The 231,457-nt window shown below is 41.1% G+C and overlaps 2 protein-coding genes across 2 annotated transcripts; both read right to left on the minus strand.

The window, feature by feature from the left end:
• Positions 1 to 33,071: 33,071 nt before the first annotated feature.
• LOC146391370 (phospholipid-transporting ATPase ABCA1) lies at positions 33,072 to 228,498 on the minus strand. Its single transcript, XM_084924249.1, has 50 exons — positions 228,389 to 228,498; positions 216,926 to 217,055; positions 209,129 to 209,222; positions 208,835 to 208,976; positions 208,278 to 208,405; positions 206,126 to 206,244; positions 205,453 to 205,650; positions 201,062 to 201,148; positions 200,773 to 200,968; positions 183,335 to 183,474; positions 182,487 to 182,603; positions 177,723 to 177,920; positions 174,884 to 175,089; positions 170,127 to 170,303; positions 161,288 to 161,510; positions 156,644 to 156,865; positions 153,378 to 153,582; positions 152,996 to 153,112; positions 152,071 to 152,242; positions 149,321 to 149,452; positions 148,558 to 148,697; positions 147,814 to 147,951; positions 140,093 to 140,313; positions 139,061 to 139,136; positions 136,129 to 136,334; positions 133,778 to 133,826; positions 131,695 to 131,802; positions 131,519 to 131,542; positions 130,851 to 130,990; positions 126,227 to 126,354; positions 121,465 to 121,563; positions 120,676 to 120,865; positions 108,799 to 108,893; positions 105,437 to 105,542; positions 100,800 to 100,874; positions 97,145 to 97,314; positions 89,401 to 89,578; positions 88,139 to 88,254; positions 84,884 to 85,028; positions 79,015 to 79,138; positions 75,772 to 75,901; positions 75,253 to 75,373; positions 62,048 to 62,110; positions 60,575 to 60,681; positions 56,861 to 57,002; positions 55,781 to 55,915; positions 54,111 to 54,214; positions 52,072 to 52,164; positions 41,115 to 41,358; positions 33,072 to 35,455 (listed from the first exon to the last, which is right to left on the minus strand). The coding sequence occupies exons 2-50, from the start codon at positions 216,989 to 216,991 to the stop codon at positions 35,327 to 35,329; spliced, it is 6,735 nt and encodes a 2,244-aa protein (XP_084780375.1). The 5' UTR covers positions 216,992 to 217,055; positions 228,389 to 228,498; the 3' UTR covers positions 33,072 to 35,326.
• LOC146391371 (uncharacterized) lies at positions 64,571 to 70,388 on the minus strand. Its single transcript, XM_084909566.1, has 3 exons — positions 70,384 to 70,388; positions 65,698 to 66,826; positions 64,571 to 64,654 (listed from the first exon to the last, which is right to left on the minus strand). The coding sequence occupies exons 1-3, from the start codon at positions 70,386 to 70,388 to the stop codon at positions 64,571 to 64,573; spliced, it is 1,218 nt and encodes a 405-aa protein (XP_084765692.1).
• Positions 228,499 to 231,457: the final 2,959 nt, after the last annotated feature.

A 231,457-nucleotide genomic window follows, 5' to 3' on the forward strand; every position in this document is an offset into this window, starting at 1 on the left:
AGAGAGAGAGATGATAGAGAGAGAGAGAGAGATGGATATATATAGAGAGAGAGAGATGGATAGAGAGAGAGAGAGAGAGAGATGGATATATATATAGAGAGAGAGATGATAGAGAGAGAGAGAGAGAGAGAGATGGATATATATAGAGAGAGAGAGAGATGATAGAGAGAGAGAGAGAGAGAGATGGATAGAGAGAGAGAGAGAGAGAGAGAGAGATGGATAGAGAGAGATGGATAGAGATGGATAGAGAGAGAGAGAGAGAGAGAGATGGATATATATAGAGAGAGAGAGATGGATAGAGAGAGTTAGAGAGAGAGAGATGGATAGAGAGAGAGAGAGAGAGAGAGAGATGGATAGAGAGAGTTAGAGAGAGAGAGATGGATAGAGAGAGAGAGAGAGAGAGAGATGGATAGAGAGAGATGGATAGAGATGGATAGAGAGAGAGAGAGAGATGGATAGAGAGAGAGAGAGATGGATAGAGAGAGTTAGAGAGAGAGAGATGGATAGAGAGAGAGAGAGAGATGGATAGAGAGAGTTAGAGAGAGAGAGAGATGGATAGAGAGAGAGAGAGAGATGGATAGAGAGAGAGATGGATAGAGAGAGAGAGAGAGAGATGGATAGAGAGAGAGAGAGATGGATAGAGAGAGAGAGAGATGGATAGAGAGAGAGAGAGAGAGAGAGAGATGGATAGAGAGAGAGAGAGAGAGAGAGAGAGATGGATAGAGAGAGAGAGAGAGAGAGAGAGAGAGAGAGAGAGATGGATAGAGAGAGAGAGAGAGAGAGATGATAGAGAGAGATGGATAGAGAGAGAGAGATGATAGAGAGAGAGATGGAGAGAGTGAGAGAGTTAGAGAGAGAGAGAGAGATGGATAGAGAGAGAGAGAGAGAGAGAGAGAGAGAGATGGATAGAGAGAGAGAGAGATGATAGAGAGAGATGGATAGAGAGAGAGAGATGATAGAGAGAGAGATGGAGAGAGTGAGAGAGTTAGAGAGAGAGAGACTCACGCATACAGACACATGATGGGAAAATCTGTAATCCATCAAGATTACAGATCTTCCCATCAGGATTGATTAGACGTTTGCACATCCATCTGAGGAAAAAATATCTATTGACAAACAGTCAGACAAACGTTACATGTTGTCGGATCAAAAGGGTAAAAGTAAAGGTTATAAAGACTGTACCTATGTAAAATGTAACCTTTTGTTTCTGTGCCTGTGCAGAGCCAGTCATTTGGAGAGTCATGAGACTGACGCTGAGGTGTAAAATGCAGATGTCTGAAGTGTGAAATGTTCCCTGGCACAGACTGTGGTGTTTGGTTGCAGGTTTTTTTCACTCACAAAATGGTACCGGTTTCCAAAATTGAGAGTATATGTTCATATAGAAGGTAGTGAGTTCGGGGCTAGAGAGAGAGAGGAAAAAAACTTTTTTTTTTTAAAGAAAAGATGCAGCAGCGGAGCTATTTCTAGTAATTCAGGCTCAGGCACAGTAAAAGCCCGTTTTTCCCCTACAAGTGCTATCTACACAAATGTACCCCATAGGAACACTTATTGAAGGAAAACGTGTACCTTTTCATGTACCAAGGAGGTACATATATGTGTATTTTAATGTTTTACTAGATTCAAGCAAGTAGTTTCTGTGTTTAAACCTTTATAAGACTTGTTCTCGCTGTGATTGGTGGGTTTTCTGCAGCTGCTCCAGTTTCTTTTTCTTTTCTTTACTTTTCCCCCCTACAATCCAAAGACATGCATTTTATTTTAGGTAGTGAATTTAAATACACAATAAATGAGCAGGCACTGTTTAAAATGTCTTTTTTATAGCATTACATGAAAGTCATTAATGCTAAAGGAGACTGGTCTCTGCGAACAGAAGGATAAAAATAAGCACTCCCCGTCAATGGTACCACTGCAATACCTATCAGGAGTGATCACCAGAGTGGGGGTCCAAGAATAGGTCAGGCGGTATATGTATGAAAAATAAATAAAGAAAGATCAGGAATGAAGGCCACACAGAAGCACTTGAAAGCTGGTTGAAAAGTCAGCGAGTTATAATGATTTTAATGCACACGGACCTCCTGCCTTCATAAAGGTGCATTAGGAGACGTAGCTGGCCCATAATAATGTAGCGGCTGCACTGAAGCACTAGATTTAATGACAGAGCTAATAAAATATAGTCTGGTTACAACAGTGAATATATTTATGTATACCGAGCAGTATGGAAGAAAATGACGTCCTTTGTTTAGAGTAAACAGCGGACCAAACCAATGTGAGGTACATGGGAAAGCCATTAGCTTTCAGTGCATGAAATGTTATTTAATATAACACAGTTATATGTTCAAAGTGAAAAAAAAGCGTTACTTCTTCTGCCCATGGGTGCACTGACACTTCTTTTTTTTAAAGTAGTCTCATATCGTTTGTTCCAGAGTTTGGTGTTGCTTTACTGATGCAGAACAACACATTCTCACTATGTTCTGTCTCTTTCTGCTCGTTTCTTTTTACACCTCACCCCCAAATGGTCAGATGGCTGCCCCCTCCTTGAGCCTAGTCCTGCTGGAGGTTTCTTCCTGTTAAAAGGGAGTTCTTCCTTCCCACTGTGGCCAAGTGCTTGCACACAGGGGGTCATGCTCTACCTTACAATATAGAGCACGTTATTGTGTTATGTTATGAATTGATGCTATATAAATAAAACTGAATTAAAATCAGGGCAATAGGGGCTGTTTAATTGACGTGCACCTCCAAAGAATACTAGACGCCACTTCTCTGCAGAAACTTTAGGCCATTTATATATTTTTATGTGCTTCTATCATACCTTTGTGGTCAGGCAATTTCTGACAGTGCCTCATAAAGTCATTACCACTAAACAACAGCCCGATTCTTTTTGCAGCATTCTTGGTTCATTTGACTCAGCAAATGAGTCTTACTTCAGCTCACATTGTGGAAGATAACTACTGGTACTTTTCCCAAGCATTAAAATGCTGGATGATGAATTAACAATTACAGAAAATTAGGTTTGCTTTAAGAAGAAAACTCACTCCACTTGATAGAATTTGGCAGCTTCCCAAGTTACTTTTAGCTTGGAATTACAAATCAATGTACATTTCACAGTCTCGTTATGTTTTTCAGTGTCATCCAAATGTGAAGCAAATTGATCAACGCTAATATGTTTCAACAAAATGTACATTTATGGTTTCCTGAGACATTATTTCCATGCCGAACTCTAAGGAAAACAATACATTCTGAATAAAAATGGCTGCTTGATTTAGCAAAATCTTTTTTTTTTTTTTTTTTTTTTTTTTACATTTAAGCTTGCTTTGGCGTGTATTTACAAGGGTTGTGAATTTTTCCATCTCGTACAACAGGAAGAGGCCATATTACACACAGAGCCTGACATTTTTAATACGGGTGGCCAGACTGACTTATCTTGTAGTTTGGTGAGTCTCAATATATCCTTATTATCTAAATTCAACTTTTTTTTTTATTTTTTTTATTTTTTTATTTTTTTTTGGGGGGGGGGGGTTTCACTTATTCTTATTTGGTTATTGATTATTGCTGTGTAGAATAACATCACGAGAACTCATACATAAGCATGACTAAGAAAATCTGTTTAGAATTGTTTCACAAAGCACATACGATTTCTTACAGTTGAAGCGTGCGGTTGTGTCTGCAATAAAAACTGAAGAAAAATGGCTCTGCAAAAACAAGTTATGGTAGAAAAATTATTTAAAGTTACAGTATGTAAAAAAACAAAACAAAAAAAAAACATGGTAGATGTCAGCAGATGACAGTCAACTGAGGTCTGTTTTTCATACCTATCCCAATTCACATGCATAACCCTGTATTTACTCTGAAACAAGCAGTAAAACTTGCAGTCTGAAAAGCACTGGTTAGTCAGTGAAGCCCACTTCTGTCTGCTGGCAGCTATACTGAGGTGAATTGTTGAGGATATCTTGAACTTTTATGTTGCTAAGCGATGCTGTTTTCCTTCTGCTAGCAAGTGTTAGCTGCTGTTAGCCGGCGTTAGCAAAAACTTTTTTACTACTGATGTTTACACTGACGCGAAACAACTCACACGATGTGAGAACGTTTATCAGAGGGAAAGTGTGATTTTTAGGAAAACTGCTTTAGCTGGCATAATGTTAGCTTTTAACCAGCTGCTGTAGTTTAGCCAGCTCGTTGTTTGGTGAAGAAGTACTCTTCTCAGATGATAAAACATAGGTATGAACCTTCACATTTTCAGTCTGAAGGTGCAAACGCAAATTAAAATTTGCTTCCATGAGCTCTCTTCTCCTCCACCTCTCTGAAAGGGTGAATGGTAAATGAACTGGTTCTTATATAGCGCTTTTCTGCTCTAGCTGAGGACTCAAAGCTAACCACATAAAACACTCTCGGCCACTGTATTCAAGATGGCGGGGCAACACAAACTACATATATTTATTCAACTTGATTTTATTTGTTTAGCGCTAAATCACAAGAACAGTCACCTCAAGGCCCCTTTATAAGTAGAATTTTTTTTATATCAAATAAACTAAAAAACAAACAAACTACTGTTTGTGCTTTTAATGTGATGTATGAATGTATGAATAATGTAAGAGCATACCCTCTTGCTTTATTATTGGTGGTGTGGAGTGGCCAGATTGTAGATGCTAGTGTCAGTGGCCAACCCTTGTGAGGTTTGTTTTAAACTCTGTAACTTTCACCCTTTAAAGTTTGTGAGAGCTTTTGAGTCTAATAGCAAAACATGTTATGTAAATGACACAATTTTTTTAGTGTTTTACCAGCTGTGAATTTTTGCAGGTACATACAGTTGATAAAGAATGAATCACCTTGGCAATAAAAATGGCAGCTTGTGTCTGACAGTTTTTAATTCAGGTCACAAGAAAGCCAATATAAGTCGTTAACTACTGTACTCTATATTACCGCCAGCTATGCAGCTGGGCGTGGCATCACCCCGTTGACACGACGGACCGCGGCTTTGATGGAGCAACCTGACCTATAGCCCCGTGTCCTACACCGCTTGGCACGACCCGCTCATTAGCAGGTTCAAGGGTCCAAACCTGCCATCTGTCCCCGAGCTAAGGTTCAGAGAGGCCCCCACTGTGCCCCATTGCACTCTCGTAGCCCTCCCAGCAGAGATGCCAACTAACAGAAGGTGACATTCCAACTTTCTGACTCTCTTTCTCGCTCGACTTCAGGTAAGGTTTATTCTAAGAAAGCTTGGATCCAAGTGAGGCGTCACTCTGCCGACAATAACTACAGAAAGAGGTGGGGAGAGTATTGTGCGTTTGTTTACAATGTGAAAACGCAGCAGGGGGAGAGTGTGTCTGTGTGAGAGTCTCAATTCGGCTGCATCTGGCTTTGAACGCCTCACCGTGCGCTTGTGTGCATGCTCACACTCCCTGCAAACATTTGCTTATACCCACTGGCAGTCTGACGAGAACGGGCAGAAATAAACAGACTTTTTTTCCTCCCCTCTTTTTTTTTGAGAAGACTTTTTTAGGGGGGGGGGGGAGGGGTACTGATACTTGATAGAGATATGCAATGACAATGTTCACTCCTCTCCTCTAAAAGTCACACCGGTACGAAGAAGGGGAGCGGGATGGGAGGAGGAGGATCAAGACTGGTGGGAGGAAAGAGTGAGGGATGGCAGACAGTGCTGCATCTCTCATGTCAGAGCCTGAAGTCTGACTAGTGCCGACACTCACTGTCACCCAGACTGAAATTAGGATGGGCTTTGACAGCCATAAATCAGGGCCGAAGCAACCGATTATAAATGAATTCCACCATTTAATCACTTTTAATCTCTGTTCTCTACAGGTACATTTTTTATCATCCGGTCTTAAACTGAAATGAGATCTAATGAAGGATGTCGGTGTATTTATGAGGACGCTCGTATTAAACAGAGTAGAAAAATTGAGGTCAGGGTATGTAATTCAAAATGCTCTAAAAGATCCATTTTAGACATTTTTTTTATTCTAGGCTTTTTCTTGATGTCACTATGAGCACAGCTGCCCCGCCCACCTTTTGGCTGCGAGGAGCAGCCAATCACCAGAAAGTTGGTGTAAATGAAAGGCTGGGAGAGCTAAAACAGTTTATGATAAATAAATTTTACAGTGTTTATTTATCGGATAAAATACGTTAAATATCACCGTTATTATTGGCTGGCCCGGAAACAGCGGGGGTGTCCAAATTCAGAGGCTGCTTAGTACCCAGCCTTTGCGGTCTAAAGACAGCCGGGTAGTACGTCACAGGATCCCTCGGTGGAGTGAAGCTCTGCTGTCTGGTCCTTGCTATCTAAACTATAACCGGGCGCTGACTTAAACTCTCAACCGTCTCACACTTCTATTTAATCAGTTTTCTGTTTGACGTTTATTCAGCTGTGTGAAAACCCCGGAGGAACCCTCCCGAGGGATTAATAAAGTTAAATTTAATTTAATCTAATCTAATAACTTTAATCTCAGCCAAACCGATTTACTCACGAACAAATAAAACACTGAAAAAGGCAAACAACAGCATTTTTAAGTTATCAAAGTGACTTATATATCATGTTTAACCCGAGTAGCGAAAGACCGCGGTAGTTTGAAAACGATGTGTCGATCGGCTCAGATATTTGAAGTTTACACAGCTACCTTCTCACCTGAAAATATGTTTAAAAGTTTTTTTGCGACCCAGAAAGAGAAATAAGAGTAATATTAAAACTAAGTATCTGGAAACTGGAATTGGCTGGGCCGCGCTATGAATTCTGCGATATGGTTTTTCAATTTTGTTGTCCGGGTGGAAAATCGGGAGAAATTCGGGAGAATGGTGGCTCCGGGAGATTTTCGGGAGGGGCACTGAAATTCGGGATTCTTCCGGAAAAATCGGGAGGGTTGGCATGTATGGTTGTGGCAACATCACTAACCTTGTCAAACGCCTCAGAGTAAATCATATCACAGAATATGACGAGCGTATGTTGAGGCTGAAGAGGAGGACAGGGACAGGTGCTGCTAGGGCGAGACAGACGTCTCTCACTGAGTCCTTTAGTGCTGCAGGCAGGCAAGGTGTTCAAATAGCGCACAACTTCAGTTTTTTTATTTCTATATGATGAACTCTGCATTATTAAGTGATAAGAACAAGTAATCTGATGTCCTGTAATCATTATGATGCTATAATTTGAGATACAATAAATAAAATAAAGTATCGGTATCGGATCAGTATTGTTGATACCACCCTGGATATTACTTGGTATCGGATCGGAAAGGAAATCAGTGGTATCGCACATCACTACTGTGAATCATGGAAAGATAATAGATTCCAAAATTAAATATAAATATATAAAATAGAAATATACAGCTGGTCCCCAGGTAAATAGGTGTAAGGTAAATAGCAGCACAATTTTGATTATACTGAATTCACCACCCTGATATTTGCTTTCCATGACTGCAAAGTCGTAGATGCATATATGTAACAATACATAGCATAAAAATACAGCTTTTTGTTGTTGTTGTTCTCATTTTTTTTCTTTTACTAAATTCAGCTGTAAGAAATTTAACTTTTACAGAGAAAGGATAACACCTGTCTTGATCTGACTTTATTGTACAGGTTTTCAGGGGGAAAAAATTAAAGTGATATTTTTGGTGGCTTTAATGCACCTGCATGTGGAGATATTACTCTACATAAACATAATATGTGTCAATAGCAGATTATTTATTTATCAGCAGTTTGTCCTATATAAGACCTCTGATTCTGATTGGATATAACAATCATTGGTCATGGTCATGTGACCCGTCACAAGTGATTTAAGGTGTCACCCTTCTGTCAGATCAAAATGTATTAATAAGGAAATTCTCCAGTTTACAGAGCTGTAATTCTTTTCTATGTTAATTTTATTCTGCCCTGCACCTGCCCCCACATGTTGGTAAGGATGGATTTTTTTCTTGTTTTTAAAGTCCAGGCAATACAAGAAATTACTGATTTGACACATTCTGCCTCAAAGTCAGGCCGTCTGTTCGACACTTCCTCTCAGTCTCCTCGTTTTGTCTTGAAACCAAACATGTCTGGTTATTCTCTGTCACAGGCTAATGAACAACCAGCACAACCATTTGACTATTTTCAATCGGTTTGGGAAACGAACATGTTTTCCTCTGGTTTTAGTTTTGTCTTGTGCGTCTTTAACTTGTCTCTATACTGTACTGTACTCCACAAACGTGACTCAAGTCATTGTGTTGCTGCAGTCTTACTTCTGACCTGAACCACTAGGGGCCAGTAACAGAACATCTGATCAAGATGTGTGCAGCATTTCGACAATACAATGTCAGTATGTACCTTGACACTTCTCACAGTTGGACAGTTCAACAGAAACATGCTATTTCCAAAGTGATTTACTGAGATACACAAAGGTGCCCTGACAGCAAAGAGTGTTTTGTTCACGGGTAATAGGTATAATTCATTGTCAAATGCAGTTCATAATCTCATAATAAAAAATCATAGTGTCTACCTTAATATTTATGATAGACTGTGCTGCAGGGTGAAAACAGCCCTCCTCTCCGGTTTCTGCAGCTAGGCCTGATGATGTGAAGGGATTATTGCGGCGAGGAAGGAAGAGAAGAAATAAACCACGGCATTAATGTTGTGTTGCAAATGACTTCACCTTTGATGCCTCTCCTGTGAGCATTCAACACAGCCACCTCTCTCTCTCTCTCTCTCCTGCTTTTTCTCTGGTGACAAACTCCAGCCTATATGTGAAGTTTCTATAGCAACCCTGTTGCCAGCATGATTTCATCAGTTAATTTCCCCATAGGCTGTCTGACAAAGTGAGAAAAACAAAAAAGACTTTGGGCATCAGGTTGACTTTGCGGGGGTGAGGTCTGCTCCTCGAGTTCCACTTCTACTCAGTGTTTAATTTGCTAAATGACTGTCACTGCTGAACTGTAACCACCGGGAACCAATCGGAGTGTGAGATAACTGTTTTCGATCAACTTAATGACCTCACATTCAGAGCGCCGAGGCACGCTGTCACCAGGTGGCACTCTTTTTTTTACTTTTCAATATCACAGCAGTGAAAGCAGTCACAGCAAAGCTGGAAAATGTGTTAGGACTCCTGACGGCAGCGATGCCCCGTCCATCACCTCTTCCCAGGAAGCTCACAGACAGAATGTCTTGAACAGTCAACAGGAAAAGCCAGGTGTTTGAGTGAAGAGGACAGAGCACAACCTGCCTTGTTAATGTCTCCCTGACAGTGGGAGATGCCTAATGTGGGTGGAACACACACAGCCTCGGCTTTGATGGGCATTCGTGGGGGCCGCTCACACGGCTGGAAATCCGGCAGCTTTTAGGCTCTCACTGTGGCCCTAGAGGTCTTTGGAAATGTCAATCATGTGCCCTTGGACCCACATGCTGGGACCTGGGCTTTGCTTTTCACCCGTCCCTGCAATTCTCTTGCAATCAAAAGACCTCAGTGGCCCAGTTCATCGCGTTGGTAATACGAGCTGCCTGGAAAGCCTTCTTCAAGTAATCATAATTTAGAGAATCTTGATGGCTGGTCGCCTTGATGAAGTCTCCTTCCCAGTAAAATTATAGTTAAAAAGAAACGTTAACTTTCAGGACTACTACGTGCCAATCCTTGTACTTGTAAAAGTTCTGTCTGTGGGGAAATATGCAAATTGCCTTCATGCAGAGCGTGAAATAAGCAGATTGATAAACCTCATATCTTTCTGTTAATAAGATAATGCAGTCCTATGATAAACAGCTTGCCATAAAGACTGTAAACAGGTGAAAACTTTGAATATGCCTCTTAAAAATGAAATACATCTGGCAGCATTCTATAATGTTATATCATCTTTCTTTTATGCATACAAAGGCCCCACAAGCTATAGTTTTATGGGTGGCGATAGGCTGGACTTGAGTATTAAGTTGAGATTTCTTCACCTTTGTAAAGATCCAGGAAAATTCTGTTCAATTTTATTTATTTATATAGCACCAAACCACAACAACAATCGCCTCAAGGTGCTTTATATTGTAAGGTAGACCCTACAATAATACATACAGAGAAAAGTCCAACAATCACATGACCCCCTATGAGCAAGCACTTTGGCGACAGTGGGAAGGAAAAACTCCCTTTTAACAGGAAGAAACCTCCAGTAAAACCAGGCTCAGGGTTGTGCTACGACACAGTTGGGGTGAGAAAACAAAAGCAAGTGCCCCTATAGAGGTGTCCCTTATTTCTAGTGTTCATGCTAAGCTAAGCTAAATGGATATTTCACACTTAAAATAATTTTTTACACATATAAGCTGATTGATACAGCTGTCTTACCTTTCAATGAGAAGATACAGCAACGTGACCGTTAGCTTACACTGGAAATAGGAGGAAACACTGATTTCTGCCAGCACTCTCTCGCTCTCTCACTCTCATTCATTTTATATTAGTTTTGTTTTGTTCTTAAAAGCTAGAAATTGTTCATTTATGGGGCCTGTATGTTGGACTACTTCTGGACCACGGACAGAAACTTTCTGACTGTTATTATTCATGACTTTATGACTCTAGATAAATAAAACCCAATAGTGAGAGGTAAACTGTAGTGATGTGCGATACCACTGATTTCCTTTCCGATCCGATACCAAGTAAAATTCAGGATGGTATTGACGATACTGATCCGATACCGATACTTTGTACAAAAACTTATTTTATTTATTGTATCTCAAATTTAAGTGTCATAATGATTACAGGACAACAGATTACTTGTTCTTATCACTTAATAATGCAGAGTTCATCATATAGAAATAAAAAAACTGAAGTTGTGCGCTATTTGAACACCTTGCCTGCCTGCAGCACTAAAGGACTCAGTGAGAGGCGTCTGTCTCGCCCTAGCAGCACCTGTCCCTGTCCTCCTCTTCAGTTCGCCTCAACATACGCTCGTCATATTCTGTGATATGATTTACTCTGAGGTGTTTGACAAGGTTAGTGGTGTGGCTACAACACCTCACTTTTTTGCCACATGTATCGCAAACCAGCTCAGCTGTTTGTGGAGGTAAAATACGTCCGCACATGACTCCATTTACGCTCAGCCATTGTTGTGAGTGCGCACGCCAAGGGGCTGCGAGACATTTATGCAGCCGTATTTCGCACATGACTATGAAAGGCGGAAGAGGAAGTAGTTCCTTCGAATGTAGACAATCTGAATGATATAGTTACTTTCCACTGTGTTCATGTTAATGGTAAACTACAAATTTACCCTAAATTACTAAAATATCGATATTTTAATGTGAGAATCGATTCTAGAACATAAATGACTGGTATCGGAGGAATCGATATTTCAGGATCGATCCGCACATCACTAGTAAACTGTGATTTCCAGTTGTCATCTTGCATCATTACACTATTAGGCTACTAGCCTTCATGCTAACATAAGCTAACTCTTTTCTTTATGCTACTATAAGCTAGCTCTTTACTCTTTAGGTGACTAAAGGAAATCACTGATTAAATATTGCATCTACATAGTTTTAGGCCTGTTGAAAGAAATATCTTTGGGATGTTATATTTTTTGAGATCATGATTACTTATCTTTTCAGAGGAGAATTGTCAGACTGGTTTGGACTGATAGCAAGGCAAGGGAAACGCAAATAACTACTTGTTACAACCAAAGTATGCAAAACAGAATCTCAGAATGCACAACGCTTTGAAGCAGATGGTCTCCAGCAGCAGAAGACCACACTGCACGCCACTCCTATCAGCAAATAAGAGAAAACTGATGCTACAATTCAAACAGACACGCTAAAACTGGATAGTAGAAGATTGTAAAAATGTTGGCTGCTGCAACAACTGGAAAACGACATAATTTAGAAATAAAATCATGGATCTATCCTGCCTTGTATCAGCACTTCAGGCTGCTGTTGGCTGGTGGTTTTGCTTGGCACACTCCCGATCTCAATCAAACCCAGCGCCTTTGGGATGTGGTGCAACAGGAGATTCACATCATGGATGCTGACAAATCTGCAGCAACTGTGAGATGCTATCACATCAATATGGACCAAAATGTCTGAGGATTGTTTCCAGCACCTTGTTAAATCTGAGCAACAAAGGATTAAGGCTGCTCTAAAGGAAAAAGGTACTAGCAGCGTGTATGTTATAAAGTGTCTGGCGAGTGCATGCAATAAAATGATCACAGAGATTGTCCACATGCAGCAGAGGAATTAGAAATCCAACAAGCTGATTATAGTGAAGTTCTGACATTGAAACAAATGGTTAATGTTAAGCAACACACAGAAATCCTGCCTTAAATGGCATCGTTCTTAATGTGTCCTTGCATATGTAACCATCCTCAGGTTGAAATGTCCCTCACCGATAATAGCATATTGCATTTGAAACCACCTTGGAAATTATTACAAGAGTATTAAGATACTGGTAAAAAAGAAACATCATACACCCACATGCATTTTAAAAGAAAATGCTTTTAAAGCCTCTGTCATAAACTAAACTTCCAAACATTGTGATACTTGAGAAAAGTGGCTGCCAGATTGAAATGCACCAGTAATCCAAATCCAAATGCAGACCAATATTTGTTGCGTTACTGATTTTGCCCCGCTCTTTATTTTTTTATGAGCTTTCCAATTTTCCTGTAAGTTGACAAGAAGAAACATTTATTTGGTTGTGTATAATCACTGAAGCGGCTATTTGTTTCCCCACATATAACCCAAAGTAATCTGATTTATTACAGCTCAATCATTTTATCTACGGCTGGAAACATCAGTCTGGCTCTTGTCACAGCAGATACGACCTAATAAGTTCAGGTAAGAGCAGCCAGACGCTCAGGTAGATATTGATTTGCAGTTCTAATAAACAGCTAAATGTTTGCCTAAAAGTTACTGCTTGGCACGCTGAAAGCTGGAAATACAAGTATCCAATATTAGAAATGGAATTTTTTAAAAGAACTGAATGTTTAAGCAGGGGCATGTTCTGTAAGTAATAAAAAATGTTTTTCGTTTCAAATGAAACGTGAACATTTAGCTGGCATTAACAAAGTTTGTTTTTCAGAAGTTTGTTTCATTAGAGACTTTCTTTTCCTTTCTCTAAGCACGATCAATTATACTGAGAACCACATTTTTAGAGCAGCTAACTTTTTAACAAAAGAAAAGTGAGGAGGAAACTTTAGCAGTCATGCTGTCCATCTGCTTTTTTTTTTACCTTTATTTGGGCAAAGATAATTTTTGCCTGTGAGCTGCTGCTGCTGTTTTGTCCTTGAGAAACAGCTGCCAAGGTGCCAAATTACTTCCTGATGAAAAGTTAGTGATGTTGATTCCTCGTTATATACACTAACGTCATTTTATCTTTAAAAAAGGATCAAATGTGAAAGAGACTTTGAAGTAAAACTATGCTGCTTTTGAAAGATTCAGCACTGAGGTTGCAGGTTGATATATTTATGCTGTGTACGTCCAGCTGTTTATTAATGTAAGAACGGCCCTTTATAATGCACTAGCTGCTGTCAGAAGCACCAATTAGTAAGAGCTGTACCTCAGAAAGAGGTTAAGCTTGCCATTCATCTTCTGGACTGTTCTCAGTAGGAGCTGTTTCTAGAGTCCAATAAAAGTCTGCTGTATTTCGAGGTATCTGCCTCCACATTTCAAAGTCCCCTGACTCCTTTGCCTGCGAAAGGGCCTAAATATAATCATATCGAGCCGTGACAGCACTCCAAACCGAGCAGAACAGACTAGACTAAAATGGCATCAATAATATTTCAGACAAAAAAAGAGGTGGTGGGGTAGGAAGCAGAAAAGCTCCTTAAACTTTTTAACATAAAAATCCACCACAATTCAATCATCTCATCCAGATGGGTCGGTCACGCCAGGTGAAAGCTCTGACATTGTCAGCGGCTCATCAGAAGAGAACCTGCGCCCACGTGCTTTCACCCGTGCGGCCGTGACACGCTGTCATCTCCGTCTTTTTGAATGCGGATGGACCTGCCACTCAGCGCGCCCCGCCGCACGTCAATCACTCATTTCAGCCACACATTAATGACCCTCATTATGGAGCGCGACCATATGGCACGGCACTCTTTGTGTCTGTGGGAGCGCATTTGCCTAACGCAGCCACGCGTCTGCTCCGCCGTTCCTGAAAGCAGATTGCGCCGGGGGATGAGGCCAAGCTCTTGGTCACCTCCCTTAGAATCTCATTGCTGTGTTTACGCTGACAGAGGAAATGTGGCCGTGGAATGGTGGGGGCAACCGTAATGGAGTCTTTGCATCTGCTCCAGAATGTCATCCAAGATGTCCCCTTCTGTCCAGCAACAGCAGGAGAGCGAGGAGTGTGTGTGTATGTGTGAGAGGCTGAAGAAGACCCACTAGAAGCTTCTGAACGATACCGAAGGTGCAAGTCTATGTGAAGTTGTCACCCGTTGAATATTAAAAGTGTCCGTCTTCATGAATGTCATCAGACCTAGATGACATTCATGAAGACGGTTGGTTCTGTCGGGAGATAACAGATCAAATTTACACTGCACAGATAGTGATTTGGAGACGGGTCAGCACAGAGACCTGTGTATCTTTTGGGTATAGCTGCAGTTACCAAGTCTAGCTGCTTTGCAGCGGCAGCTCGCTGTCAATTTCCACTCTAAGAGATAATGGAACATAAAAATAAAGCTTTTGCTGGGAAATAACACAAATAAGTGGTTGTACAACAAACTGCCAGATATCTCCACGGCAGCCCTAATTAAGGGATTGGACAAATGGCTCCAAAAACATGGCTCTTTGCGTTCTTGCAGGAGAGTGCAACGAGCAGATCGATACCACTCTCATGCCTGTGCGATTAGTATGAAGCAGGTTATAGCAAAAGTTTAAAAGAAAAATGTGTCTGCACGTACCTGTGAGGCTGAGTAATTAACAGGATGTGTGTCCTTTGTGGTTTTCAGGGTGTCACATAGTTTGCAGAGTCTCGACTGGTTGCTTACGAACCAAATGTGACAAAAGTTGAGGAAGTCACTGCAGCCGACAGCCTTTAAGCCAAGCTCTACTAATCGTCTCCAGTGGGCTCCAGTTCAGCACCTACTACAGAAACACCGCGTGGCATCAGTCTGCTCGTCTAATTCAAGAAACCAATTCAACATAAAAATATCAAACCGTTCCCCCAAAGCCTAAAAAGACTTTGGATTTTGACCATCACAGCAAGATTGGCATTGCAATTCAGACAGTAAAGGCGAAATGATGGCAGGCTTATTCTGAATTTAACCGGTCGTGGCAGATCGCTGACTCTCCCTGAGCCTGGTTCTTTTTAAACGGGAGGTTTTCCTTCCCACTGTTGCCAAGTGGGTTCATTTAATTGCTTTAGTTGTGTTGTTGTAGGGTCTTCAGCGCTTAAATAAAACTGAAGTGAAAATAAAAAATGAGCTAAACTTGAATGCCTATTTTTTATCCATTGATATCTTATGTCAGTCTGTTGCGAATAAAGATGGAGTACCCACCATGTTTTTGCTACCACTGAATCTAAAAGCAATGATAACTTCTGAGCACTGTAATTCAAAAGGTCAGAGAGGGAACGAGGCCCTGGCAGCTCCTCGGGGCTTTGGGAAATCTAGCCTATGAAGAGATGCTTTTTAGATCTTTTCAACTGAAAAGCGAAGAAGTCTTTTAAAGTAGTAAGAAGTACTGATCTACTGGGTTAATGGTAGTAGCTTTCAAAAGTGGGGAGAAAGTGAGGTTCAGATCCTTTGCAAAACTAAAATACAGCCTTGGCTTGTCAATAATGAAGCACGCGCAGGAGAAAGAGTGGTCGGGTACCTTGAGTATACCTCAGTCTGTGTGTGTGTGTGTGTGTGTGTGTGTGTACACACAGTTTCAGAAAGAGAAAAATCCACAGCTCACACACTGTGAGGCTCCACTTTTACCTATTTATTGCACCAGGAGAAATGTGATGTTTGGAGCACACCTGCTCTTCCTGAGAGGAAACCGTTTTCCCTGAGGTTGTGAGGGCCTCCCGGAGGCGTGTCTACTTACGGCTCCAGCTGGTTCCCCGGATGGCACACCTGCTTCTCGTCACCAACAGCTCACCTGCAGTATATAAGGAGCGGCTCATCCGCCTACTTTCTCATTTCAAGGTTGGCCTTCCTTCCTTTGCATTTAGTTGCTGGTACTTACCTCCAGCTCTGTTTTTCTTCTGAGCTACCAGTCAGTCATAAGCCAGCTTCACCTCTGGAAACTCACTGGCCGTTCTTTTCACACCACTTTAACGCTGGCCTGCTCTTCTCAGATCGGTCGATGCCTTCGAGTCCATTCTTTAAGTTGATTAAAATTCCTGAACAGAGAATTGGCTGTATGCATTCTGCACTTTCGGGTCTGCCAGTTCTTACTGAAATTATGACCTTTGGTTTCATATTCTGCTTTTTCTTTTCATCCTGTCTAATGCAGCTTTAAGTGACACGGCATTGAAAGCACCATATAGAGTATCTGATCTGTATTTCTGTACAATGAGAGCGATTATGGGGAACACCATTTCTTGGTTTTGATAATAACTGCAGGCAGGGGAGAAAAAAAATGATTTCCTGCTAATGTTTTGCTTTTTTGGTGAATTTCTGCTTCCTTGAACAATCTTGATGTAAAATGGAAAGATGTCTAACGAAGCAGGATTCAGGCCCATTGTGGCCTCACATAATGACTCATTGGTAAGGCCGCTCGCTCTCAAGGAGCTTTTGCTTTGCCATACCTATTTTTCATCTCTGTCTCGTAATGACCCCTATTTGTCTCCTCTTATCCATCTAATGCTGCTTTCTCATGGTGATTTGTGCACACTGTTGCTCGTTTTTCACTCAAATGTTTAAAAAAGCAAAAAAAAAAAGTACTTCGACTGTGCGCTCCGATCGTGGTTATTTTAAATTGTTATTTTTCTGAGAAAGACCAGTTGGACAGTTCCAATTCCCTGTCTATTTATAATGAGGCTCTTATTCACCCATCTTCAAAGACATTTTTAAAATAAAGGAAATATGAGAAATTAACATCCCCCCCACCACCACCCCCGTCACATCAGACAGAGCTTATCTGAACCACCTAATGAGAAGTTGGGTTACGATTACTGTTGACTTGCACCTCGCGATGCCACCGGGGTGTTTATTTACAGACACACAGAGCGAATGTTACACATTTCTCTCCTCTCTGTCTCTCTTCACTTGGCCCTACCCTCAGAGACAACTTCGTGCAGAGGAGCATCGCCTCCTCTTCTCCGCTGTCAATGTATTCCAGTGATGTGGGATGCCAAGTGGGCTGGAGCACAGCAATCAAAGCTGGTAGAAACACAAACAGCCAGCTGCAAAGCCGGGACCAAACAAACGCACCCCGCTTTTGCAAACCTCTCTTTCCCTCTGAGCCGAGAGCCATTGTGCACGGTTTCAGGTGATCCGTTTGACAAGCAAAGTGGTTTGATTAACTGTCTAACTAGAGAGGTTAAGATAAGAACATGCACAGGTTGCAGCAGTCGGCCAATGGCTCTAAAAATGTGGTCTGGGTTGATAACGAATAACAGGACTCCGAAAAGCAATTATTGGGGATAATTTGAGAAAAAGTAGTTAGTTGCTGTTGCTGCTTTGCTTCATTTTTTTCCTGCACCGAGTAGAAAAAAGTCTTATGCTTGCAAATAATCATCACACCAGAATAAGAGATTTGAGATCTTCTTCAGAGGCTTCAGTTGAACTTCTTACTGTCCCATAAGGCGGTGAGGGGATTTTCTCTCTTTCTCTCTCGCTCTCTGCTGCAATCCACCGTACACAAAAACATGAAACATAAACACGATGACGAGACGCAAAGAAAATTGAAGACGATGTTTTGACATTGCTTTATTTCACCCCAAGAAAGCATGAAAGGCGATACCATCAAAATCCATCACAATCAGGTGGCAGAGCGAGCGTTTACTGCTTCACACTGCTGATGCTGTCGGATCGAAAACATTTTCTTTACTCCTGCTCCTCGAAAGCTGACAAAGAAACTGAAAACACACATCAGTTAATTTTCTTTTTTACCTACAGGCATATACAAAACCTCTATAAATAAATCAGTCACTCAAGCGTGAGGCGTCAAGAACAAAAACATTAAGCTTGTCACTCCGGTTGATGCTGGGATTTGGGGGCAACGGAGCTGAAGTCGGTCACTTGAGCGTCTTTTTCTCGGGCCTCTTGTTTCTTTGCATCCTTCAGGTGCTTTGAGACAACTCGGGGCGACGAAGAGAGAAGTCATCCTGAATCCCAAAAAGTACACGCTTGCCCAGAGTTGCTGACTTGTGGGCTCTGCAGAAGGGTTAGAGCAGGCTTTTGCCAAAATTCATCTAGTCTGCAGAGTCTCTCAAGCGAATATTTGGTGTGGTGTCTGTGTGGACTTCCACTGAGTCTCCTAGTCTGTACTAGTGAGATTTCTCACAGTTCAGTGCTCTGCTGATATGATCATAAAAGACACCAGGTGATAAAGACTTGCTCTTGTCTTTGAAATAAGGTCTGGAACAAGGTCTTCAACCCTTGCTGACAATGGCAGGGAGCTCATCTGGTCGTGAACTCTCTAGATGACAATCAAAATGTCTGGAAGTTGCTGCTAATTCATTTTGACAGCTCTGTATTACAATTTCATTCAAATTTGCTTTCTCTTGAAAGCAAAAGCCCAGACAAGAGAGAAATCCTTTGAGTCATGTATAACCTCTTGAAGATTTGATTATGACCAGAGAGATTATGAGAGAGAAACAGCAGTGAATCCTGAATAGGAATTCATGGAGAACTCTGTACCGCCAAACATGATTTGTCCATGCCTTCAACAGCCAGTCAGCAGCTCAAATGGATAACAATTTTGTTTTTGCACTGATGCTGCTGACAATCACTGTTTTAATTATTCGTTGGCAGGAATATCGTATCCTAAACTGAAAGCTAACACACAAAAACATGCATAAACATGCTAATTTATTCCTGATATTATCACAATTAAACAGCAGATTCAACATGGGACCCTCCTGTCACTGGACAGTTGACTAAACAACAACAGCTGGTTACACGCTAGCTAATGTTAGGCTTGAGTGTCCCAATAATCACACTTTCCCTCTGCTCAACAGTTTGATTCCAATCTCACATCCCATGAGAGGTTATTCGCTAAGCATCCGAGTCCAACAAAAGTACATCCACTTTAAAGACAGTTTCACAGCGGCTAACAGATACTAACCGTAGCTAACAGCGGCTAACAGAGACTAACAGCAGCTAACAGATACTAATAAAGGCTAAGAGTAGCACTTACCAACATTTCAGTGTATCGTCAACAACTCAACTCAGCTAAACATCTTAAGCTAAACAATTTGCATCTGGTCCAAACAGTGGTAGAAACATGCTAGCCAGCCACACTTGTTATGGGGTACACTATAAATTTAATCATTTTGATCTCTGTTGCTGGACTAAAACCTGTTTGTGAACTGGAATGGGGAGGGGTAATAAAGACAGCCGACTACACTCTGCAATCTACTGAAATCTAATGGTGAAACACTGTAACTTTAAACTGCTGGTTTAAAACAATGAATAAACTTAGGGGCCTTTATAAACTACATGAGTTTTATTTTGACCTGTGAGTCATGGAAAGTGACTCATCCAAGAACAAAATTATGCAACTGGAAATTAGCATAAGAGGTCTGCTCTTTATAAAATCAAACTAACGGCCCTCTTCGCAGTCATTTAGGGCCTGGGTTGTGTTATCCTGAAATAGCCGCTCAGAGGAGTTACAGAGATAGCGGCCAGATGATAAGGCTTGTTTCTAGAAGGATTTGTAATGGGTTTGTTTACCCACCTCAACTAAGCAGTCCTGCAAATTTTAGACTTTGTAAGATCATAGTCTACTGGGCTCAGCCAGCATGTCTGAAATTTGGACTTTACAATTCAGTGATAGAATAACCACGGCACAGAAATCCCGAAGAGCACATAGCAGCAAGTCGAAACGTGCTCTGAGTCAAGCTGTTAAGCTTGCGCTGATCGATTGGCCTTTCCTTTTACTGGCGCTGTACACTCTCAGACCTGCAGATACAGACCTACATGCAAGCACGCACATGCTAAAATGATGCAGCAAAATATGGAAGTTTACTAAGACCATACTTTAGGATATTTCCACCGTATTTACTTTCTTCCTCTCTGCATTCTGCGTGCATCACATAATTTATTCCCTGTTTACAGGACAAGAAATGAGTTAGCTATAAGGGCACGGAGTTACTGTTTCAAAAAAAAAAAAAAGGAGTGAAAAATGCAGATGAAAGTACAGAGCGATAATTTCAGTTCAGCAAACTACACTTGAATGTTTTGATCTTTTTCTATTAAGATATTAGAGCTGCCTTCTTTCAGATGTTGCCTTTAGTGATCTCAATAAGAAAGCCGGGATTATTTGTACTGCTGCCGCAGCATTTTGAAGGTCAGCCATTTTGCACGTCCTTACTGCTTTTTTCCTGATGCAGCAAAGTATAGTGATGGTAAACATATGTATCTCTTTCCTTTTTAGCCGACTGCGCTTATCAGTGGGAGTGCAGCGTGCTGATACTGTTAGTTTCCAAGCTGTGGCACCCCCATTCGGATCTGCCTTTAAACAGTTGGCCCTCTGTCTTGCATACTTTGTATTCCAATGACTGTAAGGTCAAACCTCATTTGATGTAAGAGGAGTGAGAAAATGTGTTGGAGGAAAAGAAACCTTTTGCCTGTGGAAACATTTCGGTGCTGCCACAAGCCTCGGCAACAGGCCGTCTCTGGAAACAGACTCGAGACCAAAGGGACGGCTGGGTGGCTCTTCAAGTGTGCCCCTGAATTGCCCCATCAAAATAAAGACCTGGGTGAGTCATCCTGTGCTCAGTCAAGCTTTGCTGATCAGTATGCACCCACAGGCAGATGTGTGTGGTGCATTAATAGGTTCTTTCCCTGCTTTCTTCATAACTAACCCTGCTCTGAATAGCAATCCAGTTTAAATTTGTATTTTATTGTAAGGTCTCAAATGCTACCTGTGGTGTCAGCACCAACAAGAACTGCTCTGTGCTAAAATAAGCACAGACCACAACCCCGACTAACTACTTTCTTCCTTGCTGTTTACTTACTATAGATATTCATGCTTCCATAGCCATCTACAGTTCGATAACAGTGCCGTAGCTACAGACTCAAGCATCTGCTCGTGCTCCCAGAACAAGCCCGGGTGTAGCTGCTGGGTCATAAAACCCTGTCAAAGTGAATAATGAGGCGGTCTCCCGGGCTGAGTCTGTGCCAGACCAGGTAGGTGACGTGCTGAGGGCAAAGCATGCTGGGAGCCGCGTGGTTCTGCCGACAGCCCGGGCAGCACTTTGTCATCTGCTGAAGTTGGCTTGTGTGCACACTGAAGGGTTCGGGCTGTCAGCGAATCGGGGGAAGCCGAAACCCTTCGTGATGTCGGATAAACACTGGGAGTGGCGGGGTAGCATGCCCGGCTGCAAAACAGATTGGAAAGCGCTAGGAGGCATTAGGAGGGGGGGGGGGGGGGGGGGGACAGAAGGGCACGAGAGAGTCTGGGCCGTGAACTCTCCTTCGGTTTTGCTTTCCCCTGTTTTTTTTACTCCCCCTTCCTTTCCTCCAGCAACCTTGTTGGAAAAAAAAAAACGAGTATCTTCACCAGCCCATTAGACAGTGAGGTTTTGAAGTGGCGAGAGGCAGTGAGAGCCTGCTCGTTATTTCGCCTCTATTGTCAACGAGAGCACTGCTGCCTTTTCAAGCAAGTGTATCGCTTTTCAGACAAGGTTACAAACAAAGTCACGACCGCTGTTGAGACTTCAAGGCACTCCTTAATGGACAAGACAAGACAATAAAACAAACCGAACACGATGACAGGGGAGGAATCTTGGAGCGAGAACAGAGAGAAATATGTCAAAAAAAATATTCATTCTCAAAATAGTACTCGCATCTACAAGCATGCCTTATTGCCTTATTGAAAGGACACGAGTGATCTGTACTACGGCCTGACAAAAACATGATTAAGTTATTTTATCATGTGTTCTGGCCTGCACCTCAGTAACAATTTGCTGTGGGCGCAGCATACAAAAAGTCCAGCATGCATTACTGATGTCACAGGGTTCTGCAATCAGATTTGTTTTGGCTCATCCAACAGCCAAACCCTCCAACCTTTCTGGACCCCGCAGGCTACAGAAACTCCACACAGCAAGTTAATTAATCATGAGTTTTGTTGTGGAGTCCTGGTTCAGTTCAACAAACACTCCTCATCCCCCATATCTCACATTACCCCCCGATTGTAAAAAGTAAAATAAATGAAGACAATAAAACCTGGACGGATATAAAATATGCTTACATTGTTTACCACAAAGCTATTTTGACAGACATAGTGAACATGTGAAAAAAAATGACACAGGGAAAGTACAGCCTCACTGTTTCCATAGGAATTAAGAGGGAATGCAGCAGGTAGGTGCTTATAATCAAATGTCCTTGATTAACTGATCATCATCAAGCGTGAGCACCTTTATAAAAGCAGAGGGTTTGTCAGTTTCCTGGTCTGGAGCATTCACCCGTGCACTGCAAAAACTCCCAAGAGGTACAGCTCAGACTCAGACCTCAGTTAGCATGTTGAATGTTAACGTTCATGATGTACAATTAGAAAGATGAAAGTATGGCTTGTTTGGAAGAGCAGCCAGGAGAAAGCCTCTTCTTTTTAAAAGAACATGGTTGGGACCAAAGTGGAGTTTTGGTATAATGAGCAGCACCATGTTTGGTGAAAACCAAAACATATCACCAAAAACACCTTGTGCCAGCTATCGAGCGCGGTGGTGGAGAGGTGATGATTTGGTCTTGTTTTCCAGCCACAGGACCTGCGCACCTCGAAGTCAAACTCCTCCTATACCAAAGTATTCTGAAGTCAGATGTGAGGACATCTTTCTGACACCTAAACCTTTGCTGAAATTGAATCATGCAACAGGACAATAATCTCATGCACAGCAACAGAATGACTGAAAAAGGGAAAGAAAAATCAAAGTGTTGCAATGATCCAGTCAAAGTCTAGACTCCACCTGAAACTGAAAACAGTGGCATTACCTTAAGAGAGCTACACATGAACAGATGCCCAAAAACCTCAATAAACTGTAGCAATGTTCGTCGACAACAAAGAGACTGACAAAGTCACATAGAAAACTCAAAGGAGGGTCTACAAGCTACCGAATCATGGGCTGTATAAAGTCTTGTGAAAATGTTCTTTTTCACACTATGAATATATATTGTACAATAATCAGCCACAGGATTAAAATCTGTGGTGAGTATTGATCATGTCCTAACAATGCAATGGTCTCCTGAGAAACCTGGCATTCAGCTGGATGTTAGTTAGACCTGCATCAGCCACAAAAACATTGTTACAGACCAAGCACTCACCCCGGCAACAATAGCCCCCAACAGCAGGACACTGCACCCTGCCACAGTCCTAAAGCTATTCATGATCGGCTCAAGGGCACAACAGCAAAAGTGTCGCAGGATGACCAGGACAAATGGATTCCTCAGAGGCCAGTAAAAATCCACTGCCAACACCCACAGGATACTATTATCATGCCCTGTGTCGGTGCCATAACAGGTTAGAGATGCTTTGGCACAAACGCAGGCTGTACAACGAAACAAAGATGGTTTCGATGTTGTGGCTGATCGTTTCATGTATGCCTGAATTATGTGAACATCCCGCTAATAATCTGACAAATCTCTGTATGTCTGTCCACCTGTTCTTCACCTACCCCAACAACTGTTCATCTGATCCACTTCAGACTTGCCAAGTGTTCTGCTGGAGACCCGAGTTTCAGGTGGTTTGGATATATTTCTTGTCATCGGGCTTACAGTTGTTTTCACGGCTTCCGACTGCAATGGACGCTGCCTGAATTTTTTTTAATTCAAGTGTTTAAGAGTTAGTTTATCTCATGAAGTACAGTATCCAGTCGTTAAGTGATGACGTGACGAATCCTACTTCCGGGCCTAAAGTAGTCTACGTTTAATATGGCTTTTGTGTTGTTAACATGTTTAATGTTTTGTATTTTCTTCTATTTAATCTCAAAAAGCTCCTAAAACAGTCAGAGATCACTGTTGACCTCCCTTGGCTCTTATTACCGCTAATCATTTATTTAAGCTCAGTTTTGAAAACCTTAGGATGTAACTACAGCCCCTCGTATTGTGGATGGATTATCTCAGTTGTTCTCCTGGCTGAAGTTTGGTCCTTTTACAGCATCCTGCCATGCGATTACATTTGTTCCTGACCACCGAGAACACTCACGTTAACTTTTATCAAGTGGAAAAAAGTTAGCTTGTTTATATTATGCTAACATAGCTGTGTCGCTAGCGGTCACGTAGCACATCATTATATACCAGCTAGCCAAACTTCAGTAACCCTACAAACGTCACTGCTGTTTAGTTTTCTGTCTTCATTTATGTTGGAAGTGATAACAGAGCTGTACGTTTTAATTTGTTTCCAAAACCCTGCAGTCAGGACATGCTATATTGTATTTAGATAGAAGCTAGCAAGCTAACTTCCTGCTAACTTCTAACTCCGTTAAATGTCATAAATTCCGTTTTCATGGATGCCTGGATGTTAAACTCAATTGTTACACCTGGTAGAGCAGAACGCTGATCATTTTATTAAAGATGAAAGACTTTAGACAGTTTTTCAACTCTCAGTAATGCCATAGTGATCGTTTGATATATGGACCTGCAGCGGAGTTTAGGCCCAGACACGGCTAGTGACGTCAGACTTAACGACCAGATGGCTCTTGAACAGATGGTTAGATGACGCTTTGAGGTCCGTTATAATTTCATTCAAAAAAATGCCGCCTCAAAGCATATTTGTTGTCACAAATTAGCAGCAAATACGCATCATTTTTGTCAGCAGGCAGGTGTTTTTTTGTTGTTTTTTTTAATTTGGAACTGACTGGAAAATGCAGAAAACTGACTCACGATAAGTCACGTAACATCCTTGGGTTTGATGAGTAACAGAAAAAAGCTTTAACCATCAGCTGAATGGAATGTAGTATGTGAGGGCAATAAGTTTTTCATTGTATAAGTAAAACAGCCTTGGCATTCAGTCACGCTTACACTGTATGAGTGGTGCATTTTCTGTGGGCCTGCAGTGAAACCTGCAGGTAAAAAGCCATAAAATCAACTGTGGAAATATATTTGCTGGGTGTTGCAAAAGAAAAAGAGGGAGATTAAAAAAACGTGCACAAGACAAATGAATTTATGTATCGCATCTGATTGTTTGTCCCTAAAGTGTCTGTGGATGATTAATATTTCATTGATATAATTGTGGAAGTGTACAATCCAATCAACCTCCCCCTACCTTGGAAAACATAATTTGTATAAACTAAGCAAGTCCAAGGGAGACATGATGTAATGAATTGTGAAGGAAAAGACTTCTTCGCTGATTGCAAAGGTGACTTAAAGAAAGCTAAATTATTAAAATGGCCACAATCAGTCAGCGCAGCTGACAGTTCATTTGAACTCCACCCACCACCTTCAGTAAACACGTGCAGCGGTATGGGCGCGGTGGCCGGACGGGGGGGGAAGGAATAGCTGGAGGGCAGTGAGAAATGTCTCTGACTTTGCGGCCGTGTAGCAGCATTCATCTCTGCAGGAGATCCTAAATGAACACCAATCAAAAAAGAATAGAGGCCTGTAGAGCAAGCTCCAACCCTCATCATCCCCCAGCGTGAAGCCCCAGAGAGGTGTGGGGCTGCTAAAAAAAAGAAGAAGAAGAAAAGCATATGGTGCAGCTTGAATAGCCCTTAGACTAAAAGTGCCACAATTTCTGCTGCATTCCTGCCTTGTTAAAGATTCGATTAAACTGAATTCAGCGACAGAGTGCATCATTACAGCATCCCACCCACTGAACCTCAGCACCAGCTGCCACAAGGGTCACACATCGAAGAGACACAACAAAGCTATGCACTTGCTTAGAACAGTCAAAAGCAATGCTCTTTGCAAAAAATCAGTGAGTGCTGCACTTCATGGGGGGCTTGGGGGATTAACGACATAACCCTAACTCAGAAAATCCAGAAATATCCATGACTAACACTCAACTGCAACAACTACTATAAAGACAAATCAGGAAGAAATAATTGAGAAGCTACACCGTATCTTTAAAAAAAGAAACTTTTCCACAGTGGAGCCCAAGAAAAGGGTGATACTCTGGACCAGCTGCAGACAGGAACAACCTGTGATGGGGTTTACTGTACGGAGAACAAACAGCACCTAGTCTGGACAAAGAAACACAACGTCCACTGCAGAGGCTTGAGCCAAAGAAATGCCTGCTTCTACTTTTCTTGCAGTGGGATTCTGAAACTTCCTTCCACAGCCTTCACAAACCCAGAGCCTTGGATGTGGTACATGTGAGACTTTTATTCATCTCTTTTGCTGTCAAGTTCAAGTGGTACTTAAAACGTTAACAATGTCACAGATGTATTCAGCAGCCATGACAGTGTGGCAGTGCTTCAGGAGAAACAGTGCAAAGACCCTGAAGCAGATTAATCAAATTCAGGTATCACTAAGTGTGTTATAAGCACTAAATGCTTTTGCTACACGTCCAAACGTCTTCTCTGCAAAAAATGTAAAAGAAATAGTTACCTTCACCATGCTGTAGCTCAGCTTATCAGTCTTGGTCCTTCTTATCAAGCCTTTTCATTCACGGTGGAGAGAAAATGATGGCAGAACGATTGTTTGACTCGATTGTCGGCTGAATTTGCAACACCGCTGGCAGGCAACAGAAAGATTTTTTTTTTCAGTCTTTCTGCAAATGTCAAGTTTGAAAAACAGACTCCAGTCTACCACGGTGGTACAGAAGATGAGAGGGCCGGTTACACCCTTGCTTAAAAGCTATTTACTTTGACATCGTGGATCCACAAAGTTCTGAATCCGGGGACATTTTTTGAATGTCTAAGTGCAGCTTGGTGGTGTTTGAGCTGATTACTATCAATCTGATTTATGTCTGAAAGGCTGCTTTTTTGTATTATCACCAAAGAGCGTTGTAGTCAGGACTGCTGTGATCAAAAGAAGATTGCTGTTTCCATCTGTGGTATTTCTGTTTGCTGGGATGGTTATGCACAGAACAAAGCAGGCATCACTGATGACAGATATGAGTCCGATTTAGTGAAAAAACACAGAAAGGTGGAAAAGGAGGAGCTGTGGTGGGGGTGGGTTGCAAAGCCACTTGCAGTTGTGCAGCAGCAGGCAGGTAGATGAACTTAAATAGATGCATGCAATGGGCTAATAAAGGACTAATAAAATACTAAAATTTCATTCACAAAAAACTCTTGGATATCCAAGCAATCCAATAAAAATGCTCCAACAGACTTGAAGAGGTCTCAAGGTTCTGGACTATCAATACCATCAGATGGTGGTCAAGACAAGCGGCCATGGCTCTAACTGTATTGAGTGAATGAGGTTTAAAAATACATTTAAAAATCACCCTAATTACATTTATTATGACAACATGGGAGTCTATGGGGAGAGACTCAGTTTTGAACTCAAGTAGCACCTACCGCCCCTTCACTGGTGAGGCCTGCATTTGAGTACTGGGCGCAAAAAATCATTTCTGCTTTTAGGGTGCCATGGCTGTGGGCAATAGCCTCATTCAGTTAATTTTTACCTACAAAATTCAAGCAGAATAATGAAAAACCTTTAAAATCAAATTGCTTATGATTTTTAATTTCACCCTGATACCCACGAAACATCACAAAAAAACCACAAAAAACAGAAAAAGAACATTTTAAAAAGAAAAAATTGAGAATTTTTGGACACTGTTAGAGCGCTGACCATTAAATCCATTATTAGCATACCTCCTCTCTGCATGTGGAAGTCTAGACATACTTTCCAACAAAGTTCTTAAAAAAATGAATACATGACTAAAATAAGAAAACATCAAACAAACACTAGGAATAAGTTCAAAGTGAAAAGAAATATCAACTCAGAATAATTAGCTTTTAAAATAGTCTTCTGATCACAATAAAGGCTTAAAAGGGCAACTAGTGGTAGCAATTCCCAAATGTCAGCTTTTTGCTTTGATGTACACAGCTTCAGGCAATACATTGTTCTTACCACAGGCCGTGTATTTTTAATTTGTTAAAATCCAGTTAAAGAAAAATAATAATTTGCTTATTGAAGCCTTCAAAGGTCGTTCATCTGGATCCTGCTTTAAAAAACCTGGTGAGCTGCCCAGTGTATTTATCAAAAAATCAGCAAGGTTAATATTAAAATCCACATGTCAGTTGTAAAAACCTCAATCGGCTACAGCGTGAGGCCTGTTTAAACATTATCATCCCACTGCTGGCACTCTGGAGACATTTCAATTATTGAATTTAAGAGATGTTATATCATCTTTTAAATGACTGCACATGCAGCCGACTCAAGGTGTGAGAGATGTTTTTTCAGAATTTACACTACCTCAGGAGAAACAGTAGCAAAAATGATCATCGCCTAATACTTTTGAGTGAATCTTAAAATACTTACATTGTTGATTTCCAAAAGCACATTGTGTTACGTATCTGAAAAATAAAAACTTTTTCTTTCCCCTGAAAATCTTCTCGTTCCTGGAAATGACGGCTGTTTCATGCAGGAAATTGCACAAAACACAACATGCATTATTTTTCACAGAACAGTGCAAAGTAACAGGAGAAGAACTGAGCATGAACACAAGTACAGATTCTGTAGTTCGAGGAAGAAGAAAAAAAACACCTCATAGGTCTTAAACTTGCAGCATCATTAAAGTTTAACCACAAAATATCACTTTTCTCCCAAAAACTGCAGTTCCTGGCTCTAAAAGTAGGTCAGGCCACTGTATTGAAGCTTCCACTGGACGTATCACGCTGCCATCAAACTGTCCGTTGCGTGTATGTTTTAGTTTTAGGATCTGTTTTTATTTGGCTAAGTGACATGCTAGTATTTTATTAGTCTGTTAATTAGCACAAATTAGCAGGTATCTGTGTCTGTGCATTGCAGCTGTAGCACTTGGTAAAGTGTAAAGCTAAAATATGTCTAAAACATTGCATAAATCTGTTGGTATTTGGGCTATTCAGCTATGTTTGGGTTTTTGGCTGCTACATGTTTTCCACCAGTAGAGGGCAGTCACGGCAAAAAGAAAAGAAAAAAATGTTCTGTAAAAAAAAGAGAAGAGAGTATTCTTGGGTTCTGTATGTGAAAGCCACGGTTCTGGAGTACCCAAATAAACTCGGTTTGCTGTTTACACCAAGTTGTCCTGGAGTGGTGTAACACAGTGCCGTTTATGGTTGAAGCATGCTAACCTAGCCTGCTAGCATTAGCTGATAATCCAGCTAATCTCATCCATAAAAGGGTCTCTTCCATAAAAACCTGCATGCTAGCAGCATAAAAGCTAGTACATTCAAAAAAAGTGGCGTCAGGATGCCAGTTTATATACAGTCTTTCTATACAACAACTCCTGGATGTTTGTCTTTTAGGAAGGATAGAATAAGAGATGTTTTTGTAAATCTTTTCCTTTTGTTGTCCAGATTCAAATGTAGTCCACAACTTTTAAGGGTATTGTTGCGTTAGTCTGAAGGAGCAGGCAGGAAAAAACATTCTCATCATGACTGGTGAAACATGATATTGTGCAGTAAGAAGAAAAAAAGAACAACTCCTACCCCGTGATTAAGATTTGACTGTATAAAACCTCCTAATGTCTATAATGTTTTACGTTTGGGTTTTAGCTGCTGTGAGAAACCAAGAAAAAAAATGGCACTGAGACAGACTCTTAAAGTGAGAAGCACAAAAATAGCTCATATTTTTTTAAGTATTCTAGATAGAAAAAAAGTTCTCAGAAGTAGTTTCACTGGAAAAAAAAAAGAGAATGAACAAAGATATTGTACCAATTTCTAGCTACTCTATGCCGCCTATAAAAGGTACCCTGAAGCAAGAACAGCAAACTCAGAGCACGGAGAATGATTACAGCCTGAAAGAATGGCAGGGGCTTTTATAAAGCTCGCCTGTCGAGCAGATCATTGAATCTCCTCTAACTCCTGTAATCTTCCCGTTCCGACTGACAATGCTTTTTATTGTAATCTTGTACTTGACACCAAGATTGGCCAAATGCTCAGTGATGGCAGAGAGTATTTTGTGTACATCGTGACTGATAAAGACCAGCTATGAGGATAATATGTGCTTGTTTACAAACTTGTCTTTTAAAGTTAACCGGTTTTACAAAAATTATTTGTTGAGAAAGGAAATACTGGAAAAAGAAACAACGACAAACCCGACGCCTAAAACTTTAAATTGGGAGTGGAGTCTTTGAAATGGAAATTGCTTGTACTGCTTGGGTGTTTTTCCATTCATCATTTCATACCAAATAATAACCTACAAACTACCACAGAGTGGATGTTTTCTTTTAAAATGTGCGGTCACATCAGAGAAGAGATCAAATGTAGCTCTAAATGAAATCTTTGCTTTTTATATTCTTTGCATTAACACAACTGCATTTCTGGTCCTTGGCAAACATGTCAGCTAATTTAGGACTGGTACTTATATGATACTTTTCTACTCTAGTTGAGTAGAAACCACTTCTATTTATTCTTTTTTTTTACTTCAAACTTCATTTACTCATTCTTACAAGCCACTAAACACTTTTCCGCACATTCACACGGATGCATCGGAGGCAACTCGAGGTTCAGTATCTTGTCCAAGGATACTTTGACAAGCTGACTAGAGGAGCTGGGGATCAAACCATCTACCTTCTTATTAGTACGCAATCCACTCTACTTCCTGAGGCACAATAAGTGGCCTTCGTTAATCGGCCTCAATTGTCTCTTTGCATAGCTACCTTTTGTTGGATTTGGTGTCATTGTTATTAAGATTGGTTTCTTCAGACTGTATGTAAGAGACAGACGTAACTTTAGGGAGCCTCAAACATATGTTCTTTGTTACAGCCAGCAGGGAGTTTCGACTCTTGTTGTAAACCTTTGAGGAAAGTTACCCTACTTGGTGCTCAGTTCATCAATTCTGTAGCTCGTCTCTTCGTTTAAGGTCTTAATTTCTAGTCTCAAGTCTTGACTACAATATGATGTTCATGTTTTAAAGTATAGTCCCCATTAGGACAATAAAGTATGACACACTTTCAGAGAAGCCAAGGATTTCTCATGTCCCGTGGTGTCTCCATCAACCTGGTGACAGTCAGCTCGAGACTTCGAGATGCAACTTCACTAACCCTGTTGAAGTCATGACAGTGCTGTCACAGTACTGTGTACAACCCACAGCCCAGGTGTCGTCAGGATGCTTTTCATGCTCCACTCTTAAATAAAAATTTTCTATATACTCACATTTCTTGCACTATCAGAGGTTTTCTTGTTAAAGTTAATACAGTTCAGTTTTATTTATATAGCGCAAGATCACAACGTAACATTAAAACCCTACAATGACAGAGAAGACTAATACAACCAGATGACCCCAGTGAGAAAGCACTTGGCGACAGTGGGAAGGAAAAACTCTCCTTTAACAGGAAGAAGCCTTTGATAATACCTGGTTGAGGTAGGGGCAGCGTGACTGGTTTGATGGGCGGGAGACAAACTGTAGTCCATCTAATGTGTTTGTATCAGACGGTATGTAAAATTAAATATCTTTTACCTAAAGATAATGCTTTTAACACATTTAAGGTATTCTTTCTGTTTAGCCCCAGACAATCAGCTCTCCTGGTCAGTTACTTAATTAACTCCTGCTTAAGAGCATACATATTAAGGTCCCCCCGTTTCCACAGTAAGGCAAAGGTGTTGGACTCTGCCAGTGCTGACCTTTATTCTATTCATAACTTTTATGGAATTATCTACTATCTTTAGGGCTTCTTCATGAGTGATGGAGGGAAGGAGCAGGAGACAGACTGGTGTGAAAGTAAAGCTGTCAATTTACCGGTCAATCTACATTCCCACCCTCTGCCTTGTGGGCTGTGACCGAAAGAAGGGGGCGTCCGGGCTCTCCTTTACAGATAGGGTGATGAACTCAGATGAGGAACAGAGGAAGTTGTTCTGACTACATTGGCTCTTGGACACCTCCTATTTGAAGTGATCTGGGTGTGACTGGAGACCCAAGACCTGCTTAAGGGATATTATCCCTCAGCTGGCTTGGGAACACCTCAGTGATGGATGGATAGACGGACGGATGGTAACAAGGTGAAACGTGAGAAGTAATCTTACTAAGTAACAATGTGCAGAAGTGTGTCTAAGAACATATCCTAAGAAGAAAAGTACTTGAAAATATGAACACAACATACTCAAGTTAAAAAAAGTGTTTGTGTGGCCAAAAATGCAAACTTTTAAAGGAATTACCTAACTAGACTAAATTAAAGTCTAAATAGAATGATATATTCTATTTAAGTTAGAAACATACTGTATTTTTTATGTAGTGAAATCTGGAGCAGACACTTTCTAAGCCTCTCAACAAACAAAAACAAATACATTAGCACCTGAGCTAGAAAACAGAAAAATGCCTCAATTGTCTTTATAAATTGGACAGAAAATTACAGACGATAGTTAAGGAGGCGAGTCGAGGGTTTGTCTTGAGAGGGGTGTGGGAAATGTTTTACTAGACACAAATGAGAAGTCTTAATCTTGGTAGACACTGTGTCTCAAAAGAAAAACTACATATTCTGTGATGTTTTGTGATAGTGAAATGAAACTGGGAGAAGAATTGGTTTAACTTCAGGTATACTAGCTTTAAATTGGTTTGAAAAGAAAAAAAGTACAATAAATAAATTGAAAGCCCACGCGCTAAAAGAGTCTGTGTGATAGTCTGACAGCAAAATAAATTCATTTGCAGGCATCTGGCAGACAAAATGTCTGTTCGCCCTTGAGAAGGAGCCACTCTGCTAAATGTGAAATAAAAAGCCTTACCCAGTGTGGTGCGGTTTGAATTCTGCCATCCCATGGACTCGGTTGATGTTACGAATGTATGAGAGACAAAACAAAATATGAGCCTGCAGCTGGCACCTTCGCTCAGAGTGAAAGACGCGAAATAGTGAAAGGAAGGACACAACAATAAGACAGCATGCAGGAAGTTGAACTAGAGAGACTTTCAAACTGGAACTCGGTGATTCGTTGGACAAATACGGCAGTGAACAAACACCGAGTCAAAGTCGCATTACAGTTTGTGCAAATGTTTAATCACTTGTCTTGGCATAGAGCAATATTCAGTGCAAACAGGATTCATTATTTTTGCAACGGGCATGATAGTAATGTGAGGACTTAGCAAAGCATACAAATTATGTCAGGCTCTGAAAGCAAACAAGAAAGCCTGTGAGGAGTGAAGTGTGGACTTATTTACATCCTGAACACAAAAGCGCAACGTAATGCGAGCGCAAGCTGCGCGAGACAGTGACATAACCTCTTGATGTCGCACAGTACATACATGTTTATACAGAGAGTGAGATTTAGTTCTGTGTCTTTTACTGTAAGTATTGCACATAAAACCTTCCTGAGTTAACTTTTACTTGGGAAATGGAGTATAAGGTGTACAGTTTGCCCAAAGTTTACATATGTCTGTACAATTTAATTGTATGCTGTAATAACTTTTAAAAAATACATTAAAAAATATATTTCTGTAGTTTTTACGCATTCTTGATACCATAGGTGGTTGAAAATTTAAGTAACGCAATCAGCTATTTCCCAGACCAAACAAAGGCTTTACATGCTAAAGGAATGAGCGATAACATAGACTGTATTTAAAAGATGGATGTTGCAAATCTCTTCCAGTGACCAGCAGGGGGTGACTCCTCGAGTTGCAAAAAAGGAACAATAGTACAGAAGTCTAGAAAAGGACAAGTCAAACATGATCCTGTTTCTCACTTGAACTCAGTGAAGTCCTGAGTTTATGCTAGTTTTTATGCAAATTTTGTTCCTATATAAAAATAAGAAAATCTATCTCAGTTTCCTTTGTGCTTATGCTGTGTCCTACAATAGATGTCTTAGATTCACCCATGTGTCATCACATCTGGTATTTAGCTATGGCTAAAATGCTAGCAAGCATGGCAAGTTAGCTTTGAGTAACCAAGCATTGCGTCCGTGGCTAAGAAGGAAGCTAACAAGCTTAGCTAGCTAGGTACCCGTATCTGATCAATGCAACTTAAAGTATAAAAAGAAAACATGTGTGATTACGATTATGACCACATCTTCAGAGGCATAACTACTTATGTAGAAGGTGCACTGTGCCAAAGCCAGCATGTCATGTGACAAATTATTACAAGAAAAATAAAGCAGAAGGATCTTAAAATTTAAGGCCTTATAAGCTAACAAAATATAAATAAAAATGTGTTTTTGTTCATACATTCATCACTAAATCTCATGAAACATTTGACGTGCGCTCGATTACATTCCTGATGCCTACATATAATAGAGATAAAGCCCTGCAAGCTTTGGCCGGTGCAAACATTTAGCACCTTTCTTGCTGGCGCAACATGTTCGACAGCCACTGCTGCAAACTCAGTGCTTGTTATTGAACACCATCTACAGCTAACTGTAAGCTCCTTCAGATACAAAGCCAATACATGTGGCAGAGTAGTTATTTATCACTGGAGTGCCTATCAGCAGCTGGGATGGCACCCTGAAACTAACTGCTGCTTTAGACTTTTTGAGTTGATTTATCTTTGTTCAATCAGCAGCAAACGTAAACAAATGATAGGAGTCTAAAGCATCAGTCAATCTGAAGGTCAAGGCTGAGGTAGTGCTGTGCAATTTGTGATGCTAGGGGAAACACAGAGGGAGATGTGGTGGAATGATCTACAATAAATGTGCAAACAAAACCAAAGTGGTGTTATTTCAGTTGTTTAACCTTTGTGAAATACAGCATTTCCTGCACTCGCACCTACAATCTTATTAAGTCATTTTTGTCAGGCTTTGCTCTTAAAGTTGGTTTTAGTCAAATGGAAATCAGCCTGTGTGGTAAAAAAAGAAAAAGAATTATTTTATTTTAAATGTAAATTGATTGACTCTCCATTTTGAAGAATTTGGATAATCGAGTTGAATACGTCACGATTCTAGTGCAGTAACCCGCCCTTCTTGTGTCAAACCAGGGAGTTCTAGAAAACTCCACAAACTTTGCAGTAGCATTCACTGTAACCAACTATTTACGGTGTCAGAATGAAAGGAAGGCTACAAAATCAGGCATTTGTAAATGAGTTAAAAAAACTGGCTTGGCGAGGGACAGTTATGGAAAACATCATGAATAATTGGAAACTTTGCAAGCCTGCTGATAAACCCTGAAAGCAGGGGCATGCTATATTTAGTAATTAAAGCTAAATTAGGTTAGGAACTCATTCGGTTGCCAGTGCAAATACTGCAGATTCCCTTATTTTAAAGGCATATCGCTGGACGACTGTAGATGCGGTTCCTTTCTTGTGTGCGTTACACCTTTTCTGCTCCTTGGGAGGTCCTCAGATACTCCAACGGCAGCTCGTCTGAAACGTCCACCGGGTTGCTATAGGCCTCAGAGTCCTCTTCATCGTGCTGCTGCCTCGCAAAATTCACAAAGACCTGGAATACAAATGAGGAGAAGAAAGTACTTAACAGCAAAGGCAAGATAATAAACTTCTGCTGAAGGGCCCGTGGACACTTCTCGTTTGCGCTCTCTCCCCACCCTCTGCCTTTAAAACAAACAGAAATAGCAGCACGGACGACGGGGTGCATGAGAATGAGATGCCAGTCGAGGGCTACGGAGCATCAAGCAAGCGTCTCGGCTCACACAGTGAATGTCAGTTTGACATCTTTGACCAGCAGAGAAAGAGAATAAAACAATCATTCTTCTCTCTGTGATGCCCATTTAATGTCAGACGAAATCAATCCTATGGCGTTCATAAAAAGCAGTGTGTATTTCATTGTGCTGTAAACATCACAGGCGAGCGGGCGTTTTAGTCTCTTAGCATCGGCGGTAAAGCTACACAAAGACTCTCTGCAGACGGAGAGGGGAAGGAAAAAAAGGCAACAAAGCGGATCATATAAAATGATAAGAGCATTGCTTTTTCATTTAACCATTTTCATTGGCTGTGTGAATATAACAGGACACGCGAATTACTAGATTGCACTTAAAATCTAAATGGAAAATAAATAAAATTGTCCTCCAAGCCAATCCCATCAGCAGCTACTCAGAGGCCCTATCAATTAAACCTTTCTTCACAGATACACACTTGCTAAATCAAATGGCAAATAAGCACATGCAAAAGGCCATGGATGAAGAGAAATAAACATTAGTAGCCTATTCTTCTGGGCTTAAAAACAATCCTCTTTTGTTTTATTGAAGCTCACACGGGTAATAGAGATCTATCCAGTCAGTCTTTGAGGCTTCTGTTTTTAATTAACCAGTGAATATAATCTGAAACCTTATAATTTAATGGTAATGAAGTCTTTATTAGCATTAACACCTTCCATCTTTTGAACAAAGGACATACATTTGCCAATTACTCTGATATATTTACTTTGTCATTACTGACAACATGTCTTCACTAGTGAAAATACGGATGGGAGACTTTTCTATCGCTAAAGTAATGACCTCGTTTTATGTGCCGTATACATCTAGAGTCTGACGTTTGAGAAATACAGCAGTTTGCTTTCTTCCTGAGAGTTAGATGAGAATATTGATACCATTAGTTATTCCCGTGTTCAGCCTTGAATTGAAGCTAGCAGGTGATCAGTCTATTTTAGCAACAAAGAGGAGCCCAAAAACACCTGCTGGCTTTTTTAAATCGTGCCGAGCACACAGACAAAAAATTAACTACATAACAACTTCTGCTGAAAGCAAAAGCTTCTATCTGTCTATGGTTTCACAGTCTATAAAGATCAAGAATGACTTGATGTGTAATCCACACAAACTCCATGTGTGAGCACAAAGTATATTTCACTTCCAAAACATATATTTAAATTATTTTGCCTGTTTTGTTTCCATGTTTTAGGTTAAACAAGACACGATGTTGTGTGACAGCAGGTGCTTTTCTCTCCTGCTCGCGGGAACATTAATTAGCCTATCTAGACATTTAAGTAGATCTGTCTTTCATGCAGACATTTATTATGAGAGAATTCTTGGCTGTGTTTTTCTGGTTCCTCTGCGATCTAACATCATGCACCTAAACAGAATCACGCTGATATCTATTGGCCACAGAGCATGTGAGCAGCTGAAGAGGTGACGTGCGTCACTCTTTCACCACACAGGGTTAAACTAAAAAGCCATGTTACTCTGATTCAAACAAAGATACTTCCTGTCATAAAGTTTGGAGTTAAAATAATCTGATCTCTTCTTTTTGCTATTTATCCTTTCTCTGTCCTCTGTTTTTCTCCCCTCATCCCCCAAATAGCAGATTTCTACCCCCCCTCACTGATCTTGGTTCTGCTGCAGGTTCCTTCCTGTTAAAAGGGAGTTTTTTTTCTTTCCTGCCATCACAGAGTGCTTTATACCTTAAAGAAATACATGCATTGAGGAGACTGTTGTGATTTGGCCCTATATAAATAAGCCTGAACTCTATTTAGAAAACTTTAATAATAACAATAAAACCACATGAACAGTAATTTTTTTACTGAATAGTGTAACTACGTGGATAAAACTTCCTTATAGAGAAGCTGCTAAGTGTAAGCTCATTGAGCTAGTAATGTCATAACATCAGCAGCGTGTATCAAGGTCACCGTTGTCAAGGGATCTTCTCAGGAGAGAATAAATACGAGGATAAGAATGACAACAAATGCACCCTCCACCCACCTCTGCTAGCCTCTGACTCACTGGCTTGATGTGCTGAGGCATGCACAGCATTTCATATTCATAGTCAAGGCTGCGTAGTTGTGCAGCAGAATTGCAAAGTGCTGTTTGTCTTGAACTTTCTGCAAAACTGAGCGTGGGAGCTTTAATGATGCAGCCATTTTTTGACTGAGACAAGCATGGCTAAATTCCTCCGGTGCGCTGCGGTGTGATTATTTCGTAATGTTCACTTTCTGCATTTAGCCAACCATCCATTCATGACCTGAACGTCATGCACCAGCGCTGCTGAGTGGCATTTTCTTAATAACAGATGGATACAGGCATTAATTACATTATAGGGGTGCGCTGGGGTGTTTATTTGGTACCCACTGAGGCAGAACCCAGGAGACGAAGGACGCGAATCAGCCAATTAACCTCAGCTATACATCAAAGAAGTCCTTGCAGAATTTAAACTGGCTGTTTTTTCCATTCATTACATGTCATTAAAATATTCCTGCTCATCTCAAGATCCCAAACAGAATCTCACAAAATGTCTAAAAGTGGAAGATTTTAATTGTGTGAACAAACCAGTATTTAACGCTTCGGAACAATCATCATAAGTCGCAGCAGTATCAGGATTATCAGGTGAGTGATGGGTCAGTCACACTAGATTATAAATACTACAGCAGAAGGAAAAAAATCACTGCTTATCCACAGGTACACGTTTTCGATGCACTTCTTTGCAACATGGGACTCGGCTCAATTGGTTACCGGTTATTATTATTATTAGGGTGCCTAATGCCTTTGCCATTTTGCAAATATATTGTCATCCTGCAGGAACTACAGCATGATTTGTGGAGGAATATCTGAATTGGTATTTCTTATTCTTACGCTTTGTTTTTAGTACATGCTAATGCTGCGGCTAAACGCTTCCCTGCTTTCAAATTCCAACTTTGTCTCTCAGATTATTTGACTAAAGCTGGGAGGTCAAAAAATGTTTGATGCTTGAAAAAAAAGTGGACGCTAACTCAAACAACAATGTTGCTTAAAAACATCAAAATATGCAGAATATTGTCTGTTTCATTTGTTCACAAGCATGAGGTAGTATCGGTTCATAGGCGCGTCGTGAAATAAAAGCGCATTAAAAAAAATACTGAAAGAGGGGACCTAAGTAAACAAACTTTATAATCAACACATGCATACATATTGGATGATATATGGATCGAAAAGGTCGGCTGCTCCATTAGTGCTTCGGCGACGGTGCCAGAAAAAGCCGCAAACGTTTCTCGTTTCCTCAGAAGCCGCTTCTACGAGACCATTGTGAAAGTCACATTTTCCTTTTAAATCCCTGCCCTGCACTGTCCTGGCCATCAGCATTAACGCCTGAGCTCAAGGCTGTGCGGATCAATATTAATTGTAGTGCAAGTTGGGTGTTATACTGTAGGTCAAGGCTCCTCTCTATAAATCACCAGCTGAAAGGTGACTGTCTGGGTTTCCACAGGTTCTCCAGCCCTCCCCTCGTCTGTGTTTTAATACTGTGACCTGCTGGTCCAAGAATGATTTATTTACTGCCTCTGATCTGGTAAATATTGACCAGAGCAGAATGTGGGGCAAGAAGACATAAATGTTAAAACAGATATTATGCAAGGTTCACCGCTGATCTGTGAAGTCCTGTTAAAAACGCTTCATGGAAAAAGAAAAAAACCTTGCAGGCCAAATTGAAGCATTGAGCTTTTCATTAAATTTGACACTCCTAAAGTGCAGATTTTACTTAAAGATTCTGCAGAAGACTGATTTATATTGAATTATGGGTAATCTACAAGTTAATCATCTGTGCAGTGTCCTTTATAAGACGTAATTCGATTTGAATCCAGTCGTGACATTGCACAACTGAACGAACAGACAATTCAACGCATCTGTGTCAATTTTGTTTTTTCTCTTTTTTAAGGCTTTTTTTTTTTTCACCCGTGGCGGAGTGGAAAGATGACCTTTCTGGACCCCTCAGAGGTTACTCTCACCTCCCACATGGTCATCTGCTGCTGAGCTAATGGTGGGTTTGGAAGACCAGACACACACGTACTTGCCACTCACTGCCTGATTGCATTAGGTCCCTGGGGCTGCTTGGAAAACACAAGGTGAATCCAGTCCGCAACACGCAGCGCTCGGTTTATCTCGCCAATCAGTAAGCTGAGCTAGTGCACTCTGGCTGGAATAAAAATAAAAAAAAGATACTGGCTGCACGAGTTTTATATAATCAGTCCAGATTTGGGATCAATACTGGTAGCTGGCGGCTGAACAATCTTGGCCGTCCAAACTCAGTGCACTCCTCATTGGTCTGTCTGACAGCCTAAATGGCAGAAAACAATGTGTAGACAATGATAGATCTTTAAATCTTATCCGCTACTGGGCAGACCTGCATTAAACAGGAGCACCTAAAATAGTCAATGCATTGATTGATGAGCTAGTGAGCCATTAAAAGGGAGCAGCAACAGAATTACAGTAGGCCTGTAGAATTACACTAAATTTAGTTGGTGCATCGCTTTTGAATGCATGGGCCTGCACCACCTAGTGGAAGGCTCGAGCTGTTGTTTGAGTGTTTCCAGCTCAACACAGCAACAACAGTCAGTTTCATCATAATCACATTTCACAGATTTGAGCTGTGACACTTTTCAAAGCTGCCTCTGGATGTTACTTTTGTTTCGACTTTTATGCTTGATCTTTGCTTTCAATTTTCATGTGCTGCTTGAAGGTATCAAAACACTTAAAAATGCATCATTTAACAGTAAACCAAGTTTACGCTCTTACCTTACTTATTTCCAAGCAGAGATCTCACATCTCTCATATTACTTTTTTTCTTTATTACGGATTAAAGGGGATCATGACTGCCTACTACACAAGAGGAAACCTCCAGAGCTGCAAACACAGAAGAGGTAAAAAGTGCAGTTCATCAAGGTGATACTTAGAAGCTGGCCCCAAAAGGGAGTCAGTATAGGGTATGATTTTTTTTTCTCCACAGTTTAGAAAAACTCCTCCACAGCAGCTAATCAAGTCAAGAACACTCTCATGGACGTAGGCATATCATTGTCAAAGTCTACAATCAAGAGACACCTTCATGAATGGACTTGCAGAGGGTTTCCAACAAGGTGCAAAGCACTGGTTACACTCAAGGACGGATGAGACTTTGGCAGAAAGAATAATAACCCAAAGTATTCTGCAAAAGTAACTCAGGAGTTTCTCACAAGTCAGTCATCTGATCTCAGAGTTCTAGACTTCAAACAGTCAAGTCATTTTCATCCAAGTATGAAAAGCAATCCTATGAGTTTGTCCAACTATTGAAACACTTGAAATCCATGATGCATAATTATAATAATGAATTGTGATCGTTTCACTTGATTGAAAATCAAGCCAAAACAACAAAATTGTGTTAGTGCCTAACTGTATATGTTTTCATTTTTTTCCTTTTCTCCACCTCACCTGATCCAAAGTTGTCTGGGACACCGAGTAGTCCTCCACACGCAGCCTCCGCTGATGCCTGGTGAACTGGCTGAAGATATTGGCCAAAGCTCCCTGTGCGTGTGGGAACTGATACTGCAGTGTGTTGTGATGCTTCTCTTTGAGAACGCTGCCCGGAAAGGTCTTCTGGACGAAGTCCTCGACTGGCTTCAGTGCGGGCGGAGAGCCACCGACCCTCACAATCACAGTGTAGCCATCACCAAATCTAAAAAAAGAGAGGTCATTATGACACATTTAGTGTCAGACAAAAAAGAGAAGAGCCGCAAACAAGCGTGTTAGTGCCAAATAATGATCTCTCCTCTCCTGTGGTCATGCCATAGCGCGACAGAGAACAGGGATGTGTACTAGAACAAACAGACGTGCCAGGAAGGAGAAGGAATATAAATGAAATATTGAAAACGTAATTGCGCTCATGTTTCCCAGCCATTTCTAGCTTCCTGGATTAAGTAAGCAGGAGGAGCAGGTGAGTCAGACACAGCGAACTGCAAAGCCAGCTCAACTTTAACAAGTATGTTGGTAGCGGATAGAAAAAAATGTATTTTCCGAATTATGTGTGTAACTAATATAAAAGAAAGCATTCATTTGGTTGACAAAGTGCTGCCATGCCATGCTGCCCCCCATAGACTCTTTTAGCATCTTTTTGCTAAATGATTTGATTTCACTGCCTGCCACGTCACTATTTTGGTTCAGTTTCACTGCTCTCAGCAACCTTGCACCAAATGAGAAGCCGGAATCTGTTTTCAGCCAGGAAGCTGTGACACATTACCAACCCAGCATCAAGTAGAGAGGGTAAGCCACTATCTGGAGTACAGACTCGAGCATCGAGCGGCTAAAGAGACAGCGATTTCCCTCAGGAAGTTGCTGCAGAACAAAACGGAGGTAAAGGAGATTCATTATGACACTTCTGATGACACCTCTGACGACTCACACGTGTCTTCTGGGTGCTAAAATATCAAGTGAACTGTATCGTTTGGTAACAATTCTGGATATGGTCTTAATGAGCTTGTTTGTTTTGCTAACCGTAAAATGGCAGTGCGTGAAAATAAATAATTAAATGCTTCTTTAATAATCTGAACATACAAACTTTGTCTAAAGCATGCTGAGAAAAACAGCAAAATAAGTCATCATACATGAGAGGGTACATTAAAAAAAAGTATGCTCCACTGAACAGTCAGCATGCTATTTTTGAAAATGTGTCAGAATGCAACACCACTACGAACAATATCCTATATCCTGGACATAAAGTGTTGGCACAAATGAAAATGGGTCATAGCTAAGCTCTAAAGTTAATTAGCATTCTACATCTTTCCGAATGTGTGCCGTGTCTGGTGAGCACCAAATAAAACTCTGTGCCTTGTTATTCTGTCGTTAGCACTCTGATGACCCATTGTTTTCTGCCTAATTAATTCCCTAATGTTGGATTTACTCATGGAAACGTCCATTGCGGCTAGTGCGAAGCTACATGCAATTAAAGTCAGGGGCTCCCTTAGTGACAATTAGAGATATGGTGAATAAACTACAGGCCTACATGCTCCCAGAGAGACAGGAAGCAAAGTTCTGTGCTAGTTCTGAGAAATGCATCGCACACCCAGGATGGGTTGCAGCACACCTTCAGTTAAATCATTCTCAGTTGAGGAGCCACAGTCCAGGCCTGATGCAACTTTGTATAAATTATTGATGGCAACTCTTATTTAATACTCATTTTCATTAAGAATGCATAAGAGTTTCTAATGCTCCTTTCAAAAGTGGGTCTTATCAAAGCAAGGACTCAGTTAAGCCACATACTGCAATGCTATGGCGCATGCTAGCATGTTGTCCGTCCACAATAACAACAACAACAGCCTCCATCCAACCGGCCGACCAACAGGGAGGATCTGAGAACTGTGCCTGTGCTGTGATCTCCTCAGGGGCTGCACACCACGGGTGATCAAAAGCATCCCCATGTATCTCTAAAACATTATGTAGTGCACTGCATGTGGATAGTACAGTGGGTGGCTTACAAGTATCAGCGTGTTACTGCTTGGGCAACCCTTTGACCATTCAAGATGTTACTCCACACTGGATTAATCCCTGCTCTCAGCCCTGCTATGCAATACTTTGCTTTAGCTAAGCATCTATTTGGTTGTTTCCACCATGAAAGGTTCATACAAAACTGGCTGTTTCACAGATTAATAGTTTTTAATAGTCAGTCGTGTGAAAACCCAAGTGTACTTATCTTGGCCAAGTGCTGAGCCCAAAGACTAACTGTGAATCTGCTCGCCAAGAGATCCGGTTAGAAATGTGTATGCTTTCATCCCACATTGGCTTTCTGTAAGCTACAGAGGACTCGCGCGCTATGTTGTGAGTCCTCTGGGTGCTTAAATTATTTGCAGCTTCTAATGTGAAACAAATGTTTCCTCATAATCCCTGCGTAAGAATAACATAATGTCACCATGCTCTGCTCCTCTAGAGTGTGCACGATCAAGCTGGACAGCATTACAATCCTGTTATTATGGGATTAGTTTAATAATAACCCCACCACCCCACTCCTCCCTCTAAAAACCTCAGTGCTGCTGAAGATTGTAAAGACTAGAATTTACAGTTAAATTTAATTATGGGCTATGTTATTATGTAAATACAATAGAATAAAATACCATAGTTCTTATGCATATAACTGTCTGTCCTGTCTCCCTCCCCTCACCCTCAAACAGTTGGGATAGATGGCCGCCCCTCCCTGAGCCTGGTTCTGCCAGAGGTTGCTTCCTGTTAAAAGGGAGTTTTTCCTTCCCACTGTCACCAAGCACTTTTTGGGGGGTTTCTCTGTATTATTGTAGCGTCTTTACCTTATAACATAAAGCACCTTGAATTGAACTGTTCTTCAGCATGGTTACTGGTGTCCCCAAGAGAGAAACTAGTATAGCACAACTTGGCTCATTTTTATAAAAAGTCTGCACATGCATATATAGTATTTCCAAGGATTCTTGGTAACTGAAGTTGCTTTGGTGTCCATTTGTAGTCCAAGTACCATGAGCCTATAACGTTTGACCAGGCTTTCAGGCTCAGCTCATATTGTCAAGTCTGTGACCACAATCTCTGCGTGTTTATTGTATCTACCAGTTCTCATGATCAGCCAAGATGCAAAAACATTTTTTTTGCAAAGATCCAACAGGCCAAGAAAGCATTTAGGTGAATAGTTTACAGTAATGACGTAGATAAAAAGCCTTATGAATTATCTTCCCCCCCATTCTCACTCTCTCTTTGTCTTTCCTTCGTTGCAGGAGCAACACAGAAGCTACGGGCAGTACTTTGTGTAAAAAACTCACAAAAACCAAACCAGCATTTCTCTGTTTCTGTATTCACATCAAAACAAGCTATTTAATCTCTGATACACTGTCTGTCTTGGCTCTCCTCAATTAAACTCTGGCTGCGTTGGGGGAAAGGTAAGCTCAGCTATCAACAAACAGAGCTTGCACTGCTTGGCGTGGTCATAACAATGGCGCTGCATGTGTGAAACAATAATTAACTTTAAACTGGCGACATAAAAACTAAAAGCGAGATCTGTGCTACTTGGGGTTGAATATAGCTCGCGAGAAAATAATGAAGGGATTATATTTACAGTCATGACTGCACCACTTTGTCACAGCTAATCCTTTCATAATATTTTACATTAGAGATACGATACAGCGGCGCAACACAGCATGGCAGAGCCGCTGTAATGTCTGCGGCGCAGTTCTCGCTTCTTCATTTTCATTATTCTGCCTCGATCCTCTCCTTCGCCCTGGTCCGCTGGAAAGTCGTTCTTCCGTGTAATTTAAAACAAACAACAGCCAGACACAGATAAGGGCATGACAGGCAGGAAATAATTCGGCTGCCTTACTTCATCTGAGGGAGTCTGGAAAGGTCACCCTCACCACTGCCAAACCTTGTATTTGTGTCTGGGGGGTGGGGGGACGGAGGGCATGAGGTCACGTTATGGCTTGGGTGGTCTGATGCTTTGATCAGGCAGGAAGTCATCCAAAAAAGTTTCTTAGCTCCTGGAGGAGAAGCTAATAGCGCTCGAGGCAGAGGCTCCATTAACAGTGTAAGGACAGAGGGATGCATGGGCAATCGCTGTCCAGTTAAACTGCAATTTAGGGAGGCATAAAAAAATAGAAGTGACAAAAAATATCGAAACCTACTGTAAATTTGAGTCCCCCTTAGCAATTTTCTTTGCCGAAAACAAAACAAACAGAAGGCAAAAGAATAAATCAGCATAATGTGAATATATTACCTTTCTCACAAAACACATTTCAAAGCCTGTATCAAACATGCATTGTTTATATCCGTGTTTGCTTGCTAATATTCTTTTTCAATTTGCAAAGTGTATTTTCCTGTCTGTAGATGTGTATCGTTGCTTGTGTGCTAACAGAGCACATGATGACACTGCAGTATCCTCATGTTTAAAATTAAGACCTGAACGGGAGCTTCTGTTGGCTGTGTGCATGCATGCAGACAAGGAAACTGGGATTTTTAAGTTACTGTTGTAGATGGAATAGTGCGCTGTGGATCTCTCATACGATACTTAAGAGTATATATGCCGATCAGGCTTTAACATTATGGCCTTTTTTAGTGACGTTAATAACACTGATTATGTCTTCATTGTGGCACCTGGATATAATAGAATATTTTGTCCTGAAAGTTGCTGCTAGAAGCAGGGAAAATGGGCAATCATGAGGATTTAGGCGAGTTGTGATGGCTCAACGAATGAGTCAGAGTATCTCCAAACTGAAGCTCTTGTGAGATTTTCTTCATCTGCTCTGATGAATCATTTTTACTTTTACATCATGTGGATGCATCTCTTACCTGGGGAACACCTGACACCAGGATGCACTATGGGAAGAATGCAAGTAGGTGGAGGCAGTGTGATGCTTTGGGCAATGTGCTACCGGGAAACTTCTGGTCCTGCCATCCATGTGGTTGTTACTTTGACACCACCTACCTAAGCATTGTTGGAGACCATGATCATACACACACTTGAAGAGCCCACTTGTTCAGGAATGGTTTGAGGAGACTACGACGGCTTTGAGGTGTTGACTTGGCCTCCAAATTCCCCAGATCCTAATCGAGCATCTGTGTGATGTACTAGACAAACAAGTCTAGGTCCATGGAGGCTCCACCTCACAACTTACAGGACTTAAAGCAGTGGTGTCCAAACCCAGGCCTCGAGGGCCGGTGTCCTGCACGTTTTAGATGTGTCCTTGATCCAACACAGCTGATTAACATGGCTAAATTACCTCCTCAACATGTCTTGAAGTTCTCCAGAGGCCTGGTAATGAACTAATCCTTTGATTCAGGTGTGTAGACCCAGGGTGAGATCTAAAACCTGCAGGACACCGGCCCTCGAGGCCTGGAGTTGGCCAAGCCTGACTTAAAGGACCTGTTGCTAACACTTAGTGCAGATACCACAGCACACCTTCAGGGGACTAGTGGAGTCCATGCCTCAGTGGGTCACGGCTGTTTTGGCAGCCAAATGCCAACAAAATACTAGACAGATGGTCATAATGTTATGCCTCATCAGTGTATATTGACTTAAATCAGCTTTAAATAAAACTCAAAGTATGAACGAGTTCAAACTATCACATTGAGTCTTATTAAAAACATCCTCTATCAGTGCTAAGGTGTTATGTATAGGTATATAATAAAAAACTGATCTTAAAATTAAGTAAGGCTGCGCTCAGTGTTTCACTCTACTTCTGCATTTTGGCTTTGTTTGGTTAAATAAATAATGACATGACGTAATTGCCCCATGTTGTTGTTTATCTGAGATTGCATTGACCTGCTGAGCACCAGATTATATGTAAAACCTTAGAATTTAAAGAGAGACTATGTTACTGTTAGGCGTGCGCTCATATGAAACTGTTACAAAGTTTCAATTAATGATGTCACGTGTGTCCAAATGCTCTCTATGACCTAAAAGAGCTGGCTTCAGGCTACCAAGAAAAAAAAAGGTACATTTTTGTGACGTCACAGGGAACAGTCCTCGACAGCAAAACTGCAGCTTAAAGGAGTTTGTGAGGGGCAGCCAATCGGAGGAAAGTTGCCTCAAAACGAAGGCCCGAGATGAGATAACTATTGAGCTGTGAATCACTTAAAGTTACTGTAGCAGAGTCTTAGAGTAAATTATGGAACTGTAAATGAACACACAAGGTCACCTTTGGTGTTACTTTAATTTACCTGTGTGATTGCATAGCAAGATATATCTAAGATGTATTTACAAGGCACTGGCATGGGCTCATATGAAGGCCATCCTGTGGCTTGTAAAAGTTATGACTACTGCATTTTCAATAAGCATGAGCTTCATAAACCGAAATTAATAATATTGATAAAAGCGTCACCTGTGCAATTCATCATTTTTGGTTATTTGCTATCAATCCACAATCAAATGTTGCTCATCTTGAACAAATACATATGGATGGGACGTATACTGCACCTCATCTGTGACCGCCAATGTTCTGGCAGGCTAAATGACACCTGTACTGGCGACGCACTGTACACCGTAAAGAGAATTATTTTGTCATTCATCTCCGCGGGTGACATGCACTTAAAAGCCGTAAACTATTTAGTTAATGGCACACCTGCAGAGCTGACGCAGAGTGAGTGGGAGGCGAGTTTATTGGACTTCTCTTAACGTCAACTTCGGGTGGGGGGATGGATCCAAACTTTTCTACACCGCTCTTGTAAAACTCCTCAGCGCTCGAAGCACATTACCTTAATGCATTTAAGGCACTTTGCATCCTACTTTTATTTCATGATGTGCTTTAAGCAAGGAGAAAATCAGACTGGAGGCTGTGGGGTGTGCTTACCGCAGCTACTCGGTGAAGTGGGGATATGAATGATATCAATCAGTGAAAAATCCTGCAAAGGCTAGTGGGTGTCCTTCCAAACTGACAAGATTATAGGGGAGCTTTGAAGCTGCTTTTATTGGTTCCTCCACTTCATTTGGGTTTACTTAACACCTGGGAACCTTCAGACTAGCATGCTGCTAGACTGAAGCCCTATTTACAGCCCCTTGTGCATTTTATACTTATTTATTTCTCCCCATGCCCATCAGCCTTTCATAAATTTCTAGAAGTGTGATTGATTTGAGCGGCTCAATGCCAGGGCAGGTTAAAAAAAAAAAAAAAGACAGGGTGTTTTTAACACCCATAGTGGAAGATAATGGAGAGGCTACTCGAGATGGCTGCCCTATTTCTCTGAAACGCACCACCCTACCGAATCTTCAGCTCCTCTCGCACACTGACTACGTCTCTAGTGGTCTAAAATGGGCCATTTTGGCTCATTTGAGGGTTGACTAATACGCCAAAGGCAGGGGTGGGTGCGGGAAGGGTGGGGGGGTGTTGCTGTTGAAGCAGCAGAAGGGCATCTGTGTGATAAATACACACGTGCTGTCGAACTAAAGGGGGCAGTGCTAACAAGGACTTGGATGACTGGGCTGAAAGCCTCGCCACCTTCGTAGAGAGTCGGGAATAAATAAGAGTAATAGGGTGAGAGGCTTCTGAAGGAGAAGAGTCAGTCGGGGGAGGTGACGGGTGGGAGCAAGAGTTGAGAATGTGGTAGGGGTGAGCATGTATTACATGCGAGCAACAGGGGGTCAAAATGTGAGTGCTGCCCCCGTGGAGAGAGATCTGCACTCCTCTCGAGGGTTTGTGATGAAAAAGAGATGGGAAAATGGGACAGGGAAGAAGGAGCTCCCTCCACCCCCCCAGATTTGCAGGTCATCCGCTCGCGCCGTGTGACAACTGCGTGCACCACCATTACAATATGTCCCCACCCCGTACTTCAACCCCCGCTGGTCTGACTGGCAGCTGCTTGTGCACTTGTGAAAAACAGCCCCTTCATTTCCCCATTAGAGCCAGAATGTGGAGGCATATACAAAATGATGGCTATTCAAGGGTGAGGTGTGTGTGTGTGTGTGTGTGTGTGTGTGCGTGTCTCACAACATGACAGCACAAACATGTGGCAGGATAGTGACGAGAAAAGAAAACAGAGAAGACATTCCTTAATTGCCTTTTCAGTCATTAACGGGGTCCCACACCTCATGAAACATTAATTACAGCAAGCGCAGCGGAGATAGGGATGCTTAATTAGAAATTATTCACTGCGTGGCGAGAACTGAGCGATAGCATTTCAGCGGCATGTAAATTGTCCATGTGAGATCTAAAATAAAAGTGCCCCCCCGCCAATAAAAAAGGCAGATGTCACGCTTATCTGACTTTCCTCTCGTTCGCTTGTCTTGTGAAGTGAGTCCCTTTTACCTGATATCACGTGGAGTTAAGTAGGACACGTGTTAATCCTCTGTCCTCATCCCTCGTCCATCCCCTCTCCAGACTCCACCCATGCTTTGGAGGCTCTTACCCATCCTATACTTCCTGTGCAGTTCATGCATTATTTACCCCACCCTGCCCGTGCCCCTACCGACAGGATGCAATTGACACGCAGGATCAACGAACATCTGGGCGGGCCTGATTGCTCTGCCTCTCCGGTCCTCTGCCTCTTAGCTCCTATCACCCCCAATTCTCACTCTTTTTTTTAATCATCATCTATAATCTACCTATTCCCTCCCCGTAGTGATCTAAAAGCCCAGATGTTTTGTATGACATTAACATACTTGATAGGAAATACCCTTGACACCAGTGACCCCTCCTTGCTCCTGCAGGCGTTTCTGCTAATCCCCCGCACAACTTGAAAAATGGTCTGCTCCACCCCTCATCCCAGGTGTATTGATCTTTCCCTGCACCCAGAGATTGCCACGACATATTCCTGTCATGAATGCAGTGCTTGTGTGTGTGTAATGTTCTTCCAGTTACCAGCTTGCACAAAGGAGTGGTAATAATAATGTCACAACACTGTAGCTAAGGTAATGGATTGGCCTCACTGTTACATGCAGGGCTCGGGGCGTACGTGCTGGACTTGGAAAATGTCAGATGAATATCAGAGAGCAGACCTGAGCGCTAAGAGTTAACAGCAGGGGATATCTATGATGGAGAGATGTAAGAAACCCATTAAAAGCCCTGACGAATATCAATGGCCGCTCACGCTGTGAATAAGGACAGAGACGACGGAAACAGAATGTGTGAGAAGAGAAACAAGCGTGAATTTGAGGTAATGGCGAAAGATCTGGAACGGAAACGACAGCCCTGCATACGTGACTGCGTCTTTTCAGGTAAAATCAATACAGTGCAGCCAATATGGAAAATAAACGACTACTTAGTGTTGTGTCTGAATATATGAGGTTAGAGCTTTCACAGTTACTATGGGTAAATATCATCATAATCATGATCACAGATGTGTATATACTCAGCAGCCACGTTTTCTACACCTATACCTTGTCAGTACCACTTTGGACCCCCTTTGCCTTCATATTAGCCTCAATTCTTAACAGCATGATTTTGGTCCATACTGACATGACAGCATCACACAGGTGCTTGCACATCCACGATGTGAATCTCCTCTTCCACTACATGCCAAAGGTGCGCTATTGGATGACTGTGAGTACAGTGAACCATTTTGAGATGATCAAAGCTTTGTAACATGGTGCACAGTTATCATGCTGGAAGCAGCCATCAGAAGATGGTACAACATACCATTACACCACCAATAACATGATGCTTTCATGTTTTTTATGCCAAATTCACGGCAGCAGAAATTGAGAATCATCACATCAGGAAACATTTCTGTAACCTTCTGTTGTCCAATTTTGGTGACATTTGGAGAGGTTAAAATAAGTGTTTATTTGAGAAATTACTTGCTTGATCTCAGCTTAAAGCAGTCTGTCCATATTCTTCTGCTGTCTGATATCAAGCGGCAGAACTGCTACTCAGTGAATATGTTCTCATTTTCAGACTCTGTAAACCCTAGAGATGGCTGTGTGGAAATATCCCACGAGATCAGCAGTTTATGAAACATTCAGGACCAACAACTCTCTTCAATCACCATTCTCCTCCATTCTCACGCTCAGGATAAACTTCAGCATCCCATCTTAACCATGGCTGCATGCCTAAATGCATTAAGTTGCGAGCATGTGGTTGGCTAATTGGATATTTGTACGAGCAACTGAAAGGGTATACCTAAAGAAGTGGCTGATGAGTGCGTATATGGAGAAAATTTAAAAGAGAAAGACTACATCAAGGTATGAAATGAAGGCGATGAGAAGAGAAGGACGTCACCACATACTGGAACTCTACGGCTATGGGTCGTTTACAGCATTAACATGTGTTTATTTTTACCTGCTAAATCAAACATGATTAACTAAGCAAATAAAACATATTACAAATGAGTCATTTCACATTTATGATGGAATGAAAAACAATCACAGTAACAGTATTTCTGTCATATCTATAATCTGTCAGTCAAATCATCCATGACTTGGTGTATTGTGTTTCGTCTTTTTTGGCAAAATTATGATGCATGAAGACAGTGACAGAGTTTGTAGCCTTAACTATACAAACTGCAGTCACACACTAATTTTTCAGATTATCATACATTATATGCATTACTGCTATCAACACTGACGTTTTAGTATCATCAGTACGGTCAGCCCTGTTAACTAGCAGCACCCTCACGAACATGCTACCTAACATTTGTAGCATCGCAGCACGAGAGCGAATGTTCATTTTTGTGGCTCTCCTCTTGAGCTCCTTCTTAATGAAACAATCAAAGTAGTATAAGCAAGGTTTCTCATTCTTCCGTAAAAACTTAAATCTACTCCTATATTCTTTTTATCATCAATACACACTGTTTTGTGTTATTTATATACACAGTATAAATAACAGAGCGCCTCAGTGGGAGACGGCGATTTCTTTCATCTCAACTCAAGTTACTTCAAAGATTTTTGCGGTTTATTTCTTTCTCCTCTTGTCCGTCTTTGTTTTAGTGGCAAAGAAACACAAAACATCCTTACCTGCTCTTCAGATGCTGGATGCTCCCGAGGCACTTGAAGCGACCATTTACCATGATGGCCATGCGTGTGCACAACGCTTCACACTCCTCCATGCTATTGAAAGAAAGAGAGGAGACTCGTGAAGTAGCAAAAACAAATAAATAATTGTAAAAAATCCAGATGCCTTTGTCTATGTCTTTAACTTCTGAAACCTGCTCCATTTAAGGTTAAATGTTTTTATAATAGAAAGACTTCAAGTTTTCAAGATATCATGTTAAAATTTTGTGTGATGGTCGATGCCAAAAACAGCTCGAGCTGGTTAATTTTGGTGAAACTCAGGTCAAGATCACACCAAATGTGAAAATCGATGAAAACTTTAGATTAGCCACGATTTTTTAAGGATCATCTTTAAATTACACAACAATATACGAGGCATTCAGAGTAACGAGCACCAAGTTTAGCTAAACATTTGATCATGACCATCATTGTTAGCACCCAAGTTTAAAAAAAAAATATTGAGAAACCATATTGAGTAATATATCATATGAAAGGGCATGGAGAGAGCTGTACAACATCACAGTGATGTCAGAGATTTTTTAAAAATTACTCACTTCGTGAATCAGTCTTAAAATCTCAGGTTTTTACAGCTTATAGAAGCAAAAGATTTCAGCCAACTCTGCTCCAACCATATGGGTGAAGATGAGAAAATAATGATTCAAGGGCACAGGTCAAAGGTCAGGGTCACACAAATTAATTAAAAGCTTTAGTTTCTATTTGATCATCTCTAAACTTTAAAGCAATACAATAGTGATTGGAGGACATGAGCACTTTCTTTGTTTGAACTCTTTAAAATGCTATTTTTTAATGCAACATTATACGACTTCACAAAAAGTTTAATATACTACACTAGGTTTCCATTAACACTCCTGACATCAGCACAAATGATTCATGAAAACGATGCAGTTGTCATTATTGGGGATCTCCATATAACCAATGCTGACATCAGCTTAAAACATCAAAGTTTAAGTACAGCCCCTTCCTTTCAGAGGGGGCGGTGCTCTCTGAGTGCTCTTGTTTTGGACCATGTGGACTCACCTTCACTCACCCACTCATGTTGACTCACAGTTCAAATTTGAGCATCTAAAGCGTACAGCAAATTCAGTAATCAGAGGGAGACGAAGGGCCCATCTGTAGTTCTCACCCTATAATTTTTTATCTCGCTCGGCGTCGCGAGTGAGCACGAGTCATTTGTATCTGGGGCAGAACCTGCGATGCCTTTCTGAGGAATGACGCAATTAGGATTATGACTTTGTAAAACCCTGGCGAGCGCGCCACTTAACAAAACAAAACCACCTGGTCATGACATGGACGATTGGATGCAGCTCAGCCGGCGTGCCCGGGACGACAAACGCCAAACGCTCCACGAAAGCAGCACGTGTAATAAGAATCATTCATTCCACAGGCGCTGCCTGGCAGCCTCACATACGACTCGGGTTTGGTAAACGGTCAAACAAACAGGCAGCAAATTGTTAAATGTTCCATATCGACTCGGGCCATCAACGTTGTGGGTTTCCCGGAGAAATGTGGCTTTTAATTTTTCAACTTTGCTTAAAGAAAAGACAGGAAAAAAACCCGCCATATCTTAAATTGGTGGCCAGCGCTACAGAAGAAATACTTAGTAAACTTAACTTTGCTCCGGGAAGCCTTGGATAATGAAAAGACTCCAGCACTGATATTGACAGTTTCTCTTTTCACAGAGGTGGAAAAAGAAGAAAAAAAAAGCGGCAGTCAGTCAATATGCCCTCACGCTTCATGACTGCTTTATAGCAGCCAGTGTGTTTCTGGCAGCCAATATTAACTGCCACACAGGAAACAATACCTTTCAACTAAAGTGTGGCTCCAATCAATTATAATTATAATATTTATAGCTCGCTTTCATTGGTGGACTGTTTGGGTGCTGTGCTTTCCCTGGTGAAGAGTCAAAATATTTTGACTCCATCTTGGTGTGAATGCATCAAATAAATAAAGGAATAAGAATCGATAGATGAGCGATGTTGCACCTGTGTGACGTGAGAACGACTGAGCGTCCCTCTCTGATGACGCTCAGGATGCAGTCCCACAGGAAGCGTCGGGCTTTGGGGTCCATCCCGGTGGTCGGCTCATCCTGCAATGAACGAAAAGCTTTCAGTCAGTTCCACCCAGGTGCTTCTTTTAAGAATGAGCTGTCAGGCAGTGCACGCAAGCAGGTAAGCTGGTGTGATTTCAGAGAAGTGATGAAATGGAAAGGGGGGGGAAAAAAAAAAATCACATGGATTTTTAGGCTCTAGTATCACAAAGCTCTTTCCGATCATCATCATCAAAACATCACGAGAGGGAATATTTTTGGAGCTGTGGTCCAATCTGTGCCGAAGGCCGCTGAATCTGCTCAGCGCAACCGAGAGCTATATAAGCTCTGCACTACAAAGGCGAATTCTGACCAGACACATGTTCACATGATGGGAACATAAACATGAAGCACACACCAGCGCAGCACGGCGCACGCTCACACATCTCAGTCACTCGCTGGTTCTTTTTCCTCGGGGCTTGTCTGTCCATGCCTGATTAGACATCGACAATACTCGGTCCACAGGCTGGCTTCGTTCCGCGCCTGGTTCTATCCTCGCTAGCAGAATCCCACAAATCCCACGGGCATTTCCATCGCCGTGCCCAATGTGTCCCCGTGCAAACTCTATGTGGCGCTGCCTCAAGGCCGCCTGGGCTCATTCATTGGGCTCGCGCGCAGTGGCGAAATTGACACTGGGAGCTGACAACACAGGGTCCCCCGCTGACTTGGAACGAAGGCTAGCCTGGCTCAAGGTTTAGCACAGTGCAGCTTGATAGCTTACAAATTGAGGCAGAAACGTCTGGAAAGATTACTCCTTTACATCTTTAATTTAACATGGATGGACTCATTAGTTAAATAAAATTATTATTAGCACCGTAATCCAATGAACTGCTGCAAATGAAACAAAGTAATGTGTTAATTACAGCTGACGGGCAGCAAATGAAACAGGAATAATGTTGAATAGTTGGAGACATTTTTGGGGGGAAGGAGGGCGAAAACAGGCATTAAAGTGTAGATTTTTAATTTTTATTTTGCCATCAAAGCTCAGGAAATCACATCAGACCATGTGATACGCTGACTGAGTTGCAGAAGCTTTGCAAAAATCATAATGAAAGGTTTTTAATTAAGCAAGCCCGTGTGAAGCTCCAAGTGCTTAACGCCGCTGAAGTTTGTCCCTCATAATGCCACGGCACGACTTCCTAATACACATAAATTGAAAACACGCGGCGCGGCACATTCTGGGTCACTCCTCCATTACTCTTCCACGGGTGAGGAAATGTGTTGGCTCTCGGTTTTAAGATCTGATGGAGAAGGACTTAATATGTGCAAACACAATTCTGTCTGCTCCACATTTTTCCAAAAGGACCGGTGCTTTTTCCCGGAAAATGAAATTGAATTAAAACACGACCACTGAGTGACCTCTGAGATGCACACCCTGCTCATCCGCAATTAATGTACTTAAAAAATCCTTCAGTAAGGGTTTGCAAGTCTGATCAGTATCTTATTCTTTCTTCTTTTACTAGACGTTCTAACCTGTCGTATTCAAGCTGCTGCATGTGTGTATTTAAAGAGAAAACAGCTTATGATGTACACCACATACACAATATCAATAAAGCTGAATCTCACCAGAAAAATCACTGGAGGACAGCCGATCAGGGCTATCGCTGTAGAAAGTTTGCGCTTGTTCCCGCCGCTGTAGGTTCCTGCTGATTTGTTGGAATATTTGGCTAGCCCCAACTTCTGGACCCCCCACTCAGCCACCTATGGAGGAGAGAAAACAGAGCAGCCATTGTGGTGTTGAGAGGAGTGTTCACCTGAGCCCCATCACTGGACTCATGATAGCGTGATGGATGATATTTTGACTATTATATGTGAGCTGTGTGGTTTTTCAAGGACAGGGCTTGACAGCTGGTGTCACCGTGAGACTTTAATGGCAGGTCTGTGGAGGTACTTTACTGTTTTCAACAACATCTCATCAAACACAAGAAAGCAGGAGCGTGGCCAGAGCTGTGGATGTGCATGCTGCACTAAATGAAGGCTGCAGGACCACCAATGAATTCCTTTCATGCACGTGGATGCATTTGTTTATTGATTATGTAAATAAGGCACGGGGACTGTGTTTGGATGGATACTTGCCATTGCAAAAAAAAAAAAGAAAAAAAATAAGAATTTGCAGTCAGGAAATTTTCGCAGCGAAGTTAAGAGCTTTGTTAGTCGCACTGAACTGTGTCCCTTTGCACTGAAGCTAAGGCATCAAAGCCCTGGCACCAGGTCTGAGGCCTGTGGTCACCGGCAGCCTTTTCCTCTTTTGATCTGAGAGCTAGAGAAGCGGGCAGTGCGAGGGGTGCGGGGAGGCCGCCTAGGGCAGGCCACACCACTGGGCATTGTGAATAATGCAGAGCCATAACCCACAAGCTGCTCCTTTTCTTCTACTGGCCATTTTTCATTATGTATGGCTTCTCTCATAGAGGTTATCTATCACTTTGACATGTACTTCACTTTGCCCTACATGCATTTTAGATGCACTCTGTTCGATGCAGCAAACAAACAAACAAACAAACAAACAAAATAATCTAAAACTAAAGAAATATAGTGATGCTGTTTCAATAGCTTTCTATCTAGTCTATACTTGGTACCAGCCAAGGTGCAGATGTGGTGATGCACACCATTAGCCAGGAGTGAAACAAAGGCTTCAATTAAGATTACCATGGCGACCTCTCTTGCCGGTACCCCTCGTAGCCGGGCATAAAATTCCAGATGCTCTCGTCCAGTCAGCAGCTCATCGAGAGCATCAAACTGGGGGCAATAGCCCATGTTCTGGTGCACGGACCTCATCTCAGTTCGGATGCTGCGGAAGAAACACAAACGCTGGGTGACCTTTATGTTGCTGTATTACATGCAGTCTTCATGAAACACAAAGACATGAAACACAAAGAGACAAAAGCTGTACAGCAAACAGCAACATAACTGAAGTAGACGTCAAGCTGGGTTTTAGAGGAGAAGATTCAAACTGGCACAGAAAGTAAAGTTGTCAGATATTCACAATAACTTAAAAGAATTAGAGGAACAGAGGTGGGCCAGTCAACCCCCAGACTACTATAAAGCAGCAGACGGGTTCATTTCACATTCTGTATTTGCAGTCTTAAGTAAATGTCCCCAACACACATTCTCTGTTTTATCATATACAAACACAAATACACAGAAAACATTTTCTTATATTAATACTTTCACCATCATCAGCAGCAACAAATGTTTTTCGCAGCATTTTTTTCTCTTATTTTCTTAGTAACATTCAACAAATGTTCACTTGAAATCTCTTTCACCTGCTGCCTGGAGTCCGCTAGAGCTCAACAAGGTCGTGTTGTGAACCGAAAACTCCGTTAATCTAATTATATGTTGAGTTCTAGCTCTGAATAAAAGTTCACAATAACAGTGAGTAATAGTCCTTTGATAATTAAAGCACCACTACAGTGCTACTATTTAAATCTGTTAATGCTTCAGCGTTTTCTCATGTCAGTCTTAACCTTTCATATGAACATTAAAGCTTGCAGACCTCCAATCAGAAGCATCCATGAAACAGGCTTAAAACGTGCCATCACACCGCATGAGTTAAAGTTTCTTTTTTTTTGCAATAACATTTTTAAGAGTGACTGATTCGCTATGAACTAAACAGCTGCTCCGAGCTAACCGCTGTTAGGCTCTGTCGGTGTCAGATTTATCCAAAGCGTCTGGCTGTATTTCATTTGTAAAAAGGATCTCTTGGCCCCAAGTTTAAAGACTCTTAATGCCCTGGTTTCCACTGTATTTCTTTTTTTCAATAGAGAAAATCATATTCACAAAAGTAATAACTAATTAATGATTTCACTTTTGCTTTTCTGTTTCATCTATCATGGATTTGGGACTAAATTTGAACATTATTTTCCATCACAAATAAGGCTGGGAATTTATGTGCAGCATCTGGCCACAAGAGGGGAAGTGTCATAAGCCAGAAAATGCTTTGGAAATACAAATACAATTCCTGATAAAGTTGGAAAAACTGTAAAATGTAAATAAAAACTGAAAACAATTGTTTACAAATCTCATTAATCCATATCTTGTTTACAATAGAACCAGAGCATGCCCATTCCCACTGTCCGACACGTCTCATAGTAACGGGAAAAGTACCTTTCCATGTCGTTATGAAGCGCTACGGGTTCTCAATTAAAATGAATAGAATGCACTCGCGGTGATAATCGACACTTTGAACTAAGGCTCCAGTCCTCCATTCCGGCCCTCACCATAACCTTAACCCGATCACAGTGTAATCTAAAGCGATTCATGATGAGAACGTAAAGACTCATTCCATCTGGCTCTCATGCCTCCGAACACATAACATAGCGACAATTTGTCACACGTGTCAGTATGATATGTGTTGCCATGAGAACGTGCTGCAGAAAGCATGTCAAATGTTATATTTTAAGAAAGATATTTGCTTATTTTAAAGTTAATGGCACCAACACATTTCTAGAACAGTTGCGGCTGTAAGACACATTGTAACACATTGACTATATCACCATGTACAGTACATAATTTTTTTTAAATATCCTAAGAATTTGGAGAAATCTCTGTACGTAAGTGACAGGGTCACAAATCTCCACTGGCTGCAGATGATCTTTGGACCTGCGGGCACTGCATTAAAAACAGGTATGATTCTGTTACGGAAATCACTGCAAAAGCGCTTCCAGAAATCACTGTGTGCTATCTCAGTTCACCATGCGATCCACAAATGCAGGTTAAGACTCTATAATGACATTACAGCTAAAGCTCACTGAATTGGTTGGAGACAAAGTTGAAAAATGTTCTCTCTGGAAAACATGGATGCTGTGTCTGCCAGACTAAAGAGGAGAGGCCCCATCCAGTCTGGCTTGCACATCTGGAAAAACACAGTCAGCGCTGTGTTTTATAAACAGGTCTTAGAGCAACGTATGCGCCCCTCCAGACAGCATCTTTTTCAAGGCCTTGCATATTATAGCAGAACAACCTTAAACCACATACTACAACAACATGACTTTGGAGTAGAAGAGTCCAAGTGCAGAACTGGCCTGCAGTCAGGAGCTTTCACTTTATTTTCTCAGCTTAAACATTTGATATGTTTTCTATTTTGAATAGAATTTTGGCTTATGGGATTTCCAAATCATTGTATTCTGTTGTTATTTACATATTATGCATCATCTCAACAATTTTGGCACTGGGTTTGCACAGGCTACACTGCTGTTAGCTTAGTATAGAGACTAAAACCTCTAAACTCTGGATGATCTTTGAAGACTGAGGATTCCAACAAGAGGGGTTAATTAGCCTAAATATGCACTTATAAATGTGATGATGTGCATTAGCGTCTCTGTGGTAACTGAGGTAATCCACTTCCTTCTTGGTCTTCATCAAATAATGGCAGCTAATGAGCCACCTGCTGCGGTTAGCATGCTAGCTTTTCGTGAACAGTAAAAGCATGCTAAATGTAGGCATTGCTATTTTCTGCGAGCCCACAGACGCAGACAAGAGGGACAACTGCCATGAGAGCATAAACTTCCATTTAAGAGAAGCTGCCTTTTCTCTTCCACTAATCGTTCTTGCCAATGCACAGAAAGCATAATGAGCTGAAAACAGAAGAGTGGGTGTAATCACATCTGTTTTTCCTTTTCTTTTTAGTTTTCGTTCCCCCTAAAGGTCTCGGATTTTTCTCTGATCTCCTTTGTACCTACATTAATCAACATAAACACTGCTGAGCAAAGCACTGCTCTGTTCGCCGCTTGTTTTTCGTTGAACACAAAGTCAATTGCAAGACGTGCGAATGAACAGCCGCGGCTCAACCGCACTCTGCCGTGCCGCCTTAAGAGATGCGCGCCAAGGCAATGGAACACGGTTGTTTGTTCCTAAAAATAAGGAAGAGCAAACTTTCTTTCTCTCAAGTGCTCGAGTGTCAGGGTATTTTTTATTTTTTTTTGTTTTTGGCATGTACAAAGATTTCTTACGACTGATATTGCAAGGCTGAGACAAAAAAAAACAGAGCAGGGTGCAGGGTGAGGATATGAAAAGGAATGAAATATGTGTAAGCTGTACAAGAGGTAAGGAGGGGAAAAAAGGCGAGAGCCGAGTCTTCAGCATTTCTGAGAATCTCAGAGTAAGGAGAGAAAACCAAAGCTGAAGGAGAGGCAGAGACAGCCAAATGTATAACAGATAGTGGAACTGCATAGCTGGGAAAAACAAAGACAGTGAGAGTGCCGGAGATGGAAAAATAGAAAGTGGTATTACAGAGAATGAATGTAGCTGTGGAACAGGATGTGAGCTATAAAAAAAATACAGCTCGATCCCCATCTGAGCAGCCTTCCTGGGTGGCTAATTATGATGAGGTACTTGGTGCACTAGTGGGAGTTAGGGCCTCACCTGTATCCATTTAGGAAGGCCTCTCCACTGGAGACTGGGATGTCTCCTGTCAGCATCTTGAACGTGGTGGTTTTTCCAGCTCCGTTGATTCCCAGCAAGCCGAAACACTGATGGGGACAATGAGCGGGGGCGTCCGTTAGGGAAAACAGTGTTTTACGGTGTCATTGAAAAACAGGCAGGGGAAACCGGCCTGGGATGACATTTCCAGTTTATAGCATGCAGGTTTTTATAATAAATACCACTCATTAACACGTTTAATGAAGTTTACCTATAGACTGTGCAAATACTCGTCTGCTGCGTGTAACTGGGACTGCAGTTTATATTGCATGCTCGGCTGCTTCGATGTTTAGCAAAATAACAAATTGATATATTCTGTGTGCAAACAAAACAACAAGACTGTAAATCAACACGGCAGGCCCACAGGAACAAATACTAAAAAAACTAAACAAAAAAACATTCCCAAAAGCATTTCTTCCTCACTCTGTAAATTGCTACAACAAACACCACCCTCTCTCTCTCTGTTTTTTTTTTCCTGATGCTGCTGATTTTACTTCCCTCTAGAGGGCATGTGGCAGGAAGTTGTCCCCGCAGAGCCCCGCGGTCATGTGACCCGCCTTAGGTGCTCTGGCTCGGACATAAATATTTGATTTCTGTCATTCATTGATCCCTGCTTGTTTGTGACCTGTGCTTGCAAATGCACAGAGAGCTAAGCTTGATGTAAATAATGCATGGAAATGCAGTGTGTGATCAGCAGAGCCCCGTGAATCACAATATTCCACTGGCATTTACATTGGGCTTTGAGTCAACATTGGAAGGGAGGATAGGATACTAGCGGAAAGCCCGCCGAGCACGAAAGCCTGTCAGCATTTGAGATTATGTTTAAATCAAGCTTCTAGCGCTACGCTGCGTGTGACAGTGAGTGTGTGTGTGTGATATCCCACATGATATAATGAGTTTTACACAGATAAGTTGTCCAGTTCCCTCCGTGGCGTTGGCCTGTTTGGTTTCCTCCTGCCAAGTGCACAGAACTCAACAATCACTGAGTCCACATGCTGCTGCTACACAACGCCCATTTCTTTCCTGCTTGTATCTTTAGTAGAGACATGCTTAGCTGTAGTATGACTACATAAACACGCCTGATAAGGAGATCACTGTTCCTACTAATGTCTTCTTTGAGAAGTGCGTGGAAGATATTTTGATTTGACTCTGAGAAAACACTGAGCCAAACACTCTCAAACTGTCAAGAAATACACTTGCACTGTCAGTGCAATCGCCCAACTCAATGCCCTCGTGCTCTCGTGAGTCAGTACTGTCGGACAATTCATGTCATTCATATTTTATTTTCTGCAGAAACTGATTTTTGCGAAGTAATCAAAAGTACGATTGTTAAAAAAAAGCCCCACAACACGGAGAAGTGCAAACAGACAATCTACTTGAGAAGGTGCTTGTGTGATACAGCAGCATCTGGCTCACCTCTGCGGCAGGAACGCCCACACATAGCCTGTCCACAGCGGGGGTGCTCTTCCGAGGGTATACCTGCAGGGAGCAGACAATAAAATGAATCAACCAACCAGCAAGAGGAAAGGAGAGAAAGAAGGCGAGAAGGCGGGAGGCAATGGGAGTGTGGGAAGCAGACAGTGAGAAAGATAGCAAAGAGGATGGCATGAGAAAATATGGAGCGATAGGCCAGAGCAGCAGGGAGGAAGTGAGATGGAAGAAGCAGGTGGAAAAAAGAGAGAGAGAGCGTGAGAGAACGCGAAGGAAACAAATTTTAACAAGAAGGGATAATTTGCAACATTTAGAGTGAGCCAGATGGGAAAAGCTATTAAAAAAAAGTTAGACACTTGCGCAGAGGAGAGAGGGAGAGGACATAAAAATGAGTATTTGTGACTGCAGTGACAGCATTCATGAGCAAATCTGTCTTGACTTTGAGTACCACTTTAGAAACCTCAAAAACCATCAACACACTGTCACTAGATGACCAGCATTTTATTTTATGCATGGACAGCGCATTCGGCCACATTCACTGGCCTCGAAATACAGTGTGACGACCTTGGTGAAAAAGCACGCCATCTTTTCTGTTAAAGAAGTCTTAAACCCAGTTTAATAAGACCGCTCAACACAAATTGTCAATTAAATGGAAGATTAAACGACCTCATCATTTTTGGAGAACGGCTGCTTGCATCAAGGAGTTCTTGGGTTGAATCTTAATTGTGAAATTACATTTAGCTCATACAACACAACATCCTCGATTGAAAAACAAAACTGATGTCAAGGTGTAAAAATCTGCAGTTCTTCAAATGGCCACTTGAGGCTTATTCCCCAAAAATGAAAACTTGAGAGCAAACTAATGATACAGCTTTGCAGCAGCTATACAAAAGAAATACAGATAATTTGCTGGTTAGTAAAAACTGTAAGGCAGTTGTTCTCAAACTTTCAAAATCTGAAAAAAATTCCCAAACCACAAAATATATTTGAACCAATAATTCACATTAAAAAAATAATACAAATTAAATTTTTGCTAGATAAAGTCAGCAAATTAGCCTTCAGCAAACCCTTTTTGGTTGCTTTCTGTACCTAAAAACAATTTTGCTTAATTTGGTTTCTTTCTCTTTTTTTCAAACAAATTGAGAACATATGGTTATATTATAACCAGAGGTCTATGAGTAAAGGTAAGGAATAATTAAGAGTGTGAAGAGATAGCGAAACGCTGAATAAGTAGTGAATGCTGATATATTTTTACTGTTTAATTATTAAGACCTAAAAGTATATTTTCCTTTGGGGGTGGTTAGCTGAGTTACCAGTTAGAGTTACAGGCGGAGACCTTTTTTTCAGGTTCACTGGTTGTAGACAATAAGGAACCTGTTGTTCAGTTGAGTATCAGTGTTGCCAATTCCTCAGTAAGGAAAATCACTATTGGCTGTCCTAAAAGTCGCTAGAAGTCGCTAAGTGACGTCATCGCCTAATTTGCATAATTTGTCATGCTAATATAATTGTAACCTACGTTGTTGGAGAGAGAAATAACATTGTGGAAGAGACAAAGTGAGTAAAAAACGTCCTAAATCCATTTAGAATTAATTTAGAACTACAAATTAAATTTATTTTAGCAATTATTGTTTTTTTTAATGTCACAATTCCAACCCTGCTCCTTTATCCGAGCTTGGACCGGCAAAAGTGACCCGAAATAGGCACTCTGGTGGAGTTTCTTTGTGTGTGTGTGTGTGTGTGTGTGTGTGTGTGTGTGTGTGTGTGTGTGTGTGTGTGTTTATAAGTACTTTTAAACCTCGTGATCCACAAAACAGCATAACGGTAAAAGAAAAACTGACTGTGGTACAGTCAGTGCGGGAGCAGTGGCTTCACTCATGCGCGATTCATTTGCAGTTCGGACGCATAGGTGTCAGTGTTGCCAACTTAGCGACTTTGTCGCTATATTTAGCGAGTTTTCAGACCCCTTAGCGACTTTTGTTCTAAAAAAAGTCGCTAAAAAAAAAAGACGTGAAAGCGCGTATCGCTTTTACTCTCAAAAAGCAGCGGGTGCTGTAACGCAGTCAGTTCTTCTTTTACTCTTTTACTCTTATGCTGTTTTGTGGATCAGGTTTAAAACTACTTATAAACACACACACAAAGTAACTCCACCAGAGTGCCTATTTCGGGTCACTTTTGCCGGTCCAAGCCCAGGTCAAGGAGCAGGGTTGGAATTGTGACATTAAAAAAAACAATAATTGCTAAAAGAAATTTCATTTGTAGTTCTAAATAAACTCTAAATGCATTTAGGACATTTTTTACTCACTTTATGTCTCTTCCACGATGTTATTATTCTCTCCAACAACGTAGGTTACAATTAGATTAGCATGACCAATTATGCAAATTAGGCGATGATGTCATTTAGCGACTTCTAGCGACTTTTAGGACAGCCAATAGCGATTTTCCTTACTGAGGAGTTGGCAACACTGATAGGTGTGAACATCTCCTGCCCTGATAGCAGCTGGGGGAGGACTATCCTCCGCCCGTGAGCACTTTGGAACGGGCGAGGTACCCACGGCAGCACCCGCTGCTTGTTGAGAGTAAAAGCGATACCCGCTTTCATGTCAAAAAGTCGTCATAAATAAGTCTCCAATAACACCACAAAAAGTCGCCAGATTTGTCGCTAGTCGCTTTTTAGAAAAAAAGTTGCTAAGGGGGTCTGAAAACTCGCTAAATATAGCGACAAAGTCGCTAAGTTGGCAACACTGGTGAGTATGTCTTTTAAGCCTGTTTGTGCTAGCCAAATTAGCTTCCCCTTTAGCAAACACTGAAATGCTAACCAAGCTATCATTAGCTGAAAACTCTCTTCTTGTCTAAATATGGTCCAGTCAAAAAAACAAACAAACAACCAAACAAATAAGAGCAGAAAACATATATTAGAAATTGGCTTCAGAATCAGAATCAGAATACTTCATTAATCCCTGGGGGAAATTATTTTTTGTTACAGTGCTCCATTATAAACCAACATTAAGACAAGACAGACAATACGCTAACTAAGAATAGTACAATATATACATATATATACATACATAAGTCACTCATAAATAAATAGCTGGAAAAGAAACGTGTATTTGTAGCAGTAACCAGTGTGTTAAGTGGATGCGTTGTACAGGGAGATGGCCACAGGCAGGAAAGATTTCCTGTGTCGTTCAGTGGTGCTTTTCGGTAATCTCAGTCTCTCACTGAACGTGCTCCTGTGACTGACCAGCATGTCATGGAGTGGGTGGGAGGTGTTATCCAACATTGTCTTTATCTTGGACAGCATCCGTCTCTCCGACACCACCTTGAGGGAGTCCAGCTCCATCCCCACAACATTACTGGCCTTACGGATTAGTTTATTAAGTCTGTTGGCATCTGCGACCCTCAGCCTGCTCCCCCAGCATGCAACAGCATAGAGGATCGCACTGGCCACAACAGACTCAGAAAATCCTGAGCATTTTCTGGCAGATGTTGAAGGACCTCAGTCGCCTCAAAAAATAGAGACGACTCTGGCCCTTCCTGTAAAGTGCTGTGGTGTTTTTAGCCCAGTCCAGTTTATTGTCAATGTGTACTCCAAGGTATTTATAAGCACTAGAAAAGTCAAAAAACATGACCCTCACAGTGCTCGCCGGCTGGTCCAGGTGGGTGTAGACACGATTGAGCAGGTAGATGATGGCGTCCTCAGTTCCAAGACGAGGCTGATAAGCGAACTGAAGGGGATCCAGGTGTGGTCTTACTATGGGTCGCAGCTGGTCCAGGATGAGCCTTTCCAGGGTCTTCATGATGTGGGAGGTCAGTGCCACGGGCCTGTAATCCTGGGGGCCACTGGGACGTGGCGTCTTTGGTACAGGGACGAGGCATGATGTCTTCCACATCACTGGGACCCTCTGCAGACTCAGACTCAGCATAAACAGTTTATGAAAGACTCCACACAGCTGGGGGGCACAGGTCTTGAGGACGAGGGGACTCACTCCGTCTGGTCCAGCAGACTTGCCTGAGTGAAGTCTCCTCATTTGCATCTCAACCTGGTATTGAGTGAAGGTGATGGGTGGGGGAGGGGTGACAGGACTCTCACACGAGGCAACAGCGCCATGTGAAGAGAGAGGCTGGCACAGTGGTGTGGCTCTGGATTCCAGGCTGACTACAGGTGAGGTTGTGGGGGTGGGAGCAGACACTGTGGTGTCGAATCTATTGAAAAACAGATTCAACTCGTTAGCTCTATTCTCACCTCCCTCAGCTCCCCTGCTGTTGGTTGGCCTGAATCCAGTGATGGTCTTCATGCCCCTCCACACCTCTCTCATGCTGTTCTGCTGGAGTTTCCACTCCAGCTTCCTCCTGTAATTGTCCTTAGCCTCTCTGATCTTGTCCTTTAGTAACACCTGGACCTTCCTCACCTCCTCTTTATTGCCCCCTCTGAAAGCCCTCTTCTTGTTGTTGAGGAGGGCTTTGATGTCCTTAGTCACCCACGGCTTGTTATTTGGGTAACAATGAACAGTCTGAGCTGGAACAATGGAGTCGGTGCAGAAAGTTATGTAGTCTGTGATACACTCAGTAAGCCCATTGATGTCCTCGGCGTGAGGCTCACAGAGTGTTTCCCAGTTGGTCACCTCGAAACAGCCCTGTAGTTCCGCTATTGCCTCCTCTGACCACCTCCTAATGCTCCTCGTGGTCACAGGTTCCCTCCTCACAATTGGCACATAGCGGGGGGTGAGGTGAATCAGGTTATGATCTGACCTACCAAGTGGGGTACTTCAATGAGTAAAGAGATTATCTCTATACTTCTGTAGTTAAGAAATATTTAATAGTGTCGAGAGACAGTGGATAGAGAACTGCTAAGTAACTGATTAATACTGATACATTTTTAATGTTTAAATTATTAAGACCTAAAAGTATGGCTTGTTTTCAGCCACAGGTGGGAAGCATGTTTTTCAGGGTTTACTGGATCTACACAAAAAGGAACTTGTTCTTCAATTTTTCAAGTGAGTACATTTCTAAGCCTGTTTATGCTAGCCAAAATTTGTGTCCCACTTAGTATAACACTGAATGGTTAACCAAGCTAGCCAGCAGAATCATTAGCTTATGATAGCAACAGAAAAATATCAAATGTGAGACATCAAGATAAACCAGTGGGTAAAGTGATAGATATGAACATCTTAGATAGGCTGTGATCTTACTTTAGTATTATTTTTTGGTGGCATACTTGCTGAAACTAACATATGGTTTAGATATGAGCTCTGGCTAGTTAAACCTCCTTTATGCTATGCTGAGGACTCCACCAATACCTAAAGGTAATATATAGTGTTTTAGATATGCATTGTTCTATTATATTTGCCTTAAAATTGCTTTGTTTGTCTGTTAGCTTCACTAAACTAACATATTTTAGCTTTAATTGTAGGTGGAATATTTGATTATAATTGAGTAGGCAGAGGAGACTTTTTTGGCGATATCCTGCTTTAAGATATTGTTGTTGCTGTATGGGGAGGAAAAAAATAACCAGTATATTTATATATATTTAATATTTAACATCTCATCGCAATCAATGCCTGTCCAAACCAAGACAGACCATTTGATTGACCACACAAGTTCCAATCAGAACTAGAATCATATCTTCAACAATGCAGAACAAAAAAATTTCTTGTAATTGGATTGTGAGTCAGCATCATGTCAAGGCTGTGCGGTTACACTTTCAATAAAAAGGTGGCTTCCCACAGATTTACTTTCATCTTTTTTCTGACAAATGCAAAATATAGAAACATCTACTTCAAATGAAAATGTTTTGTTAAATTCGAAACAAAAATCATGAACATCCAACAAAATTAAGCATTTTTTGGTGCCCTTCTACTTTGAAGGCTACATATGGGTTTTGTATGCTTTCAGTGTGACTTGGAATCAGTGTTGCTTTGTTCTCATGTGGAAAGACAAGACAAGGCCTTTGTTCTTACTGGAGAGTGTGACAGTTTAAGATATTTAGCATTCAAAATCAAGGACAGCACTGTGCCCTTTTGAGTTAAAATAAGAGTGTCTGTTTTGGTTTCATAAAAGCTGAAAAAAGACTTCTCTGTGAGTGTTGTGCATGGTTATGTTCTCGTATTTGACAGCTGCACTGGAACAAAAACGTGTTGCTCAATTTTTGTTAGTATGAATGTTACATTTCTTGGTATTTTAAAACTTTGTATCCGAAGTAAATGCAAATTTCAGTCTGCCATTTAAGTCTGACAAACAATGACATTACATTTATTACACAGTTGGCACATCAAAAGCATCTGATAAAAGCAGGAGTAGCACAGATCCATCATTTTTCCAGCACCATCTGGCAGCTGCACTCAGTATTTATCAATCTGGATTACATATACTACCTTTCAGTGATAGTTTTAGGTGCTAAAGCTACATCAAAGCGAGAGATATATGTATGGAGGAAGGCAATTAAAGGATAATTCCCCTCTTGCTCGAGTACTGCTGCAGCTGTCATGATAAGCAGACCGACATCTAATCAGATGAGACGGCTTTGAAAATAGGATGTCGGCACCTAAAAAGCTAAAATACAGATTTAGGTTTTAACATCTCAAGTTTTGAGTTTCAAATGCTGCATTTCTGGCTAAACCATTACACTTACAGTCCTTTTTCTTTTTTAAACAGTACTGCAGATCATGACTCACAGTGCAAAAGTTCACATTTTTTGACACCTTTTACCTTCACAGCCCTGTTAAAAGAACGTGTACCATTCGATCTCACCACTCTTCACGTCTTGAACATGTACAAACCTCTGGAAATGACGTACAGTGAACTCATTATTAAGTTCAAGAAGCCAGTTTGAGATGATTTGAACTTTGGTAAATGTTTTTTATCCTGCTGGAAGCAGCCATCACAAGATGGTACACGCTTGTAAAGGGATGGACATGGTCAGTAGCGGTTTTTGATACGGGCGACATGGGCGGTTGCCCGGGGCGGCATCATGGTGGGGGGCGGCATCACGGGCATTGAAAAAAAAAAAATTGCTCGTACTCATGCTGCCCCGACGTCATGCCAGCGCATATTGGGAATGGCATAGGCACCGATCGGTTTTCTATCGCCCATTTTCTGGGAGTAAGGGCGCCCTCCGTTTGCGAGGTGCGCCTGCTGCTTGCCGCACAGGGAGGAGAGGGTGGGGCGGCGGGGGATTCTCTGACCGGCTGGAGCAAAATAAATAAAATGATCCAACTCGCAAAATAAAACAAAATAAAATCAAACCAACAAACACGAAAACACCAGACATCATGATACAGACTTATAATTTGCACTGATGTTTTTTCGAAATTCTATAAAGTGAGCGCGAGAGCCCTCGGTGCGCCTGCTCGCTGCTGAAGTCAAAGTAAACTTTATTGTCATCTCTGCTACATACAGTCCAGTAGAGAGACGAGACGACGAGGCTCCAGTTACAGCAGTGCGAGTAAACAAACAATAAATATAAGAAGAGTAAGAAAATAAATATACACTTTAGGACTCGGGGTAAAGGGATCAATAACAATTTAAAATTTATAATTTACAGTTTGATGATTTAAAGTCTCACACACAACCCGTCGAAAGGGGAGGGAGACCTGCTGCTTCCAAATAGAGCACATTTCATTCATAATGTTGTAAATCCAAGTCCATTATGTATTCATGATTTGAATCCTGGGTTGTGTGAAATCCCAGAAATGCACCCTAGACAAAGTGAATCTGTGAACTAAGGTGTAGGTCTATTAGGTCATGTTGTGGCGATGGGTGTTCATACTGGAGTGCAAAATTAAAACCAATGGAAGATGGACAAGAAAAGTTCAAAGCCATCAGGTGCTCAGTTTAGAAAAAAGAGAAAAGAAGAGGAGGAGAAACGAGAAACGGGGGGCAGCAGAGGGAGTGTTCGCCCAGGGCTCCAAACAGGCTAGGACCGCCACTGGACATGGTCAGCAAGAACACTCAGGTTGGCTGCGACATTTAAACAATGCTTAATTGGTACTAAGAGACCCAAAGCATGCCAAGAAAATATCCCCCACACCATTACACAACATTTTTCCAATCTCCTATTGTCCAATTTTGGTGAATTGTAGCCTCAGTGCATTTCTTGCCCATTCTCGTGCTCATGTTGAAACTTCAGCTGGTTGTCTTCACCACGCCAACATGCCTAAAGGTACTGAGGGTAATGAGCTTTGTTTGTAAGAGGAGTAAAAAGATCCCTTCCCTGCACCTCAACCCCCTAACATCTTGTGTCAGGTGGTCTCAATAAGTCACATGATAGGGTGAGGTAAGGTCTCACCATGGTTTTACTTGAAATAATGATGTTAATGACCCACGCCATTTTTCACACCTTGTCTTATGTGATGAGGCACATGATCAATAGTGGGTCATTGACTCTCCTAACGGACAACTCCCACTAGGGTTTAAATACCTGGGACTCTGCACCATTTGGTTTTAGAACTGAAGAAGCTTCTCGGATGAGAGGTGAAATTCTTCAAGTAACTTAAAGAAGTCCAGTCGCTTATTTTCCAAGCTCCTTAGACCAGTGTTTCCCAACCACTGTGCTGCGGCACATAGGTGTGCCGTGAGAAATGATCAGGTGTGCTGTGGAAGATCATCTGGTTCCACCTGATTAGTACTCTAAGCGATCAGCGTGAGTAACAGGCTGAATAATGACATTATCTTCCACTAGAGGTGAAGACTAAGAAGAAATTACATAATAGTCCTGCTGTGAGTGAGACAACACAGCGATAAATATTTGATAGATAAATATTTGAAAAGAAACAATAGTCAATCTGACCTGGGTCCTGGAGAAAATTCTGACACCGATGAAAGCCCTAGCATGAGTAGTGGTCAGAAGAAAGCAAAAAAGGTATACTGGGGACAAACCGAACTAATTCTGCTATACCTGGTGCAAGGGGAAAAATGATCAATGTGCTTTTTGTGACAGTTTTGTCTGGTGGTGTGCCGTGTGATTTTTCTAATGTGAAATATGTGCCATGGCTCCTAAAACTGTAACTCTATAAACTGTATTTATTATAACCTTATTTAGTATAGTTCCAACAAGCACCCCCCCACTCAATGTGCAATATCACTGATCACACTGCACCGCTCAATGCACCTGCTAGTTAGATGGCATGTATGTATATGTATATAGATGTAAGCATGTACGTGGAAATATGTATGTGTATGTATGTACGGATGCATATATGTATATATACATATATGTATGTATGTGCGTGTATGTTTGCAGGTATGTATAACTTGTACATATCTTTTTTTATTTACCATACCATACCACCTTTATTTATAAAGCACTTTAACATAAAACCAGAGTTCACAAAGTGCTGTACATGCTAATAGCATAAGTAAAGAAAATTAAAATGAGATAAGATAAAATAAAATAAAAAAATAAATAAATTTGTCTGTTATTGTGTAAATACTTATTGTGGACTTCACACACATGGAGAAATGCCAAACTGCCTTTCATTGTTCCTGTAACAGTGACAATAAAAAGCTATTCTATTCTATTCTATTCTAAAGGTTGGGAAACACTGCCTTAGACTACAAAGACCTGGATGACTGAGAACCTACACAGACCTAAAGGCACTGAGTTACTGCCATGCCTGATTAACTGGTGTGAGTCTAAACAATTTAAATTATTAACACGATGCAAATGGAGTCACAAGCAGGCTCTAGTTTGCCTTTTAAGATGAAATTTAAGAAAGGGAAAACTGCCAGAAAATATAAAAAATGGGTAAATAGGTTTTAGGCTAATGAACAGTTGAATCTATGTATAAATGTTTTTGTAGACAAATGTACTCTAAATGTAAAACCAAGAGCTCTTGCCAAAGGAGTCTCATTTGAACGACTTAAATGCCCTCAGTACACATTAGCACATTAGCACACTTGTAGTATGCCAAGGTGCCACTCATCACTCATTCTCCTTAATCCAAACAGCTGTCACAAGGTTCCTTGAAACTTTCCCTGTCATCTCAGTGAGTGACTGGAAGGTTAAACTGACAGCACTGGGCCTGGAAAATGCTCACAGACGGACACACTTCCATCGATTATGGTGTCGACGCTAATGCAGCAGCTAAGTGGAGGCTACCAGGTGGGGCGCATAGCAAAACGCTCCTGTTTAGAGCAGCAGGATAAGGAAGGGGAGGAGCAGGTATCTGACAGATGATTGATGGCCTGTCGATCGCTTCAGAGGCATGCTCAGATTTATGACAGGGCCCAGCCTGTGGCACATGGCCACCAAAGCCATGTGCTCATTGATCATTTTATTATCTACACCCCCCCCCCCCAATGGATGGGGCACAGCTGTGGAGGGAGTCAATGAGGGCACTGCAGGAAGAATCCTGATGCCTTCTGCCAATGCTCCGCTGTGTTTGTGTGGCGATGGGCCACTGTGTCTCATCTCGTAGACGTGCTGTCAACTGCGAACGTGCACATGAGTAATAACTGAAGTGCTTGTCGACAGCAGACTATTTCAGCCAAACCGAGTGAATACTTTCATACTGTTTGAAAGGCACATTTGCAACAATGATTTTAAGAACTTTAAAGATGTTAGCTCTACAACTCTTAGCTGAACAACTAGCATTCCTACAACCCGGCCCAACTTTTTGCCTTTGAAGATGATTTGTAATACATTACCCATCCAACTGTTTTGTTCAGTAATTACCCTAGGGAGTGTGGCGCACAACTGTGTTTCGTGAGCAACGAGTGAAAGATTAAGTATGGTGAGAATGAGCAGACCGAGGGAGTAAAGGAGCGAAGAGAGGTGGTAAGAAGCAAAAGGCTGTTAGATCGTCCAGCTGTCGGCACTGGAGCTGCAAAGCAGGCTGCTGTGGTGACACTTCCTGCTGCCACGCTGCCCGCAGGGAGGGAACATCTGCCAATGGATGAGACGTTAATCTTGGTGGTGTTGAGGCACCGCCACAGTATGCTCAGTCTCACACACACCGAGGAAAGGAGGGCCAGAGCTACATAGGAGCACAGACCCTTTCCACCTCTAAAAGTGTAATCTTGTTTGGTTCTTGCGCCCACTTATGATGTTTGTGATAGCGCACAGCTACAGGCTACCAACCTGTCTTTCCCATTTGGCCTGGAAAAGAATATTGCTAAGTTTTTACGTACAATGATGCATAATGATTCAGAAATATAGGTATTGAGTATTGCAAAAAGTATTGTAGGTGGACTACACAATTTTCCACATATAAAAAAGTAAACATTAACATAAGCTATAGCAGTAAGTCATAAAATAAGAAGCCGAGGACATGCAGAGGGCAGGGTGAATTTATCAGGTTGCAAGAAAAGGTGAGCGGTCACAGGATAAAGGTCCATCATCAAACCAAATTTCTTCTTTGAGTATTATTAGTTATGCAATTAATGATATATAAGGAAAAAGAGAGATCATTATTATTATTCTGAGAGATTATTCAACATTTCAGTTCATTCACATGTTCTCTATAATGAAAATCTTTGCACTCAATATCCAAGTACAATCTTCATGAGTACCCTGTTATTGTAAAACCAACCAAGCTCATTTTGACCCCAATATAAAATAACTGAAACACAAAACTAGCAACCCCACAGATCTAGTCTCTCCAGCAGGTCCTGGGTCTGCCTCGAGGTCTGCGTTACAAGCCTGTAACACCTCACCTAGGAGGTTCCCAGGAGGCATCCTGGTCAGATGGCCAAACCATCTCAACTGGCTCCTTTTGATGCAGAGGAGTAGCAGCTCTGCTCTGAATGACCGAGCTCCTGTAAGGCCGAGCCCAGACGCCCTCCCGAGGAAACTTGCTTCCGCTGCTGAAATCCACGATCTCATTCATTCGGTCACTACTCAGAGCCCGCGGCCACAGGTGAGGGTAGAAATGAAGCTTCATTGGTAAATTGACAGCTTCACCGTCACGGTTAGCTCACTCTTCACCAAAACAGGCCAGTACAACGTCAGCATCACTGCCAAGACGGCACCAGTCTGTCTGCCAATCTCCCACACCACTCTCCCCACTCATGAACAAAGCACAAGACAAACTCCATCACTTGGGGCAGCAACTCATTCCTGACCCAGAGCAGCCACTCTACTCTTTTCCAGCTAAGAACCACGGCCCTGAACTTAGAGTTGCTAATTCTCATCCCACCTGCTTCACTCTTGGCTGCAAACAGCCTCAGTGCAGGCTGCTGGAGATCACGGTTCGATGAAGCCAAAAGAAGCACATCATCTGTAAAAAGCAGAGACAAGATACCCAAACTCTTCACCCTCCACCTAGAGTTTCTTGGCTGCGCCTAGATATTCTGTCCATAAATATTATGAACAGAACCAGTGGCAGAGGTCAGCTTTCTCAGATAGAGTAGATCCAGCTGCATCTCAAATGTGATATTTACTAAACGTTACCTTTACAAACAAAGGCAAGAGAATTTTAAGCAGGTTTAAAGATAAAAGACATTTTAAGACAGTTTGACCTTATTTGACTTTGAAAAAGAGGTCATTGGTCCAAAGTGGTGTGATATTTCCTCATTCCCTTTATGCCTGCATGTTGTCAATGCAAACAATGGCAGTAAGAAACAGTTTTTAATAGCTCTATCAAGCATTATTGTCACTGTGACCTTCAAATTAATCTTTTGACCTTGAAGGAAGGATCAGAGGTCACAGGTGATGTGACTTTTGAATCTTTATACATAACTTTCTATAGGTTGAAAGAACACAGCACAATTGTAAGACTCATAGTTTCTTATTTTTAAGGCTTTTTGTTCATTTTCGACCAATAAATCGTTAAGTTGACCTTGAAGACATCGGTGGATGTCGGGCATATTTAAATGGGTTGTTGAAACGACCTCACTCTCCACCCCTACAAAGTTTTATCAGAATTCATTCAAAACCTTTCGAGTTATCATGTTTTCAGGCAGAATAATGACATGCAAACACTGAAAACATAACCTCCATGGCGGGGTAATTTTGTGGGGAACAAACTGACTGACAAAAGTGATAAAATATTGGGACAATAAAAAAAAACAAACAAAACAAAACTCAGATATTACAAAAAGAAAAAAAAATACAGGCCCCAGTTGGTAAGATGAGGGTTAAACACAATTACACTTTTTACAAAGAGGCGATGGAACAAAATTAAATCAAGTACGAGCAAGAACAGAATGGAAAAAACCCCACTGAAAATGTATAAAGCACCAAAGCTGGATACCTTAGTGAGGTCACAGATCCTCAGAAGGTCACTGTGGGTTTCGCCTTCATACACCCGCCTTCGTTCCCTGGCAACATCGATATCCTCTTCCTCCGCAGGCAGCCACTTCCCTGAAATAAGTCTAGCGGAGAGAGTCAAACACAGTTGGCATAATACCCTTCATTAAAATTAACATGAACTCGTGTGACAAATTATGTTGGTCAAAGTTTAAGCTCAATGAAACAATCTCTGCAATTTTCATAAATAGATGAAGCCACGGGCATTAGTTCCTATGGCAACCTCGCTTTTAGAGTACAAAACACTACAAAAAAAAGAGTGGAAAAAAAGAAAGGAAGACATAATTGGTTTGAATTTGGTAAAACACATTTGCAGAGCAACAGATGTTTCATATAAAGTCAATATAAAGCGTATTACTAATCCTAACAGCTGCGAACAGGAGAGAATTTGTTTATCTGACAAAACACAAGGAAGAGTTGTTTTTTCTTTTTGTTTTTTTGTTTTAAAGTTTCTTACAGTCACCTTGGTTTGCAGAAGAATTTATACTGGATGAGGATTGTAACGGCAAACATGACAATTCCCTGGATGGACATGGCACAAAGGTTCTTTCCCACCATTTCCCAGCTCAGCGGGTTCTTGAAACGGTCCTCCCCTGATAAGAAAATTAGCAAACGCACACAGGAGAAAAGCAGGTAATTACACAGATTATTTCCATGTGTCACGCCACAGTAACTTCCAACCCTTAACAGCGAGCCCCGAGGATGAGTTAACGGACACGCTGTCAAAACAAAAGGGAAATAAGCAGATGTGTTTTCGTTCACGGACAGCCAAATGTGTCTTTGTCAGACGCTGGTGTTGCTGAGACGCATTTGTTGGTGAAAGGCGGCAGTTTAAAAAGCCACTTAGCCTTTGCATAATAATAAAAAAATAAATGCTGTCACCTATGTCATGGGAAGAAATTGCTGACATCCTGTACTTTTCATGTTGAAGCCATATTTTTATTTTTTGGCTAATGAACATGCAAGTAAAGTAAACCGTTGACAGCCCAGCACTCTAACCATTATCATATCTGCTCTCTTTTCCTCTCCCTCACGGCTTCCACAGCCCTTAAGGCCAAGGGTGGGGCGGGGGTGGGGGGGTGCAAAGGAGACAAGAAAAACGAAAAGAGCTTTCAGTCTCATTCTCGGGTAAATAGCCCCTTTCCACACTAGCCTTTTTAAGTTGTGATTGCTTTTCTCTTCCTTCTCTCCAACCGCCACCGCAAATGATTCCTCAACCCGCTATTTCCTGCTCCATGTCTCCACAGATAAGACCCCTTTTTTCCTCTTGCATGTGCCTCTTTGCTTCTTGATGACCTCCTCAATACCGGCTCCACCTCCGCAAGCACCATTACACTGTTTTTTTCCTTATCCTGTCTAAATTTAACTCATGCAGAGTGTGCAGCTGTAGTGGACACTAGGGAGCTGCGTTTCTGGTCAAATATTGGAGAACTAACGTTTAGAACAAAATAGCATCGTATCAGTGGAGAAACGGGTGGAATACGAGACAAAGCGCCATATAAATGCTCCTTTGTGGGCTATTATTATTATATTTTTGAATGGCGTGTACATTTCTTGCAATATTTTATGGTATTCCAATAACTTAAAGGCTCCAGTCATTTGCCAGTGTAACAGAGAACAGAGCAGTGTGGTGGGCGACTGTGATGCAGAAACGGGTTATGCAAATGTTTCGTTGCAAAGATCCACAGAACATTTATTCTGGCTGTTTTCAGAGCAGCACGCGGTGCAGTTGTGTTTGTAAGGTTTGCAAGTAAAATGGAAGAAATCTGTGGCGCAAGTTGCTCTAAATATTTTAAGAGGCACAAAGTATAGGAGAGCAGGATGGAAATTTATACAAGCGGTCCGCTGTGATAAATTAGGTGCTGCAGCTGACTGCTGAGTGAGAGGAAACCGAGTCTGGTAAAATCGGTGGCACTTTGAGGCACCGAGGTGAGATAACCATGTTTTAAAGGGTTTTATAAATATACCAGCGTTCTCTTTTTTTCCTTCTTCTTTTTTTGCTAATCCGCTTCACACGCTGAGCTAGCTTTCTCTGCCCATGCATTACCTGTACATGTCACTAACTTGTGTTTTTATTCTGTTTTGGTCTTTTTTCCCCTTCCTGTGCTCCCTTCTCCTTCACCTTTCTGCAGATACGGTCTTCGTGTTTCTGATCTGCGGTTATTGGCCCTACCAACCTGCCCAGTGTTTATTGCCTGTTATTTCTCCAACACTCATCTTTTCTCACTCTGCTCTCCTCTCACCCCAACATGTGGAGGCAAGACAGCTGCCCCGACCTGAGTCTGGTTCAGATTTTATCCCGTTAAAAAGGAATGTCTGCCAAGCGTTTCCCAAAGAGGAGACTGATGCTTTTTCTCTCTCTCGCTGAAATGCTGCAAAGTATTGAGCTTACTATGCAAAGTACCCTTAGATGACATCCATTTAGAGCCAAATGAATCTAACTGGATGTCATCTAAGGGTACTTTGCACTAACTTTGACAAAATTTCTGTCATTTTGCCTCCGTACGCCATCACAGTGGATTTTAAATCAAATAAAATGTGATTGAAGCGCCGGCTTTCAGCTTTAATTTGGTGGGTTTTACAAAAAATTGATGTTATCTGTCATTTTTAGACATAATCCCTCATTTTCAGAGGGTCAAAATTAATTGTACAAGCTAGCATCTTTTCAAATATAAAGATTTTTTTAAATATTTCAATGAAAATGCTTTCCATACTGAGTCTCAAACTCATGCTGTGTGTCCTCCCTTGAGAAGCTCTGTTAAGGCCTTTACAGCAGCCGCCTTCAGTTGCTGCTGGTTTGCAGCTCTTTGCTGCATTCACGTTTACCTTCAGTAACTAAAACAGTATGCTCTGTTGGGATCCAGTGAATGACTTTTCTACTTAAGAACATCCCATTTGTTCTGTGTGAAACTCTCGGGTTGGTTTTGGTCCAATTGCACTGAGAAGCAGTTTTGCAGCATTTGGCTGAATCTGAGCAGAGAGTACGGCCCTGTGCACTTCAGCCCATGTGTTCCCTCCACGTTTAACAGATGATACAGTATGCTACGGCTCGTGAGCTGCTCTTTGCTCTCTATATTGTTTTCTCTTCGCATTATCCTCATTCGCATTCATTTTGTTTTCATTTGTCCAAAGGATTTTTTCCCCCAATTAATCAATCAATCAATCAATCGAGTGTAACCAGTGGTTTGCACCTTGTTGTAAACCCTCTGTATTTACAATAATGAAGACATCTCTTGATTGTAGACTTACCTCGTTGAGAGTGGTCTCAACTTAGCTGGATCTTGTGAAGGGAATTTTCTTAACTATGGAAAGATCATCCACTTTCTTCTGTGGTCTTTCAGGCCTTGTGGTGTTTCTGCTTGATTTTGGGGGGTTGTCAGCCTAATGATGCCCTCCCTTATTTACATCTATGTCCCTTTGGACCTCATATTAGAATTCTAGGGAAAAGGCCTCACAAGACAATGAAATTTAAGCCGCTAAAAATCACGGACTGCATAAAAATATGATTCCCGAACTGTTAATGCAGTACGTTTGCCAAACCCCTTGAATTAAACCTGAACGTCTGGGCTTCAATCACATCTTCATTGACCACTGTGGTGTCACTGTCCAAAAACACACGAACCCATTTCACATCTTAAAATCTAGCACTAATGTGTGAATCAGTTTAGTCCTTTTTGTATTCCATACTATGATATCATCCTCTCACCAAAGTTGCTGAAGAGTGTGGCCATTGCCTGGTTCTTGGCCATGTCAATCAGCCCTCTGCCCAGACAGAAGTGTGGGAATATCAGCAGCACCTGCTTCACTATGTTGTTGATGTGGGTGATATTCTGTTGAGAAAAATGCACACAGACACACAGGATACACATTAGTGGCACGAGGACGTTTTGGATATTTAAACCCTGACTGGGAATTGCACAGTTACAAGCTCAATATGTTGACAATTCTAGGCCTGAATCAGCAGAGCCAGAGTGAGAGCTTTGGAAAATAGCTTGAAGCTCCCTGATGCAAGTGCACATAATTAACAAACATCCTGCGCTGTGCTTGCACGCTGAGCGCGGGTGTATTGCGGTGCACCATATAGCATGCCGAGGGAACTCGGTGCATCGAGGTTCATCTACCTTCTCGATGCTGGAATTTAGGAGACGTCAGGGAACGTACCGTGTGATCTGTGGGGAGGAGCACGTACAGTAGAGCTCAGTATGTGCAAACACAAACAGATGAGTTGATGCTCAGGGAAGCAGATGCTCATCCTTAAAATCATAACTAAAGGTAGAGGAAACACCTAGACACCAAAGAGTCACAGGTGGGAGGAAGAAAAGCACAGGTACTCTGTCTTCTTTTGGTTCTTCTGATAAAGCACCACAACAACAAAAAGACAGAAACACAAACCCAAAGCATATTGTTTCAGTGTTTCACAAGGCATAGGCAGAAATAAAGTCTTATCTTGACAGCGTATTTCCACACAACTTTTTTTTCCTTTCTAAAATTGTACAGTTTCTTTCTCTCCACATTTGACCTGCCGGTGGTTAGAACACTGACAGCTTAATAAAGTACAAAAGCAACAATTAATTCAATTAAGACACAGCGGACCAGGCTGAAACGGACTGGCACAAGCGAGGAAGGAAGTACAGGAGAGGGGGTAAAACAGGAGAAGGCAGAGCAAAAGGGCAACATATTACTGTGGCTTCACAACCGAGTTCATGCATTATGCATAGGTTCAAGGTTCTTTATTTGTCACATGCATAGTTATACAAGTATAACACACAGTGAAATGTAGCCTGACACGCTCCTCGACATGTGCAAAAATGGGGGGGGGGGGGGTGTAGAGGAAGAACATTATATATATATATATAAAAATAGTATATACATTGGGTGAATGTGCAGTAGTAGCAGCAAGCAGGTGAATTCTGTACATTAATATGAATAGACATCTGACTATTTTACTATTTTACATAGTGCTCTATTGCTGCATAGTCTTCAAAGCTCTTGCATACATGGATAGAGACTACAAATTCATCATTTCTGTTTTCTGGGCGAGTCTGCGAGATTAGGTGGGGCGGCGACAGAGGTGCGATTTGTTAAAGCTGTGTGCAAGATTTCCAAATGATGGCCATTATTGTCACAGAATTTATTCATGCATGCGTGTAACAGCTCTGTGAAATTAGTTTCAGTGACTAAGCTTTCAATTGGCAGTTACAATGAGAGTGTGAGGCCTTATGAGTCTGCCAGCCTTAATAAAAAGCCAGATTTAAAGATATTTCAGTCTGCACTTTTACTGGATGTCAGCTTATTGTGTAAATGCAAGAAAAACATGACACTTTTTAAATAAGACAACATACTCTGTCACATATTAGCAGGTGGGAAGTGAGACCGTGATCGAGGGGGAAAGGCAGACAAAGAAAAAATAAATAAATAAATAAATAAAACTGTTGACAAGACTTTTTTCTCCCAAGGAGGTGTGCTCGTTTTCTAGCTTAAGGAATGGAAACAGTGAGGGCACATTTAGCCTGTGCACATTAAGAATACATATGGTGCTGCTGCTGTATATCTGCCTTGCTTTAGTAACTTACAGGCGTCCTCAAGCTAGCTCCTTCCTGCCTTCATACTAAGCTAACCACATGCTGCTTCCATATTCAGCAGACAGATGTATTACTGATCCTATCTAGCTTTTGCACTCTTGCTTTCACTGCTTCTCCTTATCCCTGTGATCATTGGAGCCAGGAACAAATCTGATCACAAAGGGGACAAAGATACTAGTGTACAGTAGCTCCAAATATAGCTAAAGATCTGCGGCCATGCTAAAGAGAAAGTACACTCTGTATCGGTTCTAAGGTTTGATTTATGCAAATGCAACCTCGGATGAACTACAAAACATGACATATACACAGCCATTCTTCATTTAACAAAAACTCCACCCTCACTGCTTCTATATGAGTTTAGAGGTTTGGCTCTCCAATTACTGCTTAATGCAGACTGAGGGGGAATAAACTGTAAAGCACGGCGGTGGAGGGGTGATGATTTGGGCTTGTTTTACAGCCACAGGACTGCAAAACAAATGTCTTCCAAATATGAGACCATCACTCTACAAAAGCTTGGCTGAAACTGGATCATTTAGCAGGACAAAGATTCCAATCGAATCTACAACAGAATGACTGAAAAAGAGTGAAAATGTGTCGCAATGGATATCTACAACCTTAGAACTGACATAGGCGTACTTTTCTATTTCCCATGACTATATGGGGATACTTTGTATGAAAGGTCCTTGTCATTGATAAAATAAAATGAAATAGTAATAAAACGCTCTAAGATTTTTACTGTATAATAATTCTCGTAACAGGAAATGTTCCGATATGTGTTTGAGGTCATCTGAATGAGACGAACAACAATCCAACTTACAAACTTACACACTACAATAAGTGTTCGCTGGCCTAGTTCTCTCGGGCAGATCCAAGACCGTGATGAAAAGGTCTCATTGATCACGATGTCGACGCAAACCTTTAGACGTCTTTAGATGTTCAGCAGCAATTCATCATTTCTTTTATCTACACTTATACATTTGCTTGAGGACAGGAGGGTAAGAAGAGCTGCAATAACAATGCATATTCAACAAAAATTGGTGCATCTTGTTACTGGTAACACCAACATTTTTTTGAACACTTGAACCCTGCTTACTAAGGAGAAAAATGGTTAAATGGTATCATTTAAATCACTAATTTATATTTGTGTATTAGTATTTTCTCTTTAGCCAATTACTTGGTTGCCTTTACTGACAGTATATGGAGGAAAGATATACTTTACTGCAACAATTTGCTGTAGCAGAAAACAAGTTTACCCTCAAAGTTGACACTAATGTTCTTTTCTTGGCGTTTGCAAACATATTTTTATCCCCCAGGATGTTCACAATGTATGTAACCACTCAAATGCAAGCATCGGAGGATTTGCTAAAGGCAACTCTATTCTTTACATTCAACACTAAGCCTAAACAGAGATAAGAAAGTCAAATAAATAAACAACAGCTATGACCTTGGCAGAGAGCAGCCCATCCATCTGGCAGAGGAATGCAAAAAGCAGCGAGACCTAATTTGAGATCGATACATGAAATAACATATCTCCTCCTGACTGGGTGTTCATCAAGGAGATCTAAGAGGTTCTTTGTCGAAGATGATAAAACCCCGGACAATTTCCCCCCTTGTGTTTGCGCTATGTGCCCATAAATCATTTTCAAATGGTTTTTAAAGGTGGTATTGTCTGCGCTGTGCTTATCTGACCCATATCCCTACACGTGCTTATTCCCACAGCGTGGCTTCATTCATAATGCTGCGAATCACAATGAAAGGAGACAAACAGAGGATGTATGGCTCAAACAGCTGGGGAAGATATTCTTCAAGAGATGATATTCCTGTGGTTTTGAGATACTGTAGGAGTTCTGTCGTGAGCAATCGACTACATTAAACCTTTCCTGTTTTAAACACAGCGTCGATAAATTCTTCTGGACTTAAAACAATGTACTCCAATTACACTACATGAGGTAAGCGGTACCTGGCCACGCCGCCACACCGATACATTTATCCTGGAAAATCTATGGGTGCCTGCGGTTATCTCTTAGAGGCACGTGGTGGAAGTATTGACTCAGACAGCGCTTCAAGCGTACAAGGCAGGCTGGGATTGATGCAATCCACAGGGAGTTGGACAGTCCTGAGGGAAAGAAAATCTCTCATTGGTCTCAAGACAAAACTAGGGCACCAAGTCTATAACACTGCAGCGCTGCTTTCCCACTCTGCTACTCTTATTTTTTTCCCTTCTTCCCATTTTCTCCCCTGGAAAAATGGTGCTATGCCCAAAAGGGATCTAGATTCACCCAGTGCTTGAAAAGAGAAAACAGACTGAAAGCCGGAAGCTTTACTTTTGAGCGACACTGTTTAAAAATCGCCGCCGCCGAGGAGCCTGAAAGTGATGAGGCGCAGCTTTGAAATCGCAGAAGCTGCGAGAGGAGAAGGCTGGATAGAGCTGTCATGTGCAGGATCTGCCGTTTCTGTTGAACTGGAGCACGTCGGGGCACTGTCATATCTGCGCTAGCTAGTTTGTGAAGAGTCTGTTCCGGGGAGATATCAGCTCTGAACTGGGGGAGACATGGAAACCTGGAGAGCTGTAACATGTGAGTTGATTGATGTTGACCCATCAGACTCTTATCGGCGGCGAAATCGGGTCAGATTAGCAGAATTATCTCGGACCTCCGTCCCCATCGAGTCTCAGAGAAACACGCTGCTCCTAATGCCTCAATCGAGCGAAGTGGGCAGTAAATCCGTCCCTTTACACCGGCCCGTGGGCAAAGCGCTGTCCATTAAATTATCGGGAATGGCGCCCTTTACGAGTAATACGCTCCGCTAACGTCGCATCAATAAATAAAGAGAATGCAGACACAACAGAATGACCAGAGTGACTTTCTTGGAGGAGAGACGCGCTCGTGAAAAATACAAATTGATGATGAATGTCGGCGATAATGAAATCACGATGCAAATGAGGCCGCCTCGTTAGGAGACAGGAAACATCCCATGCCATCACGGAGCGGGCGCCAGAAGATCAAGTCACAGGCAGGCGTGTCGGAGGGGGCAGACCGCGCAGAGGCAAGAGTCTTTGAGACGACATTACGCTGCGTCTGAAGTGGCAGATCGGGGATGTGGGAGACATTCTGATGAAGCGTCAGATGCAAACGCAGCTCGTCACCGCGCCGTGCTCTTGTGTCTGTTGACAAGGGATGACTGATCAGCACGAGGCTAAAAATACGTGGTGAGGTGGGAAAAAACCAAATGAGAGAGTGGGCGATGCGTGGGAATCGTGCAAATAACAATTAAGGCTGCAAATGTGTTTAGACGTATTCAGATCAGAGAACAAATGAGAAAGATGTCAGAAAAGTAGAGAAATTGTTTAAAAAACTTGAGGTTGTTCTGTCTGAGTCCTGGCTGTTTGCACAAATTGCATATTCAGATATTTTCTTTTTTATGTAATTTATTTAAATTCTAATAAAACAGTACAATGACTGACAGTCTGTCTCTCTCCAAACCGACCTCTGCATTTCTTATTTAGCTCGTTTTTGGTGTCTTTGTCTTTTCATTCCACTGAGACTGGAGCAGCTTGCAGTTAAAATGAACACTTGCTGAAAGATGGATGAGCAAAGTTCTCTGAAGACCCAATTCTCAGCAAACGATTTAACATTAAAGAGAATAGGCAAAATAATTCCTTTGAAAAATCCTTGAGAGGATAAAGGAAATATATTAAAAGTTATACCAGGTGGGCACACACCCCACCCAAGCGCGTGGAAGCCTTTGCTTTGGAAAAAAAAAAATGGAAAAACACTGAGCGTTTATCTATGATTCAAATCAATTAGCCATCCGCAGCTATAGCTTCTGCATAAATATCATTTTTATGGAGCCTGAAATTCTGCGCCTGCTGTTTCACAGGAAGTGTGTCGCCTGTCGCGTTAAAAATGTGCATGCATGCATGTGTGTCTCCCACTTTTCCGTCCGCACAGACTCTGTATGCGTGTGTGAGCATGTGGTGAGGATGACACTTACATCATCATCGAAGAGCTCCATGATAAAGGTGGCCACGCTGCTGTTAATACCAATGAAGAGGTTGATGCAGGTCAGCACCACGTAAGCTGTGCTGGGCACGCTGAAGATGAAGGAGAACGGGTACATCATGGGTGTGATAGCCCAGCTTTAAAAAAAAAACACAAACCAAAGTAAAACAGCGTTACAAAATATAAAATATAGAAGTTAAAATAACAAAGGTGATCTCCAGTGCGAGCCATGCTCGTTAAACTCTCCGAGGGCAATTTGTATAATGGCAAATGTCATGCTAGCAGCTACTGAATCCTTGCTATTTGCGATTCACGAATGTGGATTACCAGGTCAGCTGTGCCATTTGATGGCCTCCTCTGATCATTTGCATTTTCTGTAAGTGACCCATGAAAGCACTGCAAACTCAATGCTGCCCACGCTCGGCAGTCAGCGGTTCAAGCTCGGTATCACAAGCAGATCAAGTGAGGCACTGGTGTTGTGGTGCCACAGTGCCAACCCCTGTCATATAACCAGACCTTTGAATGTAATTTGAAAGTAACACGTTTTGATCTCATTACATTTTCTCAAGTGCTGAAGTTTCAGTTTGACCTACTTCAGAGGCGTGTGTGTAACTTTCTGATTCAGTTCTTTTTAGATTAGGAATCTTTGGAAACAGACTGCAGCCTCACTCTGAGAAGCACACAGACCTGTTTGTACGAGGTAAGCTATACAGCATGTCTCCTTCACTATGTGCCATAGCTGTATCTGATATCCCTGCGGTGGTGTTCTTCCTGGATCATCAAAACCAATGTTGGTCCAGTTGCAACATTGCAAGTGACCAATCATCATCAATGTTACGATGTCATAGGTTTGCAGGGTGGAAAAAGCCGACTTAGGTGGTTAGGGTCAGGGTCAGGGTTGGGGATTAGGACGTTGTGATAGTTAGGCTTAGGGTTTGGTGTGTGTCACTTCCAATGACTAGTATTACTAACTTATTTGTGTGCACTGGTGCATCTTTCAATGGACGTAGTATAAGTATTACACAAAGTACAAACTATTGCAAAAAATGTATAAAATACGTTATAATAAACGCACTGGATGACAGAATTGGAGATATGAATTAAAGATTAGTGGCATAAACGTTAGTTCTTCGATTACTCTGGCTTTGTGGGACTTTTTGACACTGTCACAGATAACTATTTACCCCTTGGACACCTAAAAGGAGAAACCCTTGTCCCCTTTTTCTGAACTGAATGGTTTCTGTCATACTTCAAACGGCTTTTAGGACAAAATGACTGGTTATGCAACAAAAGGGTAGTCTTTACCTGTACAGCTTACTACCTGCTAGAACCTGTTCAAATGGTCATCATACCACATATTTACTGACATTTTGTGAGGTGTCAAAACTCTTCATTAAGGGTACGGGGGAGGGGAAGTTGCCAAATGTCATCTTCATTTGGGAAAGTCTTAATAGTTCAAGTGAACAAAGTGCCTGAGGAAGTGTAAGTACCGTGGAAGTGAGCTAATGCTTCTTAGCTGGTGATTCTGTGGTAGTGCCAGCGTGGAAAGGACTGAGCTGGTTCAACAATGAATAATAACACAAACGTTGAAGGTAAACTTTAATCAAGTGTTAAAGTTGCACGTGTGAGTTGAACAGGTCTGTTGCTCCCTGTATTTTTACCTCACAGAAAACAGGAGCTGCTGGTTTACTGAGTGTAATTTTTGCGTGACTGATCTTTTATCCCTTTAACAAAAAAGTCACACGGTAACACAAACTAACTAATTTACCGAAGCAGCAGCAGTGGACAAACAAACTTTGAACTACTGGAAAACTACTGGTTTCGTTCATTGAGTGTGGTGGAGTGAAACAGCTTCACTTCCTCATCAGAAAGTTGACATCAGGTAAACAATGTAAGTGGTCTAAATGGACATTATGCACCTTTTTTAGGTAGTTAAATGGATTTTTGATGACTCCATCCGCAGCTGAACATGGCTTTAATTTCTGTGGTTGATCTCTAAAATGTAATATAATGACACGTTTCAGCTGGAAACAGCTTATTTAACCTTAACTGATTGACCGAAGTGAGTAGCTTCTCATTTCTTAAACAACCACGTAAAAAGACACATCCTGTGGTCGTGAAAAAGATGTTCTCTGTTTCAGAAGGGTCAGATTTAATGGTCTGTATCAAGCAAACAACACAATTCAGGAGTTTACTAAAACTATTAACTGGATTAAACTATTCAACACAGTACAAAAGGCTGGAGGGACTCAAAGAAGAAATGTGAAAATCATGACTGATCATGATCAGAGGTCAAATTAATAGTTGAACTCACAGCTAAGTAAAAGCATTTATACACACACAATGTAAAGAGAACTCCAGGGATCAGGGCTAAACAGGTGTCTGGCCTTAAGAAAACCACTTATCAGTTTGGCTACTTGGGGAAAAAAAACAATTCAGTTCACCAGGGATGTTTAAAGGTTGGACTCTGGGGCGATGGAGAGCAGTCATGTGGTCTGATGAGTCCAGATTTACCCTGTTCCTGAGTGCTGGGCACATCAGATTAAGAAGAGAGGCGGGTGAAGTGATGCATCATCATGCCTCGTGCTTACAGTAAAAGCCTGATCTCAGGTTGCTTCAGTTGGTCAAGGTTCAGCAACATTATCTCCTCAAAAACGCAGTCAGCTAACTACCTGATCGACCAGAGTTTCTCCATTAATGAATTTCTTCTTCTTTCCGACGGCGTGGACATGTTCCAAGATGACAATGCCAGGATTTATCAGGCTCAAATTGTGAAAGATGGGTTCAGTGAAAGTAAAACATCCTTTTCACAGATGGATCGACCACCATAGTGGAGACGTCACCTTAACCCCACTGAGATCTTAATCCCTTTACTTTGTCACGGCAAACCTCTAACATGCCGTCATCAGAGCTAAAGGTAGGACAACAAAATATTACAGTGCGTACCAAGAACTTACACTTCAGCCAATACCTGCACTAGTATGACAGCTTTCTATTGTGGATACCTGAAGTGTTCAGAAGTCAATCAATGAATATTAAAAGACAGCCCGTCCCAGAAATCTGGGCACATAATTCTCTGAGCTACTCTGAAATATGTCATTTACATAACAAATAAATCCATGAGAACTTTGATATGGTGGCACACTAATGCATTTAACATTTTGAATTTTAATATTTGATGTGGAGTAAACTACTTTAAATGATTTCATGAATGAATACTGGAAGGATATATTCTTAATTTACTCACCCATAAAAAATAAGCAAGAGAATCAAAGCCGGCAGGTTAGGAGGGGAAACATAGGCTTTTTGTTGGAAGGCGAGGAAGATCACAATCACGATGAAGCAGGGGACGATGTAGTTACACTGTAAACACAAACACACACGCCAAAATAAAGCACAGGCCAGCGCAGGCTTAAAAAGTCACTCTTTAGGGTGGTTACGACTCCATTAAAGCGTTATGACTTTTTTTTTTTTTTTTTTTACGCCAACTGAAAGACCGTGTAATTATAAAATGTGTAGATGACTTTTTAATTAGCGAATGTATCCGGCTTTAGTTTTCTAATTAATCCAGTGAATAACAGAGCCATCTGATTCTCGTGTGTTTGAAGCAAGCAGTCGCTCAGTGACACGCTGAATTGGATGCATGTACAATGGCTCTATAAAATTTTGATCTAAGACTAATATTTATCCAACGATTGTTTAAATCCATTCAACTTCAAATCAAACCAGACAGCACGCTTTTTACTAGCCGACTTTTTTTTTCCCCTACAGAAGTAAACAAACATAACTGATGATGCTATTATTATATAATCACCCTTCGGATTAATATCCCCCCTGGCGAATAAATGGAATACTGCAGATAATAGACATACAATGTATCAGGTTACAATGATACATGTTTATTACAGAAAAAGTTTAGACTGAAATATTAAAGAGCTTTCAGACTAGATTCACTGTAATATCCTTATTGTTGATAGAGCGTGCATGGTAATGCGGGGAGCTTCGGGCTAGAATCATTAGACAGGCTCCTTAGGTGCATTTGTCTTCCACCCAGACAGTATTTATCCACCATAATGATGAGTGTCCTGATGCAATTTCTTTACCAAAGGTACCTGATGAAATGTTTACTTCCATTATGCCTCGGGGAAACTGCTGGTAAGCCTGTTGAGCATAACCAGCAGGGGCAGCTGCTGTCGATAATTACGCCTCAGCCAATAACTGTCTCAGGTGAAGCTTTTCCCAGTAGCCAGCAGTGTCAAAGCTACATTGTCAATTACAGTGGATGGATATTTTTACATTTAGCCTTAGGTGGGCAAAAAAAGGCCCAAAGTAGTATATTACAAGGGTAGTATAAAATAAAGCAGGCGAAAACTGCTGGGGTGAATCACATTATAGTATATATTACACAGTATTTACCTGGCTTTAATGGGTCAGGTAACAGAGCCGAAGCTTAAGAAAGAGAGAATATTTGAGGCGCAGACACAGCTGTCAGATAAAGCTGGTACTTACCATGTCCCAGGCAAAATTGGCCAACCAGTAGACAGCTGGGTTTACTCCACTGACAAATTGCAGATGCTTGGCTTTGTTCACCCTCTCTTGGATTAGGAAGAGGACAAAGCTGGCAGGGATGAAGGACATGGCAAAGATAACGCAGATGGACACCACAACGTCAGTGGAGGTTGTGGCCCTGTGATTGAAGAGGACACAGCATAGAAAAAGTTGACTGGCGAGCTATTAGGGGTCTATCAGGGCAAAAGAAAGTGGATATTAAACTTTGTCCATGGGGCTAAATATAAAGTTTGATTTTGAGGTGATGTAGACTACGTTGGTTTTGAAAATATATGGAGCACACAAAGAAAATCATTAGAATTTACATTCTGTCTACTATCACAGGCTGTATATAAAAGATGGACACATCTACCGTGACCGTTTAGTTTTAAACTCTTTTAGTTTCATGTTCAAACCCTTGAGCTTAGGATTGTGACTGTCACCATCTTGGTGTTTTCAAAGAGACTTGATGATCTGACTGAGAAACTGAGGGACATAAAATAGGACTGTGTCGGCCTCCGCCTGCACAGGTCCGGACAGCGGCGCAGGTGGAGCAGGTCCGGAGACTGACCTCCTGAGATTATAGATAAGCAATTGGGACCATAAACCTATCAGGAACATATATACCGAGGTCACAGTCCAAAGGGTCGTTTTCCGACAGATTTCTATAGAACCCAAAATTATTTTGCATTGAGAGAAATCGCCCCCTGCTGGCCATTAGAAAGAATGTAGGAGTAATGCTGCAGTCACACTGGGGAAAAACAGATGTTGCCGTGCAGCAGAATGTCGCGATCCCTGCTTTTGAAATGTCTGTGACCACTCGCAGTCAGTTGCCATCTTCAAAACAACTTCCACTTATTTGCTAAACTGAGACAGACTGTGACAGTTTGGAGACAAGTTGCCTCCCACCAGGTGACCTGTGTAATCAGTGTTGCTGGCACAACCTCTGGCCATCCCAACTACTTGCAATCTACCTCCGATGGCAACTAAATTCAGTGCATTCACTGGGCAACCACAAATTTTCCCTAGTCACAAGAAGGTTCCCATCCTATTTTTACTTCAGTGTAACTGAGGTGTTGGGTACTTTCTGATTCACATCACGTTTTTGCTACGTCCATCTTTTATCAGTCTGTGGCACCTACTAGGTTTTCAAAGCTACAAAGTAAGTCCCCGGGGCCTGTAAGGTGCTTTGGATAAAATCATCCACATGAACTGCAGTATGAGAGATATAACACATATAATAACAGACTTTATGAAATACAGAACTGCAGTCCATGAACCTTCGGTTTTCCATCCTTATGAGGTATTTACTGTATTTTAATGTACTTCTTGGGGAATATGGGTGCACTTGGTTTTCTATTTTCATGAGAACACACTATTTACTACCTCTAATATCATTCACAAGGCCATCACTGCTGTGACATCAGTGACAATAAAGAACAGCCGTGGAAGAGTCCGGACTGTCCTGTGGGCGAAATTCAGTCTTTTGTGTGTATAAAACCAGTTTTAAGAGTTTCTGTTAAAAATCAGCAGGTCTGTTATCAGGAAATGAGCCCGATGACACTTGAAACAATGTCAAAACAACTTTTGGCTCATTTCCTGTAATTAAGACATAATCAAATTTAACACTAGGGAACGATGCATTTAAGCTAATTTTGCTACACCTGCAAAAATAAGTCAGATAACTAATGTTTCAATGTTCTTGTTAGTATTGATGTCTACATTAGCCTAGCTTTTACAGCACTGACTGATTTCTGTTTGTACCTGATAGAATTTTTAATAATTTTTAATAAAGAAGCTTTTAAATGTCACCGGCCTTCTGAAACTACGACACGTTTAGGGCTCCTTTTTGTCTCTTTTCAGCTTGTCCAACAGCACATCCTAAAATCTTAGAAGACTTTTTCATCCGCAACAATATCCGTGTCACACACAAATCTATGGGCTCAAAATGTGGTCATAAATATTTTGTACTTGTAAAAAAGATTTGTATGTGTAAAAAAGATTTGTGTGTGGACTTAGCCCAAAAAAAACCCTGCAAGTTACAAGTACGAATTTTGACCCTATTTTTCTTCCTTTCATCTGATTGGTCAATGTCATGTCAATCACAAATGTAACAATCCAATCAGAGAACAGATGGGTTTGGCTGTCGGAGGGGCGCTTTTTTTGAACTGCAGGTCCTTGAAGGGTAATACAGTTTGAAGCTGGAGGATCTCTATATAAATATCCGATAGCAGCTAGGTCCCCTAACTTTCAGCAGCTGTTGAAAGGATAAAGTTGTGCTATATCAGTGGTTAGAAATACCATTATTACTTTAGGATTAGTTTAACACAAAATCAGGGCTGACCCGGGACCATTGCTGTGAGTCACAGTGCGCAGCATAAAGGTCCTTTCACATCGGACGCAGGATGTGCTGCTAATGCTAACTGCTAACTAAAAGCAAAGGATCCAGAATTTGTTGCGCTGGCTGCTGGGCTCTGTGGGTTTTTGCAGCAGCTCTACCTGTACTAGATGCACCTGCTCCTTGTCTTTTCTATCTCTGACTTTATGTCCTCTACAAGAGTTTCTGTTTTTTTTGCTGGTTCTTCAAATGTTCAATAAAAACATGTATGCTAATTCATAACGAAGAAAGCTTTGTAATGAAGACTGTCATTTCCAAAACACTGCCCGCCCCCACCCCGCGGTCCGCAGCGCTGTTGAAAAGGCTGTTGAAGTCCCTGTATTAAACACGTAGTCCTGTGACACAAAAATCACCAAACTCGGACGACCACAGACTGTTTTCCTTCGTGGTGATGAAGGAAAACGCTGGGTTGGCATGTAAAAGGGCATTTATTCCCTTCAAAGACCTGCAGTTCAAAAAAAGCGCCCCTCCGACAGCCAAACCCATCTGTTCTCTGATTGGATTGTTACATTTGTGATTGACATGACATTGACCAATCAGATGAAAGGAAGAAAAATAGGGTCAAAATTCGTACTTGTAACTTGCAGGGGTTTTTTTGGGCTAAGTCCACACACAAATCTTTTTTACGCACACACAAATTCTTTTTACACATACAAATCTTTTTTACGCACACACAAATCTTTTTTACGCACACACAAATCTTTTTTACGCACACACAAATCTTTTTTACGCACACACAAATCTTTTTTACACATACAAAATCTTTTTTACAAGTACAAAATATTTATGACCACATTTTGAGCCCATACAAATCTCTCAAATTTCCCCTGCCGTGCGTCTTTATTTATGCCACGCTACCTTTGGAAGTGTCCTTTACTGCGTCTGCTCATTTAGCATTGGATAAAACTGCGATCTGTGACTCTGATCACCCCAGCTGCCCCCACAACCCTCCCAAATCCTCACCTCTTGCCTCCTGATAATCTTTCACGAGTCTTCCCGCTGCTTAATTAGCATATGAAATAAGTTACCCTGCGTGGCTACATGTCCATATTTATCATCGCCAACCAGGCGCAATTAGAACACGTAAATATGAAATCATTAACAGCAGTGCGTGCCAGCCCACATTTCTAGCAGTTTTCAAGGGCTGCGTGCTGTGTTTGGGTGGGGAGGTAATGTAGGGGACAAAGCTGTGAATGATCGCAGGCTGAATGCTTGAAGGTGGTTAATTGCTGTGAAAAGAGGACAAGCAATCTGCTAATTAACTACTAATGCAAGTGCAGGGAAGATGTGCAGTGGGAGTAAAGCTTTATAGTTTGTGTTGCTTTCCTTAAGTTTTTATTATTATTATTATATTTAGGGTGGCTGCAGGGGATTGTTATGCTGAAAAGATGCTAAAAACACAAGATAACAAATTGGCTGTACAACACTCCGGTCATTATTTCTATTATAAAGCAACATGCAGGTAGAGAGCTCCAGAGACAATCATAGGGTAAGCTGTGTGATGTGCACGTTATCAATAGTATACTTTTGCACAGCAGCAAGAACAGAAAGTGTCATAATTCGTTGATTGCAAATAAACTACACATCAAATTCAAAAGCGCAGCAAGATGAGACATTTTTGTCAGTTGCCAAATTAATGTTCCCCAGCAATTAAGAAGCAATGCATATCTCTCAATAATGAAACGGTGCCAACGCTGACATTTCGGGAGGCTCCATTCCTGTGCCGATGCGAGATAAAGCACGGAGACCTTGTGGGAATGAAGTGGTAATTTCTGTGCGTGTAAGCGTCGACTTTCTTTCCACCTGCGCAGCCCTTCACAATTTTGTGGCTCATGACATCACTTGCATTGAAATAGGCTGTGAAGTACACTAGAGGGGAGTGTCACTTCAAATTAGACGGTGCAGTGAAATACTGGTGTCCAAAAGCTAGCAAGGGAGAAAGTCAATGGGGATGAATTATTATCGAAATTGCAGGTTTAGCCGCGGTCTCACCATAACATTGTGGAAGTGTCAGTGACAGGGATTCATTTAAGGCCGAGGTTGGTGCATTTCAGAATATTTTGAACGGATGGGCGGGATACTTTTTTTGGCCTTTGGTGACTGTGGCTTTTTTGGCTCGCTGCAATTAACTGGTCTTTCTTCGAGTTTTTCTTTGGACATTGCCATTGGCTTCTTTTTCACTCATATTCAGTCCTTGTACTTGACCATTTTCAGGGCAGAGAACATTTGTTGTTCAACATTTGTTCACATTTCTGTAGCTGAGATTATGAAAAATTACAAAGATAACACACTTGACAGGCCCAAAATTGTATTTTTGCACCAACTAGGCTATTCCTAAAAAGCCATTAGCTCAAAACATGGTACATCTCACCGCAGTGTGAAATACGTGTCCTTAAATAATGTGTGGAAATAGGACAAGTGGAGGACAAAAAGAGGAAGTGGAAAGTCTAAAAACTACTTACAGCAGATGTGCAGTATCTAAAAGCAATGTCCTTAAGAAACAGTGAAAAAATATACAGCAAAGACCAGACACAGAACCTAGGAGACGTCAACTGAATCATCTACTGTTCAACAGAAATGGGCTTATTGCAAGGAAAGCTGTGAAGAAGTTGTTTGTAAGGAAGGGAAACAGGGAGAAATGTGCTGTATTACATGTGTAAGAGGGGTGGCTCAAGAGTTTTGCACAGTACTGTAACTGTAAAGTCTAAACCCCCCTTAAAAACCACTCTGAGTTAAAAAAAAAAAAAAAAAGAGGTGTGCTTTTGGCTACCAAATGAACATAAGTACAATATTTACTCGCTTCAGTTCGATTTTAATGTGCACAACTCTCTGTGTCTGCTAGCTTACCGATGCTACATGCTGCCACTTTATAAGATCTGTTTACAGTAGGGCTGCCACGATTAGTCGACTAGTCACGATTACGTCGACTATCAAAATCGTCGACGACTAATTTGATAGTCGATGCGTCGTTTGAAGCTTTGTAAGATCACAAAAGACGCAGGAATGAGTAGTAGGATTTAAGAGTGTAATAACGGACTGAAACAGAAGATGGCAGCACTGCATGTACAAGGATGCCAGCTGCCGTTAAACCCCGAAGAAGAAGAAGTTGTGTCCCAATATTCATAGCGCAGCCCTGTTCAGTTTTCAACAATGGCGGCAGCTAGTTAGTTTTAATATTACTCTTATTATTCTTTAAGGGGTCACAAAATAAACGTTTAAGATATTTTCAGGCGAGAATGTAGCTGTGTAAACCTCAAATATCTGCTCAGTTTATCAAGACATTTTCAAAAGCGCTCCAACATTTTCGGAGACGTCAGTTACCCACTAGCTCGATAGCTAGCCGGGGTTCAAGGCTCACTAGAGCCCGTGAGAACACCGGACTCCCGTCAAATCGTTTTCAAACCCACCGCTGTCTTTCGCTACTCAGGTTAAACATGATATATGAGTCACTTAGATAACTTAAAAATTGTATTGTTTGGCTTTTTTTTTAGTATTTTATTTGTTCCTGAGTAAATCGGTTTGGCTGAGATTAAAGTTATAGTTTTTACACAGCTGAATAAACGTCAAGCAGACAACTGATTATCAGAAGTGTGAGATGCTCGAGAATATACTCCGGTGTCCCGTTATATTTTAGATAGTAAGGAGCAGATGGCTGAGTTTATTAAACTTCACTGAAACAATCTGCAAATTTCATTCAAATTTAATAAATTGAATCTTGTCTTTATTTTTAGTTAGCACATACCTTAAACACTTAAAGCTGTAAGCTGATGATAGTTATATTAAGAGCAGATGCATGCTGGTGCAATAAGCTGTACGTTTTATGTCCAATGGATGCATGATCTGATTAGTCGACTAATCGCAAAAATAATTGGTGACTAGTCGACTATCAAAATAATCGTTTGTGGCAGCCCTAGTTTACAGTTTGTAAATATAAAAAAAACCTTTCGTATCGCACGCTGCCATCTGATCCATAGTCATAAAATATACATTTCGATAAGTGGAGCTTCAAATTGTGCTTAGTCAGGTGCTCTAGAAGCCATGGCCCTTTCCCCTCCTACAATGTCCGCTGTTATTCAGCGGTGAAGGAGTGTCCGAGGCAATCTGAAAATCTCAGTTCATAAATTGCAGTCTTCACACTCTGCACGGACTGCTAGAGAGAGCAGAAGAGGCTCATCCTGAACCTACAGGATATCGTAATTATCCCTAACCCCGGCGCTGTCTTCCCCTCTCTAACTCAGGCCTGTCGTCAGCACCTGATCACCACATAAACACCTGACCGAGGGAGAGAGCTGGAGCAGCGGGGGGAAAGTGGAATGGAAATGCAGTTACTGAGCTGTGGTCGTGGCACTGTATGATGATGTGCTGCAGAGGGACGTAATCTAACTACTTTACAGTAGATGTGCCGCTCACACTGAGGACTGCAAACGGGAAATCGATGACGTTACGGGATACAATCTAGCTCAAAGACACTAGCTGTGAACACAAGACAGAGCCGTACACAGAAAGCAATTATATCCGAATGGTATGAGCCAATATATTATGATTTAGCACGTCATTAATCTCCAGCTCTCATAGAAATCCGCCCTAAGATAAAGCATGCGGGGAGGGAATGGTACACCCTCGTGAGGAACTCCCATGGGCCTCCAAATCTACGCACACTCGAAGCGATCCCTCATTTATCTGTCTGTCTGTTCTCTGCTGTCTACTTTATTGTCTCCCACTCATCTGCTCTCCCTCAGTCTATGCTGTTTTTCTTCCCCCTCACTTCAATCCTCTCGCCCTCTCTCTCTTTGCCTTATCTGTCGCGGTTCCCCGGTCACCATCAGTCTCTTTCCTCTGCATCTCATAATGCAGTGTCAGAAAATTAAAAACCGGCTCTTCCAAACATGAGAAAATGCATCGTCGTAGCTGCGCGCATCAAAAGGCTGGGAGAAAACTGCAGGCTAGGGGCTTTTCTCCCAGTATACTGTTAGTAGCTTGTGCTTGAAGTCAAACCAAGGCTCAGGCTCACATCCACATCTAAAGGTAATCTGGAGTCACAGTTTTACTCCATGTGCGTGGGTTGTTGGTTTTATTTTTTTGGACTTGAACATGCAAACTCTACAAAGTTCAGCAAGTTCAAATGCAGAACACTTTTACTTTTCTTGTGAGGTACTAACACTACACTACCTTTCTGGACAGTTATACTAACCAAATGATGTACTATTCAGTATTTGAGAAGCCCTGTTCCTAATATGGACCCAAACAAAAACTTAACAGAGGTTAAGAAGAAAGCTTTAACCCCTGTTTTTTTGCCCGATGACTCACATGGCCGCACTGGCGAGCTGCTCTTTGCTGAGGTTGAGGGGGTGATTGGTGACGGAGATGCCGTACTGGCGCGGGTCCTGTCCCGCTGGCAGATTTCCTCTCAGGATGCCGTTGTTGGCCACGCTAAAGAAGGACGCCACGGCGTGCCGCAGCTGGTTGTAGAACCACACCTGCAGTAGAAAAGACAATTGGTACAGAGAACAGCATGTAGAGGGGTTTGCATTTGCTTCCCATGTCTCCTAGCAACTACATCAGGTAAGACTCGTGGACAAATAATAGGAAAAATAAAATAAAACAGGCAGGTTATGAAGGGAGAGATAACCGAGAGATGACGTGGAGAAGTGAAGATTCAATTCTAATCTTTACTTTTTTTAAAACTGTGGAACAGGTCAGTGATGAAGGATGTGCCCTCTTAATTCTGAGGTGGCTTTCTTTGGAAAAGGGAGAAATTAACTACCCAGTGAGGTAGTGAATAAAAGATCAGGGCAGAATCTGTCTGCTGGGTGTGTTTTAGCAGCAACGTGACACCAACAAAAGTACCAGAAAGCAAACACAGTGTGAACACTTTAGTGTAACAGAAGGGCAAAATATCACCACTGTAAAGAGTTGTCTGTGTCATTTACGGATTTACTACTATCCGGATCTCATTAGCGGGGCGTCAATTAATTCTGCTTATCCAAGCTGCTGATGCGGCTCGCTTTATGCACGAGGTGCTCTTCAGATGTGGAGCCTGGCGCAGCAGGTTGTGGCATTAGTGCACGGTAACGTGCAGAGTTGCTTGTGTGAAACTCTAGAAGCGTGAGTACAAAGACAAAAAACGGCTTTTTATTCTTTCAGTCAATAAAAAGAGCAAAACAAAAAGGTCCCAAAGGGATGTGAGTCATAATCTCTGGGCTGACTATCATGACCTCTGCTACAGCCTCCTAATGCAGCGAGTATAGTGCTGTGCAAATGCTTTTAGCCACCCATCATTTCTTTATATTTTCATAGAAAATTGGAACATTTAGCAGGAAATTTATTGAAATGTGAAAACACACACTGAAAGACAATATCTGGCATCACTGCCTTTATTCTTTGACACAGTCTGAACTCTCTGAGGCAGCTTTCTTGTCATTTCTTGAAGTAATCTTCAGGAATAGATCTCCGGGCTTCTTGAAGGACATTCAAAGCTCTTCTTTGGATGTTGGCAGGTCTGCTTTTACGGCATTAGCACTGTGTGTGTGGGATCATGCTATTGTCAAGCCATTTCCAATCAACGACAGATGGTCATTTGCGGATCAAATCTGATGGTACTTTCATATTTCTATCGATTTTGACTAGATCCCCAACATCACTGATTAAAATGCATCCCAAATCATGACAGAGCCTCCACCGTGTTTTACAGATGGCTGTAGACCAACGGTCCTCAACCCCCGGGCCTCGGACCGGTACCGGTCCGTGAGTCATTTGGTACCGGGCCGCGAGAGTTGAGGCTCAGGTGTGAAATGTATGGTTTTAATAATAATAATAATAATAATGGATTGGATTTATATAGCGCTTTTCAAGGCACCCAAAGCGCTTTACAATGCCACTATTCATTCACTCTCACATTCACACACTGGTGAAGGCAAACTACAGTTGTAGCCACAGCTGCCCTGGGGCAGACTGACAGAAGCGAGGCTGCCATATCGCGCCATCGGCCCCTCTGGCCAACACCAGTAGGCGGCAGGGTAAAGTGTCTTGCCCAGGGACACAACGACCAGGACAGAGAGTCCAGGGATCGAACCGGTGACCTTCCGGTTACAGATGCACTTCCGAAACTCCTGCGCCACAGTCGCCCAACAGGGTTTTTATCGGTTTTCAGCGTTATTTTGTTATTGTTTTTATCCTTAACTCGGTTTTCCTTGGTCTTTTCACGTGTGTTATGAATAAATCTTCTTTTTTTCGGTACCGGTACTAGTTTTATTTTGTTGTATTTATCCGCGACACCTTAAAGGCCGGTCCGTGAAAATATTGTCGGGCATGAACTGGTCCGTCGCGCAAAAAAGGTTGGGAACCGCTGCTGTAGACACTCACTTTTATCTCTGTATCACTGACTTTCAGCCCAGATCTTGTAAAATTTGTTTGTTTTTTTGCAATTTCTTTCATATATTGGACTAAAGAAATTGAAAGAATAATACTCGGCACTCACCCAACGTGTAGACAGACACAAATAGACACTGCACAGACAGTCGCACTCCCCAAACATACTCTATATCCCAGGAGAACTATTGTTTTAAGAGAACTATAAGAAAGAATTATGGGGTGGCTCAAGACTTTTGCACAGTACTGTAAGTCTCTAGAATAAAGTCGTTACCTCTCACCGGCCTGTCAGTGCATCAAAGGACCAAAGGGCACCTAGTGTACGACTCTGGCATCTGAACTCAGTATTCTAATAAGCACACTGATGAGACAGGGTTGCTCCTTCAGATCTTTGTGCAGCACGCGTGCACAGTGAGATGTACGGTACATTATTGCTACTGATGCACATTCCCATCGCTATTTCCTGTTCTGTATTTCTGAGCGTGCCTTCTGTTTCTACTGTAAGTGATTCCCCGAGTTTGAGGCTGCTTGTAGAAGAAAAAGAATGGATGAAAGAGAGTTGGAGTGAGAGGGAGAGCTCCCTGCTGATAGTGCAGCGCTAATTAAGAGTGGATGGTGTTTGAGTGTCAGCCCAACATAGCACCGCATCACAGAGGAGGACGTGGAGAAATCTGAAAGTGCGCGCACACACACACACGTCTCTTTCTGTCTGCTTGCTGCTGTGTTCTCCTTTCTTCTTGTATCTCACAAGAGGAGATCGACAAAAATAGATATTATTTTCTGTTTTGTTTTTTTAGTTTTTTGTTTTTTTCCTCCCATCCAGCAGTTTCTGAAAGGTCTACAGCTAAAATACCATTTGATGTATGCGAGATAACAGATCGTAAGCTAAGCTTGTCTGCTAAATACATGAGGGTGATAGAGAGAAAAATATGTAAGATATGATGGCAAGCCACATTTCCACTTCTGAAACTACTTTAAGCATCAAAGTGCTTCTGGGGGAGAAGCAAATTTTCTTCCCTCAGAATGAGAAATATAAGTGTGAGACACTTTTATAGGACAGCTTCGGCAGTATTTCAGCATTAAACACAAATGTACTCAACTCGCAGAGCGCGCTTACTTACTTCAAGACTCCTTTTTAATTCATTACCAGATGGAAAATGGAAACACAAATTCATTTATCGCCGCTTGGAAAGCTCAAGTTTGGGTTAGCAGGTTTTTTTGTGGGGTTTTTTATGTTTAGCACAGCAGAACAGAAAGGCTTCAGAATAGCAACAAGTGATCACATTTTTTGTTTAGTTAGAGACTAAATCACCAGGATGTAGCTGCTAAATTATTTATAGCACTGTCTGCTTTTGATTTAAATTCAGTTACACAGGTCTTAACCCATAATGAGGCTCATTATGCAGTTAAAGCATCACAATTCTATATCGAGCAATTGGCTTGAGTGAGATAGATGAGTTGATGGCTTTGTGTTTGGGTATTCGCTGCCTCTGTAGCCTGTTTTTGCACCGCACGAGGCTGATTTCACCTCTACTACTACTCTGTCGTTAAACTGTCATCCCGCGTTCGGTGTAATGTACATTCACAACAATACCTTGACGTTGTCCCTGGTTCCCAGGTTCTTGAGCAGCGTCTCAGCGCTTTGGTACATCTGATCAGTCACGTTATCCTAATGAAGAGGAAAACAAGAAATAAGAAATGAGTTGGGAGACTTAATTGGACACACTCGGAAGACCACCGCTGCTCTTTGAAATGCAAAAACATGAGGGAGAAGGGAGAGAGACACAGGAGAATCAGGATTTCCAGGGAGCCTTTTGGGGGTGCGCTGAACCATTTATTTTCCTCAGACTTGAGGGGTGGCAGTGGAGGGGGTGGGGTTAAGGTTGGGGGTGTCCCCTTGTTATTCTTGTTACTCCCCCCCAGCTCTTTTTGACATTACTGCTTTATTAAATTATGTAAAATAACTGTAAAAGATGGGGTGGGCACAAAGATTCACAGTTAGCACTAGCAGCCTTAATACCAAATGGACCAATCGGCTTTAAGGGGGTGGGAGAGGGTTTAGTCGCAAATAAAACACAAGCACAGGGATGATTTTCAGAGTGTCAGCCGGGCTTTGTGGTGAGGTGATGAAAATGGGAGGGAGGGAGAGAGAGAGAGCGATGGTAGCCCGGACAGGTTGCATTAAAATCTCCTCTGCTGCACTCATGTTTCATGTGAAATGAGCCTTGGGATGAGGGCTCGAGATGACAGGCGTGCCATTCCCAAAGTGTCGTGTTGATACCATGCTGTTCGGCCCCGGCCATAAGACTACTGAGCACATTACATGTGTGATATAAATGCAAATGGACCTCCTGTTGGACTTCTGCCTTCATCAGAGGGGCTGTGGAAGAGGAGGAGGGGCAGCGAACGTGGCACGGAGTGAGGAGGAGAGGTTTACGGAGGCAAAGTGCAGGTGACAACTGGAGAGCGAGGGGCGGGGCGGCGGGGAAAAATAAGAGGAGAAAAATCAAGAAAGACATCCCGAGAATGCAGGAGGGTGCTCAGGTGTGAGTGGCTGTCTGCAGCGAAACAGAGAGAGTGGGAGTGGGAAAGGGGGGAAAAGAGAGAAAAGAGATCTCTCCAGCCACTCGGCTCAGACGGTTACCTGAGGACAACGGGCCGAGGAGATCATACTGTGTCTCCTTCTTTTTTTTTTTCTCTCTGTTCAAAACTCATCCAATTGTTTAGCACCTTGTGGCTGGCTTTAGAAACATCTGGAAACATCTGCGCCTAAACACAGTGTTTACACATCGTTTCAGCAATGCACCCTGAAATAAGAGGAGAGAGGGGGAAAAAACCTCTCATCTATGCTGACAGAAGTATCTGCGTTAAATAACATCCCCCTCTGTTCCAGCTCATTACTTATTCATACTCGAGGCGGAGAACAAGTCTTCTGCTTTCGTCCTAAAGCAGCAGCACGGGCAACCTCGGCCCGTGTTTCCTGTTTTCCCTTCACTCGGGTTTGAGTTGTGCCAAGTGGCTCCAAATAGGAAGCCGTCCTGAGGATTAGCCATTGCTGAGGACGGGATGAGAAGTGTGCCTGCCAGCGGCTGGCCGCGTCTAATCCTTGACGAACTCTCCCCCGCTCAAGGACAATGACAAGGCTGGTTTGGCCAGAGGACCCCATCGGTGCAATGGCTCACGACGCGGCAATAAAGCCACTCGAGTGTGCGGCGACTTTTTCCAAAATCGGCCCGCGTAGTTCAGCGGTCAAACGGCCTGTGTGGCGAGTGTGTTAATATGTGTGTGTTCCAGGAATCTGCCGGGGAGAAGTTTACAGTTTATTAAATTAAGGGGCTTGTTCCTGTGAATAATTTAAATAATAAAAATGGGTTACGCAAGCATTTCGGGGAGCTGCGTATCATTAACGCCATCTACATGAAACAGTGGCTCCTCTGAGGCGGGGGGAGGGTGGGGGTTCTTAATTATACACTTCCCACCGCACAGCCTCTCTTGTTCTTTCCATTCCCACCGCCTCCTGCTTCTCAGAGCTCCATTTTCTACCTGCTAGACATAGAAAATGCAATGAAACAGAAATTTCAAAGCCCACTTCCCAGTTGGCGCAGGTGGCTGCGAGTGCAAAAACACGTTACTTCCAGTTAAGAGTCTCACGTCGCAACGCCTGCAGAGCAGCAGCAGGAGCAGCAGAAGAGAAGCAGACATTTCCCAAGGACAGTGTAGCACTTTAATAACAAGGAATGCAGAGCTGGGACGGCTAATGCCCGGCCATTAGAGTTACATCATCGCTGCTGCACAAATTAAAGTCACATTAGCGTCGAGGTTCTGGGGAGAGAAGAGGAGAGAGCCTCGGTGAGGGATGAGACCGGAGACCCCCGGGGGCAAAGCGATGGTGTAGTTTGAACGTCCAAAATTTAAAATGTTAACGACAGACTCTGAGGGAGCGAGACAGAGGGAGAGGCACGGGGAGGTGACAAGTGAGTGGGCATGAATTTTGAGAAAACACTACACATTCTTAAGAGTTTGAATCCTGATGCAGGCACTGAGCAGACTGAATGGAAGAAGTTAAAGAATACAGAAAAGAAAACCCTGAAACTGAATGAACTTCATTAATAAGAAGGTTAAGTAATGCGGTACGGGGAGCGGATTTGCTGGATTGTGCGATCTTGTGCACAAGATTTTTCGATTTATTCACAGCGGCGCTCAGACAATAGCAGCTTGTTGCCATGGACACTCAACAAAATGGATCTGAAGGAATTAAACCTCCTCCTTCCTTTTGAATTCGGTCCTCTCTCTCAATTGTTCGAGAAATCAGCGGAGTCCAAAAGTCCACCGCGAGTGACATCACCGGTATCCAAGATACAAAGCTGTCTGAATAAAGAACTCAATGCTCCAATTAGGAGCGGCGCAGTCAAAATAAAAGCGGCGAGCCGCAGCCTTGACAGGAGGGAGAGCAGCCTCTTCACTCACAAAACTGCTACAAACATTTAGCGCTGGGTCGTAACACGATGCTGATGATGGCTTGCGGTTTATTTATTTGTCATTTCTATAGATGAAAGAGCACCGAAGCGATGTTTATGCACTTTTTACACTGATAAAGGTTCAAGGAAAACCTGGAAGCAGTGTTGGGAGTAGCTTTGAAGCTTTTTAGTTATAAATCACCCTGCTGGACACGTTAAATATGTATCTTGATTATGACAGTAGATTAAAAAGTAGAAATTTAGAAGAATCTGTCGTGACTTCAGCGGCAATCGGTTTATGTTGAATGTAATAAAACTTGTTTTGAATCAAGCGAAACACAACTAGAATGAAAATGTTCTTTATTAGATGGTAAATAAACACGCTAATATCCTAATTAGCTACCTTACATTTAAATTAAGGCCTAATCAGGGAATATAGTGCACTACCTAGAACAATGTGAGATCCAATTATATGATTATACTTTATTAGAAATTTAAATGGTGCGCTTGAAGGAAACATATTTAAAGGGTCTTTTGTTAACACAGCTGTACTTTATAAGAGGGTCAGTTATTGCTTATAACAAGAAAACTGCACTGTGAACTCAAGTCAGCACGCAACAGGTAACACAGTTGCAATATCGCAACTCAGAGCCCAGATGGGTTTATTTGGATGGCTTGGGTTGGAGGGTGAGGTGACGTGTCTTAACCTGTATGGGACCGAAGTGTCGCCGACGTATCCAAGAGAAATTTCGCAGGAGTCCAAACAACATCCAAGTGGGAGAAGAGATAGGGTGGTGTGGTTTGAAAGTGCGATATATGTTACATACAGTGTCATTACTGTAGATGTGACACTGTGTGTAACCAGCTGCTATAAGACCATTTAATGCACAATAATAACAAATTTATCTACGTTTGCACTTGTTAGTTACTGGGTATTTCATTTAGTCATATATTGCAAACTTTATTGGGAATTAATATCGCTTTGCTGTTTGGGATGTGTGGTGCTATTACTGTGTTGACGCTGCTGTGGAGCTTGAATAAGGTCAATTTCTGTGTGAGGTGTAGTAGACTAGTGTTTTTATGGTGTTTTTTACAAGTTTGTCTAAATTGACACAAAGTAGGCCACAGCTTGTTGCGCCTCATTAATGTACTACTAAATAAAGTGTGATAGTACAGTTAGAATGTGCTTATATTATATTATAATGTTATGTTATATTATTATATTTTCAAAGGCTTCAGGTTTTAATGTCTACGTACAACGTCTGTGGTAATGCATCCGATGCTGTAGACACTTGGTTTCAAGATACAGAATGTTAACAGGAGTCAGCTTGGGGGGGTCTGCCTGGAAGATTTCATGGCAATGTCTGTAATATTTGGGTGGATAATTGACTCTAGAGCAAAGTTGCAGACCAGACTCACGTGACCTTGAGCCATGTCTGTAATGTTCTTAAAAAGGATAAACAAATAGTGCAACAAATTTCCTCTTTTTCAAAGACATTTCAGGTATCATCACACTGCTGATCTGAGGCAGGTCTTTTCTTGTTGCCATCATTTATATGTACAGTATGTGGTGCAGGAACAGAAAGATGGAAGAAAAAAAATAAATAATTTCAAGGTTTTGTGTGTCTTTGTAGATACCCATGGGATATTTTCCAACAGTACAACTTGTGGCCTTGCACTACATTGTACTACTTTTCTACACCATAAAAGAAATTCATATAATCCAGTGGTATCAACAAGTTTGACTTTGTGAATGCCAATATTTATCACATACCTGAGCTGAACTGAATAGGCCTTTTAGATCTCTGAATGTATCCGTGATTGCTGCCTCCGTCACACGAACTTGAGAGTTGATTGCTCCGACGGAGATCCCTCCGTACCTGCAGTGTCAGGAAAGTAATCAGAAATGCACGCACACACACACACGCACACACACACACACTCTCTCTCTTTAAAGGCATCTACTTTCATGCCTGTGCAAATAAATCATCAAATCAGCTAAGACCTCATGTGCAGTTATCATAGTAATCACACATGAATTAACTCACACACATATAGGGAAGCCTCAGCACCCCCCCCAACAGTATGATCACACACACACTGTAATTACTACATGCGGTTTTTTCACCCTGAGCTTTCACAACACTATTTCTGTCTCGCTTTTTTTTTTAGGTCCTCATTATATCAGGGGCATAGGAGAAATGTGAAACACTATTATTACTCTGCTTGTGTCACAAGTTATTGCCTAAGAAACATTCATTAGACATACGGGCTTAATACGATCCAATAAAACAGACAACTCGCATCGCTGCTTATAACATTTGTATTAGTTTGGTATAGACGCCTTCATCTGAGAGCAGCGGTGGTGATAGACAGGAAGTGAGGGTGGGGGAGTAAGGCTGGAGGGTCCACTCAGCCGGCAGTGAAATCGGGGACGATTCGGTTGCTCGGTTTGCATCCTTACTATTAAGGCTACAGAGGCGCCCCGGAAAATGACTACGTGAAATTACTTTAAAGTGAAACCTTTTCGAGGTCAGCTTGTGATATAACATTGTGATGATAGGACCTGCGGCTGTGTCTCCCCCTCAGAGTCACACCAATGCTGCTTGCTCATTAGCATGTTACAGGCCATATTAAAGCACTCCAAGCTGCGTTCACAGCTATTTTTTTCAAGTTCACCGAAGTTTATATGATAAATATTGGTATCAATTCCAATGTGGAATCTGGAAATGAGCCACTATCTCCAACAAATTAAAGGCAAATTGACCGCTTAGATCAGGGATGTCAAACTCATTTGACATCGTTGGCTGGACGAGTGTAAACGCCCTGTCAGTGTAAAGAAGTTTAACTCGCATTTATCTAAATATCTAAAGAAGTAGAGACAATAAAGAAGTGCAATTTTAAGAGTTTGTCAACGTGATAAAGAAATGCTGCTGTAGCAAAGGAAAGACATTTGTCAGTGTGACTCTTTGGACTTAAATTCTAAGAAATCTAAGCTTTTCAACTGTGGGACCATTTGGGAAAAAAGCAGATTTCAACAGTAAATCGTAAATTGTAACTATAATTTATTTATTGTAATTGCTTACTTAATTAGTTTGGTGTATATGAATGGCCCTAAGGGAGCTCTTTACCAGCAGGAAAACCCTATGAAAACACAGTAAAAAGGTCTATAAAAAGTTCCAAATTCATGCCCTCCATCACATTTCCCAAAGCTGTCCAGTGGGCCGGATTGGAATCTTTGCCGGCTAGATTCTGGCCCCCAGGCCTTGTGTTTCACACCCCTGCCTTAGAAGCTCCATCTGGACTCTGTCCATCAAATTTTTCTCTGCCCTGAAGGAAGAGCTTTTTTTATCAGCTTTCCAAAATTGCAGATGAAAATGATGCTTCAATTTATCGCTTTTTCCAGGCTCACAGCAAGTTGACAATTTCAATACACCCCTCACGTTTACACCCCTGGGCACACACACACGTGGATGTGCATTCTTGCGCTCGCGCCGCATATGCTATACCAGGGGTCAGCAACCTTTAACACCCAAAGAGCCACTTGGACCCGGTTTCCACGCAAAAGAAAACACTGGGAGCCGCAGATACTTTTTGACATCTAAAATGAAGATAACACTGCATATATTGTTTTTTTTTACCTTTATGCTTTGTGTGAACAACTAAAGTAAGTAAGTAAAGTTTATTTATTAAGCGCTGTACACAAATATTAAAATAAACAATACAATCAATAGAAATTATACACAATTTAACAGATCAAATGTACATAATGTAAAGAATATAAAATACGTAGATCAACAAAAGGCTTGTTTGAACAGAACAGTTTTTAACTGCTTTTTAAAAGAATCCACAGAGCAACTAAGGTGTGTTGCTTATGAAATCCATGAAGTGCTACAGAGAAAATTACATTTTATTTATGTAATTAACACATTTTGAAATATAACAAAAGGAAAGACACCCAGCTGAACTAAAATGATCCAGCAGATAAAAACTGTTGTGAGCCGCCACCCTTATATCTCCTTTGGGCTTTTGGAGCCTTGACCTGACTTTTAAAAAATAATTGGAAAAAAAAGCACTATGCTGCTAAAAGATGAAAAATAGATATTTGTAAAATTCTGCTTAAATATGTATTTTACCAGGTTAATGTGTGTGGCTGGGTGTGGTCTGCAGTGCCGCAGCAGGGGAGGCAGACGCACCTGAGCGGCACCCGCAACCACGCCTCGCCGCCTTAACGTCTGTGCTCTCTATGCTGTTGTGTTGTCGGGCTGTGAGCTGAAAAGCTACAGCCGGCTGTATGCGTACAGCAACCGTGTGTGAAAAGTGGTCAATAAAGAGATGCTGAAAAGCAGTGGGTCTGTCGTGGTGTCACTTTCATCTTTACGCAGGACTGTAAGCTGCCATCTGTGAGGCGTGAGCGGTGTTTGTTTTAACATAGTTCACGGTGGAGAACAGCTGCCGACATAATGTGGATCCAAAGATCCATAATTGGCCTACCTGGGGTCGAAAGTCTCGATAAATGCACGGCGTTTCGGCGAGTATACCGGCTTCCGCGAGTGTGACGCTTATTTTGAGCGATGAAAAAATAATAAGAAATAATTTTATTTTTATATTTCAAAATCACAATAATCTTCCAATTTAGAACTACAAGTTAAAAAAAGAACTAAACTAAAATACACTTCTGCTAAATACTTCTAATTTATTTTCCCAAACCACCCGGAGCCGCAAAATAAGGACTAAAGAGCCGCATGGGGCTCCGGAGCCGCAGGTCGCCGACCCCTGTGCTATACATATACAGCATGAGCACACACTGCACAGACGAAATACGTGTACATGTCCAACACGCTCTGGAATCGTAATGAAACATGCACAGGGCTGAGCAAACACACCAGCCTAACACTTACAATTAATCATTCCTCTCACTGACAGTTTGCTCTTTATGGTTTCACGCACTGAGATGACAGGTTAAGGGAAGTGCATCAAAGAGCGGCCAAGCAGGATTTGCTCGAACATGATAACTGCATAACGACGAGGATGGGAACGACAGCACGATGTGCAGGACTGCTCATGTTACCGTTGCTGATCTTCTAAAGATAGACACACCGCCATCACAACAGCAAACACAGTTATAAACGTTACCTTGTTTTACCAGACTTCTCAAAAGTCTTGACCAGGAAGTCCGTCATATTCCGTCCGGTTAAATTCAGCAAGGTGTCTGTCGTATTCTGTATCCTCTGTGAAAAAAACAAAAAAGACAAAACAGTTGAATTGAAGCATTTTTTAAAACTATTGGTTTGTTATTTGGGTCAAAATAGTGTTTTCTGGACCACTTGGTGGCACCAAAAACAAGACAGACTCAGATTTATCACCTCATAAATATGTTATTGGTACCTCCCCGTACCAATAACATACTGGTTGGTTCGGGGAGGTGCTAGCAAACAGATATATTAAGAGACGTGTTTCTGGCCAGCTGACGAATGTAGCTGCAATAGCTACTCTCCTTTCGACCCTGCTAATACAAGCTGCTTGCTGATTTGCTGCTGTTTCTGCTGGACAGCTGGGGTGATCGGAGGCCTTTATTTTCACTGAAGGCAACGGCCTCCTGCTGCTAAAAACGAGATTCATCAGAGCGACACGTTAAAGCTGCAGACCATAAAAGCAAAGCAATGAGCTGAAAATGCCCCATGGAACTACTCGGTAATAATCGTCCGCGGGTTTGTCAGCACCACTGACACTCTGTGCATTGTACTGAGTCAGGCGATCCATCGTTAATATAGAAACGTGGCTTCGAGCAGCTTTGAGTTTAAGATGCAGAAGACCTTTCCCAAACACTGTGTAGCTTTAATAATGCAGAGATAACCTAAAGGCAATGTTTGTTGATGCAGGCTCATGCAAAACAGGTGCAGTGGCTTTTATTTTATTTACTGTCTGAAAGGATATAAAAGCACTTTGCTTTGCCCGCGTGCCGTGGAGCAATCTGAGTGGAAAGGCTGACCACAGACAGACAGGCAGACGCCGGCTGACCCGCCCCAGAAAAAACTCATCCAGTAAAAAACCCAACAAAGCTAGAGAGCGAGAGCGTTCTGCATGTGGTATCTATCCACTCCACCGTGGAGCACATTCCCCCCAACTCTTATCATAATAGTCAATTAAGCCTAGCTATGGGAAGCCTGGCTGAAATCTACACCCCTGCCAAAGCTGGGGAAAGCTGTTTCTAATGTCAAAGGACCCTAATTAGATACCCTTCTGTGGATAAATGGGTACATTCAAACAACCAATTAAGCGAGGGTGCGACACATTGCTATGAATACACTCCACCTTGTGCAGAGTGATGCACACACACACACACACACACACACACAACGACCCCAAGCTGCTTTAGCCCTGCTTATTTAAAGAGCTAACACTATGCTAATTAGTAGAGTGATCCTTGATAAAGTGCAATTGAGACCCCTGGACTGAAATGCAGTTTACCAACACCACCCACCCCAGCTACACTGGTTATCTGCCCTTGTGTACAAACAGCTTGATGTGTGAGCTTTGGGCAAACATAGTATGTACCTCTATACATATTACACTCATTCTTTCTCACTTGTATTATATGTCAGATTACTTTAGAAGGCTCTGCGTCCATGAATCGCTCTAAAACACACCAAATCATTAGTTTTTTCATTTTTTTTGATGCTCTGAAGAGAGATTAGAGAAACTGTGAAAAATCAAATGGGAGAGGGAAGCAAAGGAGGAGAATTTTATGGAAGATGGAAGGCTAAATTCAAAATTGGACATGGGAGAAAGAAAAGGAGGTGGAGAACTCAAATTGCAAGGCAAAAAAAAAAAACAAGCAGAAGGAGAATGTAGAGGAAGAAGAGGACCCATCTGGCTTATGAATCAGAGATAAGGGGGAGGAACAGCACAGCAACCTTGGTTTATCTCTGAACAAACATGTTTCCCTTTCGAAAAAGCCACAGGAACTGAGAAACAAACAAAATCAAGGAAAAAAAAAAAAGAGCTTTACACTCCACTGTGTGTACAATGAGTTCATATCCAGGCATACAGTCAGCATGGGTCTAATTATTTTGGCCTTCGTCCATATCCCCCATCAAAAAGACTGAAATGGGGACATTATGCGATTGTGTAATACCTGGGTCTGCATCTCTTGTTCATTACCTGGAAACAGCTTCAGTCTGTTTGGCATTCTGCACGACATCAGTTCTCCAGCTTGATAGCTAGGTAAGCAAGAAGGGGTGAGGGAAATGTAAACTGAGGAGTAATCAAATCTGTTGAATGAGCTGGCATACTCGAGCACTGGAGAGATAAGAGAGCGTGCTGTGTTCATATTAATCTTGCCACCGGTTACATCGTGCTGCTCCTCAAAGGTGAGTTTTATCTGGTGCGCACAAAGAAAAGCAATCTCGGGGAAGAATCTTCCTTGCTTAAATATGTCAAATTGTACAGTCACCTGTTTTGCCACTGAATACTGTGGAGAATGGGGAATACAGAGTTAGTCATGCCACAATATCACAATACTCACTATAACAATCAATAGCATTACAATACAGCAGTTCTGCAACATTTAATACTACCGCAAGTGTCAATGCATGATGATACTTGTGTAATGGAAGAAGATAATGACTCAATAATGTTAAAGTCCAGGCTCTGGGGAGGCTAATCCATGACTGAGAGTGTTCAATTGTATGCTTTTCTATCCGGGTATGCTTTTACTCATTTAATGCTGAAAAAAGAAGCTGTGGCCAATCAGAATCTTTCCAGATGTTTTGTATGGTGGGTCAAAATCCCACTTCTTTAAGACATGGAGATCTCCAATACCACTGACTAATATGGAGCCCTAATATGGAGCCCCAAACCATGACAGAGCCTCCACCGTGTTTTAAAGATGGCCGTAGACACTCACCATATAGCTAACGGCTAATATCTAACACTGCTAACTAACACAGTAAGCGCTAGGCGCCATTTTACAGATGGCCGTAGACACTCACCGTATAGCTAATGGCTAATGGCTAACACTGCTAACTAACACAGTAAGCGCTAGGCGCCATTTTACAGATGGCCGTAGACACTCACCGTATAGCTAATGGCTAATAGCTAACATGTCTGTGAAGGTTCTCAGTCAAGAAGAGCCACCTCCACAGGACAAGACTCAGCAGTCCATCTGCATCTAAAGGATAAAGGTCACTCTTTCGAGGATGCCAATGTTCACATTTTGGACAGAGAGGACAGATGGTTTGAAAGAGGAGTGAAAGAAGCCATCTATGTCCACTGTGAGCGACCATCTTTGAACATAGGCGGTGGTTACGACACCAACTGTCTGCCATCTATAATCCAGTTTTGAGATCCCTCCCCAGACACCTTAACGCCCACTCACATCCTGGGCCATCTGACCTCAGGAATTCGCATGAAAGGTGGGGCCAGGTTTCACAATGAGCTCACCCGAAACCCTGGCTGATTGGGACCCACACCCAGTTTCACACCTTGGCTCAGGCGATTAGAGGATCATCAGGGGGTCCTTTTGTCCCTCTGTGGGGGGATACTCCCACTAGGTTTATATCTGGGACTCTCCACCATTTGACCTTAGAACTGAAGAAGCTTCTCGGATGAGAGGTGAAACGTCTTCAAGCAACTTAAAGAAGTCCAGACGCTTTTCTTTGCAAGCTCCTTTGACTAATAGCTAACACCGCTAACTAACACAGTTAGCGCCAAACGCCATTTTACAGATGGCTGTAGACACTCAACGTATAGCTAATGGCTAATAGCTAACACCGCTAACTAAACCAGTTAGCGCTAACTAACACAGCTAACACCATTAGCTAACGGTGCCGCAATCAATGATTTGATTCAAGAATGTCACATTTGGATTCAGAACTCCATAAAAACTGTTGTCAATGATTTTCAATCAAGCTCCCGTGTAATCTGGCATACCTCAGCCCCTTTTGTCCCTCCACTGAAGAGGACAATGCATCTCTCACATCCTCTGTCAGGTCTTTGCTGGATTTTTCCCCATATTTCTCAAGGACATGACTTTCAGATAATTTTCATCTGCTGTAGTTGTATTTTTTTTCAGGCTTGGTAGTTCTTCTTTTGTCCTTCACTTATCCAATTTCCTCAAGTTTTTAAGGACACATGTCAACTTTTCATTTAATAGCTCTTTGGGAATCACCTTGTTGGTGCAAAAATACAATTTTATATCTGTCAAACTGTGCTCTCTTTGACATTTTTATGTAGATTCAACTAAAGAAATGGGAACAAATGATTTTTTTATTTTTAATTTTTTGCAAGCGGCTGCTCGGAACAAAGTGCCTAAAGATGCTATTTAAAATTGATTCTGGTATACCATTGGCCAGATACAAAGACTGGGCTGAACATGAGAGAAAAAGGAAAGAATGTCCCAAGAAAAGCGCTGAAAGATTTTCAGAAAGGCTGAAGGACTTAAAAAAAAAAAAAAAAAAAATCACAAAAGAAAAAAGTTTGGCTTTTGCACAGCACTGCATATTTTAGACTTTTGGTTTACTTTAAATGTATTAATAATCATAACGTCATGGTAGCACAAAGGGAAGCGATATATTACTGAATCATCATACACACAAACTTCTACATTGTTGTGAGCTCCTTCAGCTTGTTATAACCTGATGTGTTGCTAGTGGCAGGTGGCCAGTTGTATACTCACGTGTACCCGTGTCACAGCACATACTTTGAGCGACGTTTTTCAGCTCAACATGCTCATTGTCCTGCATGATTATGTCCAATAGGATCACATCAGTTTAAACTGTGCTGAACAGGAGCATTAGATAATAGCTAACGGTCCTGGCTTACAAACAGGCACCTACTAACCACAACCAAAAGCCCCTCATGAAAGACTGAGCTGCAAGCATACAAGCCCGGTGAAAGAATTTCATCTAAAATCCCTTTTCCTTCTGTTTAGCTGCAACAAAGGGACTTCCTCACCCTCCGTTTGCCTCGCCTCACGAGTCAATGACCTTTCTGCTTTTGTTTTTGAGCATCTCTCGCTTTCTGCTGAGAAGGAGGCCATGGACAGGTCGTTTTACACCAAAATGAATCTGTGTGCGCTTGGAGTCAAAGTGACAAATCTGCAGGGTCCCGCAGAGAAAGGATGTGCCAGTATGTTGCGTTCGCCATTGGCTGAGGATGACCTGGTGGGGTTTGGAGCTGATCAGCACTTAACTGGATTTATTCCTTCAACAGCTGTTGTCAGAGACAAAACGTGCCCTCATATGTAAGGTTTATGGATTCATTATTGTTTCACTGAACCGCATGAATAAATTACTACATAAGATGCTGCAAATACAGCGGACTTGCCGACCCTCACTGAACAGACCAGCGAGAAGTCAGGGGTTGTGTTACATTATAAATTCAGTTCAACAAACACTTGAAGGCATTTGTTTTTAAGCTAATTCTTAAACCAAGAAGCAAAGTTACACAATACTAGTTGTATTTCCCATGTAGAATTATCTCTTTTTTCCTCCATCCAATGCCCTACTTCAATAGCCTGATAGATGAGGCCAAGGAGAGTAATTTGCAAACAAGCCGTAGTTAGGCCAGCCTCCAAATGATAAAGACATCAATCGTAATACATTGAAAGTGGCGGCTTTATCAATTCCTCCGCACGCATGACGGCCTATTCATCTGTGAAGGTTAAATATCACCAGCGAATGAGAGTCAATACCTTAGAATTGATAGAGGGCTTACTGTTGCCTGCCATTACCATGGAAACAATGATTTCACACTACCTCCTGCGGTGCCATGTCCACGCTTTTTTCTCTTTTGTATTTTCTGTAGTCTCTCAAGGGCATATTCGGAGGTTCGGCAGGATGAAAGATAAAAAAGAAAAGTACTGTGAAGCCGGCACGCTTTGTCATGATTTATTCAACATGGGAGGCTTTCCGGTCAAAGGGAACACATCCTCACGATGTGTTCGGCTTCCACGGGTGGTCCATGCCTCGGAGTAACATCAATTTAGTGCAACCTGCTACTGTCAACAGGTAAACGATGCAGCGAAGATGTGATATGCAGAAGTTCAATTGTTTATATATGTCCGGATATCTCTGTGTCTGTGATGATATTATAAATCGTCACAGGCAGCAATTCTCCATGTGAAAAATGATGCTCGTGCCGGATACCACTGTGGACGGTAACACTAAGAGAGTGGTCACGACCTTATGTACTACACTGTATACCAAACACTAAAGCCTATGTTTTGACCCACTGGTAGACTTGCAGTTAACAGCAGGGAGGCTTCAGAGGTTGGAGAACGAAGTGTCGAGGGCTAGGGGTCACAGTTCTATACAAGAGAAGTGGATATCGGCTCTTACACAACTAAAAACTCACTAACAATTTACTATATTTGTGTTTACATCATAACAAGCTTTTTTCCCCCTGCAATTCAAACATTTTATTTTTTAAATAATTAATGTGTAACTTTTACCCTCGACCACAGCACTAAATCTTAGGATGGGAGATACGAGGATTGTGCAAATTTCCAGGTAGGTCGTATTTAAACTGAATTTCTGAGATTTCCAACCCGGACGGTTGGAGCATCTCCACCAACCCTGAGTCGATAATCCAAGACGGCACTGAAAGTAAACAGCAGTGAAAGGATAAAACTTTTCATTTGCTGCATCGCTGTTGTTACAAAGCACTGACCAGGACGTGCTGCCGCAGTGTTTTTACGTACACAAAACTAAGTATTGCTCTGATGTGCATTTACTGCACGTATGGTTTAGCTAAGAAGTAAAGAAGGAAGTCCGTTTTTTCCTCGCTTTTTTGACATTACTGCTAAAGCAAACTGAGTGACATCATTCCCGAGCTTCAACGTCCAACTTCCGAGGCATCGGGAACAAAGCATTAGTTTGCTTCTCTCCTCTTGTCTTGATTGTCTGGATTGTTTTCAGCTTCGTCTCGTCACCCTCCTCTTTTCAATTACCCGATTACTCTGTCTGTGTGTATATAACAGTTTTGTCTCCCCTTTGTCGTTTGTTGTGTCTGTTCCTGTCTGCTTTTTTGTTTGCTTCTTGGCTTCGTTTTGTTTTTATCATCTGCATATGCCTAAATAAAGGTTTGCTTTTAGTTAATTCAGTCTGTCTTCACAGTCTGCATTCTGGCTCCTCAATCTCTGCGTTTCATGATAGCAAAGTCACACTTTTCCCTTTTTTCCTGATTAGAAACTTGTGTACAGTGTCTATGACCTTTTTGTAATCCTGTATAAAAACTAAACTGCAGTGTTTAACAATTAAATGAAGCTATTTTCCCAGCAAAATACCTTCCTAATGTCCAAGAAACGAAAGCTACTATTTAAGCTGTTTTTGCTCACTGTTCACTCACTTCTGCAGAAATCGCTGCTTGGTTGTGTTTAGGAAATATTCCTGGCTTGTCTCTCACAATCTTACTTTAATTCCTTCGTGCCTTATCTAATAATTGATTGCCAGAAAATGAAAGTGGGTGGCAAATGTTTGGTTAAATTCCTATTCGTGATGCATCGCAGACAAATGCAATGTGAGGAGAATCACGCGTGTCTAAGTGAAGTCTGCAAAGATCGTTGATTGAGTGGGAGCTGCTTTTTCAGGGGACGAGGCTGATGAATGCACCCCACAGTCTCTGCGCTTGTTTTGCACTCAGCTAGTTATCGCCACACACCGATCTCTGTGATTTACTTCAGGATTTTGCATTTCGCTGCGCTAAGTCCCGGCCAGGTGAAAGCATGCGAACCACATCATTGCACTAATTTATCACGGTTTCATCTGGCCAACGAATGTGCTCCCAATACTAATCAGACTGCTGTTCATGATGTTTAGCGAAGTCTAATCTTCTGTCTGTATACGCCGTGTCCTTCATGCTGTGTGAACTGAAAGTAATTTCACTTTCTGCAGAATGCCCTTATGCCTGAGTGTGAGGCACCTGCTCGTATGTTTTTTAGGATGTCCTTGGTGTTGATTAGTTTGGCCACTGTGATTACTGCTACTGTGGCTTGTTCTGCAATTCCTGATTTCTCATGTTTGTGACTCTCACAGTCAGATTTTTTTTAAACTTCCTCTTGCAATTTCTTTTGAATGACACAGCCATGGCTTGTTTATAAGTATAGTCGTACAATTTGGACATCTGGAAATTACAGGCCTGTCATTTGTGCCATTGGTGGTGCTACTGTGCTAGAGGGATGCGCATCTAATGGGTTCCTCTTTTCTATCGTTGTCCGATTCTCCACTATCTTTACTTCTTCCCCTTCTGCTCTATTCTCATCCTAACTTTAAAATAATTTTAGTGGCAGATTGTACAATAAAAACTTAAAATCCTCAAGGTTGTTTCTGTGGAAAAAGTAAAGTCCATTTACAGAACCTCGATTGGAACAAATTCGATTTTATAAATAAATGAGAAATGACGCAAGTGAATTTAACAAGATGCAGGCCAAAACTGGCCTTCACAAATGGTCTTTTTACTGTGGCTAAGTGTACTAAAACGACTAGCCACTTACAGTACAACACGATAAAGTAGAAATTCAGTTAAGCACCAAAGTAGGAGCAAGAAAAAGGACAGGGGTTGTTTGAAAATTGAGAAGCACATGGAGATAAGGGGAACAGAGCAAAAATGAAAAATTAGGCTTGGGAAAGAAAGCCCTTCATAGCTTAGCGGGGCTATCGGGAGGATACAAAGACAAGAATAACGCCTCAACAAATGGGGGACTCCTGACAGTGCTGTCATGAGCTAAGACGGAACATCAGGGATGGGAAAAGGTTACACAAAGGGCACTACTCTTGTTTTACTGTCTCAGCGATCATCCTTTAGCATGATTCGTGGACAGGTGCTCCTTTTAAATGGCCCTGGAGGGCCGTGTCATGGAAAGGAGCACACGGCGAGACTCACAAGTTCAACAAAGAACTACAGATCAATGCAGAGTGTGAAAGTGCGCTGATTGCAGAGTGGTGCTGTATATAGGGGGAGTGAAAGGAATAAGGTAGGGGAATAAATGAGCGGCAAATGAGCCCAGTAGTTTTAGAGAATATCATTTAATGTCGTGCTTGTTGGAGGTTATCGACTTTGCAGTTTTACCCTTTTTTTAACCGCGGTCTCTTAGCACTTCCAATATGACGTCTCCAAATGCATCAAAGGTTTAAGAGGAAATGTCACAGCAATTATCAAATTAAACCATTTCAGTTCATGTGCCTCAATTAGTATTGTAATTTTTCTCCTCACTGAACCAAGGCTATAAGTGCTTTGAAAAGCTGATATTGCAATTGCTGTTTAAAACCTAACCCACAGAAGTTGACACCTTAAACCTCACCGAGGAAACTTACTGTTTTGTTTCTCTCAGTTCAACTAAATGTTATTTATATAGCAACAAATCACAACAAAACTTCCCTAAGTGTTTTATATTGAGTAGTAAAGACTCCATTATCACACAAAGAAAACAGAGAAAACCCCAACAATCAAATAATCTATCAGAACAAGTGCTTTGGTGACAGTGGGAAGGAAAAACTCCCTTTTAACAGGAAGAAACCTGTGAGGCTACCTGAGCTAGCTCACCAACATGAGTTATTTCTGGTGTTTGTGTTAAAGACATTTTGATCAACAGTGTTTGAAAATTGTAGAATAAAAAGTCTGATGTCACGATCAACCTGGATGCCATAGGAAGTTGGCATCTGCTGGCTTACCTTCATACTTTCAGGGGAAAAGCAGTAATTACTGGGCTGCCCACTCACCAAAATATTATCCAACATCCAGAAGTAGCATGTCATTGTCACTGGGCTAACGCAAGCCCATGCAAAACCGGGAGAAATTAAAAAAAAATAATAACAATATGCAGACACTCAGCCTTGCAGGACTAATCAGCACAGACCTCCACGTCTAGAAATAAAGATCCAAATGTAAAACTGCGAATTAGCTTCTGTAATTGTAATACTTCAAAGCCAAACCTCGGGCATTAGCAATCAACACTCCCCTGCTCATTTCCACCCTCTATCTAGGGTAAACTACTACAAACAAATTCTCAACCGTCATAAGTCTCCAAGAGGAAGAAAATATTGGCAGATTTAGCCGGGGTTAGCCATGAGCCATTCAAATTCTAATCTCTTAAAATGCAGGCACATGCCACAAAGCCTGAGCAAACAGACAAAGCCATCTCTAATAAAATGACATTGGAGTGCAGTGACAGCTTCTCCAGCCATTCTCTCTCAAGCTTAGATTTCTCATTATCATTGGGAGACAGCAGTGCAAATCATTTAGCTCCAAATGAGACACCGCTTTCACTCTGTGCCGTGATTGGTTCAGTCAGCAGGTGGCAGCTGGTAGACAATGATGCTGTGTCTCTAACTTGTCAATCGATCCCAGCCTGGATCAAACCCCTTCAGGTCAGGTCCATGCAACATTTGCCCCAGCTGCCATGTGTAGTGTTAAAGTTATGGTCCATAGAGTATTGCTATCCGGTCGTTAAGTCTGACGTCACTAGCCGTGTCTGGGCCTAAACTCCGCTGCAGGTCCATATGTCAAACGATCACTATGGCATTACTGAGAGTTGAAAAACTGTCTAAAGTCTTTCATCTTTAATAAAATGATCAGCGTTCTGCTCTACCAGGTGTAACAATTGAGTTTAACATCCAGGCATCCATGAAAACGGAATTTATGACATTTAACGGAGTTAGAAGTTAGCAGGAAGTTAGCTCGCTAGCTTCAATCTAAATACAATATAGCATGTCCTGACTGCGGGGTTTTGGAAACAAATTAAAACGTACAGCTCTGTTATCACTTCCAACATAAATGAAGACAGAAAACTAAACAGCAGTGACGTTTGTAGGGTTACTGAAGTTTGGCTAGCTGGTATATAATGATGTGCTACGTGACCGCTAGCGACACAGCTATGTTAGCATAATATAAACAAGCTAACTTTTTTTCCACTCGATAAAAGTTAACGTGAGTGTTCTCGGTGGTCAGGAACAAATCGCATGGTAGGATGCTGTAAAAGGACCAAACTTCAGCCAGGAGAACAACTGAGATAATCCATCCACAATACGAGGTTAGTCATTCATATACTGCTGCATGGGCTGGGCTGTAGTTACATCCTAAGGTTTTAAAAACTGAGCTTAAATAAATGATTGGCGGTAATAAAAGCCGAGGGAGGTCAACAGTGATCACTGACTGTTTTAGGAGCTTTTTGAGATTAAATAGAAGAAAATACAAAACATTAAACATGTTAACAACACAAAAGCCATATTAAACGCAGACTACTTTAGGCCCGGAAGTAGGATTGACGTGTAGAGTCAAAGTGCTCAGGACTTTGGGGTTTGAGCAGAAAAGGTGAGGTCCTTTGCAGATTCTATTTGGGAACTGCATGCTATGAAATGTCCTAAGGGATTCTACAAGGTAGCAAAGTTGGGGTATATCTGAAAGGACACACTATGGGTTTATTTAAAGAGAATTTTAACAGGTGTGTGGAACAAGCTGAATCACTTGCAATGGCCAAGTCGGTATATTTTCAGTAGAATCAATTTTGGCCCCATTTTCATGCATGCTCGCTAGTTCATAAAAAGGGAAGCAGCACAAAAGGCTGATTTACATTTTGCAATGCAATGCAAATTCCTTGTTAGTAAGTACCTTTACGTTCTCAAATCAAAATGATGCTGACTGGGACTTTCAGACTGCAAGCCAAAAGCTTCCATGATAAGCATTTTTATTGTACTGTTGTGTCACTGAGTTATTTTTTATTTTTTTACATTTAGACCACTCCGCTCTCTTACTGCAGTTTATCCCTCCATGACACACATTCAGTAAATGTATGCATTTTACCAAAAAGGGGGAAAGAACGCTACACATCCAGCTGGGTACAGTGGCCCCTGAATAGGCAGCGGTTCCATGTCTCGCTCAACAGACCTCAGAGAGATACTGACACATTCACTGTTGCACATGATCGATCTCATAAATCTATAAATTCACATACAGTACGGACCGATCCACCCACTGCACCACAGAGAGACACGATTTCCGGAGTCGGACACTAACCTGTGGCGGAGGGAGGCCGCCCGCACCGGGCGGGCAGTCGGGCAACATCATTGTCCGTTTAGGAGTGCTGCACTCGCAGCCGGGGGAGGGGTTAGACATGCTCCAGTTTCCATTCAGAAAGATGTCAGCGACTGACTGATCCACAGAGGGAGTGAACCAATCAGACCCCGTGGAGGAACAAGGTAGATTCCTGCAGGAAAATGAACATGAATATTTCACCGGCAACCGATCACCCCTGTCACCTACATCCATCACTGTATGCCTTATTTCCACTTCTTCTTAAACACTGGTGGTGTTTGGGGGATAAATCTTAACAGTAGCAAAGCTTTATCATCGTTTTAATACAGCTTTGTATTTTTAAGACTCCTGGAAAATAACCACTTAATTAAAAGATTGCAGTTTGTGTTTTAATAATGCATGCACAACAGGCCATTCAGAGCGGCTGCCGTAAACAAGAACTTCCGAGGACTCCGAACGCTTTAATATTTCCATTTCATAGGTTTAAACAGGTATTCATTATTCAGCTTATCCTGATCAAGACTGCGGCGAAAGCTCATTATTTATTGATCAAATTTGTTTTTACAAATTGGTTTTCAAAATCCTGCCAAGCATTTTTTTTCCTAGCTCCATGCCTGCTGCTGGATTTGTCCGAAAGAGGCTCATACACGCATGCATAACAACTCGCCAAACATACACAGCTTGCAAAGATTCAGACTCTGTCAGTATCATTTGGTTTTGATGTTTGGCTGGATTCTTAATGTGCGACTCGTGTATACCCAGCCTACTTACGGTATAGGATCTCCTTTCATGCAGCGTGTCCCAAAGCCAGGCTTGTTCAACAAGCTTTCCACCACCTGGGACACCTCCGTATTTCCTGGCCCATCGTTGCTGTAAAATTCAACATAAAATAATGAAAAATTCCCCATTAAATATTTCAGTTTAATCTCTCACAGAAGGTCCACATAGCAATTTAATCCATGAGCGCCAGCCAGTCTGTCACAATGTCAATAAAACAGACAAACAAGAATTAAATAGGCATTATGAAAGAGAATGAACTTGGACAATGGCCTGTTGTGGCAGAATCGCTGCATAATGGGAAACATGAGAACAGGGTGTCTACGGGTAAAGTAAAATTTAAAGACTGTTTTAATGTCCCTTTTAGGCCAAACTGTGCACAAATCACAACTGAAAATCTGCTCGTTATAAGGAAACACATTCAGAAATAAACAGTGTTTTTGTGACAGGCTGATGGTAAAAAAAAAAAAAAAAAAAAAAAGTCCCTAAAGATGCAGTTTAAAATTTGTTCTTTGCTGTTCGGTTCGGCTCTTTTTTAATGCTTGTGTGATTTAGAGGTCAGTGAAGACAAAATTCTTTTTAAAACCCGACTTTTTGGAAGCAAAATACAAATCATGAAGGATGGGTCAACACTTTTACTCTAGCAGGGGAAGTGTTAATTGACCAGCTTAAAGCCATGTCGGTGTCCATCCATCCATTCTTTTTCTGACTCTAGTCCAGGTCATGGCGGCAGCGGTCTAAGCATGTTGTGGGTCTACCCTAAGGCAGGGGTGTCCAACTCCAGGCCTCGAGGGCCGGTGTACTTCAGGTTTTAGATGCGTCCTTGATCCAGCAAGCTGACTTAAATGGTTAGATTACCTCCTCAACATGTCTTGAAGTTCGCCAAAATGAAATCCCCAGACAGCCCCAGGCATCTGGGATTTGTTTTGTTTAGGCATGAGATACAACCATTACATTAGTTTTTGTATGTCATAATTAATAATAATTTATTGTTAATAATTTTGTGTATGTATATACATCAGTCTATATATATAAAAGACTGAAGAGCAGTAACATTGTGTAACTTTTAAGACCTTTTATAAGGTCTTAAATACATATTTAGGAATAAACTTCAGAGAGTGATTACAATCTTAGTCAGCTTGATGATCCTGCTGTTCTAGTCCAAAACAACATGACTGTTATAAATCTGTTAAATCAAGTGAAACGTCAGAGCTAGTTCAATCAGAAAAAACAGTATCTGAGGTTCTATAGATATTTGTTTTAGAAGTCCTGTCTATCGTCTCCTGCAGCATTTGATTTGGACACTTAGAGTGCTGTCTAATTCATTTTCCATATTGACAAAGAAGAGAAGATTGGAGTGACCATTAATGCCAAACAAATCTTTGCATTCAAGAACTCCTGAGAGGAAATGAAACACGCTGCCTCGAGGATTCGATGTGTTGAAACGCTCAATAGCAATGCTCGGTGCTGCTGGAGTTATCTTAACTGAGAATGAGAGAAAAATCTCAGAGTTTACCAACTCTGTTTTTCGGCAAGAGAGTCAAAACTTCTTTGACATCACTTATTTAAACATTATCGACTAAAGCGATGATGTCTATAGCCCGAGCCGATATGAGCCTGATCGAGATTCTGTGTACAGTACGGGCTCCTCGAAGCCTTTCATTATTATCCCAGTGTCCTGTACATATCTAAGCCCGGTCTCAGTTAAACAGTCTTCACATTCCAGTCCTGTTCTCATTACTAACCACGCACACGCTGCCCTTTATCTTAAGGGTACTGTGGTAGTTAAAACACAGTGTTTCATAGAGACCACAGCGATGGCTTCCTGCCAGCTGTAGCCACAGCCCGGCCAACCGTTTGGATTAATACAGTGTTCATTGTCTCATTTAGAGGCGTCTCCGTGAAGGTCACGCGGTCATTTTCTTGGCCACCAGCGAGCGCGATTGAAGTGGTCCGATTGTAAAAATGGATTATGTGCAGCCATCTGTTTTGCTATTAACAATGGCTGGGTTACCATGTTATTAAAGATAATAAAACTATTGGACGGTTGTAAAACGAAGACTTGTGCATACACACAGAAACAGCGGAACTAATGAAGAGTTTATCTAGTCAAAATGACACAGCATAGATGAACTGAAGATAACTGCAGAAAGTCAAATGAAGGCCACGTGACGACACAGAACAGAAAAAAAAAAAAACCCTGTTGGTCCACAGAGCAAATGTCCCAACTATTAAAATTTTAAATGGGCATATATTTAAAAATAAAAAAGTCACTTCACATTTAAATCATGTTTTGTTTTTGTTTTTTATTTTATACAGCACGTTTTGGATTTCAGCACTGTGGAAAGAGACTTGAAAGAATTAGCACCACGGACAGAGCGAGACTCACACTTAGGTCTGTTTCAGGACCACGGAGAGAGACAGCACAGCATTTTGACAGAAGGCAAAAAACAAAAAAAAGAATAAATGGTTCAGTTGCACTTTTTAAATGGCTTTTCGTGTATGTGAGAATCACCTAAAACCTCACTGTACATTTTAAAAGACTTTTTAAATGACTTATTAGCAGCTCTCAGCACGGTGACAAGTTCTAGGGCTGCTGGTAACAATGCCGTCAGTTTTAAGTTTTAGGAAGACTCTGGTGACTCCATCCATCTATCCACTTGGGATACATCCTGGACAGGTCGCATGAAAACTAGAAAAAGGGTTAGCTGTTTCTCCTCACAGCCCACCAGTCTGCCGGGTCTCCCTGTGCCTGAGTGAAATCACTCCAGGTGCTCCAGCTTCCTCCCACAGTCCACAGATATGCATGTTGGTTAACAGGCGATTCAAAATTGGCTGTAGGTGTGATTGTGAGTGTGTCTTGTGTGTCTCTCTATACAGATTGTTGATCTGTCCAGGGTTTACCCCACCTCATCAGAAATCATCAAAAAAAAAATGCCTGTTTATATATTTAACCTGTCCAGCATGTGATGCCAAAACTGTGGTCTAAAGAAAGACGTGCGTATACTTCATAGCAGCACAAAACGTAGCAGAGTAAACTGATGCAGGAGGGTAAAGTAAGTCATATAAACTGAATCTGCAGGAAGTGTCATTTGTAATTACATAAAGTGTTATGAAAGCAACCATAAAATTCTGCTGCAAAAGAGCATTAAAATGTTTCAGTTAGTGGTAACGGAAATAAAACAGAACTAAAATCTAAAGTTTATGATCTGAGTCCTGACTAGAATGCAGGCTCTATATTACATCATATCTTCACTCCGACCAACAGCTTTGTTTCTGTCTTGAACGAGCAACTTTCTCACGAGGCAACACTTATTACCTATTATGCCTCGATATCCTCTGAGCGAATTTCCACAAAGTGCCTCAGTGGGAAATGAAACACCTGTAGGCTGAATAACTAACAAACACCTCTTCGTCGCAGGAGCGCGGGATGAATTACGAGTAGTTCGCTGGCCTTGACAGAAGCTGCAAATGTTGATTAAATTGTTGCAGCACTCAGGTTGTTACATCGAAAGGGTCATGTTACAGCAATTTTGACTTTACTGGTGTGAACGTGGAGGTATTTAACTATAAAATCCATACCAGCTCATCACCATCATCATCATCCTTGAGGCTCGGGCGGGGGGAAAAAGAAAATTGGAGAAATACTTCAGTACGCCTTCAGGCTTTTCTAACAAATCTATTTAAAAGCATGGGTTGTTCCATAATTTAAGTATTACTGTTGCCTAAAACGAACAAAAGAAAAGCTGTAAAGTGGAGAGAATAATAATAATAAAATAATAATAATAAAAGACAAAAAAATGGTAAATTAAGTCCAAAGGCAACATTTACTTTTCACCTCACCTGACTTCCAAAAATATTTCTGCAATTATTTTCCATCCTCCTTCCCCAAAGTTGCAAAGCTATGACATCACCGTGGGCGGCTGTGGCTCAGGAGTTATTAGAGGCCATCTAACCCGAGTCACCCGGCTCAGTCCAGGTGCTGGGGCCATAGAGTAAGCACCGTATGGATCTGTGTGTGTGTGATTTGGTGAATGGGGCTTGTAATGAAATGTGCTTTGAGAGCTCAATTAGAGGAGAAGCTCTATATAAGCACCGGTCCATTTACACGATCCGCTTACAATGGGCGGCTGTGGTAACAACACCAAAACAGCAATATTAGATGGAGTGATTTACAGTGGTGCATATCAGCGCGCCTCCTGAAGTGCTTTCAAAGTCCACTGGAGCCGGGCCTTGTCACAAGCTTTTCCATTCATTTGCAATGACGCTGAACGGCAGCCGAGGACGGGCGAGATCATCTCTCAGAAATAAAACGGCGAGGCCTGTTTCTGTAACATTTTTGTATTTTTTGTGCTTTGATTTTTCCATCTTTGAAGTTGAACTTTCCTACACAGTTGCAGAGTGTCTTGTTTATCTACTCAACCATGTCTGCTATTACAACTACCCACTGCTCCCTTAAATTATTCAGACCCCATCTGCCTCTGATAACAGTACAGATCATTTGTTAGAAGATTTCTTCGCTGTGAAAATCACGTTGATTCGGTTTCATGAAACGGCAATAACCTTACTGATGTTACTGTTGTATGACATCATTCAGCAGCAGTATCTCCTAAACTTAAAAAAATCTAAAATAAATCACAGGTTGTTGTTAAGGCTCAAATCTAAATTAGAATCTGGGGTGAACTCGATTAAAATGCCATTTTAACTGATACCTGAAGGAAAACCACAAATCATTACTACATCTTAAACACGTTACCTATAGAAGGTGGTTTGAGGCAGGCCATACATCCAGGGCTGCAGCTCCAGAGGTGGAAATTCGGTGAACGGCGGGACGATGAGGGAGAAGATCAGAGACAGGCAGACAAAAAAAGCAGGCAAGACCACCTAGAAGGATGGTGACAAATTTAACAGTTTCTGCTCTGCCCCAGACATTTATCTTACATCTGAAGCTCCTTTGAAGCAAAATGTAACAGAAATGAATTAAAACAGATTTCGCTGAAGTCTAGGGAAATAATTGCAGCAGATAAAAAAAAAGGAGAAAGTAACGAAACTGAAAGTTTTACTACTCGCCAAAGTTTCTCGAGCAAAATCAGAAACACAAATCCTTCATGCTTCCTTTTTTAAAAAAAAATTTAAGCCTTGAAGTTCTATTTAATCATGGATGTGCTGCACAGTTCCTGCACAGATGCAGGAAGCGAGTTGGATTCGTTTTATCGCCAATATAACGTCACAGCACGCAGCGGGTGGACGGAATCGGAGCCACATCCCTTTTAAACAAATACAAACAATCATTATTATGCATCGTTTTAGGATCCCTGCACGTGCGACCCAGGCGCGCGTTTTATGCACTCGGAACGGTCGACGAGAGATCGATTTCACCGCCGCGCCTCCGCCGAGCCGCCGCGCTGTTATTACATTCCACGTGGCGCGTGGTCCGGACTGATGCGATCTACAGCGGCGGGGCACCGACGCAATAATGTGTACACATTAATATGCTCCCCGCCAACTTGTTTGGGCACTTCTCCATGCTTTATGAGTTTGATTAAACACTTCCAACACTGCCACCATCATCTGGCCACTCTGATGTAATTAGTTTCTTGCAATTCTCTTGTCTTGAGGGTGTGTGTGTCTGTGTCTGTGTGTGTGTTTTTTAAAAAAAAAAAACACCATAAAAAAACCAGACGCTGCAACAATACTACCCCCCACCCACCCCCCTCCAAATCCTCTTTTCTTCATCATGTAATTTGCTTTTCATTATATTGTTAGAGCTGACGAAAAGGTCTGTGTGGGGGGGAGTGCGAGATATCTTTACTGTTTAATCATTCATAGGTCGGGTTGCGCTTGGCAGCAAAGGGGAGGTTTGCACACACTTGATTAATTGCGGGGCATGCAATTTGCAAGTCCAATTCAAGATGCTACAATTGAAATCCTGAATTTACTACATGGAGCCATGGCCACGGAAATGTGCTTGGAGGGAAGATAAAGAGCAGCAATGAGACTGAAAAGCTTAATGGCAGACCGCAGAGAGAAGGAACTATTCTTGTTCTGTTGCTCCCTCGCTCTCCCTCCCTCTCTCGGCAGTAATTGCAGGTGACAGCTGGCACTTCTTCCATTGAGAGAAATCGGCAAAAAAACAGGGAGAAGTCATTATGCTCACAAAGCCAAAGCACTCACATGAACAATGCATGAGTTTATCGCATTCTCAAGTTTGGAGGGGATTTAAAGTAGAGGATGGAATTATATGCAAAATGGGTAAAAACACAACATGAATAAGATGTGTTGTGTTGTGTGTGTGTGTTTTTCTTTTTGCAGCAAAGTCAAAAGCCTCATTACAAAACAACCATTCGTGTCAATCCAATTACACCGGTGAATAATAAATTTAATGCCACAGCTTGCATTAAAGTGGATAATAGCAGCTCATTGAATATTTTTCTGTAGTCTTAAAGAGGGATATTATGTTTTTCCTTGTTTTCCATGGTATACAGTAACTTTATTAGGTACACCTTGCTAGTACAGGGTTAGACATTTGGCGAACATTCAACAAGGTGCTGGAAACTCTCCTCAGAGATTTTGGTCCACGTTGACATGAAAGCGTCGCACAGTTGCTGCAAATCTGTGATGTCAATCTCACGTTTCAGGGCATCCCAAAGGTGCTCTGTTGGAGGGAGAGCTGGCGACTGTGAGTACAGTGAACTCATTGTCATGTTGAGGAATCCAGATGGAGATGGTTAGGCTTTACCTGCTGGAAGTATCCGTCAGAAGATCGGCACCTGAACCATTGATACAAGACAGAATGGATCCATGCTTTTGTGTTCATTTATTTATCTCGCAGTGGTAATCAAAAGCAGATAGAGCGTCTTTCCAGCCTTCTATTGCTCAAGTTTGGTGAGCCCGTGTAAACTGTAGCCTCAGTTTTCTGTTCTTAGTTGACATTAGTGTCACCCGTTGTGTGGTCTTCTGTTGCTGTAGCCATCTGCTTAAAGGCTCAGAGATGCTCTTCTGCATACCTCGGTTGTAACAAGCGGCTGTTGCATTGACTGCTCGGTTTAAATCAGTCTGATTTTCTTCTGACCTCCGGCATCAACGAGGCATTTTCTCCCATGGATCCGCGGCTCACTAGACATTTTCTCTTTTTCAGAACATTCTCTGTAAACTCCAGAGATGGTTTTGTGCTCAGCAGTTTCTGAAAGCTTCTGAACTACTCAGACCAGTCCGTTTGGCACCAACGACGACCACGCCACCTTCAAAGTCACTTAAATCACCTCATTCTGATGTTGAGTTTGAACTTCAGAAGGTCGGCTTAAACACGTCTGCATACCTAAACGTACTGAGTTGCTGCCATGTGATCGGCTTAATATTAATGTTGCATCAACAAGCAGCTGAACAGATGCACCTAATAAAGCCAATGAGTCTATATACATATAAACAGTGGCGGATATTCATATTAACACATGGCTGAAGCGTCAGATAATGTAAATCTTTGTGGACTGAAAGCTTTGTGCTGCTGTAAATGTGCAGTTTTAGACTGTTGTTTTTCTACTTTTGTGTCCATGTGAGCGGGAGTAAATGCATAGGCACATAGCTCAAGCTGTGAGCACCTACATACTCTTCAAGCCTTCTGTTTTAGAGGGGCAGCCAATCAGAAGAACATTAAATAAAGGGTATGAACTGCACCAAGCTCAAGCCCCAGTATAAGATTAGCACACTAAAGTGCTTGTTATTGCTAATAAAAGTTGATATCCACAACTTTAAACAAAAAGAAAAACACAGTTAAACTGAACAAATTAATACTTTATCAACTATTTTCCTGTTAGTGCTTAAATGGGGAGTTGCAGTCAGTTCAGTTCAGAGTGAGCCCCAAACACGAGAAGCCTTCAAGTCCTCGGCGCCACAACATAACCAATAACCGCCTCTGCCCGATCCTGACACTGCCAAGACTCACCCGTCCCCAACTTCCAGCCTCATAAATCACTCCTTTTGTGTTTCTCACTGTAATCTCTTTTATATTCCCCTAACCATTTGTATTGGAGCAGATTACCTCACTACACAATCATATCTGCTGACAATGGGAGCTGTTGACATGACAGGGCGGGGGTGGGGGGGAAGAAACCCTTTAACCAAATGAATAAAGAGGAAGAGCCATGAGGTGTGCCCTTGCAGACAATGTGCTCCCTTGTACATCCGCATTCACACACTTATCCTTCTATTCCTGCTCTGCGTCCCCACTAAAGAGGGACGTCCGAGATTGACAGTGACTAATGGGGGGCTGGTACTGCAGCAAATTACAAGAAGAGCCCGCACCTCGCAAAGGTGAAACACTGCTCGCTCTCCTCCTCTCTCCTCCTTCCTCTCACACAGGAAAGGATGAGCTGCACGCTTTAGTTTTCAGCTACGGTTAGTTCCCCACAACGGCTGCTGTCACATATGATGCAACGGCACGACGTCTACGTACGCAAGGAGTTTGTGCGCGCGTGTGAGCGCAAGCACACTTTAGGTCAGAACACACTTTTTACAAGTTGAGAAAATAATCAATGAAGTACCTGGAAAACTGCTGTTTACTGAAATTGGTTTTGACTTGTTTAAATTACGTCTGCTTATTGGTTTTGACTTCTGAAATTATATTTATGAGGAGCAAAATAATATAGACATACACTTAATAAGCTAACGGCAATCTGTCGTCTCTGTAATTGTTATGCGATCGCATTTAATACGTGGCTAATGAAAGCACATGATTAGCACGCGGTGGAATGAAGGAAAAACAAATCATGGGTGTCACTTTGGCTTTCTGGTGCCAATCAGGGCGATCAGGTGAAACTGATGGCGCTAACTGAAGCCAGCACACAAACGGATTCACGGCTTCCCGCCTACAGACGTGCTGTTCTTTCAAAGTGCGACGCTGAGACTGAAAAATATATACCTGGACTCGGATATTGACATTTTCTTTTCCAGTTACAGAAACTGACTGATTGGATCCAAACACTCAAATCTCCTCCTCAGCACCAATCGCAGCCTGACTTTTGTCCTCTGGGCATGCTTTTGGTACACCCACGTGTGCCGTCGGGGGATAGAGATGATCATCGGACATGCACTTTACTGACACGACGCTACATCATCCTGGACGCCGCCGTTCACATTTTTCAACGCTCATATTCCGCCGTCAGTTTCGATTTCTCTCCCAACATTTTAAACCCCGTAACTATTGACTCCATCAAGATGGATGAGTCTTCCATCCAGGTTTTAAATGAGCTCACTCTATCAAATATGCCATTAACTGATTTTGAAAGCTAACATGTATTTTGCGCAATCCTACCTTGATCCTCCCATGCAACCCTACTAGCATAACCCTTCAATCCATCAATATGACAGACTGAGGCCATTACCTGGGCAATGAGTCCTTTGCGGCTCCTTCGGGCGTGGTGGAAGCGCTTAATAAAGAGCGCCAGGAACTGCTGTCTGATCAGCTTCCATCCGGTGATGACCGCGGATCCCCTCCCGCTGTCACCGGGGCTCTTCCTTATGTCTGGAATAGACGTTAACCTTCAGCAATTATTTATCATCTATGCCTATGTAAAAGATCTGCTGAGCATGCTTTTCAGCACCACTAATGGGCTGATCAAATATAACTTAAGTGTTAAACTGGCCAGCAGCACTAGCTCATTCCTCAAAGTGGCAATTTTACTCATTTCATGTATCTGGGCCTGACTCAAAAGGAAAAACACTGACGAACACAGGCCGTGGACACCTTTTGTTTTACATATTTTCATTAATAAGAAGCACTTTTCTTTTCTTTACAGGATTCACTGTGAAAATTTACAAAAAAGTTTGAATCAAAGGCCAGTTTTGTGATGCGAGGCACACATTTAAGGGGTGAAAGACAGGTGAGATAATGTGTAGTGAAAGGGAAGCCGGCTTGAAAGTGAGTTTTTCTTGGTATTATGCTGTCTCACCTGAGGGGAAACAATCAAACTGAAGCCAAACTAAATCAAATTAATAACTGAGGAACAAAGGACGTGGTGTGAAAAAAATAACAGTTGTAAAGAGTATTTACCTTCAACTTTACTTGTGAACTTTTCTAGATGAGAAACAAAAAAACAGACCAAGATTTAAACAGGAAGTGCAGTTCATTTAATGAGCTTTTAAAACTCTTAAATTTAAAATATTGCTAATAAATCTATGTTTGCCTAATTTAAAAAAAATAATCTGTGATAAATTTGAAGGACTTGCCACTCTTCCCGGTGGTTTGCTCAGTTTTTGAGTGGACGCTGGCAATGCTGTTCCTCTTGGCTTCGCGGGACCTTCTTTTGCTGTCTCTCACAAACAGCTCCTTAGTCGCTGTGGGAATACAAATAAGATATGTTGTTATGGCCTGACCCAATTTAGGGTTATAAATAACAATAAGAACAGCAACCTGCACTGCAAGACGCCATATTATTCCCTGCAAAAGCACAAAGCCAGGTGTTTCAGGAACACGAGGAAATCCGATTTTTTGAGATTAGGCCGATAAGTGAGGTTGCTCGGGAATGGCTGCAAACAAAAATTGTGAAAAGATGGGAACGGGAGATTTAGCCATTGAGGTCAATCAGTGACACATGAAAGCAGAGCTGGAAAGCGCCGTGTCTTTTTTATTTCAGTCGTCCTTCTCTACTGGAGCAGAATGAACCCAAACCAAGGAAAATAACTTCTACCTACATCTGAGTCATCTTTTGCAAGTACTGCTATAAAAGTGACTCGTGGCCTGAGAAGCCAGTGAACGTGCGCTTAGTTCATCGTCATTAATGCAGTCGTGCTGATTTCTGAGACCTTTACACACAGCAATTAAATCCTGCTTTAGGCTGCTTTGTTGGTTTTAGTTCATTTTGATTAATGCATCTAGAGGATGGACACCAAAATCAAATGGCCTTTTTGGAGCCAGGATCTGCTTCAAATGCCAGGTTCTGATTGGCAAACTGCTTTTACAGCTACCTAAATGGGTCTACGTAATTCAACCAAATGGCTAGTTATTAAGCAGCATCGCTAATAAAAGCTGAAGGCAATGCAGACGTGCCTTATGTGGCAACCATATTCTGCATTTGTATAAGTAAAGCTTGCTGCTTTATATTTGATGAGTTTATTTATCTTCCTGCTTTGTCAGTGTCAAAAACTTCCTTTATCGATGGCATAAAAATTGTTGTGTCATCAAAAGATGTTAAAAGCTTGAAGTGGAATTACTCTGCAAACGGGCTGATTTGTTTATAACATTCAGGGGTCGTTCTAAGGTGTTCTCATCTCCAGGCATGAAGTACTGCCAGTCCTGTTACATGTTGCTGGTGTAAATGATGCCCCTGGGTGTCGGGGCCTTGACTCCAAGGGTCGTCTTTAAAGTCCACATTTGGAAGTTGAAGATTTAGCTGAGAGCTTTGACATCAAGGAGACTGAGGGTTGTGTCCTTGTTTGGAGTTTGTATATTCTCAAATGCTTTTTACCCCATTAGCCATAAAAGGTCGATGGGGTATTGTCGTCGCCGCCCACTGGAGTGGAGTGGACACCCAAGTTTGTGAATGCCGTAACTCGAGAACGAGTCGACGTAGGATTTTCAAATTTATACCACACGGGCATCAACAAAAAATCTCCTATAAGTTTGAATCTCAGTGACCTCGACCTCACGTAGAAGGTAGAAGGGCAAGTTTTCTGTAAATCTGTAAAACTGGTTCCCTTGCAAGCATCCATACGTGCCAAGTTGGTAGTAAGCTCCATCTCACTATTGCCACAATCTAGTTTGGTATCACAGTCACACCAAAAAACACCCTGTGGGTGTCTGTGAGATGCCACTAGTTTTCAAACAGCAGCCATATTTGATGTATTTGGGACAAGGTGGGTGTACGCATTAACCACAGCATCACTTCAGGCAACCTGTTTGCAAATCTCATATGAGGCCATTAAAGTTGGGCCTAGAAAGACTGCAGAGCTGCTGCTGCTTCTGCAAGCTGCTTTGCAACCCACTCAGCTCCTCCATTTCATACTATTCACGCCATTTCCAAAAAGCAATCCCATACACACTGAATGTGACACTTGTGCTCTCCACACCTTCAGGCCTTCCACATTCATGTAGACGAGTGGAGAGGCTCTGAGCAAAGCCACTCTACTAAAAATATATCACTACAGATGGAATAACAATCCCATTTTGACTCAAGCGCCCCTCAAAGAAATGTATTTTGTTTATTTGACAGAATGTTTCAATGCATTAACACTGACAATCATACATTTATAGTTTGTTGATGCGTCTACATCAGAGATGATAGCACAGTGTGGTGTTTATTGGTCCACTTACGTGGTATATCTGCATCCACTCCAGTGTCTTCCGCCACTTTAAGGAATATCTGTAAAAAAACAGAAGATATTAGGCACATTATCTATAAATGCAAAGTTATGATACTGCAGTTGTGGAGCATTAACTGAGCGACTGTGTGGCTATTTTTTTTCTTCTAATAAACAACTCAAAAACATGCTTAACAAATAAACCTCTACATATGTTGGAGTGCTCCGTCTAAGGTTTCTGTTCAGAATCAGATCACAGATGTGCATCCACAGATCACAACCTTTACTTGAACACCTGCCGAGTGGAGTTTCTGAGCGAAGCGGCCTCCTTGACTTTATTTATGAATCCAGGTTACACAGCAAAATAAATAACTCTCCCTATTTGTGAGCATTTTTGGATGTACGAGTTAGGCTACGTTTCATCATTTGACCTCTCAAAAGGCACGCTGCTGGGAGACTGAATGTTATTTGATGTGTTGAATTATTTTATTCAGGGGGTGCCAAATACAAGCTCTGACATCATAAAGCAGTATGAAAAGCTATATTATTTTTATGCGTTACTTTATTAATGTCAATGCCTTGTCAGTTCCTGTTTTATTTTCACACGTAGCGAATAACAGCGTGTTTCAGAGCGTTTGGACTTCAAAAGAAAACATGGATGGATGAAATAACCATGGAGTGGCTGAATTGTGGGAATTCAAAAGGAATTATTCACATCGCCCGCAGGCCGTGAGTGTTTAATGCACGTCGGCCTTACATGAAGAGCATTAGGGAAGAGTCACTCGGCTTTATGATCCAAGACGGGTCTGCGTGGCAAACATGCTGCTTGAGTCATTTGTTTATGGGTCAGTGCTTCTGGGGAACATTGATTTGCAATCTACAATATGACGCTTACATATTAGTTCAAAGAGAAAGTAAAAACGTTCTGCAACTGCAAGTAAAATGATGCTTGAGTCTTTTATTATTTTTTTCTTATATCATGATGGTGAGTCTTGGTTTTGAAAAAAGCGTATGACGTGAAAACGAGGAAGGAAGCAGGACAATATGTGAGGAAAATCTAATGGCGATCAAACCGCGCTGGAGAATTTTAGAAAGCAGACCAGTGCTGGGCTGGTTAAAACCGCATTCATCCAAAATTTATCAATCACTACAAATTTGTTTGCTCTAAAATTAGATATGGTTTTCATCATTAACGGTGTCTTAGTAGAAGAAAGAGAAATCACTAACAGGATCTGAAGGAAAGAGTGAATAATAGACCCACAGCTCAGGTTATTGGCTAAAACGTAAAAAGGTTGGTTTATTATAGTGTTTACTTGTTTTGGGTGAGATTTACAAAATGTTTGCAAATGATTTTTTTTCCATTATCACTGAGAAGAAAAAGACAAAAAAAGTTCTACTACGGTACTGTGCAGAAGTCTTGAGCCACCACTCTTTTCTTTATATTTTGCTTTCAAGGTTTAAAGTTCCTCTTTGAACACTGGCTGCTATTTCGCTCACTTTCCGTCCAGTCCTTGCACCTGAACATTTTCAGAGGAATGTTTGGTTTCTTGATGCTCTTAACACTGACCTATGAATCATTCAGGCATAACTCAATGGATGAGCCAGTGCTGTTTGTTTTTTCTGTCACAAAAACATCATTTTCAAAATTTTATTTAGTGCAATCTATGAGAAAATACTAAAGATAACACAGTTTGATGGGGAAACCGTATGTCCTCAAAAACACAGGACAAAAGAAGCCTTACAAAGTCCATCCATCCATAGGCTGGAGCCTATCCCAGCCATTTTAGGGCGAGAGGCAAGGTACACCCTGGACAGGTAGCCAGTCTGTCGCAGGGCTCCTAACAAAAACAAATTCTTAAAAAAAATGGCATCTGACCCTTCAGTTGATCCATCTGAAGCCTCATCAGAAATGGTCTAAGTGGGAGAGTGGATGTTAAAAAGGGAAACGAGAAGAAAAGGCTCGAATACGCCAAATTACAATCTGTCTGACGGAGTGAACATCGAGGTGAGTGACTGCACCCGTCTGTAAAACACGGTGGAGGCTCTGTCGTGGTTTGGGGCTGAATTTCAGCCAGTACTTTTCTGAAGACTTCTTAAAGAAATGACAATAAAAGCTTGAAATTCTAACAAGCTAGAAAGGTGTGACCACACAGTCTGAACTCTTAGTCAAACTGGTTTTGCTCTGTTTTTCTCTATTTCAGTGCCTGTACCTTCCTAGCAAAATAAAGGCATCATATTTCCAAATTGCTATGAAATTAGTAAGGAGATTTTAAATAGAAACAATATGATGCAAAGTGAATTTATAAAAATGACACATATGCACAAGGCATATGCACAAGGCCGTCAGTCCCATGTTTAGATTACCTCCTCCAGGGTGGTGTCCGAGATGCCATAGCTGGTGAGGCCAAGGTCGGCCATGGCTCGGTCGAGCTCTCGGAAGAGCGTGCCAAAGGTCCCATCTTTAGCTCCTCCGTAGGGCAGGATGTAGGTGATCTCCTGACCGATGCTTTCCAGGAAGATTGCCTCAGGGACGTGTCTTTGCACGAGCTGAGCCACTGCTGACAAATTTGCTGGATGGAAAGTCACAAAAATTATGCCAAAACAACTTCTAAAGACGGGGAAAGAGCTGAAGCTGAACAGCCGGCACAGAGGGCTGCGGAGACATAATATTTGAACAACAGCATCTTTCAAACTCGGCGTTCACACAGAGAAACTTCACCAGTGAAATCCTTTAAAAACCGCCGTGCAACATATTGCAATCACAACACACCTGATGAGGTGACATTTAAAAGCACTGTAGCAGATCAGTGGACCTTATTCCCCCATCTCATCCATTCTGAACCCGTGTCTATAGTGAGAATCTATGCAGACAGTGTTGCAGAATGCACCACATCCATTATTGATCCAAAGCCTCTCATATATAATTACTGCAGCTCAACAGCCACTGGTCCTTTATGAAGAAGTAAATGGCTCTGGTTCACACCAGTCGAAAATATTTGAGAAATTGTAAGTATGTTTTGCTCTGCTTGCCTGTGTCTGTCAATAAAGAGAAATGAGCTGTCACTTGAGGAAATGTGATTTTATTTCATGGGATTTTCTGACTTATATCAGCAGTCTTAAATATAATCCTTTTAAAGGAAGCAGCAGGTTTGATTCTGATTTTATTTCCATGCATAATAACCTGGAGCCTGCTCTAGAGTTTGCTTCTGATCATGACTTGCATTGGGCACCTTTTGTTTACGCGATCAAGGCCCGAGAATGATCAAAACAAATCAAATAACCAGCAGAAGATTTGGCTGGGCACGAATCAGCTCTATTTCTGCAGTTTCTCAACATTTCTATATTTAATATAGTCAAAACTTGTGTCAAGCAAATGATAGAATATCATGTATAAAGCAGAACATTATAAGAAAAGTAGCAGCTGGAGAAAACGAACTGCATGTGGAGCACGTTCCCCGACCCGGCTCAAGAAAATGCTACATCAAAACAGAAACCATGTCCAATTTTAATTTGCCCATTTTTCCCTTCAACATCATCTTCTTGCACATCTCTGTGCTGATTTCAGTGCCGCTGCTATTTATAGGTCCCTACCTAAAACTCCCATTCTGTCCTCTTGCATTCTTGTCCGTATGCCACACTTCTTCGGGGAAGACGAAAAAATGATAGAGAGGCAGATTGGTGAGTAGGTTGTGCCGTGAGCAATGATTGTGTTGCCAAATATCCGTGCCTTCACGCAGTGGAGCTGTTGTTTGATGAGACCAGATCATTGCCACCAAATGAGACGCCCAAGAAGTGTCAGGACGTTACAGTGGAACTACAGCGACAACCTGACGCCGCAGGGTTGACTGTTTCATGTCAAACGGGCAAATATAGATATAAAGTAACAAGAAAATACAAACAGAAAATAAAGCAGTAAAAAAGTCACATCGCCAGGAAAAACTCCATATACCGCCCACTGTAAATCTGGGGTGTCAAACATAAGGCTCGGGGGCCAGAATCGACCCAACAAAGACTCTAAACCAGCCCACTGTACATCTTTAGATAATATGAAGGAGTTTATAGATTTTTAACTTTTAAATGTATTTTCATAAGTTTCGCAGCTTTTCTTATTGATAAAGCCCCAAGTGCCATTCATACTACACCTAAACTAATGATAAATAATAATAATGGATTAAATTATATGAATATTCCTGTTTTTCCGCCATCAGTTACACAACTATCTGGTTTCTTTTTATGTTTGTAGTTTTTTTACAGTGAGTCCACAGAAAAAATGACATTTTCTGTGAATTAATGAAAACGTTATATTTTACTATTACAGAACAGTCTGGGTAATAAACTAGCAGAGCGTTTTCTGTAAAGTCAGCAAATATAAATGTATAACTGAAATCGAGGCACACAAAGCCTGTGAAAGTCAAACTCCTGAATCCAGCATGTTCCTCGTCACTCTCGTAGCACAACGCATCACCTTCACCTCTTCTTCTGTTTGTAGTCTGGGCCTCAGACTCGGCCAGGTCAAATGAGATTGACACCAAAGCAGATTTTTCCTCTTCGCTTAAGTTTAAGCTCCATAGATCCTCGTGTGCAAACAGAATGGGACTTTCAGGGAGTGAGGAGAATGGGCAAAAATCAAATCGAGTGCTTCTTTAAAATTGAGTTGTGAAACTTTTTAATCGCTGCTTGCAGATTAAAACTGAAAAGATCTTAAACACGCAATAAGTGAAGTGAAGAGTGGATCTAAGAGCTAAACAGGCAAGTTGGCCCCGCTGCCACTGAACGCTCCGGCTTAACGCTTTACGAGAACAGGTGAGTAATGTGTCACTGGCTGTTGACAATCAGCATTGCTTTGGAGTTCAACTAACAAGACGCACAACTCGCTACCGCTGCAAGAGATCAAGATCAGCGTTAAATCACCAGAAACTTCTCACACCATGCAAGACGTTTTAGTCAAAGTACACTTCAGCATTTCAAAGATTTCTAATCTCTCTTATCCTAAAAATTCTACTTTTCCCACATGAATTCATCACTTTATTTGAGCCCTCTAGCAGCACATCTGAAAACCATCTTGAGGGGAGATACTTTAATGTTTTATCTGTTAGTTTGGTAACGACGAGTTGATTTTATTTTCTCCTGGTTCAGAAAGGATGAACTGGCGTGCGCTCTAATAAACCGCACATTGAAAATTGTGTGTGTTTTTAAAAACTATATAAAGGAACTATATAAAAATGTTCATGCAACATCTGTTTTACAAGGTAATAATCATAGTACATGACAGACAGTAAACGGAGATAGTTGGTACCTGATGGATCAGAGTTGCTCCAGCTTTGGCTGCCAAATCCTTCATCTGGGCTGCTGCTCAAAGGACAGTCTGTCTCCTGTTAATCAGAATTGGATTAGAAAGGCCTTATCAGGCCTTACCTCTTAAAATGATGAACAGTGCCTCGCTGACAACTCCTGTCTTGCATTAATCAAATAACGGGCATCCACAAGTTTCTATTTAATTGCTCTAAATAAAGCCGCATGCATGCGTCAACAGATAATGCTGTCAGCCTGTAATGGAATATGAAGCCATTGTCGTTCAGCCAAAGACATGCGCGCAAAAAAAGGTTAAACATTTTTAAAAGGCTGCTTCTCTTTATGGAGTTCAATCACAAGGAAATGAGATCGGGGCAATTAAACTTTTTTTTTTTTTTTTTTTAGCAGTTAAAGGTGTGTAATTGCAAACTCTCCCTATTAATTACCAAAATGACATCCAGGGGACAAGGAGGAGGGCTGAATCGCTACCTCGCCCACGTTTGTTTATTTCTCTTAAACAAATGACTTCGCTCACCTCGAAGACTCGGCAGACAAATGGTAATCGCTCTCGCCCTGCTGGCACCGGTGCATCTTGTTCATTTGCTCCAACTGATTAAAACTAAGCGTGCGAGGCACCATTGGCGAGCGAAAGCGAGAAGCACCCCTCTCCCCCGCGACAATTAGTATCATCCAGCACGTAGGCGCATGCCAATTCTCATGCTGGGGCAGACTAAATACAGATCATTATGGGGGGGGGGAGGGTGGTAAAAGGAGAAAGAGAGCACTCTGGAAAGTCAGAGGCTGGTCAATAACAGATGAGAAAGAGGTTACTGCTGTGCCAAAGTGCTTGCTGCTGAAAATCCTTATTTTGGGGGATTTAACATTAAATTAAATAATAAGATTGTAAAGATCTAAAGTCCTCTAAGGCCTTAAAAAAGTGGCCTCACTCACTGTGGGAGCAGATTATCACAATTATCAATCAAAACGCTGCTAAAGTAAGTTTCCTCTCAGTAAGTAAGACCTAAAGCGCGCTTACTTTCTTTCCCCCTTTGGCCTGACCGATGATGCCGTTACGCTGAGCTGTCATCTTTCCGCTCCCGTCTCTGACCAGAGTGAGATAGTAGCCGCTGCCGAAGCATTTCTTCAGGAAGATGGAGGAGCCGCAGCAACGCATCTTGCCGTGGGAGATGATGGCAATGCGATCTCCTAAGATGTCTGCCTCGTCCATGTGGTGCGTGGACAGAATGATGGTGCGGCCTGCAGGGGGAACACAGAGAGGCTGGGACTAGGGGTGGGTTTTAATAATCGATTCATCGATTAAAATCGATTCTGGCTTGGATAACGTGATATCGATTCATTAAAATCCTGAATCGATTTTTTTGCCCGAAATTCCAGAATCTCAGGTGAACGTCACAAAATTTCAACAACCACCAAACATTTAAAACAGTAAATGAGAGCAGGTACACGGCTTCTGCACAAAGACGTAAACACAAAGCGTGGACCCGCGGATCAGAATCAGTGAGATGTCGCCTTTCTCACCCGACGGCACGGACACGGTCGGGGCTGAAAGCCGACAGCTCGCTGATTCTGATGTTTCGGCGGGTCCGCGCTTTGTGTTTACGCCCTTTTTGCGCTGATTCTAAAGCTGTTAGTTTGATCTCTCTCCAAACAATATTGACCGAACCAGCAGCAAAAGAAGATCCAAACTAAGCTTCACATAAACATCGTCATGGATTCACTCTGACTTTTGCTGTTTTGCTTCCACCACAATAAAATCACACTTCATGCAGAGCTAGCTCTCTCTCTCTCTGTACTTCAAGAACAGTTTCCCGTCTATCCCCGAAATCTGTTTTCTTCATTAATCGCTTGCTTGTTACGCACAAGACTACCGTTGTTTACAGCGCTGTCGGCCGATGTTTTTTTTTTCCTTTTACTTACTTCCGAAAAGAAAACATAATTTCTGCCGTTCAATAGGCTTCTGAACAAATTTAAACTTTTTAAAATTATGCAAAATGCAAAACGCTTAGCGGTGTCTCTAATAAAACCGCTGTAACTTCAGAGGTAATGTTCATATGTTGATTAATGGTTTTTTTTTTTTTTCGTTTTTGATGTACTGCAGAATATTTTTATAAAATCCCAGGCCAGGAAAACCACCTTCATGTTTTTCTGTGTTTTATCTTCAGCTACTTTGACACAAAGGCCTCTGCTGTGGTGTGATTACACCTTTGATAAAGTCTTGCGAGTGTCAGCTTCCTTTTTATAGATACAAAAATATGTAAATGTACTGATCTGAATTATAATATTTCTGACTGAGGCAAAATTTCCCAGATTCAAATCGAATTGAATCGGAATCAAATCGATTCTAGAAATCAGTGACGATACCCAGCCCTAGCTGGGACAGCGTCGCCTGAATGGGACGAGCAACGTCGTGCACGCTCGTGTGTGAAGATGATGTGCAGAAAACAAGTCAAAGCTTTCTTTTTAATTAAAAAAAAAAAGCTGTTTGAACCATTTCTTTTCAGTTTGGACCTTGTTTGTTTCAACAACTGTCATCATTAAGCGTAAGCAGCACAAGAAAGGATTCCACGGATCAAGACTGTTCAAATCAAGCCAACATCCCAATCTGCGTGGTAGTCACTTATCTCCGGATTGTTGATCCCACTGTGTTTTTTTCTTCTTCTCTTTTTTTACTCGTGCTTATCCGCATGGCAACAAAGCAAACTCCAGAAGAGAGCGTGGGCGTGAATCTGGGACAAAATTAAAATGATGATAAAGGCCACCCTAAGCCTACTTTCGAGCGTTTCTATGAGACCACATTTTATTCCAGCTCTCCCTTTTGTTCTGCGAGTCCTTTGATTCGAGAGGCGTCAAACTGAGCCCAATTGCACTGACAACTAAAGCATGCATTGCAAGATTATTCACAGGTGTTCTTATCCTTTCATATCATGCTGTATCAGATAACACATATTAATTATCACGTACCCGGTAATCAGAAGAAAAGGGCTAGATCTATAATGAAGTCACAGCGTGGTCGTGTCTCTGCAGTCTGTATGAAAGCGGTATCACAGAGTACGGGGGTAACTTTTGATCCTGCCATGTTTTAAAGCTGAAAAAAACATTTAACCTGACACGTGTAATATTGTTATGAAAGAAACCTGCTTAAAAGTGAGCTGCCAGAGTGGTGTGTCTTAATTTCTTTGAACTGCTGAGGCCAAAAGACTCAATAAATGATACTTAATAACAGATTTGTTGCCACGCTAGTGGAAAAGCGTCGTGGATGGCACCATATCGACTGGTGGATCAATCAAAATTGTCTATCAGGATCAAATAATGGTATAACCATTGAACCCACTGATGTGACATTCAGTGCCGGAGAACGATTCAAGGTTCAAGGTTCAAGGTTCTTTATTCCTACTGGTTGATTCCTACTGGTTGTTATAATCTCTCAACCTTTCCTGTAGTACTGATGGCTGGTTTACAGTTATTGAATGAATTCTGACAAAGCTTTGTAGGTGTGTAGAGCGGGGTCATGTTAACAATCGGTCAACTTCGTGATTTATTGGTCAAAAAGTGCCAAAAAGCCTTATAATTTAGAAACTAAGATTCTTACAAGTGTGCTGTGCATTGTCAACATATATTAAATCTTCATACGATACTTTTTCTAAGTCACATTTGACCTCTGACCTCTCCTTCAAGGTCAACAGAACAAATCTGAAGGTCTAAGTGATAATAATGCCATATAAAGATGCTTAAAATGACAAAAGGTTTTCCGAGTTGCAAGAACATGTTGGCATGGCAACCTTTTTGTCTATAGTTGACTAATTGTATAGGGACTTTATTATCACATCACAATAACAGGTTATAACCGTTTGCATACATAATAATTTGAATACATCCACTTTGTTACTAAGTAAATAACTTAACTTTTTATTGAAATCTATTATGAAATAAATTTTACTGAACAGTGAAGTGAATGCTACTATATGAGAAGTGCATAATGCATCATGGGATTGCAGCCCTAACTATGAGCTTTAATAAAAGGAACATTTTAAGCCCAATCCCACAAATGTTAGAGGTGTATCTGCCTGGGAACTCCAGTAAACCTTCACTCTGAGAATGAAGTGCTCTATAAGCGCTCTATGGTACTATGAAGCCATTAAAATACAGTAATACCTGAACATTTAGGTTTTTGTAAGGGTGTTAGATGAGAGAAACAAAGTTTGGAAGAAACATCTAGTACATAGCACGTCACCTCTTTGCTGAATTCGTGGAAAAGGTCAGGCGCCTCTGCTGAGCAGGGCTGTTTTTACACTGAGCTTGTTAAATGTGCGTCTGTATCCTGCACAGGTCACACCATCCCAAAAAACAAGGACACACTCAGAGGTCATCTACCGCAGCCCAAGGTGGGGATTTTTGCTTGGCCAACTATTACCCCACCTTTTCATCCTCCGCCCCCTCCGCCCACTCTGAGCACTGCCACCAGCTGAGCTGCTAAATCCACCCCTTCTCAGTTAAGTATTGCTGCTTTATCCTATGCCAAGCAAGTCTGGATCTCACTCTATATAAACTCCAGCAAAATGCCCGAGTTGAATCAAAGCCTGCAACCCAGTCAATTTAACATACGCAGGAAGAAAGCTACGCTTATGAAGGGGGAGGGCTGAGGAGATTTGAGGTTTATTTTGACTGCGCCAGCTCATTTTGTTTGGGATGCTCAAACTTTCTGATGATTTTCCTGGGGATTTGTTGTGGTTTATAAGGGGAGAGGGAAAAAAAAATCAAAAAGCACTGCATCATCTGTGAGTTGGGAGAAAAATAAATGTGTTTGGACTGCAGATGGCCCACATAGGTATTCTGATTTATAGTGTGTTGCGGTGCATTACAGCGCAAAGTGATATATCAAATGGAGTTGGGTGTGCTCAGGTAAATTGCTAGTACTCGCACTGCGCACAGCAAAGTGAGGCTGGAAAATCTGGGTTCTTTTATTTAGCTTCCTTCCCTCTAAATCACGTTGATAGAAATGGATTTCACAGTGGTGGGAAAGGCTGGACAGATATTATGTGAGTCGGCAGTAAGATGAATTACTGGACAAAACCGTATTAACGGCTGTTTGTGGCAATCAGTTCAGATCAATAAATTTTGAAATTACCTTCACGCCGTTTACAGCCCATCCGGGGGAGTTAGAATAACCAGATGATGCTATGTTCACTGTAACATGGCTTAAAAGTTACACCAGCTGAAAGACTCACGGTGCAGTGATTGTGAGGAGCTTGAACCTCAAGAACAACTAGCATGGCATAAAAACACACAAAAACAACCAGTGATATGTTTTTATGCTATATGCACTGCACTACTGCCTTCAACCACGCATTATTGTGTGCTCCTGTCAAAAATGCACTATATACAGTACTAAAATAAACACCACCGCACTCACAGTCAACAATAAAGGGGGCTGCTGCAAGCACACTTGACATTTGTCAGTAAATACATATGCAACAGAAGAAAATTAGACTGCAGACTGACAAGTAAATTATTTTTACACGCTCCTAATAATTATTCATTATTTATTTTCACTTTAGCGGCACGACATTTTTCTCACATGCCTTGTCAAAATCTATACATCAGTCTCTCTCTCGTGTTACAGAAGTGTGAAAATATTCGCTCTCGGTCTTCTGAAACGCTGAATGCACATTGCTTCTCACAGTTCTTGCCGTCAGGGAAGGATTAAAGGTAACGCCGTGATGTACTGCTCGTGGCATTTTTGGCATTTCACTCTGCAATCACTGATTAAACTCTCATTAACTACTTGTATTGTCCATATTTACTACTTTTGCATTACTGCTCATATCAACTGGTAAAAAAAAATATGTAAAAATGTGAAATCCTTGGATATATTAGATACATATTATAGAATATATACTAGCTGTTATTAGGTACAGCTTCCTAGTACCAGGCTGGAACTCTTTTTTTGCCTTTAGACCTGCCTTAATTATTCATGGGGAACCCTCAACAAGGTGCTGGAAACATTCCTCAGAGATTTTTGTCACAATACAGTTGCTGCACATCTATGATTCCAGCCCATCCAAAAGGTGCTCTTGGATCGAGATCTGGATATTGTGGAGGTCATTTGAGTAAAGAGAACTCATCATCATGTTCAAGAAACTAGTTTGAGATTATCTGAGCTTTGTGACATGGTGCGTCATAAAGGGACGGGCTTACTCAATACTCAGGTACTGGCTGTGGTACTGAAACAATGCTATTAGGCACTAAGGGACCCAAAGTGTGCCAAAAAACTATCCGGTCTTTAAGTGATGACGTGATGAATCCTGCTTCTGGGCCCAAACTACTCCGCGTATAATAAGGCGTTTGTGTTTTTTACATGTTTTAATGCTTTGTATCTTGTTCTATTTAATCTCAACAAGCCCCTAAAAACAGTCAGTGATCACCGTCGGCCTCTCTCGGTTTTTATTACCGCTAATCAATTCGAAGCTCAGATTTTAGAACCATGTTACCATGTAACTACAGCCCAGCCCATGCAGCAGTATATTATTGACTAACCTTGTACTATGGATGGATTTTCTCAGCTGTTCTTTTGACTGAAGTTTGGTCCGTTTACAGCATCCTGCTATACGATTGAGTGGAAAAAAGTTAGCGTTCATCCTCCAGCTTCACAGTTTATATTATGCTAACATAGCTGTGTTGCTAGCGATCACGTAGCACATTGTTATAGGAGCTAGCCAAACTTCTGTAACTCAACTAATGTCACTGCTGTTTAGTTTCCTGTCTTTATTTATGTCGACAGTGATAGCAGAGCTGTATGTCTTAATTTGTTTCGGAAATCCCTCAGTCACAACATGGTATATTATATTTAGATGGAAACTAGCGAGCTAACTTCCTGCTAACTTCTAACTCCGTTAGAATTTCATAAATTCTGTTTTCATGGATGCCTGGATGTTAAACTTAATTGTTACACCTGGTAGAGCAGCAACTCTGATCATTTTATTTCAGATGAAAGGATTTAGACAGTTTTTAACTCTCAGTGATGCCACAGTGATCGTGTGACTTAGCGACCTGCAGTGGAGTTTGGGCCCAGGCACGGCTAATGACGTCAGACTTAAAGACCGGATTGATATAAATCAAGGTGGATCCATGCTTTCATGTTCTTTACACCAAGTTCCTACCATCTGAATTTTGCAAGATAATTCAAGAATAATCTAATATAAATAGTCAAATAGTCTATTGTTGAACCTGTGTAAACTGTAGCCTCAGTTTTGTACTCTTAGCTGACAGAAGTGGCACCCCGTGTGGTCTTCTGCTGTAGTAGCCCATCTGCTTCAAGGTTCAGAGATGCTCTTCTGCTTAGCTTGGCTGTAACAAGTGGTTATCTGTATAACTGTTGCCTTGCCTTCACCTTAAAGCAGTCTGGCCATTCTCCCCTGAACTTTGGCATCAACAAGGCATTTACACCTGGAGAACTTCCACTCGAGCCTATCCCGGCTGTCATGAGGCGAACACAAAATGTATAATATCCATTATATTAATATCATCCTCAAGGCCCATTTTACAGCATAATGACCGGGGTAATTTAATAGTAATCAACTTCCTGTAATGGATAATAATTAAAAATTCATAATTTGCTCATTTTTACTTTAAATCGTCACCTTCTGCAGTAATTTTCAAATGAAATATGACAGAACAGCCATTAAAACCCACCTGAAATGCATAAATCGACCAGCTTGTAATTTTAGCTTTTTGATGAATATCTAGTACTTGACTTAAACATGCACTGAGGGTTTAATTTGAGCTGCAGGAGCATGCACACCACATTCGTGTTCCTCTGCATCTTGACAGGTTTTAACAGTTTTCAGCTGCCACTAACCAAATAAGCCCTGAGTGAATTTAACACACACAAAAAAAAACACCCCCTTGGAGCATCGCGGTCAACCTGTCTGTGTGTGTGGGGGGGGACTGCACACTTAATTAGCTGTAAAGAAGCGCGGCATTAAGTCCAGCATCAGCCTAAAGCTTTTTTCACACAAATAGACCGCCTGTAGCCTTTTTTGTTGCTTAATGACAAACCTTAGTAACACTGCGGTGCAAATAAGAGTGGAGAGACACAAAAACATGACTCACTCAACCGGCCCGTATTCAGGGGGTTCTCATTATAACGGAGTTATCTCAGGCTCCCAATTGGAGTGAAGACTTGATTAGAGAGAGAGAGAGAAAAGCTAATGGCATAGAGAGGGCAGGATGTCGCTCAATGCACATTAAACATTTAGACATCTGTTGAGAGAATGTGTTACTATAATGTCCATGTCCTGCTTACAGCCACCAGCAACCACAAAGTATATTATGGACACAGAGTGACAAACTGACTGGTTTGGCAGACAATTACGGACTCTGTTAAATAGCCATGTCAATTAAAGCTTCTTCTTGGATTTACTTGTCTTCGCTCGCGTTGCAATCTGTTTAAGTACGATTCACAATTTCTCCCCGTCCATGATTGAGTGTCACCCACAGCGAGGCTAAAGAAGAATTACATCGCAGGGAACCGGCCGCTTCATTACCTTAACAGCTCTCGCGCTGGACGTGTTTCAGCCTCGTCAGTTTAAAGTTTACTTTGAGCTGGGCTCAGTTTTGGAAACTTTCTCGGTTTGAGACAAATCTAACATGTGCTCTGCGCATTCTGGTCAATTCTACAAACATAAGGGGGCTTCAAAGCTTTAAGTGGAGCCTCGGTTTTTACCTCTGATCTCATACCTTGTTTGTACTTTAACAGCAGTTCCCAGATACCCCTGCGGGCATAGGGGTCCACTCCTGCTGTAGGTTCATCTAAGATGATGATTTTCGAGCCACCCACGAACGCGATGGCCACGGACAGCTTTCTCTGCATGCCACCTGTAAGACAGCACAGCTTAAAAACACATCACGGCCTGAAGGAATGCACAAGCTAGCGTAAGAGCCGTTCAGCTTGTAACGCGTTGCAAATCCTGCCCGAACATCTGTCAGAATAAGGTTTCTCATGCAAAATGGGCACAATATTGAAGAATGATTACGGAATATACCAAAATCTATCTTTCCATCTTTTAAAGTAATGCCACAAAATGATTGATGGCAGAGAAGTAGATACACCGTCCTAGCATTATTGCAGTCTGTACTCGCTTAGCTCTTCAAAATGCATCCACTGTAGTGCTAATGTAGTGGAAATGTCAGTATAGATCAACCTTGAAAGTCATATTTCAGTGATTTTGCTCACAAGCAATCCATGACTGGGGACAATTTATCAAGTAGGACTTGCTCATGACCCCCAGACAATGAATTACAACCTGTGACACACAGGTACAGTGAATGTGTGGTAGAGGAGCAATATATCCTGAATAGACAGGATAAGCTACGTGTAATATTCCTTCCCAGGGGAAACAAATGCACGGAGGACACGTCAACGGCTAAATTGACATGTGCGCACAATAGGATACAGCAACATACATTAACATACAGACTCACCCGACAGGTTCTTGGCAAGTTCTTTCCGTTTGTGTGGCAAACCAACGTCCTTAATCATCTGATCCATCTCAGTTTTAACCTCTTGGCGACTGCGTCCTTTGAGCCGGGCGTAGAAGTAAATGTGCTCTTCCACTGTCAGCCTGGAAAGGTGGACATGACATCACAACGCCTGCTAAACTGACGCCTGACGATATGGAGTATTAATGTATTTTTCGAGACATTTTCCTAATTAAACGTCCGTGAACTAAAACAAAGTCTTACGTAATAAAGTCTTACATGCATCAATGTTTCGTGGCTGCCTCACAGGTGAGGCTGTGATAGGTCGTAATGCCTTCCTCTGTGTTTGCATGAATATTTTAACCCTACTTAATATAGATGCTTTCACTGTCTGGAATTAATATTAATGAAAGTAATTTGCAGGTGCTCAGCCATAATCATGATGTAAGGCTTGCGTCTAGTTTCACGTAATCAGTTTGTGGAGTGAGAGAGAAGAAAAGGATGAATCAAAAGTTAAACAGAAAAATAGAATAATGGTCGGGAATGATGTCATTAGGAGACTTCTGGCTGGGCCAAGGAAGGGAAGGTCATTTTAAATTTTAAAAGGAAAAGGAAAGGGAGGTGTTGATGGGAAACATAAGGCAAACTCTTGTTATGTGATCGATCTGCGGTGTAATACATTTTTAATTTTCATACAGTTGAAACACGATTAAACCAACGGCCAGCACAGGACATGAATGCACAGCTCTCTGCTAAAGTCACTCACTCATTGAATAAGACATTATGCTGCGGACACATTCCCAAGTACGTCCGGATACTGTCCATGTCAGTGCGAATGTCGTAGCCATTGATGAGAGCTGTTCCCGATGTAGGTGGAAACAGTCCCGTCAGAATAGACCTACAGAAAAAAAAGAACAAAAGTGATCCATATTTGTTGCTGTTAACATTATCTTTGCTTAATAAACAGATTTATTGAGCTTCCAGTGCACGGAAATTAAAGCTCTCTGCGGGAAACACAGACTAAAGATACATTTAGCTAACATGATGTTGCCAGTTGGTCTGTAGCCTCAAAAATACCTAATGCTCGCAAACATGGTTGCCAAGGTGTATCGATAGACTGCCCCATCAAAGCTGAGCACATAATGACTGGAGAGGCTGCCAGTTTGAAGTATTTTACTATAATACTCAAAATATGTCTGTCAGGGGTGTGTCCAGAAGGGGGGCATTGGGTGGCACCAACCCCCATGAAATATGATTGGCCCCCTGGTCTAGAGTTCTGTTAATCTTGAAATCCCCAACGCCCTCTAATGAGAGCTTAGCAGCAATGCAGCTGGTTACATTTACTCAGGCATGTTTAATGAGGTCTAAAGTACTTGTACTTTAAGTTTTTCTATGTTAGGCAGCTTTCTGCTTTTACCCCTCTATATTTTTAAATCAATTATAGAACTTCATACCATTTACTAATTTTTGAAAGCTTTAGTTACTTATTATAATGCAGATTTATTGCATCATTATAGCTGAAGCTACCAAGCAGTAATTATAGAATAAAATGAACAGCTGCAACATTAAAGTGACACACCCATCAATGGATCAATAATTCTGATCCAATAACATCATGTATATGATTCTAAAACGCTTAATTCCACATGATGGGTGCATTTACATTAGTCGTTTTAAATATAGTTAGCATATACGCTACATAAGTAGCATTATAACTTTTACTTCAGTAAAAAGTCTAAATACTTTTTGCCACTTTGTAAAACAGTTTTAAAAAAATCGGCAATAGGACAGAGGGCTCCACACGAGGATGGAAATTGTGTTTTCTACACAAGTTTTCTAATCTAATTTTACTTCTTATGAATCTTCTGAATACCCGTGTGTTTCATTTCTATTAATATGACAATAACATCTAGTATTTATACAGGAAACATGAATGTTATGAAACACATGATATATTATCATGCCATTGCATTGCCTGGCAACTACCCTATACTGGACAAAAATGCCTTTCATACAGTAGAGCTGCACGTGGGACTGGTAAACTAACATGTTCCAAAAGGCCTACACATCACAAACATGGTTGAGAGGTCCAGTTTCAGGTGATCTGGATTTGATTAGTTTGGCACCCATTCAATGTTGAGCCATGGTAATGCTAACTATAATTAATATTATCATTTAAGCATCTGAGTCACCCCTTGTCCAGTTGTCACAAAGTGGAACAAACTACTCTATAAGTCATGCTGTAGACATGTTTACATCTGCTGTAACATTTGGGCCATTTTAACATTTGCGTTACCGGTACATTCCCATGCTACAGAACTGTTTGGTCTGTTCATGGCATTGCTGAACTGATTTACTTAATCACACAGGGAAAAACCAAAAAAATAAATAACTAGATGATAAATATGAAACTGATTGTGTAAATATATCCCCATGTGTGGGTCTCTGCAGTGCTCACATCCTGCTGTACCAATGTACAGTAAATGCCATTGTAGTCATCTAATTGCAGATATAAATTAGATGTTACTCTCATTAAATAGATTATAAAGCTTTCATGGTGTTATTGGTGGTTCAGTACTAAAAATTGGTCATCTTAGCTCCAGGGTAGACAACATGATGATCATCATTTCATTACAATGTAGCTTGCCATCACCAGTGTGTGAATGGGTGGATGACTGGTTGTGTAAAGCGCTTTGGGGTCCTTAGGGACTAGTAAAAGCGCTATACAAATACAGGCCATTTACCATATAGAGGCACGTGTGCAAAATTAGGCTGCTCTAGTCCTGATAGGGTAGGAGGAGTTCATGAGCAAACAGACATGTGTTATAAATATATAGCATTCTACTCAATAGGTCCTATTTATTAAGGATGTTCTAATTTTGTTTCCCTAAAGTATAATATTAGTGCAAATATCAAAAACTGTTGAAAAAAATACTGCGTCAGACTATTTAACACTAAGAAAAATGCAGAAATATTAAATTAAAAGTTAAAACTATGAACAGCTTGGAAATGCTTTTGCGTTTTATTAACTGTACTGTAATACTGCACGTCACTGATAGCTACTGTGCTCTGCAAAAGCCTCAGCAAGCTCTTATGTGTGCGACAGAGTCCTTCCACTGTCCTTTCTCTTATTGTGATCTGTTATGTTTCGTTCCAGTCGCTCTGCACGGATGTCTTCCCTCTAGCCCCTTAGTCTTGCATCACTTGCTCTCTCTGTCGCTCATACTTTCTGGCCGAGTGGCTTTCATTTATTTCCTGTCGTCCTAAACCCCTTCCAACCTTTTTTTGCTATTTTTTAAACAGCAATTAGATCGCTCCCACTATCAACACAACAGCTGAGTCTCTGTGACAAACGCCCTCACAGAGGAGGCCACTCTTCGAAAGCAGAGACCACTTAAATAATGCGGCTGGAGTACAGTCGGCATTGTTTACACTATAGATCAGCTGAAACTTGTGAAGTGAAATGAACACTGAGCCAAACAGTGAAACATGTCAGAGTTACATCATTCAGCTCACATTGTGGTTGTTTTTCCAGCTCCATTGTGGCCAAGAAATGATGTGATCTGGTTCTCGTAGAAGTCCACGCTCAGTCCGTCCACGGCGAGCTTCTTTCCAGTCTTGTAGATTTTGACAAGATTCTGGATTGAGACGCCTGCTGTCATATTAGGTGGCGGTTTCTCCATATGCTCTTCAGACAGAAATGCAAACCATTATAAACACACACACACACTTATGAAACACAAAAGCAAAAAAAGCAGGCGAAATGGAATCTCTAATATGAATAAATGTGTTTAAAAGGCACATTAAATCAGCAGCATTAGCTGATCATAAATGCTGAAATAAAACATTTAACTGATCATTAAGGTGATTTCATTTGCAAACACAAAATATAAACTCAATGTTATGTGTCAAATAAACTTACAATCCATATAGTAAAGCAGGAAGATGAAACCATAATGTTCAGAACACAACAACCAAACCAAAAGTAGCCTCCATGCTAATTGGAAATTGTGTTTTGTTAGTTTTTTAGCAAATTGCTAACTTAAGACTAACAAAGTGAAACTCTGTTGTTGCCGTACATGACAAGTAAGCCACTAATGTTTGAGTCTCTAAACCAGGGGTGTCCAATCCCAGTCCTCGAGAGCTACCGTCCTGCAGGTTTTAGATGCATCCTTGTTTTGACACACCTGAATCAAATGAATGGCTTGTTATCAGGCCTTTGCCAAACTTGATGGCATGCTGAAGAGGTAATCAAACCATTAGGGATGCATCTAAAAACTGCAGGACAGTAGCTCTCGAGGACTAGGATTGGGCACCCCTGCTCTAAACCAACTAACCAGCACATGAACAAACTTGTGAGAATGTCACAAACGCTGCACATAAAAACTTGACATGTTACATACATCACACCGCAAAGGTGAGATATGAAGGTCGGATTTACCGTTGTGTACGTTGGAGTCTGTCAGCAAACTGGGCTTATCATCAATCACGGGTGCCGTTCCACGCCAATAAGATGCAGTAAAAGGGAAGTACCATGGCTTAGGGATTCCATATTGACCTGGGATCAATTTCCGAGATCATTATTCACATTTTAATATTGGCCTGGCTTAAGGGAATATGGTACTTTACAATGTAGGTTTCCTCCTGACAGCCTGGCACAAATCCTGAGCTCTTTTAATTACAGTCTCTGAGGAAAGCATAAAGTCTATGCTCCTGGATATTTGAGCGCATCATTGTATTTTTACAAAACAACAACAACACGAACCAAAAAAATGTTTTAAAAAAAGCATCAACAAAATCATTCAACAAAGACAAAAATATACCTGGAAAGACATTTTCAATGTACCAAGTGAGCACCCAGTATAAAAGAGCATCAATAAGCATCATGATGATGGATGTGATGAAGGTGTAGCGTCCCCCATCTTCTGGACTCTTGGCGATGTTGCGCCACTGAATACCGATGCCTTGCTCCTCAAATTTAGAAAAGTTCTCACAGCCGTATCCAAATGCCACACATGACAATAAACTCTGGGAATGAAGGATATGTCATTGAAATCATTAATAGTTTGCTTATTTTGTTCTCTCAAGAGATTACAAAAAGTTCAAACTAACTAAAAATAACTAAATGGTGTGTAGAGAAGAGCAAGCTAGCTGCTAGTTATTAGCGTTGTGTAAAGACTTAAATGAGGGCAGCTAGCCTTGTAAGCTACATCTCATCGTCTTAACTCTCAGCCCAACACAAATACTGACATTACATACAAAATGCTTAGACACCACACGTTCAGAAAATAGATTAAAAAAAGAGGCAGTGATACATCTTCAGCATGATTCCATGATTTTTAAAGTGTCAGTACTCATTCTTAGGATACAGTATCCTCACAGCACTCGAGCCCTGTCGTGGGGGAAAACCAGAGGAAGGGTTACATGTACAACTTATTAAACTTGAAAAAAAGGGAAAATGCTAACCTTTGTTTGCATATCTCAGGACTTTAACTTTAGACAGGATGGACACTAAAACGAGTCTGTGACAAACAAAGATTTGCTGGATCTTTCCCACAGTAGGAAACTGCAAATGATGCTTTGCCTGGACGACATCATCTGCCATGGCCTCTCACTCTGCATTGCCATGTTGCCTGCCAGCTGTTTGATCACGCCTCATTTGCTCGCAGCATTTATACTCCGGCAGAAGTGTTTGCTGAGGCTTTAGAGGCGAATCATCATGGAGACGATAAACCTGATGTTACACTACCAGGCAGACAATCTGAAAAGCTCTGCACTGATGCCAAACCGCTAGTCTGGCTGCGACCACTGCTGGGCAACTTTCTGTGATGTCCTCTAGTCACCATCCGCCCATCAGTCAGTAGATGAGCGCTGACAGGAGGGCTAGTGGGCACCTATCCTTGACCTCTCTATGAATGGCTGACGAAATGACAGGAGCCACTCCTTTGGCTTTGGGGAAAGGGCACGAGTTGGGAGGCAGACAAAAGAAGCCCGTTCTATTGAACACGTGTCAAACGACAGTTTCAGCCATCATTCAGTCGGCTGCAGACAAAAAAAAAAAAAAACACTGTTGCAAGGTCACTCTTTCTATGAAGTCTTTTCGTAAGCCACCCTCCACTAGTACAGCAGACACAGATGCACTTCCTTTAAAAACTTCACGAGCACAATTCATGAAAATGGCTGCGCACAAAGTTTGTCCACCTGTAAAGTGATGGACAGCGAATGAATTGGAGATCAGCAGGATACTCTGATAGCTGGTTAAGGCGCACAGCACACAGCTGGGTGCTTTTGTTGCGTGGCATTTCTCTTTCCGCTCATTCCCCGTCTGCCTCAATGCTGCCGGCTACTTCACAAATGCAAAACTAAGCCTGTGCCCACCTTGACTGATAATAAAAATAACCCTCAGCTGCAGCCCCAGAGGAGGCCCAAAGAATACTTAACAATATGCTGAAAATCTGAAGATTCACCGCACCACTGTAGACCTGGCTGTATAGGTGAATTTACCGATTCATTCCACAGGAATTTTTTTTTCTTAAAAAAAAAAGAAAAAGGATTTTCCAGGACAGGATGATTAATTGAAAAGATCTGCAGATTTCCAGAACATGAAAGAACTTTTGGGCCCTCTCTTGTTTCTACCTCATTAAAAAAAAAACGGAGGTAAGAGAGGATACAGCAGACTGCACCCTGTACTATAGTGGCCCTCTTCTTTATACACTACCTCCGGCTCTCCTTTGCCACACAGCTCCAATCAAAAACTCTTCATATGAATTCAGGTGATCTTTTGAAATTCGATTACGATTAAGGACTTCATTATCAAGGACAACATGGGGGAGAATTTGCATGCCCTTGCACGAGGTAGTTTCATCGGACCTGGGAGAAAGAGAGAACCTGCACACACACATAATATACACACACATCTCTGATAAAGTGCGGGGATGAACTGGATAGCGGTTTGGTCAGAGGAACATTGCTCATGCTAATTAGAGGGCTAGAGGGCTATCCATCTAGTTGGAGCAGGGGAGAAAAATCTCAGCGCCAGGGGAGAACCAAGCAATGGCACTTTGTGTAGAGATTAAATAAGGTTTGCTGTGCTTTATATGTAAAATACCTACCTAGCCTGCATGCATTCTGTGAAAAGAAACTGAAGGAAAAGTTTTCTTTCAAAAAACCTCCAACAAAACTACTTCGTTTTAAAGGATCTACTCAAATACAGGCAATTTCGGGCTGGAACAGCTTGTTTGCGCAAAAACAAGGTGAGCAAACAGTGTCTGAAGATAAAAGCAGGGGTGACTTCTATCAGCTCCCAGCGTAAGATATTATTGATTGCTGCCATGTCAAAAAATTGATAACTACGATACACAAGACCGGCCACCCACGGCTGGTACCGCATCGCTCGAAGTGACATGAAAGAAAAGGCGGGCCTGATTAAAATTCTGTGAAGACGCACTTGCACACGCTGCAATGAAGATTCAAGATATTGCGTGCCTTTGTCTGCAAAAGACAGCTCGAGGACAAATGATACCAGCGCTACCATAAAGGTCACGCAGAAAGGCTACACTGAAAGTTGAGCAATGGTACACAATTTATCTTTATCCCTCTGAGGATGGGAGAAAAATCAACAACTTCCTCGTCTCTTCTTTCAGGTAAACGTTTCATGTTTCTGTCACTTGAGCATGCCCGTTTTTTTTGTTTGTTTTATGAAGAAATCTTCAGTATTGCGCAAAATATGTCAGCCTCAACAAACAGCAAACAATTCACTGTTACATTACGGACAATAAATACAATTTGTAGTAATTTTAATGTCACTGGACCCTTTAATTCATCTTGAAGCTCGCACCTTATTATCGGGAGACGAAAAAAACTTCCTTTCATAACAAGCTGCACCAGTGAGGTCAAAGTTATTTCTTTTTGGATTTAAAAGGCATAAGAACGAGATTTCTTTTAAAAACAAGCAACTCTGACTGACACGGTGTGATTATAGTGGCGAGAAAACACAACCTGGGAATATAACTCAGAGTACAGTCAGTCCTCATGTATGATAACAGCAGGGGGAGATATTAAAAACTGTGTCAGCTAAAGACGGTCTTACCACAGCAACCTTGGCCCCGAAACCCATCACGTCCCTCCAGGCGTAGCAGAGGATGTGCGGCAGGTAGAGGACAAAGTAGATGAGGCCACCGCACGCCGCTGCTAAGTTGGCCTTAGAGAAGAAGACGCTAATGAAGAAGCACTGAGAGATGGTGGCCACGCAGAACACCAGGAGGAAGACAAAGATCACAGAGGGGTCGCTGTATTGCAGGATTTTGCCGTACTGTGTGAAAAGAATTGAGTGGGAGTGGGGGGGAAATAACAGAGGAAAGTAAACATGTAATTTGATATCCAATAACAAACAGGTTTGTGGAGAATCCGGGAGGTTATCATTGCAGAATCAAGCAAGCAGGAGGATTCAGAGTGAAAGCTGTTTGACGATCCTCTGGCATATTTTTTCAGCTGACTGTATATTGTATAACATAATCTAAAAAAATCCCTAAACATGTCACTCTTTCACTCTGCCACTTTGAAGGAGGACCCTTGTCTAATTTTAGAGAGCTCCTCGCAAATTAACCAGACTCCCTCAGTAAGCAGTGATGCTGATTTCTTTGTCAAAATTTAATTCAAAGAGCCACTTGAACTCTTGGGATAATGGTGCTATTGTAACGAATGCAATTACGATTCACATCTTTACAGAGGACGCCGTTTGAGGGAGTTGTACGATTGTTCATTATAGAGCTTCTACATTTAGACGGCCTAAATGAACTTGTGTTAGCATCACAGTAAAATTATCTTCTTTTAGTGCTTAGGTTTCACTCCTGATTAACAATTTATCATGAACCTTCAGGAGTTCGTGATAAGCAAAAAAAAAAAAAAAAAACTCTCTAAAAGTAGTTGTGGGTCCTCCTCAGTGAATCATTGTTTAATCATTGTGGAATCACCTTGAGTATAAGGGTAAGGAGGAGAGAGCTGACAGCCAGCAGCAGCACACTGGAAACTGCCCAGCTCAGCCAATAGATGTCGTTTCTCAAGCCCATGATCCTCATTGTCTCCTTAAGCCTGGCTTCTTTCTCTGCGACGATACCCTTAATGATCATGGCGACAGAGTAGATCCAGGCTAAAGTCATGTATAAGGGGAGGGAGCTTCCCAGCGAACGGAGGAACCTGAAAGGTGGAGAGAAGCCAGCCCAGCCCAGATACTTAAATCTGGTGTTAAATCTGCACAGTAACTGGTGATAATATCGCACTTTTTTCATTTTCTTAAATCTGCATACTTTGTGACTTCTACGTAATAGCATTAATTCTTTGAATAATCAATTTTCCTTTCATATTATACACTAATCAGGCAACTATTTTTATGTTTTGCTCATTGTGTGCAAGAAAAATGTCCTTAAAGTGTAAAAAAAAAAAATTTCTAAATAAGAAAAAGTCAATCTAGTCACTGCGCAAGTCAAATTCTAAGAAGTGGCTGATATAGAAAGGTCAGCGCTGGAAAGTGATAAGTTGTGAGATGTGTGGAAGGGCGGGGTCACGCGAGGGTCGCAGACAAAAATGTCATGCAAGCGTTCACCCATTTATTCTTTGAAGCTTGGATTGAATGTACTGCTCCTCATACTGCGTGTAATAACAGTCCATTGAAGATTTCCATTACAAGCTCTTGTCATTTCCCTTTTCCAGTGAAGAGGTCACACGTGGCCTTTTGCCAGACATGACTCAACTAGATGAAGAAGGGAAACTAGATGGCTTTTTTGGCTTGTTGGGTGGATTTTTTTTTCTTTCTGAGTTTAATTAGCATCGCTTATCCAGCTGGGGGGCAGTGGAAACAACGACACTGACAATACTACAAACTGTATGCTATAAATTATCTAGGTCTATGAGAAAATCCTATACAGCTCATTTATGACCTTACTGAGAACTCTCGATGTTTTTGAAATAAGTTTAAAGTCTTATATATAGTCTTATAAATGATGGTGATATTTAGGGTAAAACAAAGGACAAAGCAGGGTATGCTTTGCGATTGGATGTTTTGGCAACACAGGACTGCTTGCGTGTCAAAAAAACCAAGATGGCGATGGTCAAAATCTTTAAAAAGAGGCTTCAGAAATACAGTCAATAAACCAGTGGGTGACTGTGGGGCGGCTACGTTCCTTATTATATGCAGTCTGTGGACAATCTCAACTTTTAAGTCTATACAGCTAACTTTTTAGTCAACACTGGGTAATTAAAAATTGAACAATGAATGTAAAACCAACATTCAAAAACTAGAATTTAAGAATACAGGGTTTTATTCTTCTTTTTGCTGAATGCAGCTGCCTGCAGTCTTGCATGAAAGCAGCAAGACTGCAAAGCAAACTGCAGGGGAATAAAACCAAAACAATGAGCTGAAAGGGGCTAAAACAACAGCTAAAGGCAGTCCTTTTCACACTAAGTACTTATTTTTGTAGATGAAATACATTTGTTACATTTTTTACTCCAGAACCTGAAAAAAAAACACGTTAAAGTGAAAAATTGAACATTGCGAGATGTAAGTAAAAATGCTGCATTTACAATTTTCATTGAGAAAATTTTGAAGTTATATTTAATGTAATAAAATCCTTTTTTGTAGCAGTAATGTATACGTTTGGATGTTTTTCATGTTAATTGCTAGTTTATCATATAAAAGCTCTGTATGTTTTTAACACAGGTTTTGTATTTAGATTGCTAATCAACAAGGGAACTACATAACGGAGAATGAAATAAAAGTACTTTTAAAACATTTAAGTCGTGTTTCACCACTCGCACTTTAACAAGTAGTTTTACTTTTTATTTATTTTGTTGTGTGTGCCCGAGTTATTAATCAGATATCAGTGGCCTTTCCGACTGTGAAGGTGGTCTCTGACGTTGTCGTTTGCTCTCTTTTTTTCAGCTCTTTTGCACAACAAATTAATCCAGTTTTAATGACCGAGCGCAAACACACCAAAACATTTTGCAAGGTGATTTCGTGTTATGGGAACAAGAACAATACACTGCTCGGGAGAGTAAATGCGTATTGATTCGCACTGATCGGTGTTAGTTTTAGTAGCCCAAAATCTCATCAAATAAACAACTTGATTCAGCTGATTTCAGATAAGAGCCAAGTGTGTAAATACATCCATCTGGATGCCAAACGGAAAACGCATTACTTCCTCCGTAATGAAAGAGAAAACAAGTGTAAAATGACAGAGGACTCAGGTGCAGATGACAAAACCGGTTGTTGTCACACCTAATCCAGATACAGCCTTATGATAATTACCATTTGATTTGCTATTATTATTAATGTGCTGAAAATGGCTGTGAAATTATCATTTAGAATGGGCCCGTGATCTGAATACACATCCCGCGTGCAGTTGCTCCTCCAAGGCACTCGACTAACTCAATTTATTGTTATTAATGTTTACAAATTGTTGATGGCTTGCAAACACATTAGGCTGATGGGAAATTACATTTCACCCAGCTGTTCAAATATCACTTTTTATTTACCAGCCACATTTTCCAATTAAACTGCAAAAATTGATTAGGCCAATCTTAAAGAACCATCCTTTTTTATTTCATTAACTACGCCTACAAAACAAGGGGCTGTTGAAGAACACGCTCTATCTAAAGGAGACCAACAACGGCGCTGCTGCCATTGTGTGCCATCAAAGGCGTGAACGGCCTCCTTTTTTATGATAACACTGATTTCTTGTTATTTCTTAATTGATTTTTTCAAGCTGTGGATGGCTCACACTGATAAGCAACCAGCCAACCTACACGAGATCAATAGATGTGGAGTCAAACAACTATTTTCATTTCTCATATTTAGATATTTGCTAACAAAGAAAGACATAATCGTGCATGCCTATTGCTTCTTTACCCTCTTTGGGAATAATAGCATCTTCTTTTGTTTATGACGTGATGTTACACTTACCTGATGATTAAACTTACAATTCATTATACACCAGGAGCTCTGCAGTGCAGAGGTGCACTACTTGATTGTACTGTTGTTTTCATTTTATTGACCCAGTGTACATTACAAATGTATTAGATGGCTGGCAGAATATCAGATACAGCAAATGTAAATACTGTTAAATAATTAAACTATATAAAGCGGCGCTATCTCTGCTGTTCTTTCAAATTCTATCCGAGGAATGCAGTTTTGTTTAGGCCAGCTTTTAGTATTACTTATTCTAATTTGTCTTAGCTGTCCAGATACAGGGCTGCAAAGAATGCTGAGGTCCACACTGGTGCATCAAGTATGTGTCAGGTACTACCCTCACCCTCCCCTTACAGTTAAAATTAAATGTCATGTAAAATTAGCGTTCAACATCCAAGTGGCAAAAAAGAGTAAATATCCATTTTCTTGGCTACTCAGATTAAAAGCAGGCCGCGATTACATCTTGAATTTTAAATACATCTTGCAGGATTGTGTTGCGTGCTGATTTCATTAGCAGGAGAGGCCTAATCATCCAAGAATCATCCGTCGTGATTTGATTCTGTGCACGGCAATTCGTTCTGATTAACAACGGCGGGCTTAGCAAAACACAAAGCATAAACAATGCTGTGACCCGAACAACTTGTGTTTACTGGATGTGTATTTTTTCTTGGTCTGACGTAGCAGCACTGTGAATTTATAGTGTTTTAATGTATTTTACATCGTATGCTTTGTGTTTGGCTGCTTTTCACCGAGCGACTCCTTTCTACTGACCTTAACCATGACACTTATGAGCGCACAGGGAATGGCTAGCAGAACGATGTTCTCCGTGAGCACTGAAAACCAAAGAGCGCCGTTTTGCACACCAACAGCGCGCAGTACTTCCTTGAGCCGGAGTTCCTTCTCCAGCACCAAACCCTTGATGGTCATGCACACGGTGTACATGAAGGCCAGTATCAGGAACATGGGGAGAATGCTTCCAATACTCTGAATGAAGCTGGGTACAGGAGAGAACGAGCAAAGAACATCAGACCTACTACGCTACAAGAGGACTGCACAATGGACACTCTTCACAATTACTCATTCTCCATGCACGAAACGATGTCCAGATGCTTTTTTACACCATATACATTTTGTTTTATTTATTCTCCACCTACATTTTTTCAAATTTTAACTTCTGTTACACCCTGGCTCAATACCTTTGAGGTGTTTTCATTTTTACGCTGAGCTAACCTTTTATAAACTTGGTGCATCAGCTCAATTGGGAATTTAGTGCTTCACCTCATGCCAGAGATGATGTATGATTTGATGCTGTTACAACACAATAAGGGGATATTAAACCGGCTCTATAATGCCACCAAAATGCCATGTCAATATCTTCCCCACTGCCAATATAACAAAGTGCTTCCTTTGCTTTATTAGACAGTGAAGGAGAGATATCAAATACATTCTGACAAAGTATAAACTCTACACACCGCTTGTGTTTGCATTCCATAAATATTGAGGATGTAATGCAAGCAAAGCAGCGCTGAGCACAGATGAACGGATGAAGCACAAAGTGAACGTGCTGTGTTTGAGAGCACGGAGCTGCTTTAGAATAAATATCTCCTGCGAGTCCTGACAAGTTATTTTTAAGACTTGCCAAGTTCGAACACTTACCTCAAACAAGTACTTCACTTAATTGCTAGTTAGCTCTGCATAAGTGCTGTTGAAGAGGTGATTTTGAATATGTTATTTCTGTCGTGCTTTCAATTTTCAAACAACTGCTAATTGTTTTCTTAAACCTGTGTTTATTTCCCTTTTTTTCTATGATGACATTTCACAAACTTGTGTAAAAGTTCTGGACACTTAATAAAAATAAGCGTTTAAACCGTGAAGGAAGCTCTGCTACACGAGAGCCTGAACGACAGAGAGAGAGAGACACGCTTGCTTTTTGTGGCTGCTCGCTTGCCCTCGCGGGATGGATCACTTTTCAAACGAGGTCTGGAACGCTGCAGGAAAGGATTGGTTGACACAGAGTTTCAAGAGGCTCAGACACCAGAGCAACTAAATCCAAAATCCTATATAAGATTACATAAATAAAATCTCTTCTTTGAACCCCAAAAATTCCACTTGAGGAGATCACAGAATCAATACACTGAGCAAATTGATACATTAGCACCTTTTCTAGGGAGGTAAGCAGCCTCAAGTAGCGAGTGCATCAAGGTGAATACTAATTCAGGCATTATCTGCTCCCCGTTCTACCCTAACATCTCTGTAACAGCTGACAGTCTGCATGAGTTAACTCCTTCTGTGACTTCTCACACCGGAGGCAGAGAAATCAGTCATGCACACTGTGTCTGACTCTGACAACCTTGCCACCAGATGCTTTTGAATTATACATTTGCGGATCGATCAAACTTGCTTAAGTAATAGAACTCCAGGCAGGTCTGTGTTACGGGGCTCCCATTACATTGGCAGGCTGACCTAAATTTAGGAAAGCTAGAAGACTGATTTCTCAGTAAATCGAGAGATAGCAGAGCACAGCCTCCCGGGAGAATAGAGAACTATAGTAAAAAAAAAAATAAAATAAAAAAATAAAAATAGGTTCTTGTCTCAGTTTCAAAAAAGATATATTGTTAAATTCATTCAACTGAGAAATTCATTGAAGAAAACGGGTTTATATTTCTACATATGGATTACTTTTAAGGTAACACAATTTTAAAAAATACCTATCTATGTTCTGACACAAAGAGAATGTAAATGCATGCTGTTTTTCATTTTTAACAGCAAGATCAGACACAGAAAAGCAGAATTGCATTACCAATTTATGTATTAGACTTACAAAACATGCAATTTTAAAATCCGTCTTCTTTTAGAGAAAGACTAAAGTATTAAAGATGATAACAACTGATGGTGATGTGCTGATTTCATAATACTAAATATAAAATATTTAAAAGAAAAAAGAAAAGAAGAAACTAAGACTTGTAACAAATAAAAATCAATATATCAAATAAATAAAATTTAAGGTGGATCATGTTCACAGAGTTCAGACTAAGTAAAAATGTATTTCTAAGATCATCATTTATTTAGCATTACTCCTCCTTAGTATGCCATTTAATACTATCCTAATCATAATCAAAGTCATAATAATATAATAATATAATTTTTAAATGGCATACTAAGTAGGCGTAATGCTAAATAAATGATGAATTAAGCACTTCCTAATACCTTAATAATGCTTAATAGTGTGACATTATTTTAAAGTGCTACTGATTCTTTTTTATATTTTATAGTTTTAGATTTTACTTATCCATATTATATTAGTCTGCGGCTTTGCTTCCTTATAATGTGCACTAACTAATGTGTGCTCTGAACCATCGTCCCAGTCTCAGCCTGCATGCCAGAGCAGATGTTCTTTATGTGTCGGTCTGTGTTTAGTTGTAATCACACACGAAACACCACCATAATGGTTCAGTGGAGGGATGGAAGCAGCCAGGTGATGACTTTCCAAGAGGTCAGCACTCATGTAATCTCACCAAAGAATCTTTTTGCTCATGTTCTCAGACAGATTTCACTGTTGGCACACTCAAAGTGGGTCATCGTATGTCCTTGTCTTAAAAGTGCTTTCCAACTAGCTACTACTGCCATAGAGGTCTGATGGAGTGCTGCTGAGATGGTCATAATTCTGGCAGGTCTCCCATCTCTGCAGAGGACTTGTGAAGCACTATTAGAGAGACCACTGGCCTCTTGACCAAGGCCCTTCTTGCTTGCTTACTCACTTTGGCCAAATAGCTAACCCAAGGTGGAGTCTGGATGGTTTCAAACTTCTTTCAGTTCACAATTACTGAAGCCACTGTGCTCCTGGGAACACTACAAGACATAAAAATGGGTTTATATTCTTTCCCTGACCTATCCTTTGCAACAATTTCATCAGACATTTCTACAGAGAGCTCCTGGAAGTTTGTGGCAGTGGGATGATTGAGTGTGAACCACAGGATGTTATATCCAAAGCTGTGTGCCTTTTTAAAAATTTAAAATATACATTTTAGCTTCTGATTTTAATAATTTTGCAAATTTACTAAACACACTGAAGAGGAGTTTGCACACTTTCAAATGCCTGTATATTTGTGGGAATACATGATTTGCAGCATTCCCACTCAGGAATGAAATAAAATGCTTTTGGGGGTGGTTCAAACTAATTGCTTCTTCTACTCCCGGTGATTTTTCTAAAACACTGTCAACAAACGTTTGAAAGCTGCAATTTGATTTCCCTAAGTGCTGATTTGTTTGGATGAATGCTTTTAATACAAGAAAATAAAGAACAGCAAGGAGTGGTGTTTTACACAGTGCATAGAGTAAAAATACGTCTTTTTTTAATTAAAGAGCAGTCTTGAGCTACCCCGCATTTTTTATATTTTTCTAGGAAAATAGGAATGGGTGCAGGGATTTATTGAAACAAATACAGTATATGAGGCAAAGGAGTTTGTACAATTCTAATAAGCCTAAAAGTCAATATTCGGTGTGACCGCCTTAATTCTTCGACATGGCCTAAATTCTGTTAGTAGCATCTAATTTCTTTAAGTTCTTTAAGGACATTTAAAACGCTTCTTTAGATCTTGGCTTTGATCCTACTCTGCTTCAATAAAGTTGAGGTCCGGGCTCTGGGGAGGCCAATCCATGACTGATGGTGTCCCACTGTGTTTTCTTTTGGTGTCTGTTGGGAATCATCTGATGCTTTTTAGGATTTATTGGTCACCATACGTCAGACCTTTCCTTCTTTCATAATAACATCAATTTTGACAAGATTTTTAACATCGCTGGTTGGAATGGAGCCCCAAACTGTGGGAGAGCCTCCACCATACGCCCTCACACTCTCACTGTTATTGTACCTCCTCTGTACATACTGATGATAGTTTGCACCAAAAATTTCACATTTAGATTCATCCGTCTATAACAGCGCTCCCCAACCATTTTTGCGCCACGGACCGATTTACGTCTGACAATATTTTCATGGACCGGCCTTTAAGGTGTCGCGGATAAATACAACAAAATAACACCAGTACCGGTATCAAAAAAGAGAAGATTTAGTCATAACACAAGGGAAAAGACCGAGGGAAACCGAGTTAACGATAAAAACAATAAAAAAAATAATGACAAAGACCAATAAAAACCCTGAAAACCATAAATTTCACACCCGAGCCTCAACTCTCGCGGCCCGGTACCAAACGACTCACAGACCGGTACCGGTCCGTGGCCCGGGGGCCGCTGCTCTATAAGACTTGCTGTATAATTTTGGCAGTTTCCATTTCTTAAGAATTGCTTTTTCACAGCAATTTTTCCACTCAGACCATTTCTAATGAGGCTTCAATGAACAGTAGATTGATCAGCTGAAGCAGCATCCTTCTCTGGGCTTGAGTTTGATGCTGGGCCAACCATATATCTAAACCATTAAGAAAAACTGTCATCTGGAACTGGAGTATAGTTTTAACCAGTATGTCAATTTCTGCACACTGCACAGAGTTTTTGCAACAAAAAATTAAAGTTCCCCAGTATCCTGCTGTCAGATGTATTTTTTTGTATTTTGTATTAGACACCAAATCAATACATGCACCTTCTGTTCCCCATCCCCTGTAAACAGGGAGAAATGATTTTTGGGAAGCTGGAATTACACTATCCAGCATTAAAAGCTTCTTTTCAGCCGCGGTGACAAAAGGCTCTTTCAGTGTACAGGGAGTCATGCTGGGAATATTTTCTGATATCATTAATACAGCTTGTCGTTGCACAGCACAGAAACACTATAAACATGAAACAAAACATCAATTGCAGATTTTTGCTTGTTACAAGCGTCAGATGTTCTAATTATGCTCGGCTTTTTCAGGCCCTCTCAGTAGTAACGGTGCACACGTCGGGTTAATTAGCCACTGAAGATGGACAAAAGCGTATTCCCCAACACATCCTTGCGTATTTGGCATGTTCAGTGCCGGCCACTATTATCTAACATCAAACCCATGTGAATGTGAAAGACCTACTGATGGGGACCACAGCCTTAGGATCCAAACAAGGCATGCCTCTGATTCAAGAGCCTGCAATGGCTCAGAGGCCGCTGATAAAGGGTCTGTTTATGTGCTATCAGAGCCCGCAGGGGTCAGGCTTTATCCTGCACTGTCATTGCAGTCCTGTACACAGTGTGAATATGAAGACAGTGGGAGCTAATGCAGTTTAGTTATCTCAATTTCAAAATGCCAACAGGGTCAGCTGTGGCTGAAGGAGTCCAGATTGCTCGTTGAGCGCGCCGCTGCCAAAAGCTACGAGGAGGAAATGAGGGACACGAAAAGGAAATTATTTCCGAGGCAGGTCTGATGATGAGGGTTGGGGGTCAGCGCAGATAATACTGGCTTCTTAGCTGAAGTTTATCAGCGGAGTAGAAATATTGTTTACGTGAGATTAAAAGCAGACCTACAAAGATAATAAAAAAGTGACGATACGGTCTGACAGAAACTAATGATGTCATTGGCTTCCTGGGCTGTTGTCATAACATTTCCTGTTGTATTAATATCATATACTCAAACTTAAATGTGCGACTAAACTAACAAAATAAATCACCACCAATGTGAAGAATAAAAAACTAAACACTAAAACATATCACACTTTAAAACTGTGTTTTTTATGCCATGCATTTATACAACGCATCTTATGCCTTCTAGGTGGAGAGCACTACTTTCTGAACAGGACATGATTCATCCAAAGACTATGTTCTTTTTAAATAACATTTTAAAATCAGAAATAAGAACTAATAGCCATCTAAATGCGCAGTGTCCTTTCCTTCTTTCTGCCTGGTAACACACAGTTCACGATGAAAACAATTACCAGCAAAGTTCCTCCCCATCATGCCTCTCCGTGTCTAAGCGCATCTGCCTTTGTGTGATTTCACTCTCTATTATTTATAACAGAAAAAGCAGTTTTCCAGTGTTAATAATTCATAGAAATGCCCAAATGTCTCTGCAGAGGAAAGAGTAAATGGTGGAGTGAATGAGGGGGTACTGCTGTGGTTTACGGCTCCTTTTTATCATCTGTAATTATTAATCCTTTGTTTTTAAGGAAGATGTCCGCTGAAGCAAAGAGGCCAATGTGTACCAGTAAGCTGCACCATGACTGTCTAATTTAAGATCACAACAAAAAGCTGACCAGAGGGAAATTATGGCTCTGATTTCGTGGATTAACAGCAAAAAAATAAAATCTGCTAGCTGTTGTTACTATAGTGATAAAAACAAGTAGAGTCATTTTCCATCTGCAGGTTTTGTGTTCTTGGTGGTTCTCGGAGTCGTTTTCAGTGAAAAGTCGGGTTCTGTATCGTAAAAGAATGCTGTATATCAAAGATGGAAGCCATTAACTGCATCCGAACATGCTCATTGTGTCCTCTAGTCCCACCCACTTTATGTTTGTGCCAATGGGAGCTCTGAAACACATTACATGGCTTGATAATTATAAAGTTTGAACAGCTTTAGAGTATAAGCTGCTCCAAAGGGCAAAAAAGTACTGTTGGAGTCTAAGGGGAGGGCCAATAGTGCAAGGACTCATGGGACTGTAGGTGCTGACGCTAATGTTTTATTTACAGTGTTATAAATGGTACTGCAGTTCTGCTGGATCCTCACTGTTATTGTTCATGATGCGAGTTCATGACATGAAATCCAGTGTGTAGTTGTCCTCTTGTTTGAGGGTGGTGTTGAGCGACTAATCAATAATGGTCACTGCACCGGTTTAGGAGGGTTAGTGCTAACAAAGCTGTATTCCAGGGGTTGAACAGTGTATGGAATATAGGAATTGCAAAAAGTGATTGGGAATGGGATGTCTTGTGGTTCCTTCTTTTGCCTGGGCTTGCCATAGTTCCAGTGATAACAAACATACTCTATGCTAATCGTGTTAGGGCTGTATGGAGGTCCATGGAAAATTCTGTCCACTGAAAGAAGATTATTTCACAGTATTTTGGATTATTATTACAAAAACAAACACTTTGTTTAGCAAGATAACCTCATTAAATAATGCTACTTTTAAGATGTTTAAAGTGGAAAAGCAATTGAAGTAAAGTCAGGCTCAAGTTTGGCTATAAATGAAACGCACTGTCATCATGGGATTTTAACGTACATAACGTATAACTAAGCTCCTGTGGCCAAAATGACCCCCTATTAACAAAAGCCTTGTACAGGCACATACTAGCTTTTAAATTCTGCAACATAATGTCTTTTTTTCATGCAATGTGTTGCAGAACAATTATGACAACATGTAGAGCTCCAGACAAAGACGCACCATTCCAGGGCTTGGTTTTAGCATGCGGATCTGGCCAGGACCCTTACTGGATACAGGGTGGGAATCGAACTTGTGATTCAAAGGTGTGGAGTCTTACCACTACACTACACAGATGCATTTCTAAAGGTTGCGTTAACCATGAATCTTAATGCTGTGATGCTTTAGTATGGATAACTTAAAATGACAATACACCTTTTAAATGAACATTTCCACTGGGTTTAGTAGTTTACACTAAATCACCTATCAGCAAAATGTCTCTGTTTTGCTTTGTTTCTCATTTCTCCGAGACAAACACATCACGCAGGGCAATATTCGTCAAAACTGTTCAACAGCAGCCTTGTAGAGATTTGCAGCCCACATATGAAGTCATCATTTTCATGTTCCCTGTAACCCTCAGAAGGTTGATTTACTGAAAATCTTGTGCTACCCAAACCACATAATACTTTAAAATTAGATTCCTAATTTCTGGAAATGCATTTGCCCATGGGTCGAGAATAACTTTGCGTGTACTGAAAGTGTGGGTATTGTGTTGTTGGTCTTAAATCTCACTGGTAATTATCTTTTTTCTTGATGGCATTGCTGGGTTTTTCCTTTATTAATGGGGATTATAATGTTTTGCGAATAGGAGATTTTTTTTTCCTGGACTCGGAGGAAATTATGGGCGTAGAAGATTGAGTGTGATACCACGTCGTTTGTGTCCCCAGGTGGATGATCAAACACGATAGAAGCCAGCGATAGCAATAAATACATCAAGAACACAGAGGGCTGCTATCAATCCTTGCATGCAATGGAGCTGTGTTGCACGTGCGCTGCTCTACGCTCACTTTGTTGAAAAGGAAGTACAAAAAAGGAAGGCATTCAAAGTGGTTGCTTAAATAATTCAGCATCCACCAACTATTCAGGAATTTCCTGTGGTTTGACTAAAATCAATAGTTTGGCCTCTCTCTTTTCCACTCGCTAAGTTTCACTCGTTTCCTCCCTCTTGCAGAAAATCAATTCATGACTACATTTACTCTTAGATTTCAGAGTTTCACTATTTACTTTTAACAATGACACAATTAAGGGTGCTCCCCGTCTTAGAGCCTACGTCTGTGATCTGTGACAGCAGAAGGGAAACACATAAAATAAATAAATGGCAAGTTACACAAATAGAACTAAACAGCTTTCCAAGGGGGAATCTGATAGGTCTAGGCTTAGAGACTGAGGAGAACATGACTTAACTGTGTGGTGGCAGAGAGTGGAAAGTCATTGTGTTGCTGTATTTCTCTTCCCTCTTCCTCTATTTACAAGGCTGACAGAAAAGAAAAAACAATGCTTTTGTACTTACGCGTCATCCACATAGCAAGGATACGGCATTTGCTGGGCAAAAACTCCCAGTGGTTGGGTTTTTGAGGTGTGCGCCCGTATAATGCCATGGTCAATCATATCCTGCAGGTAGGCGAAGCCTCCCCATATATAGCTCAGGTCGTTATAGGGGTTGTCTCTGGCTCCGGGAGACCATGACCTTATTAAAAGAAGACAGACCATGATGTGTCTTAGCAAAGGGCAAGTAAACTACAACCAGAATGGTCAGAAATACTACCTGAGATTATAAGTTATTTTAGAGGTTATATAGAGCAACAGGAACTTTATTTATAAAGACCTAATTGCTTGACAGGACAAGGATCCACTTTTTTTTTTATATATCTAGACTTACCCCTGACAAATATGAGTCTAAGGAGAAGATATACCAGCCACTTTTACATAAGCTTTGTAATTTCAGAGAAAACAAGGTGTAATTAATAACACTAATTATGGTCTGGTTCCATTTACATGGTTCGGAGCCCCGGTATTGTGTATGCTCATTGTAATGTACTAAAACACTAAATAGACCTGGATGATAATTAATTTGGTCAGTTACATCTGTGCTACGATGGGTCATAACGTCTGCTGGAGATTGCCTATCACAGCCTTATAGCTTTAAACGAAAGCTTGATTAGCATTCAGATTTGAAATGGGGAGAAAATTAAGGCAGGTTCTTTAAAAAGGATCATTAATGGTGACACTTGGTGAAGCTTAAAGTCAGTTTTCTGTGTCATAAAAGTGGCTCTTGTTGCACTAAATCACTATGGTAACCTGTGCTAAACATATAACCTGGGTAGGAGTGAGCAGGTTATGTTCAGAGTTTTGGTTAAAAATCAGTTTCTTCTTTCATTGACAGCTTAATTTTTGTTTTATGTGCAAATTCTCAAGCTGTACCTTACATTATAAATGAAGCCCAGCTGTGAATTTACAGCAGTGCAAACTGTGCATTGACACATTTAAATGCATTCATTTGGTATAGATGTATAGATGCAGGATGGAGAGTATCAAGCTGCTAAAAATTAGTCTGTTTTGATCTACTGGAATTGCAGCTACTAAAGCACAGAAAACTCACCGAGTAGCAACTCAGGCAATAAAATTTGTTTTTCCTTGATCTGCTGACCAAACTATTTCTATCCTTTACTGTCCTTTATTAGGCTATAGGACAGTAACATCTAATGATTAAATGTATAAAGTTTAAAGTTTCAGAGCTCAACTCTGCAGCCATCGCATTAGAAATAAACAGCAGCAAGAAGAGCAGCACTCAGCATTAACTGCAATTAAACTGTTTATTTTATTGCTCTGTGCGCTACATCCTGAGATTAATGACTTTCTGGAGCATTAATATCTCATCTTATTTGCAACAGTGTTGCATTTTACTGTTCCATTTTTCATGTTGTTTATAGATTTTTATCCCCATTTTATCATCATCATCTGATGACGTCTGTGATTGAAGTAGGTGACACTCATAGGGATCATTTTGCACAGAAAAAAAGTTTTACATGTAAAACGCCACTTAATGTGTGAGCTTGGCTTGATAACTGCTCTCATGACAATCGTTATCTCCTACTGGGATTTAAAGTTCTGTTGAGCCAGCCAGTGCAAAGAAAGCCTGGCTTTGTTGAACTTCTGGCTTTATAGCGTAATATTTACCCATACATATATATATATATATATATATATATATACATATATATATATATATATATATATATATATATATATATATATATATATATACAGAGGTGGAAAGTAACGAATTATATTTACTTGCGTTACTGTAATTGAGTAGTTTTTTTGTGTATTTGTACTTTTTAAAGTCATTTTTCAAGTCTGTAATTTTACTTTTACTTAAGTATATTTTGTAAAAAGTATTGTAGTTCGCTACGTTTTCAATCACACCCGTTACTGAGTAAATTAAAAATAAAAATAAAACATTGCGCTTTGGAAATACTGCAGGGAATGATGGGTAGTAGAACAAATTGGCGCTAAGGTCACGTTAAAGATGGAGTCTGACGTCGGTGTTACGGATCTAGTGAAAAAAGAAGCCCCGTCGAATTCTGCTGACCCTGAACTCGAAGAAACGGATGTGAACCCCTGGCTGTATTTAAGGGACCATTTCGGCTTCAAGTGCAAGAAAGGCAACAGCTTTATTATGCAGTGTAAGCTGTGTTTGCCCAGAGAGACCGAGTTAGCAGCTTTTAAAAATTCCACATCAAACCTGCGCAAGCATGTAGAGGTAAGTTAAATACAACTCGTACCGTTATGGTAGCAAAAAGGCTGTGTTCAAATTAATCACATTAAGTTAAGACATCTGTGAAGAACACAGATAACGTTGGTTGGTACTAGCAACTTGCTGTAATCGGGCACGTTGTTGTCCACGCAACTTACTTTTTTTTTTACTGGGTTGGTAAATTGCCAAAAGAAAATGTGTTTACCTACGTTTTTCCTGTTTGTTAATAATAATAATTTATTTTAAAAAATAGTTAAATTAAAGACAGAAGCGGCTACTTTCTTACTTAACCCACATATGTTCACACTGCAGGAAAAAGAATAACAGAGCGCTCACTTACCTTAGATTAGTCAAAGACAACTGACTTCTGTTACTTGTTAATTAGCACTTGCAACCTCCCGTTAACTAGCCTGTTACTGTCCAATAAAACAAAACATGAGGTATATTGGTATAATTTACCAGCGGTAGCTATGTAATGCATTGATGTCTTATTAGGGACGTCAAAAAACTTTCTCTCAAACTTAACACTGGCCTGCCTGCCTCAGCTGCCTTTGAGCGTCTCTTTAGCTGTGCTGGACTACTGTTCACTGCAAAGTGAGCAAGGATGAACTCTACTAACTTTGAAAATCAACTGCTCCTCAAAATTAACAGGACGTTCAGAGAGTAACACTCTAGGATGGATACAAAGGAACTTTAATCTAGAGGTACAGTAGGGCAGGGCCAAGTTTAAAAAATTAAAAAACATTTTTAAAGCAGCTGCCGTTCAGTTCAGTACTTGTTCTCTTATTTGACAGTTTAGAACACATTCTCATGTGAAAGAATGATTTTGTATTGAAAACACTGTGATACCTGACAGTTTGATTGATTGGTTTGGTGACCATTATCCATTTTCATGTATAGACTTGCAGTTTAACTGCCACTGCACTTTAATTTGTAAAGTTTTTCTTTTCACTAAAAAAGAACTACTTTGAGATTTATATCCCACTGTCTTTTTTTGCACTACTCAGAAGCGGCTGTCCTCCTGCTGACAGAAAAGTAACTATGTAACTTTTACTCTGAGTACATTTTAAATGAGCTACTTTTTACTTTTACTTGAGTACATTTTTAGACAGGTAATTTTACTTGTACTTGAGTAAAATTTCAGCAAAGTAATAGTACTTTTACTTGAGTAAAATATTTTAGTACTCTTTCCACCTCTGTATATATATATATATATATATATATATATATATATATATATATATATATATATATATATATTAGGGGTGCAACAATACTCGTATCGAACCGTTTGAACCGTTTGATACAGTGCTTTCGGTTCGGTACGCATATGTATCGAACAACATAAAAATTTTTATTTATTTTATCAACTTTTCTTCTGACGATGCTGTCTGTGTTGAGCGCTCAGTGGATCTGCGTTCGACTACTCCGCCTAGGCTGCACTGTCGAGCGCAGATCCACTGAGCGCAGCGCAAGCTAGCAAGACAGAAGCTAAGCTCGTTGCAACATGGCTACTGCCTCAACACTACCCGAAAGTGAACCTCCCCCACCCTCATTCAGATCTGGCGTTTGGAACTATCTTGGTTTTCATGTGAAGTATGACCCTGAAGGTAAACACGTCATGGACAAAAGTAAAACAGTATGTCGGATGTGCCACGCAATGCTCAATTGGTGGGAACTAGTGCGTTAGCGCAGTTAGCTTGTTAATGTGTTGACGACGTCCAGCCCCACTCACGGGGCGATCCGTGGTAACTCGTTAACGGAGATTTGCGCGTTATGCCGTTAATGTCATTTTAACGAGATTAACGCTGACAGCACTAGTGGGAACACAACGAATATGACTGCACATTTACTCCGACATCATCCTAGTGCAAAGACAAGTGGAAGCAGACAAAAACGACAAGCACGCATGCTACAAACTTTACCCGAGTCATTTAGACAGCCGTTAGCACATGCTTCTCCTTATGGGGACCTGATATGTTTAATATGCTGCTGAGAATATAGCCCAGAAGAAGCGTATAGTATAGCTTTTATTTTGGAAAGAGCCATTTCTCTGTAATAAACTCTCTTTTCCAAAGATGAGTGATTTCTTGATCAGATAGATTTATTATTTTGTTGTTTCAGCAACATTAAATTTAAAAACTGTACTTTTGAGTTAAAATATGTATTTATAATTTTAATAAATGACAAATTAAAAAGGCATGAACATTTTTTGTATCGAAAATATATCAAACCGTGACATCAAAGTATCGAACCGAACCGAACCGAACCGAACTGTGAATTTTGTGTATCGTTGCACCCCTAATATATATATATATATATATATATATATATATATATATATATATATATATATATATATACACACATACATACATACATACATACATACACACACACACACACACACAAATGTGGGACAGAAGAAATGGCACAAAAAATATAAAATTAGGTTAAAGTCATTTTGGTATTCAGCAAAAAGAACGGGTTTTTATAACAGTGTTACATACCTTCTCCTTACTGTCCTGGTACTTTCTACTTCATCAACATCCATGCGAATTTTGTACTTGACATAAGGAGGTGGGAGGCTGGAGTTCAGCTGGAGGTTTTCAAAGACAATCCCGGCCCAGAACGTACCGTTTGTCAAAAGATCCAGCGCTCTATTCACCAGTTGGCCTTCAGTGGAGGCCGCCTCAAACTTGTCCAGATCCAAACACTGTCAGCAAACACAGACCCACACAAATGTCTTACTTTTCTAACATCCTATTATATTTACAGTAAACCATTCTGTTTTTGCAGTCTTTCAGCAGCCACAAAAGGCAGGCAGGAGCTCACTGGGAGAAAGGCAGATGGATATTTAGAAAAGAAAGTATCATTCAGCTAAACAACACAGAGTGCAGTTCCAAATTATCTGGAGATGCCAGGGGGTGGGAAATGTTTTGAGTTTCAGTAGAGACAAGCAAATGAGATCCACCCTTGCTAGCGTTCCCTTGCTCGGTAGCCTTGTCCCCGTTTCACGAGACGATAATGAGCTAGCCATCCTGGGAGGCAGTCACACCTGACAGCTGTCCACACATCTCAGTGCTGCAATAGTTTTATCATCTCCCCCCTCAGGAATCTGTATTGTATATCCCACTATGGTAGGAAAGAAATATCACAAACAACACCATTTGTTCAGCACATACTGGAGGATATTAGAGCAGCGAAGAGCTCCACGGGCCCAAAGTTTGGACAAGCGCTAAATGAAATATAGGGACAAGCTGTACAAGCTGTAGCTAATCCTGGTAACAGCGGCCTCATGCTACCCAACATATCATTTGAGCAAACAATTTATTTTTTTAACAGCGTCTTTATTCAAACCTATTTGTAGGCACAATGTTTTTCATACAGATGTACTTGGTGAACCTGATTCTTCTGCATTTACAAACATCCTTTGGAGCCTTTCCAATCTATGTTTAATCAGCTATTTGTGCTGCTACAAATCAACTTTATCTGCCCATGTTAATGAGACTTCACAAGTTATAACAGCTCATACAGTCGTGTCATCCTCAAGTGCCCTTAATGTTTAAATAAGATTAGTGCGGCACAACATTCCCAGTAAACACCAGAGGAGTTTCATCTAAAGCCAGCGATTAAGTTCTGTCCCCAGAGTTACGAAGACGTGGCAGCGCTGTTGCCGTGAAAATTTTCATAATGACCTTTTATGCTATTTATAGGTTTGTTTCTCCTGTCTTAATGTTTTATAAATCTCTGCACTGTTGGATTAAACAGGTTTATGAAAGAAATGACATGCAATTTGAGGCTCTAATTTGCCTCTATTTAAAAAAAAAAAATTAAGAAAGATGCAGCCTGAGTCTTTAGTGTTAATGCTGGTGGTGGCAACCCAGAGAGAGGAGCCATGCCAATTTGAAAATGAGCACAAATTGTTGGGCTTTAATCTTTAGAAAGTAATTGGCTCACACCAAGAAATCATTTCAAGGATACAAATGACTCATTTGGCGAACACACATTTTTCCTCTAATATCCTGTGTCTGCACATTGGAAACTTGTTAGCCTCCTCCTGCCCATGTATGCTAAAGCTATCGATTTGCACTAATAAAGGATTGTAGTTGGTTTTGTTGACCAGTGACTGAAATCAGGTTTAAATAAAGTTAGTCATTCGTATTTTCTGTTCAGTTCCCTTGTTGTGTACATAAAGCATCCACCATGTATGAAACTACATTGTCTTAATGACCTTTTAGCTACGGCGCGTCTTTGCAATGCCAATCCTAAAAAATATCTCATTTCCCTAAACATGTACGCATCCAGACAAGCGATCGCTGCAGTACAGGCTGTCTGATAAGTGCTCCTTATCCATTCTGAGCAATGCAATTTCCATTAGGGCAGAAAATAGATTGCAGTGGAATTTTATTGTCCGTGTACGGCTAATCCCGAGGGACCTAAGCTGTCATTTTACCTGCGCTCGGACTGATATTGTGTGTGTGTATATGGGAGGGGGGGAGTGGGGCGAGGTTGGGCTTTGTGCATATATTTGATCGTGCAATTTGGAGAAAGAACAGTTTTGCTTTGAACTGTGGCACAATCAATATACAGGATGAATGTTAACTCTGTGCGTGTTCCAACTGGATGATGCCATTACAGGTTCACTATCCCATAGCAATATTGCTATATGATTACCAGGGAAGGGATGCTGTGGTAGATCTTGCTGTGCATTTGACAGTTCTTTAAGTCAAGGTTCTTCAAGTTTAATGAACACTAGAGGCCTGTTTTCTAATGACTCAAAAGTTGAGTTTGAGAGCAAGATTTGAAGAAAACAAAAAAACTGATGTCTTGATTTTGGCTCGAACAATAGCAGCGCAAGGATACACAAGAAAAGAGCTCACAAAGCAAAAAGTCACTGTGCTAAACACGAGCACATACCTTATGTTTTAGATGCAAAAAACCAGGCTCACACTAATAAAATGACCACTAATGCACTAAAACACATTGAATTAAAGATACGGGTGGGTAAAGTTAGATTGTGTTTTTTTCAACCCCCCCACCCAAAAAGAAAGCTCTCACTGATTTTACTAAAAAGCAATTTTGCTTGACTACTTCAAAGGTCATAAAGCAACTCCAGCCAAAGAAATCACACGGGTAATATCAGATAAACAAAAATAACTAAAGGAAAGGTAAAGAAAGAATAGAGGTGGAAGGGCGAGAATTATGTTTAAAAAAACTTAAATGTCAAAGAACAGCCCACTCTTAGAAAATCTTTCACTTCACTGGAGAGGTCGCAAAACCCTGTGGAAGCCGGATTTATGAGGTGTTTCGCATTTACAACAAAGCACAAGCAGATAAATTACATACACGCAAGAAAGTGGAGAGAAGCTTCAGCATTTCCGAGGTGGAGTTGTAGACGTTCCGCCAGTCACTGGGTGGCATGCCGGGTGGACGATCTTCCGGAGGCCCGTTGTACAGCAAGTTGGCCAGCAGCTCAGGTGTCCACCCTGTGCCATTGAGAGGCGCCGTGAGGGTACCAGCAAACACAGGATTCGCCAGCAGAGCCTGATTTTGAAAGCAAGAAGACGGGTTTATTTATATTCTAGGATTTAGGGTTTCTCATCCGCGTTATTGAGGGAATAACTAACATTTAAATGAGTTGGTTACAATGGCCACCTGTTAGAGGCTTCAAATTAATGTGGTATGAATGCAAATAAATATTTATGAGAATCAAAAGCCTTAAAAAAAAGAGAAATAAAGAAAAAAAGAAGGGATGATAAAAAGGATGGGGGGAGGGGCAGCTTTACTCTTTGCTGGAGCTGACATTCATTTTTCTGCAGAATTAATTAACAGCATTAAGATAGATGGCAGTGTTGTACTTGCGGCTCTAAGATGCACATCAGCTATTCTCCTCTATGGCCATGAAGTGCTCATTTACAGCACAGGGTGTGTACGTGCACAAAAAAATGCATTTGCATGGTACAGATGTATTAGGACCCACAGACAGAACAAATGCAAATCAAATCTCCTCCCTGGAAATGCACAAACAAGGCCGCGTACGCACCATGAAAGAGATAAAGGCGCAGGTCCTCCCCTTCAATTCCCTTTCACTAACATGGTAAGGAACATGTGTGTGACTTACATTCATCTCGGGTCATAGATCAAGACGCAATTTCCATAATCACTCACCCAATTCATAAAGATAATACGCTGAGAAGCAGAGGAAAACTGAACCTTGCTGCAGCAGTAATGGCCCACTTACATACAGCACGTTACATGAATATGTATTTTGTTTTGTTTAGAGAAATAACCATTTCTAAGCTTCTTATGCAATAACCCTTTGAGAATAAGGCTATTTGACTCCCATCTATTGGTTTACATGTGTTTGCCCTCAAGTTACAGCACCACAGTCATTCCCCTCCCTCTCTCACACAGCGTTCCTTCGCTTTCCAGTTGCTCTGATATTGACACCCAAGTATTAAACTGACACCGTTCCTGTAATGACAGTTTTACATCAAAGTAAAATTAAAACACTGATAAGAAGAACGGGGAAAATTCACTTCAAACCCACAATGAAATCACCCATTTTATATAGTTTTTTTAAAATGTGACCCGCGTGCTGCGGCTAAATGTGGTGACCATTTCAAAGTGGACGATGCGGAGCCTGACTTTTGGTCAGCAAAGGGCGCTGCGCGTCAGTTGAACAAAGTGGCCTCTACAGTGTGATATTCAGAGTTAAAGATTCAGATATATTCTGCCCACTGTGCTCAGTGGCATTTCAGTGTCAACACTTTTGATCATATTCTGCTTAACCTAAGGACAAAGTGTCAAATTAAGTAATCTCTGCGCTGCGTGTGACCTTTTAAAAAAATCAGTACATCTATCATCGTGGTCGCTACGTTAAGGACACGATTCATCAAAATTGTCTTTTGAGGAAATAAAAAAATCGGAGCCGTTCTGAAAGTGCAGTAAGAGAGAGTTATGCTGGCAAATTGACCGTAACTTTTTATCCGGTTCAGTAGTTCATCTCTTCATCCGCCTACTGCTGCATGCGCTTAAACGTGTAGTCCGGTGCTTAATGTTCAGTGGCATTTTAAACCACACAGATGTGCCCTTTAACCTTGTTGGTCATGTGATGAAGTGAAGAGTTGAACTGTAAAGATAAGGTGAAATATCGGGTCCATGGAGAGAACTTAATCCAGATTCTGTATGTTTGTTTGTCTGTCTGTTTGTTTGTTAGCAGGCTAGCGTCCACAGTTTTCAGTATATCATGTTAAATTTTATTTTATTTTATAACAATTTAACATAAACCAGTGACACACTCCGGGGCCTGATCAACCCTGGCAGGGCCTCCTTGGATGAGGGTGTCTAGTGATAATGGCTGAAACACCCGATGAATCCAAGGTCCACTACTGACGATGTGTCCCAAATTTTAATATGATAATGTAGCTCAGAATCTAATTCCCAAACCTAACCAAGGAAAAAAATGGCAGATTAGCTCAAGTAAAAGACTGAAAGTTAAAGCACGCAACGATGTGTGCCGCTGGTAAAGTTTCTGGGCTGCCTTTCCTCATAACAGCCATCCCAACAGCCATGGTTAGGTTTTGGGCGACCGTGGTTCAGGAGGTTGGGAAGTTCGTCTTGTAACCGGAAGGTTGCCGTTTCGATCCCCAGCTCTGTCTGTCTTGGTCGTTGTGTCCTTGGGCAAGACACATCACCTACCGCCTACTGGTGATGGCCAAAGGGGCCGATGGCGCGATATGGCAGCCTCGCTTCTGTCAGTCTGCCCCAGGGCAGCTGTGGCTACAACTGTAGCTGCCTCCACCAGTGTGTGAATGTGAGAGTGAATGAATAGTGGAATTGCAAAGCGCTTTGAGGGTCTCGAAAAGCGCTATATAAATGCAATCCATTATTATTATCCCTCAAGATTTTCTCCATTTAAAGCAATGCCTTATCAGGGATTGTAACATCTAATCCTTTTACTGAATATTTTATTGTTTTTTCTTAATTTTTGCTGCTCTCAACTTTGTACTGCCCACTTTCTGCCGTGACCAAGCAAATTTCCCACCTGTGGGACTAATAAAGGTTTATCTTATCTTATCTTACATGAGTACCCAGGTTAGCTAAGACCTTCATCTGAAGGTCAAAGTTGCCCTTTGTGGCCGTTGTGTTCTCTGCATGCTCTTGTAATACATTTGTAAGCAGATAATTGAGTACGGGAAGAGTAACATCCATAATGTGACAGTAAGTGGCCCTCGCTCAGAGGCATGGGCTTTAAGATTTTCTGTTGTGCCTCTGTTAAAGGAGCTGCTGTTTACATGCACTATCAAACAGCACTTATTCAAGCAGTACCTACAGGTGTAACTGAAGCAACCAGAACTGTAATCCTGCAGATTATAACTATGTAAAGGCAAAAAGTATTCCCAAATACTCTTATGTCTAAGCTGTCTTGTGCTCGGTATTTCCTTTTATTCATCTTAACACCCTAAATCACCCAACTCAGATGTAGTTGTGGTGGCGACGGCAATCGGTCCATCAAACTAAAGCTTGTCCGTGACCTTGAATGACCTCTGAAGATGACAAACCTCGGAAGCCACCGGCTTCGGAACAAGAGGTGGACAGAGGGAGAGAAAGGGAGAGGGCTGGGTGGGGAGAAAATGAAGACAAAGGAGGATTGCTGGTCCATTTGTGTAAAGGTTAGGGCTAGGGTAATGAATACCCTAGCTATATGGAGCTCCCAATGTCTGCTTCCCTCCAGCTGCCTATAAGCTCATTTGGAGTGACACTGGAGTAATGTCAGTGTCAAGGAAATACGGCGAGAGGCAAAATAGAGGGAGGAGAGGAGAGGGTGGAAGAGAGAGAAGTCCGTGTCCTTTACTTCTATAGATAATCCTTTCTGCTAGGATGAAAATTATCCTGCACTTATCCATAATTACTTTCCTCTCTCACTCTCCACATTTAACAGAAGGTGTGAATAAATGATGTACACAGCATGTACATTCTCACCTGCAGCAGATGTAAGGCTCATCTTTCAAAGCGAAAAAAACACACTGCAGTAATTATAAAAGACACTAATGTATGTTTACTGTTTTCTTCATTTAGCTGTACTGCAAAAAGAAAGTGAAAGAGGTCGTTTTGCATTTTTTGTATTTTTCTGAATGTTTTATTTTCAGTAAATCTCATCACCAAGTTTGCTGGTGACTTTTTATGTGGAGCTATCTTGGGGAGATGATCCACTCCACTTAAGATCAAAGTAGGTTGTATTAAGCAGTTTCTTGCGCGACAGCAATTTGAAACAGTAATCCATGCCTTTGTAACCGTTCGGCTGGATTACTGTAATTCTCTTTATTTTGGGGTGAGCTGATCTTCTGTTTTTCCACTGCAGCTAGTTCAGAATGCTGCTGGAAGTCTTTTAACCGGCACTCGTAGATGCGAGCATATCACCCCAGTTTTATATTCACTTCATTGGCTGCCTACGGGCAGCCAATGACCAATTAGGGTCCATTTTAAGCTGCTTTTATTTGTTTTTAAATGTTTGTCCAATGCTGCCCCTCTGTACCCCTCTGAGCTTCTTCATCCATACATACCTTCCCGGTCCCTCAGGTCGGCAGACCAGCTCCTCCTGAGCGTGCACAAATCGTAAGCTCAGAGGGGATCGGGCGTTTGCTGTGGCAGCACCAAGATTGTGGAATGAGTTGCTTTTACATGTTAGACAGGCACCTTCCTTATCTGTTTTTAAATCACGTCTTAAAACATATTTATTTACCTTGGCTTTCAGCACAGCAGGACTTGTTGATGTCTCTTAATTAGTTTCTTATTAATTCTATTATTTTGAATTTTAAGATATTCTATATGTAATTTAAACTGTTTTCTCTTTGCTTTATATTTGTAGCACTTTGGCCAACATTGTTGGATGTAAAGTGCGTTATAAATAAAGATGCTATGCTATGTGTCCCACAGTGTACATGGGTGTGACATCCCTGCTCTATGACGTCACAAATCCAAGAGTAGTAAAAAAAACAAAAAATCCAGCAATGTAAAGTTCAGATACTTTGACCATGTTTAACATACTGTACAAACCAACCATTGTAATGTGTGCAACATTAAATAAACAACCATCGAGAGTCTCACCCGTATTGTATTGACTTGTGAGCTATTTTGCAGAAAATCCCAAACACGTGGTCCGAGTTCATCCCAAGACTCAGCCAGCTCCCTTAACATAGCCAAGGCGTTAAAGGTCCTATTTGCCTGAAACACAGAAAACAATACTCTATTATTTTACACATTTGTCTCACCTTCTCACCGAAAACATACTCGCTGAGCAAATACAAACATGAAAGCACTCCACAGCTGCACTTTCAGCTAATCTCCCTAGGAACTCATCACACTGTAACACTGCCATCCCCCCCGCGGTGTTGAATGTAAATGGGGTTATTTACCCCTGAACATTCACTTGTAAACACCCCGACTATGTCTGGAGTGAAGAGGGCCTCCTGCGCCAACACCGGGCCGCTCGCTGTGAAGTCGGCAGGTTTTCCTCATGCTCGTTATGTATTTTCAATGCAAAATTCTCACAGCATGTCTGTTGTTTGTTTTGGTTACGCAGCTATCAAAACGATGCAAATCTCATGCACAAATGTCATGTCTTTGAAAACAATAGATATTTATTGCATTGCATGAACAAGCCCTCTGATTAAATGTTTTATTTTCCAGCTCTGCACTAATGCGTGACATCCTCTTTTTTTGTTTTCATAGACAGATTGCAGGCACCTTCTACCAGTAATTAGTCTGGTCCTATGTATGCAAGATTTACATATATTTGCATGCTAACTCTTAATTTAGAAAAGAATATATAAATATAGATATAGTGGCTTGAACCTTTCATTGCAAACTTAAACTGACCAGAGCAATATATTCTTTTCAAGTTCACAAAAAGTCAGCATACATATAGAAACCTTTCTTTTTCCCTCTAGACCTACTTCATTCACCAGGAGACGAGCAGCAGGTGTATCAGGTGTGTAGAGGACTTTCCCCTGCAATAATGGCTTGAAGGTGCTCCAAATGTAGCGCAGACCAGGTGTGCTCTCCAGGGTGTCGACAAGAGTCTGACAAAAAGCATCTACGGTACAGAGGAGGTGAGGGGAGAAGACAGGGAAAGTCATGGCAAGACTACGAAAACAACTCTAAATCTCAAACTCCTCTGTGCATACTGGATTCATGCTCTTTCATGGGACTGAGGGAAAGAAGAGAGACAAGTTATTTGATCTGTGCAAAAATCACAGAATTGAAGCGCCCGAGAAGCAAACATGATAAATATTGTACACGAGGTTAAAATTCAAACGTGGCTACGAAAACAGACCTCTCGGTACTTGTTCTCAGCAGAGTTTGAACAAATATGAACATGAGAGAGGTTTCAGAAAATCTTCCTGGCCTTTTCAGCTGTTGTATTCATTAATACTTATAGTACTAATAACAGTTTGATTACACATTTATGTAGTTTTAAAAGTTCACTGCTGTTAAAAAGGAGAAGAAAAGTTTTGAAGGTGGATATAATGATTTTCACTGATGCAACAAGAGCAGACTGATTTATATTGATACTGTAAAACACATAGATAGTAAAGAATGTGAAAAACTGTACATTACTGTATTCAGCGTGCCAATGATTGCATTTGCACCATATAGGCAGTATTGATGCAATCACTGCCTTTCAGAACAGAACTGATACTAATGATTCCTTAATGTAGTCTTGATTAAAGATGTGCTAGGTAACATGTGTTTAATTCCTTTGAACAAAAAACTTTTCTGCTCCCTTCCCACTTCCAGGACTGGAAAACCTAGCCCCTGCTTTGGCTAGTTATGCATTTCTGCCACTTCCAACCAGATCAAAAGTGTTATGTACAGTATAGGAAACAACAAACAACACAGAGCACACACTGTGCTACCAAACGTACTGTTTGCATGTACAAGAGCTGCTCAGCCACTGAGTCTAATTCAATTAAATTGTATTGACGCTCCCAGCACACAACTTTTGTGCTGATGTTAATGCCAGATGAGGTTTGGATCCCTGCAGTTACTGAGGTACTAACCCCGCTCTGTAACTTTATCTGGTCTGACATTACATCGCTGGATGAGTTGCTGTGGTTGCTAAATGCTTCCACTTCCCAATAATACCCGTTACATTTTATTGTGGAATATCTAGTCGGGGAGATATTTTATGACCAGTCAGTGAGTGGCATCCCATTACAGTATTATACTTCAATCCAGTGAGCTAGCTGTCTTAATGTTATATGCCTGTAGCAATGGGACTGAAAATACTTGAATTTAAAGATTAAGAGGTGTGGTCTAAGCTCGTCTGATTGGCCAGTACTTAAAACAGAGAGTGGACAGCGATATCGCTCATTGCTTACTGTAGACACTGCAAAACCTCCCACTGTGTCACGGCTGCGCAGCCGTTATGTTTGCGGAGCTGATCCAACAGACACGGGAGAGTAAACTCAGTATAACCAAAGGCGAGCCATTTATTTGGCTAAAGATACATGAACATAAAATAAAACTAAAAGCTAAACTGGGAACAAACTAAGATTAACTATGAAAACTCTGACAAGAAAGAATGACCATGAAGATCAATCTAAAAGGTGGATGCGGAACTATGGCGTGAAAAAAAAAAACACATGACAAACAACCTGAAACCTGGAGAGACGTGATGCAAGACAAACAGACGACCCGACCCTGAACAGACGAAGACAGAGGACTTAAATACACAGAAGGGTAATGAGGGGAAAAGAAACATCTGGGAAACACAGCTGACACAAATGAACCTGACACCACAGGGGGAGCAAAACTAAACACACTGAACATGGAAACACAAAACTTTCAAAATAAAACATGAAACATGGACAGATGTAAACATGACAACACAAGCTTGACAACATGAAACACGCAGACAATAACTACACAGAACACAGGGACATAACTAAACGTTAAACAATGAGGACACGGCAGGCTAACACAGAAGACAGGAAAAGACACAAACACGGAGACATAAGTGAAACATAACCTAGACTAAAACTCAACTAAACCCTAACTAAATAATACCACAAGAACTTAACGTTATCTAACCTAAGAAAATCAAAATTAACACTGAACATTTTGGTATTTTGAAAGTGGACATGACGAATGTGAGTCTGAGAAACAGAGGGACACTACATGCTAATAATGGTAGCACCTAATGGCTGTTTTATCGTGGACTTCTACGTAATCTGACCTCCTTAAGCAACCAGAGTTGTCGCCTCCTGCTGGCCGTTACAAAGAATGCTTCCGATTTAATATCCAGTCTTTAGGTTTGACAGTGCGATGTCTGTTAAAACGTTATATTCCAGCCTGCCGCAGATTTAAGGATTCATGTTTGACCGTTCCACTGACTCACTCAAGAGGTTAAAGTGAGTCTTAAATCTGTTTCCTGACCTTATTTCACAGAACTTTTTACAAGAACGTTGACCCTACAGATCTCACTGTAGTTTGCACAATATAAAAGCAATATTTCAGCACACTGTTGGGAGAGGCTCGTAAATACCAGTTTTATAAGGGTCATGCGCACCGACAGAGTTCGAATGATGAGTTCGTCGTTTGCTTTTTTCTACTCATTTCTGTAACATGAGTCACAAGAAAGCTTCAGCGGTGGTTTATTATTGTTTTATCTTACTTTACATCTACATAAAGCCATCTCAGCGGCGTAATCTATCAATATTTAACCAAAGAGCTGAACTGTAAAGGAATAACACACAACGTGAGCAGTTATTGCAATGATTGTGAAACGATGGTTGTTTGCTTTCTAATCTACGAGATGTTAGCGAGAATATTTCCTGGAAATGCCCTGCGCTGTCCTATCAAAGGAAAACCTTTAAGTAATTGATATTGATTTAGTCACAGCAAAGTATTTATGAGGAAAAAAAGCATCAATTATTACTTAAAATCACAAAGAGGGAGTAAAAAAAACACGCAGACCTGAGGACATAAGAAAAAGCTTCTAGAGGAAAAAAGTCAATATGCTCAGCAGCGGGCGGATCATTACTTATTTAACATATCTGCCAACATGAATATTGCCAGGTTGGTAGAGTCTTGAATAAGTTACATGAGGACCTGCGCTGCAAGCAAGAGAATCTGCAGGGGTTAGACAGCTTGTTTTTAGGCTGTGTAGGGATTGTTCTGACTGAAAACGTGTTATTCCCGGAGTTTGGCACTCCATCAAACGGCTGATCACTTTAGTGTGTCATCTGCCAGTCAATATAGCTCTCTGCCTCTATTGCTAACTGTGCCTTTTGTCCTGACACCTGTCATTACATCAGTGCTTTTTCCAGTCCTCTCTCATTTTTCCCTTGTCAAGACTGCAACACACCCCCGTTTCTCCTCTCATCTCACCGGGGCAACTATTTCCCCCACCGGGGACATTTTAGCAGCCATTTTCAGTGCAATTAAACGTTAGCCTTTCTGCCTGCTGGCCGTCTCTTCCAGGTGCTCCTGTGAGGTCAGTGCGCTGAGAGCTAATGGCCACCCCTTAGTCTGGGTCTGACCAGCTGTTCCTGCCACACAGTGCACACGCAGATGCCACCTCCTGCAATCGCAACGCTTGAAAGACAGGGCATATGTGTGGCGCATAGCTCGGTAGCTCTGTTCAATAGGCTGTTAGATGTCTCCAGGGGGGGAAAAGGTGACTACAAATTGGAAGATTTTTCTACATTTAAGAAAAATATGCAGTTCGGTGCTTGTAAGATGAAAGGGCTTGCAGTGGATTTTCCGTAGAAGGAGACACCACTGTCATCTGCAGATAACAGCCGAACAGACTGATACAGCAACTCACGGGGATTGAAATAGAGGGCAGAGAAGCCTGATCGTCTCCCAGCCCAACTAAAATCATATGAAGCATTCCTATCCAGTACGGAATAACCTAAATGTGCTTTGGATGTATTGTTAATAGTTTTAATCATTTAAAAAGACCAAAAATGTAGCTATGTTTCTAGATAATAATCCATAGTTTGTAGGATAAGAGACTATACAAATATGTGCAGGAAGTATATGAGCAGAGATGGGCAGTAACGCATTACTTGTAACGCGTTACTGTAATCTGATTACTTTTTTCAAGTAACGAGTAAAGTAAGGGATTACTATTGCAAAAACGGTAATTAGATTACCGTTACTTTCCTGTAGGAACGCTGCGTTACTGCGTTACTAAAACCGTGATTTTTTTGCGAGAATGTCTCATGACAGTGACGTAAGCGAGTGCGACGTTTGTGACAACAGCTGTGTGCAGATCAACAATGGATAATATATCCAGTGAGGGAGAGAGTATGAGCGTGCAGCGTTTAAAGCGTGGAAGTACTGACCTTACTTTGAGTTTGATTCCATAAAAAGTGACAAAAACATTAACGTCCCTTGTGCGTGGGAAGAAAACTTCTTTTTACAGCGAAAAAAAACCCCTAAACAAGCACCGAGTGCGTAATGGGAAATTCACAGAGAAGCTGCCATATCCTTCCACTGACCGCTGCGGCACACCTGCACCAGAGCACACCTCCGTCTACCCTACTCCTGCTTTACAGGTGAAAATAGAGCAACAGGACCGCTGAGTCTTTGATTTTATTTATTTTCTGCTGTGTTTTACTTGCATCTATTTGAAAGACTGAGTGTAAACACAAAAAAAAATATTTAATTTTATGTGCTGGAATGTGCAGAAAATAGGTTTAAATGTTAAACTAATTTCTTCAAGTCAGAGAGTGGTGCATATAATTTAATTTTTGCTTGATGCATAAAGTTAAAAGATTAAAACTGATAAAACAAGTTTTAAAAAAAGAGACTTTTCCATTTGATTACATTTTGTATGATGGATTATGCAGAAAAAGTAGAATTGGGCTGAAAGATCTATCGCTTTATCACCTATTCAGGTTGTAAATCGTGTTTTTAAAAAGTAACTAAGTAACTAAGTAATTAATTACTTTTGAAAATAAGTAATCAGTAAAGTAACGGGATTACTTTTTTGGGGAAGTAATCAGTAATTAGTTACTGATTACTTTTTTCAAGTAACTTGACCAACACTGTATATGAGTGTCATGCTATGTGTTGCCATATTGGCATTTGTAGGTTTATATATGTGGTTTGTAATAAAGTAGAGCTGCTATGAGTTATAGTCAGTGAATCATTGACAACAGTAGCGTCTTTCTCCTGGTGACTGTTTCACCTTCTTGTGTTCATGACGGTGCCGGCTGGATTTAACAGGTGGGGCCAGAACATATAGAGAGCTTTTCTACTCTAACTAAGCACTCAACACATTTTAACTGGAAAGTCTCAATCACCTACACATATACAGTGCTGTTTACTTTTAAGGGAACAGTATTGTGTTAAGTATATATTCATTTTGTTTTCTTTGTTCTTTTTAAACGTACTTTACTAAGTTTATAGTGCAGTAAAAATCAGTGTAGCATGACCGACGTGTACTTTGATTACACAGACATTATCTGAGAGTAGGTAATGGATACTAGGCATTGATTTGTAAGTAACGGCACATGAATAATTGAAGGTTCTTATATATTATACTGCAATATAGTTGTAACTAACTAAGCAGCTCATTCTCTTTCTCTTTCTTTAAAGACATAAACACATTTTGGGGTCAACTTGAATATAAAAAGGAAGATGTAAAATGTAAAACTAAGGTCAGAGGTCAAGTATTACGTGATGTATGGATGCAAACTGTAAAGTGATATTTAGAATCCCCATATATCATCCCCTATATGTCTACTTGTTGTCAATACAGAGAATAAGAGATGTGGTTTAAAAGATCTCTATATAGCATTATTATCACTGATCTGTGACCTTCAGCTCAATCTATTGATCTTAAAGGAGAGGTCAGAGGTCATATGTGATATGATATCTTACATTTTATACACTTTCTCTATATATATATACTATATACAGGGAGTGCAGAATTATTAGGCAAATGAGTATTTTGTCCATATCATCCTCTTCATGCATGTTGTCTTACTCCAAGCTGTATAGGCTCGAAAGCCTACTACCAATTAAGCATATTAGGTGATGTGCATCTCTGTAATGAGAAGGGGTGTGGTCTAATGACATCAACACCGTATATCAGGTGTGCATAATTATTAGGCAACGTCCTTTCCTTTGGCAAAATGGGTCAAAAGAAGGACTTGACAGGCTCAGAAAAGTCAAAAATAGTGAGATATCTTGCATAGGGATGCAGCAGTCTCAAAATTGCAAAGCTTCTGAAGCGTGATCATCGAACAATCAAGCGTTTCATTCAAAATAGTCAACAGGGTCGCAAGAAGCGTGTGGAAAAACCAAGGCGCAAAATAACTGCCCATGAACTGAGAAAAGTCAAGCGTGCAGCTGCCAAGATGCCACTTGCCACCAGTTTGGCCATATTTCAGAGCTACAACATCACTGGAGTGCCCAAAAGCACAAGGTGTGCAATACTCAGAGACATGGCCAAGGTAAGAAAGGCTGAAAGACGACCACCACTGAACAAGACACACAAGCTGAAACGTCAAGACTGGGCCAAGAAATATCTCAAGACTGATTTTTCTAAGGTTTTATGGACTGATGAAATGAGAGTGAGTCTTGATGGGCCAGATGGATGGGCCCGTGGCTGGATTGGTAAAGGGCAGAGAGCTCCAGTCCGACTCAGACGCCAGCAAGGTGGAGGTGGAGTACTGGTTTGGGCTGGTATCATCAAAGATAACCCCATTGAGAACCTGTGGTCCATCATCAAATGTGAGATTTACAAGGAGGGAAAACAGTACACCTCTCTGAACAGTGTCTGGGAGGCTGTGGTTGCTGCTGCACGCAATGTTGATGGTGAACAGATCAAAACACTGACAGAATCCATGGATGGCAGGCTTTTGAGTGTCCTTGCAAAGAAAGGTGGCTATATTGGTCGCTGATTTGTTTTTGTTATGTTTTTGAATGTCAGAAATGTATATTTGTGAATGTGGAGATGTTATATTGGTTTCACTGGTAAAAATAAATAATTGAAATGGGTATATATTTGTTTTTTGTTAAGTTGCCTAATAATTATGCACAGTAATAGTCACCTGCACACACAGATATCCCCCTAAAATAGCTAAAACTAAAAACAAACTAAAAACTACTTCCAAAAACATTCAGCTTTGGTATTAATGAGTTTTTTGGGTTCATTGAGAACATGGTTGTTGTTCAATAATAAAATTATTCCTCAAAAATACAACTTGCCTAATAATTCTGCACTCCCTGTATAATATACTTTCTATATTTTGACAATGCACAGCACACTTTAAAGAACATAGTTGCTCAGTTATATATGGATTTTGTCAGTTTTCAACCAATAAATCATTAGGTTGACCTTGGAGACTTTGGTGGATATAAGCCAAATTTTAATGGATTATTAACATTTTTTTTTTAAATTTATTTAAACCTTTATTTAACCAGGAAAAGTCCCATTGAGATTAAAAACCTCTTTTTCAAGGGAGTCCTGGCCAAGAGGCGACAACATGTTGAAATTACAAAGTTACATACATATTATAAATAACAATTACATTTTAAAAACATTTTTCTCTGGCTCTCTCAATCTGGACTTAAAAGCATTTAATGAAATAAGATCTGCTATCTTCCAGTCTTTTTGCATCATGTTCCATGTGAAAGGGGCAGCATAAATAAAAGCCCTCTTTCCCAGTTCAGTTCTGACAAATGGAACATTGAGCAAGAAAAGATCGCTTGAACGCAGGCTGTAAGAAACAGTACTTCTCCGTGTGAGCAGATCGCCACTCTGCACCACTACAATTCACCACATCAGAATTAACTTAAAACCTTTCCAGATACCATGTTTTTAGGCAGACTGCAGTGTTATCCTGCAGGTGTAACTTGGCACTATTGGTTCCAAGCATATACAGTACATGTGGTGTCTAATACTGACCATGATTACTATTATAATAACACATAATAAGCAGGAGTTCTGCTTCACAATGATAGGAAGAGCCAACATTAAAGGGGCAAAACTCGATGTCACTATTTTGACTTTCCCAACACCACCTGCTTAAACCCCAAAAGTCAGAAGGATTGAGAGCCCTCTCTTTCACAGCCAGTATTTATACTGAAAATCAAGATCAAACAAGCTTTTGCCCTTCAGCTCCACCGAAGGTTTCTGTCCTCCCTGAGCATGCCTTAGGACACTTGCAGGCGCATTTAGACGACAAGACAAAATATCTTAATTCCATGCCATGATTTTAAAAGCTATGTTTCCTGATGGCGAACAGGGTTTTCCTGCAGAGAAAAAAATGATACCCACCAAACAGGTTCTGAAGTCCATAACTAGGACTGTCATTTTACAGGGAGTGCAGAATTATTAGGCAAATGAGTATTTTGTCCACATCATCCTCTTCATGCATGTTGTCTTACTCCAAGCTGTATAGGCTCGAAAGCCTACTACCAATTAAGCATATTAGGTGATGTGCATCTCTGTAATGAGAAGGGGTGTGGTCTAATGACATCAACACCCTATATCAGGTGTGCATAATTATTAGGCAACGTCCTTTCCTTTGGCAAAACGGGTCAAAAGAAGGACTTGACAGGCTCAGAAAAGTCAAAAATAGTGAGATATCTTGCAGAGGGATGCAGCAGTCTCAAAATTGCAAAGCTTCTGAAGCGTGATCATCGAACAATCAAGCGTTTCATTCAAAATAGTCAACAGGGTCGCAAGAAGCGTGTGGAAAAACCAAGGCGCAAAATAACTGCCCATGAACTGAGAAAAGTCAAGCGTGCAGCTGCCAAGATGCCACTTGCCACCAGTTTGGCCATATTTCAGAGCTACAACATCACTGGAGTGCCCAAAAGCACAAGGTGTGCAATACTCAGAGACATGGCCAAGGTAAGAAAGGCTGAAAGACGACCACCACTGAACAAGACACACAAGCTGAAACGTCAAGACTGGGCCAAGAAATATCTCAAGACTGATTTTTCTAAGGTTTTATGGACTGATGACATGAGAGTGAGTCTTGATGGGCCAGATGGATGGGCCCGTGGCTGGATTGGTAAAGGGCAGAGAGCTCCAGTCCGACTCAGACGCCAGCAAGGTGGAGGTGGAGTACTGGTTTGGGCTGGTATCATCAAAGATGAGCTTGTGGGGCCTTTTCGGGTTGAGGATGGAGTCAAGCTCAACTCCCAGTCCTACTGCCAGTTTCTGGAAGACACCTTCTTCAAGCAGTGGTACAGGAAGAAGTCTGCATCCTTCAAGAAAAACATGATTTTCATGCAGGACAATGCTCCATCACACGCGTCCAAGTACTCCACAGCGTGGCTGGCAAGAAAGGGTATAAAAGAAGAAAAACTAATGACATGGCCTCCTTGTTCACCTGATCTGAACCCCATTGAGAACCTGTGGTCCATCATCAAATGTGAGATTTACAAGGAGGGAAAACAGTACACCTCTCTGAACAGTGTCTGGGAGGCTGTGGTTGCTGCTGCACGCAATGTTGATGGTGAACAGATCAAAACACTGACAGAATCCATGGGTGGCAGGCTTTTGAGTGTCCTTGCAAAGAAAGGTGGCTATATTGGTCGCTGATTTGTTTTTGTTTTGTTTTTGAATGTCAGAAATGTATATTTGTGAATGTGGAGATGTTATATTGGTTTCACTGGTAAAAATAAATAATTGAAATGGGTATATATTTGTTTTTTGTTAAGTTGCCTAATAATTATGCACAGTAATAGTCACCTGCACACACAGATATCCCCCTAAAATAGCTAAAACTAAAAACAAACTAAAAACTACTTCCAAAAACATTCAGCTTTGATATTAATGAGTTTTTTGGGTTCATTGAGAACATGGTTGTTGTTCAATAATAAAATTATTCCTCAAAAATACAACTTGCCTAATACTTCTGCACTCCCTGTATTTTAGGTTGCTTTAAAATTCTCTTGCAAGCTGGAAATACACTTTTAAGTACCGTATTTTCCGCACTATAAGGCACACTTAAAATCGGCAGTGCGCCTTATAATCTGGTGCGCCTTATCTATGAATTCTGGCTGTGTTTACTGACCTTGAACCAATTTTATGTGGTACACGGCGCTTAAAAATCTGTCAAAAAATGTTTTAGTAGGACTTTGCTAAGCTACGAAGCCGCACCGCTTGATGAGTGTTATGGCTACCATAGTCAGGAGCCTCCCGGCTCATAGTAATCTGGGTCCAAAACTCTGTCCGCGTCAGGTCCCAAACAAACACTGTGTAAATTCTTTCATCTTTAATAAAATGATCAGCCTTGCTGCTTTACCAGGTGTAACAATTAAATTTAACATCCAGGCATCCATGAAAACAGAATTTATTCAATTTAACGGAGTTAGAAGTTAGCAGGAAGTTAGCTCGCTGGTTTCGCTAGTTACCTAAACATAATATAGCATGTTCTGACCGAGAGATTTCTGGAAAAAAATAAAACGTGCAGCTCTGCTATCACTTCCAACATGAATGAAGACAGAAAACTACACAATAGTGACATTTGTAGGGTTACTGAAGTTGGGCTAGATGGTATATAATGCTGTGCTAGTGATCGCTAGCGACACAGCTATGTTAGCATACCAAAGCATAACACAGTGAACCTGGAGAATGAACGCTAACTTTTTTCCACTTGATTAAAGTTCCCGATTTGACAAATGCAATCGCATGGAAAATTGCTGTAAAGGGACCAAACTTCAGTAGCGGAGAACAACTGAGATAATCCAGCCACAATATGAGGTTAGTCATTCATGTAAGATAAGATAACCTTTATTAGTACCACACGTGGGAAATTTGTTTTGTTACAGCAGAAAGTGGACAGTGCAAAGTTACATAGTAAAAATTAGAAAAACACTGGAACAACATATGCTGTTGTTCCAGTGTTTACAGAGCAGCTACCAGAGAATTCAACACTAATGAATGAATGGTACAGAAGTGGAGGAAGCAAGAGGAATGAGCTGAGTAAAGTTTGACTTATCTGACTGTTTTGTTTCATGTAATGCACTTTATAATCCGGTGCGCCTTATGTTTGAAAACAGACCCGTTTGTCGACAGTGCGCCTTATAATCCCGTGCGCCTCATGGTCTGAAAAATACGGTAGTGTACCTATAAATGACCAACAATAATGCAGAGGTTTCCGTTAAATTATATCCCGCAAAAAAGCCAAAGAGTCGGGTCTATTTCCACCTGTCTTTATGTTCATATTCTATGATGTGATTAAGCTAATGTGTTTTTTTTTTCCTCTTCAAACTCAGTGGTTCTCATTCGTAACCACCTGCTCCAGCTGTGACACAGCTGCTGTAACAACCTGAAAAGGAAAAATTATTTCTGTCACAAGTGACAAATGTGTCATTTTAAAAGGGCCAAAGGCCAATAATGTTAGGAAACTACCTTTAAGAGGCAGCGGCCTTTCACCGGATGGGATGCGGTGAAGTCATGCAGCTGTGAGTCACTCCAACCCGCTTCATCACTCAGTCATGCAGACTTTCCACTGGTGCTCTGAGAATATCCTCCACTAACAGCAATATATGCATCCCTATACCCAGCACTAATATTCACAGAGTGTCTCTAACATGTAGATTTTATTTAAATCTCTGGAAACCTTATTTCATAAATACAGACATAAATACATCTGATAATGAAAGGGGTTATAACATGATATGAGCAGACAGCTTCACTCAGCAATATAACGTGATTAGAGATGGCAGTGACAAATGCATATAGCTCTTTGTCTAATGCGATATATCAGGTTAAGATATATCAATTGGATATTCTGTGGGCTACAGGGAGCATCGGATTACATAGGTTAGGTATTCTCCAGGGCTGTGTACTCCTTTTTTCTTTCTTTTTTTTGATAACAGAACTTTGCTTTATTACAAAACAGCAGCCTGAAAGAACAAGAAAATCTGTTCTTTACACCAGGTTTAGCCACAGTCAAATAATTGCTTGGAGCCTCAAGTCAACCCCTCAACTTACCTGGCAAATTTAATCAATTTGAGTTGCACCCTGGAGATGGGCTCAATTCTGCACAACAGTGAGACAGCGCTGTCGAAGCACCACGAATGCCCGTGATACACACACGCGTGCGCGCACACAAACACAGTCTTGCACATGCTGTTGTATTATCTTCTGACTATGCATTACTCATATTTTATTCATTTCATGAAAGGAAGAACCTGAAGCAGACACACACACTGGGTGCACAGATCCATACAGGTACAGCACACACATACACCAAATATGTCAGTCATAAGCGAACTACCCCCCTGCATCAATAAAACAGCACTTATTTCTTACAAGCAGTACAAATAGTGCTGTGTTGCTGCATTTCAGCAGAGACTCAAATAAGCTTGAATAAATCTTATTGATGCGCGCTCTCATATCAGACACAGAGAGGCCTCTTTTGACTTTCAGCAGCACAACGAGAGCCACTCTCACTTTGTCACCATGGATCTGGATTTTCTCTTCGCCGGCTACAGCAAAATAGATGTGGTTAAACTAGAACTAAAGGCTGCCAATTATTCAAAGAGATATATCGATGGGAAAATACTCAGAGGACTGTAAGTGCAAGTCTCAAGACAATCAGTAAATGTCAAATCCCCACAGCAAAATCAGGACCGTGACAACGACGGGGTTATTTTGATAAATCAAGAGAAATTTGTTTGTGCATCACAGATTGTTCACTTTTGCGTAAAGAGGCCGATCAGCTTCTGTTTGCAAAGGAGAGGGAGTACCTGAGATAACATCCACTTTAATAATTAAAAAACTTGAACACGAGCAACCCCCAACATCTGACAAATCTCCCTACATAATGCATAACGTCAGTACATGATTTGCAGAGACACCTTTTTACTTCACAAACTGAAACAACCTTCAATTCCCTTTCGCTGTTACGTAAGAACAGCTACCGCACCAAGTCTTCCTCATATCGCCGCAGAAGTCACCATCAACAATTAATTGAGAAGGGGACATTACAGAGCTGTTAACAAAACCTCAGCGCTGGCCTTTATTGTTGCTATTTCACTGTTCCTTTGAGTGTACTTTTACACTTACAAAGGAGTTGTAATTGGCCATTACGCAGACACACTGCATATTCCAGATCCATTTAGCTGTACATACCCAACACAAAGAAATAGCACAGCAAATGCAAAACAGCCATTAGCATGCTAACAGAGATGTTACTGCCTACCACATAAGGAAGAGCCGATGTTTCTGCTAATTTGCACCGACACTAGCATGCAATCCCACTTAACAGTGTAACTTTTTTCCCAGGGAATAGAGGCTTCTTATTAAAATCTCATTTTGTGCAGTTTTCTCCAAAGAAAATACATTTAATGAAACAGCGCTGCACGGTCTCTAATGAGCGTGCGGCTGTAGGAAGTTACACTAAAGCTCTCGTTCTCGAGGATTTTATGGAAGAAACATGTTTGGAGTTTTATTAAAGATAGCATCACCTAGTAGTGATTTTCTCTGAGCTGTCATTTGTGCTGGGGGCAGTGTTACATTAAAAACAAGTAATGTAATCTAGAACCATCCAACTGAATTAAATGCATTAAAACAGAATAACGCACTGCAGCTTTATAAATTATACATTTATGCACTTACGTAGACAGCAATTACACTATGGCCGCAAAGTACTACACGCTCACCATGGACCGAATGCAGAGAAATAATTCATTTAAATCACATTTGATTCCTTCTGTTTCCTTTATCTAAATTATGTCTCTGTGTCTGTATTAAAATCAAGAAAGATGTTTTATTCAAGAAATTTATTAGTTATTTTCAAATTAACTATCGAATTCACATTTTTATACCCACAATCAGTCAGAAATTCATTATTCAACCACTAAAACTAATGTCAGGAATGAAGGTAAATAGCTGTGATTTGGCATTTTAATTTTAAAAATATTAATACGCTTTACTAATTTCTTCTGCTTTTTTCTAAAACTGCAAATTTCACAAATTACAGTAATTATATTTGGGCTTAAAACGTCATTTTGAGTAAAGAGCGCGTGCATACTGGTGGATCAAGAAACATAAAAAGGATTTTGGTAATCACCTTACATTGGGCGGTGGCCTAATAATAAATTTGTTTACCACTGTATATAATTGCACCTATATGATTCACTCATACATATACATACACATATTTTTATATTTATAGAATTAGTCCAAAACTTTAAACTTTTACAACTGTGGTACTTTTATCCAGCTAAAACATGTTTATCCCCATGTGGTTAAAGCTACCATCCTTTAAATATATAAAAATAGATTCAGGTGCACTTAAGCAGGTGCAAATGATTAAAAAAAGAGTCTGTTAGTCTTAAAGGATCCACCCATAAATCACGATCAGACACATGGTCTGGCCAGGTCTTCTTTTAAACATCCAGGTGTTGGGTTATCCATAACAGTCGCCGTCCTGCTGTGAGCAAAACACACAAAGTTTTCGGACTGTTGCCAGGTAGACTATGACAGTTCAAATAACTTTAATCCACCTGCTAATCCGAGAACGCTTCAACAAGCAATAGAAACTAAATGATGTACTGCCACTTCTTTCAACAGTTAATGAGAAAATACATGAGCCAAGTAGCAAAAACATGGCCTACTTGGGAGACAAGAAAAACAAGGCAACAACCTGGTAAAGAGCCACACTGTGGCACCACTGCTTCGACGCGTCCAGACATTCATTTTCTTAGCCGTGCGGCTGTAACCTATTCCAGCTGACACTGGGTAAGATGCGGGGCAAGCTTTGGACAGTTCTTGAGCTAACACAGAGAGTCAGACAATTTTCGCTTACATCCACAGCCGTGGCCAGTTTAGAATAACCAGTTAACCCATGAATCATCATCGTCTTTGGGATGTGTGAGGGCGAGGGAGCACCAGGAGGAGACTCACACAGGGACAAGGAGAAAAAGCAAACAACACCAACACACAACACAATGCCTTCTAGCTGTGAGAGCGAACAACTGAGCAACAGGAGAGGAAATCCGTTAAGTGACTCAGGAACAATTTCTTTAAAAGTCAATAAACCCAGATTGAAAATTCTGCCATGCAAATGAATAACATAACATAAAATAGAGGAGAAGGATGCTTCTGCCAGCCTCGTGGCATGATCTCATTTGGGATAGACTGTCCTGCCATCTGATCAATCTCTCCTTCACACACACACAAACGCACACAGAATGTGGAAAGGAACTAACAACAGACAGATGAAGTGAAATAATGTTAATGGAGCTGGCAACAACAAGCGCTACGTTACGGTAAGTGCAGTAAAAGCTTCCAAACAAGTGCTACACCGAGCACAACGACAGCAAGGGTGAACAAGCAAGAAGGAGAGACGGAGAGAGCGTCATCGCCGTCAGAGCTTTTCAGTCATGAAAACAGAATCAGTGTGTTGGGATCGCTCGAGTTTAAATGCCTCCAAACTGCTGTCGGTTTGCTTTTTAGCTTCTTCTATGCTACGTTAGCTATCTAACTTCAAACTATAAAAATAAACAGCTGAACTGACTGGATCAGTCCACAGTGCGGCTCGTTGTCAACAACATCTGGACCTGGATGATCGAAATATGGGATCAGTCCATTCTCAGTCTGTGATGATGTATTAGTGCTTATAGTTTTGAAGCAACACGTGCTACCATAAAGTTAATGTCTTTGGGAACTATTGTTTATTTCAGCAAAACAATGGTGAACCACATTCTGCACACTACTCTACCTTCGGCCTACTAAAAACATACGCTGCAGTATGAAACAATAACAGGGTGCCTGTTTACAGAAAATATCCCGTGAATTTTGTTGGGGCATGTTTCATGTTGCATCATTTATAGAATACATTTATCAGTTTCTACATTAGCTATTTGCATTTTGCAGTTGTATATCTGTTTCACTCGCATTTTGCAGAGGAGCCCATCCACACAGTCACCCGCTGACGCACGCTGAAGGTGGGCGAGGTGCAGATTTTTAAAGCTGAGTGAAGATACCACACTTTCTTCCAATGTGGCTACTTGGAGTAACTCCTTAATAAGGAGCACACTGCTGCAAGGTACGCATATCTGGCTGTCAAGACAACTATGAACCATGTTACCATGTTTATACACTACTCAGTATGGATGAGGTATGAGAAACAATGGTGCACCAGCCATAGCACTTCTAGCTATGTGGGAAAATCTCTACAAATTTCTACAGTTTGCTTTTTTGCTATTCGATCAAAATAAATCACCAAGCTGTCAACAAACCACTGTTTTCGGATGATTTCTGTTGATTTGGCAAAAACTGAAGAATTGAGCTGGATGGTTTTAAGTTGGTCCAAGTTTACTTAAACTGGGGAGGGTAACTTTTTGTGTTTTTTCGATATATATTTCTCACCCAGCTTGAACTTGGCTGTTCTTCAGTTGCAGACGACTTTAACTTCAACTACAAACTCTGACAACTGCAGCCAAATCCATAACAGCACAGGAGAATTTGAGCACAAATGCTGACAATATGGCTGCCATGCTTGTCTTCCCTTTCTAAATATTACAAAAAATAAATAAATAAACAAACTGGCTCAGATCTCCCCAAAAAAGTGCTAGTGACACCATCTGTCCTCTGTGGGAAGTTAAGACTGCCATATGTTCATTTTTAAGATGTCATATATTTGCGTCTTGTGCCAAAGCACCACCCAGGCAACAACATAAGCTTCCACATGGGAGAAGCTGGTCTGGATTTTCATTCCCATTAAGAAAACATCGTCACGTCGGAGCAGGGAGTACGCGGCTTCTAAACGGACTGAGAAAAGCTGGTTTGATTAGCTATGGCTGTGACCGGCCTCTGACACATGCATTCCTAATCAAACCCAGTTCAGCTCTGATGCCAACTGTGCCACAGGTGCCTTTTCCTGGATCTGCACAATTGGTCACATCCTGTGCACAGCTGACTGCACTGTGCGAGCACCACTAATTCCAAAAAAATTTTCCCACCTGCACCGACATTTCCACTACAGGAAGTACTGGTTCTTACCTTCTGTAGTTCTGCACTGTGTGACTCATCAGATGTACAGCAGTTATTTAAATGATGCATGTGTACTGCATTTTTATGCCAAATATCAAAATCCCTACAGAACAAAACGAAAACTTCATTTGACTGGTCAGACATCCTGTGCACATACTGATCGAGCTCAACTCTCAGCTCTTTCTCATTTTTCAAACACTACACGCGGCAGCAAAATTACAGCAAATCAATCGCAGTGTCCCGTGATGCTGCACATTATGCGCCACTGCCTTGTGAATATTCTCCATTTCCCAGCTTCCAACAAGCCCACCTACTGTGCTGTCAACTTAAAATGCAGATAAATGATTAGGACAAAAGTCCTGTGTGACAGCTTTGCTTTATAAAGGAGCTTGCTGCAGCACTTACCTGAACTGTTGCCCGTAATGGAAATTGACGTCTTGTTAGCCATCTGTCTTGGTGAGAGTAAACCGAGGGTCATATTGGTGGAATTGGAGTCAGGCTGCTTTCCACACAGAAACATATTGATACTGCCAATCAGGTCGCCTTGGAAATTCAGTGAACTAGCAGCCTTAAAGGCCGTGGAGTTCTGCAACCTGGCCACCTGGAAATATCAAAGTAAGGACGAATAATTTTTAAGCAAAAGAAACACAAAAAACAACCAGTCAGTTCATGTGTACGTGATACCAGCACTAACCTCCTCAATCAGCGGTAAAGCATTTGCAGTGGTTTTTCCTATCAGCGTCGCCGCATCTGCTGCATTCAGGTTCAAAGCTGCTGGAAGCTTAAAAAGGACCAAACAAAACAATAAATATGTGCTGGGAATAATATTGAGCACTACTTTTAAAAAAGTGTACTTTTAGAAGTCCTCCAACTATCATGGGCATGATTTGTACACCCCGACTCTTAAGTGAAATCCACATTTTAGCTAAAAACACCAATTCAGAATCAACCCTTTTAATTTAAGTGCCATTATATTGGGAACACGCGACATTTCTTTCCATTTTGACATGTAAGTTGAATCCGAGCATCACCATCCTATCGCAAGCTAATAAAAGTTACATTAAAATGACAAGTGCTACTGTTCGTTTCAGTGACATTATGAAGGTGTCCAGTGTGAGCCTAATTAGAAGAGTTAAATGGCATGCCCTTTCAACCACTGCCATTTTCATGCATCAAGGCGCAACGCTGCGGCTGAGTTTCTAAATAAAACTCAAATGCTAAAAAAGAAGTGGTCTGAAGCTCACCGTCAGCAGCCTGCCTACTCATCGATTCTCGAGTGCTTCACCGAGGATCACTTTTACTGTTAGTGACTGAGTGGAGGACGAGGCACGGAGACGAGACAGAGACTGTTTTATGGCAAAAACGGCTGAAAACCCCCCTCTCAGTGATGGTAGAGTGAGAGGGAGAGATTACAGCAGTGTCACATTAATGTGAGCCATAGCAACAAAACAGATTTGTCAAGCTCTCTGTCTTTCTGAAGTCTCAGATGGTGAGTTGACTCTAAAAACAAGAGGCTCCAGCCCTACCCCAGTGACCCTGAATTGGATAAGGGTAAGAAAATACATGGATAGATGGTCCATCCAACCATCCATCGGAGAAACCACACGTATTAGGATTGAATCAAAACACCAAGACAAAAATGACTTTGACATTTCCATGACCCCTCGCCGAGCTACTCATTTCTTGAGGAATGCTTTTCATTCACCGTCGTTCACGCACATTACATCCTGATATTATTTCCAAAAAAATCCACCCTCAACCTTGTAAAAAGAAAACATCCAAATTACCCCTGGGCAATCACTACCTCAGTGATAAACTCTGACTTCTTCACTCGTCCTTTCCCTTATGTTACTGTTGTTATCGCAATCAATCAGCAACGTCGAGCCTTAAGTGCAAAGGCCCGATGCTCTTTCCCATCCATCTGCTTGAGGCGCTAAAGAGCTTTTCCACCGTATCTTGTCCGGCCTCTTCTTTTCTCTGCGTCTGAAAGTGCCTGTGGGCTTAAATTGTTCAAATGCTCTCTCCTGTGAACTTCCTGCCTTATCACTTATTTATTGGATTTGCTGTCCCATATACAGGATTTTCTCTCAAAGATAAAGTCAAAGAAAAGTGCACACTTTCATCACCTCAAAAGGGAACAGAAAGATTTAATAGAATTCAAGTAAATATTGTTTCAAACAAAGTCTCATCTGATCACGTGTTCCAGTGAAATTGCTGGAAAACGCAACAGTTTTCAAAGGCAGTGGCGAACGGAGAAGTAACCCTAACATAATGAGGAACTTACTGAGTCACTACTTAGCATGTAAAACGAATGTATTTCATAATGAAAAAGTTAGATTAGAGATTAGATGAAACTTTATTAATCCCTCGGGTGGGTTCCTCCGGGAAATTCAGTTTCCAGTAGCAAAGCACCGAAAGAAGTTTCATGTTACGGATACATTAAGGGGAATGAGAGTAAGGATATAAGCATAAATACACCATATATACACATATACACATATATAGATACAGAATATACAATATGGATAAATAGGATTGCTCATTTGAGTGAGTATATTGCACAGTGGTTATTGCACAGTCAAATATAAGAAAAAAGACAAAACAAAAAACAAATATTGCAAATATTGCACAGTGTAGAAAAGCACCTACAACTCAGTTGTTCCCGCCCTCCCTTGTCCCCCTGTTTCTCCTCCCTCTCCCCTCCAGTGAGGAGTTAAACAGTTTGATGGCGTGTGGGACAAAGGAGTTTTTAAGTCTGTTGGTTTTTGACTTGGGGAGAAGCAGCCTGTCGCTGAATAGGCTCCTCTGATTGTTTACGACCGTGTGCAGAGGATGCCCGGCATTGTTCATAATGTCCATCAGTTTCTTTAAGGTCCTCTTCTCTGCCACTGTCACCAGAGTGTCCAGCTTCATGCCGACCACAGAGCCAGCCTTCCTGATTAGTTTCTCCAGCCTGGATGAGTCCTTCTTTGCTGTGCTGCTCCCCCAACACACCACGCCATAGAAAAGGACTAGCTCATTGTTTAAGTTCATAGCTAAATCTAAAATAATCATTATCATCATTATTAATCATAATAATCATCACCTTATGAGTCATTAATCTACTGGCTGGATCTCAAACAAATAATCTACTATTATCCATTGTAATCCAGTTTAGAGGTTATTAGGGATGTGCTTATGAGTGACATGTTAATTACTAGATTGTGCTTTTGTAACTAACTATTAAAGATTACATGTACCAATTTCACCAGTTATCTCTGCCTCAGAATGTAAGGCATGAAACTACATTTGGCCTTGAAGGAATTATTAGCGAGATTTACATTTTCTTCATCTTTCAAAGTCAGTCGGAGAAACCTAACATTTAACTTTTAAATTAACCCAGCTGGCTGACACAGAATATATTTGTCTTTATTTCAATTTCACAGTAATTAAAGTAAACTCAAATAAGACATACAGAAAGAATATCCATAAATATTATCTTGTCCTTCAACGTTTGCTTTTTATTACTTAGGTCTCAATTTAGGGCGAGTATTGAGTTCAGCTCCCACACGGAAAATGTAAAAAGAAGAATGGGGAATTTTGGCATTTCATTTTTGCTTAGGCATGAACTTCACAACATCACAGCCAATAATTAATGACCATAACCATCAATTACACCAACACAGGCGGACAGGATAGCCTCGTGGATTAGAAAGATTAACTCAGCGGTGGAGGGTTAGTAGGCAAACCTTTCTTTCCCACCCTCTACAAATAGACTGTAGAGTTTGTAAAACAGCAGCTTGGTGCATAAATGTCTAACTTTACTTGAGAAGTTGCTAATAATAAATATGTAACATAAGGTCAAGTATTTTATATTCATTTTATTTTGCTACAGCTATACGCAACTGATCTTCGGTATGAGTGACGTCTGGCTCTAACTGACAATGTCAGCATGATGTCCCTTAGGGTGGGCATTAAATTAAACTTGGATGTAACCTGTTAGCCATCACAACATCTGGACATACTAAAAGGAGAAAAACTATAACTAGCTACACCAATCAATAGCCATAGCCTATGAGCCTAGAAGGTGATACCATGACAATCTCCAGTTGCTAAAGAACAATGTGTATTCCCTGGTGAGTGGGCACTGACTGCTAGGGGTGCAGATTACTGTGGTCACTCATACTGCGCATGGACAACACCAACTTCTTGTCCAGTTGTATTGAAACTTGATAAAGTGTGACACAAACCAGGAACTGAGTCCTACACAGCTGTGCCTTCCTGCAGCAAACATGCTGTTTGTGGCTGAAACTATCACATTTTGCAACACACTTGTTTGACTGCTGCTCAGAGAGCAGCTAGTGTGTGTCTGTAGACAAGTTGATGTCTACCATGCGAAATACAGGCGGCTGCTAGCAACCAAAGCAATTGCAAAGAGTGCAGGAGTGCATTTTTTGTGACCAGTAACACGCAGGAATACACGTTTTTCCCTAGCAACATGTGGCTGTCAGGTCTGTGTGACTGGGGCAAACAATGATCCATTGGAGTAATTAGTCTTTTAAAGGGACAAGTATTCTGAGAATGAAGGGCTACAATATTCTCCCGTTGATGTGGTGCTTCATGAGTGTTTGTGTTACAGCAAAAACAAACAGCAAAAAGTTCTTAAATGCCAATTTTGACTGTTTGACACTGTTCCTGTCCCAAAATACTTGTTTATAAATGTAACGTATTTATAACAGATGCAGGATCAGACATGTATTAACATTTCCTTATATAAGGTGAGCACAAAGAGGTCAAAATACATCATCCGAAATTGTGTTTCAAGTGCACCAGCAGTGGCTGACACATTACAAAAGCTTCATTTTAAATTTTTAATGGCACCTTCATTAGACCAGACGGCATAATTTGTAAGAATGCTAGATGTAGGTGACCTTGCAAAGAAGGAATTAGGGCTTTTTAAATGCCCAATCAGTGTAAATACTTTTCCAACAATGTACTATCCCTTCAGTTGTTGCTAATTGGGTCCAACTTACTATGCAAAAACTTCTTCAAGTCCCATCAAAGAGAAATTTAAAAAGTTGTGAGACCTGTGGGGGGACAGCTCACCTCAGAGAGCACTTTCCTTGCATCCAGGTTTTGCAGGAGTACTTGCTGGGTGTTAATCAGCTGCTGTGGAGTCAGGGAGCAGCTGACATTCTGAAAAGCCTTCTTTTCAGCTTGGCTTCTAAATTGGACATACTGATCCAGATCTGTCCCCTCACACAGGATGATCCTCAGGCTGTCTGGCCTCGGGATGCCCATCATCTGAAAAATAAACAACAGCCTCGGCAAAAGTTGGCAAACAGAAGAACTTTGGATCTGACCATATTTTATTTAATTATGTGTCATATCCTTTGGGTTGCTGTGCAAGCAGATGGTATGCTAAATTGCTTTTCGGAACAGGAGCTAAAATACTGCTTTGATTTTAAATGTGTTTTTAAATCCACAGATATTTATACAAAAAAAACAGAACTTCGTGCACCACAGTGGCAAAAGCAAAAAGTGTGATAGACACAAACAATAGCATCCCCTCACAGATAACTATGGACATAGAAAACACCTGCTGTTTCACCCTCATCTTTCCGAGTGCAGCACTTGCAGCACATTTGCTGTTTTGAACTTTTTTAGTAAAATTTAAATTCCTCTATTTACACAAAAAAGGTGTTGTCCCATATTCCTAATTAGCTGGGATTCTTAACACACTACCACCGTGCTGGTAGGGGTGTGAAGCGATACTTACTGGATTGATCTGAATCCGGGCATTCATGAGGCTTTCAGCCACCGCTGTTGGCACCGATAAATCTTGTTTCAGATGTGTGGAGAAAGTTTCATTGTCTCGTAGAATATTCCTCAGGATGACTGGATGAATTTAAAGAGAAAATAGAGTTAGTGTTACTTTATTAAAAAGCTGCTGTTTAATATGCATCAACATTTGATTGGCTCCTTTTTGACACAAGCCTTGTTTTGATAGCTTTGGCTATGAGTCCTCCTCGCTCACCATCTGCACTGCAGATATTCTGCAGCCAACAGGCTGTATGTCTCTGCCTCCGTTCTGTGTTTGGTTTCTATACTACTCTAAACAAATGGGAATGCATGCAGAAATCTGTGCGCCGAGTGTGCCATTTGCCCTAATGGACACCAATGCCAAACATGAAGGAGAGCCAAACCTAACAGGGTAGCAGCCCTTTCACCACGGAAGGTCAGTCCACACAAAGCACCAGAGGATTTATTCTGTTGTTGAAAGGACAAGGTTAAAGCTTAAGTCTCTGTCTTCAAAATCACTGCAGTGCAGCCAGTGAGCAAAATGTTACACTACAACATTAAATCTATAAAAATAAGAAAACCTCCTGTGTATCTCTATGTGTGCAGGTCTCAGAACAAAGTGGAAAAGCAGGAGCGAAGACTCTGATTTGGTTTTGTTATGCCTGTTGCTTTGAGTGGCATTACAGCCTGATAAATTTCAGTTTAAATGAGATGACAGTTGCAATTAAATCCTTCACTGGCACAAGTAGGGGGTGAACACTTGAGCTGCACGAGTATGTGAGGGGAGACAATTTGTTGCTAAACATGTACCAGATTGTTAACCAGCCATTTTCTCCTGATTAGCAGCCAACAGATAGCATTTAAAAAAGAGGACGTTTCTAAACCAGTCCTCGCTGCACGCTGACAGTCACCGTAGCAGGGATCCTACTAACAACACCATACTATTCAGCATGCACTCTCTGCTTGCTGGGCCTCCAACATTTGCGACTGACGCGGCGGGCCGGGGGTGGAGGGGGGGGGGAGGTGAGGGAGGGGGACATAATGTAATTAAATGATCACTTTTGTATTTGTACTACAGGCAAGTCAGTCAATTATCTGGATGGGGGAGGAAAGGGAGGAAGTCACTTGTGCCAGGCTATTCAGGGTTCAATTAGTATGAATGTTTGGTGAAAATAACTGGAAATAATTACACACTTTGATACACTAAGCTAACCTTATACGAGGCCTCGCGACTCCCGCTGAGCACATATTATTATGCTCCCCGTCGCTACAGGGGCATCAGGAGGGACTGACAGGGTTAGATTACAAGGAAGCAGAACATGCTCCGCGCTCTTCCCGAACACCGTTGGCTTTCTGATTGAGGAGACCACCGGAGTGTTTTTAATCAACCCGTGGATTAAAAAAAAAAGAAAGAAACAAAGAGGAGGACAACACAATCACCTTTGCTAGCGTAGTGTTTTGATAGTACTCCATTCCCCATTCTTGTTAGTGACCTTTTGTGCTCCCGCCTCAGACAGCGAGTCCCATTAATTACACCCCGGCTTAGATCTCTGATGGATTTAATCTTGTATATTACAAGCCAGCGACCCCTAAATGCAAATGGCCCACGAGCCGTTTGTTGAACAGCAGAAACCTCGCTCCCCCCTCACCCGCCCACCCCCGCTTTGCCTTTTTGCAAATTAGGTGCTGTATGAAAATCTGAATATCATCAGGCTAAATGAGCCTAATGCAAAGCAGCAACTTATCAAGACAAACGATCTGTCAGTCTGGATGGCAAATTGCATCATAAATAATCACACGCCATTGTTTTTGAGGGATAAAGGGGAATAACAAATCCTCCAACTTGTCATCCTCATGAAGGGGATACTTTTCTTGATGGAGAGTACTTAACAAAGGCAAAGCAGAGTGATTGTTGCTGATGCTGATTATTTATTATATCAATTATATTTTGAAGCATTAGTCAGTACCAGCAAAACTCTGATGCCTAAAAAGAAAAATGCACCCCTTGACCTTGTCGCTCGTCACCAGTTTCTGCAGTATTTCTTGATAATGGCTTCAAAATAGGTTTTTGATATAGCTCATCAAGATTTCAATAATCAAATGACCATTAGTGGTACCACTGAACTTACCATTAGCGGAGTTAGGCTGTGACAAAATTGAAGCCCACTGGTCAACACCATTTGCTAGCAGCTGGGCCCTGCTGAGAATAGATTTGTCCACCAGGGAAGTTTGCAGCTCTATCAACATCCCAGAAATTCTGGTGAATTGAAAAGAGAAAAAACAAACATTTACTCTAAATGTTCTTAAAAATATCAATATCAACAGTTTCTAATCTAAGCGCAGTGCATCACGCTAAGAGACATGAAGAATGCACATCATTTTTTGACATCTACGTGGTAGTGTCTTGTGAAATTGTCCCCCAGGATGAGACGGTAAAACTGTGACATATGCTAGTATGCTAACGTGTGCAAATTCAAAATGTGGGACATTTACGGAGTGATTGAATTATCTAAAAATAGTTGCTGTGCAGAAAACTGTCCAGAGGTGCACGAGAAGATGATCTTGAACAGAATATCAGCCAAATCAGCTGAGCTTTTAGATTTTTAGTGGCCCATTCCCAAAACTTCGTAATCATGCCTCGTTTATAAATTCCTAAAAGACAGAAAAAGAACATCCCAGTACATACATGGAGTTGTCAAAGTTATTGACTTGGCCTGGTGTCTCTCCTGGAGTTGGATAAGGCAAACAGGGATTTTCAAGGTTGCACACCATACCCTGAATCCAGGGAATCACACCAGCTGATGGCATGGCTTTATTAGGGTAGTGACCTTTGAAAGGAATAGAGATGAATACTTATTAATCTAACCATGTTCATGACATTTCTTTTTTCTTGTCCAAAATCTGCAAAAAGTTGACGAGTTAAAAGTTGTTAATGGATTCACAAAACAAAATGTATTATTGCAACTAGGCTTGTACTTACATTGGCCTTTGTAAATTGGTTGCGTAGTGGTCCGCACCCCCACCAGTATGAAGAAGAGAAACAGAGGCCATAGTATTTCAATGACCAGTCGCACCTACACAAAGGAAAAGGTATTTTCATTTGATTAATTTGCTGTGAATGATAGCGTGTCTAAATCTACTGATTTCTTTGCTTGCTTAGCAAGTATATTAGCTTACCTATAGCAGGTTAGCTTAGCTTAGCAAGTATATTAGCTTACCTATAGCAGGTTAGCTTAGCTTAGCAAGACAATAAAGCTTAAAATACAAACTTTTTTTACCCTTGGTTTGGTATGGATTAAATTAATGAGATACCAGCTTATTTTATTACCTCTGGACAGAATCAGGGTAGCTGTTAAATATTAGGTCTCTCTCCTCCAAGTCTCTGTTAGTACATGACTTAATAATTGATCAACAAATCAATTTACTCTGCCTTACAGAAACCTGGTTGCAGGATGATTGTGTTAGTTTAAATGAATCAACACCCCCGAGTCATTCTAACTACCAGAAATCTTGAAGCACAGGCCGAGGGGGCGGTGTGGCAGCAATTTTTCACACCAGCCTATTAATTAAGGAAAGACCAAGACAGACTTTTAATTCATTTGAAAGCCTGACGCTTAGCCTTGTCCACCCCAGCTGTAAAACTCAGAAACCAGTCTTACTTGTTATCATCTATCGTCCACCTGGGCCTTACACTGAGTTTCTGTCTGACTTCTCAGACTTTTTATCTGTTTTAGTTCTCAGCTCAGATAAAATAATTATTGTGGGTGATTTTAACATCCATGTAGATGCTAAAAATGACAGCCTCAACATGGCATTTAATCTGTTATTAGAGTCAATTGGCTTCTCTCAAAATGTAAAAGAACCCACCCACCACTTTAATCACACTCTAGATCTTGTTTTAACATATGGCATAGAAACTGAACATGTAACAGTGTTTCCTGAAAACCCTCTCCTGTCTGATCATTTCCTGATAACATTTACATTTACAATAATTGATTACACAGTAGTGGAGAGCAGACTTTATCACACTAGATGTCTTTCTGAAAGCGCTGTAACTAAGTTTAAGAATATAATCCACCCACTGTTATCATCTTCAATGCCCTGTACCAACACAGAGCAGAGCAGCTATCTGAACGCTACTCCAACAGAGGTTGATTATCTTGTTAATAATTTTACCTCCTCACTACGTACGACTCTGGATACTGTAGCTCCAGTGAAAACCAAGGTCTCTAATCAGAAGTACCTGACTCCGTGGTATAATTCTCAAACACGTAGCCTAAAGCAGATAACTCGTAAGCTGGAGAGGAAATGGCGTGTCACAAATTTAGAGGATCATCATTTAGCCTGGAGAAATAGTTTGTTGCTTTATAAGAAAGCCCTCCGCAAAGCCAGAACATCTTACTATTCATCACTGATTGAAGAAAATAAGAACAACCCCAGGTTTCTCTTCAGCACTGTAGCCAGGCTGACAAAAAGTCAGAGCTCTTTTGAGCCAACCATCCCTTTAACGTTAACTAGTAATGACTTCATGAACTTCTTCACAAATAAAATTTTTTATCATTACAGAAAAAATTACCAATAATCATCCCACAGATGTAATATTATCTACAGCTACTCTTAGTACCATTGATGTTAAGTTAGACTCTTTTTCTCCAATTGATCTTTCTGAGTTAACTTCAATAATTACTTCCATCAACGTGTCTTTTAGACCCCATTCTTACAAAACTGCTCAAAGAAGTCCTGCCATTAATTAATTCTTCGATCTTGAATATGATCAACCTATCTTTAATAATCGGCTATGTACCACAGGCCTTCAAGGTGGCTGTAGTTAAACCTTTACTCAAAAAGCCATCTCTAGAACCAGCAGTCTTAGCTAATTATAGGCCAATCTCCAACCTTCCTTTCATATCAAAAATCCTTGAAAGAGGAATAGCTTATTTGAAGAGTTTCAGTCAGGGTTCAGAGCTCATCACAGCACAGAAACAGCTTCAGTGAAGGTTAGAAATGATCTTCTTATGGCCTCTGACAGTGGACTCATCTCTGTGCTTGTCCTGCTAGACCTTAGTGCAGCATTCGATACTGTTGACCATAATATCCTATTAGAGCGATTAGAACATGCTGTAGGTATTACAGGTACTGTGCTGCAGTGGTTTGTATCATATCTATCTAATAGACTCCAATTTGTGCATGTAAATGGAGAGTCCTCTTCACACACTGAGGTTAATTATGGAGTTCCACAGGGTTCAGTGCTAGGACCAATTCTATTTACATTATACATGCTTCCCTTAGGCAGCATCATCAGAAGACATAGCATACATTTTCACTGCTATGCAGATGACACCCAGCTCTATCTATCTATGAAGCCAGATAACACACACCAATTAGTTAAACTGCAGGAATGTCTTAAAGACATAAAGACCTGGATGGCCGCTAACTTTCTGCTTCTTAATTCAGATAAAACTGAGGTTATTGTACTCGGCCCAGAAAATCGTAGAAATATGGTATCTAACCAGATTCATACTCTGGATGGCATTACCTTGGCTTCCAGTAACACTGTGAGGAACCTTGGAGTCATTTTTGACCAGGACATGTCCTTCAAAGCACATATTAAACAAATATGTAAGACTGCTTTCTTCCATTTGCGCAACATCTCTAAAGTTAGAAATATCCTGTCTCAGAGTGACGCTGAAAAACTAGTTCATGCATTTATTACTTCCAGGCTGGACTACTGTAATTCATTACTATCAGGATGTCCAAAAAACTCACTGAAGAGCCTTCAGCTAATCCAAAATGCTGCAGCAAGAGTCCTGACAGGGACTAGAAAGAGAGAGCATATTTCTCCTGTTTTGGCTTCCCTTCATTGGCTTCCTGTTAAATCCAGAATTGAATTCAAAATCCTGCTCCTCACATACAAGGTCTTAAATAATCAGGCCCCATCTTATCTTAATGACCTTGTAGTACCATATCACCCTATTAGAGCACTTCACTCTTACACTGCAGGCCTACTTGTTGTTTCTAGAGTATTTAAAAGTAGAATGGGAGGCAGAGCCTTCAGTTTTCAGGCCCCTCTTCTGTGGAACCAGCTTCCAGTTTGGATTCAGGAGACAGACACTATCTCTACTTTTAAGATTAGGCTTAAAACTTTCCTTTTTGCTAAAGCATATAGTTAGGGCTGGACCAGGTGACCCTGAATCCTCCCTTAGTTATGCTGCAATAGACGTAGGCTGCCGGGATTCCCATGATGCATTGAGTTTTTCCTTTCCAGTCACCTTTCTCACTCACTATGTGTTAATAGACCTCTCTGCATTGAATCATATCTGTTATTAACCTCTATCTCTCTTCCACGGCATGTCTTTATCCTGTCTTCCTTCTCTCACCCCAACCGGTCGCAGCAGATGGCCCCGCCCCTCCCTGAGCCAGGTTCTGCCGGAGGTTTCTTCCTGTTAAAAGGGAGTTTTTCCGTTCCACTGTCGCCAGAGTGCTTGCTCATAGGGGGTCATATGATTGTTGGGTTTTTCTCTGTATCTGTGAAGCGCCATGAGGCGACTTTTGTTGTGATTTGGCGCTATATAAATAAAATTGAATTGAAAATTGAATTAAATTGTTTCTCTATTTCCAATCTGTATGTCAAGATTAGCTAATTGGAGTTTGAGCTGTAGACTAAGGGCACCAGCAGTCTAATTCAATCATAAAAACACTCTAATGTCAGCGACTAGCAGCAGGCGTTGGTGGTGTTCTGCAGAAAAAACACTGGGTATATTAATTAAAACGTCAAAGCTACAGAGTTGTTTACAATTTGAAATTATTATTCAAAGACATACATGTCTATTGCTATATATACATATATTTTCTGCAAACCCAATAATGCTGATTTCGGAGTCAAGAACCATTAAAGATTGACAGAAAATAACTTCATGCCCTGTATAGGTGAGACTTTTCATCTCCCTGTATATTTACAATGTAGATACTAAGCATAAGATTGAGAGAGCAGTCTCTGCTTGTGACTCCCCAAGCTGAAGCTATCACTCACTCCTTATCATCGCCTTGCCCACTCAATCCTCTCCTGGATGAAGAATGTCAACCACTTTCTTACTTTAATACAACCACTTTATGCCCGCTAGCAGGAAAGTGCCCCATGTGACACGACAGCTTTTCATTTTAACTTAGTATAATACATACACCAGTCGGCCACAACATTAAAACCATCATGACCTAATGTTTTTCAGCAGAAAACTGACTGCACTGAACTGCATTGCCTCTGCTAGCAGCTACTCGCCAACCCCTCCCTGCTTAAAAAACATGCCTGCTTCCATTGCTCTCCATTGTAGCTACTATCAGAAGTGCACAGGGACATACATATGTGTCTGTGTTTTCTGACATGGCTCCATCATAGCCAGCTTTAAGGTTTGTGCTATAGTAGCTGCACAGCACAGCCTTTGCTCCCTACATGCATCAATAAACCCTCATGGGTTTGCTGGTTGTTCATTGCACCTCTTTTTGTACGCACTAACCAGAGAACCAAGAAGCTGTTTTAGTGTTTTACAGATGATTCAACCACCTGTTTCTGCTTGTAACGCATAAACTTCAAGAGCAAGCCTACTCACTTGCTACCTAATGCAGCCCACCCTTTCACAGGTGCCACTGGAACAAAATAATCAGTGTCATTCATTTCACTTCTCAGTGGTTTTAATATCGTGCCTGATCAGTACCTAGTCTTTTTTTATTATAGTTATTACAGGTTCAAGCTTACACCTTTACCAAACTCACCTACACAGTAACTCTTACAGTGCTGTCAATGTGAACCTTTCTTTACGTGTCAAGTGAGGGTAACACACGCTGTAACAAAAAGTCAATTCATGCCTGCTATGAAGTGGTTTCAGCAGAGTTATATGCTTCTCCACAAATAATTACACAGCATATATAAAAATTGAACTGTTAAAACTTCAGCTCATTCTTCCTTGACTTGTAAGTGCCAACTTCCTGCCAGCTGGGGTTTGCATGGCCCTTGTTACATTCATCACTCACCAACTCCTAATCTTCATGCACTCCCAGCGTTTCTGTTAAAGTAACCAGCTTAGAGCAAACGGCTGGAGAGCCTCAGTCAGCAAACTCCCCCCTATTAGCGCTTCTGCAAAATGTTCGGACTTTGTATTTGACAGCACATCCAGATAATAAGTGAAGACATCCGTTATTATCTTCATGATTAAAGCGCAGAGCAGGCAGAGGTGAAGAAAATGCAATAATATATATTGCTTGCTTTGCTGTGGCACCATGGAGACCTTATAAGTGAGTCTGAGCACATTTCATTTAGTTCACTTGGCATTTAGGGATATAGTGAATCTTCAGTTGTAGAATTTGTCAATGAATAAAACTGCAGAAAATCACGTTGCATATATTTCAAAGAAACTAGATAGAATTTAAAATGTAGTCCTTTAATTCCTTCTAGTCTATGTGCCAGTGAGGATGTAGCTCTGCTGAGAGGGTGAATTATCATAATGTATGCCAAAGAAAAGGCCTGGAGAGGGAACACAGATCATGGGGGACTTTCTCAATGTCTGGCTCCCCAGGCATTTGCCATCGGACACTAGAGTCTTTGTGAATAGATAATCTTCTCCTATGAAATTATGTGGAATACTGGACCATAAAATCAGTTTCATGCCTGTTATAAAATCTTAAAATGCTTGGTGAGGCATTCATATAATTGGTCATTAACCTCCACAAGCCCTCCAGAAGCACCATTGTCCTTGCTAACTCCCACTGGTTTTGTCTAATAACAATATTTCATGTTGACATTGGCCAAATATCCTACATCCCATGCACAAAACCACTGCTGTCCTCTTACATATTATTGAGGAAAAGTAGTTGCATATTTCTCCCTGTTACAAAAAGAGCCCACACTGTTCTTTCTGCTGGTTGGTAAAATTAACAAGGGAGGAACGTTTCCCAGAAATAAAGTTGTAAAATTGCAAATGACTTTGCCTTGAGTTATTCCAAGAAAGTACAAACTTTGATGAAATGTCTGAAGATGTCGTTTGTTCTGCTCAGGTAACAGGCACACTGCTGCGCTCGAACCCCCAACAAAACAAGTGGGCGGATGCGACTGCGAGGGTATAAATCAAACACATTGCAGCTTTCTACAGCAGCAATATCTGCCTCTAACAAGGCTTACAAGATTCCTTGACAACCGGTCGAGGCCCTTGGAATGCCGCTGCAACTGTTATCTTCCCGCAGCATGTGAACTGCTGGTCAGTGCGGGTGATACGGCAGGCAATTATGTCCGCCCACGTACGTGAGCAAGGGACAATTGTTTGAAAAAGTTTTCTGAATGAAATACATCTACTAGGCTCGCATTCATATGAAAAGAATTCTGATATTGTTTCTTATAAATCTAAAGCTTTATTATTTTTACTTAAATTAGAAATGCTTCAAGAGAAGTGTGCACAATTTTCAAGAAGAAAAATTCAGCTGCTAACTCTTGAAATGGATAAAGTATCTTGTGTGGTAAGGGGCACAGGGTTTTAGTTGACGCAGACAAGGGCTCAAAAAAGTCCCAGTGAAACGCCTCCTCGTCCCTTTCAAACAGGAAATGGTCAATATTTTGTTGTCCGTCTTTGACTTGGCATTTATGTGGTTTTTTAATGTGTATTAGCACTCGTTACATAAATGTTTGAAATAAAGATTTGATTGATTGACTGAGTTGTTTCAATGAGAGAAGATCCTGTAACTTTAACTGTTACAGGACTTAAACTGTAAAGTTTAAGTTTAATAACTTATTTTATTTTGAAAAGAATATTTAGCATTTAAGAAAAGTTGATTTTGCTTTGTGTCTTCCGCCACTTATAGCGGCAAATTCTAGCATGGCACACTTGGAAAATAATTGGAAATTGGAATTGGTCAAGAGAACTGTCTTTATAGTGACATTACAGCTGGCCACACTTGTTGTTATCATAACTTGATAACAAGCTTGAAGTGCTGACTTAACATAAGAAGCAAAAGCAGGTGAAATCAGACGAGGTGTAATTGCTGAAAACATCCGATGTTAAGTTGAGTCCCTTTATGAGCACTTAAAGTGCTGAAAATGCTCATGAATGCACAACACCTAAAAAAAACCTAACAGCTTGAGGTGAAGCGGTGGACGTGTCTGTCAGTGAAGGAATGAAAACAGCTAAAATGTCAGCTGAACTGTAGTCAGTGATAGTAGTTCCCTTCTGTACTTAAGTCCGAGGGCAGCAGAGATATGAGAAAGAAAATTTGGCGTATTGCTTGAAAAGTGAAAATGAATAACCTTTAAATGTGTGGTCATGTTTTCGTAAACTGTAATGACACTACTCTTTATGGGTAACAGTGGTCAGGCCGTTCGTTGGAGAACAGAAAGAAAATTTGCCCTTCAAACAAAGCGTTTAACATTTGTCACTCCCTATCCATTTCCACTGGGCCAAAGACTGGCTTTGTTAGAAGTAAAATCCAGCCAATGTGACATAACATGCACAGGAGATGGATCACCAAAAATTGAAGGTGACACTTTGAATTGGTCAGCATTAAGGTAAGATTGTTCTTGTTCTCTAAGGGGAGAGTTAAAGGGGCTTACTTCTATAGTAGACAATTTTCCTAGTAAATCCCTCCTATTACCTTTCCCTCCCATGAATAACTTAGTCGCCCTTGATAACACAACCCTGGGACCACATCCTCATTTTCTCTCCATTGCTGACCAATTTTAGCAGATATAGGTTGATTTGCAAAGGGGTGGTGGTGGTGGGGTTAGTGCACAGAAGTGTACCTTTTGTCTCTTCCGTAGAGTGAAGTTCTTCCACAGGAGCAGAGTGAACTGCGTCAGGAGACCCATTACGGCTTATCCTGGCAATATCCTGCCAAAGCGTCGCTATGGCAACTGGCCCACTTAATAAACCCTGGAGGGAATAAAAGGCAGAGTTTGGTTTTAATACAGAAGAGCAATGCATCTTGGGGGAGTGCCACTAATCATTCACTTCCCCAGGCCTTGGGGCTTATGGTGCAGCACCTGTTCTAAGAATTATTATCACCTACACTCAGCACATCTCAGGATGGGGGCTCAGCTCGTGGAGGTTACGCAGTTCGGGTCTAGCAGTCAAAGAGTCTTTATTAAGGACCGTGCGGTTGTTTTATATATACTGCTTATTAAACAAGTATATCAAAGCAAAATCTCTTTTTTTGCTGTTGTTTTGCCTTTAAAGGAGGAACGTAGACTCTAGTCTTTGCCTCATTGACTACACTTGTGCAAATTCCCTGTCTATTAATCAGTCTCTTTAGTGACCAGAGAACAATAAAAGTCAGGGGGGAAAAATACATGGGCAACTGCATCACTTTTCATGTGGACCAAAGACTGCCATAAAATATTTATTACATATTTTACTATCTACTCACCCCTGATTACACAGATAATAAACAAATAGGTCTGCTGTGTCATTTTTACACTGCTACATCAAGTATGACCTTTATTAAAAACTCCACAGCTGACAGTCCTCCCACTGACTACGGTTAATTTATCTGCTCGTCGTGGCATCCGAATCAGTCCGCTGAGCATGTCGGTCCGAGTTGCTATTAGTTTCATGCTTTCAAAGAAAAGGCACATGCTCAGGTGTAACATATGCCTACGGATTCCTACGTACGGGCATTAGCCTGCGTTTCTACATCAATTTAAAGTTTTTATGCGAGCAATTAATGTAAGAATGGTCAATTTGACTGCACATATAACCGCAGCAGCTGGGCACGCACACATTTAACATAAACATTTATAATATATTAAAAGAAAACAGTGGAGGACTCACACATACATGATTTCTGTTAGAGAGCACACTGCAAAATGTGAGAACTTTACTGATGAAGTCATACATCATCTGTAAACATTTACAAACAATACATGAAATAAACATGATATATTAATAATTTATTTATTCTGCATTTTCTAAAATGCAAACATATTTAATACTTATACACCTACAGTGTCATAGTTACAAAAGGTAAGGGCCCATATGCAAAACTTTCTGTCCGGCAGGTGTTGATGACAAACTTGCTCCATCACGCTGGTGTGACAAAAGTCTACAGACTGTTTGCATGAGTGATGAACACAGGCGATAAGCAAACAGATGGACTGACAGGCCACGAGTGGAAAGGTAGGATAGTAAAAAAACAGAACTTTACAGGTGAAACTGAATGAACTCTGGGCACACAGTTTAAGAAAGGTGGGAAACAAGATAAGACAAGCAGTGATGAAGATGACCAGATGTCGAAAACATGGGGAAAATATGTGGGTACGATACTTAAAAACACAACAAAAGAACCAAGAAACCAGAATGGCAGCAATCCAATAGCTTATCAGGACCGCAATCCATCACGGTTCCAAGGTAACTGCCTATAAGTCGCCTGTAAATCCACAAATGTGACCTTGACTTTGAGCACAGTTCGAGTACAAATCTGTTACGTGTGAGTAAAACCCGACCAACACTCTAGGACTGGGACGTCAAAGTCATTTTGCACTGTGGACCCTGTGACGTCCGCTTTGATGTTAAGAAGCCCGGACGACTGAACGTTAACTAAACGTTAACTAACACCTGAGGTATTTTAATATAAGGACAGGCAATGAAATACTGCTTTAACTGCAATAAACTGTTAACTTACACAAATCATCCTTCAAAAACAAAAAGGAATTCTTCTTTGTTAACTGAAAGGATGTTTTGTGTTTTGTTGTTGCTTTTATCATTAAGGCACTGTGAAAAAAAAATTCTCTATAGCAGATAGTGAAAAACAGGAGCTTTCTGTAATCTGTTTATCTATTACTTAATTACTTTGGTTATATAAACAGCTCTTCATCAGTAGAAAAAGCCATAGGACTTGTGAAAATGCAGCTAAATGTCTAAAATTTATGTCATTCTTCACATTTTCCAAAGGTGTTCTTTGGGCTGATTGGCAGGGCGACTCTGGCCCGTGGACCTTATGTTTGACACCCCTGCTCTAGAATAAGTAGTGATGGGTGATCCCAAAAAAAAGAAGACAGCAGACAGACGTATCCTGATGCCCGAAAGCTATAGTTTTGGATTTTCAACGTAGTTTTCTTTTTTTATTATTTAATTTTGAATTTCTTTTGTTTTCAGTTTACTTTCAGTTTAGTTGCCAGAGTGGATTTTGTTATTTCGGTTTCGTTTCTGCTGTTTGAAAATGTAACTTTTAAACGTTTCAGTGTCAGTTTTAATCTTAAGCAGTTGACTCTCGGCTGTCATGATCCTGCATTTTCTGACTCATTTTTCTGTTTAATGTTTCCCATTTGACCTTGTTGTAGTTTTCAGTGTAAATATTACCTTTGCTTTGTTTAGGTTTTAATCATTTTGTATTCATATTTTTCTTTGTTTTCTGGCTCTCTGTTCCCCCATGCCTAGTCTGTGTTTCTGTTATATAATATTTTAGTCAGTTTTGCCCTTTCATGCTTTCTTTGACCTTACTTTGTCAAATTCATGTGTTAGTCTCAGTCTTAGTGTTTTCTGTTTTATTTTGGTAGTCTCACGCTCTGAGTGTGTTTAGCTGTGTCCCAAAACATCGGCTATATCCTCCGGAGGCCGCATTTGAAGGCCGATTACGTCACAGCCAGGCGACGAAGGCTGTCTCAATTCGTCGACTCCTTCAAATGCGGCCGACAAATGCGTCCTTCATTTCCCCAAATTTGAAGGATGGGTCGGGTGTGTCCTTCGTGGCCCACCATATCCCAGAATTCATAGTGCAGCCCAGCCAAATTTCAGCTGCCAACAATGGCGGCCGCTACTAAGTTTTAAAATTACTCTTATTAATCTTTCTGGGCCACAAAATAAACTTTTAACATATTTTAAGGCGAGAAAGTAGCTGTGTAAACTTCAAATATCAGCTCGGTTTATCAAGACATCGCATATTTGCAAAAGTGTGCCGACGTTTTCGGAGACGTCTGTTACCCACCAGCTCGATAGCAAGCCGGGGGGTTCAATGGTCACTCCAGCCGGCGAGAGCAGCGGACTCCCGGCTTCATCGTTTTCAGACCCCCGCTCTTTCGCTACTCAGGTTAAACATGATATATAAGTCACTCGGATAACTTAAAAATGTAATTGTTTGCCTTTTTTCTGTGTTTTATTTGTTCCGGAGTAAATCGCTTTGGCTGAGATCAGAGTTATTAGATTATTAGATTAAATAAAACTTTATTAATCCATCGGGTGGGTTCCTCCGGGATTTTCACACAGCTGAATAAACGTTAAACAGAAAACTGATTAAACAGAAGTGTGAGACGGTCGAGAATTTATGCCAGTGTCCTGTTATAGATTACATAGCAAGGAGCAGACGGCCGAGTTTATTAAACTCCACTGAGACAGCGGTGACGCAAATCTGAAGGCTAGACCGTCCCATTTCACAGCTTTGCACTTCCGGCCTTCTCGGTCTTTGAAGGACCCGGCCCACGTAGACCACGAAGGCCGGGTCCTCCGAAGGATGCAGCCGACGTTTTGGGACACAGCTATAGTGTCCAGTTTTGCTTCCCTCTTGCTTGTTAGTTGATTCTGTTCAGCTGCGCCTCGTCTTTCCCAGCTGTGTCTTGATGATCTTGTGAATATTTAAGCCCCTTGTTTTCACTTCTTCCTTGTCGCGATATCTCTCATTCACCAGCAGCCTGTTCTGCCCGTTTGTTTAGTTTCGAGTACCTCCTAGTTTAGTTTTGTATTCTTGCAGTCCAAACCACCAAATACAAAAACTAAGCAAATTTCCTATCCTTGTGCCTGAAATAACATTTTCCAAACACGTATTTGCCAGTTAAAAGACAGGCACACACACACAGATCTGTACGTGTTGAGTCAGAGAAATGTATTAATATTTAACACCCATGTTATGTTACCCATCTGTGCTCAAAACATGTTTCCGAGCACTTTATCTCATGTTCTGTGAAGACATTTAAGACCCAGGTACGTGCCCCAGGTGAGGAAGGCAGGGATTCGGATGAGCTTTTTAGCCCACGGGTAGTCCTGACAAATGTGCCACCTGTTAACGCTCCATTTCCTCCTCCTGCACGGGTTCCATCTCCTCCACATGCGTCTACATTATTTAATGCTACTTCATGGATGTTTTATTTACCGTCATGAGAAAATGGATGCGGCCTTACTTCCAAATGCCCAAATAAGTGCTCTAATGGGCAAAAGAATGGGAGCGCTCAAGGCCATTCGATAATCTGTTAGAGAATATTGGTGAGAGGAAGCACAGAATCTCCTCACTTAAATTCTGTTTTTCCACCAATGCCAAGTTATATTATTATAGAGGGCAATTTAAGTGAATCACGCCGTTACTGCTGCTGGCAAACTATCCATATTGTTCAGAGATAAATGGATTACAATCAGACACGCAGGCAGTTTTTCTTGTAGTGCGCTGCTCAATATTTCACGGTTCGTGTGTATTTTTAAGGAAATCGTTTCGGACCTCTACAAGCGCCCGACGACCTCGGTCATGACACGGAGGCCTAGAGCACGCATGGGCACTTGAGTGCATCAAATGCTTTCGTAATTGGTCTGCCGATTTGTCTCGCCCAGCTTTCAAGCCTCGCCTTCATATGTAACACGCAGGAGAAGGACAGCTTGGCACCACCTCCAATCTGAAATCACGTCAGGCATGAAGGGTAAACAACATCTCTCAGAATAGACTTGAGCCATATGTCAGAAAAATCTGTGTGTGTGAATTGCATTGGTATCTAGGAAAAAGAAACAAAGAGAGAGAGATTTGTCTGTGAAAGACGGCGTGTGTGGGTGAGCGTTGTGGAAAAGCCCGAGCTCAAGGACTCTCTTCCGATCCCACATCTAAAGAAGAGATAACAAGTAACAAGAGAGGAGTCTGATTGTGATTTGCATTGCAGCCGCAGTGTTGCGAAACACAGCGAACACAGTTCTCCGGAGAACAAAAACCATACAAGTGAAGTGTTTTCCAGATCATCATTTTAATCTACGACTTGGAGCACAAAGAATAATTGAAATGAGTTCTTTCTCTTTTTATTTTTTTGTCTTCACAAGACTACGGCCATCAGGCGCCGGCATCAGCTTTTCACTGTATCATTAGCTCCAAAGAAAGCCCCAAGAAAAAAAATCAAGGAATGAGAGAAAAGGGAAAGAATATAGCGCTGGGGAAAAAAAGGAAAAGAAGAAAAAGAAAGGAGCGTATTGAGAGGATATAAGTGCTGATGCATGCCTGGCATTTGGGGAGTAGGGACAGCAAAGTGCATTATTTCAGCCCTTAGGATGATGGAAAGAGAAAACAGATATTTGTCATAGAGCATGAGAGCAGAGGACAGCAGCAAATGACTGCAACATCAGTTACAAGGGGGTCGCCATAGCCTTGTGAAGGGTATAATGGTCCCTGCGCTCCTTTGTCCAATCCGTCTTTTTTCCCCTCCAAGTATCTCGATCGCGAGCTCCATACAACTTTGCTACAGCGGGAAATCATACAGCGGAGAAGGCAAGTCTGGGGAAAAGGTACTATTTGTATTAAGTGCAGCTGCTACACCGACAAGCACGTTGCCTCAATCGTGCTGCTTTACTCCATTAGACACCAATACACCGATCACTGGTGTTCAAAGAGATAGCGCTATATCAAGATAACAGGGGTGCACTCAATTAAAGCTTATCAAAGGTGTTCAAAGGATCTTTAAAACTGACACCTGCAATTTTGGATCACATTTGAATATAGAAGAAAAAACTCTGACATCATAATCACAGCTTTGTGATGCAAAACACTGAGAGTGGGGGAAAGTATTGATTTAGTACATTTTAATCTTCTCCCGCCTGGATCTCTCAGTGCTCCATGGCTCGTCTCCAGTCGGTGCAGATTCCCCTTTTGAAAATCTGATTATTAACATATAAAGCTCCACAAGGACAGGCTCATGTTCATATTCACAGCTTTTGAGACCTCTCTGACGCTCTATCTCCTAACTGTCCTGCGTTTTGATTTTGAAACCAGAGGCGATCACACTCTGAGCTTGTTGATTTGTTTTAAACAACTCCTCAAAACACATTTTTATTAGGGTGGGAGAACAGCCAAACTACTGATAGTATCGATACCAAATCGATAATTAACATTCAAATTGAGATAACTTTATCCATCCATCCATTCGCTTCCGCTTATCCTTTTCAGGGTCGCGGGGGGCGCTGGAGCCTATCCCAGCTGTCATAGGGCGAGAGGCGGGGTACACCCTGGACAGGTCGCCAGACTGTCGCAGGGCTAACACAAAGGGACAGACAACCATTCACACTCACATTCACACCTATGGGCAATTTGGATTATCCAATTAACCTATCCCCACAAGCTGCATGTCTTTGGACGGTGGGAGGAAGCCGGAGTACCCAGAGGGAACCCACGCAAACACGGGGAGAACATGCAAACTCCACACAGAAAGACCCCGGCCTGATGGTGGAATTGAACTCAGGACCTTCTTGCTGTGCGGCAACAGTGCTAGCCACCGTGCTGCCCTGAGATAACTTTATTCGTCCCAAAAAAAAAATGATAAGGATTTGAAGGAGTAGCAACAGAAGGCTGAAGGCAGCTTGAAGCATTAGACTGTGAGGTGAGGCAGCGTTTAGGAGACTGTTAGAGATAACTTTATTCGTCCCAAAAAAGGGAAATTTGTTTACAGCATACCCGCACTGCCTACTGACACAGTCAAACTCAACCTTTAAACACTGATCACAAGCGTTGTTGCAGGTAAAGGCAGAGACAGTGAGGTCAAGAAAGATAAATAAAAATAAAAATGAATAAATATATTCCAAATAAATGAATAGAATAGTTTTATTAGTTTCTGGTAATGAAAAAAAATATGTCTAACATGAACTTTTAAAAAAAGAATAATAAAAATGTTTTTATATAGCACATTTAAACAACAGAAAGTGCTTTAGAGACAGGCACTTTCTGTCGCAGCTTAAAAATGCATGAAAACTGAAAGCTGTGTTTTCTTGTATTAACTAATTACTCTAAAAAATAAAAATCACAGTGATTTAGTGGTCATTAAACTGTGTTCAGATTTGGCAAATTGATGACGATTCTCATAAATCACGACGCGCTGCTCCATTTTACATAAGCTGCCTTTATGAGTTAAAAGTATTGGCCCTGTATTTATTTGAGACTAGTGAAAATGCAGCTAAAAGTCTAAAATTTATGTCCTTCTTCACAAAGCCAAATTTTTACTTTCCATTTCCATCTCTTCCCCTTAATTATGAGCTATAGTTTCAATCTATTTGTGTGTATGGAAGTGCATAGTTTGGAATGAATGTCTGACTATATGGCTGATTGTGTTTGTATGTCTTTATACGTACACATTTTTAACATGCATGTGTGGCTTTTGATTCAAATTTTGCAGCACATTATTTTTAATTATTATTTGTTATATGAAAATACCGGGGCTGTCAGCGCTAATCTCGTTAAAATGATGTAACTGCATTAACGCGGCAAATCTCCGTTAGCGAGTTAGCGCGGTTCGCCAGGTGCGTGGGCCTGCACGGCATCAACGCGTTAGCTTGGTTAGCTCGGTTAGCTCGGTTAGCTCGTCATGCATTAGCGCCGATTTGCCGTGTTAATGCGGCTATGGCGTTAACGTCATTTTAACGACATTAACGCTGACAGCACTAGAAAATACGTTGTACTATTTGCTGTTATGAAAGTTGTCAATACACTTGTGATTTTCTTAAATCATGCACAAGCTCAATAAATTCCCACACAATTTGATTTGCCAGTCACAACGTCTCGTGATGAAAGAGGGTAACATTTAAAAGAGTGACCCAGCTGGCAGTGAATGCATACACAATACCTGGTTCCTGTTTTTTTAAGGCGCAATGACATGACAGATATTGCTTTGTATCGAGTATGACAGAATAGCTATATTGTGGTGATCTCGTTAATGTGGGTATCATACTGCAATACCTACATTACTGATAGCTGAGGAAAGCATTATCACATGGCATCATAACGTTAGTCTCCCCCCACCCCCCCCAAAAAAAGTAACCTGGGTAAACAGTTTCATTTATCAACAGTCCTGCACTTGAGGTGCACTCAACTTTTACTCAAACATCCATAAAAGGACTGAAACGTTTTATTCTACCTGCTTCACAGAAAACTGCAGTTTGAATTCATGGCGACTACAATGGATTCAGACCCAGTTTCATGGTAAAAGACAACATTAAAATGTCCACAGAAACTTTTAAAGCCACTCCATAATCCACTTCTCCTTGGTCCATTCATATCCTCAGAATGCTCCAAAACCTCTTTTCTCCCCTTAAAATGCTGCTAAATGCAGGGCTTCCATTTGTTGCATTGTGAGTTTGAGAGTCACAGAAACCCTGGGCTCTCAAGCTGCTTGTGTCTCCAGTCTTGGTCATTTTAGCTCAAGGTTGATGATCTCACTGTCTTTCAAAACACTAACAAAACAAAACACCTTCGTCAGATCAAAGCACATTATCAAACTCTGCACGCTTTGGAGGTTATCGTTTGTATTCCTGTTCAGGTGTTTTGTGTTGCACTGACGAACATTTCTACCATCCCATTTATATTACCTCTCTCTATAATGCAATGCAATTTAACAGCGTCTTGCAAGTACATCTTGCAAAATGGAATTAACACCTCTATAAAACTGTTTAAAACATTATAACCTTGATAGAGTTTGGAATAATTTCAAGGTGGCTGCTTTAGCTTCCGGAGAACTACTATGTCAGACTGCATTACGTTTAGCCAGGTGTATAAATGTATACATCTTTCCTTTTCCCAATCGGCTTGATGTATTAACACTAGCTGCAAATGCCAACACCTTAGTTTTGTTGCTTTTAGTCCTGCCTGCTGTAATAACTAGTGCATATTTCCGCATATTTCCAATACAAACGGCATAACGTGCGGATGCAAGGATGAAGACCCATCTGGCCTTCGTCTGTTAACCTATATCCAGCTGTAGGACACAAGGATCGAAGTGATGAAGCTGCAAGAATCTGCCATTTCTCTTTGCATTGCTATCACTCTAACACTGCACCTCACCAGCAAGTAGTCCCCTCCCTGTGCTCTCCCTCAGGCAAGTCTCCTGCCTGTCCCTGTGCCAGCTCTGCCAAGCGACCCAAAGATGGATCTTAATTTTCTTTTAGAGCCACACATAGAAATCTCAGCAATGTAAGTAGAGAGCCCTACTGGACTATAATACTTGGTATAAAAAGAGATTCTTGACCCCACTGCCCACAGTTGTACACATAAGCTTCTGAAAACTGCAGCAAGGTCGGTCTCCTTACACACAGCACAGCGTTAGATGTTAGGAATGATCTAAAGACTCAACATCAGATGTAAATAATGAGCCCTTCTGGAACACTCTGGATAAGATAATATCAGTATGATGCACTAAATAAACGAAATACTTCTCTCTACAGTTGGCACACTGTAAAGAGAGAATCTATTATAAAGAGGAGGAAAAAAAGCACTACACATCTATTTACTTACTGGGCTGACAAGGACATCTACCCATTATGCCTTTGCTTTAGAAGATGGTTTGACATGAGTATGCTGTTGGAGAATTAGCTTGACAAAGCTATTTCTGAGAATAAATAAAGCACACACTTCAAAGAAAGTGCTCAGCTCTGCATCATCAGAAGATGTTTGTGTTTTGGTTTTTTATATAGCGCCAAATAACAAGATGAGTCACCTCAAGGTGCCTTTTATCACAAGGTCAAGACGCTACATTATTGGAAAGGAGCTCCATTAATCACACAACGCCCTATGAACAAGCGCTTTGGCAACAGTGGGAAGGAAAAACTTCCTTTTACCAGAAAGAAACCTACAATAGATCTGTCCACATAAACACAAATCTCTCAGGAATGTTTACAGCACCTTTAATTGCTGTGCCACAATAAGTCATTTCTAAAACTGTAAACTAGAGAGCAAAGTAGGCACTGAGTGTATCCTTCTAACACAGATGGCTTAAATTGAAATGATCAGCCTAATCAGGGGTTTTGCTGATGGCATAAGTGGGATTGCAGTGCTAGTTTATATAAAGTTTTCTTTTAACAACTTCTTCTGAAAACTTTTTTACGTCCTTGTGATCTGCACGCTGAACAAAAAATTTTTTTTGTTCAACTGTTTAACCTGCATCTGATTTTTGCACCAATTACTCCCTTTATTCACACAAACCTTAAGCTGTCAAACTGATTATAAGTCAGAACGCTATTACTGATATTAAAGCGGTCATTACATGTAATTAGTTAGAGGGAAGTAATACTTCTAAGCTCTCATCTACTCGGATCAACTTGTCAGTCATTTTCAGGCCCTGATTACTCATTCATTAGATATAAATTAAACTGATGAATTAAAAAAAAGTAATCGCTGGCGCTTAAATGACTCATTAAGACACGTACAAAGGTACACGCTATGCGGCATTGCTTATACTTAGCTCGCTGGCTGTCGAAGCAGCCCTGGCACTGAGTAAATCATTAGCATGGGAGTAAGGTTGCTCAGCATGGGTTAAAGTTCACTTTGACTCCCTTCTAACTCAGCTGTTACGCTGGTGCTGTGCCATCCTGCAAATTGTGATATCAATCTGACATCAATACAGAATAAATGCAGGGTCAGTATGCTGACACCAATACCGATACTTTTTCTTTATAAAGGCAGCTTATGTAGCGGAGAGCAGTGTGCCATGATTTCAGCTACATACTGAACTTAGAGTATACAAACAAAGTATTGATCAATCTAATACCAATAGCAGTGGTGGTATCAATACTATGATATTCGGTTCGATCTGTCCACCTGTAGGATGAGGACGTTTAAGTTCCTTGACACCAAACACTAAACAGCAAGTATTTCATGTTATTTGGTTATTATGTAAAACAAAACCCCCCAAATAGGTATAAACTGTAATCCCTTATATCCTCCTCAGCCCTCTTTATTGACATTTTAAATGTAGCCAGCCTCCAGAAGAGTTTATTATTATTTTTTTTTCCCCCACTAAGATAATCGCTTCTCTGGGCGCTCTGTTTTATCTGCTGCAGACAAGACAGGAGGGGGAATAAAAAGGAGAGGAGTGTGTTTGGCTTCCCAGAGTCTGAGCCTGGGCTAGCCTCGGGAGTAGAGAGAGCAAGCTACAAAAGAAGAAAAAGAAAAAAACGCAGAAGAACACCAGAAAGACAGCATCACAAAACACGTGTCCTGTTAGAGGAAAAACAAACTCTCACCCTCTCAGAAAGAAGAAGAAGTAACCTACCTCAAAGTTGTTTGGCTTTCACCCATCAGCACATCTTGGGGCTTAAAGATGGATTACGAGTAGTTTTAACTGGCAGCCCTTATGACTGACGCAGAAAGCCTTTTGCAATCTCTCTCTCTCTCATTCCCTGCCTGTCTCTCATGATCGCTGTCCCCTTTTACCTGGAATCATAAAGTATGCAAATGACCTCCGCTGAGCCTGTCGTAGCGACTGTAGCTACAGCTGGTAAGCGCACAGGTGGTGCACATTGCACAGCGCGCTCCCTTAAAGCCGAGGCCCGCAGCAGAGCGCTTATGTCTGCGTCTTGTAGTCCCGTCTCAGTCACCCGGAGAGGCGAGAGAGGGTGAACGGGAGCACTGGCCTTACATTTGGCTTCCCTTGTTGTGGCATTGTGCGCGTTTGTCTCGCGGGGTGCCTCGCATCAAACTTTCAAATTTGGTCACCTGTTGACTGGCTGAAATTATTCATGATCTCATTAGTCGGAAACATTCATCTTTATTTTAATAAGTCGAGCTGCGATGAGAGCGGTTTGAGACCAGATGGGATCACGGGGAGAGCATTTATTTACCGAGACAGAGCCAAAGTGAAAACGTTGATGATGTTGTTGATAATCAGCCGAATGCGTCACATGGGATATGCAGCTATGCGCGTCGACTGTAGGGTTTTACAGCAACCATATAATTAGGTAACAAGGAGACGTAAGAGTTTATTATTCCGGGTGATAAAGAGTAATGCCAAAGGTGCACTGGGAGGATATAAATACGGAGATGAGATGGGTGTTTACCGAGAAGGTAGTCAGGAAATAAATATAGAGGTCTCACAGATAAATATAGAGGGTGATATTTCATAACAGATCCGGAAACACCTCAGCAAAACATTTTTTTTCTTCCTTGTAGCCCAAAGATATTATATTATATTATATTATATTATATTTTATTATATTATATTATATTATATTATATTATATTATATTATATATAGTTCATGTGAAGGCTGCTGTCCAGTAATGTTTTAATGTCAGATAATTGCCAGCTACTACATGATGCCCAGTCAGGTTTTTGAATAACATGGGGTGTAAGATAGATGATACTGGTATCAGATCGATACTAGTGCTAGATGGTCGATACTTTGACCCTGTCCTCTTAGTTCAGCGTGTATCCTACTGAACTGTGTTAAATTAATTGTAATGTTGGGAATGAAAAACTGTACTTTAAACATGCACGATGAAAAATGTCTGAGCCTTTTTGTAATGACTGTCATGTCTATTTTTTTTATAGCCTTAAACACAGGCGAAAAACACACATTTGACCCAAGGTACTTTAGAGACAGGCACATTTAGCTAATTATTTTGGAAAGTAAAGCTCACAGTGATTTATTTGTCAAATGTACTCAGAATCTGGAAAGCTCTCCCCTACATTACAGGTTAAAAGTATCGGCATCAGTATTGGCATTACTGCCCCTGTGTTTCCTTGGTATGGAGTATGACACGGCACTACTGCAAGAGAGTGAGAGCATTTACAGGAACAGGCCCCTAGCTGACAGCCTCTCAGTTTAGGATTCACTCACCGCTGAGGTGATAATTCAACAGCTTTGACCCTAAAGCCAAATCTGATTCCAAAAAAGTAAAAATAAAGAAGTAGGAACTGTGCTCCTTTCTGTGTTCGCAATGTTAGCCCATCTGACTGATTTGTGATTTTTGAAATGTCTGTCTGTCCATCTACTGTTTGCATATTTTAATAACCTAGTTTATGGCTATGTGCAAAAGTTAAAATACCCACATTTCCTTAGGTTTTGCTAGGAACATGAGAAACAGATGGAGAAATCTAAAGGCACATGTGCAAACAGAGATGGAAGTACAGTATATAAAACAAAAGAAAGTTTGTACGACTCTAACAAGCTTGAAAGTCATCGCCTAGGAACTCTCTTAGTCAGCTTTGGATGTTGGCTGTTTTTTGTTGACTTCTCTGTCAAGACGATCCCACACTGCTTTAATAATGTTGAGGTCCGGGCTCTTAAAAGGTCAGTCCATGACTGATAGTTGTCATGGTTAATGGTGAACGAGGACGCCCAGAGCAGAGTCGTGAGCTGGCTAGGATCAAAATACAGATGAACATTAATCGTAGGCGTAACAGCAGTCCATCAGGCAACTAAATAACAAGTCCGTGGATAAGCAGAGGAAACGCTGGGGGAAATACCAGGAACTCGGGAACCACGGGGGACGACAGAACAACACAGCAAACACAGTAAAAGCGACAGCAAGCAGAAACAAACTGAGGGTACATAACACACAGCTGTGGGGAACTCACAGGTGCAAACAATTGGAGAGACTGAGGAAAGTAAAACTAAAACTAACACATGAGATAAAGACTATCAAAATAAAACAGGAAGTAACATAACAGGAACACCTAAAGCTAGAGAAGGGAACATGAGGGAAGCAGAGAGCTGTAACTATAAAACCTACAGACTAATACAAAACAAACAGCACCTGTAACGAGAGATCGATACAAATGATAAACTAAACTGTAAGCAAACTAAGAATCAAACTGAAAATAATGACAGAACTTAAGAATCCAGAAAACACAAAACACTGGGTCAGAGTCACAGGATTGTGACTGATGGTGCTCTACTGTGTGTTCACTGCTCTGGCAGTGTGTTTGGGATCATTGTCATGCTGAAAAATGCATGACTGGCAATCAGATACTTTCCAGATGGTGTTGCACACTGGGTCACAACCTGACAGCACAGTGACATTCATAATTTTATCTATTATAATAATGTCAATCCCAGGCCCCTCCAGTAGCCAATCAGTATATACAGCAGGTCACCTGTTTAAGCAAGCAAATAAAAAATAATCACTTCAACATATTTTTTTTAGTTTATACTCTCAATTAAATATTCACATAGAAAAATCTAACTAATAAAACAAATTCATGCACTTAAAGATTTGACATATTTACAATTCTGATTGGCAAACAGGGAGTGGAGGTAAGGCTTTTAATGGAAAATCAAACACTTCAAATTAAGTCCAGGTCACAATCAGAACTGCGATCAAAGGGTTAGGGGGGGATG

This window comes from Perissodus microlepis, chromosome 3 (assembly GCF_051167445.1).
Source record: "Perissodus microlepis isolate ML-2025 ecotype Zambia chromosome 3, ASM5116744v1, whole genome shotgun sequence".
NCBI classification, from domain to species: Eukaryota; Metazoa; Chordata; class Actinopteri; order Cichliformes; family Cichlidae; genus Perissodus; species Perissodus microlepis.

Coding starts and splice junctions, on each gene's coding strand:
- LOC146391371 (XM_084909566.1), bottom strand. Junction 64,655..65,697: donor TGGACCAGCCGGCGAGCACT/GTGAGGGTCATG, acceptor TTGACATGAAAG/CGGGTATCGCTTTTACTCTC.
- LOC146391370 (XM_084924249.1), bottom strand. CDS start 216,991: ATGGGTCTCCTGACGCAGTTCACTCTGCTCCTGTGGAAGAACTTCACT. Junction 209,223..216,925: donor CTCTACGGAAGAGACAAAAG/GTACACTTCTGT, acceptor TCCTTTGTGTAG/GTGCGACTGGTCATTGAAAT. Junction 105,543..108,798: donor GAGAAGTCTGGTAAAACAAG/GTAACGTTTATA, acceptor CTGACACTGCAG/GTACGGAGGGATCTCCGTCG.